The sequence below is a fragment of the Thalassophryne amazonica genome, chromosome 4 (assembly GCF_902500255.1).
Source record: "Thalassophryne amazonica chromosome 4, fThaAma1.1, whole genome shotgun sequence".
NCBI classification, from domain to species: domain Eukaryota; kingdom Metazoa; phylum Chordata; class Actinopteri; order Batrachoidiformes; family Batrachoididae; genus Thalassophryne; species Thalassophryne amazonica.
This window is the reverse complement of record NC_047106.1, coordinates 132,797,415-133,053,843: the sequence shown is the minus strand read 5'-3', so window position 1 is coordinate 133,053,843 and position 256,429 is coordinate 132,797,415. Positions and strand designations below refer to the sequence as shown.

Sequence of the window (256,429 nt, the reverse complement as noted above, 5' to 3'; positions counted from 1 at the left end):
AATAGTACTGTGAATGCGGTGAACCACGGGTTGACTTGCTGTTCTTGCCCCCTCAGTGTCCCTCCATTGGATTTTGGCACAACTTTTACAGTGGATGCGCTTCCTGTGACAGCTCCAGTTCTACATGGAGAAACATTCTTACAGCTCTTGGTGTTCCAAAGTAATGTCCCAGGCAACTGCTAATCTGGGCCGACTCTGCTTCAGACTTTTAGAGGATCCGGTGGGGCAGCATGGTGCAACAGCACAGCTCCATTTTATAATCCAAATATGTCAGACACAGCAATAAAACAAGTATGCTGAAGCTAAAACTACACCAGCAGAATTGAACAGCTGCCTCAAAGCATCAAATCATAGAGAAACCATGGATCCAAGTGCACAAGAAGTAGTTACATAACAGTCATAAATACTACTATCCAAACTCACCCTCACCCCCAAAAACATGTCATTATTCAACAAACATAGTTTTAAAAAATACAAGTTTTACTAATTTAAGTCCAAACCCATCACACAAGGAGGATGACCACATGTGGGAAAACCAATACGGTGGATGAAACCCCGAAACCCTGTCATACTTAAGGCACTGAAATGGTTATGGACAATGTAGTTGGTCACCCCCACCTAAGGCCTGACTGAAAAATGCCTCATCTTGCCAACAGTAATGTTGTAAATCAGCCCAACGTTTCTCTGAAAACTAAGTAAATTTGTTTACATGGCCAACAAATGTTTCTGTTCATCTGACCCTGCACTCAATGTAAGACCAGCAATTACAAATTGTCTTACAGTGCATAATCTAAGCAGTAAAAAGCAGTTTTGGTTCCAAGGTTCTGAAAATGAGCAGGACTGGTGGAGACAAGCTCTGCCTCTGAGAAATCCAACACCTGGTCTGTCTAAGGCGTAGTCTCTAATCATTCATTTCAGTAAAGTTTATTTACAGTGTGGTCTGGAAAATACGTGGGTCTATTAGAAAAACCGACACTTTTTTATTTTTTATAAAAATATTGGATTTGAATCACGTGCGATTACATCAGACAACCTTGAACCCTCGTGCGCATGCGTGAGTTTTTCACGCCTGTCGGTTACGTCATTCGCCTGTGGGCAGGCTTTGATGAGGAGGTGGTCCACCCCTCCCGTCGGAATTCCTTTGTCTGACTTCTTCCTGAGAGACTGGGCGCTTTGCTTGTCAAAATTTTTTCAGAACCGTGAGGCACATCGAAGTGGACACCATTCGAGAAATTCAGCTGGTTTTCTGTGAAAATTTTAACGGCTGATGAGAGATTATGGAGTGTTACTGTCGCCTTAGGACTCTCCCACGGAGCGGGACTCGCGCTGCGCTCGGAGGCGCCGCTGTCAGCCTGTTTCGAGCTGAAAACCTCCAAATTTAAGCCTCTGTTGACCAGAGGACGTCGTGAGAGAACAGAGAACTTTCAGAAGAGGTCGGGATCAGCAGTTTATCCGGACATTCCACTGTTAAAGATTTGTAATGAAAGACGTGCGGACGGATTGGTGTGTCGGCAGGCAGCCGGGCGCGGTGCGCCGCCACAGGAAAAACACCTCCATGTTGATAACCATTTGTAAAAACCAGGCAGGCCTTTGAGGCTTTCAGTTGAGTGAGTATCTGAGAAACTGTTTTAACAGCTGGACATGTTCCGACTTGTCCTTAAGGCTTCCAACGGAGGTGAAAAAAATTTTCACCGAAAACCAGCTGACTTTCTCGAATGGTGTCCACTTCGATGTGCCTCACAGTTCTGAAAAAAATTTTATCAAGCAAAGCGCCCAGTCTACTCAGGAAGAAGTCAGACAAAGGAATTCTGACGAGGGGGTGGACCACTCCTCACTCAAAGCCTGCCCACAGGCGAATGACATAACCGACAGGTGTGAAAAAACTCACGCATGCGCACAAGGGTTCAAGGTTGGCTGATGTAATCGCACGTAACTCAAATCCAAATTTTTGTAAAAAAAAAAAAAAAGGTCGGTTTCTTTTCTAATAGACCTCATATTCACAGCCTTCACTTTTTCACATTTTGTTATGGTGACAGCTTTATTCCAAAATGGATTAAATTACTTTTTTCCCTTAAAATTCTAGTCAAAACACCCCATAATGCTAACATGTAATTAACAAACTAAACCCTATAATCATTCTAAAGTCAGTTTTAGCAGAAACGAGGTGTGATAATCGGGGTGAATTGCTGCTGACGCTCCAAAAGACGCATGCGCAGTGAAAGAAGGGGGACTGATTTTGTAGGGGGAACCGTTTGGTCTGCGTCCGGACCTCTAACCATAACAACTTGCTTATTTCGGGTCTGCTCCTTTCTCTGCCCCTGACCAAGGCAGCGTCTATGTCTGGAGTTGGTCCCCGGGCGCTGGACTGTGTCTGCCCACTGATCCTAGTGGTTACATTGTGTCTAACTATAATTAGGATGGTTTAAAATGCAGAGGACAAGTTTTGTTGTATATATATATATATATTATATATATATATATATATATAATATATATATATATTATATATATATATATATATATATATATATATATATATATATATATATATATATATATGCAATGGCAATAAAGGCTCTATTCTAAATACTGATACTTTATTTCAGGTTTACACATTAATTTTCATGAACTACAAATGCAGTAATTAAAATACATCATCAGTATTTACAAATTAATTAAAAATGTAAAATAAATAAATACAAAGCATAGTGCAGTCAAAACTGATCAGTGTCACATTATGTGAAACCTCTCATGTTTTAATGTTATAACAAGATCTTTATGTTTTGATATTCAAGCCACATGATAACATGATGTTTTCTATTTTTTTGTTGTTCATGACTGGTGTGCGCTGGTCTGACAGTACGGCACTTTTGGAGTAACAGCATCCATTGTGTAAATTGAATTGATTCATTAATTTTTTGGGGTGGATAAACAAGTTAAATAAACAATATCTCATCTAATACTGCTGTTATTATAGTGCATGAGTAGGTTAACAGGACTACTACTAGTTGTACGTAGTAGCAGCAGTCTAATACTGCTACTTATAGACACCAGGTGGAGATATTTAACAGTTTAGAAAACAGGCCCAAAAACAGTACATTTGGGAAGCAGTTTTAATATTCAGTTTAACCCTGTAATGCCGTATGTATCATTTTGACAAACATTTCTTGCATGAGGCATTAGAGGGTTAACTTTAGACAAAGCAATGTGAGTGAAGACAAAATACAGCTTTTAAATGAACGTTGTATTTTTTTAATGCAAAACAGTTATCAAAGTCCTACATCATTGTGACAAAAGCAATGTTTCCCTAAATTTCATGGGTGACTATGCCTCCTCTAGAAGTAAACAGATTTTAGTCTTTAAAATTTTAGTCATTCTTATTTTTAGAACTGGTTTAGTTCAACCTCATTCAAGGGTTCCCGCCTATTTAAGGTCCAGACAAAGTGTCTCAATGGTGTTGGTCAGTACTTTGAAGGCTCCCAAACTTTTGGTCTTCGCAGCATCTCCACACCACTGCAGATTTGATGTTATCTTTGTAGACCTCTGTGTTTGGTTGACAAAAGATGTAATGGGATCTCTGGCTCTCAAACAGTTCTATTTGTGGCTCAGCATTTTCCCAAAAGGTTTGAAGGTCATTAAGGTGCATTTTAGCAGAATTCAGAAGAGTCTTTGTGTGCTTCTTGGTGAGATGTTAGTTTTTCCTTGCCAGTCTTTTCACAGAATCTGTTTGTAACTGTGGATATAGTGGCATTCACTCAGCTCTTTGTGATGTCTTGGATGAGACGTGGCCCAGCTAAGGGAGAAATTTTGGAAGGTCAGTCAATTTTGGGAAGTTCGCTATCATGCTACATTCTCCATTGGGTGATAATGGTCACCCCCATGCTTGTTTGGAGTTAACCCTTACACTTCCAGGCATCAGCTGATCAATCACCTTCTTCTTCACCTCTTCAAAAACTTCTTGTTGACCTTAAAACAGTGTTAGAGGTTAGGACCCTATGTCTGTGCTGCTGAAAAAGTTCCAGTTAACTGATTTAGCTGAACAGAGCTGATAGTAATCAGCCCTGGGTGTGTCTAATCCAGGTGAACCAGTTCTAGTAGTTCTGTGATTTCATAGGGCCAAATACTGTCAGGTATGGGCCGAGGCCTGGCTCAAACAGGGTAGGACACAAATGCAATTCACAGTGCAGGCGCAGGAGTTAGAAAAAAGGCTTTATCTGACAAACAAGCAAAGGTTCAGTACACAGGTGGCCAATCAGCCAAGCAGAGATAACAGACAGGAGTAGGCAGAGACGGGGTCCAAAAAATCTAGCAGAGTTTACAACATGGCAAGACAGGGTTCAGAGGCAGAGATGAAAACAAGGTCAAAACAAGGCAAGGTCGAAACAGGCAGACTAGAGCTAAACTGTGGTTAAGCTGGGATGCGAGTAAAATTCAAGAAACTGGTAGTGAGGACACAAACATACAGGGCTTAAATAGATGAGGTGGTAATCAGGAAATGAGACAGGTGCGGGAGAACAATCTGGAAGGGGGTGTGGCAAACAGAAGGGACAAGACACACCCACACCAAACCCTGAACACGAGACAAGAGCATGCAGTAAAGCAAAAGCAAAGTGAACAGGACCCAACTCAAACATGAACCTAAAACCACAGTGATCTACAACCCCAATTCCAGTGAAGCTGGGACATTGTGTGAAATGTAAATGAAAACAGAATACAATGATTTACAAATCCTCTTCAACCTGTATTCAAATGAATACACCACAAAGACAAGATATTTAATGTTCAAACTGATAGACTTTTGTGTTTTTGTGCAAATTTGCACATTTGAAATGGATGCCTGCAACACATTCAAAAAAGCTGGGACAGTGGCAACAAAAGACTGGGAAAGTTGATGAATGCTCAAAGAACACCTGTTTGGAACGTTCCACAGGTGAAGAGGTTAACTGGAAACAGGTGAGTGTCATGATTGGGTTATAAAGCAAGTATCCCCTAAAGGCTCAGCTGTTCACAAGCAAGATCAATCAATCAACTTTTTTCTTGTATAGCGCCAAATCACAACAAACAGTTGCCCCAAGGCGCTCAAGTGGGGTGAGGATCACCACTTTGTGAACAACTGTGTGAGAAAATAGTCCAACAATTTAAGAACAATGTTTCTCAACATTCATTTGCAAGGGACTTAGGGATTCATTCATCTGCAGTCCATAATATAATCAGAAGATTCAGAGAATCTGGAGAACTTTCTACACGTAAGCAGCAAGGCCGAAAACCAACATTGAATGCCCGTGACCTTCGATCCCTCAGGCAGCACTGCATTATAAACCAACACACTGTGTAAAGGATCTTAAAAAGTGGGCTCAGGAACAATTCAGAAAACCATTGCAGTTAACCACAGTTAGTCGCTACATCAACAAGTGCAAATTTAAAACTCTACCATGCAAAGCAAAGCCATACCTCATGCAACATCCAAAAATGCCGCCACCATTCTCTGGGCCCGAGCTCATTTGAAATGGACAGATGCAAAGTGGAAACGTGTGCTGTGGTCTGATGAGTCCCACATTTCAATTGGTTTTGGAAACCATGGACATCGTGTCCTCCGGACGAACAAGAGGAAAAAGACCATCCAGATTGTTCCCAGTGCAAAGTTCAAAAGCCAGCATCTGTGCTGGTATGATGGGTGTGTTCGTGCCCATGACATACTGGCAACTTACACATCTGTGCATGGTATAGAGTGTGTTAGTGCCCATGGCATAGGCAACTTACACATCTGTGATGTCATGAGCGTGGTTAGTGCCCATGGCATAGGCAACTTACACATCTGTGATGTCACCATTAATGCTGAAAGGTACATCCCGGTTTTGGAGCAACACATGCTGCCATCCAAGCAATGTCTTTTTCAGGACGTCCCTGCTTATTTCAGCAAGACATGCCAAGCTACATTCTGCACATGTTACAACAGCGTGGCTTCGTAGTAAAAGAGTGCAGTACTAGACTGGCATGTCTGCAGTCCAGAACTGTTGCCCATTGAAAATGTTTGGCGCATTATGAAGCGCAAAATATGACAACGGAGACCCCGGTCTGTTGAACAACTGAAATCGTACATCAAGTAAGAATGGGGAAAGAATTCCATCTATAAAGCTTCAACAATTAGTGTCCTCAGTTCCCAAACGCTTATTGAGTGTTGTTAGAAGGAAAGGTGATGTAAACAGTGGTAAACATACCACTGTCCCACCTTTTTTGAAACATGTTGCAGGCATCCATTTCAAAATGAACAATATTTGCACAAAACAATAAAGTTTATCAGTTTGAACATTAAATATCTTGTCTTTGTGGTGTATTCAATTGAATATAGGTTGAAGAGGATTGCAAATCATTGTATTCTGTTTTTATTTACATTTTACATGTCGCAACTTCATTGGAATTGGGATTGTAAACAAAATGCCAAAACCACAGAAGAAACAAAACTTAGTTCTAATACGAAATAAATAAAATAAAGAAGACCCAACATAAAAGAACAAAGAATTAACCAGAAAACAAATTTAAGTACTGAAAGAGATCAACAATAAAAATAAAAGCCAAGTTTAAACTCGAATGGAACTCACACGTGGCAACGGTAAAATAAGATGATTTAAACATATGACAAAAGACAAACAGGTGATACAGCTAATGACAATATAATGGAAAAAAACAAGGCTGGACAAAAAGTGGGAATGGAAATAGACACATGGCTCAAGTATGATAAACAGAAAATAAGTGATAAACAGAAAACCAACCAGTGACTTCTCTATAAGAAACAGAAAATCAAAGACAGAGGATCGAAGAGGAAGGGCATAGATACAGATTATGAGACCAAACCACTAACAAGAGCCCAGAACGGGCAGAATCATGACAAATACCAGGTGGTATTGAATTTTTTTTCTTCTATAAATATGATCATAATCAAAAACTGCATCTTGTTCTTCCTTAAGTTGCTTGTTTTTCACATTAAATGTTGAAATATGTAAAAAAGAAAAAAAAATCTAATTTGAATGATACTCAGAAGAAATCAGAAGATGGGGTACTTTTCCACAGATGTACTATAAAGCCTTTTGGCGTGTTATACCATGTCACCAGCAGGGGGCAGCACCCCTGTGGTCATTATTATTAATGTTGGAACAGGTTGTAGGAAGTAATTTTGCTGTGTACAGAAAGCAGAAGATAACTTCTTGATGGACCGTGGAAGCTGTGAGAGCAGTGGGATGGTGTTTTTGTATGGCCGTTTGCCTTCAAAATGTATGTGATTTTTATTTATTTATTTATTTTGTACAGTCTCAAAAACACTAATAAGGAGGATATAGTATTTTCTCATCCATCTTGTCTTTTTGGTGCAGTGTGTCCTTATGTGCTGGTGTTTCCCTCATTTGATGCCGGTCCCTCCCTCACCTTACAACAACAAACATTCACGTCTTCTCCGTGCAGCTCTTGTGTTTTTGATCAAACCATCTCTCTTGTTCGGGACCCCCCACCGTGACCCTGTTCCCTTCCTCCCTGTCTCTGTGCCTCTATGTGGGAGCAGTGAGAGCACCATTGCTCAGGCTCCTTCTGAAAGAGAGTGTACACAATGGGCTCTTTCTCATCTGCTCTCTGTCTCCATCAGAAAGCCTGGGAACACAACACTGTCCACAGGGCCACTCTTAAAGGGCCAGCAGGATCCAGGTCTGTGCAACCTGAGTCCCAACACCACCCATCATCAAAAGAGCAGGAAATCAGTTGTTCATGAATGGTGTGTAACCAGTGGAGGACTTTTCCCAGGCAGCATCACTTCTGTCCAAACGCGGTCACCACCAGAACATCGCCTGATGGGAAACAGCAGCTTTTATTTACATTACGACATCTGCAAGCCGCTGCTCAACGAGCCTGTGTGGGTTCAGACATGCTGATCACAGTAAATCTGATTCTGACATAATCCTGCTTTTGTGACATACAAGGTATTTGAAAACCGAATAGTCTGAAAAAAGACCTTGCAAAAACATTCTTTCCACCTACAGCTGTTACGTAGGACAGTTGGATTTCCCAAAACCTTACGGCATTCATTGTGATTTTTAATAGTGTGAGATAGCACATGTGGGGTGTAAACTAATGCATTAAATAGATAATAACATGATTTTGGAGCAGGCTCCTAGGGCTGCTACTGAAAAGCCAGGCTGCTAACAGGGAGGGCCTATAACAAACCATAAGGCCCAGAATAAAATCTTCTTATTCTTAGACCAATATGAGCCTTCCCGGAACATATGGACATCTGGGTAATTTTTGCCAATATGAAAAATTTTATTTTACAGAACAAAAACAAAACACACACACTTTGCCCATTGGATTTTGGTGCCATTATTCAGTTTGTCCAGCAGATGGAACGCCCAATGTTTGCAATGTTGTCAAGCATGGGTGGGACCCCACATCGACATTTTCTACAGGAGACAGGGCCAAACGAGCCCCAGCGGCCATTCATTTTCAATCAGAGTCTGTTTTTTACAGAAAACAGATCAAGTGTTGGCAGCTAGGCAGAGCCAAAATACAAAAAAGTCTATTTTATGGGAAATGTTGAGCAATGTGACATGACAACTGCACGGACACAGTGAAGGCAGAGTGACAGCAGCATGATGTATTTGAAATGATGGCAAGTTTTTTAAAGAAAGTTAATGTTTAAACTGTAAAAAAAAAATCAAGCCTCAATTACATTATTGATACAGTATAAGGGTATGATAAGGTAATGTTAGGAATCACTGCCATTTTTTTTCTGGGTTTATCATCAAAATATATCTGTATCATAGAATCTTTACTCCCTAATATCAGTATGTATCACCCCCCCCACCCACCCCAAAAAAAAAAAAAAAATTGCTCAGGCTCTGTTATTATCTCATGTACATCAACAAAAAGAATCATCCATTTAACTCCTTGGTCTCATTAGCAACAAGAGACCGAGGCAAGCGACCATTGCATTCAGAGTGGACGTTTCCACCAATGAGAGACATGTTGTTGCTATGCTGCCAGCTAGCCGGGGCCACAATCAGTGATTGTGACATGACCATTCCCAATCTAAGTGATGGCAGTGAAACTGTATCCTGAGCCAGATGAGACTGCCAGCACTCAAATGGAGTTATGAGACAGACAGCAAATTAACAAACCACAGCGTTACCAAGATTCAGAATCATATCCTCAGATCCAGGTTCCTAATCCAGATCCAGGAGAGGGCCGTGAAACCATTATGTATGTTTTCCGACCATGGAATTTGAAAGAGGCGGCTGATGCAGTTTCAGGTGTAGCTGACGTTCATGAGGACCCAGAGGAGTGGATTCAGGACATAACAGGGATAATACATTTGTACTGATTGAATGGCCAGGAGGCTGGTGAAGTGATGCAATGTTCATTAGGCAAAAATTGGGCCAGGGTTAGGGGAAATTACACCGGTAGAAGGGACAACGGTAGAGTTTTTCCCTATCCTGACGATGGCGAATGGGAAGAGCGTTATAAAGGGCAATTAAAAGATGTTTTTACGCGGGTCAGTGACATTTTTCAACGATGTGCAAATTATGTGCACCTCGCGGGTGTCAAACAAAAGACCGATGAAACACCGGACGACTTTTTAGTCCGTTTCCAAAAGGAGTTCCGTGTCCACTGCGGGATTCCATTTGAGGAAAAAGCAGACAGTCCGTATCAACAGCAATTAAAACAGGCTTTAATGAATGGATTTCAACCAGGTTTAAGTGCCTGGATAAGGAAACACATGGTTGAACTTGATACGGCATCTGTTGCCTCAGTTATGCAATGGGTCAGACACGCTTCTAAAGTGATTGAATCAAAGAAAAATGTCAAAAATAAATCTGGCGCTAACGTGTTCTGGACCAATGATGTTCCATCTACAAGCAGAGAAGCATTTTTCCAGCGAGGGAACTGTCCCCAAGGTCACTACTGTGGCCGAGGGCGTGGCCGGGGAGGTTTCCATGGTGGAAAAATGAATCACGCTGGACTGAATCCAGATGCGTGCTGGATTTGCGGCAAAGTAGGGCATTATGCCAGAGACTGTCCTCATAATGATGGAGGACAACAAGGTTACGGAGGACACCGTGGCCCCAAACCCTCTGCACCACCATGTCACGATGATTACAAATCAAAGTGACTAGATGCTGCGAGCATAATTTCTCTGACAGACAGCATGACATACGTTGGTTGGTTAAAAAAACAACAAAAAAAATCCAAGATGGCGGAATACAGTATAAAAAGATGTACTACTGTATAAATCTAATATGTTTAACTTTTTTCTCTGATAATTGTAAATGTTATTGAGAAATAAACACTTTTAAACCTTAAAAAAAAAAACATTTTTGTAACTAGATAATACCTCTGAGGTGATTTGCAAGACATCTTAGCAGTGAGGAGCATCACCATGATGCTCATTTTACTGAAAAAAAAAATAAATGAAAATTTTGTTCCATTAAATATTTGCGAGCAGAGCGGGTGCTCAGCTCCTGCTGCTCTCAAATGGAGTACAGCCACATTGTCTCCTATACTAGATCAGTGTGACAATACCACGGGATAAAAACAAGGTGGATCTGGATGTTAAATTGGCACAAATTTTACACTGGATGCCAAAAAGTGGGTGGCGTGGGGTGTGAACACCTTCTGTACTGAAACCAAGCGTGCTAACTGCTTGGCCACCACCCCTGCCCGAGAACACCAAACTAATAATGACATTATAGGCCCATGTTTGGTGAGCCATTATAGAGTACAAGCATACGTGCAAAGCAGTGCGAACCTCCAGGGAACACCCTAATACATGATAATAATGTTCCATAGACCGATCATCATCTCTTCAAGTGTGGTGGACTGCAGGTGCAAATCACCGCATTAAGAAATCAAAGGAAAAAACAAAACAAAACATAAATGAAGATTTCTTGAAGCTCTCGAGTTTCCTTTTGTGTTCATGACAGCTGCTTGTAGCAGCATGTCCGGGGTATTATTTCATGTGTGAACAAAATAATCAAAGGCTTTTGAGTTCATTTGGTAGAATGACTGATAGACAGCCAAGGAAAAAGGGATAATATTCATTTGTGATAATAATACATAATTTTTATTTTGATAATAATGAAGTAAAAGTCAAGACCACATGCCAATGTCAAAATCTGGGCCCAGTACCTATAAAGAGGGGATATTCAGAGTGGCTATTCCAAGGAACTGGCTCAAGATCCTGTTGTATTTAATATGAAACACTAATAAAAAGATATTTCCAACCTTTCAATTAGTCACATGACCTTTGATCTCAGGTTATCTTGAAAGGTAACAATCAAGGTCATAATTGTCTAATTCAAATACTTTGGAGCCAACTTTAGTATTAGAACATGGTGACAGGTAGATTTGTGGTATTGCCTCCAGGCAAGAAGGTTCCTTGTTCTAAGTCACCATGTGCAAATGGTGTGTCAAGAAAAACACCCAGCATGATGCTTATGCCAAATTAGCATCTGGATCCAAGCAGGTTCCACCATGATGAGCTCAAACAACAAGGGGAGAAGCTAAACAAACATGATGGAATGTGGTGGAAAGGTTATGTACTCACTCATCTTCAACCACTTACTCTAATTAAGGCTCACAGGGGCTGGAGCCTATCACAGCAGTCACAGGGCGCGAGGCAGGGTACACCCTGGACAGGACACCAGTCTGTCACAGGGCCACATATAAACAAACAAACACATTCGCACCCACACGCACACCTACGGACAATTTAAGTTTCCAATCCACCTAACCTGGATGTCTTTTGGATGTGGCAGGAAGCCGGAGCACCTGGAGAGAACCCACGCAAACAAGGGGAGAACACGCAAACTCTACACAGAAAGGCCACAGGTGGGAATCGACACCATGGCCTTCTTGCTGTGAGGCAACAGTGCTAACCACTAATCCACCGTGCTACCCAGGTTATGTGTTAGTCAACAAAAAAATGGTTCCATAATTGTGCAAATTTCAAGGCCACAATAAATATTATATTATGATAACACAGAATAACAAAGAATGAATTTGCATAAATTGGTTTCAAACATGTAAAGTGTGGGTGTATTGTTTTGCACTTAAATACCTCCCTACTATTACCATCCACTGGCATTTTGTTTCTTCTTTGTGCCTTAAAGTTTTGCAAAGTACACGCAGTATCAATGCTATAATTGATTTTAACTGAAAATGTTATATGGCTGGGGGGGGCCTGGCTGCCGGTTTGTTTGTCTGTTTGTTTTCCTCCCAGGTGGCGTGCATTTGGGACTGAGTGGCTGTGTTGCTGAGGCTGTCAGGACCTCACCCTGATCACCTGCGACTCGTCAGGACTCACAGCTGAGGTGCATCTGGATGGATTGGAGCATGTTGGCATTTAAGACTGGAGTGCACAGTGTGTATTTGCCAGAGACTCGACCTTGTGACCAGACGGGTGAGATCGTCGTCTCGGGAGCCATCTCATCAGCAGCGGATGCTGAGAAACGTCCAGGTTTGATGCACAGTCTGTGAAAGAGGAGGGGGTGAGGTCTCACGCTCGTCAGCACACTTCCTGAGGTACGTTAGATTTTGTGACTAACAGTTATACAGTCAGTAAATGTGGTGTCCCTCACACCTTATTGTATTGAGCTGTTTGTTAGTCATGTATCAGCTTCCACTGCGGTGGAGTTTTGTGAACTGGATGTTCCATGCCTGCAGGTTGGAAGCTGATCAGCAATCAAGCCAGGAAGTGTTTGCTGTTTGTACACCTTTAAGTGTTCTGTGTGTAGAGTGTGGACTCACATAATGGTTCCTTCTTTCACAGACTCGGTTGTTGCGGCCACCTGGGGGGTGTCGGCGGGGTCCTTGGGTCCGAAACAGCTTCTGGCTCCGGACCGTTAGCGCTGCTGGGAGCGCACCACGCCAGACCGCACCTTTTTGTATTATCACTGTTATGTATTAAATTCAGTTAGCCTTTGTACCGTGCTCTGCTTATTTCATACTGGGTCCTTCAAACGCTGGTCGGTTCTCCGAGCTGCGTCCGACACATAACAGAAAAGCTATGTTAAGGTCACAGCAGCCATGCACATATTATTTGGTGTTGCGTTGGTAAATCAGCAAATACATTACAAATATGCTGTTGTGAGTCACCAGATCTACAGATTGTGTTATGTCTATAATGTATGTACAACATTGATTCATTTGGATTTAACTGCTGGTTTATAACTTATGGGATGATGCTGCAAACGAGTCTTTGTATTTTTCCCATCAAGACTTGACCCCTGTCTTTTAATTCAATCAATCAATCAATTTATTGATATAGCGCCAAATCACAACAAACAGTTGCCCCAAGGCGCTTTATATTGTAAGGCAAGGCCATACAATAATTACGGAAAAACCCCAACGGTCAAAACGACCCCTGTGAGCAAGCACTTGGCGACAGTGGGAAGAAAAACTCCCTTTTAACAGGAAGACCTCCACAGAACCAGGCTCAGGGAGGGGCATCTTCTGCTGGGACTGGTTGGGGCTGAGGGGAGAGAACCAGGAAAAAACATGCTGTGGAGGGGAGCAGAGATCAATCACTAATGATTAAATGCAGAGTGGTGCATACAGAGCAAAAAGAAAAGAAACACTCAGTGCATCATGGGAACCCCCCAGCAGTCTACGTCTATAGCAGCATAACTAAGGGATGGTTCAGGGTCACCTGATCCAGCCCTAACTATAAGCTTTAGCAAAAAGGAAAGTTTTAAGCCTAATCTTAAAAGTAGAGAGGGGTCTGTCTCCCTGATCTGAATTGGGAGCTGGTTCCACAGGAGAGGAGCCTGAAAGCTGAAGGCTCTGCCTCCCATTCTACTCTTACAAACCCTAGGAACTACAAGTAAGCCTGCAGTCTGAGAGCGAAGCGCTCTATTGGGGTGATATGGTACTACGAGGTCCCTAAGATAAGATGGGACCTGATTATTCAAAACCTTATAAGTAAGAAGAAGAACTTTAAATTCTATTCTAGAATTAACAGGAAGCCAATGAAGAGAGGCCAATATGGGTGAGATATGCTCTCTCCTTCTAGTCCCCGTTAGTACTCTAGCTGCAGCATTTTGAATTAACTGAAGGCTTGTAATTTTGTGGATTGTAATTGGTTACAATCCACAAAATAAAGTCAGCTTGTGTCTTAACTGATGAACCTATTCTGAGTTTATTTAAAATGACACACACATCACACAGTGTGAATTTATTGGTCCAATTTAAGACATCATGGAGCAGTGCAGAGACAAAGCCAATAAAAGGAACCATTTCAATTCAGTTTATTGATATAGCACCAAATGACAACATAATCACCCTAAAGAGCTTCACAAGGGTAAAATCAAACCTCACAAACCGCCGTTAGCAAGCACGTAGGCAACAGTAGGCAACAGGCATTTTTGAAGAAGACACCTTCAGGTGGTGACCAACTGCTTTGGCCATACAAACCAAATAACAAAAATTAATGAAACACAAATACAACAAGGAATCATCAAACATGCAAAACAGAAAAAAATGTCACCATGATAAAGTTCAGTGGGCATCATGACCCACAGTTCATCACAAGTAGCAAATAACAACGTCCAGCGACTTTGGCCCAGATGTCACGTGCTTGTGTCCTGGTGATCACTGTGGCTTAGTGGTTAGCACTGTTCCCTCACAGCAAGAAGGTCATGGGATTGATTCCCACCTGTGGTCTTTCTGTGTGGAGTTTGCAAGCTCTCCCCCTGTTTGCTTGGGTTTCCTCCAGGTGCTCCGGCTTCCTTCCACATTTCCTTCCACGTGCAGGTTAGGTAAATTGGAAACGTTATAATTGCCCAGGTCTCCCTTGCAAAAGAGATCTTGATCTCTGTCTGATACCTCCAACTTCTTCATCAGTGCCTTAGGTGTGATCTTGAGGTTCTTGTAGACTTAGAACAAACGCTGATGAATTTCTGTGTTGCTTTGGACCTCCTTCCCCAATGACATATGGATCCACACTTCTTATAGTTTTGCATAACCGATTGCACAATTGATCGTCACTGTTTTCATGATGGCTTCTGAGGATCTGACTTGTGGAGGTCCAAAATTGTGCTACGAAAGCCTTGGCTGAATTGTTTAAAGACTTTAATGTGGAAACAAAATCCCACTCTAATTTGTATGAGAAAGTGGAACATTTGCAGTAGGATATTTTTTAAGGCAAGGTTTATGTAAAGTTGTGTCTACAACTGTGTGACATGTCAGATGATTGACCAGTGAATGTTTGTGTAGATGTGACAGGATGGGACAGAACGAAGGTTACGAAGCTGCTGTATGATTTACATCCCACAACAAGCACACTAGACTCCAGGTGCTGCACAATTCCCTGCCCCTTTTTCTGACTTCATAAGTGCCCTTTTTGCAAGACAGTTTTTAAGTTTCTTTCTCATAATTTTATATCTTAATTTAGAATGTATCCCATAGTGTCATTTCCCAATAAAAGCATGTAATGCCCAACAATGATTTTTATAATTCTGATTGCATAGGCGTACGTGCCCTGGCCCCGCTTTCCTTGTTTCCAGCACAATTCATTCATTTTCTGTTGCTGATGCAATTTCATAGGCCTCCTTCATTTGTGACTGCCATTTTGCCACATATTCCCCATAGCTGACTTGCTGCTCCTGTGATGGTAAGTTGAACAGGATGTCTACCGGGAGTCGTGGTGTGCGGCCAAACAGCAGGTAGTATGGAGAAAACCCAGTAGCTTCGCTCCGTGTGCAGTTGTAGGCATGCACTACTTTTGCCAGCGAGCTTTTCCAGTCTGCCTTTTCAGTGTCAGTTAGTGTTCTCAGCATGGACAGGAGTGTTCTATTGAAACGCTCCACTTGGCCATTGCCTTGTGGATGGTATGGAGTTGTGTGGGATCCACGCATACCACAGACCTTTTGCAGCCGGGAAAACATCTGGTTCTCGAACTCTCTCCCCATGTCGTGATGGATTCTTACAGGAAAGCCAAAGGTGAGTGCAAAGTGATTGAAGACTTTTTCCACCACAGTTTTTGCTGACTTGTTTTTTTGTTGCATATGCTTGTGCAAAACGTGTAAAGTGGTCCATTACCACTAAGATGTACTCATACCCATGTTTGCAGGTCTCAAGATGTAAAAAGTCTATGGACACAAGCTCAAAGGGATAAGTAGTGGTAATGGAGGTCAGTGGTGCTCTGATGATCTTGCTTGGTCGTCTCCGCTTTAGACACTCACAGGCATGCATCACAAAATGCTCCACATCACTTTGCATTCTGGGCCAATAGAACCTGTCTCTTATCAGCCCCAGAGTTCTTTCTGCCCCAAGATGTCCCATTTCTTTATGTAGCTCCCTGAAAACAGTGTCCTGGTGTTCTTTGGGGAGCACAAGCTGGTCTCGGCCATTGGCTCTCCTGTAGAGGACTCCCTCATCATTTACATGCAGTCTATTCCACTGTCTCAGCAGGATTTTGACATCAGGGGGTTCTGCTTTCAGAGCACGACCTTTTGGCAGATAGTCATTGGCTTTGAAGTGCAGGAAACGACCAATCACACAATCGTTCTCTTGATCTGTTCTGATTTCCTCTTGGGAGAGCAACTTTCCAGCAGACAGTGGTGTGGAGTCTTGCACTAGGCTGATGGCACTCTGGTTGACTATAGTGGTGTCCCAGAAGACATTCTGTTTCTGTAACACTGTACTCTCCACAGCAGCCCTGATTACATCCTGCTTTACCTCTGCTGTACACTGGGCCATGTACTGGTTGATGTTAAGGGGTAACCTGGACAGGCCATCAGCATCTGCATTCTTCTTACCAGGTCGATACCTGATTGTGAAGTTGAAGTCAGCCAATTCGCCCACCCAACGATGGCCTGTTGCATTCAGTTTTGCTGTTGTCAGTACATATGTTAGGGGGTTGTTGTCTGTGTAAACAACAAAATGGGGCATAGTAAAGGTAATCTCTGAAGCGTTCACAGATTGACCATTTTAAGGCCAAGAATTCCAACTTCCCGGAATGCATGTGATAATTTTTCTCAGGGAGTGTTAATGTCTGTGAACCATATGCAATCACCTTCATCTTGCCTTCTTTTTGCTGGTATAACACAGCTCCCAGGCCCTCTTGTGAGGCATCACAGTGGAGTATGAATGGCTCAGCAAAATCAGGATAACCTAGAATGGGGGGTTCTGTTAGACAGCCAATCAGCTTGTTGAGAGCATCCTGGTGGTTCTGAGTCCAACTGATGGGTGTAGTGGGTGGTGGCCTGCCCCTGTGCTTCGTACTAACTCTTTTTGCCTTTGTTTTTGACACAAGTGATGGAGTTCTGTCTCGAGGCAGGGCCAGCAGCTGATAAAGCGGTTTTGCCACTTTAGAGAAGTCTGGAATGTAGGCCCTGTAGTAGGAGAGGAAGCCAAGGACTCTGCTCAACTCCCCTACTGTGGCTGGTGGTTTGTCTTTAAGAGCTTGAACTGGAGCAGTCTCAGCCGGATCCATGGTATACCCCTCTGCTGATACCACACGGCCAAGAAAACGTACTTTCTGCTGAAAGACATCACATTTCTGTGGACTGAGTTTGACACCATGTTTTTGGTATCTCTGCAGGACAGCACGGACGTGGTCCACATGGCTGCTGAATGAGGGTGAGTGGACTAGGTTTTGTCTAGGTATGGTTGGCAGATGACATCACAAAGACCCTTCAGGCAGTCCTCCATACTCCTTTGGAACTCTGCTGGGGCTGAGCTGAGGCCAAAGGGTATGCAGTTCCACTGATACAAGCCCCAAGGTGTTATGAAGGCTGATAGGGGCCGGCTCTCTGGGTCCAGAAACCCTTGGTGATATGCTTTACCCTGGTCGAGAACTGAAAACCAGGAGCTGCCTTGCAGGGAGTTGAGCATGTCCTGGATCCTGGGAATCGGATGCCTGTCTGGCACCGACTTCCTGTAATCACAGCACAACCTTAATTCACCTGACTTCTTCCGGACACAGACGATTGGGGAGGAGTAGGGTGACCTTGACTCTGAAATCCACCCACGGTTCAGGAGGTCTTGGAGGTACTCTTTTACCTCTTGGTGCAGGGGTTTTGGCACGGATATGTAGGTTTTTTGGACAGGTGTAGTGTCATGCAGTGTGATGTGCATGCTCAAGCTGGGAATGCATCCCACGTCCTTGTCGTCATAAGCAAAAGCATGACACTCCTCTCTTAACAGCTGCCTCACAACCTGCTGCTGGTCCTCACTGAGATGGTTTAATTTCACAGGAGGATCCCAATGAGATGGCTTATGGCTGTGTTGTGGGTCGCTAGTTACCTCATTTCGCTGGACAGGATGCTGCGTGGTGTGTTGTTCAGTTGTCTCTGTCTATGGAACATCAGGAACAAACAACAGGCTCTCTCCTGCAAACTGTGCTCCAACGTGCACGAACAAACGTGGTGGTTATCTGTTCAGCAGCCAGGTGTATTCCCCTCTTGCCTGTCTGAACTGTCCCCACACTGTGGTTTGGGTCTGGTGTCTGTAGTATTTTTAACATTGATTTGGCTTTTTTTCACCGACACTGAGAAGATTCCGCTCATTTTCTGAATATTATGTGTTTTAGGCTGCCGCTTGCCCCATTTGCCCACTATTTCTTCAATCACGTTGAATCCAATGATGGGTTGTTCTGCAACATTGGGGTCACTGGATACTAACATGGGAACAAAGACTGTCTTTCCAGGGCATGCATCACAGTCCAGGTAAAACTCTATTTCAACCCATCCATCATATGGGATTTCACTCCCATTAGCAGCTAAGGCTACCAGTGGTTCTGCCCCCAAATGCTCAGAAAGGGGCCTGACAGTGCTGTGTGGGAGGTGTTTTTGCGCCAATCATTGTTGATGAGGCTCGCCTGAGCTCCAGTGTCCCATGGAGCCTCAGCTGGTATGTTGTCCAAATGGCACTGGACCAGGCATCGTCTTCCAATGAGACTAATGAGCTTGGTTTGGCGTTGTGAGGGCTCATAACCACTTGGTGGGTCGCTGCTGCTCGGCTGTGGGATGCCAGGGAGGTGTCTCTGTGGTCACTTGAGGGTCCAAGTGAAGATGGGGTGTTTTGCAGGGACACAGACTTTATTTGGGGCCCAGAGAATGAGTGGGCTACTGTCGGTCTGCTGTTGTCTGGTTGAGAGATGGCAGAGTGTGGGGCTGTGTTGTCACTTGGTGGTTCCTGTACAGGAGAGGGGGCGTTTTGGAGGGGCACATAGGATGCTTGGGACCTGGAGAGTGGGTGGACTACTGTGGGTCCCGGCTCAGCAGCCCCCTCTCGTTTCCCTGAGAGAACCTGTTCTGCCTGCAACCACGGGAAAGGTGGCCTGCCTGCCCACAGCGATAACAGTGTCTACATGTGTCACCAACTTCAGCCTCTCTGCATACTTGACATCCTTTAACCCATCTTGCAGCTGACAGTGTCCGGGTGGTTGTACCGGGCCTGGACTTTGTTGCCTCTAATGCCTCATTGAACATTTTCTTCACCTCAAGAACATCAGCCTTGAGACCCTCAATCAACTTAACAGTCTCTGAGTCTAGCTCTATACTCTGTCCTTGTTTTTTCTTTGTGGTGGCTTCCACACCCCCTGTCAACTGTGTTTCATCATTTGCATCTCTTCCACTATTCTGAGGTGACTGAATATTGTTGGGTGGCTGCCCTGTGTGCATCTCATTTACCCTGGGTGGTTTGACTGTAATGTTTCTCCTAAGCTTGTTTTGCCGCTCTAGCTCAAGACTAGCAGCCTCATTTATCTTTTCTATCAGGACTTCATCTGTAACTTTGAGGTTGCTAAGGTGAGGTTTCAACTGAAACTTCACTGCCTCACTCAGCAAACCAGTCTCTAGTGAGCGCATGAACTTGCGGTGGATTAAGTCTGAGCTGAACTGTTCCCCTTCTGCATCACCACCAGACTTCCAGAGCAGTTTTTCTCTGAGCTCTATTGCCCTGAACAGAAAGTCTTGCGCTGATTCTTTGGGATCTTGATATATGTTCATGAGTCTGTGCAACAAGTCAGATGATGAGTCCACTTTATAATGTCCTCTAAGTATGGTTCTTAGTATGGGAAGTGTGAGGTCTGCTTGACTTCCAGCAGGTCTCGGAGATGAAGGCCAGGGCTTACTGCTTTAATCACAGCCTCGATGATTTCAGTCTCTGAGTAGCCTTTCTTAAGCCCAGACTCAATTTGGTTGGTCAGACTTGTGAAAGATAATTTGTCCTTTTGCCCAGCCTCCCCTATCTGACCCCAGATCCGGAAGTCTTTTCTCAAAGTCACTTCTGGTGCTGTGGGAGGGGGAGGATGACTGATTTCTCCCTCTCTTACAGATGTTGTGCTGCTGAGCTGGGACCCCAATGCTTCAATCTTGTCCTCTAAAACACATCATGCCTCTGTCTGAACCTGCTGAAGCTGTATATACTCTTGTTGCAGTCTTTGTATTTCACTAGGCTCAGTTTGAGTTTTTGGATCATCAGTAACATTCTCTTGTAATGACTGTATAAATGACTGGAGATCACGAATGAACTGCTGGAACACATGAGATTCCTCACTCGTTTCGATTTCATCCAAAGTGGTATCAGCTAGCCGAATCAGGGCCCGACGGGACTGTCCTCTGAATCCCTCCCTTGCTGGCTCACTGCACTTGAGATGCTGGCACACCTTAATGAGCTGTGGTTTCTCAAGTGTCCACAACACTGCACTGATCTCATCCTGGAGCTGCTCCATCTTTGTGTTGTGTTGGTGCTGGTTCCTCTAGGTTCGTCTCTAATAGAGGGGCCGTGTCTTCCTTGTCCTTACGGCTGCCTCCTGGCTGGCTCACCAAGTTGTTACACTCGTACAATGACGACGACGTCCCACCTGGTGTGCCAGTGACTTTATTGTATGGTTCACAATGTAAAACTGTAAAACAGAAAATAGAAGCAGCCTTCAGTGAGTATCGGCTTTCTGTGCTGCTATCTTGACCGTCTTCTGCTTAATGACTGCGCTTGCTTCCTGCTACAACAGGATTACAGTGCCACAAATAATACCAGTAACCTAATAATACAGTAACTAATAATACAGTAACTAATAATGTAATTATTTACCGTTAAGCAAATATGCAACCATTACTGTTCTACCGTTAACACAGAATGTACCTACTAAACTGCTCATATTAATCATTCAACATCTTACTTACTGAACACAATATTTAGATGCAGCAGATTTTAAACCTTTTGTAGCACCTGCTTCCTGTTGCCATAAACCTCTGAGCTTATGATTTATTCACATGACAACAAAAAGTACAAGATAAGGCTACTAACATTGTAGCATGACGCCATTAACACTTACACATGGCTCTCAGCCGACCGCTACGGCAGGCACCACACACACTGTGTTAGCAGCTGAGGCTAGCAGTAGTTAGCTGCCTTATTCCTGGACGTTGACTACATTCTAAACATATAAATATAGCACCACAACTTACAAATAAACTTAACAGAACTGTAGGGGATGCTTGTGCACTTTGCTCACCTGTAAAACAGAAAATAGAAGCAGCCTTCAGTGACTATCGGCTTTCTGTGCTGCTATCTTGACCGTCTTCTGCTTAATGACTGCGCTTGCTTCCTGCTACAACAGGATTACAGCGCCAGTCAGCTTCATTACAAAGCCAATACTGCCACCCTCTGACGCAAATGGGTATTGCCCTACGATTACTTCAGGTAAAACAGGTGAGTCTACAAGTGACACAAAGCATTTTAAACTATATTAATGCGAAAAATAAGGGTGGGGGGACCAAGTTAATTGCAAGCACTAATAAAGAAATCATTCTGGACATAATTTAAACAATTTGAACTAATAACACGTGCATGCTATTTGTCTTCACTGCATGCAGGTGCTTCTAATTTTAGACACAAGCAAGGTGGGGATCAAACACAATACACATTTCATTCAAGGTGTCAGCAACATGAGACTGAACTCAATTATGGTAACGGCAACATGAATGAATGAATTTACATAACGTAACTCAACTAAAGTGACTAAACCAATTGAACTACAAATCACAATAATCAATGACACCAACAACACTTAATTGAAAATTGCTCATTTCTCCAAAAAATATTAGTCCTATCACTTCTGTTTTTGAAGTGTTCATCTTTGACCCAAAATACATGCACATACCAAACGGCAAAATGTCAGCTGTGCTCTGTTTGTTCCTGGTAAAAGTTGCGTACATGCTATTTGTCTTCACTGCATGCAGTGCTTCTAATTTTAGACACAAGCAAGGTAGAGATCAAACACAATACACATTTCATTCAAGGTGTCCAGCAACATGAGACTGAACTCAATTATGGTAACGGCAACATGAATGATGAATTTACATAACATAACTAAAGTGACTAACCAATTGAACTACAAAATCACAATAAATCAATGACACTAACAACACTGTTAATCTAAAATTGCTAATTTCTCCAAAAATATTAGTCCTATCAACTTTCTGTTTTTACAGTATTCATCTTTGACCCAAAATACATAAGCATACCAAACGGCAAATGTCAGCTCTCTCCGGTTTTTGCGTACTCTAAGCCATACACACACATACACGCACACAGAGGCCACTTGGCTATTAGAATATACATTTTAAGACCAGCATATGAAGAAAACACACACATACTGACAGTGAGTAACACCAGCCCTGTATCAGTGGTTTTAATCAACCCAAATGAAGTCACAACAACCCCCTGAGGGCAATGACAAAATATGACCTCATTCCTGTAACAAACACACAGCCACAGTAATAATATTAAAAAAAAAAAAGAAAGAAAGAAAAGAAAGCGACATGCACTGTGGCACAGAGGTGTGGCCTGTGGTTTAGCGCAAGACGACATTCATGGAGTAATCAAATGGTCCTACCATATTTCCTTAGGAAGCCTCGATGAATGCCCGGTGGGTTCATTCCTGCAATCATCACAGTGGTGTGGGCAGAAACGAGGGAGAACTGCTGAAAACTAGGCTGAAAGAGAGGGAGAGAAAAAATAATCCCCACACTATTTCGGCCTCCCTCAAAGCCGTGCTGTTATGAGTGTACTGGAGGCGTGCCCGCTCATACACACACAAACATCATATGAGCATAAGAGGCCCAAATAATAACAACACCAAGGCATAAATCCCACCACAACCATCTTAGAGGTTTGATCTTGACTCTCACCAGATGTCATGTGGACATTTTCTCCCATAGCGCTCATCTGTGTAGGAGCACGCACAGATTTAATCCTCAACCTGCAGTCCTTCACACAACACAACAACATATGGTCAGTTCCAAACCGCTCATCATTGCATTGTGGTTTGTCTGAGCGACGCTGTGGCACTGGTTGGCCTCAGAACCAGGGCTTGGATCACCTCCCCGCTCAGGCAGATTAAAACGCAGGGATTAGTCTCCTTGCACAGCTGGAAGGTTGTTGTTGCAGTGCAGCAGATAGGCCCAAACAAAAATTTTTAATCTGCCCAGGTTGCAGGCAGCATCTTCAGAGATATTATCTCTTTTTTTTTTTTTGTCATATATCCAAGATGGATTAAATAATACTCTTTCTATTTACCTGAACTCAAGGCTCAATGTCACGGCAATATTATGTAACAGCATTCATGCTGGAGGGACGCCATCACCCTGCACATCCAGGTCATAGGTCATATAGTCAGACGGTGTGAGAGAGTGAGAGAGAGAGAAAGCAGTACTTTTAATGTAAGAAGATGAACAGGATATTTTAAGAAAGATGAAAGACAAATATGTCTACAATTTAAAAAAAAACTTTGCAATCTGGCACACAATATAAATTAAAAAGTTAACAAAACTCAAAATTCCAAGGCAGCTTACTGGAATAGATTTTTGAGTTTTGTGCCCACCTGAAATTACTAAGTTTTGGAATGTTTTTACTAAATACTAATTTTGTTTTCAAATAAACTACTTTTATTCTTTTGACAAATTTGTAAAGTAGATTTATACTCAATAAGAATTCAGCATTTCCCAAACTGTTGGCCTGGAGAAGGCTAAGAGGACATGCACGTGTCAGCTGGCAGTGTCAGATACACTCACAGAAACATTTAACCCTAACTTTTAAGATTTATGTAATTTTATTACATGACAAATTCCCATTTACTTTTTTAGATAAGTTTAATACAAACCTACCAAAAAAACCTTACATGATGCATATTCATTACTGTAATAAATCCTATTCATTTGAAATGCATAATCCTCAGCTTTATGTATTTAGTATTAATAAATATAATTACTCTAAATAATAATAATTATGTTACTTATGCCATTTATCTTGTATAGGTAACATAATTGTTACCTATACAAGACACCAATTGCCTGGTTCTGCTGGAGGTTTCTTCCTGTTAAAAGGGAGTTTTCCTTCCCACTGTCGCCAAGTGCTTGCTATAGTGGGTTGTTTTGACCGTTGCGGTTTTTCTGTAATTATTGTATGGCTTTTGCCTTACAATATAAAGCACCTTGGGGCGACTGTTTCTTGTGATTTGGTGCTATATAAATAAAATTGATTTGATTTGATAATTATTATGCAATTCAAACAATATACTTTATGTATTTTAAATAAATACTATCATTATTATTGATTTAGAGTAATTATATTTTATTAATACTAAATACATAAAGCTGAGGATTATGCATTTCAAATAAATAGGATTTATTACAGTAATGAATATGCATCATGTAAGGTTTTTTGGTAGGTTTCTATTAAAATTATCTAAAAAAAAAGTAAATGACAATTTGTCATGTAATAAAATTACATAAATCTTAAAAGTTAGGGTTAAATGTTTCTGTGAGTGTAGATGGTAACTTTACAGAGGTTGGGATAGATTGATGTCTGCCTGGATGGTTTGCTATCCAGGACCAAGGCGATACAATAGTACTGTGAAATGCGGTGAACCACGGGTTGGACTTGCTGTTCTTGCCCCCTCAGTGTCCCTCCATTGGATTTTGGCACAACTTTTACAGTGGATGCGCTTCCTGTGACAGCTCCAGTTCTACATGGAGAAACATTCTTACAGCTCTTGGTGTTCCAAAGTAATGTCCCAGGCAACTGCTAATCTGGGCCGACTCTGCTTCAGACTTTTAGAGGATCCGGTGGGGCAGCATGGTGCAACAGCACAGCTCCATTTATAATCCAATATGTCAGACACAGCAATAAACAAGTATGCTGAAGCTAAAACTACACCAGCAGAATTGAACAGCTGCCTCAAAGCATCAAATCATAGAGAAACCATGGATCCAAGTGCACAAGAAGTAGTTACATAACAGTCATAAATACTACTATCCAAACTCACCCTCACCCCCAAAAACATGTCATTTATTCAACAAACATAGTTTTAAAAAATACAAGTTTTACTAATTTAAGTCCAAACCCATCACACAAGGAGGATGACCACATGTGGGAAAACCAATACGGTGGATGAAACCCCGAAACCCTGTCATACTTAAGGCACTGAAATGGTTATGGACAATGTAGTTGGTCACCCCCACCTAAGGCCTGACTGAAAAATGCTCATCTTGCCAACAGTAATGTTGTAATCAGCCCAACGTTTCTCTGAAAACTAAGTACAATTTGTTTACATGGCCAACAAATGTTTCTGTTCATCTGACCCTGCACTCAATGTAAGACCAGCAATTACAAATTGTCTTTACAGTGCATAATCTAAGCAGTAAAAGCAGTTTTGGTTCCAAGGTTCTGAAAATGAGCAGGACTGGTGGAGACAAGCTCTGCCTCTGAGAAATCCAACACCTGGTCTTGTCTTAAGGCGTAGTCTCTAAGTCATTCATTTCAGTAAAGTTTATTTACAGTGTGTCTGGAAAATACGTGGTCTATTAGAAAAAACCGACCTTTTTATTTTTTTATAAAATATTTGGATTTGAATCACGTGCGATTACATCAGACAACCCTTGAACCCTCGTGCGCATGCGTGAGTTTTTCACGCCTGTCGGTTACGTCATTCGCCTGTGGGCAGGCTTTGAGTGAGGAGTGGTCCACCCCTCCCGTCGGAATTCCTTTGTCTGACTTCTTCCTGAGAGACTGGCGCTTTGCTTGATCAAAATTTTTTCAGAACCTGTGAGGCACATCGAAGTGGACACCATTCGAGAAATTCAGCTGGTTTTCTGTGAAAATTTTAACGGCTGATGAGAGATTATGGAGTGTTACTGTCGCCTTAAGGACTTCCCACGGAGCGGGACGTCGCGCTGCGCTCGGAGGCGCCGTCGTCAGCCTGTTTCGAGCTGAAAACCTCCAAATTTAAGCCTCTGTTGACCCAGGACGTCGTGAGAGAACAGAGAACTTTCAGAAGAGGTCGGGATCAGCAGTTTATCCGGACATTCCACTGTTAAAGATTTTGTAATGAAAGACGTGCGGACGGATTGGTGTGTCGGCAGGCAGCCGGCGCGGTGCGCCGCCACAGGAAAAACACCTCCATGTTGATAACCATTTGTAAAAACCAGGCAGCCTTTGATGGCTTTCAGTTGAGTGAGTATCTGAGAAACTGTTTAACAGCTGGACATGTTCCGACTTGTCCTTAAGGCTTCCAACGGAGGTGAAAAAAATTTTCACCGAAAACCAGCTGAATTTCTCGAATGGTGTCCACTTCGATGTGCCTCACAGGTTCTGAAAAAAATTTTATCAAGCAAAGCGCCAGTCTCTCAGGAAGAAGTCAGACAAAGGAATTCTGACGAGGGGGGTGGACCACTCCTCACTCAAAGCCTGCCCACAGGCGAATGACATAACCGACAGGTGTGAAAAAACTCACGCATGCGCACAAGGGTTCAAGGTTGGCTGATGTAATCGCACGTAACTCAAATCCAAATATTTTTGTAAAAAAAAAAAAAAGGTCGGTTTCTTTTCTAATAGACCTCATATTCACAGCACTTCACTTTTTCCACATTTTGTTATGTGACAGCTTTATTCCAAAATGGATTAAATTACTTTTTTCCCCTTAAAATTCTAGTCAAAACACCCCATAATGATAACATGTAATTAACAAACTAAAACCCCTTAAATCATTCTAAAGTCAGTTTTAAGCAGAAACGAGGTGATAATCGGTGAATTGCTGCTGACGCTCCAAAATGACGCATGCGCAGTGAAAGAAGGGGGACTGATTTTGTAGGGGGAAACCGTTTGGTCTGCGGTCCGGACCTCTAACCATAACAACTTGCTATTTCGGGTCTGCTCCTTTCTCTGCCCCTGACCAAGGCAGCGTCTATGTCTGGAGTTGGTCCCCGGCGCTGGACTGTGTCTGCCCACTGATCCTAGTGGTTACATTGTGTCTAACTATAATTAGGATTGGTTTAAATTGCAGAGGACAAGTTTTGTTGTATATTATATTATATATATATATATATATATATATATATATATATATATATATATATATATATATATATATATATATATATATATATATATATATATATATATTATATATATATGCAATGGCAATAAAGGCTCTATTCTAAATACTGATACTTTATTTCAGGTTTACACATTAATTTTCATGAACTACAAATGCAGTAATTAAAATACATCATCAGTATTACAAATTAATTAAAAATGTAAAATAAATAAATACAAAGCATAGTGCAGTCAAAACTGATCAGTGTCACATTATGTGAAACCTCTCATGTTTTAATGTTATAACAAGATCTTTATGTTTTGATATTCAAGCCACATGATAACATGATGTTTCTATTTTTTGTTGTTCATAGACTGGTGTGCGCTGGTCTGACAGTACGGCACTTTTGGAGTAACAGCATCCATTGTGTAAATTGAATTGATTCATTAATTTTTTGGGGTGGATAAACAAGTTAAATAAACAATATCTCATCTAATACTGCTGTTATTATAGTGCATGAGTAGGTTAACAGGACTACTACTAGTTGTACGTAGTAGCAGCAGTCTAATACTGCTACTTATAGACACCAGGTGGAGATATTTAACAGTTTAGAAAACAGGCCCAAAACAGTACATTTGGGAAGCAGTTTTAATATTCAGTTTAACCCTGTAATGCCGTATGTATCATTTTGACAAACATTTCTTGCATGAGGCATTAGAGGGTTAACTTTAGACAAAGCAATGTGAGTGAAGACAAAATACAGCTTTTAAATGAACGTTGTATTTTTTTAATGCAAAACAGTTATCAAAGTCCTACATCATTGTGACAAAAGCAATGTTTCCCTAAATTTCATGGGTGACTATGCCTCCTCTAGAAGTAAACAGATTTTAGTCTTTAAAATTTTAGTCATTCTTATTTTAGAACTGGTTTAGTTCAACCTCATTCAAGGGTTCCCGCCTATTTAAGGTCCAGACAAAGTGTCTCAATGGTGTTGGTCAGTACTTTGAAGGCTCCCAAACTTTTTGGTCTTCGCAGCATCTCCACACCACTGCAGATTTGATGTTATCTTTGTAGACCTCTGTGTTTGGTTGACAAAAGATGTAATGGGATCTCTGGCTCTCAAACAGTTCTATTTGTGGCTCAGCATTTTCCCAAAAGGTTTGAAGGTCATTAAGGTGCATTTTAGCAGAATTCAGAAGAGTCTTTGTGTGCTTCTTGGTGAGATGTTAGTTTTTCCTTGCCAGTCTTTTCACAGAATCTGTTTGTAACTGTGGATATAGTGGCATTCACTCAGCTCTTTTGTGATGTCTTGGATGAGACGTGGCCCAGCTAAGGGAGAAATTTTGGAAGGTCAGTCAATTTTGGGAAGTTCGCTATCATGCTACATTCTCCATTGGGTGATAATGGTCACCCCCATGCTTGTTTGGAGTTAACCCTTACACTTCCAGGCATCAGCTGATCAATCACCTTCTTCTTCACCTCTTCAAAAACTTCTTGTTGACCTTAAAACAGTGTTAGAGGTTAGGACCCTATGTCTGTGCTGCTGAAAAAGTTCCAGTTAACTGATTTAGCTGAACAGAGCTGATAGTAATCAGCCCTGGGTGTGTCTAATCCAGGTGAACCAGTTCTAGTAGTTCTGTGATTTCATAGGGCCAAATACTGTCAGGTATGGGCCGAGGCCTGGCTCAAACAGGGTAGGACACAAATGCAATTCACAGTGCAGGCGCAGGAGTTAGAAAAAAGGCTTTATCTGACAAACAAGCAAAGGTTCAGTACACAGGTGGCCAATCAGCCAAGCAGAGATAACAGACAGGAGTAGGCAGAGACGGGGTCCAAAAAATCTAGCAGAGTTTACAAACATGGCAAGACAGGGTTCAGAGGCAGAGATGAAAACAAGGTCAAAAACAAGGCAAGGTCGAAACAGGCAGACTAGAGCTAAAACTGTGGTTAAGCTGGGATGCGAGTAAAATTCAAGAAACTGGTAGTGAGGACACAAACATACAGGGCTTAAATAGATGAGGTGGTAATCAGGAAATGAGACAGGTGCGGGGAGAACAATCTGGAAGGGGGTGTGGCAAACAGAAGGGACAAGACACACCCACACCAAACCCTGAACACGAGACAAGAGCATGCAGTAAAGCAAAAGCAAAGTGAACAGGACCCAACTCAAACATGAACCTAAAACCACAGTGATCTACAACCCCAATTCCAGTGAAGCTGGGACATTGTGTGAAATGTAAATGAAAACAGAATACAATGATTTACAAATCCTCTTCAACCTGTATTCAAATGAATACACCACAAAGACAAGATATTTAATGTTCAAACTGATAGACTTTTGTGTTTTTGTGCAAATTTGCACATTTTGAAATGGATGCCTGCAACACATTTCAAAAAAGCTGGGACAGTGGCAACAAAAGACTGGGAAAGTTGATGAATGCTCAAAGAACACCTGTTTGGAACGTTCCACAGGTGAAGAGGTTAACTGGAAACAGGTGAGTGTCATGATTGGGTATAAAGCAAGTATCCCCTAAAGGCTCAGCTGTTCACAAGCAAAGATCAATCAATCAACTTTTTTCTTGTATAGCGCCAAATCACAACAAACAGTTGCCCCAAGGCGCTCAAGTGGGGTGAGGATCACCACTTTGTGAACAACTGTGTGAGAAAATAGTCCAACAATTTAAGAACAATGTTTCTCAACATTCATTTGCAAGGGACTTAGGGATTCCATCATCTGCAGTCCATAATATAATCAGAAGATTCAGAGAATCTGGAGAACTTTCTACACGTAAGCAGCAAGGCCGAAAACCAACATTGAATGCCCGTGACCTTCGATCCCTCAGGCAGCACTGCATTATAAACCAACATCACTGTGTAAAGGATCTTAAAACGTGGGCTCAGGAACAATTCAGAAAACCATTGGCAGTTAACACAGTTAGTCGCTACATCAACAAGTGCAAATTAAAACTCTACCATGCAAAGCAAAAGCCATACATCAGCAACATCCAAAAATGCCGCCACCTTCTCTGGGCCCGAGCTCATTTGAAATGGACAGATGCAAAGTGGAAAAGTGTGCTGTGGTCTGATGAGTCCACATTTCAAATTGGTTTTGGAAACCATGGACATCGTGTCCTCCGGACAAAAGAGGAAAAAGACCATCCAGATTGTTCCCAGTGCAAAGTTCAAAAGCCAGCATCTGTGATGGTATGATGGTGTGTTAGTGCCCATGACATAGGCAACTTACACATCTGTGATGGTATGAGCGTGTGTTAGTGCCCATGGCATAGGCAACTTACACATCTGTGATGGTATGAGCGTGTGTTAGTGCCCATGGCATAGGCAACTTACACATCTGTGATGTCACCATTAATGCTGAAAGGTACATCCAGGTTTTGGAGCAACACATGCTGCCATCCAAGCAATGTCTTTTTCAGGGACGTCCCTGCTTATTTCAGCAAGACAATGCCAAGCTACATTCTGCACATGTTACAACAGCGTGGCTTCGTAGTAAAAGAGTGCAGGTACTAGACTGGCATGTCTGCAGTCCAGACCTGTTGCCCATTGAAAATGTTTGGCGCATTATGAAGCGCAAAATATGACAACGGAGACCCCGGTCTGTTGAACAACTGAAATCGTACATCAAGTAAGAATGGGAAAGAATTCCATCTATAAAGCTTCAACAATTAGTGTCCTCAGTTCCCAAACGCTTATTGAGTGTTGTTAGAAGGAAAGGTGATGTAACACAGTGGTAAACATACCACTGTCCCACCTTTTTTGAAACATGTTGCAGGCATCCATTTCAAAATGAACAAATATTTGCACAAAAACAATAAAGTTTATCAGTTTGAACATTAAATATCTTGTCTTTGTGGTGTATTCAATTGAATATAGGTTGAAGAGGATTTGCAAATCATTGTATTCTGTTTTTATTTACATTTTACATGTCGCAACTTCATTGGAATTGGGATTGTAAACAAAATGCCAAAACCACAGAAGAACAAAACTTAAGTTCTAATACGAAATAAATAAAATAAAGAAGACCCAACATAAAAGAACAAAGAATTAACCAGAAAACAAATTTAAGTACTGAAAAGAGATCAACAATAAAAATAAAAGCCAAGTTTAAACTCGAATGGAACTCACACGTGGCAACGGTAAAATAAAGATGATTAAACATATGACAAAAGACAAACAGGTGATACAGCTAATGACAATATAATGGAAAAAACAAAGGCTGGACAAAAAGTGGAATGGAAATAGACACATGGCTCAAGTATGATAAACAGAAAATAAGTGATAAACAGAAAACCAACCAGTGACTTCTCTATAAGAAACAGAAAATCAAAGACAGAGGATCGAAGAGGAAGGGCATAGATACAGATATGAGACCAAACCATAACAAGAGCCCAGAACGGGCAGAATCATGACAAATACCAGGTGGTATTGAATTTTTTTTCTTCTATAAATATGATCATAATCAAAAACTGCATCTTGTTCTTCCTTAAGTTGCTTGTTTTTCACATTAAATGTTGAAATATGTAAAAAAGAAAAAAAAATCTAATTTGAATGATACTCAGAAGAAATCAGAAGATGGGGTACTTTTCCACAGATGTACTATAAAGCCTTTTGGCGTGTTATACCATGTCACCAGCAGGGGGCAGCACCCCTGTGGTCATTATTATTAATGTTGGAACAGGTTGTAGGAAGTAATTTTGCTGTGTACAGAAAGCAGAAGATAACTTCTTGATGGACGTGGAAGCTGTGAGAGCAGTGGGATGGTGTTTTTGTATGGCCGTTTGCCTTCAAAATGTATGTGATTTTTATTTATTTATTTATTTTGTACAGTCTCAAAAACACTAATAAGGAGGATATAGTATTTTCTCATCCATCTTGTCTTTTTGGTGCAGTGTGTCCTTATGTGCTGGTGTTTCCCTCATTTGATGCCGGTCCCTCCCTCACCTTACAACAACAAAACATTCACGTCTTCTCCGTGCAGCTCTTGTGTTTTTGATCAAACCATCTCTCTTGTTCGGGACCCCCACCGTGACCCTGTTCCCTTCCTCCCTGTCTCTGTGCCTCTATGTGGGAGCAGTGAGAGCACCATTGCTCAGGCTCCTTCTGAAAAGAGAGTGTACACAATGGGCTCTTTCTCATCTGCTCTCTGTCTCCATCAGAAAGCCTGGGAACACAACACTGTCCACAGGGCCACTCTTAAAGGGCCAGCAGGATCCAGGTCTGTGCAACCTGAGTCCCAACACCACCCATCATCAAAAGAGCAGGAAATCAGTTGTTCATGAATGGTGTGTAACCAGTGGAGGACTTTTCCCAGGCAGCATCACTTCTGTCCAAACGCGGTCACCACCAGAACATCGCCTGATGGGAACACAGCAGCTTTTATTTACATTACGACATCTGCAAGCCGCTGCTCAACGAGCCTGTGTGGGTTCAGACATGCTGATCACAGTAAATCTGATTCTGACATAATCCTGCTTTTGTGACATAACAAGGTATTTGAAAACCGAATAGTCTGAAAAAAGACCTTGCAAAAACATCTTTCCACCTACAGCTGTTACGTAGACAGTTGGATTTCCCAAAACCTTACGGCATTCATTGTGATTTTTAATAGTGTGAGATAGCACATGTGGGGTGTAAACTAATGCATTCTAAATAGATAATAACATGATTTTGGAGCAGGCTCCTAGGGCTGCTACTGAAAAGCCAGGCTGCTAACAGGGAGGGCCTATAACAAACCATAAGGCCCAGAATAAAATCTTCTTATTCTTAGACCAATATGAGCCTTCCCGGAACATATGGACATCTGGGTAATTTTTGCCAATATGAAAAATTTTATTTTACAGAACAAAAACAAACACACACACTTTGCCCATTGGATTTTGGTGCCATTATTCAGTTTGTCCAGCAGATGGACCTCCAAATGTTTGCAATGTTGTCAAGCATGGGTGGGACCCCCATCACATTTTCTACAGGAGACAGGGCAAAGCGCCCAGCGGCCATTCATTTTCAATCAGAGTCTGTTTTTTTACAGCAATAACAGACAAGTGTTGGCAGCTAGGCAGAGCCAAAATACACAAAAAGTCTATTTTATGGAAATGTTGAGCAATGTGACATGACAACTGCCAGGACAAGTGAAGGCAGAGTGACAGCAGCATGATGTATGTTGAATGATTGGCAAGTTTTTTAAAGAAAGTTAATGTTTAAACTGTAAAAAAAAAAATCAAGCCTCAATTACATTATTTGATACAGTATAAGGGTATGATAAGGTAATGTTAGGAATCACTGCCATTTTTTCTGGGTTTATCATCAAATATATCTGTATCATAGAATCTTTACTCCCTAATATCAGTATTGTATCACCCCCCCCACCCCACCCCAAAAAAAAAAAAAAAAAAATTGCTCAGGCTCTAGTTATTATCATCATTTACATCAAACAAAAGAATCATCCATTTACTCCTTGGTCTCATTAGCAACAAGAGACAGAGGCAAAGCGACCAGTTGCCATTCAGAGTGGACGTTTCCCACCAATGAGAGACATGTTGTTGCTATGCTGCCAGCTAGCCGGGGCCACAATCAGTGATTGTGACATGACCATTCCCAATCTAAGTGATGGCAGTGAAACTGTATCCTGAGCCAGATGAGACTGCCAGCACTCAAATGGAGTTATGAGACAGACAGCAAATTAACAAACCACAGCGTTACCAAGATTCAGAATCATATCCTCAGATCCAGGTTCCTAATCCAGATCCAGGAGAGGGCCATGAAACCATTATGTATGTTTTCCGACCATGGAATTTGAAAGAGGCGGCTGATGCAGTTTCAGGTGTAGCTGACGTTCATGAGGACCCAGAGGAGTGGATTCAGGACATAACAGGGATAATACATTTGTACTGATTGAATGGCCAGGAGGCTGGTGAAGTGATGCAATGTTCATTAGGCAAAAATTGGGCCAGGGTTAGGGGAAATTACACCGGTAGAAGGGACAACGGTAGAGTTTTTCCCTATCCTGACGATGGCGAATGGGAAGAGCGTTATAAAGGGCAATTAAAAGATGTTTTTACGCGGGTCAGTGACATTTTTCAACGATGTGCAAATTATGTGCACCTCGCGGGTGTCAAACAAAAGACCGATGAAACACCGGACGACTTTTTAGTCCGTTTCCAAAAGGAGTTCCGTGTCCACTGCGGGATTCCATTTGAGGAAAAAGCAGACAGTCCGTATCAACAGCAATTAAAACAGGCTTTAATGAATGGATTTCAACCAGGTTTAAGTGCCTGGATAAGGAAACACATGGTTGAACTTGATACGGCATCTGTTGCCTCAGTTATGCAATGGGTCAGACACGCTTCTAAAGTGATTGAATCAAAGAAAAATGTCAAAATAAATCTGGCGCTAACGTGTTCTGGACCAATGATGTTCCATCTACAAGCAGAGAAGCATTTTTCCAGCGAGGGAACTGTCCCCAAGGTCACTACTGTGGCCGAGGGCGTGGCCGGGGAGGTTTCCATGGTGGAAAAATGAATCACGCTGGACTGAATCCAGATGCGTGCTGGATTTGCGGCAAAGTAGGGCATTATGCCAGAGACTGTCCTCATAATGATGGAGGACAACAAGGTTACGGAGGACACCGTGGCCCCAAACCCTCTGCACCACCATGTCACGATGATTACAAATCAAAGTGACTAGATGCTGCGAGCATAATTTCTCTGACAGACAGCATGACATACGTTGGTTGGTTAAAAAAACAACAAAAAAAAATCCAAGATGGCGGAATACAGTATAAAAAGATGTACTACTGTATAAATCTAATATGTTTAACTTTTTTCTCTGATAATTGTAAATGTTATTGAGAAATAAACACTTTTAAACCTTAAAAAAAAAAAACATTTTTGTAACTAGATAATACCTCTGAGGTGATTTGCAAGACATCTTAGCAGTGAGGAGCATCACCATGATGCTCATTTTACTGAAAAAAAAAATAAATGAAAATTTTGTTCCATTAAATATTTGCGAGCAGAGCGGGTGCTCAGCTCCTGCTGCTCTCAAATGGAGTACAGCCACATTGTCTCCTATACTAGATCAGTGTGACAATACCACGGGATAAAAAACAAGGTGGATCTGGATGTTAAATTGGCACAAATTTTACACTGGATGCCAAAAAGTGGGTGGCGTGGGGTGTGAACACCTTCTGTACTGAAACCAAGCGTGCTAACTGCTTGGCCACCACCCCTGCCCAGAGAACACCAAACTAATAATGACATTATAGGCCCATGTTTGGTGAGCCATTATAGAGTACAAGCATACGTGCAAAGCAGTGCGAACCTCCAGGGAACACCCTAATACATGATAATAATGTTCCATAGACCGATCATCATCTCTTCAAGTGTGGTGGACTGCAGGTGCAAATCACCGCATTAAGAAATCAAAGGAAAAAACAAAACAAAACATAAATGAAGATTTCTTGAAGCTCTCGAGTTTCCTTTTGTGTTCATGACAGCTGCTTGTAGCAGCATGTCCGGGGTATTATTTCATGTGTGAACAAAATAATTCAAAGGCTTTTGAGTTCATTTGGTAGAATGACTGATAGACAGCCAAGGAAAAAGGGATAATATTCATTTGTGATAATAATACATAATTTTATTTTGATAATAATGAAGTAAAAGTCAAGACCACATGCCAATGTCAAAATCTGGGCCCAGTACCTATAAAGAGGGGATATTCAGAGTGGCTATTCCAAGGAACTGGCTCAAGATCCTGTTGTATTTAATATGAAACACTAATAAAAAGATATTTCCAACCTTTCAATTAGTCACATGACCTTTGATCTCAGGTTATCTTGAAAGGTAACAATCAAGGTCATAATTGTCTAATTCAAATACTTTGGAGCCAACTTTAGTATTAGAACATGGTGACAGGTAGATTTGTGGTATTGCCTCCAGGCAAGAAGGTTCCTTGTTCTAAGTCACCATGTGCAAATGGTGTGTCAAGAAAAACACCCAGCATGATGCTTATGCCAAATTAGCATCTGGATCCAAGCAGGTTCCACCATGATGAGCTCAAACAACAAGGGGAGAAGCTAAACAAACATGATGGAATGTGGTGGAAAGGTTATGTACTCACTCATCTTCAACCACTTACTCTAATTAAGGCTCACAGGGGGCTGGAGCCTATCACAGCAGTCACAGGGCGCGAGGCAGGGTACACCCTGGACAGGACACCAGTCTGTCACAGGGCCACATATAAACAAACAAACACATTCGCACCCACACGCACACCTACGGACAATTTAAAGTTTCCAATCCACCTAACCTGGATGTCTTTTGGATGTGGCAGGAAGCCGGAGCACCTGGAGAGAACCCACGCAAACAAGGGGAGAACACGCAAACTCTACACAGAAAGGCCACAGGTGGGAATCGACACCATGGCCTTCTTGCTGTGAGGCAACAGTGCTAACCACTAATCCACCGTGCTACCCAGGTTATGTGTTAGTCAACAAAAAAATGGTTCCATAATTGTGCAAATTTCAAGGCCACAATAAATATTATATTATGATAACACAGAATAACAAAGAATGAATTTGCATAAATTGGTTTCAAACATGTAAAGTGTGGGTGTATTGTTTTGCACTTAAATACCTCCCTACTATTACCATCCACTGGCATTTTGTTTCTTCTTTGTGCCTTAAAGTTTTGCAAAGTACACGCAGTATCAATGCTATAATTGATTTAACTGAAAATGTTATATGGCTGGGGGGGGCCTGGCTGCCGGTTTGTTTGTCTGTTTGTTTTCCTCCCAGGTGGCGTGCATTTGGGACTGAGTGGCTGTGTTGCTGAGGCTGTCAGGACCTCACCCTGATCACCTGCGACTCGTCAGGACTCACAGCTGAGGTGCATCTGGATGGATTGGAGCATGTTGGCATTTAAGACTGGAGTGCACAGTGTGTATTTGCCAGAGACTCGACCTTGTGACCAGACGGGTGAGATCGTCGTCTCGGGAGCCATCTCATCAGCAGCGGATGCTGAGAAACGTCCAGGTTTGATGCACAGTCTGTGAAAGAGGAGGGGGTGAGGTCTCACGCTCGTCAGCACACTTCCTGAGGTACGTTAGATTTTGTGACTAACAGTTATACAGTCAGTAAATGTGGTGTCCCTCACACCTTATTGTATTGAGCTGTTTGTTAGTCATGTATCAGCTTCCACTGCGGTGGAGTTTTGTGAACTGGATGTTCCATGCCTGCAGGTTGGAAGCTGATCAGCAATCAAGCCAGGAAGTGTTTGCTGTTTGTACACCTTTAAGTGTTCTGTGTGTAGAGTGTGGACTCACATAATGGTTCCTTCTTTCACAGACTCGGTTGTTGCGGCCACCTGGGGGGTGTCGGCGGGGTCCTTGGGTCCGAAACAGCTTCTGGCTCCGGACCGTTAGCGCTGCTGGGAGCGCACCACGCCAGACCGCACCTTTTTGTATTATCACTGTTATGTATTAAATTCAGTTAGCCTTTGTACCGTGCTCTGCTTATTTCATACTGGGTCCTTCAAACGCTGGTCGGTTCTCCGAGCTGCGTCCGACACATAACAGAAAAGCTATGTTAAGGTCACAGCAGCCATGCACATATTATTTGGTGTTGCGTTGGTAAATCAGCAAAATACATTACAAATATGCTGTTGTGAGTCACCAGATCTACAGATTGTGTTATTCTATAATGTATGTACAACATTGATTCATTTGGATTTAACTGCTGGTTTATAACTTAATGGGATGATGCTGCAAACGAGTCTTTGTATTTTTCCCATCAAGACTTGACCCCTGTCTTTTAATTCAATCAATCAATCAATTTTATTTATATAGCGCCAAATCACAACAAACAGTTGCCCCAAGGCGCTTTATATTGTAAGGCAAGGCCATACAATAATTACGGAAAAACCCCAACGGTCAAAACGACCCCCTGTGAGCAAGCACTTGGCGACAGTGGGAAGAAAAAACTCCCTTTTAACAGGAAGAAACCTCCAGCAGAACCAGGCTCAGGGAGGGGCAGTCTTCTGCTGGGACTGGTTGGGGCTGAGGGGAGAGAACCAGGAAAAAGACATGCTGTGGAGGGGAGCAGAGATCAATCACTAATGATTAAATGCAGAGTGGTGCATACAGAGCAAAAAGAGAAAGAAACACTCAGTGCATCATGGGAACCCCCCAGCAGTCTACGTCTATAGCAGCATAACTAAGGGATGGTTCAGGGTCACCTGATCCAGCCCTAACTATAAGCTTTAGCAAAAAGGAAAGTTTTAAGCCTAATCTTAAAAGTAGAGAGGGTGTCTGTCTCCCTGATCTGAATTGGGAGCTGGTTCCACAGGAGAGGAGCCTGAAAGCTGAAGGCTCTGCCTCCCATTCTACTCTTACAAACCCTAGGAACTACAAGTAAGCCTGCAGTCTGAGAGCGAAGCGCTCTATTGGGGTGATATGGTACTACGAGGTCCCTAAGATAAGATGGGACCTGATTATTCAAAACCTTATAAGTAAGAAGAAGAACTTTAAATTCTATTCTAGAATTAACAGGAAGCCAATGAAGAGAGGCCAATATGGGTGAGATATGCTCTCTCCTTCTAGTCCCCGTTAGTACTCTAGCTGCAGCATTTTGAATTAACTGAAGGCTTGTAATTTTGTGGATTGTAATTGGTTACAATCCACAAAATAAAGTCAGCTTGTGTCTTAACTGATGAACCTATTCTGAGTTTATTTAAAATGACACACATCAGACACACAGTGTGAATTTATTGGTCCAATTTAAGACATCATGGAGCAGTGCAGAGACAAAGCCAATAAAAGGAACCATTTCAATTCAGTTTATTGATATAGCACCAAATGACAACATAAGTCACCCTAAAGAGCTTCACAAGGGTAAAATCAAACCTCACAAACCGCCGTTAGCAAGCACGTAGGCAACAGTAGGCAACAGGCATTTTTGAAGAAGACACCTTCAGGTGGTGACCAACTGCTTTGGCCATACAAACCAAATAACAAAAATTAATGAAACAAAATACAACAAGGAATCATCAAACATGCAAAACAGAAAAAAATGTCACCATGATAAAGTTCAGTGGGCATCATGACCCACAGTTCATCACAAGTAGCAAATAACAACGTCCAGCGACTTTGGCCCAGATGTCACGTGCTTGTGTCCTGGTGATCACTGTGGCTTAGTGGTTAGCACTGTTCCCTCACAGCAAGAAGGTCATGGGATTGATTCCCACCTGTGGTCTTTCTGTGTGGAGTTTGCAAGCTCTCCCCCTGTTTGCTTGGGTTTCCTCCAGGTGCTCCGGCTTCCTTCCACATTTCCTTCCACGTGCAGGTTAGGTAAATTGGAAACGTTATAATTGCCCAGGTCTCCCTTGCAAAAGAGATCTTGATCTCTGTCTGATACCTCCAACTTCTTCATCAGTGCCTTAGGTGTGATCTTGAGGTTCTTGTAGACTTAGAACAAACGCTGATGAATTTCTGTGTTGCTTTGGACCTCCTTCCCCAATGACATATGGATCCACACTTCTTATAGTTTTGCATAACCGATTGCACAATTGATCGTCACTGTTTTCATGATGGCTTCTGAGGAGGAATCTGACTTGTGGAGGTCCAAAATTGTGCTACGAAAGCCTTGGCTGAATTGTTTAAAGACTTTAATGTGGAAACAAAATCCACACTCTAATTTGTATGAGAAAGTGGAACATTTGCAGTAGGATATTTTTTAAGGCAAGGTTTATGTAAAGTTGTGTCTACAACTGTGTGACATGTCAGATGATTGACCAGTGAATGTTTGTGTAGATGTGACAGGATGGGACAGAAGCGAAGGTTACGAAGCTGCTGTATGATTTACATCCCACAACAAGCACACATAGACTCCAGGTGCTGCACAATTCCCTGCCCCTTTTTCTGACTTCATAAGTGCCCTTTTTGCAAGACAGTTTTTAAGTTTCTTTCTCATAATTTTATATCTTAATTTAGAATGTATCCCATAGTGTCATTTCCCAATTAAAAGCATGTAATGCCCAACAATGATATTTTTATAATTCTGATTGCATAGGCGTACGTGCCCTGGCCCCGCTTTCCTTGTTCTCACAGCAGCAATTCATTCATTTTCTCTACCTGCTTACTCCAGTTTAGGGTCACGGGGAGCTGGAGCATATTGCAGCAGTCATAGGGCGCGAGGCAGGGTACACTCGGAACACCAGTCTATCACAGGGCACATACACGCACACCAAGTTTCCAATTCACCTAACGTGCATGTCTTTGGATGTGGGAGCAAGCCAAAGTACCTGGAAGAAACCCACACAAACACGGGGAGAACATGCAAACTCTACATTGAAGATTAAAGTCAGTCGGAGGAGCGGGTCGACAGCGAGAGAGTGCCGTTCATCCTGCAGGAGAGGGAAGTGGCCTGTTCCTGTAGGCGGCGTCCCGTTGCGGCTCAGGACTGCTTCATTTCAATCTGTAACGGTGGCCGTTTCTCGATAAGAAGCAGCATTTATCGCCGGAGAGGTCTGTTTTGTTTTCGAATGCAGTGTGCTGGAGCTACTGCTGGAAACTGACCTGCCAGTAGTGAACACATGAGATTCTAAACAATGGCACCGAGATGGCACCGTCACTCGGGAGGAGCTCGGAGTCGAGCCGCTGCTCCTCCACGTCGAAAGGAGTCAGATGAGGTGGCTCGGGCATCTTTTCCGGATGTCCCCTGGATGCCTCCCTGCAGATGTGTTCCGGGCACGTCCCATTGGGAGGAGGCCCCGGGGAAGACCCAGGACATGCTGGAGGGACTACATCTCTCGGCTGGCTTGGGAATGCCTTGGGGTTCCCCCGGAGGAGCTGGGGGAGGTGTGTGTGGATCGGGAGGTCTGGGCGGCTTTGCTTGAGCTGCTGTCCCTGCGACCCAACTCCGGATAAAGCGGAAGAAAATGGATGGATGGATGGATGGATGGATGGATGGATGGATGGATGGATGGATGGATGGATGGATGGATGGATGGATGGATGGATGGATGGCACCGAGAAGATTAGGGCTTGAAGATGAACTGGAGGAAATTAAGAAGTCTCTGAACTTCATCACAGGTGAGCTCTCAAAAGTGGTGAAAAATCAAGAACAATTCCAAAATCTTGTGAATGAGGTGAGAGATCTGAAGAACATTGTAATGGAAAAAGACAAAAAAATTGAATACTTGGAGAAGAGAGTTGATGATCTTGAACAGTATTCAAGAATGAATGATTTGATAATTCAAGGACTGGACAGGAGACATCGAACATGTGCCCGAACTGTAACAGCTGACAGGGATGGGGAGGATGCTTCTTCCAAAGAATTGGAAACTTTAGAGGAACAAGTTGTGAAGTTTTTTGAAAGTAAGAATATGAGCATCCAGAGCAGTTTCATTGAGGCTTGCCATATACTCCCTAAGAAAGATGTGACAGCCAAACCATCGGTAATTATTAGATTCTGGAACAGAAAACAGAAAATTGAGCTGCTCAGATAAGCCAAAAAACTTAAAGGGTCAGGAATGTTCCTGAATGAGCACCTAACACAGAGAAATGCTGAAATTGCCAGACAAGCTCGAATGTTGAAAAAACAAAACAAAATCCATGCGACCTGGACCAGAAATTGTAAAATAATGCCGAAACAAAGTGAAGAGTCCAGAGTGATGGTCATTAGAGAACTAAAAGATTTATACAAATACAGATGAATCAGAAGGTGACCTCATAGTAGAACTTCAAAAGAAAAATCAGGTTAGCAAAATAAAATCATGCTAATGCCAAACAATATTTCACAATAAATGCTAAAAATAGCTCATATCAATATATGTAGCTTAAGAAACAAACTAATTGAAATTGAAAATTTAAGTGCTGAGCACAATTTTCAAATACTGGCAGTGTCGGAAACTCAGATTCAACTTTGGAAGATAGTTCAGTTACAGTCAATGGGTACAATATATTCCGTCGAGACAGAGATGCACATGGAGGTGGTGTTGCAATTTATGTTCAAAGTCACTTGCCAGTAAAAGTGAGATATGATCTAATGCTGAATTCTATTGAATCCATTTGGATACAGGTACATTTAAAACATCTCAAGCCAATTCTCATAGGATGTTGTTACAGACCTCCAAATTCATGTAAAGATTATTTAGATAAAATTGATCAGATGCTTGATCATGTCACTAGCACAGATTCTGAGGTGTTTTTGCTCGGAGACCTGAACATTGACTGGACTATGAATTGTCCATTGAAATCTAGACTGATGACACTGGCAACGGCATATGGTAGTAAGTAAGTAAGTAAGTAAGTAAATTTTATTTATATAGCACCTTTGACAGACAAGAGCCACAAGGTGCTTCACAACATAAAAGCAGAGTACACCACACAAAACATCAGACAATGGCCGAGACATAAAAACATAAAACATAACATAGGATCACAGAGCAGCCTAAAAGCTAAGCAAATGCTTGAGTAAAAAAGAAAGTCTTAAGTTGGCTTTTAAAAGTATCGACAGAGTCCAGTGAGCGCAGAGAGAGCGGGAGACCATTCCAAAGCCTGGGAGCAACAGCCTGGAAGGATCGCTCTCCTCTGGTTGCAAAATGGGTGCGAGGAACCATCAACAGATTTTGGTCCACAGACCTCAAAGCCCTGGCAGGGGCATAAGGCTGGATGAGGTCACAGATATAGGGAGGCGTCTGGCCATGTAGAGCTCTAAAAGTTAAAACCAAAATTTTTAAATTGATCCTGAAGGACACTGGCAGCCAATGAAGTTCCTTTAAAATTGGGGAAATATGAGTCCTTCTGTTAGCTTGTGTCAGAATTCTTGCTGCAGAGTTCTGTACCAACTGCAGTCGATGCAACTCCTTCTTGTTTAGACATGAAAACAAACTGTTACAATAGTCTAAACGTGTTGACACAAAAGCATGAATAATAAGCTCTAAATCATTTCGAGACACCATTTTCCTGAGCTTAGAGATATTTCTTAATTGAAAGAAGCAATTCCTCGTCAGCTGTCTACAGTGCTGTACCAACGACATGTCTTTGTCAAAAATGACACCCAGGTTTCGAAGACATGATTTAGCAGACTGGCCCAGGTCTCCCAAGTACTGCTGAATACCTGGAATATGGGCATCAGGGGCAATAACCAATGTCTCTGTTTTGTCTGCGTTAAGCTGAAGAAAGTTATTCGTTAGCCATTGTTTAATTTCCGCCAAACAATGGAGGAGGGAATCAAGCCTCTTAATCTCAGATGGCTTAAAGGAGCAGTAAAGCTGGATGTCATCCGCAAATAACTGGTAAGAGACATCAGTAAATCTTTGAATGATCCTACCTAAAGGGATCAAGTACAATAAAAACAAAATGGGGCCCAATACCGAACCCTGAGGGACTCCACATAACAGGTCCGCAGACTCTGACCTTATCTGGTTAGCAAAAATGCTAAAGCTGCGCCCAGACAGATATGAAAAAACCACCGAAGAACTGACCCCGACAGTCCGACATGATCCCTCTCTATTCAGCAGGACCTGGTGGTCAACAGTATCAAAGGCAGAGGACAAATCCAAAAGAACCAACACGGTGGATTTCACAGCATCAGCAGACATCATAATGTCGCTAGACACTTTCAAAAGAGCCGTTTCCGTAGAGTGTTGTCTACGAAAACCAGACTGAAACCTGTCATGAATGTTATTCTGATCCAGGAAGAGTGTCAGTTGGTCTGAAACCACCCTCTCGAGGATCTTAGACAAGAATGGGAGCTTAGAAATAGGTCTAAAACTACTTAGCTCCATTTGATTTAAACCTGTTTTTTTTTTCAGTAGAGGCAACACTATGGCATGCTTAAAAGCACTGGGAAACACACCGGTGGACAAAGAAAGATTTACCATTCTAGTAATGCACGAACCAATTACCTCAAATACTTTAATAAAGAGCCTGTAGGGAAGGATGTCCAATGAGCAAGAGGAAGGTTTCATCTTGCTCACCAATGCCGAAATATCAGCAAGTGTCACAGCCCTAAATGAAGACCAAATGCTGGGAGCAGGCTCAATAACAATAGAAGTACCACACAGGGAGGGTAGAATTTTATCCTTAATCAACTTGATTTGTCAGTGAAACTCATGGTTTGACACAAATGATATCTGAACCCACTAGAGTGAGTCTCAAAATTGATGGAAATGAGGTAGCAACATGTATTGACCATATATTTACAAATACGTAGACCAAATCTCTGTTTGAATGCCTCTTCTACATCTGTAGGATTTACTGATCATAACTTAATAGGTATTGTCAGGAGAATAAAAGTTCCCAAAGCTGGTCCTAAAATTATAAGGAAAAGATCTTTTAAATATTTTAATCTTGACAAATATGTGGATGAAATCATACATGTAAATTGGTTTGAAGTAATGACTGAAAAAGATCCAGAGAAAGCTTTTCAAATATTTGACAATTTATTAATAAAAATTGTCAACAAATATGCACCTATTAAGAAATGTATTGTATCCAACTCAAACAGTCCATGGCTGGATGTCAACTTGAAAGCACAAATGAAGGAAAGAGATAAAGCCAAGCAGACTGCAATAACATCTGGAAGTGAGCTTGACTGGACAGTATATCGTAAACTTAGAAATTTTGTGGTTAAAGAAAACAAGAAAAAGAAAAGATTATACTATCATGAGAAATTCAAAACTTTTACAGACAGTAAACAGTTCTGGAAAAGTCTAAACTCCCTCCTGTATGGTAATACATCAACTCCACTGGTCTTGGAAACAAATGATGGATTTTTAACTAAATCTGACAAAATTGCAAATTATTTAAACAATTATTTTATAGAAAAGATAGACACATTCAGAAATAATTTACAATCAAAAAATGAAAATCAGTCATTTGAGATCATAAAAGAAAATATGAAATCAAAAAAGTGTAATTTTTGCTTTAAGGTTTTAAGTATAAAGAAAGTTGAACAATATTTCAAGACACTAAAAGATAAACCTCCAGGAGTAGATGAACTAGATGGGTGCCTCCTAAAACCTGTAGCCTCAATAATTGCACCAGCCATAACTTACATAACTAATCAATGTTGGCTTGGAAAATATCAAAAATTATAGCATTGCCAAAAAATAAAAAAGTGTCATTTTCTGCAACAAATAGTAGACCTATTAGTTTAATCCCTGTATTGAGTAAATTAATGGAAAAAATTATGTATGATCAGATTAACTCTTATTTTAGAGAGAACAATTTAATGACAAACTATCAGCATGCTTATAGAGAAAAACATTCAACAGCGACTGCACTGACCCAAATAACAGATGACTGGTTATGGAAAATGGACAAAGGCAATATTACTGGGACAGTATTACTAGACTTCGCTGCTGCTTGTGATCTCATTGATCATAAAATTCTTCGAAAAAAAACTTGAATGTTATGGCTTCTCCAAATCTGCTGTGCAATTTATTAGTAATTACTTATGTGACAGACAACAATTAGTGTATTATAATGGATGTTTTTCAAATGCTCAAACTGTGAAACATGGTGTGCCACAAGGCAGCTGTCTTGGTCCACTTTTATATTCAATTTTCACAAATGACTTACCATTAGTACTTGATACAGCAAGCATTTCAATGTTTGCAGATGACACAACAGTCTATCTGGCTGGGAAATCAATTGAGGAAGTTAAAACAAAACTTGAGCAGGAAATTAATCAATCAATCAATCAATTTTTTTTTTATATAGCGCCAAATCACAACAAACAGTTGCCCCAAGGCGCTTTATATTGTAAGGCAAGGCCATACAATAATTATGTAAAACCCCAGCGGTCAAAACGACCCCCTGTGAGCAAGCACTTGGCTACAGTGGGAAGGAAAAACTCCCTTTTAACAGGAAGAAACCTCCAGCAGAACCAGGCTCAGGGAGGGGCAGTCTTCTGCTGGGACTGGTTGGGGCTGAGGGAGAGAACCAGGAAAAAGACATGCTGTGGAGGGGAGCAGAGATCGATCACTAATGATTAAATGCAGAGTGGTGCATACAGAGCAAAAAGAGAAAGAAACAGTGCATCATGGGAACCCCCCAGCAGTCTACATCTATAGCAGCATAACTAAAGGATGGTTCAGGGTCACCTGATCCAGCCCTAACTATAAGCTTTAGCAAAAAGGAAAGTTTTAAGCCTAATCTTAAAAGTAGAGAGGGTGTCTGTCTCCCTGATCTGAATTGGGAGCTGGTTCTACAGGAGAGGAGCCTGAAAGCTGAAGGCTCTGCCTCCCATTCTACTCTTACAAACCCTAGGAACTACAAGTAAGCCTGCAGTCTGAGAGCGAAGCGCTCTATTGGGGTGATATGGTACTACGAGGTCCCTAAGATAAGATGGGACCTGATTATTCAAAACCTTATAAGTAAGAAGAAGAATTTTAAATTCTATTCTAGAATTAACAGGAAGCCAATGAAGAGAGGCCAATATGGGTGAGATATGCTCTCTCCTTCTAGTCCCCGCCAGTACTCTAGCTGCAGCATTTTGAATTAACTGAAGGCTTTTTAGGGAACTTTTAGGACAACCTGATAATAATGAATTACAATAGTCCAGCCTAGAGGAAATAAATGCATGAATTAGTTTTTCAGCATCACTCTGAGACAAGACCTTTCTAATTTTAGAGATATTGCGTAAATGCAAAAAAGCAGTCCTACATATTTGTTTAATATGCGCTTTGAATGACATATCCTGATCAAAAATGACACCAAGATTTCTCACAGTATTACCAGAGGTCAGGGTAATGCCATCCAGAGTAAGGATCTGGTTAGACACCATGTTTCTAAGATTTGTGGGGCCAAGTACAATAACTTTAGTTTTATCTGAGTTTAAAAGCAGGAAATTAGAGGTTATCCATGTCTTTATGTCTGTAAGACAATCCTGCAGTTTAGCTAATTGGTGTGTGTCCTCTGGCTTCATGGATAGATAAAGCTGGGTATCATCTGCGTAACAATGAAAATTTAAGCAATACTGTCTAATAATACTGCCTAAGGGAAGCATGTATAAAGTGAATAAAATTGGTCCTAGCACAAAACCTTGTGGAACTCCATAATTAACTTTAGTCTGTGAAGAAGATTCCCCATTTACATGAACAAATTGTAATCTATTAGACAAATATGATTCAAACCACCGCAGCGCAGTGCCTTTAATACCTATGGCATGCTCTAATCTCTGTAATAAAATTTTATGGTCAACAGTATCAAAAGCAGCACTGAGGTCTAACAGAACAAGCACAGAGATGAGTCCACTGTCCGAGGCCATAAGAAGATCATTTGTAACCTTCACTAATGCTGTTTCTGTACTATGATGAATTCTAAAACCTGACTGAAACTCTTCAAATAAACCATTCCTCTGCAGATGATCAGTTAGCTGTTTTACAACTACCCTTTCAAGAATTTTTGAGAGCAAAGGAAGGTTGGAGATTGGCCTATAATTAGCTAAGATAGCTGGGTCAAGTGATGGCTTTTTAAGTAATGGTTTAAAAAGATTAAAAATTGGACTGAAGACAACAAACTCATTCTGAATGTAGGAAAAACAACAAGCATTGTCATTGGAACTAAATATTTATTAAGAGCCAAACCTCAACTTAACCTTGTAATAAAAAACACAGTTGTTAAACAAGTGGAAGAAGTCAAGCTCCTTGGAGTCTGCAATGACAGCTAACTGTCCTGGGACAAACAAATAAATAATGTAGTCTCTAAAATGGGACGGAGTTTGGCAGTGATAAGAAGATGTTCAAGATATTTATGTTGGGAAAGTGTCGTAACACGGACCCGCAACAGGGGGCGCAAATGAACGGACAATGGATAAGACAAAGAGTAACAATTTAATGTTGTGAATCGCACAACTTAATACAGACACAGATAATGCCAATTGTACACAAGGTAACGTGCGGGCAGGCTCGAAGATAGGAGACCTCTGGCGATCGGAGAGCCGGGACCCACACAGCTTCCACCACCAACGGCCTGAAGAACACCGGAGCCGCCAAGTCCTGAGTCCCCCAGGTGGTCACCGTCTTCGGTTGCAGACCCTGGTACTGCTGGCAGAAGATGACAAAACAGTTATGGTGAGTGTGTATCCACACACCCAGTAATCCAGTAATCCTTTTCCTGCAGGACTTCAAGGAGGGAAAACCTCCACCTCCGAAATAACATGTGCTCACAAGAGCCACCGAAAAAACACTCCCCGCGGGCCAGCCTCCTTTGTCTGATATTTAATTTTAATTTGGCCCTGCTCGTGTCCATAGCTTCGTCAGCAGGGGGAGCTGTTGCCACACGGAGCCCTCTGGCAGTGGAACGTGGGGAAGAGAACACCCTTTCGGACCCGGAGGAGAGAGTGACGGCTTGTGCCCGACCACGCCCCCCGGCCTGCTCCCGACAGTGTTCATTCAACCGGTTGTCTAAACGTATAACCAAACTGACAAGCCCATCGAAGTCTTGCGGTTCGTCCTTTGCCAGTAAATGCTCCTTCAGAACTGGAGACAGTCCGTTTATGAAGGCGGCGCGGAGCGCAACATTATTCCAGCCGGACCTCGCAGCCGCGATGCGGAAGTCGACTGCATAATCAGCTGCGCTTCGGCGCCCCTGTCTCATTGACAGCAGCACGCTCGAGGTGGTCTCGCCTCTGTTGGGATGATCAAACACCTGTTTGAATTCCCGTACAAACCCAGCGTATGACGTCAGGAGCCACGAATTCTGTTCCCAAAGCGCCGTAGCCCAAGCGCGTGCCTCACCTCGAAGCAAATTAATCACATAAGCCACCTGGCTGGCATCTGATGCGTACATAACTGGACGCTGTGAAAAAACGAGCGAACACTGCATTAAGAAGTCTGCGCACGTTTCGACACAGCCTCCGTACAGTTCTGGAGGGCTTATGTAAGCTTCAGGGGACGGTGTGGGGGTTTGTTGAACGGCCAGTGGAACGTCTATCTGTGGCCCAGAGCCAGCAGGAGGAGTCACTGCAGCAGCGCTCGAGTCGCGCGCTTCCTCCAGCAGTACAGCAGTACCTCCTCTTCAGCGGCCCACACAACAATTTAACTAAATCAGTGATCCCATATGTCATTCAAAGTTTAGTGTTGTCTCATTTGGATTATTGTTATTATTGTCTTTGGAAGTGAGAGGAAGCCGGAGCACCCAGAAGAAACTCATGTGAAAACAGGGAGAGTATGCAAACTCAAACAGAAAGGACCAGGTGGGAAGTGATCCCACAACCTTCTTGCTGTGAATTCAACGGTGCTAATCACTAAGCAACTGACAGCAGCAATTTGATTTTGGATGTCTTTGGAAGTCAGAGGAAGCTGGAGCACCCAGAGGAAACTCGTGAAAACAGGGAGAGCATGCAAACTCAAACAGAAAGGACCAGATGGGAAGTGATCCCACAACCTTCTTGCTGTGAATTCAATGGTGCTAATCACTAAGCAACTGACAGCAGCAATTTGATTTTGGATGTCTTTGGAAGTCAGAGGAAGCTGGGGCACCTGGAGGAAACTCATGTGAAAACAGGGAGAGCATGCAAACTCACACAGAAAGGACCAAGTGGGAAGTGATCCCACAACCTTCTTGCTGTGAATTCAACAGTGCTAATCACGAAGCAACTAACAGCAGCAATTTGATTTTGGATGTCTTTGGAAGTCAGAGGAAGCCGGAGCACCTGGAGGAAACTCATGTGAAAACAGGGAGAGCATGCAAACTCAAACAGAAAGGACCAGGTGGGAAGTGATCCCACCACCTTCTTGCTGTGATGCAACAGTGCTAATCACTAAGCAACTGACAGCAGCAAATTGATTTTGGATGTCTTTGGAAGTGAGAGGAAGCCAGAGCACCCAGAGGAAACTCATGTGAAAACAGGGAGAGCATGCAAACTCAAACAGAAAGGCCCAGGTGGGAAGTGATCCCACAACCTTCTTGCTGTGAATTCAACGGTGCTAATCATTAAGCAACTAACAGCAGCAATTTGATTTTGGATGTCTTTGGAAGTCAGAGGAAGCCGGACCACCCAGAGGAAACTCACATGAAAACAGGGAGAGCATACAAACTCAGACAAAAAGGACCAGGTGGGAAGTGATCCCACAACCTTCTTGCTGGAGTGCAGTGGTGCCAATCACTAAGCAACTGACAGCAGCAATTTGATTTAGAATGTCTTTGGAAGTCAGAGGAAGCTGGAGCACCCAGAGGAAACTCGTGAAAACAGGGAGAGCATGCAAACTCAAACAGAAAGGACCAGGTGTGAAGTGATCCCACAACTTTCTTGCTGTGAATTCAACGGTGCTAATCACTAAGCAACTAATAGCAGCAATTTGATTTTGGATGTCTTTGGAAGTGAGAGGAAGCCGGAGCACCCAGAGGAAACTCATGTGAAAACAGGGAGAGTATGCAAACTCACACAGAAAGGACCAGGTGGGAAGTGATCCCACCACCTTCTTGCTGTGATGCAACGGTGCTAATCACTAAGCAACTGACAGCAGTAATTTGATTTTGGATGTCTTTGGAAGTCAGAGGAAGCCGGCGCACCCAGAGGAAACTCATGTGAAAACAGGGAGAGTATGCAAACTCGCACAGAAAGGACCAGGTGGGACGTGATCCCACCACCTTCTTTTTGTGATGCAACGGTGCTAATCACTAAGCAACTGACAGCAGCAATTTGATTTTGGATGTCTTTGGAAGTGAGAGGAAGCCGGAGCACCCAGAGGAAACTCATGTGAAAACAGGGAGAGCATGCAAACTCACACAGAAAGGCCCAGGTGGGAAGTGATCCCACAACCTTCTTGCTGTGAATTCAACAGTGCTAATCACTAAGCAACTAACAGCAGCAATTTGATTTTGGATGTCTTTGGAAGTCAGAGGAAGCCGTAGCACCCAGAGGAAACTCATGTGAAAACAGGGAGAGCATGCAAACTCAAACAGAAAGGACCAGATGGGAAGTGATCCCACAACCTTTTTGCTGTGAATTCAACGGTGCTAATCCCTAAGCAACTAACAGCAGCAATTTGATTTTGGATGTCTTTGGAAGTCAGAGGAAGCCGGACCACCCAGAGGAAACTCACATGAAAACAGGGAGAGCATGAAAACTCACACAGAAAGGACCAGGTGGGAAGTGATCCCACCACCTTCTTGCTGTGATGCAACAGTGCTAATCACTAAGCAACTGACAGCAGCAATTTGATTTTGGATGTCTTTGGAAGTGAGAGGAAGCCGGAGCACCCAGAGGAAACTCATGTGAAAACAGGGAGAGCATGCAAACTCACACAGAAAGGCCCAGGTGGGAAGTGATCCCACAACCTTCTTGCTGTGAATTCAATGGTGCTAATCACTAAGCAACTGACAGCAGCAATTTGATTTTGGATGTCTTTGGAAGTGAGAGGAAGCTGGGGCACCTGGAAGAAATTCATGTGAAAACAGGGAGAGCATGCAAACTCACACAGAAAGGACCAGGTGGGAAGTGATCCCACAACCTTCTTGCTGGAGTGCAGTGGTGCCAATCACTAAGCAACTGACAGCAGCAATTTGATTTAGGATGTCTTTGGAAGTCAGAGGAAGCCGGAGCACCCAGAGGAAACTCATGTGAAAACAGGGAGAGCATGCAAACTCAAACAGAAAGGACCAGGTGTGAAGTGATCCCACAACCTTCTTGCTGTGAATTCAACGGTGCTAATCACTAAGCAACTAATAGCAGCAATTTGATTTTGGATGTCTTTGGAAGTCAGAGGAAGCCGGAGCACCCAGAGGAAACTCGTGAAAACAGGGAGAGCATGCAAACTCAAACAGAAAGGACCAGGTGTGAAGTGATCCCACAACCTTCTTGCTGTGAATTCAGAGGTGCTAATCACTAAGCAACTAATAGCAGCAATTTGATTCTGGATGTCTTTGGAAGTCAGAGGAAGCCGGAGCACCCAGAGGAAACTCATGTGAAAACAAGGAGAGCATGCAAACTCACGCAGAAAGGACCAGGTGGGAAGTGATCCCACCACCTTCTTGCTGTGATGCAACGGTGCTAATCACTAAGCAACTGACAGCAGCAATTTGATTTTGGATGTCTTTGGAAGTGAGAGGAAGCCGGAGCACCCAGAAGAAACTCATGTTAAAACAGGGAGAGCATGCAAACTCACACAGAAAGGCCCAGGTGGGAAGTGATCCCACAACCTTCTTGCTGTGAATTCAATGGTGCTAATCACTAAGCAACTGACAGCAGGAATTTGATTTTGGATGTCTTTGGAAGTGAGAGGAAGCTGGGGCACCTGGAAGAAACTCATGTGAAAACAGGGAGAGCATGCAAACTCACACAGAAAGGACCAGGTGGGAAGTGATCCCACAACCTTCTTGCTGTGAATTCAACAGTGCTAATCACAAAGCAACTAACAGCAGCAATTTGATTTTGGATGTCTTTGGCAGTCAGAGGAAGCCGGACCACCCAGAGGAAACTCATGTGAAAACAGGGAGAGCATGCAAACTCAAACAGAAAGGACCAGGTGGGAAGTGATCCCACAACCTTCTTCCTGTGAGGCAGCAGTGTTAACCACTAATCCACTTATTTATGCATTAATTTATTTTTACATTCACTATATTGTAGCAACTTTTTTCTGACATGATTACGAGGTCCCATCTTATCTTAGGGACCTCGTTGTTGGGGAAAGTGAGGAACACGGACCCACAACAGGGGGCGCAAATGAACGGACAATGAAGAAGTCAAATAACAAGGTTTTACTGTTGTGAATTCGCACAACAAACACAACAGATCACAATTGTAAAAATAAACCAATTCCACTGGTGTCGTGTGGGCAGGCTCGACGATAGGAGATGTCCGTCCGAGTCGAACCGGAACCACCCGATTTCCTCTGCCACCGAACCCCGGGAATACTGGAGCCGCCAAGTCCCGAACTCCCAGGTGGCCACTGCCTCCGCTAGTCGGATCCGGTACTGCTGGCGAGGAACAGAAACAGTCAGATGTGGGTGCGGCTGCACCCAGCAACACGTAGGGTGGAAACACCACCTCCACCTCTAGTCACAAACAATACTGCAGTGTAGGGTACTTATCTAATATGAATCTTAGTTCAGTCTTCAGCTGTCTTAAGCACAAGCAAAAAGGTTATTCCTCAGAAATGAGATGACTGGCTGAGTGCGTTACCTTCCTGGTAGAACGATATCTCGGCAATGAGATGGACATGCCGTCCAGCTGATATACCCCTCAGCTGATGGATGTCAGCTGTTGCAGGTGATGGGTGACGGCTGTCACCTGGGCTGCTCCTGTGAGGCGGCAGCGCCCTCTGGTGCCTGGAGCCCGCACTCCAGGCGGGGCGCCCTCTGGTGGTGGTGGGCCAGCAGTACCTCCTCTTCAGCGGCCCACACAACACTCGTAGTACCATATCACCCCAATAGAGCACTTCGCTCTCAGACTGCAGGCTTACTTGTAGTTCCTAGGGTTTGTAAGAGTAGAATGGGAGGCAGAGCCTTCAGCTTTCAGGCTCCTCTCCTGTGGAACCAGCTCCCAATTCAGATCAGGGAGACAGACACCCTCTCTACTTTTAAGATTAGGCTTAAAAACTTTCCTTTTTGCTAAAGCTTATAGTTAGGGCTGGATCAGGTGACCCTGAACCATCCCTTAGTTATGCTGCTATAGATGTAGACTGCTGGGGGGTTCCCATGATGCACTGTTTCTTTCTCTTTTTGCTCTGTATGCACCACTCTGCATTTAATCATTAGTGATTGATCTCTGCTCTCTTCCACAGCATGTCTTTTTCCTGGTTCTCTCCCTCAGCCCCAACCAGTCCCAGCAGAAGACTGCCCCTCCCTGAGCCTGGTTCTGCTGGAGGTTTCTTCCTGTTAAAAGGGAGTTTTTCCTTCCCACTGTAGCCAAGTGCTTGCTCACAGGGGGTCGTTTTGACCGTTGGGGTTTTACATAATTATTGTATGGCCTTACCTTACAATATAAAGCACCTTGGGGCAACTGTTTGTTGTGATTTGGCGCTATATAAAAAAAAAATGATTGATTGATTGATTGACATGTGCACGTGTGTGTGCAATGTGTGTGCTGGTGTCCCTGCGCTCTGGCTGCCTGTCTACTTACAGGCTGTCCACGGCTTGTCATAAACTCATAATACAATCTCGGTTATGGCCAGGTGATAAAGACAGAAAGTTCTGATTTATTGTTATAATGTCTTTAGTTCGTTTCTCTCAAACATGCTGTGATTTAAAAACATGAAGAGCCGCGCGCGCACTGACTGATTTCTAGTTTGGCCACTTTTTGAAGCGTCATTAAAAAGCCAGTTACGCGGAGAGGATCAGCAGGATTTCTCATCCTCTGAGAGGAGGGAGAGTCAACAGGAGGAGCTGGAGGAGGAGTGTGGAGGAATTTGAGTCCAGTCTGAAGGGGGAAGAAAAACGAAGGAGAATGTGTGTGTGTACTTGTGCGTGTGGGGGGAACCGGTGGGCAGGAGGAGACACACTGCGCTAAAAATAAACTCCGTCCGCCACCGCTCAAACTTTGAAGTCTGTGAAGGAAAAGTGGCTTCATCAGCGCGGATTTTCCTTTTTATCTTTTTACTTTTCCCCCTCCGGTGACTTTGTAAAGGAGAAGTGAACCGGATGCTCCTCTTTTCTTTGCGCTCCTCAGGACAAACTGGTCAGAGCGCGCGGCGCGTTCGGGTGCGCTGAGGAGCTCCGGAGACTTTTTATTTTTCTTTCTTTCTTCTTCTTCTTCCAACGTGTTATGAAGTATTTTTTCTTCTCCGTCCGAACCATGATGGGCTCGGGACCGGCAGCTCTGCTTCTTTGTGTGATCGTGTGCGCGAGGACTCGGAGCGCGGTGACAGGCAGCAGTCTGACAGGTGAGTGCGCGCAGCTCCGACCCGTTTAACCAGCTCGTTAGTGGTCTGATGAGAAAAACCACCGCAGCCAACGTTCGGTCTGTGAACGCAACACACACACACACACACACACACACACACACACGCACACACACACACACAAACGTTTAAAAGTGCTGCTCTGCAGCAGGAGTGTAACTTTCATTGTTTGTGCTGCTGATGCTTCTTATGTGGATGGAAAATAAATCACAGCTGTCAGACGTCCAGGATTCCCTTAAAATTCGGACATGTACTCCAAGACTGCATTCCTAATGAAGAGGATGAGTGAAAAGAACATTTATCCCATTTGGGAGTTTGTGCTCCTGCAGCCGTGGAGTCATGGAGTCCCAACAGGGGCCGCCACCTGTCAGCTGCTGGTGTTTGGACCCCTGTGTTTGACTGGAGGTGCACAGCGGCCCCAGCACTGACAGACACTTTGACACTCTACTGTCATTAATCCAAAAGTTTAGGTTCGCTTGCAGTGGCTGAGTCCCAAAGGGATGTGAGGAGGTGGGCGGCGGGGCCCAATGCCTTGGCTTGTGAGTCAGAGTCTGACTCAGGCAGTGATGGATGGGACAGGGGGCAAGAGCAGGGGAGAAAGAGTTGGAAGGGGAGGTGACAAAATGTGTAGTGATGAATCCAAAGAATGGAATGAAAAGGAGGCCAAATGAAGTAAAAAAAAAAATGGGGGGGGGGGGGGGGGGGCAGAGGCAGGGCAGTGAATGGATTATAGAGTGTTAAAAAGCCAAAAAAAAAAGATAAAGGGGTGAGGCAGAGGGGACCATAAATGGGTGGCCTGTGATGGGTATTTTTGGTATGTGCATGTCCACTGACATTTAACTTCTCAGCATTTTCGACAAGAGACAGAAGAGGAGGAGGAGGAGGAGGAGGAGGAGGGAGAATAAGTGGGGCCTCAGGGGAATTTGGGGAACAAAAGGGAGGAGATGGAGTAGTTAAGTGTGAATGAATCACTGAAGACAGCCCGACACACGTTTCCTCCTGTCTTATAAAATGATTACAACTCTGTTATTAGACCAAATCTGCACTATGAATCGGAGAACATGGGGCTGGTTTTATTTAATATCTTTGTTGGGGAAAAACACAAATGTGGGCCATGCAGGTTTCTAAAAGAAAGCAGCCCAGGCAGGAATGACTTTTAATGCCAAAGAGCACAAAGTTCAGCCAGGCGGCGATAAGCCCAGACGCACTGAACCTCCTGTTTGATTGCACTCTGCCACAACAAGCTTTTCAAACCCTCACCAGTGTTTGTGAGGGTGACATGCAAAGTCATTAAAAATCTGCATGGGACAAATGTTCAGAGAAGTAACAATGCAGTAACTGAAGTGCAGCCATTCAAATGGTCAATGTAGAAAGTTTATAAAAAGGCACTGTTGGTTTTTGACAGGGACTCGTGTTTCGTGGTGTTATGTTTGACGGCCCAAAAGTCACCTGAGAAAAACTGTCAGCTGTGCCTCAGCACTGACCGCATTCATCACATTGGTGTCCATCTTTGATATAAAGGTTAATTTCTGTGGAGTATTAGCTGATTTTTATATCAACTGCGTGGTACTGTACGTGTCATGTGTGCACGGTTTGTGGTTAATGCAAGAGTCTGTATGCAATATGCCCCTCTGAGTGAATGAGGCCTTAGTGATTGTGCAAATAGTAGATTTTTTCAGCTGCTCTCTTGTTTTCACCAGGGGTCGCCACAGCAGATCTGCATGTTGACTTGGCACAAAGTCTATGCCAAATGCCCTTCTTGACACAATTCCATATTGTATGGAGACTAGGCAGGGGTGGAGTTTGAACCGAGAACCTTCTGCAGTGAAACCAAGTGCCCTTAACCACTTGGCCACCACCTCTGTCACCTTTGTGATTGCACACCTCTGTCAAAAACCAACAGACTATAATCACTAATATCTCATTATCACTGTTTCATCTGACTGTGCTGAAATCATCAACCTGCTCTGAGTTCAGCGACACCTCCATTGCTCTGTCTTTTCCTGTACATTTGTATTGTCGAGTGTGTTGGTAGCATGGCCCAAGCAGAGGGTCACCCCTTTGAGTTTGGTCTGCTTGAGGTTTCTTCCTCAAATCATCAGAGGGAGCTTTTCCTCACCACTGTCACCTGTGTGCTTGGTCTAGGGGTTGGTAAGGTTTGACCTTACTTGTACTAGGGGAGCCATGACCACTACCTTTGCCAGAAAATATGATCTGGATCAAATTCAAAATAAATTCTAGTGCATTATCCATCTGCAGCCCTGCGATAGACTGGCGTCCTATCCAGGGTGTACCCTGCCTCATGCTCTATGAGTGCTGGGGTAGGCTCTAGAGCCCCCGTGACCCTTAATTGGAGTAAGCAGGTATTGAAAATGGATGGATGGATACCCCTCCACAAGGTAACATGGTGGTTTAGAGGTTCGCATTGTTGCTTCACAGTGAGGAGGCCCCCCAGGTTCACTTCTGACCTGGTCCTTTCCATGTGGAGTTTGCATTTTCTCCCCATGCGCTTCCGCGTGTTCCCTCCTGGTGCTCAGACTTGCTCCCAGTCCCAAAGACATGCAGTTTAGGTGAGCTGGAAACTTTAAATTGACGACATGTAAATATGTTTGTTTGTCTATATTTGTTGGCCCTGCAATGGACTGGTGGCTGGTCTAGGGTGTAGTCTGTCTCTCGCCCAGTGACCACTGGGATAGACTCCAGCATCCCCCTTGACCCTTAATTTTAATATAATATAATATAATTATTAAATGTTGCGACATGCAAACATTTTCTTGGATCTCAGTTCCAGAATATATTCAGGATCACAAATACTCATTTCCAAGAACATTATCCATCTGCTCAGCAAATTTCATTGAAATCCTTTATTTTTTGAGCTATCCAACTAACAGACAAGCAAATAAACAAACGGACAAATGCTGGTGAAAACATTCCCTCCTTGGTTGAGGTTATAATCCTGCCAACAAACAAATTACTCCTCCAAAGTCAAATCTTTTTCTGTCTGAGCTCAGTCACAACCATTTGGCTATGTTTAATTATACATGATTCAGTAGTTTTTGGACAATTGATCTCCATCACAGGTTGATGAATTATGTATATTTGGGTTGCAGTGGAGTCCTGTGGGTCACAGTGAAGGGGTCAAAGGTTAAAGGTTGGCCATGAAAGTGTTGAGGATGGTGAGCTGACAAGCTTGAGAAAGTTCTTGTACACATCTTTCAGAGGAATGAGGTTTGGTTGTATCCATTTGTATCACATTTGATGTCTAGCTGATCATTTGTTTGCTTTTGGGAAAAGAATCCTGTATGAATGTGTGTCTCTGGACTATGTTTGTGTTGTAATGGAAGCAGAGGCTGTGAACATGTTTTTCTGTACTATTCTTACAGTGCATACGGAAAGTATTCACACTGTTGCGCTTATTCCACATTTTGTTGTTACAGCCTCATTCCAAAAAGAATGAAATACATTTTTTCCTTAAAATTCTACAGACAATACCCCATAATGACAATGTGAATAAAAGTTTTGATTTTTTTTTTTGCAAATTGATTTAAAAAACAAAACAAAACAAAACAAAAACTAAGAAATCACTTGTACATAAGTATTGCCAGCCTTTGCTATGAAGCTCAAAATTGAGCTCAGGTGCATCCTTTTACTACTGATCATCTTTGAGATGTCACTACAGCTTAACTAGAGACCACCTGGGGTAAATTCAGATTGGACATGATTTGGAAAAGCACACACATGTCTACATATAAGGTCCCACAGTTGACAGTGTATGTCAGAGGACAAACCAAGCATGAAGTCAAAGGAATTGTCTGTAGACCTCTGAGACAGGATTGTCTCAAGGCACAAATCTAGGCAAGGGTACAGAAACATCACTGCTGTTTTGACAGTCCCAATGAGCAGAGTGGCCTCCATCATCCATAAATGGAAGACGTTCATATCCACCAGGACTCTTTTTGAGCTGGCCACCCGTCAAAACTGAGCAATCGAGCAAAATTTTCTGGTCTCATGAGACAAAGTTTGAACTCTTTGGTGTGAATGCCAGGCAACATCTTTGAAGGAAATCAGGCACCATCCCTACAGTGAAGCATGGTGGTGGCAGCATCATGCTGAGGGGATGTTTTATAGTGGCAGGAACTGGGAGACTAGTCAGGATTGAGTAAAAGATTAATGCAGCAATGTACAGACATATCCTGGATGAAAACCTGCTCAAGAGTGCTCTTGACCTCAGACTGGGGCACCAGTTCATTTTTCAGCAGGACAATGACCCAAAGCACACAGCCAAGATATCAAAGGAGTGGTTTCAGGACAACTCTGTGAATGTCCTTGAGTGGCCCAGCCAGAGCCCAGACCTGAATCTGATTGAACATCTCTGGAGAGATCTGAAAATGTCTGTGCACTGACGCTCCCCATCCACCCTGATGGAGCTTGAGAGGTGCTGCAAAGAGGAATGGACAAAACTGCCCAAAGACAGGTGCACCAAGCTTGTGACATCATATTCAAAAAGTCTTGAGGATGTAATTGCTGCAAAAGGTGCATCAACAAAGTATTGAGCAAAGGCTGTGAATACTTATGTAAACACGATTTTTTTTTTTAGGTTTCTTTAGTTTTTTATTTTTTGCAAAAATAAAAAAAAATCATGTTGTCATTATGGGGTGTTGTGAGTAAAATTTTAAGGGAAACATTGATTTGCTTTCTTTTGGAATAAAGCTGTAACATAAAATGTGGAAAACATGATGCACTGTACTTTATGAATACTTTACATTGCTGATGGAGGTCGTAAGAATAAGAGTGACAAAAATTTGCTCTCATCTTATTTATAGAGATCTTGTCAGGCTCTTACTTTAGATGTTAAACAGATGTATCTACATGTTGGCAGTGAGCTGCAGGCCTGTCACTGCTTTTGGAGAGAAATCATGAACATGTTTGGTGTTTTTGTTGAGCTGTGTGCTCTCTGACACTGTCGGTGCAGCTGAAGCAGCCGTCCTACAACAGCGAGCCTTTGTCCCACTTATCAGCTCTGACCTTCTCAGCACTGCTGCTTTATCAGTGAAGATAAGTGATTCAAACAAATCTGTGCAGCGGGATGAACTCAGAGGTTACCTGGTCCGATTATATCTTAGCTACGACAACATCAGACCTCTGCTGAAGACGTCAGGTTTCCAGCTGTGTTTGTTTATTTAGTTATCTCCAGGATTATTCAAAAACATATCCCAGGTGAATTTCTTCACACTTTGTGGAAATGTTTCAAACATAGAACCACTGGAAGTTTGCGGTTGTTCCAGCAGATTTAGGAAGTCCTTTATCTCCCAGCGGGGCTGTAGTAGGACTGGCTCTCCAGTCAGTTGACGTATTTCCTTGAAATTGCACAAACTGAATTCGTGAATTTAAAATTAAATGGAAACACATATTTGAAACAACAAAAACTCAACTATCGCAAAAAATGTTTTAATGTTTATATGAGGCACTTTTTCAGGCGATTTCTGCATTAACTGGAGTAAGTGGGTATGAAAAATGGATGGATGGAATAAAAACACTTTATTATTGCAGGTCATGTGATGTACACAAAGTATCACATGACATTCTAAAACAGGGGTGCCCAACCTTTTTTGAACCAAGATCTTGGTTCAAAAACAGTTGGTGGCGTCACTCTGTTATAACAGCACTTTATCCTGTCAATGAGGCCAGATTTTTTTTTTTTTTTTATGCGATTGACTGGAATCTACAACACAGTACATGTAGATAAGAGACAGAGAGCTTGATAGACTTTACAAGAGATGGCGTTATGAAAATATTGGATAAAAAAACAACAAAACGGCAATATTTTGCAGTACTTACCATTGTGTCTCCATGACTCCTAGGTTAACAGTTCTCACAAGATCCTTGCTAGAATGACAGTTGTTATGAGAACACAGAACCCAGGAGACCCTTTCCATCAATAGAAATGCTGTCATTCTGCTATTCTGCTTTGTAGCAGGGGTGTCGTCGTGGTACACAGAAGTCACAGTTCGATTCACACTGCAGTCTAGAAATCACGGTTCAGTACGAGTTTGGTTTTTGAAAATTCTTCAAATCTTTATACAGTATCTGTAATCTATGAGCAGCAGAGAGCTGCTGTCAGTCACTTTAGCACTGTGAGACAAAGTGTAAATGTAACTTTTCTTTTTTCATTAAACATTTATGAATTGGATTACATCACTTGTCATTCATGTTGGGATATATTTACTGTGTAGTGCATTAATTGTTTTGTTTTTTGTTTATTTATATGTTGCGCGCCGTGCCAGACTGCCTTCAGTATTTTATCCGTTATAAGTTTATTTTATTTTTGTGCAAATGATGGTCTGTAAAAAATGTACACAATTTCATATATAAAACATCACCTTTTATCATAAGTTGATGGCGTTGTCTAAAGTCATATGTGGTTTGAACTCATCCGAGGGCAGTGATTCAACACAAATGCAGATCAGTACACTTTTTAAATAGAATGTAAATGAACCAATTTCATTTATGCTTCCAGAGTTTGTGGGTGGAATAATGTGGTCGTTTGCTTCAAATGGCTGGTTAGCTGTTCCCGCTGTTCTCCTCAGATGCAGCAGACTGAGAGGGCTCCCCCCACCGTCTTGCACAGAGCATGAAACTAGAGTGATACAGTCTGTGGACATAAACAGCACAGCTCGCTGAAATGTTGGTGGCTTATGGAAACAAATACGCATGTGTGTATAATCACACTGTATAGAGTTTCATTGTGTATTCTGTGTACAGTTTTGTGCACCAAACAATGGCATGTGTACTCTGCAGTTCAATACAAATACATGCATTGTGACACCCCTGGGGTCCAGGTATTAAAGTCAACCCAATCATAATTGTTTTGTTTATGCTGCTCAAACTGCAACAGGAGAGACAATGTGAACACAAGGAGAGCAGTGGAGTCACACCATCTCATTTCTCTTCATACTTAAATCCCTTACTCCACCTCTGACCTGACTCATGGAGGACAGTCTGAAACAGGGGCTCTTCAGGTACCTTCAGAAAAGTTTGGGTTCCATAGTTTCCAGCCACCCAGTCAACGATTTTCAATTCATTTTAAATCACTAGCAATAGTGTAATCTTCCCTCCTCTGCTGACATAAAAACATCTGTGGCGTTTATGGAACCTTACAGTAAGCACCCAAAAAGTCCTCGGAATGTGTTGCAGATTGGACACCACTTTGCAAGTGATGAGCATCTGCAGAAAGTTTTGGCTGCAGAAACATTTACATGGCTAACTGGCACTGATATTTTCCAATCTAAAAATGTATTAAATTATTGCACAACCTAAAGATCTGATCAGATCCATCCTGATTCTGAATAATCATTCTGATTCAAATTTGACTTTTAGGTTCAATGTCAGTGTCAGTCCTGTGAAAACATTTGCCCATATTGTGTGAATGTCTATTGAAAGCATTTTGCAGAATTTAGTCATTAACAGGATGAACTCATTCATGACATTTGTAAACATGGAATCAGAGACAGTTTGACACTTTTGTACAGTGTGACTTATGTGACTAAATAATAACTGGAGCAGTTGTTGATTGTTTCTGTTCTTTGGCCATTCCAAAAATTGTGTCACAAGTTCAGTGTGAATCCAGCATTGTGTTGCATCCACTGTAACAGTGTAACATTTTATTAAAGGAATGACCTTGGTCTGGATCTGCAGAGTTACTGTCATAAATTTGTTTATGTAATGATGCACAATCCAAACCCTAAAACCTGATAAGTTAGTCCAAATAAAATATTTCTAATCTCACTGATTAAATCAAAACCATTACAATATTTAGTTTATTTCACTAAAATAAATTTGAGAGATTAATGTTGAAAAACGTAATAAATTAATGCTAAAAAATCTTAATGATTTTTATATATTGTATTCATTAGAAATAGTCAATCATCATAGAGCCGATATCTCAGTGGGGCTGAACATGGCCTACCAATGTGTGGATCTGGGTTCCATTCCCAGTCATGCTACATGTCTGTTTCCTTGGAAAAGACATTTAATCTGCATTGTCAGTCCACTCAGCTGTAATTGAGTACTGGCCTTGACCGGGCAAGTAACCAGTGTCAGACTGGAGCCCCATACACTCTGTAAACCTAAACAAGTTAAAAAAAAAAAGTAACTTTTTACCTTGAAGTTTTTAAGTTGATTTATGTAAAATTCATAGTTTTCTTAAATATTTTACATCTTACACTCATACACTCATCTTCAACCGCTTAGTCCAATCAAGGGTCGTGGGGGGCTGAAGCCTATCCCAGCAGTCATAGAGTGCGAGGCAGGGTACACCCAGGACTGGACGCCAGTCTGTCGCAGGGCCACAAACAGACAAACAAAGACAGTCACACCCACTTGCACACCTATGGATAATTTAAAGATTCCAATCCACCTAACCCGCATGTCTTTGGATGTGGGAGGAAACCGGAGCACCCTATTTATATCTTATATTTATACCTATTTTATACCTTATCATATCTTAAATATTTGAAATACTGTATGTGTAGCCAGTACATTCTGAGTGCCAGTCCCAAGCCTGGACAAATGAGTAAGGTTGTGTCAGGAAGGGTATCCAGTGCAAAAAAAAAAAAAAAAAAAAAGGCAAGGGAAGAAAAAGAAATGAAAATTCTATACCGGATTGGTCAAGACCTGAGTTAACAATGACTACCACCATTCCCATTGCTCAGTAGGGTATCGGCAGAAATTATGCTACTGCTAAGCGAAGAGGATGATGAGAAGAACATGTCCAGTGACAGTGACAGAGGAGGATGGTTAGAATTGTGGAAGTGAGAATCAGGACTTTGAATATTAGCAGTATGACTGGCAAAGGGAGAAAGTTGGCTGATATGATGGAGAAGAAAAAGACAGACATACTGTGCAAGAAACCAAGTGGAAGAGAAGTAAAACCAGAAGCATTGGAGGTGGTGTGAAGTTATTGTATCAAGGTATGGATGGGAGGAGAAATGGTGTTGGGGTTATTTTAAAGGAAGAGTATGTTGAGAGTGTGTTGGAGGTTAAGTGAGTGTCTGACAGGGTCATGAGTGTGAAGTTGGAAATTAAAAGAGTAATGATGAATATCATCAGTGCATATGCCCCACAGGTAGATTGCAAAATGAAGGAGAAAGAAGATTTCTGGAGCGAGTTAAATGTGGTGATGGAGAGTGTGCCCAAGCATGAAAGAGTGGTGATAGGAGCGGACTTCAATGGGCATGTTGGTGAAGGGAACAGAGTTGATGAGGAAGTAATGGGTAGATATGGTATCAAGGACAAGAATGTGGAAGGGCAGATGTTAGCTGATTTTGAAAAAAGGATGGAAATGACTGTGGTGAACACCTGCTTTAAGAAAAGAGAGGAGCACAGGGCAACATATAAGAGTGGAGGAAGGTGCACCCAGGTGGACTACATCCTTTCTAGGGGATGCGACCTAAGCTAGTTAGCACAAGACTTAATTTCAATGCTGTCGGAATGTCTTTTCACCCATTTTCAAACCAGTGAAAATGTGGCTACTTTATCAGCGTGTCACAAAATGCAAATTTCTTTCATTAAATGGGTGATTTGTTCAGTTGAATCTTTAAACAGGGGTGACATCAGCTCCGATTTTACACCGACTCCTGTTTCGTGCGCAATTCAGCCACATTCGTACTATGTGTGAAGGGGCCCTTACCGGCTGTCTGGATTTAAACTGAAGAAAGTGGATGCTCATACGTACACCCTGAGATCTGTCAGTGATGACTGTGGGTATTCTGACAATAAATCAAATCAAATCAAATCAATTTTATTTACATAGCACCAAATCACAACAACAGTTGCCCCAAGGCGCTTTATATTGCAAGGCAAAAGCCATACAATAATCACAGAAAAACCCCAATGGTCAAAACGACCCCCTATGAGCAAGCACTTGGCGACAGTGGGAAGGAAAAACTCCCTTTTAACAGGAAGAAACCTCCAGCAGAACCAGGCTCAGGGAGGGGCAGTCTTCTGCTGGGACTGGTTGGGGTTGAGGGGAGAGAATCAGGAAAAAGACATGCTGTGGAAGAGAGCAGAGATCAATCACTAATGATTAAATGCAGAGTGGTGCATACAGAGCAAAAAGAGAAAGAAACACTCAGTGCATCATGGGAAACCCCCCAGCAGTCTAAGTCTATAGCAGCATAACTAAGGGATGGTTCAGGCTCACCTGATCCAGCCCTAACTATAAGCTTTAGCAAAAAGGAAAGTTTTAAGCCTAATCTTAAAAGTAGAGAGGGTGTCTGTCTCCCGGATTTGAATTGAGAGCTGGTTCCACAGGAGAGGAGCCTGAAAGCTGAAGGCTCTACCTCCCATTCTACTCTTACAAACCCTAGGAACTACAAGTAAGCCTGCAGTCTGAGAGCGAAGCGCTCTATTGGGGTGATATGGTACTATGAGGTCCCTAAGATAAGATGGGACCTGATTATTCAAAACCTTATAAGTAAGAAGAAGAATTTTAAATTCTATTCTAGAATTAACAGGAAGCCGATGAAGAGAGGCCAATATGGGTGAGATATGCTCTCTCCTTCTAGTCCCTGTCAGTACTCTAGCTGCAGCATTTTGAATTAACTGAAGGCTTTTCAGGGAACTTTTAGGACAACCTGATAATAATGAATTACAATAGTCCAGCCTAGAGGAAATAAATGCATGAATTAGTTTTTCAGCATCACTCTGAGACAAGACCTTTCTAATTTTAGAGATATTGCGCAAATGCAAAAAAGCAGTCCTACATATTTGTTTAATATGCGCATTGAATGACATATCCTGATCAAAAATGACTCCAAGATTTCTCACAGTATTACTAGAGGTCAGGGTAATGCCATCCAGAGTAAGGATCTGGTTAGACACCATGTTTCTAAGGTTTGTGGGGCCAAGTACAATAACTTCAGTTTTATCTGAGTTTAAAAGCAGGAAATTAGAGGTCATCCATGCCTTTATGTCTGTAAGGCAATCCTGCAGTTTAGCTAATTGGTGTGTGTCCTCTGGCTTCATGGATAGATAAAGCTAGGGATCATCTGCGTAACAATGAAAATTTAAGCAATGCTGTCTAATAATACTGCCTAAGGGAAACATGTATAAAGTGAATAAAATTGGTCAAAGCACAGAACCTTGTGGAACTCCATAATTAACCTTAGTCTGTGAAGAAGATTCCCCATTTACATGAACAAATTGTAATCTATTAGATAAATATGATTCAAACCACTGCAGTGCAGTGCCTTTAATACCTATGGCATGCTCTAATCTCTGTAATAGAATTTTATGGTCAACAGTATCAAAAGCAGCACTGAGGTCTAACAGAACAAGCACAGAGATGAGTCCACTGTCTGAGGCCATAAGAAGATCATTTGTAACCTTCACTAATGCTGTTTCTGTACTATGATGAATTCTAAACCCTGTCTGAAACTCTTCTAATAGACCATTCCTCTGCAGATGATCAGTTAGCTGTTTTACAACTACCCTTTCAAGAATTTTTGAGAGAAAAGGAAGGTTGGATATTGGCCTATAATTAGCTAAGATAGCTGGGACAAGTGATGGCTTTTTAAGTAATGGTTTAATTACTGCCACCTTAAAAGCCTGTGGTACATAGCCAACTAATAAAGATAGATTGATCATATTTAAGATTGAAGCATTAATTAATGGTAGGGCTTCCTTGAGCAGCCTGGTAGGAATGGGGTCTAATAGACATGTTGATGGTTTGGATGAAGTAACTAATGAAAATAACTCAGACAGAACAATCGGAGAGAAAGAGTCTAACCAAATACAGGCATCACTGAAAGCAGCCAAAGATAACGATATGTCTTTGGGATGGTTATGAGTAATTTTTTCTCTAATAGTTAAAATTTTATTAGCAAAGAAAGTCATGAAGTCATTACTAGTTAAAGTTAAAGGAATACTCAGCTCAATAGAGCTCTGACTCTTTGTCAGCCTGGCTACAGTGCTGAAAAGAAACCTGGGGTTGTTCTTATTTTCTTCAATTAGTGATGAGTAGTAAGATGTCCTAGCTTTACGGAGGGCTTTTTATAGAGCAACAGACTCTTTTTCCAGGCTAAGTGAAGATCTTCTAAATTAGTGAGACACCATTTCCTCTCCAACTTACGGGTTATCTGCATTAAGCTGCGAGTTTGTGAGTTATACCACGGAGTCAGGCACTTCTGATTTAAGGCTCTCTTTTTCAGAGGAGGTACAGCATCCAAAGTTGTCTTCAATGAGGATGTAAAACTATTGACGAGATACTCTATCTCACTCACAGAGTTTAGGTAGCTACTCTGCACTGTGTTGGTATATGGCATTAGAGAACATAAGAAGGAATCATATCCTTAAACCTAGTTACAGCACTTTCTGAAAGACTTCTAGTGTAATGAAACTTATTCCCCACTGCTGGGTAGTCCATCAGAGTAAATGTAAATGTTATTAAGAAATGATCAGACAGAATGGAGTTTTCAGGGAATACTGTTAAGTCTTCAATTTCCATACCATAAATCAGAACAAGATCTAAGATATGATTAAAGTGGTGGGTGGACTCATTTACATTTTGAGCAAAGCCAATTGAGTCTAATAATAGATTAAATGCAGTGTTGAGGCTGTCATTCTCAGCATCTTGTGGATGTTAAAATCGCCCACTATAATTATCTTATCTGAGCTAAGCACTAAGTCAGACAAAAGGTCTGAAAATTCACAGAAAAACTCACAGTAACGACCAGGTGGACGATAGATAATAACAAATAAAAATGGTTTTTGGGACTTCCAATTTGGATGGACAAGACTAAGAGTCAAGCTTTCAAATGAATTAAAGCTCTGTCTGGGTTTTGGATTAATTAATAAGCTAGAATGGAAGATTGCTGCTAATCCTCCACCTCGGCCTGTGCTACGAGCGTTCTGGCAGTTAGTGTGACTCGGGGGTGTTGACTCATTTAAACTAACATATTCATCCTGCTGTAACCAGGTTTCTGTAAGGCAGAATAAATCAATATGTTGATCAATTATTATATCATTTACTAACAGGGACTTAGAAGAGAGAGACCTAATGTTTAATAGACCACATTTAACTGTTTTAGTCTGTGGTGCAGTTGAAGGTGCTATATTATTTTTTCTTTTTGAATTTTTATGCTTAAATAGATTTTTACTGGTTATTGGTGGTCTGGCAGCAGGCACCGTCTCTACGGGGATGGGGTAATGAGGGGACGGCAGGGGGAGAGAAGCTGCAGAGAGGTGTGTAAGACTACAACTCTACTTCCTGGTCCCAACCCTGGATAGTCACCATTTGGAGGATTTAAGAAAACTGGCCAGATTTCTAGAAATGAGAGCTGCTCCATCCAAAGTGGGATGGATGCCGTCTCTCCTAACAAGACCAGGTTTTCCCCAGAAGCGTTGCCAATTATCTATGAAGCCCACCTCATTTTTTGGACATCACTCAGACAGCCAGCAATTCAAGGAGAACATGCGGCTAAACATGTTACTCTCGGTCCGATTGGGGAGGGGCCCAGAGAAAACTACAGAGTCCGACATTGTTTTTGCAAAGTTACACACCGATTCAATGTTAATTTTAGTGACCTCCGATTGGTGTAACCGGGTGTCATTACTGCCAACGTGAATTACAATCTTACCAAATTTACACTTAGCCTTAGCCAGCAGTTTCAAATTTCCTTCAATGTCGCCTGCTCTGGCCCCCGGAAGACAACTGACTATGGTTGCTGGTGTCACTAACTTCACATTTCTCAAAACAGAGTCGCCAATAACCAGAGTTTGATCCTCGGCGGGTGTGTCGCTGAGTGGGGAAAAACGGTTAGAAATGTGAACTGGTTGGCGGTGTACACGGGGCTTCTGTTTAGGGCTACGCTTCCTCCTCACAGTCACCCAGTCGGCCTGCTTTCCCGGCTGCTCGGGATCTGCTGGAAGGGAACTAACGGCGGCTAAGCTACCGTGGTCCGCACCAACTACAGGGGCCTGGCTAGCTGTAGAATTTTCCATGGTGCGGAGCCGAGTCTCCAATTCGCCCAGCCTGGCCTCCAAAGCTACGAATAAGCTACACTTATTACAAGTACCATTACTGCTAAAGGAGGCCGAGGAATAACTAAACATTTCACACCCAGAGCAGAAAAGTGCGGGAGACACAGGAGAAGCCGCCATGCTAAATCGGCTAAGAGCTAGTAGCTGCGCTAAGCTAGCGGATTCCTAAAAACACACAAAGTGCTGCTTTTGATACTGTTGACCATAAAATTTTATTACAGAGATTAGAGCATGCCATAGGTATTAAAGGCACTGCGCTGCGGTGGTTTGAATCATATTTGTCTAATAGATTACAATTTGTTCATGTAAATGGGGAATCTTCTTCACAGACTAAAGTTAATTATGGAGTTCCACAAGGTTCTGTGCTAGGACCAATTTTATTCACTTTATACATGCTTCCCTTAGGCAGTATTATTAGACGGTATTGTTTAAATTTTCATTGTTACGCAGATGATACCCAGCTTTATCTATCCATGAAGCCAGAGGACACACACCAATTAGCTAAACTGCAGGATTGTCTTACAGACATAAAGACATGGATGACCTCTAATTTCCTGCTTTTAAACTCAGATAAAACTGAAGTTATTGTACTTGGCCCCACAAATCTTAGAAACATGGTGTCTAACCAGATCCTTACTCTGGATGGCATTACCCTGACCTCTAGTAATACTGTGAGAAATCTTGGAGTCATTTTTGATCAGGATATGTCATTCAAAGCGCATATTAAACAAATATGTAGGACTGCTTTTTTGCATTTACGCAATATCTCTAAAATTAGAAAGGTCTTGTCTCAGAGTGATGCTGAAAAACTAATTCATGCATTTATTTCCTCTAGGCTGGACTATTGTAATTCATTATTATCAGGTTGTCCTAAAAGTTCCCTAAAAAGCCTTCAGTTAATTCAAAATGCTGCAGCTAGAGTACTAATGGGGACTAGAAGGAGAGAGCATATCTCACCCATATTGGCCTCTCTTCATTGGCTTCCAGCCATCGCCCATCTTTGTACTCCTCATAGAAGCTGTGTGATGACGTGCGCAATGTGACTGTCTAATCGGATTGGTTCACCGTCACATGGTTTTCCAAAATCCAATCGGAGGGCAGATTTACCTCACGTGAAAAGCCAAAGATCGTTTTCAGGAGTGATATGTTACTAGTTGGACCGTTTGAATAGCCCCCTGGGTGCTCCAATGAGTACATACTATTCATCTCCATGCGCCCTGCGCCATTACGCACAGCAGTCAGTGAAGCAGATGGAGAGCCTCTGATGACAATCTCACGTGCTCAAACAAAGAGTGTGTAACTATCAGGATTGCTCCACTAGTTTGCATGTGAATGTTACTGGATAATTCTGTTGCTTTCTTGGCGTAAAGCACTGTTTACCATATCAATGGACAACAAAATGCATAGACCATGTTGTATATATTGTTCAAAATGTGCATTTGTGTTTATTGTTTGAACCTTTTTGTTGTACAGTCTTTCACACAAGACCTCAAATTACCTTTATAAAGTGTCAAAACAGTTGTTTACTATAGTTGTTGTGTGTTTTGAATAAATGTTTGTGGAAAATTATTTTTTGCTTTATTTTTTCCTTGCCTATTTTTGATTGTAAACCTTTATTACACTTATAAAACACTACTATGGCATATATATTCTGAAAGCACAGGTTGTCCTGAAAAAAGAGAAATAAAACTTGATTGTGGGATGCAGGGAGACCTGTTAACAGCAATAATAAAACATTTATGCCAGGCGAGTGAACTGTCCAAAAAATGCCTTCGGACCCCAGAGGGTTAAACCAAAGCACATAAAGGATAAAGTACAGTTGTATGAAACATGAAAAAGAATTCTGCAAAATAACTTAATTTACAAAAAAAAAAGCACTTTAATTACAGGTCAAAAGATTCAAAATCTTGAGTGTGTGAATAAAAAAACATCAAATTGTATCACAAAATTAAACAATGAAAGAGGTTAATACATAATACCACTCTATTAAAGTAATATGGAATAGGCTCATGGCAAAGACAGATGCAATTACACACATTCTGTGTAAACATGATTGTTGACAGTAATAGTAAATCAAGAAGAAAAGCTGTCATTTTGCTTCATTATAACTGCAGCTGTGCATTATGACCACAGTGACATGTCAAGTAAGCAATTGTTCTTTAGAAAGAGGACCTTAAACTTCAACACTTAAGCTGGAGCTGTCTGGGTTCACATATTTGGTTAAACCACAAACATTTACGTAAACCAAAGCCAAGTTTTGTGATGTCTGTTAAAAATCACTCAGTTCTTAATTTCAACTGCTTAGTTCAAAGACACAATCATGAAAAAAACATCTTCATACTCAAACTTTAAACATCCGCAGCAAACGTTTCACTGACATTCATGGCATAGTGTCAAAATCAGTACGAACTTACAAAGTTGGCACTTTGAAGTGGGCAGTTGTCAAACTATGTACAAACTGAACATTGTGTACTGCTGACAATGTAGGTCTGCTTAAAAGTGTGCACTGCTACCGAAGTCTCATTTCAATTTAGATGTTTGATCTTTGAGGGACTGGACCTTGTTGGAAAGCTTTGAAGCATTCAGTTCCAAAAAAACAGTTTAGGAATACCTCAAAGATATACCTCTGCTGCCTGGGAAAAATGAGATTCCATGCATAGGTCAGGCCAAGAGGGAACAAGTCCTGGCAATACCTCCAAATCCTGTGATGACTTCCAGGCCCAGAATAACAGTCCCAAGGCCCACTGAGCTGCTACTTGTAGAACCATTGGTCCTTATGGTCCCTGTAATTGGGACTATGACCTGCTAATGTTAATTTTAAGTCTCTTCCAAGTTGAACTTGTGATCATTGTCAAACTATTAATAAGGAATATTGTACGTGCCTGACAAACTAAGCAAAACAAGTTCAGGTTAACACAATTTTTGTAATGCTGCAAAACACAGAGAGAAAATGCAAACACACAGAAAGGACCCAGTTTGGTGGTGGGGGGGGAACCCCACAATTTTCTTGCTGTGAGGCAAGAAAATGCTAACCGCTATTCCACCGTGCCGCCCTGTGTGGGGTTGGCAGTGGCGGAAGCCACTCATGATGACTCTGGAGACATTTTTGAGTTCTGTGGCTGTGGTTTTGGAACAGAGAAGTTTTTTTTGAAAATTAAAAATGTGAAATTTAAGCTCACGTTTGCCAAAAAGCACATGGGAGGCGAGATTTGATCTATTTTCATGTATAAAAATCCTTCTATTTATACCCATATTCACAACCCCAAATCAGAAAAAAATGGAACAGTATGGGGGGGTTCATTCTGAATATAGAGATTAAGGCATCACTCTTACAGCGAGTTAATGAAGGATACATTATTGTCATTATAACAATATGTTAGTGAATGAAGGAATGAATTTATTCGGCACAGACTCAACAATAACAAAAAACTCATATATATATATATATATATATATATATATATATATATATATATATATATATATATATATATATATATATATATATATATATATATATATATTAGGGATGTAAATTGTACAACAACTCACGATTCAATTCGATTCCAATTCTTGGGGTGATGATTTGATGCAGAATCGATTTTTGATTCAAAGAGCTCTGAGAAATAGTTATATTATATTATGGGTGAGATATGCTCTCTCCTTCTAGTCCCTGTCAGTACTCTAGCTGCAGCATTTTGAATTAACTGAAGGCTTTTCAGGGAACTTTTAGGACAACCTGATAATAATGAATTACAATAGTCCAGCCTAGAGGAAATAAATGCATGAATTAGTTTTTCAGCATCACTCTGAGACAAGACCTTTCTAATTTTAGAGATATTGCGCAAATGCAAAAAAGCAGTCCTACATATTTGTTTAATATGCGCATTGAATGACATATCCTGATCAAAAATGACTCCAAGAGACACCATTTCCTCTCCAACTTACGGGTTATCTGCATTAAGCTGCGAGTTTGTGAGTTATACCACGGAGTCAGGCACTTCTGATTTAAGGCTCTCTTTTTCAGAGGAGGTACAGCATCCAAAGTTGTCTTCAATGAGGATGTAAAACTATTGACGAGATACTCTATCTCACTCACAGAGTTTAGGTAGCTACTCTGCACTGTGTTGGTATATGGCATTAGAGAACATAAGAAGGAATCATATCCTTAAACCTAGTTACAGCACTTTCTGAAAGACTTCTAGTGTAATGAAACTTATTCCCCACTGCTGGGTAGTCCATCAGAGTAAATGTAAATGTTATTAAGAAATGATCAGACAGAATGGAGTTTTCAGGGAATACTGTTAAGTCTTCAATTTCCATACCATAAATCAGAACAAGATCTAAGATATGATTAAAGTGGTGGGTGGACTCATTTACATTTTGAGCAAAGCCAATTGAGTCTAATAATAGATTAAATGCAGTGTTGAGGCTGTCATTCTCAGCATCTTGTGGATGTTAAAATCGCCCACTATAATTATCTTATCTGAGCTAAGCACTAAGTCAGACAAAAGGTCTGAAAATTCACAGAAAAACTCACAGTAACGACCAGGTGGACGATAGATAATAACAAATAAAAATGGTTTTTGGGACTTCCAATTTGGATGGACAAGACTAAGAGTCAAGCTTTCAAATGAATTAAAGCTCTGTCTGGGTTTTGGATTAATTAATAAGCTAGAATGGAAGATTGCTGCTAATCCTCCACCTCGGCCTGTGCTACGAGCGTTCTGGCAGTTAGTGTGACTCGGGGGTGTTGACTCATTTAAACTAACATATTCATCCTGCTGTAACCAGGTTTCTGTAAGGCAGAATAAATCAATATGTTGATCAATTATTATATCATTTACTAACAGGGACTTAGAAGAGAGAGACCTAATGTTTAATAGACCACATTTAACTGTTTTAGTCTGTGGTGCAGTTGAAGGTGCTATATTATTTTTTCTTTTTGAATTTTTATGCTTAAATAGATTTTTACTGGTTATTGGTGGTCTGGCAGCAGGCACCGTCTCTACGGGGATGGGGTAATGAGGGGACGGCAGGGGGAGAGAAGCTGCAGAGAGGTGTGTAAGACTACAACTCTACTTCCTGGTCCCAACCCTGGATAGTCACCATTTGGAGGATTTAAGAAAACTGGCCAGATTTCTAGAAATGAGAGCTGCTCCATCCAAAGTGGGATGGATGCCGTCTCTCCTAACAAGACCAGGTTTTCCCCAGAAGCGTTGCCAATTATCTATGAAGCCCACCTCATTTTTTGGACATCACTCAGACAGCCAGCAATTCAAGGAGAACATGCGGCTAAACATGTTACTCTCGGTCCGATTGGGGAGGGGCCCAGAGAAAACTACAGAGTCCGACATTGTTTTTGCAAAGTTACACACCGATTCAATGTTAATTTTAGTGACCTCCGATTGGTGTAACCGGGTGTCATTACTGCCAACGTGAATTACAATCTTACCAAATTTACACTTAGCCTTAGCCAGCAGTTTCAAATTTCCTTCAATGTCGCCTGCTCTGGCCCCCGGAAGACAACTGACTATGGTTGCTGGTGTCACTAACTTCACATTTCTCAAAACAGAGTCGCCAATAACCAGAGTTTGATCCTCGGCGGGTGTGTCGCTGAGTGGGGAAAAACGGTTAGAAATGTGAACTGGTTGGCGGTGTACACGGGGCTTCTGTTTAGGGCTACGCTTCCTCCTCACAGTCACCCAGTCGGCCTGCTTTCCCGGCTGCTCGGGATCTGCTGGAAGGGAACTAACGGCGGCTAAGCTACCGTGGTCCGCACCAACTACAGGGGCCTGGCTAGCTGTAGAATTTTCCATGGTGCGGAGCCGAGTCTCCAATTCGCCCAGCCTGGCCTCCAAAGCTACGAATAAGCTACACTTATTACAAGTACCATTACTGCTAAAGGAGGCCGAGGAATAACTAAACATTTCACACCCAGAGCAGAAAAGTGCGGGAGACACAGGAGAAGCCGCCATGCTAAATCGGCTAAGAGCTAGTAGCTGCGCTAAGCTAGCGGATTCCTAAAAACACACAAAGTGCTGCTTTTGATACTGTTGACCATAAAATTTTATTACAGAGATTAGAGCATGCCATAGGTATTAAAGGCACTGCGCTGCGGTGGTTTGAATCATATTTGTCTAATAGATTACAATTTGTTCATGTAAATGGGGAATCTTCTTCACAGACTAAAGTTAATTATGGAGTTCCACAAGGTTCTGTGCTAGGACCAATTTTATTCACTTTATACATGCTTCCCTTAGGCAGTATTATTAGACGGTATTGTTTAAATTTTCATTGTTACGCAGATGATACCCAGCTTTATCTATCCATGAAGCCAGAGGACACACACCAATTAGCTAAACTGCAGGATTGTCTTACAGACATAAAGACATGGATGACCTCTAATTTCCTGCTTTTAAACTCAGATAAAACTGAAGTTATTGTACTTGGCCCCACAAATCTTAGAAACATGGTGTCTAACCAGATCCTTACTCTGGATGGCATTACCCTGACCTCTAGTAATACTGTGAGAAATCTTGGAGTCATTTTTGATCAGGATATGTCATTCAAAGCGCATATTAAACAAATATGTAGGACTGCTTTTTTGCATTTACGCAATATCTCTAAAATTAGAAAGGTCTTGTCTCAGAGTGATGCTGAAAAACTAATTCATGCATTTATTTCCTCTAGGCTGGACTATTGTAATTCATTATTATCAGGTTGTCCTAAAAGTTCCCTAAAAAGCCTTCAGTTAATTCAAAATGCTGCAGCTAGAGTACTAATGGGGACTAGAAGGAGAGAGCATATCTCACCCATATTGGCCTCTCTTCATTGGCTTCCAGCCATCGCCCATCTTTGTACTCCTCATAGAAGCTGTGTGATGACGTGCGCAATGTGACTGTCTAATCGGATTGGTTCACCGTCACATGGTTTTCCAAAATCCAATCGGAGGGCAGATTTACCTCACGTGAAAAGCCAAAGATCGTTTTCAGGAGTGATATGTTACTAGTTGGACCGTTTGAATAGCCCCCTGGGTGCTCCAATGAGTACATACTATTCATCTCCATGCGCCCTGCGCCATTACGCACAGCAGTCAGTGAAGCAGATGGAGAGCCTCTGATGACAATCTCACGTGCTCAAACAAAGAGTGTGTAACTATCAGGATTGCTCCACTAGTTTGCATGTGAATGTTACTGGATAATTCTGTTGCTTTCTTGGCGTAAAGCACTGTTTACCATATCAATGGACAACAAAATGCATAGACCATGTTGTATATATTGTTCAAAATGTGCATTTGTGTTTATTGTTTGAACCTTTTTGTTGTACAGTCTTTCACACAAGACCTCAAATTACCTTTATAAAGTGTCAAAACAGTTGTTTACTATAGTTGTTGTGTGTTTTGAATAAATGTTTGTGGAAAATTATTTTTTGCTTTATTTTTTCCTTGCCTATTTTTGATTGTAAACCTTTATTACACTTATAAAACACTACTATGGCATATATATTCTGAAAGCACAGGTTGTCCTGAAAAAAGAGAAATAAAACTTGATTGTGGGATGCAGGGAGACCTGTTAACAGCAATAATAAAACATTTATGCCAGGCGAGTGAACTGTCCAAAAAATGCCTTCGGACCCCAGAGGGTTAAACCAAAGCACATAAAGGATAAAGTACAGTTGTATGAAACATGAAAAAGAATTCTGCAAAATAACTTAATTTACAAAAAAAAAAGCACTTTAATTACAGGTCAAAAGATTCAAAATCTTGAGTGTGTGAATAAAAAAACATCAAATTGTATCACAAAATTAAACAATGAAAGAGGTTAATACATAATACCACTCTATTAAAGTAATATGGAATAGGCTCATGGCAAAGACAGATGCAATTACACACATTCTGTGTAAACATGATTGTTGACAGTAATAGTAAATCAAGAAGAAAAGCTGTCATTTTGCTTCATTATAACTGCAGCTGTGCATTATGACCACAGTGACATGTCAAGTAAGCAATTGTTCTTTAGAAAGAGGACCTTAAACTTCAACACTTAAGCTGGAGCTGTCTGGGTTCACATATTTGGTTAAACCACAAACATTTACGTAAACCAAAGCCAAGTTTTGTGATGTCTGTTAAAAATCACTCAGTTCTTAATTTCAACTGCTTAGTTCAAAGACACAATCATGAAAAAAACATCTTCATACTCAAACTTTAAACATCCGCAGCAAACGTTTCACTGACATTCATGGCATAGTGTCAAAATCAGTACGAACTTACAAAGTTGGCACTTTGAAGTGGGCAGTTGTCAAACTATGTACAAACTGAACATTGTGTACTGCTGACAATGTAGGTCTGCTTAAAAGTGTGCACTGCTACCGAAGTCTCATTTCAATTTAGATGTTTGATCTTTGAGGGACTGGACCTTGTTGGAAAGCTTTGAAGCATTCAGTTCCAAAAAAACAGTTTAGGAATACCTCAAAGATATACCTCTGCTGCCTGGGAAAAATGAGATTCCATGCATAGGTCAGGCCAAGAGGGAACAAGTCCTGGCAATACCTCCAAATCCTGTGATGACTTCCAGGCCCAGAATAACAGTCCCAAGGCCCACTGAGCTGCTACTTGTAGAACCATTGGTCCTTATGGTCCCTGTAATTGGGACTATGACCTGCTAATGTTAATTTTAAGTCTCTTCCAAGTTGAACTTGTGATCATTGTCAAACTATTAATAAGGAATATTGTACGTGCCTGACAAACTAAGCAAAACAAGTTCAGGTTAACACAATTTTTGTAATGCTGCAAAACACAGAGAGAAAATGCAAACACACAGAAAGGACCCAGTTTGGTGGTGGGGGGGGGAACCCCACAATTTTCTTGCTGTGAGGCAAGAAAATGCTAACCGCTATTCCACCGTGCCGCCCTGTGTGGGGTTGGCAGTGGCGGAAGCCACTCATGATGACTCTGGAGACATTTTTGAGTTCTGTGGCTGTGGTTTTGGAACAGAGAAGTTTTTTTTGAAAATTAAAAATGTGAAATTTAAGCTCACGTTTGCCAAAAAGCACATGGGAGACGAGATTTGATCTATTTTCATGTATAAAAATCCTTCTATTTATACCCATATTCACAACCCCAAATCAGAAAAAAATGGAACAGTATGGGGGGGTTCATTCTGAATATAGAGATTAAGGCATCACTCTTACAGCGAGTTAATGAAGGATACATTATTGTCATTATAACAATATGTTAGTGAATGAAGGAATGAATTTATTCGGCACAGACTCAACAATAACAAAAAACTCATATATATATATATATATATATATATATATATATATATATATATATATATATATATATATATATATATATATATATATATTAGGGATGTAAATTGTACAACAACTCACGATTCAATTCGATTCCAATTCTTGGGGTGATGATTTGATGCAGAATCGATTTTTGATTCAAAGAGCTCTGAGAAATAGTTATATTACTTAAAAAATGATTATGTTTAAGAAAATGCAGCTTTACAAGGTTAATCAAGTGATTCTAGATGTAAATTTACTTATCTGCTTTGCTCGTTCAGAGTTGGCTGGCAGTTTAGCGAAGCGCTGGTCAGTAGTCAGCAGATACCGCTGCTCCCGTCTTTTAGCTCCGGGTGATGGCGTAGCATGTTGGCTTGCGGATTTGAAGTGTTTCCGAAGTACTTGACTTTCATTTTGCAGATTCTGCACACTGCATAAGTCATGTCAAGCTCCTTCTTACAAACAAATAATAAAATCCAAAATGCGCCCAAACATTTGCCTTCAGCAACGACGGTGCTGGCTGAATTAGCTCTTCGTCCGCCATGCTAAGCTACAGCCACTGAACTCTGCAGCTCACGAGTGTTTGAAGAAACACGCCGGACCCCCCCCCTCGCGGGGACGCTGTAGTTTAGAAGCCGTTGCCTGACAAACAGTACACGCAGTGAGTAAGCAAGATTATGTTTAAAAAATACTTTTAAAAATTGATTCTTGGACATTTTGGATCGATTCAGAATCGTAATAAATAAGAATCGCGATTCGGACGTGAATCGATTTTTTCCTACATATATATATATATATATATATATATATATATATATATATATATATATATATATATATATATATATATAAAATTTGATATTATCAGGACATATATTCCAAATGTTTACACCTTTAACAGGAATGCAATGTACTGTAGTGTCAATTGTGTCAGGTAGGCAGCTCTAAAACATTAAGTGACTATGCCTCAAGGAGACTAGTGAGGGAAGCCACCAAGACATCAAAAACAGCTGTATGTCTATTCAGTATTTTTATAAAATCAGTTGAAACACCTCAGACTAAAACTGAGTGTTGTACTCTCCCTGATCACAGATTTAGAATTTGAGCGGAGTCCCTCCACAGTCGTCTCTTCGCTGGGTAAGCCCGTGGACATGCACTGCACCCTGAAGGGTAAAGGTGGTGAGGAGGAGGACCCCCCTGATGTGCTGTGGCTGAAGGACAGTGTGCCACTTCTCCATGCAGACACCAACCAGATGCAAGTCCCCATTGGCAGCAACAGCTGGAGGATCGTGAGCACGCTCAGGTTGGCCTGACCATTGGTCCGTTTTTGCTTGTTAGCGAGTTGAGCTGGATGATGAGGGTGATCAGATTTGTGGGCGTGGTCAGGCAGCCACACCTACAATCATCAATCATCTGCTGTGATTGTATTCACATCCTGTTCCTCCTCCAGTCACATCACCTGGATTAACTGCTGCATTACATCAACTTTTGCATCTAACAGTTCAGCACTTTGGAATTAAGCCTGGAATCTTTAAAATAATGTGTAAAAATCCCAGTGCAGCTTCATGCATTTAATCCCTGTGTGATTGGATAGACATAAGAATCATCATTAATGTCTATGCACCATTCTGATTTTTTTTTTTTTTTTTTATTGCTTGATGTTTATAAAACTTCTCAAACCACAAACTTGTGTCCACTGAACAGGATTGACAGTGTCCAGGTTCCTGACATGGGCTCGTATCGCTGCGCTGTTCTGTCACAAAGTAACCAGACTGTATCTGAGGAGGGAAGCATTCAGCTGGAGGGTGAGTTCTCCAGCCCAGGACTAACCAGTGGCGGCGCCAGGAAATTTTTGTTGGGGGGGGCTGAGGGGGAGCTGGGGTAAAAGTTGGAAGGGCTCCACAAAATGTCATTGAAATGAACAATATATAGTAAATTGCTTTATAAATACCAAGGTATATGTTTTAGTCACCCGTGCTCCTCTAAAATGTGGTATCAATGCACACACACAGATCACTTAGAATGATTACAAGTTCAGTAAACTTGCACATAGGTATAAATAAAGATAAGTGAAGTTTGAGTGGCCATAATAAATATTTAGGAAACCTAATTTTTTGGAGTATGGAGTTAAATTTGTCTCATTAATAAATGGCGTCTCACTAATTTAGAAGATCTTCACTTAGCCTGGAAAAAGAGTCTGTTGCTCTATAAAAAAAGCCCTCCGTAAAGCTAGGACATCTTTCTACTCATCACTAATTGAAGAAAATAAGAACAACCCCAGGTTTCTTTTCAGCACTGTAGCCAGGCTGACAAAGAGTCAGAGCTCTATTGAGCTGAATATTCCATTAACTTTAACTAGTAATGACTTCATGACTTTCTTTGCTAACAAAATTTTAACTATTAGAGAAAAAATTACTCATAACCATCCCAAAGACGTATCGTTATCTTTGGCTGCTTTCAGTGATGCCGATATTTGGTTCGACTCTTTCTCTCCGATTGTTCTGTCTGAGTTATTTTCATTAGTTACTTCATCCAAACCATCAACATGTTTATTAGACCCCATTCCTACCAGGCTGCTCAAGGAAGCCCTACCATTATTTAATGCTTCGATCTTAAATATGATCAATCTATCTTTGTTAGTTGGCTATGTACCACAGGCTTTTAAGGTGGCAGTAATTAAACCATTACTTAAAAAGCCATCACTTGACCCAGCTATCTTAGCTAATTATAGGCCAATCTCCAACCTTCCTTTTCTCTCAAAAATTCTTGAAAGGGTAGTTGTAAAACAGCTAACTGATCATCTGCAGAGGAATGGTCTATTTGAAGAGTTTCAGTCAGGTTTTAGAATTCATCATAGTACAGGTGACCCTGAACCATCCCTTAGTTATGCTGCTGTAGACGTAGACTGCTGGGGGGTTCCCATGATGCACTGTTTCTTTCTCTTTTTGCTCTGTATGCACCACTCTGCATTTAATCATTAGTGATCGATCTCTGCTCCCCTCCACAGCATGTCTTTTTCCTGGTTCTCTCCCTCAGCCCCAACCAGTCCCAGCAGAAGACTGCCCCTCCCTGAGCCTGGTTCTGCTGGAGGTTTCTTCCTGTTAAAAGGGAGTTTTTCCTTCCCACTGTAGCCAAGTGCTTGCTCACAGGGGGTCGTTTTGACCGTTGGGGTTTTACATGATTATTGTATGGCCTTGCCTTACAATATAAAGCGCCTTGGGGCAACTGTTTGTTGTGATTTGGCACTATATAAAAAATTTGATTAATTGATTGATTGATTGAAATGCACAGAGGGTGATTTACAAATATCCTTTGATTTGTACACGTGTGTGGGTTTTTACAAATAAATGTTTATTTGCAAAACTGAAAATTCTGTTTGTGAAGGGTGATTCAGCATTGGTGGATCACCGAACACACACATTCATCACTTTGCTCAGTTACGCAATATTGAGACATTCTGAGCGCAAAACTGAAGTTGAGATCCACAAATATGTCAGTTGTTATTCACATTATTAGCAGAATTATTGGGGGGGCGGGGGGGCTTGGCTCATTATTGGGTGGGCGTAAGCCCCCCCTTGGCGCCGCCACTGGGACTAACACAGTAAACTACAGTATTCCTGCCTGCTTTATTTGGGTGCAGGAAAGATCCTGATTCAGGTCTATGTCTTTCAGGCCTCCCTCACTTCTCTGTGGAGCCCGTGCACATGTCTGTGGTGGCTAATGTCTCGCTGAGCCTGCACTGTGTGGCCCATGGGCCTCCCGAACCAGTCACAGTGATCTGGCTGCAGGACGGCGTTCCTCTCAACACCCTGACGGACCCAGTGGCCATGTCACCCTCCATGCTGAACCTCACAGGTATCACATTTCACTCTGGATTCACTCGGCACCACATGTGGACGTCTTCATTAAGGTCGATTTAACACACGGCCTCAATCAGCTGCTTTCCTCCAACACCTCCTGGTAATCTGGCTTTAATAAATCAGTCAAGAGCAATGTGTGGTCCCTTACACTGCTAGAGGAAAGATGATGGCAAAAACATTTGTTTTACAGGGGTCAAGTACTGAAAAAATCTATTTGGTCATTTTTAAAGAGACTAAATGTCCTCAGAGTGGTCCACAATTCACTACTGGTGAACTTAGAAAATGAATAATAAAAAAAAATAAATAAATAAAATATAATGTAATGCTAAAATACCTTTGGAGCATTGTCTTTTTACAATTTGCAGTGGTTTAATTAATTATTAAGATCCTATTGTCTTGCGTACAATTTGTACATGTTCAATAAAGCACCTCTATCAATCAGTCAATCAAAAACAATATTTATGTTTTAAGAGCAGGAAGTTGTGCAAAACAAGGAATATTTGTAGAAAGTTAACTTTGAGTTAGCGGAAGTTAGCATGCATGCTAAGGTCTGCAAAATGTCTTGTAAATGACTCCAGAGGTGTTATTAGGTTTCAAAAACAGCGTTTTCAATTTTAGAAGTGTTTATTTCTCGTTAGCTTTTACATAATACAAGCTTCATGTAGACGGAGGCACAAACCGAAAAATTTTCTTTTTTAATATTTCTAACATAACAGCTGAAAGGTTTTAGCCATTCTCATGCTCCACCAAAGCATTTACTCCAAAAAAGAGTCTGAAGGACCTAAATGACATGGTGAGATGCCAACGAGCTTTACTCGTCATGTCCGCGACATATACATATTACGAACGAAGCGTCGCGCAGAGGTGCGAAGCTCGCTCTATGGTAGATGAAGGTACAAACTGGAAATGGCACAAAAAATCTGTCCAGTGGGGAAAAAGCCACAAACCAGAAATGACATGGTGAGATGCTGATGAGCATCGCTCATTCATGTCCGCGACATATACGTATTATATCAGAAACATGTATATAAACACACAAAATGAAGCTGATGTCATGGTGCAGCTCTACTCTGATTGGCCTGTTACAGCCGAGGGTATTTTAACATTGCCTTATATTTGATATTTCATTCATAACTTGGAAAAAATAACAGATATACATGCATAGTCAAGGAATGTGTCTATTTTTCAGATTTCAAATCAAAATCTTTGATCATTTTTGTGTGTGTTTGGGGGGAAAGGGGTGAAGTTAGAATCTAGAGTGCCTGCATACTGAAAGTTGCAACATTCAATGTTCCAGTTTGTTTGCTTGTTAGATTGACCGGTGTTGCAGACCGAACAGTCCCCCCTAAAAATCGGTCCACCCTGCCTTCACTGCGCATGTATCATTTCAGAGCTCAGCAGCATTATTTTTGAGCGTCAGTTCACTGATTATCGCCTCATTTCTGCTTCAAACTGCACTCCAGTCATCATCTATCTCAGCGACAGATATCTGAAGCTTTTGTACAACAATCATTTCCACATAAATTCAGCATTATTTCATAATAAAAGATGGTGGACCGATCAGAGCGCCACAGTAGCAACCCCAGTGTGGTGGGATGGAACAATGCAGGTGAAGTGTCTTGTTCATGGCCACAAACAGGTCACATAACATGACTGGGTGCTGAACCAAGGACTATGCATTGGTAACCCAACTGCTGTGTGGTACACCAGCCTGATCTAAATAAGATTCCAGGGTACAAACTGGAGTAGCTCAGAATACACCCAAGGTACAAAATAGGCTTTCCTACTTAAACCCCAGATGTAGTCTGGGAAGTGGGTTCTAAACTCTGGGGTACACTTCCTTTCTATTGAAAGACACAGGCAGATAAATAGATGTTTAAAAATGGTTTGTTTTACAGTAGCATGCATCACCCCTGTGTCTATGGCATATTTGTAGTCAGAAACGTTTTTGATATGTTGCCACCCTTATTATGTTTGGAATACATGCAGTATTTCAATTTAATTTCTTTAGATTTATCCGCGCGCAGCACAGTGGCTTAGTGGTTATAGCACTGTTGCCTCACAGCAACAAGGTCATGGGATTGATTCTTACCTGTGACCTTTCTGTGTGGAGTTTGCATGTTCTCCCCATATTTGTGTGGGTTCCCTCCGGGTGCGCTGATTTCCTCCCAAAGACATACAGGTTAGGTGAGCAGGAAACTTAATTTTCCGTAGGTGTGTGTGTGAATGTGTTTGTTTGTTTATATTTGGCCCTGGCATCCTATCCAGGGTGTACCCCGCCTCACGCCCTTAATTGGAGTAAGCGGTTGAAGATGATTGAGTGAGATTTATCCGCTTGAAAAACTTCACAAAACTTTCTTTTCCAACCCTGCTGTCATTGAATTTATTTACAGTCATAAATGACTACAAAGTGCTGTCTTGATTTGGAGACCAGTTTAGGATGTGTCGTGTGGTTTTGGGCAAAGAAAATGCAGGAGGAGAGAAAATGACACGGCACGCAGAGGGGATAATGAGACAAAAGAGAAAAGGAGGAAGCTGCCTGAATACAAACCACAGCTGTCTGCCAGAGAGCTGGATGTGTAGAGTCCAGAAGTAGGAGGACAGGCAGAGCCGGCTGAGTCACACAGGAGGAGGACAAGGCAGCAGTGGTTTGTCCACTTGACTCATCAAAGGAGGCGGACAAGTGTGGACCTGGACTAGTGTGACGATAACTTAGACTCACGTCTCTGGAATGGACAGCTGTGCCAAATCACGGCCAACATAGACAATCTTTCAGTAAGGCCATAAAGGGAAAACGTAAGAAGTCCATGCCAACAAAATGAATCAAGGCTAAGATCGTTCCCTCTCTCCCTCATCTCCCCATATTTGAGGTGAACTGTGTTTTTCATAAACAATGACTGTGAAGTCTCCAAACCACATATCAGCAGACACAGCTCTATACTGAAGGCACCTGCACATCATGCCTGTTTGGGGTTTTTTTTGCCCTCAGAGTCCTAATGATGTTGTCCTGCATCTTAGTCAACATTTCATCATATTTCTATTAGTAGGTCAGAAAGCTGATATTGTTCGGAACATTTTGATATGCAACACGTGGGCATTATACTAAAAGGAACTACCTTAAAAGGGGATTTTCTAAGGTATGGTAAATTCAAGAAAATATTCTATAAAAATCCATAAATATAATCTCCTTGGATGATATGAATGATAAGACACTTCACCACCGTGGTTTCCTTGTTTGTATGCTCAGGATCCATGTTCTGATGTATTGACCTAAATCTGACGATATTGCTTCAAACTGAGTTAAATATTATTCAATATGGAAGCATTTAAAGACGCAAATGTTCAAAAAGTAACCAACGTTGAATTTGATTGAACTCTGAGGGCGATGTACTGACACAGAGTGGCAGTGTGTGTGTGTGTGTGTGTGTGTGTGTGTGTGTGTGTGTGTGTGTGTGTGTGTGTGTGTGTGTGTGTGTGTGTGTGTGTGTGTGTGTGTGTGTGTGTGTGTGTGTGTGTGTGTGTGTATACAGCTGTGCGGCACGCAGCAACAGTGTATGCTGCTTTGTTCAGCACATTGGTGGGGCTGGCTGATGAAAATAAAAGTTTTCAAAGCGTCTCACGGTGTAAGTGTCACTGCTAGTTTCCATCTGGCACAGTTGTCATTTTCACACCCAACAATTCCATGATTTAAAAAGTAAATATAGTTGTGCGTATTTATGTGTCCATAGACATGTTGGTCTTAAAATGAACTGTGGTCAGTTTTTCTGCTGTTTATACTGTGCAATATTCAAATATGTCTTACTTCATGACATTAGTAAATGTTTGTATTTTTTTTTAAGAAATAAAAGCAAACAGAAGTGGTAAAAATACAAACCTCACTGGTTCATTGCTTCACCTCAGGTACCTTTGGTGGTGGCTCCTGTAAGTGGCCTGCTTGCACACATTGACTGTGTGCACAGACCTGTTTCCTAATGAGCAAACATTTGGCTTTATGCCTCCATCTAAATAGCAGTGTGTCAGGTTCCAGCACATGATTAATTAAGAGAATAAATAAAACCCCTTTATCTCCTGCACCCATCATTGTGCCATGTGAATAACAAAGTGGAGTTGAACTAAGAAGAAGAAGTAAGTCCCATATTGGCCAAGGTGCCCATCAGGCCTTGAGGCTTGGCTCATCTCCTAAACCCATAATGTGAAGCAGATAAGAGTCTGAAACTCCCCCTGGGCGGGGTGTCAGTCCATCCCATGTTACATCTCCAGCCAAGGCTGGTACCTATTTACAGCTGGGTTGACTGAGACACTGCAGATGAAGTGTCTTGCCCAAAAAGACGTAGCTTTCAACCGTACCCCAGTTAATATATTGCTAGTCCAACTTCTGTCCCACAGAACAACCAGGAGTAAAGTTGTGTTGGACATGCACCAAATTCATACAACAGTCTTCCTCCTTCAGCTTTCACCATCTGAGCCTTGGATCAGCTCTCACTCTCTTCCTCTTCTTCATCTGAAAAGTCAATCCTCAAACCACCATCTGATACTGTCCAGCTACAATGTCTCCAATGTCTTTTAGGTTGCATCTGCTACGAAGAGTGTACTCCACCAGTCGTTCATCCTTGGGTACACTCTCCACCACCTCATCTAACTCACTCCAGAAAGCTTCTTTCTCCTTTACAGTGCTAATATGCTATAATAGCTCAAATAACTGCCTTGATGTTTGTTTTTGTTGTAGACACAATGGTTGTGGAAAAACATTTTATGTTTGTTTTTTTTCTTCTTCTTCTTCTTTTTTAGGACCAAAATAAATTTCACAAATTAAAAACTTTGCCAGTGTCCAGTATATGGATGTAATTGTTGAAGGTTTGTGGGGGCGGAGAGATAGAGATTTTAATTGTTCAGGGTTGTCATGTATTGTTTCCCAGATGGCCTTGTGTCGCTAGCATATTATTAGCTAAACACAAATGTGTTGAGGGCAGAGATTCCAAACGTCTCTCCATATATCTGAACTTTTATAACAAAATAAATGTTTGCTTTTTTGTATTGTTTACATATGTTAAATTGGTAAATAAAGTATAGTCACTGCTAGCGCTTTCTTCTGCTAACTGTAAGCTAATGTCAAATCCGCTGTGCAGGTTGTTGGCAGCAGGTCAGACTACTGGTGAGGTTTTTTTTTATATATAAAGATATAAAATGATAACTTTATAAGGAGTGTACTTCAAGAGGCAGACTCGTTCAAATGCCAGAAGTTTTATCTTTTGACGTGCGATGCTGCCAGAGCTGAACATCATCATTATCTTGATTTTTTTTTTTTTTTTTTTTTTTTTTTTGGAATAACATGTTCTAATACTTTCTGATGTCAGTGTACATCAGCCAAAAAGCATTCTCCTCATTCTCAGCTGACTTAACTAATCATCAGTAGGCTACTGAGGTGTTTTGAGCTCAGCAGCTCTTCTAAATGACCGATTATGACATTTCAGATGGTCAGGCCATGTCGTTTTGTGGTTTCCTGACGGAGAAGGAAGCAGACAGAGGAGAGTGTGGCGCAATATCGATATGGCCTGACGAGGAGTTCACTGGCGGTGTTCATTCCTCCTCCTCCCTCCCTCTTTTTACTATCACCCTCTTAACCCCTCACCTCACCCAGGGATCGTACCCTCTGCTCACAGCACAATGGCAGCATGGTGCGGTCGGCGCGGACCAACACAGTGCCAGGCTGTGTGTCGGCCTCACTTTGTGGCTGGGTGGTGAATGTTGCGATGTTAGATAACAGAGATGGGACTTGAATGCCACATGATTCAGTGTGTTTGTGTGAGCCCGCAGTGACTCACTGAGGACTCATTTTCTGCTGAATGTCACTGTGACTCAGTGGGTTTTGTCCCCTCACATGAGCCCCTGAAAGCAGGACCTCAGCCTTTGACACGTGGTCATTAAGAAGCCCCGCGTCTCGGTTCTCACTACTGTACTGCAAAAAATACAAAACAAAAACCCTTCCTCAACCTTTTTTACAGAACCAGATGAAGTGACTTGATTCATTTTATTCTTTGTTAAATGCTGGAGGGGAAAGGACACAGTAGGAATGTGCCACATGTCAAAAACCATGACAGATTATGGTAGTTAGAAATTTTTCTCTGTAAACAAGCAAAAAAACAAAACAAAAAAAAAAACAAGAATTTTATCCGCTTTTAAATAATGAAAAACATGTTTGTACGGTCATTTACCAGACCAGTTCGTGGGACTAGGTTTATGGGTTCGTGACAGGGGTATGAAAATGGACCGCTTTTCATAACGGGGGCATGAATTCATTTTGTGACGTGGGCACGAAATGTGGGGGGAAGGGGGGGTTGTGGTTAACATTTGGGGAGGGTAGACACTAACACACTAACAGTGCAGCAGCTAAGAGAATATTTAGTGCAAAATCGTGCAAATTGTGATACAAGCACCAAAGTTGGCACAAATACTCCTTAAATATTACTCTTTTGAAAAAACGAATGGCCACTTGATTTTTCAATAGGCGGCCAGGTAGGGTTCAATTGAAGAATTACACAGGGGTCAAAATTAAAAATGCTCAAATAATTTTGAAAACTATACCACATTATTTGTCTGATCGTAAAGATTCCAAAAAGGTATAGTTTGGACTATCTGTGACCGAATGATCAGGAGTTATGGGGTAAAAACTGCAAAAATGGTGACAATGGTCAGTGTCAGTTTGTACAGGAGTCAAAAGTTAAAGTTGCTCCAATTTAGGTAAAAAATGATGCAAATTATTAGTTGAGTTATCAGGGTTTTAAAAAGGAATAGTTTGGACCATGTATCATGCTTTGTTATCATGTTACAGGGTAAGTTATGTCACATGTCATAGAATCCAATGGACGTTGACCTTGTTTTACCTTTACTTTGGAGACCAAACATTCAACACATCAAAACTATTCCATTTATTAATCCTATTAGCTCAAACAATAATTTGCATCACTTTTTACCAAAATTGAAGGAACTTTAACTTTTGACTGAAAACTGAAACTAACCTTTATCACCATTTTTGCTGTTTTTACCCCATAACCCCTGATCATTCGGGCATAGATAGTCCAAACTATACCTTTTTGGAATCTTTATGATCAGACAAATAATGTGGTATAGTTTTCAAAATGATTTGAGCATTTTTAATTTTGACCCCTGTGTAATTCTTCAATTGACCCCTACCTGGCCGCCTATTGAAACTCAAGTGGCCAGTCTGTTTTTTCAAAAGAGTAACATCTAAGAAGTATTTGTACCAACTCTGGTGCTTGTATCACCATTTGCACAATTGTTTCAGTTATCTGCTGCACTATTCACCTGGGGTAGCCTGTTAATGTGTGCGCCGTGCACATGCTCTTTGAAGCTCATTGCAACAGCGATAAATATTTTTATGTATGGCCACATGATGACAGCAAGGAGACACACGCGTCACAGTGGACAGTTGTTAGTTCATGTCCGTCCAAACACAGTACGTGTTCTCCAGCTATGACGTCCAGACCCACAGATCTCCACAGCCGCTCCTGTTAGTGGCCACACACCCTTTTTGGCTGACACCTGCTGTGACAGGGTTCGATGGGTTTGCACAGCGCACACTCTGTCTTTCAGCAACTGGTGTGCACAAATAGTTGTAGCAATAAGTGTACGAGGCATTAGAGGCAGCTGCGATTTTACACGTAATACAATTGCTGCTTCATGCCAATTCGACCAAATTTGTCTGAAGGGGCCCTTACAGTGGCGGCACCAAGGGGGGGCTTGGGGGGGCTTAAGCTCCCCGATAATGAGCCATGCCCCCCTCAGCCCCCCTAATAATTCTGCCAATAAAGTGAATAGCGACTGACATATTTGTGGATCTCAACTGCAGTTTTGCACTCAGAATGTGTCAGTATTGCGTAACTGAGCAAAGTGATGAATGTGTGTGTTCAGTGATCCACCATTGCTGAATCACCCTTCACCAATAGAATTTTCAGTTTTGCAAATAAACATTTATTTGAAAAAAAACCACACACAAGTTACAAATCAGAAATTTGTGTTTGTGGATCACAAAGCACGTGTACAAATCAAAGGATATTTGTAAATCACCCTCTGTGCATTTGCAAGTATTAATGAGACAAATTTACTCCATACTACAAAAATTTAGTTTTCCTAAATATTTATTATGGGTACTCTTAAAACTTCACTTATCTTTATAATTTTATTACTGGTAAATTTTAGAATTGATTTAGATGAGATATACTTATTATCTCACAGGAATATATCACAATTATCTGGGAACTACTTTTTGCGCAGGAATTCATTAAGCATGTCGGCCGCAGCTGTGCACTAACCAGGCCCGGCGCCAGAAAAAAATATTAAGGGGGCGATGAGTTTATCACAGGGGGCGGGGTCGCCCCCCCCCCCCCCCCCCAAAAAAAGTGCACACCGGAGGGTACGTGCCTCTGAGCGTGCATAATGAATTGGGTGCGTGCCTAGAAAGCTCGTGTATTTAGGCTACACCGTTGTAAGAGACTGACTAAGAGTAAAGAGTGATGACAGTATTTTTTTTTAATTATTATTTGAACGTATAGACCCTCGGTCAAGTGATCTCCTGCATACCACAAAACCAAACCAACAACTGATCTGAGAAACGACACGAGACAGTAGATTAACCCCACAAACAGCCCTCCATCACAAGCACAAACACAGCGCAATTGGGCATGACAGTCACACAACGGGTCAAATATAAACCTTTCATGTAGAGACACAGTGGTCCCTCGTTTATCGCGGGAGTTACATTCTAAAAATAGCCAGCAATAGGCAAAATCCACGAAGTAGACCGTTATTTTTTACAATTATTATAGACATTTTAAGGCTGTAAAACCCCTCACTACACACTTTATACACTTTTCTCAAACAGCCATTAACATTTTCTCACTTTTCTCTCGTGTGTAAACACTCTCAAAGTTCAAACCTTAGTAGAAAAATAAGACCAACCTGTTTTCAGGCCCAAACATTTGTTTGAGAAATAAAAATAATTATAATGGCTTTTAGAACTAACAAATTTAATTTTAACGATCAACCTACAAGGTTGGGCACATAAGAAATTATTAATAGTGACTGACCAGTATTTCACAGTTCCTCTGATTGTGTCTCTTTGTCCTGGCGCCGCTCCGCTGAAGTCCTCGCTGCAGGTGTCTTTTTCCGAGTGAAGAACACAGTTATGGGTAGTTGTTGGTGCTCTTTTTTCTTCTGGGCGAGAAGATTCTTATAAACAGACACACAGAACACAATGCGCGTACTCTCCCTTCGCAGTGCCGCAACAGGTGTCCTGTCATCTCAAAAGTACACCGGCCTGCTTGATGAGGACGCAGAGCACAAAAAAAAAAAAAAAAAAAAAAACATGCAAAATTGGACTAAAAAAAATCTGTGAAACTGCGAGGCGCTATATTTTCCAGTATTTCTTTTTCTTTCTTTTTTATTTTTATTTTTGATAACTCTCACATCCGAGGGGGCGAGGTTGATGACATGAGGGGGCGTCACCCCCAAACGCCCCCTCATGGTGCCGGGTCCGGTACTAACAAAGAATATACAGAAACTGTATATTGTTGTTCGGCAAAATCCTCGGTGTTAAATTGGCAATAAATCTTTGATATAGACGATTTGTGTAAGGTTGATTACATGGATTGTCTTGAGCACCATTTCAATGAATTCAATTTGTATACCTATGTGCAAGTTTACTGAACTTGCAATCATTCTAAGTGATGTGCGTGTGTGCACTGATACCACATTTTAGAGGAGAACGGGTGACTAAAACATATACTTTGGTATTTATAAAGCAATTTACTATATATTGTTCATTTTGACAACATTTTGTGGAGCCCCTCCAACTTTTACCCCAGTCACCCCACAGCCCCCCCAACAAAAATTTCCTGGCGCCGCCACTGGGCCCTTAATATGTGGTTTGGAGGTTCCATATAGCTTGAAATGAGCTTTTTTTTTTTTTTTGTCAGTTTCTTCCATTTTCAAAGCCTCGACCACTGGTGCCTGAAATGATGTTGAATGTTCTGTTCTTTTTGTATTTGTGTGCATTTGGCTTTTTAATATTCCAAATCTAATCACGTTACCATTCTTTAATACTGTGATTCTTGATTTTAGCTGGTGTGTAGCAGATAATTAGCAGCCCCACTGTGCTTCTTTGACATTTTTTCACATTATAGAGCGGAACAGACTAGCTGTGATGTGACCGGACTCACGATTCTCACTTCAGCCTGAAATTTCACACTGTTCCTCACATCAGGGTGATGCTTCCTGTTTTTAAATGACCCTGTGTTAAAGAGGTCTTCACAGCCATTCGTCTTTAAATTTTTGTGTCCAGGCTTGAACAGGACTAGCACGTTTTCCTGTGAGGCCCATAACCGCAAGGGCGTGGCCACCTCTGGTTCTGGTACCATCACCGGTAGGTGTTCTTACTCTTCATCAGGCAGTTTGAACTTTTTCCTGTTTCGAACCTTCGTCTTTCCTACTGCAGTCCTCCCATCGCAGCCGCAGCACCTGAGAGCGGTGGAGGTCACACAGACAAGTCTCCGTGTGTCATGGCGGTCTGGCTTTGGAGGCGACTACACCATCATCCGCTGCTCCGTTCAGGTGAGACGACGCAAATGAAACCCTGGAGAGAAAAAACCTCAGGAGTGAGAACATTAACACTGCAGGGTTTGACCTGCAAGTCAGACAAGACGGACGAGGCACGGGTGTCAGAACCCGGGCCTGTGGACGCTGATTTGACAGAAAGCAGAGTTTGGTGTTCTGTTCTTCTCTGGGCTCGTCCTCGTCCTCGTCCCCTCCCTGTCTTATGCTTGGACCAGTGGATCAGGTTTCACTCTGGGAAAGTGGCCTCTTCTAATCTGATGTAGCACCACTCCCTCTCTCTCTGTCTCTCTGCCACCATCCTGCTCTCCTCTGTGAGAGGAGGAGCAGTTTCAGCAGGAGAAGGGAGCAGCACACAGCACCACCCCTGAATGTCTGGTTCTAATAATGCTGCCCCTCATACCTCTCAGTGCACACACACACACACACACACTCACGCTGAAAGCCATCACCTCCTCACCCTCACACGGGAACGAGGAGAGGAGCCGATGGCAGCAGAAAAGAGCAAAACTGTTCATTGTTTGGAAATGAGAAAGGAGGAAAAGAAAGGAAGGGAAAAAGAAGGGGCAAAGGAAAGGGAGGAAGGAAGGCAAAATAAGAGAAAGAAGGGAAGGAAGGAAGGAAGAAAGAAAGCAAGAAAACAGGGTGGGAAGGACGTCAGGTGGAAAGGAAGGAAAGAACGAAGGAAAATAAGGAGAGGCAGCAATAAAGCAAAGAAATGGAAAAAGGATGGGAAGGAAGGAAGGAAGGAAGTAAGGAAGGAAGGAAGGAAGGAAGGATGAAGAAGAGAAAAGAACTGCGAGTAAGGAATATAGGAAGGAAATAAAGAGAGGGAGGGAGGGAGGGGGAAAGGAAAGGAAAGGAAAGGAAAGGAAAGGAAAGGAAAGGAAAGGAAAGGAAAGGAAAGGAAAGGAAAGGAAAGGAAAGGAAAGGAAAGGAAAGGAAAGCAAAGGAAAGGAAAGGAAAGGAAGAATGGAAAAACAGAACAGTAAGAAAGACAAAATAAAAAAGAATCACAGGAAGGGGAAAGAAAGAAAGCTCGGAAGAAGAAAGGAGGGCAGGAAAGAAGGCAAAAAGTAAGGATCAGAAAAAGTAAGGGAAAATAAATGAAAGAAAGGGGAAAGAAAGACAGGGCTATGAAGGAAAGCAAGCAGGAAAGAAGGTAGGAAGGAAGGATGAACGGTTGTGAAAAAGGACTTCAGGAAAGAAGCAAAGGAAGAAGGAGAGAAGAAAGAAAGAAAAAAAATGACAGGAGAAATGCGGACAGGAAGGAACAAAAGAAAGAAAGGCAGTGGTAGCAGGTAGGGGTGTGAGTTATTCTGGGGGAATGTCTCCTGAAATGACTCAGTTCCGTGAAGCAAAGCTTGTTTACAGACTGGACAGTGATTCATCGCATTGCTCACACACACACACACACACACACACACACACACACACACACACACACACACACACACACACACACACACACACACACACACTCCCTTCATTCATACATTTCTGGAGCTCATGCCACCTCACAGACGCAGTGAGGACCAGAAGCTGTTCTCGGTGCTGTGTGAACCGCACAGTCCAGTCTCACAGGGTTTTTTTCCGCGTTTTTTTTAAACTCACTATTACGAACCCTACTCCTACCCCAACCCTAACCTTAACTATGACCTAACCCTACACCTATCACCAAACCCGCTGCACTTTTAATTATGTGCACCCGTCACAGAATGAATTAGAATAAATTCATGCTCCCATGATGAAAATTTTGCACTTTTCGTGACAATATGACGAGCCAGTAGATTAATGTATATTTCGTGCTGCTGTCGTGAGACTGGGTTGGAACCGTACCACCTGCTTCTCTCATCCGTGTGGCAGCGTTTTACTTTGTAGCTCCAGTGTTAAGTTGTTGTTGGTTTTTTTTTTTTTTTTTTTTTTTGTGGTTTTGGCTTGAAGCCCACCCTGTGAAGTGCAGCCTGCATGATCTGCTTGCTAATGAGCAAGGCACCAGGGAACAATAGTGCACACTTTGATGTGGTTTGATTACACCGAGGCATGATTCCTGCTGTGTGTTCCTCTTTAAACGTGTTTACCGCTGCAGCTTTGCATATGCAGCACTTCTCTGCATGCCTGATGACTTCTGCTTTCGGTCCACAGCCAAAACACAGCCAAAGCTCCTCCGTACAAATATAACCCTCACTTGTGGATTTCACAACTAGTAATCAACATGAAAACCAGTTTAAAAGGTGAAGATCATGTTTATGCTTTTCGTGGTCTTCACGAGCGTAGTGAGGTGAAAGTTACATTCTTGGTAATTAAATAACACACGCATCCACCCATCATTCATACATTTGACATGCTGAAATCGTTTATTGATGCTGACATTTGCTCAACCTCTCTGCTGTGCTACTGGAAAATATTAAAATGTCATATTGATATCATTAAACACACACTGCTCCAACATGCTAAGGCCAATTTACACCAAACCTGCTGTGAGCATGTAGGCTGACCCCAGAACTAGCTTTTAGGGGTTTCTTTTGACAAAGGTCAAGGTCATTGGGGTCAAGGGTCAAAATTTTTAGTTTATCTGTCTGTTTGTTCTCCTGCATCACATACAGAGATGGGTTCCTAAATTGCCCACAAAGGTCAAATTGGCCAAAGGAGGGGTCAAGATCATATCTGTTTTGTTGATTTCTACTAAACTGGTATTTCAATCATGGTTTGGCCTACAAACTACAATTAAAAAATCATTTTAGCAAATATTAAGGTCAAGGAATCTGATTTCCAATCTGATTTGGACCAAAAGTGTCACATTCTTAGGTGGAGACTGTAATTGCCCTGGCAAGGTCTGCCAGAGATCAGTCATCAATCAATAAAGCTCTTTGGGATCAAACAACAAAATTTGGATTTTCACTGAATGGGGGTTAAGTTCACTTTGTTCCCCTACTCCTTCCAAGTCCTTTGGCTAATTTCTTGACATGCAGAACCCCAAAATCATCTAAAATTAGGGCCAATGTTCAAAACCCTCTGAGGTCACCTTTAAATCTTTCATTCATTCATTCATTTTCTATATTGGCTTACTGCAGTAATGGGTCACAGTGGGCTGGAGCCTATCCCAACAGTCACAGGGTATGAGGCGGGTACATTTTGGACAGGATACTGGTCTATCGCAGGGTATCTTTAAATAATTCATTTTGGCAAAGGTCAATGTCAAGGGATTTAAATTTCATTCTAATTTAGAAACAAATTTAGTACACAAGTGGATTTGATCAGTGGACTTGTAAGATCAGCCAGAGATCAATCATTTGGGTTTAGGTCAAAGTCAACCAAAATCATTGTAGTCAAAGCTCAAACTTGTGATTTTCAGTCCAAGCTGCACCAAAGCTGGCAGGTGACTAATGGAACTGACCAAACAAAGTCCAGTTTGCCAAAGAGCCGCCAATGGGGTCAAAGTCATGTCTGCCAGATTGTTTGTTGGTCTAATCCCCTCAGGCCCTTTCTATTTCTATCAAACTTGGTATATGAATGAAGGTTGGCCCCAAAATTGCTGTTAAATCAATTCAAATCAATTTTACTTATATAGTGCCAAATCACAACAAACAGTTGCCCCAAGGCGCTTTATTGTAAGGCAAGGCCATACAATAATTACAGAAAAACCCCAACGGTCAAAACGACCCCCTGTGAGCAAGCACTTGGCGACAGTGGGAAGGAAAAACTCCCTTTAACAGGAAAGAAGAAACCTCCAGCAGAACAGGCTCAGGGAGGAGCAGTCCTCTGCTGGGACTGGTTGGGGCTGAGGGAGAGAACCAGGAAAAAGACATGCTGTGGAGGGGAGCAGAGATCAACTTCTAATGATTAAATGCAGAGTGGTGCATACAGAGCAAAAAGAGAAAGAAAGACTCAGTACATCATGGGAACCCCCCAGCAGTCTAAGTCTATAGCAGCATAACTAAGGGATGGTTCAGGGTCACCTGATCCAGCCCTAACTATAAGCTTTAGCAAAAAGGAAAGTTTTAAGCCTAATCTTAAAAGTAGAGAGGGTGTCTGTCTCCCTGATCCGAATTGGGAGCTGGTTCCACAGGAGAGGAGCCTGAAAGCTGAAGGCTCTGCCTCCCATTCGACTCTTACAAACCCTAGGAACTACAAGTAAGCCTGCAGTCTGAGAGCGAAGCGCTCTGTTGGGATGATATGGTACTACGAGGTCCCTAAGATAAGATGGGACCTGATTATTCAAAACCTTATAAGTAAGAAGAAGAATTTTAAATTCTATTCTAGAATTATCAGGAAGCCAATGAAGAGAGGCCAATATGGGTGAAATATGCTCTCTCCTTCCTAGTCCCCTGTCAGTACTCTAGCTGCAGCATTTTGAATTAACTGAAGGCTTTTCAGGGAACTTTTAGGACAACCTGATAATAATGAATTACAATAGTCCAGCCTAGAGGAATAAATGCTATGAAATTAGTTTTTCAGCATCACTCTGAGACAAGACCTTTCTAATTTTAGAGATATTGCGCAAATGCAAAAAAAAGCAGTCCTACATATTTGTTTAATATGTGCATTGAATGACATATCCTGATCAAAAATGACTCCAAGATTTCTCACAGTATTACTAGAGGTCAGGTAATGCCATCCAGAGTAAGGATCTGGTTAGACACCAGGTTTCTAAGATTTGTGGGGCCAGTACAATAAATTTCAGTTTTATCTGAGTTTAAAAGCAGGAAATTAGAGGTCATCCATGTCTTTAGTCTGTAAGACAATCCTGCAGTTTAGCTAATTGGTGTGTGTCCTCTGGCCTTCATGGATAGATTAAAGCTGGATATAATCTGCGTAACAATGAAAATTTAAGCAATGCTGTCTAATAATACTGCCTAAGGGAAACATGTGTAAAGTGAATAAAATTGGTCCTAGCACAGAACTTGTGGAAACTCCATAATTAACCTTAGTCTGTGAAGAAGGATTCCCCATTTACATGAAACAAATGTAATCTATTAGATAATATGATTCAAACCACCACAGGCCGTGCCTTAATACCTATGGCATGCTGTACTCTGTAATAAAATTTTATGGTCCACAGTATCAAAAGCAGCACTGAGGTCTAACAGAAACAAGCACGAAATGACTCCACTGTCTGAGGCCATAAGGAGATCATTTGTAACTTCACTAATGCTGTTTCGTACTATGATGAATTCTAAAATCTGACTGAAACTCTTCAAATAGACCATTCCTCTGCAGTGATCAGTTAGCTGTTTTACAACTACTCTTTCAAGGAATTTTTGAGAGAAAAGGAAGGTTGGAGATTGGCCTATAATTAGCTAAGACTAGCTGGGTCAAGTGATGGCTTTTTAAGTAATGGTTAATTACTGCCACCTTAAAAGCCTGTGGTACATGAGCCCACTAATAAAGATAGATTGATCATATTTAAGATCAAAGCATTAATTAATGGTAGGGCTTCCTTGAGCAGCCTGGTAGGAATGGGGTCTAATAGACATGTTGATGGTTTGGAGGAAGTAACTAATGAAAATAACTCAGACAGAACAATCGCAGAGAAAGAGTCTAACCAAATACCGGCATCACTGAAAGCAGCCAAAGATAATGATATGTCTTTGGGATGGTTATGAGTAATTTTTTCTCTAATAGTTAAAATTTTATTAGCAAAGAAAATCATGAAGTCATTACTAGTTAAAGTTAAAGGAATACTCGGCTCAATAGAGCTCTGACTCTTTGTCAGCCTGGCTACAGTGCTGAAAAGAAACCTGGGGTTGTTCTTATTTTCTTCAATTAGTGATGAGTAGTAAGATGTCCTAGCTTTATGGAGGGCTTTTTTTATAGAGCAACAGACTCTTTTTCCAGGCTAAGTGAAGATCTTCTAAATTAGTGAGACGCCATTTCCTCTCCAACTTACGGGTTATCTGCTTTAAGCTGCGACTTTGTGAGTTATACCACAGAGTCAGGCACTTCTGATTTAAGGCTCTCTTTTTCAGAGGTGCTACAGCATCCAAAGTTGTCTTCAATGAGGATGTAAAACTATTGACGAGATACTCTATCTCACTTACAGAGTTTAGGTAGCTACTCTGCACTGTGTTGGTATATGGCATTAGAGAACATAAAGAAGGAATCATATCCTTAAACCTAGTTACAGCGCTTTCTGAAAGACTTCTAGTGTAATGAAACTTATTCCCACTGCTGGGTAGTCCATCAGAGTAAATGTAAATGTATTAAGAAATGATCAGACAATCAATAAATCAATCAATTTTTTTATATAGCGCCAAATCACAACAAACAGTTGCCCCAAGGCGCTTTATATTGTAAGGCAAGGCCATACAATAATTATGTAAAACCCCAACGGTCAAAACGACCCCCTGTGAGCAGCCACTTGGCTACAGTGGGAAGGAAAAACCCCCTTTTAACAGGAAGAAACCTCCAGCAGAACCAGGCTCAGGGAGGGGCAGTCTTCTGCTGGGACTGGTTGGGGCTGAGGGAGAGAACCAGGAAAAAGACATGCTGTGGAGGGGAGCAGAGATCGATCACTAATGATTAAATGCAGAGTGGTGCATACAGAGCAAAAAGAGAAAGAAACAGTGCATCATGGGAACCCCCAGCAGTCTACGTCTATAGCAGCATAACTAAGGGATGGTTCAGGGTCACCTGATCCAGCCCTAACTATAAGCTTTAGCAAAACAGAAAGTTTTAAGCCTAATCTTAAAAGTAGAGAGGGTGTCTGTCTCCCTGATCTGAATTGGGAGCTGGTTCCACAGGAGAGGAGCCTGAAAGCTGAAGGCTCTGCCTCCCATTCTACTCTTACAAACCCTAGGAACTACAAGTAAGCCTGCAGTCTGAGAGCGAAGCACTCTATTGGGGTGATATGGTACTACGAGGTCCCTAAGATAAGATGGGACCTGATTATTCAAAACCTTATAAGTAAGAAGAAGAATTTAAATTCTATTCTAGAATTAACAGGAAGCCAATGAAGAGAGGCCAATATGGGTGAGATATGCTCTCTCCTTCTAGTCCCCGTCAGTACTCTAGCTGCAGCATTTTGAATTAACTGAAGGCTTTTTAGGGAACTTTTAGGACAACCTGATAATAATGAATTACAATAGTCCAGCCTAGAGGAAATAAATGCATGAATTAGTTTTTCAGCATCACTCTGAGACAAGACCTTTCTGATTTTAGAGATATTGCGTAAATGCAAAAAAGCAGTCCTACATATTTGTTTAATATGCGCTTTGAATGACATATCCTGATCAAAAATGACTCCAAGATTTCTCGCAGTATTACTAGAGGTCAGGGTAATGCCATCCACAGTAAGGCTCTGGTTAGACACCATGTTTCTAAGATTTGTGGGGCCAAGTACAATAACTTCAGTTTTATCTGAGTTTAAAAGCAGGAAATTAGAGGTCATCCATGTCTTTATGTCTGTAAGACAATCCTGCAGTTTAGCTAATTGGTGTGTGTCCTGTGGCTTCATGGATAGATAAAGCTGGGTATCATCTGCGTAACAATGAAAATTTAAGCAATACCGTCTAATAATACTGCCTAAGGGAAGCATGTATAAAGTGAATAAAATTGGTCCTAGCACAGAACCTTGTGGAACTCCATAATTAACTTTAGTCTGTGAAGAAGATTCCCCATTTACATGAACAAATTGTAATCTATTAGACAAATATGATTCAAACCACCGCAGCGCAGTGCCTTTAATACCTATGGCATGCTCTAATCTCTGTAATAAAATTTTATGGTCAACAGTATCAAAAGCAGCACTGAGGTCTAACAGAACAAGCACAGAGATGAGTCCACTGTCCGAGGCCATAAGAAGATCATTTGTAACCTTCACTAATGCTGTTTCTGTACTATGATGAATTCTAAAACCTGACTGAAACTCTTCAAATAGACCATTCCTCTGCCGATGATCAGTTAGCTGTTTTACAACTACCCTTCAAGAATTTTTTGAGAGAAAAGGAAGGTTGGAGATTGGCCTATAATTAGCTAAGATAGCTAAGTGATGGCTTTTTAAGTAATGGTTTAATTACTGCCACCTTAAAAGCCTGTGGTACATAGCCAACTAACAAAGATAGATTGATCATATTTAAGATCGAAGCATTAAATAATGGTAGGGCTTCCTTGAGCAGCCTGGTAGGAATGGGGTCTAATAAACATGTTGATGGTTTGGATGAAGTAACTAATGAAAATAACTCAGACAGAACAATCGGAGAGAAAGAGTCTAACCAAATACAGGCATCACTGAAAGCAGCCAAAGATAACGATACGTCTTTGGGATGGTTTATGAGTAAATTTTTTCTCTAATAGTTAAAATTTTGTTAGCAAAGAAAGTCATGAAGTCATTACTAGTTAAAGTTAATGGAATACTCAGCTCAATAGAGCTCTGACTCTTTGTCAGCCTGGCTACAGTGCTGAAAAGAAACCTGGGGTTGTTCTTATTTTCTTCAATTAGTGATGAGTAGAAAGATGTCCTAGCTTTACGGAGGACTTTTTTTATAGAGCAACAGCCTCTTTTTCCAGGCTAAGTGAAGATCTTCTAAATTAGTGAGACGCCATTTCCTCTCCAACTTACAGGTTATCTGCTTTAAGCTACGAGTTTGTGAGTTATACCACGGAGTCAGGCACTTCTGATTTAAAGCTCTCTTTTTTAGAGGAGCTACAGCATCCAAAGTTGTCTTCAATGAGGATGTAAAACTATTGACGAGATACTCTATCTCACTTACAGAGTTTAGGTAGCTACTCTGCACTGTGTTGGTATATGGCATTAGAGAACATAAAGAAGGAATCATATCCTTAAACCTAGTTACAGTGCTTTCTGAAAGACTTCTAGTGTAATGAAACTTATTCCCCACTGCCGGGTAGTCCATCAGAGTAAATGTAAATGTTATTAAGAAATGATCAAACAGAAGGGAGTTTTCAGGGAATACTGTTAAGTCTTCAATTTCCATACCATAAGTCAGAACAAGATCTAAGATATGATTAAAGTGGTGGGTGGACTCATTTACCTTTTGAGCAAAGCCATAGAGTCTAATAATAGATTAAATGCAGTGTTGAGGCTGTCATTCTCAGCATCTGTGTGGATGTTAAAATCGCCCACTATAATATCTTATCTGAGCTAGCACTAAGTCAGACAAAAGGTCTGAAATTCACAGAGAAACTCACAGTAACGACCAGGTGGACGATAGATAATAACAAAATAAACTGGTTTTGGGACTTCCAATTTGGATGGACAAGACTAAGAGTCAAGCTTTCAAATGAATTAAAGCTCTGTCTGGGTTTTTGATTAATTAATAAGCTGGAATGGAAGATTGCTGCTAATCCTCCGCCCCGGCCCGTGCTACGAGCATTCTGACAGTTAGTGTGACTCGGGGGGTGTTGACTCATTTAAACTAACATATTCATCCTGCTGTAACCAGGTTTCTGTAAGGCAGAATAAATCAATATGTTGATCAATTATTATATCATTTACCAACAGGGACTTAGAAGAGAGAGACCTAATGTTTAATAGACCACATTTAACTGTTTTAGTCTGTGGTGCAGTAGAAGGTGCTATATTATTTTTTCTTTTGAATTTTATGCTTAAATAGATTTTTGCTGGTTATTGGTAGTCTGGGAGCAGGCACCGTCTCTCCGGGGATGGGGTAATGAGGGGATGGCAGGGGGAGAGAAGCTGCAGAGAGGTGTGTAAGACTACAACTCTGCTTCCTGGTCCCAACCCTGGATAGTCACGGTTTGGAGGATTTAAGAAAATTGGCCAGATTTCTAGAAATGAGAGCTGCTCCATCCAAAGTGGGATGGATGCCGTCTCTCCTAACAAGACCAGGTTTTCCCCCAGAAGCTTTGCCAATTATCTATGAAGCCCATCTCATTTTTTGGACACCACTCAGACAGCCAGCAATTCAAGGAGAACATGCGGCTAAACATGTCACTCCCGGTCTGATTGGGGAGGGGCCCAGAGAAAACTACAGAGTCCGACATTGTTTTTGCAAAGTTACACACCGATTCAATGTTAATTTTAGTGACCTCCGATTGGCGTAACCGGGTGTCATTACTGCCGACGTGAATTACAATCTTACCACATTTACGCTTAGCCTTAGCCAGCAGTTTCAAATTTCCTTTGATGTCGCCTGCTCTGGCCCCCGGAAGACAATTGACTATGGTTGCTGGTGTTGCTAACTTCACATTTCGCAAAATAGAGTCGTCAATAACCAGAGTTTGATCCTCTGCGGGTGTGTCGCCGAGTGGGGAAAAAAGGTTAGAAATGTGAATGGGTTGGCGGTGTACATGGGGCTTCTGTTTAGAACTACGCTTCCTCCACACAGTCACCCAGTCGGCCTGCTTTCCCGGCTGCTCGGGATCTGCTGGAAGGGAACTAACGGCGGCTAAGCTACCTTGGTCCGCACCGACTACAGGGGCCTGGCTAGCTGTAGAATTTTCCACGGTGCGGAGCCGAGTCTCCAATTCGCCCAGCCTGGCCTCCAAAGCTACAAATAAGCTACACTTATTACAAGTACCATTACTGCTAAAGGAGGCCGAGGAATAACTAAACATTTCACACCCAGAGCAGAAAAGTGCGGGAGAGACAGGAGAAGCTGCCATGCTAAATCGGCTAAGAGCTAGTAGCTGCGTTAAGCTAGCGGATTCCTAAAAACAAGCAAAGTGAATAATGTGTAAATAATTTAGAGGTGATTCAGCAGAAGGAGTGCTTTAGTTAAGGCACGTGGAGATTACACTGGGAAACAAATCGTAATCTAGATAACTAGATCAATCTAACTGCGCAGATTAAACAGCTAACAGATACAGAAAAACACCGCTGTGCTCCGGAACAGGAAGTGATACAATACCGCAGTGAGAGCCAACATAAGCAAGTGGATTCTCCTAATCTTTGATCACAATGAACATGGGATCATCAAGGACTAAGATTTTGAATTTCACTATAATTTGCACTAAATTTGTCACACATATGTAGGTGACTTCCAGAATTGCCCAAGTACGGACAAATTTGCACATGTCGATCACAGGGGTCACGTTAACGTCTTTTCTTTGTGGGTTTACTACTTTTGGCTGATTTCTACCAAACTTGGTATATACATGAAGGTCAGCCTCAGAGTTACCCTAAAAGGGTTCCTTTAACAAAAGTCAAGGGAATTGATTTCCTACCCAAGTTGGACCAAAGACACTACACACTACATGTAATTGTATTCAGGTAAAGGCCTGTCATTGTAGTTAAATGTCAAAAGTTACATTTTTACTCTGTTTTGGAACAAACATCATATACAGCTCAGACGAGTGAATGCAGTAGTTATCCAACTTCATGGTGGAGTAGACCAAAGAGGGATTTTCTTAAAAAGATGTGACAGTTTGTGAGAAGGCGCATGGTAGATGAGTATGAAAGACTTTCACTGCTCCAGGGATGGTTGATGTTTGTTGTCTATACATTCCAGGCCAAGCATTCAGCAGAGCCCTTCAGCACGGGACCTGAACAGATGATTCATAATCAGAATGTGAACATCCCTCCAGCCACCCACCTGATCAGCAACCTGGAGCCACACAGCAGCTATGCTGTCAGAGTGGCCTGTCACACCAGCCAGGGCCTCTCTGAGTGGACACCCTGGGTGGAGCTACGCACCAAAGAAGGAGGTATGAGGGCATGTCGTGCAGACTACAGTAACCTGCAAGTTCACTCATGTTTGTTTCATGACAAGAGCTGAAATATGTTTTTGTTCTGGTGTGGTGACTGTGTTTTAAATCTTATCATTCACACAGTGCATCTCGAAAGTATTCACGTCGTTTCACTTTTTCTCCTTTTTGCTATGTTACAGCCTTATGCCAAAATGGAGTAAATTCATTTTTTCCCCTCAAAATTCTACTCACAACACTCCATAATGATGACATGAAAAAAGGAAACTTTTACAACTTTATGAAAAATAAAAAACTAAGAAATCACGCGTACATAAGTATTCACAGCCTTTGCTCAAAACTTTGTTGATGCACCTTTTGCAGCAATTACAGCCTCAAGTCTTCTTGAATATGATGCCACAAGCTTGGCACACACATCTTTGGGCAGTTTTGCCCATTCCTCTTTGCAGCACCTCTCAAGCTCCATCAGGTTGGATGGGGAGCGTCGGTGCACAGCCATTATCGGATCTCTACAGAGATGTTCAATCAGATTCAAGTCTGGGCTCTGGCTGGGCCACTCAAGGACATTCACAGAGTTGTCCTGAAGCCACTCCTTTGATATCTTGACTGTGTGCTTTGGGTCATTGTGATGCTGAAAGATGAATCGTCACCCCAGTCTGAGGTTGAGAGCACTCTGGAGCAGGTTTTCATCCAGGATGTCTCTGTACATTGTTGCATTCATCTTTCCTCTCAATCCTGTCTAGTCTCCTAGTTCCTGCCACTGAAAAACATCCCCACAGCATGATGCTGCCACCACCATGCTTCACTGTAGGGATCGTGCCTGGATTCCTCCATCACGCCTGGCAATCACACCAAAGAGTTCAATCTTTGTCTCATCAGACCAGAGAATTTTGTTTCTCATGGTTTGAGACTCCTTCAGGTGCCTTCAAAGTCCAGGTGTGCTGCCATGTGCCTTTTACTAAGGAGTGGCTTCCATCTGGCCCCTCTACTATACAGGCCTGATTGGTGGATTGCTGCAGAGATGGTTGTCCTTCTAGAAGGTTCTCCTCTCTCCTCAGAGGAATGCTGGAGCTCTGGCAGAGTGACCATTGGGTTCTTGGTCACCTCCCTGACTGAGGTCCTTCTCCCCAGATCCCTCAGTTTAGATGGGTGGCCAGCTCTAGGAAAAGTCCTAGTGGAACTGAACTTCTTCCATTTACAAATGATGGAGGCCACTGTGCTCATTGGGACCTTCAAAGCAGTAGAAATGCTTCTGTCCCCTTCCACAGATTTGTACCTTGAGGCAATCATATCTCCGAGGCAGGGCACCATCAGGGATTTTCGGCCCCATGAAAAGAAATATTACTCGGCGGAGCAGTCGGAAGGAACCCACGTAAACATACAATCTTCACACAGAAAGTTCACAGGTGGGAATTGATCCTATGACCTTCTTGCTGGGAGGCAACAGTGCTAACTACTAAGCCACCGTGCTGCCCAATCGCTGTCTGTGAAAAGTTATTACCTCTTCCAACGAAACAGCCTTGGATGCTACTTGCTTCCCAATTTGTATCTGGAGCCGACAGTGGACACTAGGCATAACGACTGAAAGAACAAGTCGAAATGAGATTCCTCTGTCGGGTATCTGGATTTAGGGTGTTTGTTTAAAAGCCCATTTCTGTCAATTTGAAGTGTGGCTTTGGCCTCTCAGAACTTTTTGTTAGACACGGGCCGTAATTCATAATTTGACATCCTGGATAACAACAGATTCAAAGAATTAAAGGTACACGTCACTGTGCTTATCAGAATTTATCACCAATTTTCAAATCTAAACAGTTGAGACGCTGCATTGGCAGTGTGGAGACAGAGTGGGCGGAGACACAGGAGAGCGTTTGGCTGAAAGGCTTCACTTAGGTCTCCTGCACTCTGTGCAAACTGTAATGTTAGGCTGCTGTGTGTCTGACTTTAAACTGAGGTGGGATTTTCCATGCCAGCTCATGCCGTTTCTATCCCTGGATGAACGCGAGTGGAAAGTGTGTACACTAAGCAGACAGATATGCCACAAGAGGGATGGCGGGGTTTTCCATAAATGTAGATAATCCGAAAACACTTGAATGCAGCATTTCTCACGCAGAGACAAAAAAAAAATGAGAAGTTGAGCTGGAAATGCCTCTGCAATAGAGAAGGAGAAAAAGTGGTTTTGAGACATCCTGTTGATTATCAGGATTCTAAACTTTCTGTTCTTCTTTTAGCAAATTTATAGCAATCTTTGTTCCGTTTTACCGGAGGCTTATGAAAAAATCCTGAATTAACACAGTGGACAGATTTGTTTCATTTTTGCTGTTTGTTTTCATTTCTTGAAGAAAAGATTCCATTCAGCCAGGGGTCATGGATGTTTTAAGTGGCTTTACAGGTCAAAAAGTGAGAAAGTGAAGGTAGATGGTTTGTCATATTTTCCACATCATTGTCCCTGAACGTCACAGAGCTGCTGTCTGTGGCTCCGTAAACTCCCTGTTTGCTGTGGAAGTCTGGCTCAAACGTTCCCAATTCATTCTCTCCTTCCATCAAGCTCTTGACTTTATTGCACTTTTCTCCTAGAAGCTCCTTTGTTCTCTGTTCCCTCTGTCTCCCAAATCTTCCAAACACAACCGAGGTAATTATTTACAACACCTCTGAAAAAGGACTTTTTCTCATTTCCACCCCCACCCCTCCGTTTTTTAAATGACTCCGGATGACCTGTGATTTTACGTTCCGCTGGGTTACAAATGAGCACTCGGTGCTGTGGGAAAAATGAAGGGTGGGAATAGGAAAGTAATGGAAGAGCAGGGAGACAGGGGGGAAGGGGGGGAGCACTTTGAGAAAACACAGGTTTTTGCTATTTTCCCAAAGCCCACTGTTTTCCCCTCAGCATGAGAGTGCAGCGTCTGTGAAACAGACGACCCGTGTCACCCTCCTCATCCTAAAGCTGCTCCAACATTATGTTTATATACATCCTCCTAAAATAAGAACAGAAAATACGACACTGGTCAACAAACATATAAATAAAAATTTCTTGCATGGACTTTGAGAACTGATTTAGGGTCATTTTGGGGTGCTGAATCCAAATCGGAGCTCAGATTTCCTATATCACACCATGTTTTGTTGCAATTTGCACATCCCTTATTGATATATATTGATTCATATTCCCTGTTCTGCGGAATGATCTCCCTGAATCAATAAAACAGTCAGATTCTGTTGAGACTTTCAAGTCCAGACTTAAGACACGCTTATTTTCCCCTTCGTATGGCTAGCATACTGGCATAGTATGTTACTATGCTTTCTACCCTTTTAAATTAATTTTATTAGTAAACTGAGTGGGCCGCGGCCTCAACTTTATCGAAATTCTTTTAGTGAAGCTTAGGGTTAGTGTCCGGCAATCACCTTAGTATTTCTTCTGTTTTTCTCGTTGCTTAATGCTGACAAATTGTGCTGTATTTGTTGTTTTTCTGATGCCTGATTCTGTTTTTCTCTCTGTTTGAGGTGCGGCTCCATCCAGTGATGGGTGTGGTGTTTGCTTCTGCAAACCTCCCGTCCTGTGCACCAGCAACATTTCCTGTATATTTGTTTTGTAAATTGTTTTGTAAAAGATCGCCCCTTGAGTCTGGTCTGCTTGAGGTTCTTCCTCAAATCATCATAGGGAGTTTTTTCTTTCCACTGTTGCCTGTGTGCTTGCTCTGGGGGTTGGTAAGGTTAGACCTTACTCATGTGACGCACTTCAAGGCAGCTTTGTTGTGATTTGGTGCCATATAAATGAAAATAAATTGAAACTGAAATTGAAAATTGATGGATTACACAAAAGTTGTTCATTCACTCACGAGTTTGACTCCACTAATCATGAACAAAAGCAGCTTCAAAAGCATATTTTTTAAACCAGGTTCACGAAATGTGAACAAAGAGTCTTAATAAAGGATTATTAATCAATCGTGAGGTCTGTACAGGAAAATATCAGCACCTGGTCCATGCAAAAAAGATCTGATATTCCCATACAGACCAATTTTGTTTTTTTTTATTCATCTTGTTGGTCTTCATTTGGCATGTCCACTACAAGCTTGTTTACTGTTATTTCCTCCAATTCAAATTCATCAGTGTAATAAAATTCGCTCAGAGAACGGTCCTCTTCGTCGCTCATAATTTCTTTGTTTGCTTTTTGTTTTGTTTTATTTCGTGCTATGAAAATTGTAAACAAAGTGGCAAATCTGATAAGCAATCCGGACCAATCGTAACAGTTTTGATATATCAGACCAGAAATCAGCCAATCAGAGCACGTGTACTGTTGTAGCAATATAATAATATTGTTTATGGCGCCAAAGAGGTGTGCGAGACAGCAGCTTTTGCTTCAATGTTTGATACAAGAAATATGTTTTCATATGTCATAAACATGATGTGATTTGCAAAAGCTAACACCAGATTCAGATTCAGCGCCCCCAAATGACCCAAAATCCGTTCAAAAACTCCATGCAAGAAAAGTCATGTTGACCACTTTTATCGATTTACATCCCAGATGAACTGTTCACTGATGATGCTTCAGGAAAATGTAACTTTATTGTTTTAGCTCTTTACTTTTATCTCATCTCAGGTTGTGTTTTTGACTTGCAGCAGGATAACTTCAATAAACACATTTTGTTCCACCTGCCGTGGTAACCGTGTAGGGCTCATACAGCTAAAATATAAATGAGCAAGGTGTTTGTGCAACCATTAGCAAGCAAAAACTCAAACAATTAATTCAATCAACAAATTAAAAGAGAACATAAAGAGGATACAGTGAGTAACTTTGATGTACCAAATCAATCCATAAAGTAAGTTTGTAATATCTATGTAATGTTTGCCCATTGTTAGATGGGATTAGCGAACAAGCTAAATTAGCCAGATGAAATCTACAACAGAACTGGAAAGTAAGACTGGAATTAAAGAATGGATAGAATGTTTGGCTGGGGATGGTGTCACGTTTTTCATCTGTACTGCAAATTAGTCATAACAAACTCAAAACACATTTCAAGACCTTTGCAACAACTTTGTTTTCAAAAACGGAGTGGCTATACGCCCAAACCGTTGGTTCAGTAAATACGCGAGCATATACGCCCAACCACAGCTGACCAATGAGCGTGCTTCTTCCGGTTTCAACGCGGGAGGGAAAAAAGGCGGATATTTTTGCGCCAGCTGCGGGAGGGTTCGCACCCCGTGGAGGGGCTGTGATCTAAAGTGGTTCTGTTTGGCTCATCACACCCAGCGAACTGTGTCAAACTAACACCATCTTACAGCCAACAAGCATCATTTTGTTCAAAAACTGTTTCATCATCGTTAACAGGCTTCCGTTCAAATGCTTATGAAGTTTGTTTGTCTTGATCCATTGCGATGTTTTCGCAGTAATTAAAGACGACGCCGTTAAATGTGTCAAACATACGCCACAATAGAGCCTTAAAACGTGGTGTAAAAAACGTAGTTTAGATGCACAAAACGTGTCAAATACACGCTCACGGTTGGGCGAATAAGGTAAGACATTATATTTATCTGCCCAACGGTTGGGAGTGTAATGTTCAATGTATGACTTATCTGCCCAACGGTTGGGCGAATAGCCTTTGCCTTATAAAATTGCTCAAATCAAAAGGAAGCCTATTTGTGAGTGCACAGGCTCTGTGTGCACAAGTGTAGTTGGATGGGGTTTTGTTGTTTGTTTGTTTAGTAAGTTAAAAATGAACTACCATATCGATGAGGTCTGTAAAAACTAGAAGGATCATGTGTCACATGACTTCCCAGTAATGAAATTTGCACTGTGATGAGTGCTGCTGTAGTTTTTACATCCATTTATAGGTTTGATTTTGCTGGTAAAGGTCGTGACTCATGATTCTGCACAGGCATTATATCCCTGTTTCTCGACAAAAACACCTCAGAATTACGCGACACTCGACTCATCGCAGTAGATGGAGGTGAGTCACAAAAAAGTCATATTTAATCTAAATAATGCTGCAGCCTGCAAAAACTAAACAGCCACAGTCATAAAATGATGAAAGAAAAACAGTCTGTTCAATTCCAGAAAAAGGATGTTCCTGAATATTGCGACACTTTTTGATCATGTTGACAGTTTGTACATAGTCTGATGAGGAAAACGTGTTTCCTGTGTAATTCGTTTTCATTCATGGAGTTCAGGCTTCACCTCCAAGAGTTATAGTTCATGGGCCAAGCAGGTTTTCGTACACAAAAATGTATGATAGCCACCCCAGGGTGGTAGCTGTAGCTAGGTAGAGATCAATGAAGAATTACACAGAGGTCAAATTTTAAAAGTGCTCCAATCATGTTGAAAACTATATCACATTATTTGTCTGATCATAACAATTCCTAAAAGGTATAGTTTGGACTATCTGTGATAGAATGTTCTGGAGTTATGGGGTAAAACAGCAAAAATGGTGACAAAGGTCAATTTCAGTTTGTACAGGGGTCAAAAGTTAAAGTTGGTCCAATTTCAGCAAAAAAATGATGATTAGGTCAAAATTCATGACTGGCTCATAAGCTATTATGAGTCAGCCTTTGGCGAAAGGATGAACGCTTTCCATCCACACCTTTGACCCCCACAGAGATAAAACAGATCCACGGAAACTCTCTATGATGCACTTATTCTTCTATAGCACCTGATGTAAGCAGAGGCCTGCTACGCGTGCACTCCCTAACCTCTGCTGGCGTCAGATAAATTTGTGCTGCCGTCATGTGGAACATGGCTGATCATAACTGCATCTTTTTTTCTTTGGCATTCTTGCTTCTGCTTTTCAGAAAATGTTTCAGTTCTACCCCTGTGTGCAGCGGATGTACGTGTTGGGAACATGTAAGGGGCAGAATTGTTGTTTCGGTCCTATGTGTCCATCTGTGTGTAACCATAATACTCAAAGACTTTTGTCTGATTTGGACTGAACTTCAGCCAAGGACAAAGTGATTTGATTAAAAAAAAAAATTAAATGCCATCATAGGCCAAGGTCAAAATTTGGGTTTAATGGTAATGTATGGGGGTATTTAAAGTATTTAAAGTTCCTGTGTTAAAGAACGTGGTTACTATTAAACACCAATATGAAGTAACATATCCCCTTTCTATTGGTCATATGACCTTTGATGTTGTGTGGGCCGCTGAAGAGGAGGTACTGCTGGCCCACCACCACCAGAGGGCGCCCTGCCTGGAGTGCGGGCTCCAGGCACCAGAGGGCGCTGCCGCATCATGGGAGTAGCCTGGGTGACAGCTGTCACCCATCACCAGACACAGCTTGTTCTACTCAGCACCGAGGTATATCAGGAGGACGGCGTCTCCACCTCAGTGCCGAGATATCGCCTAAGACCAAGGTAGTATTCTCTGCAGTTATACATTGCATCATCAGCTAAGACTGTTAAAACCTTTTCAGGACTGGTGACTACTGAAAACCTCATTCTTTGGATAAGTACTCACCTTCCTGCTATACTTGCCAAGAGGTGGAGGCGGCTTCTCCCCTCTCTGTTACGGGGTGCGTTCATCCACTCCTGTGTGTTGTTGCTCTCTCCTGCCAGCAGTACCGGATCCGACGAGCGGAGGCAGTGGCCACCTGGGAATTCGGGACTTGGCGGTTCCAGTATTTCCAGGTTCGGTGGCAGAGGAGATCTGGTGGTTCCGGTTCGACTGAGACAGACGTCTCCTACCTTCGAGCCTGCCCACACGACACCAGCGGATTCGACCCCAAATTGTGTTTGTTGTATTACTCGTGCTTGTTTCAGTAGTAAATCTTGTTATTTACTCTCTCCATTGTCCGTCATTGTGCCCCCTGTTGTGGGTCCGTGTTCCTACACTTTCACAACATTTGACTGTGGTTGACACTGACAAGGTCAATCTGAACTTAAAACATTTGGCACCACTATGGATTAAACCTGGTACAGTAGGTACGTTACTGTGGTATGTCATGATTGGTTGCCATGGCAGGAGTTGTTTGAAATGGTCAAAAATTGCTGCTGTCTTGATGTCATGTTGTGTGTGATGTACTGGTGCTTCTGTGAAGGCTCTCAGTTGTCCAGGTGGTTTCCATAGTCGCGAAGCTTGAATCTTCAACTGGACTGGGTTGCTTGACGCGAGGATGTTTCGCTTCAGAATTTTAGCTTCCTCAGCTAAAATTCTTGCTCTGGTAGTCTGACTTCTGTCTTGACCCTTGTAGATCTTCTCTACAAGGGTCAGCGAACTGTCCTCAGCATCAAGCAACCCAGTCCAGTTGAGATTGAAGCTCTCTGCTATGATGTACTGGTGCATTTCGAAACTGCATCTGCTGAATCAAGAGTAGTTCTTGGCAAAAAGAACGAGGGGGAAAGTGTCCCAGATCAAGCAACAAAATGTCACAAACATAACACAAAGCTCACCAGACACCACCCAGAAACCACCAAAACACAGTCAGGCTCAAGAGCAGATATTCATTAAGTTCCTCTGTAGCAGCATCTGCCATTCATGATCTTTGTCCATATTTCATAATAATGAAAATTAATTTCTACTCATATATTTAAAAGATCCCTTTGCATGTTTTCCCCAACTCTGCACAACCTGGAGGTGTGTTGTGATGAATTCTTGTCCATGTATCTACACATAATCTACACATAACATGTCACATTGACAGTGTAATAGATTTGGGATTGTAGTGACGTGGTGATAGTACGAGGCGGTTCTTGCAGATGTTTTTTTAGGTCTAGATGAGGTCATGGCAGTGTTTAGCAACAGTGCTGAACTGTAGTAACGCTGTTGGGTTGGTGTCATGGCAACATGGGAGGTGGACATTTTTTGGAGCCAAAATCGGCACGGACCATCATGACCTACAGATGTGGTGGTTTGACTGATCGATCTTGGTAATTCGACAGTGTAAAATCCAGCTTTAGTCCAGGATTAAAGTGGCTCAGCTTAGACAGAGTTGATCAAATGTCAAGGCCACACAGAACAGTAACTATAGGTATCGCTGAATCACAAGGAAGAATTTCATGACTGGTGGCAAACGTAAGGCACAGTGTTTGCAGTCTCTATGTGAATCTTCCTGTTATAGTTTGGTTTCTTTTAAAAATCCCAAATGTTGGAATCTGCATAAGTGAGGGAGGATCTCCCAAAACATTTATGTCAACAATTTACCGTCACCTTCAGTGTTATTAACAAGTAGTAATATAGGACAAAAAAAAAGGATAAAATCATCTAAATAGCAGAGTTAGAAACAAAGAGAAGCAGCAAGGACACGGGAGAGAGGGAACGATGAGGTTTAAGTGCTGGAGCACACCAACTTGTAGTGGTTGTGTTGCTGCTGGCAGCTACAACACATGGGGAAGCACTCCATCACGCCAAACGGGTCCCAATAACATCATCCATACACCCGGCCCCCGTTTCTTGTAGTGTGACATGACTGAGTGATTTGTAAGCGACCAGAGAGACTGGAGAAAGACAAAGGCAGGCCTGCAACAAAGGAAAGTTTGCAGTGGCTGCGTCCTCGTGAAAGGATCAGGAATTCCATCTGGATACGGTGCACATTCCTCACAGCATTACTCAGTGATGTTTTTCTGCTGCAGAAGACTTTTTTTTCTTGTGCTCCAAAAACAAAAGGCTGGAAAGAGACAATAAAGTAGACATGGGAACAAAAGCGATACTAAAAAAGAACAGAACAGTAATAAATGTTCAAACCGGAGACCTTCTCTGCTCAACATATCTGTCACACCAGGATTTCATTTTTGTTTTTAGTTTTTTTTTTTGTTTTTTTTGCTCCCAGTGACTCCAAATTTCCCAAATTGTTTGACACTTCCCTTTCCAGATGTTGTAGTTATCCACACCCCAGAAAACTCATGGCTGTGGAAACAACACACAGCTGGTTCGCACCCTCGGCACACTGGCCCCTGGCCCACAGTGCTGCTGATCCTTGTTTATACCCACAATCCTTGACATTCCACACCCTGTGTAGCTGTGTTGAATGTTGTCTGCTGTGTAACCCGTGTCATGTATGTCTTTCAGTACCAGATTACCCTCCAGTTAATGTGAGCGTGGTTCTGAACGGGACAGAATTATGGCTGACTTGGAGGAGCCTCCTGGGAAGCTGAATGGACATCTACAGGGTTACCTGCTGCAGTACGCACCCCCCAACGGACCAGGTTAGTATGGACACCCATCATACTCATCCCACTTGTTCTACAAACTAGATAATTCTGGATGTTATCATCAAATCAAATCAAATCAAATCAATTTTATTTATATAGCACCAAATCACACAAACAGTTGCCCCAAGGCGCTTTATATTGTAAGGCAAAAGCCATACAATAATTACAGAAAAACCCCAATGGTCAAAACGACCCCCTGTGAGCAAGCACTTAGCGACAGTGGGAAGGAAAACTCCCTTTTAACAGGAAGAAACCTCCAGCAGAACCAGGCTCAGGGAGGGGCAGTCTTCTGCTGGGACTGGTTGGGGCTGAGGGAGAGAATCAGGAAAAAGACATGCTGTGGAAGAGAGCAGAGTCAATCACTAATGATTAAATGGAGAGTGGTGCATACAGAGCAAAAAGAGGTGAATAAAAAGAAACAATGGGTGCATCATGGGAAACCCCCCAGCAGTCTAAGTCTATAGCATAAAACCCTATGGTATTGTGGTTCCTGGTAACTGATTCACTTCATATGTTGGAGGATATTGGTGTTCCACCTCTCTTTTTCACTTGGAGGTGATGGTCTAGTGGTTAAGGTGTTGGGCTTGAGACCAGAAGATCCTCAATTTAAATCCCACAGTTCCTGGTGTTCTCAACCAGTCTCTCAGCTAAGTTGTTTTGTTGTCCATACAGCTGCTCCCGTTTTGTTCGGGGTCGCCACAGCGGATACAGCCAGATCTTCATTGGCATTTGGCACAAGTTTTACACTGGATGCCCTTCCTGACACAACTCCAGTGTAATCTGGAGAAACACACACAGCCACTGGTGTTCCAAAGAGGTCTCCCATCCAAGTACTAACCAGGCCCTGCACTGCTTAGCTTCTGAGATCTGACGGGATCAGACTGACAAAGAGCAGATCGACTGCACAAATGGTCTCTCAGCCAAGTACTACTATGTAATCGGTAGCTGCTCTGTTTGCTTTCTGAGATCTGCCAGGATTATATATACACAACAGAGCAACCTGGCTGCAAACATACACAACATTATTCTTACACTTGCAACAGTGCTCTTGTATATGAGAGTACTGTTTTCAATGCTGTGTGTCCATCTGTTTGTGAACATGCTAACTCAGAGTATTGATCCAGTTTGGACCAAACTTGATGGAATGACTGAAGCTCAGCCAGGACAAATTGATTTGGTATTGAGAAAAATTGGTCAAAAGACAAGATCAAAGGCCAAGGTCAAACATGAGACCTCATGCTTATATATAGGGGGCATTTAGAGTAGCTATAAGTTAACTCAGCCACATGTGGTGTGCAGCCAGTACATTCTGAGTGCCGACCCCAAACCCAGATAAATGAGGAGGGTTGCGTCAGGAAGGGCATCCGGCATAAAACAAGCCAATCCAACTATGCAGACTAAGAATCGAATTTCCATACCGGATCGGTCGTGGCCTGGTTAACAAGTCCTCCACTGGTGCTGTTGCCCAACAGGGTGCCAGTGGAAATTGGGCTACTGCTGGGTGAAGATGATGAAGAAGAGGAGGGGAACTTTTCCACAAATAGTGGGAAAAGAAGAAAACTAGAAGGGTGGAAATGAGAGTGGGGACTTTGAATGTTGGTAGTATGACTGGTAAAGGAGAGAGCTGGCTGATATGATGGAGAGGAAAAAGGTAGACATATTATATGTGCAAGAGACCAAGTGGAAGGGAAGTAAGAGCAGGAGACTTAGTGGTGGAATGAAGAGGTCCAGGAAAGCATAAAGAGAAAGAGGTTGCCAAAAAAAGTTTTGGGATAGTCAGAGAGATGAAGAAAGTAGACAGGAGTACAAGGAGATGCGGCATAAGGCAAAAAGAAGTGGCAAAAACGAAGGAAAAGGCATATTGCGAGCTGTACAAGAAGTTGAATAGTAAGGAAGGAGAAAAGGACTTGTTCCGATTGGCCAGACAAAGGGACAGAGCTGGAAAGGATGTGCAGCAGGCTAGGGTGGTAAAAGATGCACATGGTAATGTGCTGACAAGTGAGGAGTGTGTGATGAGAAGGTAGAGGGAATATTTTGAAGAGCTGATGAATAAAGAAAATGAGTGAGAGAAAAGGCTGGATGATGTGGTGAGAGTAAATCAGGAAGTACAAGAGATTAGTAAGGAAGAAGTGAGGGCTGCTGTGAAGAGGATGAAGAGTGGAAAGGCAGTTGGTCCAGATGACATTCCAGTGGAGGCATGGAAATGTCTAGGAGAGATGGCAGTAGAGTTTCTAACTAGATTGTTTAATAAAATCTTGGAAAGTGAGAGGATGCCTGAGGAGTGGAGACGAAGTGTGCTGGTTCCTATTTTCAAGAACAAGAGTGATGTGCAGAGCTGCAGCAACTACAGACATAAAGCTGATCAGCCACAGCATGACATTATGGGAAAGAGTAGTAGAAGCTAGGCTTAGAAAACAGGTGAAGATCTGTGAGCAGCAACATGGTTTCATGCCAAGAAAGAGCACTACAGATGCAATGTTTGCTCTGAGAATACTGCTGAAGTACAGAGAAGACCAGAAAAAGTTACATTGTGTGTTTGTGGACTTAGAAAAAGCTTATGATAGGGTGCCAAGAGAAGAGCTGTGGTATGTATGAGGAAGTCTGGAGTGGCAGAGAAGTATGTTAGCGTAGTGCAGGACATGTACAAGAATAGTGTGACAGCGGTGAGATGCGCAGTCGGAATGACAGACCCATTCATGGTGGAGGTGGGATTACACCAAGGATCAGCTCTGAGTCCTTTCTTGTTTGCAGTGGTGATGGACAGGTTGACGGATGAGATCAGACAGGAGTCTCCATGGACTATGGTGTTTGCAGATGACATTGTGATCTGTAGTGAGAGTAGAGAGCAAGTTGAGTCTAGTCTGGAGAAGTGGAGATATGCTTTGGATAGAAGGGGAATATAAGTCAGTAGAAGCAAGACTGATTACTTGTCTGTGAATGAGTGGAATAGTGCAGTTACAAGGAGTAGAAGTGGTGAAAGTAGAGATTTAATATTTGGTCAACTGTTCAAAGCAATGGAGATGTGGTAAAGAGGTGAAGAAGAGATGCAGGCAGGGTGGAGTGGGTGGAGAAAGGTGGCAGGAGTGATTTGTGACCAAGAATATCAGCAAGAGTGAAGGGGAAACGTGAATTACAATCTTACCACATTTACGCTTAGCCTTAGCCAGCAGTTTCAAATTTCCTTTGATGTCGCCTGCTCTGGCCCCGGAAGACAATTGACTATGGTTGCTGGTGTTGCTAACTTCACATTTCGCAAAATAGAGTCGTCAATAACCAGAGTTTGATCCTCTGCGGGTGTGTCGCCGAGTGGGGAAAAAAGGTTAGAAATGTGAATGGGTTGGCGTGTACATGGGGCTTCTGTTTAGAACTACGCTTCCTCCACACAGTCACCCAGTCGGCCTGCTTTCCCGGCTGCTCGGATCTGCTGGAAGGGAACTAACGGCGGCTAAGCTACCTTGGTCCGCACCGACTACAGGGGCCTGGCTAGCTGTAGAATTTTCCACGGTGCGGAGCCGAGTCTCCAATTCGCCCAGCCTGGCCTCCAAAGCTACAAATAAGCTACACTTATTACAAGTACCATTACTGCTAAAGGAGGCCGAGGAATAACTAAACATTTCACACCCAGAGCAGAAAAGTGCGGGAGAGACAGGAGAAGCTGCCATGCTAAATCGGCTAAGAGCTAGTAGCTGCGTTAAGCTAGCGGATTCCTAAAAACAAGCAAAGTGAATAATGTGTAAATAATTTAGAGGTGATTCAGCAGAAGGAGTGCTTTAGTTAAGGCACGTGGAGATTACACTGGGAAACAAATCGTAATCTAGATAACTAGATCAATCTAACTGCGCAGATTAAACAGCTAACAGATACAGAAAAACACCGCTGTGCTCCGGAACAGGAAGTGATACAATACCGCAGTGAGAGCCAACATAAGCAAGTGGATTCTCCTAATCTTTGATCACAATGAACATGGGATCATCAAGGACTAAGATTTGAATTTCACTATAATTTGCACTTAATTTGTCACACATATGTAGGTGACTTCCAGAATTGCCCAAGTACGGACAAATTTGCACATGTCGATCACAGGGGTCACGTTAACGTCTTTTCTTTGTGGGTTTACTACTTTTGGCTGATTTCTACCAAACTTGGTATATACATGAAGGTCAGCCTCAGAGTTACCCTAAAAGGGTTCCTTTAACAAAAGTCAAGGGAATTGATTTCCTACCCAAGTTGGACCAAAGACACTACACACTACATGTAATTGTATTCAGGTAAAGGCCTGTCATTGTAGTTAAATGTCAAAAGTTACATTTTTACTCTGTTTTGGAACAAACATCATATACAGCTCAGACGAGTGAATGCAGTAGTTATCCAACTTCATGGTGGAGTAGACCAAAGAGGGATTTTCTTAAAAAGAAGATGTGACAGTTTGTGAGAAGGCGCATGGTAGATGAGTATGAAAGACTTTCACTGCTCCAGGGATGGTTGATGTTTGTTGTCTATACATTCCAGGCCAAGCATTCAGCAGAGCCCTTCAGCACGGGACCTGAACAGATTTCATAATCAGAATGTGAACATCCCTCCAGCCACCCACCTGATCAGCAACCTGGAGCCACACAGCTATGCTGTCAGAGTGGCCTGTCACACCAGCCAGGGCCTCTCTGAGTGGACACCCTGGGTGGAGCTACGCACCAAAGAAGGAGGTATGAGGGCATGTCGTGCAGACTACAGTAACCTGCAAGTTCACTCATGTTTGTTTCATGACAAGAGCTGAAATATGTTTTTGTTCTGGTGTGGTGACTGTGTTTTAAATCTTATCATTCACACAGTGCATCTCGAAAGTATTCACGTCGTTTCACTTTTTCTCCTTTTTGCTATGTTACAGCCTTATGCCAAAATGGAGTAAATTCATTTTTTCCCCTCAAAATTCTACTCACAACACTCCATAATGATGACATGAAAAAAGGAAACTTTTACAACTTTATGAAAAATAAAAAACTAAGAAATCACGCGTACATAAGTATTCACAGCCTTTGCTCAAAACTTTGTTGATGCACCTTTGCAGCAATTACAGCCTCAAGTCTTCTTGAATATGATGCCACAAGCTTGGCACACACATCTTTGGGCAGTTTTGCCCATTCCTCTTTGCAGCACCTCTCAAGCTCCATCAGGTTGGATGGGGAGCGTCGGTGCACAGCCATTATCGGATCTCTACAGAGATGTTCAATCAGATTCAAGTCTGGGCTCTGGCTGGGCCACTCAAGGACATTCACAGAGTTGTCCTGAAGCCACTCCTTTGATATCTTGACTGTGTGCTTTGGGTCATTGTGATGCTGAAAGATGAATCGTCACCCCAGTCTGAGGTTGAGAGCACTCTGGAGCAGGTTTTCATCCAGGATGTCTCTGTACATTGTTGCATTCATCTTTCCTCTCAATCCTGTCTAGTCTCCTAGTTCCTGCCACTGAAAACATCCCCACAGCATGATGCTGCCACCACCATGCTTCACTGTAGGGATCGTGCCTGGATTCCTCCATCACGCCTGGCAATCACACCAAAGAGTTCAATCTTTGTCTCATCAGACCAGAGAATTTTGTTTCTCATGGTTTGAGACTCCTTCAGGTGCCTTCAAAGTCCAGGTGTGCTGCCATGTGCCTTTTACTAAGGAGTGGCTTCCATCTGGCCCCTCTACTATACAGGCCTGATTGGTGGATTGCTGCAGAGATGGTTGTCCTTCTAGAAGGTTCTCCTCTCTCCTCAGAGGAATGCTGGAGCTCTGGCAGAGTGACCATTGGGTTCTTGGTCACCTCCCTGACTGAGGTCCTTCTCCCCAGATCCCTCAGTTTAGATGGGTGGCCAGCTCTAGGAAAAGTCCTAGTGGAACTGAACTTCTTCCATTTACAAATGATGGAGGCCACTGTGCTCATTGGGACCTTCAAAGCAGTAGAAATGCTTCTGTCCCCTTCCACAGATTTGTACCTTGAGGCAATCATATCTCCGAGGCAGGGCACCATCAGGGATTTTCGGCCCCATGAAAAGAAATATTACTCGGCGGAGCAGTCGGAAGGAACCCACGTAAACATCATCTTCACACAGAAAGTTCACAGGTGGGAATTGATCCTATGACCTTCTTGCTGGGAGGCAACAGTGCTAACTACTAAGCCACCGTGCTGCCCAATCGCTGTCTGTGAAAAGTTATTACCTCTTCCAACGAAACAGCCTTGGATGCTACTTGCTTCCCAATTTGTATCTGGAGCCGACAGTGGACACTAGGCATAACGACTGAAAGAACAAGTCGAAATGAGATTCCTCTGTCGGGTATCTGGATTTAGGGTGTTTGTTTAAAAGCCCATTTCTGTCAATTTGAAGTGTGGCTTTGGCCTCTCAGAACTTTTTGTTAGACACGGGCCGTAATTCATAATTTGACATCCTGGATAACAACAGATTCAAAGAATTAAAGGTACACGTCACTGTGCTTATCAGAATTTATCACCAATTTTCAAATCTAAACAGTTGAGACGCTGCATTGGCAGTGTGGAGACAGAGTGGGCGGAGACACAGGAGAGCGTTTGGCTGAAAGGCTTCACTTAGGTCTCCTGCACTCTGTGCAAACTGTAATGTTAGGCTGCTGTGTGTCTGACTTTAAACTGAGGTGGGATTTTCCATGCCAGCTCATGCCGTTTCTATCCCTGGATGAACGCGAGTGGAAAGTGTGTACACTAAGCAGACAGATATGCCACAAGAGGGATGGCGGGGTTTTCCATAAATGTAGATAATCCGAAAACACTTGAATGCAGCATTTCTCACGCAGAGACAAAAAAAAAATGAGAAGTTGAGCTGGAAATGCCTCTGCAATAGAGAAGGAGAAAAAGTGGTTTTGAGACATCCTGTTGATTATCAGGATTCTAAACTTTCTGTTCTTCTTTTAGCAAATTTATAGCAATCTTTGTTCCGTTTTACCGGAGGCTTATGAAAAAATCCTGAATTAACACAGTGGACAGATTTGTTTCATTTTTGCTGTTTGTTTTCATTTCTTGAAGAAAAGATTCCATTCAGCCAGGGGTCATGGATGTTTTAAGTGGCTTTACAGGTCAAAAAGTGAGGAAAGTGAAGGTAGATGGTTTGTCATATTTTCCACATCATTGTCCCTGAACGTCACAGAGCGCTGTCTGTGGCTCCGTAAACTCCTGTTTGCTGTGGAAGTCTGGCTCAAACGTTCCCAATTCATTCTCTCCTTCCATCAAGCTCTTGACTTTATTGCACTTTTCTCCTAGAAGCTCCTTTGTTCTCTGTTCCCCTGTCTCCCAAATCTTCCAAACACAACCGAGGTAATTATTTACAACACACCTCTGAAAAAGGACTTTTCTCATTTCCACCCCCACCCCTCCGTTTTTAAATGACTCCGGATGACCTGTGATTTACGTTCCGCTGGGTTACAAATGAGCACTCGGTGCTGTGGGGAAAAATGAAGGGTGGGAATAGGAAAGTATGGAAGAGCAGGGAGACAGGGGGGAAGGGGGGGAGCACTTTGAGAAAACACAGGGTTTTTGCTATTTTCCCCAAAGCCCACTGTTTTCCCCTCAGCATGAGAGTGCAAGCGTCTGTGAAACAGACGACCCCGTGTCACCCTCCTCATCCTAAGCTGCTCCAAACATTATTTTTATAGTACATCCTCCTAAAATAAGAACAGAAAATACGACACTGGTCAACAACATATAAATAAAATTTCTTGCATGGACTTTGAGAACTGATTTAGTGTCATTTTGGAGGTGCTGAAAATCCAAATCGAGCTCAGATTTCCTATGTCACACCATGTTTTGTTGCAATTTGCACATCCCTTATTGATATAGATGTGATTCAATTCCCTGTTCTGCGGAATGATCTCCCTGAATCAATAAAACAGTCAAGATCTGTTGAGACTTTCAAGTCCAGACTTAAGACACGCTTATTTTCCCCTTCGTATGGCTAGCAGACTGCATAGTATGTTACTATGCTTTCTAACCTTTTAAATTAATTTTATTAGTAAACTGAGTGGGTCCGCGCCGTCAATCTTTATCGAAATTCTTTTAGTGAAGCTTAGGGTTAGTGTCCGGCAACACCTTAGTATTTCTTCTGTTTTCTCGGTGCTTAATGCTGACAACTTGTGCTGTATTTGTTGTTTTTCTGATGCCTGATTCTGTTTTTCTCTCTGTTGAGGTGCGGCTCCATCCAGTGATGGTGTGGTGTTTGCTTCTGCAAACCTCCCGTCCTGGTGCACCAGCAACATTTCCTGTATATTTGTTTTGTAAATTGTTTTGTAAAAAGATCGCCCCTTTGAGTCTGGGTCTGCTTGAGGTTTCTTCCTCAAATCATCATAGGGATTTTTTTCTTTCCACTGTTGCCTGTGTGGCTTGCTCTGGGGGGTTGGTAAGGTTAGACCTTACTCATGTGACGCACTTCAAGGCAGCTTTGGTTGTGATTTGGTGCCATATAAATGAAAATAAATTGAAACTGAAATTGAAAATTGATGGATTACACAAAAGTTGTTCATTCACATCACGAGTTGACTCCACTAATCATGAACAAAAGCAGCTTCAAAGCATATTTTTTAAACCAGGTTCACGAAATGTGAACAAAGAGTCTTAATAAAGGATTATTAATCAATCGTGAGGTCTGTACAGGAAAATATCAGCACCTGGTCCATGCAAAAAAGATCTGATATTCCCATACAGACCAATTTTGTTTTTTTTATTCATCTTGTTGGTCTTCATTTGGCATGTCCACTACAAGCTTGTTTACTGTTATTTCCTCTCAATTCAATTCATCAGTGTAGTAAAATTCGCTCAGAGAACGGTCCCTCTTCGTCGCTCATAATTTCTTTGTTTGCTTTTGTTTTGTTTTATTTCGTGCTATGAAAATTGTAAACAAAGTGGCAAATCTGATAAGCAATCCGGACCAATCGTAACAGTTTTGATATATCAGACCAGAAATCAGCCATCAGAGCACGTGTACTGTTGTAGCAATATAATAATATTGTTTATGGCGCCAAAGAGGTGTGCGAGACAGCAGCTTTTGCTTCAATGTTTGATACAAGAAATATGTTTTCATATGTCATAAACATGATGTGATTGCAAAGCTAACACCAGATTCAGATTCAGCGCCCCCAAATGACCCAAATCCGTTCAAAAACTCCATGCAAGAAAAGTCATGTGACCACTTTTATCGATTTACATCCCAGATGAACTGTTCACATGATGATGCTCAGGAAAATGTAACTTATTGTTTTAGCTCTTTACTTTTATCTCATCTCAGGTTGTGTTTTTGACTTGCAGCAGGATAACTTCAATAAACACATTTTGTTCCACCTGCCGTGGTAACCGTGTAGGGCTCATACAGCTAAAATATAATGAGCAAGGTGTTTGTGCAACCATTAGCAAGCAAAAACTCAAACAATTAATTCAATCAACAATTAAAAGAGAACATAAAGAGGATACAGTGAGTAACTTTGATGTACCAAATCAATCCATAAAGTAAGTTTGTAATATCTATGTAATGTTTGCCCATTGTTAGATGGGATTAGCGAACAAGCTAAATTAGCCAGATGAAATCTACAACAGAACTGGAAAGTAAGACTGGAATTAAAGAATGGATAGAATGTTTGGCTGGGGATGGTGTCACGTTTTTCATCTGTACTGCAAATTAGTCATAACAAACTCAAAACACATTTCAAGACCTTTGCAACAACTTTGTTTTCAAAAACGGAGTGGCTATACGCCCAACCGTTGGTTCAGTAAATACGCGAGCATATACGCCCAACCACAGCTGACCAATGAGCGTGCTTCTTCCGGTTTCAACGCGGGAGGGAAAAAAGGCGGATATTTTTGCGCCAGCTGCGGGAGGGTTCGCACCCCGTGGAGGGGCTGTGATCTAAAGTGGTTCTGTTTGGCTCATCACACCCAGCGAACTGTGTCAAACTAACACCATCTTACAGCCAACAAGCATCATTTTGTTCAAAAACTGTTTCATCATCGTTAACAGGCTTCCGTTCAAAATGCTTATGAAGTTTGTTTGTCTTGATCCATTGCGATGTTTTCGCAGTAATTAAAGACGACGCCGTTAAATGTGTCAAACATACGCCACAATAGAGCCTTAAAACGTGGTGTAAAAAACGTAGTTTAGATGCACAAAACGTGTCAAATACACGCTCACGGTTGGGCGAATAAGGTAAGACATTATATTTATCTGCCCAACGGTTGGGAGTGTAATGTTCAATGTATGACTTATCTGCCCAACGGTTGGGCGAATAGCCTTTGCCTTATAAAATTGCTCAAATCAAAAGGAAGCCTATTTGTGAGTGCACAGGCTCTGTGTGCACAAGTGTAGTTGGATGGGGTTTTGTTGTTTGTTTGTTTAGTAAGTTAAAAATGAACTACCATATCGATGAGGTCTGTAAAAACTAGAAGGATCATGTGTCACATGACTTCCCAGTAATGAAATTTGCACTGTGATGAGTGCTGCTGTAGTTTTTACATCCATTTATAGGTTTGATTTTGCTGGTAAAGGTCGTGACTCATGATTCTGCACAGGCATTATATCCCTGTTTCTCGACAAAAACACCTCAGAATTACGCGACACTCGACTCATCGCAGTAGATGGAGGTGAGTCACAAAAAAGTCATATTTAATCTAAATAATGCTGCAGCCTGCAAAAACTAAACAGCCACAGTCATAAAATGATGAAAGAAAAACAGTCTGTTCAATTCCAGAAAAAGGATGTTCCTGAATATTGCGACACTTTTTGATCATGTTGACAGTTTGTACATAGTCTGATGAGGGAAAACGTGTTTCCTGTGTAATTCGTTTCATTCATGGAGTTCAGGCTTCACCTCCAAGAGTTATAGTTCATGGGCCAAGCAGGTTTTCGTACACAAAAATGTATGATAGCCACCCCAGGGTGGTAGCTGTAGCTAGGTAGAGATCAATGAAGAATTACACAGAGGTCAAATTTTAAAAGTGCTCCAATCATGTTGAAAACTATATCACATTATTTGTCTGATCATAACAATTCCTAAAAGGTATAGTTTGGACTATCTGTGATAGAATGTTCTGGAGTTATGGGGTAAAAACAGCAAAAATGGTGACAAAGGTCAATTTCAGTTTGTACAGGGGTCAAAAGTTAAAGTTGGTCCAATTTCAGCAAAAAATGATGATTAGGTCAAAATTCATGACTGGCTCATAAGCTATTATGAGTCAGCCTTTGGCGAAAGGATGAACGCTTTCCATCCACACCTTTGACCCCCACAGAGATAAAACAGATCCACGGAAACTCTCTATGATGCACTTATTCTTCTATAGCACCTGATGTAAGCAGAGGCCTGCTACGCGTGCACTCCCTAACCTCTGCTGGCGTCAGATAAATTTGTGCTGCCGTCATGTGGAACATGGCTGATCATAACTGCATCTTTTTTCTTTGGAATTCTTGCTTCTGCTTTTCAGAAAATGTTTCAGTTCTACCCCTGTGTGCAGCGGATGTACGTGTTTGGGAACATGTAAGGGGCAGAATTGTTGTTTTCGGTCCTATGTGTCCATCTGTGTGTAACCATAATATCTCAAAGACTTTTTGTCTGATTTGGACTGAACTTCAGCCAAGGACAAAGTGATTTGATTAAAAAAAAAAAATTAAATGCCATCATAGGCCAAGGTCAAAATTTGGGTTTAATGGTAATGTATGGGGGTATTTAAAGTATTTAAAGTTCCTGTGTTAAAGAACGTGGTTACTATTAAACACCAATATGAAGTAACATATCCCCTTTCTATTGGTCATATGACCTTTGATGTTGTGTGGGCCGCTGAAGAGGAGGTACTGCTGGCCCACCACCACCAGAGGGCGCCCTGCCTGGAGTGCGGGCTCCAGGCACCAGAGGGCGCTGCCGCATCATGGGAGTAGCCTGGGTGACAGCTGTCACCCATCACCAGACACAGCTGTTCTACTCAGCACCGAGGTATATCAGGAGGACGGCGTCTCCACCTCAGTGCCGAGATATCGCCTAAGACCAAGGTAGTATTCTCTGCAGTTATACATTGCATCATCAGCTAAGACTGTTAAAACCTTTTTCAGGACTGGTGACTACTGAAAACCTCATTCTTTGGATAAGTACTCACCTTCCTGCTATACTTTGCCAAGAGGTGGAGGCGGCTTCTCCCCTCTCTGTTACTGGGTGCGTTCATCCACTCCTGTGTGTTGTTGCTCTCTCCTGCCAGCAGTACCGGATCCGACGAGCGGAGGCAGTGGCCACCTGGGAATTCGGGACTTGGCGGTTCCAGTATTTCCAGGGTTCGGTGGCAGAGGAGATCTGGGTGGTTCCGGTTCGACTGAGACAGACGTCTCCTACCTTCGAGCCTGCCCACACGACACCAGCGGATTCGACCCCAAATTGTGTTTGTTGTATTACTCGTGCTTGTTTCAGTAGTAAATCTTGTTATTTACTCTCTCCATTGTCCGTTCATTGTGCCCCCTGTTGTGGGTCCGTGTTCCTACACTTTCACAACATTTGACTGTGGTTGACACTGACAAGGTCAATCTGAACTTAAAACATTTGGCACCACTATGGATTAAACCTGGTACAGTAGGTACGTTACTGTGGTATGTCATGATTGGTTGCCATGGTCCAGGAGTTGTTTGAAATGGTCAAAAATTGCCTGCTGTCTTGATGTCATGTTGTGTGTTGATGTACTGGTGCTTCTGTGAAGGCTCTCAGTTGTCCAGGTGGTTTCCATAGTCGCGAAGCTTGAATCTTCAACTGGACTGGGTTGCTTGACGCGAGGATGTTTCGCTTCAGAATTTTAGCTTCCTCAGCTAAAATTCTTGCTCTGGTAGTCTGACTTCTGTCTTGACCCTTGTAGATCTTCTCTACAAGGGTCAAGCGAACTGTCCTCGCATCAAGCAACCCAGTCCAGTTGAAGATTGAAGCTTCTCTGCTATGATGTACTGGTGCATTTCGAAACTGCATCTTGCTGAATCAAGAGTATTCTTGGCAAAAGACGAGGGGGGAAAGTGTCCACAGATCAGCAACAAAATGTCACAAACATAACACAAAGCTCACCAGACACCACCCAGAAACCACCAAAACACAGTCAGGCTCAAGAGCAGATATTCGTTAAGTTCCTCTGTAGCAGCATCTGCCATTCATGATCTTTGTCCATATTTCATAATAATGAAAATTAATTTCTACTCATATATTTAAAAGATCCCTTTGCATGTTTTCCCCAACTCTGCACAACCTGGAGGTGTGTTGTGATGAATTCTTGTCCATGTATCTACACATAATCTACACATAACATGTCACATTGACAGTGTAATAGATTTGGGATTGTAGTGACGTGGTGATAGTACGAGGCGGTTCTTGCAGATGTTTTTTTAGGTCTAGATGAGGTCATGGCAGTGTTTAGCAACAGTGCTGAACTGTAGTAACGCTGTTGGGTTGGTGTCATGGCAACATGGGAGGTGGGACATTTTTTGGAGCCAAATCGGCACGGACCATCATGACCTACAGATGTGGTGGTTTGACTGATCGATCTTGGTAATTCCTGACAGTGTAAATCCAGCTTTAGTCCAGGATAAAGTGGCTCAGCTTTAGACAGAGTTGATCAAATGTCAAGGACACACAGAAACAGTAACTATGGTATCGCTGAATCACAAGGAATGAATTTCCATGACTTGGTGGCAAACGTAAGGCACAGGTGTTGCAGTCTCTATGTGAATCTTCCTGTTATAGTTTGGTTTTCTTTTAAAAATCCCAAATGTTGGAATCTGCATAAGTGAGGGAGGATCTCCCAAAACATTTATGTCAACAATTACCGTCACCTTCAGTGTTATTAACAAGTAGTAATATTAGGACAAAAAAAAGGATAAAATCATGCTAAATAGCAGAGTTAGAAACAAAGAGGAAGCAGCAAGGACACGGGAGAGAGGGAACGATGAGGTTTAAGTGCTGGAGCACACCAACTTGTAGGTTGTTGTTGCTGCTGGCAGCTACAACACATGTGGAAGCAATCATCCGCCAAACGGGTCCCAATAACATCATCCATACACGCCGGCCCCGTTTCTTGTAGTGTGCATGACTGAGTGATTTGTAAGCTGCCAGAGAGACTGAAGAAAGACAAAGGCAGGCCTGCAACAAAGGAAAGTTTGCAGTGGCGGCGTCCTCGTGAAAGGATCAGGAATTCCATTCTGATACGGTGCACATTCCTCACAGCATTACTCAGTGATGTTTTTCTGCTGCCAGAAGACTTTTTTTTTCTTTGTGCTCCAAAAACAAAAAGGCTGGAAAGAGACAATAAAGTAGACATGGGAACAAAAGCGATACTAAAAAAGAACAGAACAGTAATAAATGTTCAACCGGAGACCTTCTCTGCTCAAACATATCTGTCACACCAGGATTTCATTTTTGTTTTTTGTTTTTTTGTTTTTTTGCTCCCAGTGACTCCAAATTTCCCAAATTGTTTGACATCTTCCCTTTCCAGATGTTGTAGTTATCCACACCCCAGAAACTCATGGCTGTGGAAACAACACACAGCTGGTTCAGCACCCTCGGCACACTGGCCCCTGGCCCACAGTGCTGCTGGATCCTTGTTTATACCCACAATCCTTTGACATTCCACACCCTGTGTAGCTGTGTGGAATGTTTTCTGCTGTGTAACCCGTGTCATTGTATGTCTTTCAGTACCAGATTACCCTCCAGTTAATGTGAGCGTGGTTCTGAACGGGACAGAATTATGGCTGACTTGGGAGGAGCCTCCTGGGAAGCTGAATGGACATCTACAGGGTTACCTGCTGCAGTACAGCACCCCCAGCACGGACCAGGTTAGTATGGGACACCCATCATACTCATCCCACTTGTTCTACAAACTAGATTAATTCTGGATGTTATCATCAAATCAAATCAAATCAAATCAATTTTATTTATATAGCACCAAATCACAACAAACAGTTGCCCCAAGGCGCTTTATATTGTAAGGCAAAAGCCATACAATAATTACAGAAAAACCCCAATGGTCAAAACGACCCCCTGTGAGCAAGCACTTAGCGACAGTGGGAAGGAAAACTCCCTTTTAACAGGAAGAAACCTCCAGCAGAACCAGGCTCAGGGAGGGGCAGTCTTCTGCTGGGACTGGTTGGGGCTGAGGGAGAGAATCAGGAAAAAGACATGCTGTGGAAGAGAGCAGAGATCAATCACTAATGATTAAATGGAGAGTGGTGCATACAGAGCAAAAAGAGGTGAATAAAAAGAAACAATGGGTGCATCATGGGAAACCCCCCAGCAGTCTAAGTCTATAGCATAAAACCCTATGGTATTGTGGTTCCTGGTAACTGATTCACTTCATATGTTGGAGGATATTGGTGTTCCACCTCTCTTTTTCACTTGGAGGTGATGGTCTAGTGGTTAAGGTGTTGGGCTTGAGACCAGAAGATCCTCAATTTAAATCCCACAGTTCCTGGTGTTCTCAACCAGTCTCTCAGCTAAGTTGTTGTTGTTGTCCATACAGCTGCTCCCGTTTTGTTCGGGGTCGCCACAGCGGATACAGCCAGATCTTCATTGGCATTTGGCACAAGTTTTACACTGGATGCCCTTCCTGACACAACTCCAGTGTAATCTGGAGAAACACACACAGCCACTGGTGTTCCAAAGAGGTCTCCCATCCAAGTACTAACCAGGCCCTGCACTGCTTAGCTTCTGAGATCTGACGGGATCAGACTGACAAAGAGCAGATCGACTGCACAAATGGTCTCTCAGCCAAGTACTACTATGTAATCGGTAGCTGCTCTGTTTGCTTTCTGAGATCTGCCAGGATTATATATACACAACAGAGCAACCTGGCTGCACAACATACACCAACATTATTCATTACACTTGCAAACAGTGCTCTTGTATATGAGAGTACTGTTTTCAATGCTGTGTGTCCATCTGTTTGTGAACATGCTAACTCAGAGTATTGATCCAGTTTGGACCAAACTTGATGGAATGACTGAAGCTCAGCCAGGACAAATTGATTTGGTATTGAGAAAAATTGGTCAAAAGACAAGATCAAAGGCCAAGGTCAAACATGAGACCTCATGCTTATATATAGGGGGCATTTAGAGTAGCTATAAGTTAACTCAGCCACATGTGGTGTGCAGCCAGTACATTCTGAGTGCCGACCCCAAACCCAGATAAATGAGGAGGGTTGCGTCAGGAAGGGCATCCGGCATAAAACAAGCCAATCCAACTATGCAGACTAAGAATCGAATTTCCATACCGGATCGGTCGTGGCCTGGGTTAACAAGTCCTCCACTGGTGCTGTTGCCCAACAGGGTGCCAGTGGAAATTGGGCTACTGCTGGGTGAAGATGATGAAGAAGAGGAGGGGAACTTTTCCACAAATAGTGGGAAAAGAAGAAAACTAGAAGGGTGGAAATGAGAGTGGGGACTTTGAATGTTGGTAGTATGACTGGTAAAGGGAGAGAGCTGGCTGATATGATGGAGAGGAAAAAGGTAGACATATTATATGTGCAAGAGACCAAGTGGAAGGGAAGTAAGAGCAGGAGACTTAGTGGTGGAATGAAGAGGTCCAGGAAAGCATAAAGAGAAAGAGGTTGCCAAAAAAAGTTTTGGGATAGTCAGAGAGATGAAGAAAGTAGACAGGAGTACAAGGAGATGCGGCATAAGGCAAAAAGAGAAGTGGCAAAAACGAAGGAAAAGGCATATTGCGAGCTGTACAAGAAGTTGAATAGTAAGGAAGGAGAAAAGGACTTGTTCCGATTGGCCAGACAAAGGGACAGAGCTGGAAAGGATGTGCAGCAGGCTAGGGTGGTAAAAGATGCACATGGTAATGTGCTGACAAGTGAGGAGTGTGTGATGAGAAGGTAGAGGGAATATTTTGAAGAGCTGATGAATAAAGAAAATGAGTGAGAGAAAAGGCTGGATGATGTGGTGAGAGTAAATCAGGAAGTACAAGAGATTAGTAAGGAAGAAGTGAGGGCTGCTGTGAAGAGGATGAAGAGTGGAAAGGCAGTTGGTCCAGATGACATTCCAGTGGAGGCATGGAAATGTCTAGGAGAGATGGCAGTAGAGTTTCTAACTAGATTGTTTAATAAAATCTTGGAAAGTGAGAGGATGCCTGAGGAGTGGAGACGAAGTGTGCTGGTTCCTATTTTCAAGAACAAGAGTGATGTGCAGAGCTGCAGCAACTACAGAGACATAAAGCTGATCAGCCACAGCATGACATTATGGGAAAGAGTAGTAGAAGCTAGGCTTAGAAAACAGGTGAAGATCTGTGAGCAGCAACATGGTTTCATGCCAAGAAAGAGCACTACAGATGCAATGTTTGCTCTGAGAATACTGCTGAAGTACAGAGAAGACCAGAAAAAGTTACATTGTGTGTTTGTGGACTTAGAAAAAGCTTATGATAGGGTGCCAAGAGAAGAGCTGTGGTATTGTATGAGGAAGTCTGGAGTGGCAGAGAAGTATGTTAGCGTAGTGCAGGACATGTACAAGAATAGTGTGACAGCGGTGAGATGCGCAGTCGGAATGACAGACCCATTCATGGTGGAGGTGGGATTACACCAAGGATCAGCTCTGAGTCCTTTCTTGTTTGCAGTGGTGATGGACAGGTTGACGGATGAGATCAGACAGGAGTCTCCATGGACTATGGTGTTTGCAGATGACATTGTGATCTGTAGTGAGAGTAGAGAGCAAGTTGAGTCTAGTCTGGAGAAGTGGAGATATGCTTTGGATAGAAGGGGAATATAAGTCAGTAGAAGCAAGACTGATTACTTGTCTGTGAATGAGTGGAATAGTGCAGTTACAAGGAGTAGAAGTGGTGAAAGTAGATGAGTTTAAATATTTGGGGTCAACTGTTCAAAGCAATGGAGAGTGTGGTAAAGAGGTGAAGAAGAGAGTGCAGGCAGGGTGGAGTGGGTGGAGAAAGGTGGCAGGAGTGATTTGTGACCAAAGAATATCAGCAAGAGTGAAGGGGAAAGTTTACAAGACAGTAGTGAGACCAGCTATGTTGTATGGTTTAGAGGCGGTGGCACTAATAAAAAGACAGGAGGCGGAGCTGGAGGTGGCAGAGCTGAAGATGTTTAGATTCTCTTTGGGTGTGACAAGAATGGACAAGATTAGGAATGAACATATCAGAGGGACAGCTCAGGTGGGACGGTTTGGAGACAAAGTCAGAGAGGTGAGATTGAGATGGTTTGGACATGTGCAGAGGAGGGACCCAGGGTATATAGGGAGAAGGATGCTGAGGATGAAGCCACCAGGCAGGAGAAGAGGGAGGCCAAAGAGGAGGTTTATGGATGTGCTGAGGGAGGAGATGCAGGTGGTTGGTGTAACAGAGGAAGATACAGAGGACAGGGTGAGATGGAAATGATTGATCTGCTGTGGCGACCCCTAACGGGAACAGCCGAAAGACAAAGAAGAAGATTTAGAGTAGCTATAAGTTAAATATACACTATGTCCTTTGGCATTGGGTGACCTTAAAATATCAAATGTCAAACATGTAAGGCACGGCTGTTGCACTTTCTGAGTTCACCTTCTTGCTATTATTATGATGTTAAGAACAACAATCTGTAAAAAAGCAAAAACTGAGCGTATTTTGTCTTCTTGTTGGTTACACCATCAAAAAACAACCGAGAAACAAATTCATCGCCATCAAATCTGATTTAACGCATTTATGCCCAGATATTTTTTTTATAAGTGCAAAAAGTTTGCATTAGTGCCTTTGAGATTTTTTATTGTGAGTAGAAAATGACAGTGATAAACTTCGGCAACAATTGTTGCCAGTGGGGCAAAATGGGTTAAAGCACTGCAAGCACATTATTTCTGTTTCTCTTTTTAAAACACCTGTTCTGCGGGGAAAAAATTGCCTTAAAAACATGTTTATTACTTTAACACTGGCAAAATGATCCACTAGAAGTTTATTTTCCAGTTTACTGAAAAGAAACCTCTTTGTAAAATGTAACTTACTCAAAATGTTATGTTCCAGCACAAATCCTGATAAGAACATAGAACATGCAGTACCAGTCAAAGGTTTGGACACACTGTCCCATTCATTTGAATGGGACAGTGTGTCCTCAAGTGTGTCCTCGGTTTTCACAGAATACAATTCAAAATACTCCTTGTCGATAATCTTTAAAAGTTGCAGGTGCAAAATACATTATCACCATGCTTGTTTATTACTGTGAAACATCAAGGTCTTGGAATATGTTTATCCTGAAAAGAAAAATGAACTGAGCTTGTGTTTAACTTCACAAATATCTAATCGTGATAATCCACTTTTTGTTGTTGTTGACAGGTTCAAGTGGATACTGGATTGGACACAGAACTGTCAGTCAATCTGTCTGTCCCTCTGTCCAACGTGTCATTTCGAGTGTGTGCATACACAGGGGCTGGACAGGGGCCCTGGACCCCCATACAGACTCTGACCCTTGTCACTCCCGGTGAGTAACCACAACACGCAACTAAATGACAAATATACTGCCAAAAAAAGTTGTAGCGAATATTGTTAGTATAGGGTGTATAATCTTATGAAACTCATGTTCAGCAAAACTAATGTACTGTAGACCATCAAGGAATAATGACATTTGGAGCTAAAAATACTTCACATAAAATGGGCAATTGTAGGCCTAAATCTTGCTTAAAGATTTAGGCCATTCTTTTTTCTTTTTTCTTTTTTTGTAAAACTGACACAAAATTTACTTTCTGTTGATCTAGTTATTATAAAGTACCTTTGTTGCTGTGGTATATCACAACAATTTAATTCATTTTGATTGCTGGTAAAGTACTTATTTTGGGCAAATATAATATAGTGAGATTTTACAAACAGCATGACGGATGTGGAAGATTCAAAATTTACACTGGATTTGATGGAAACAGGGAACGTAGGTCATTCTTTTTTCTTTTTTTCTATTTTGTAAAACTGACACAAAATTTACTTTCTGTTGAAATGTAGTTATTATAAAGTACCTTTGTTGCTGTGGTATATCACAACAATTTAATTCATTTTGATTGCTGGTAAAGTACTTATTTTGGGAAATATAGTGAGATTTTACAAACAGCATGACGGATGTGGAAGATTCAAATTTTACACTGGATTTGATGGAAACAGGGGACGTAGGTCATTCTTTTTTCTTTTTTTTGTAAAACTGACACAAAATTTACTTTCTGTTGAAATCTATTTATTATAAAGTACCTTTGTTGCTGTGGTATATCACAACAATTTAATTCATTTTGATTGCTGGTAAAGTACTTATTTTGGGCAAATATAATATAGTGAGATTTTACAAACAGCATGACGGATGTGGAAGATTCAAAATTTACACTGGATTTGATGGAAACAGGGAACGTAGGTCATTCTTTTTTCTTTTTTTCTATTTTGTAAAACTGACACAAAATTTACTTTCTGTTGAAATGTAGTTATTATAAAGTACCTTTGTTGCTGTGGTATATCACAACAATTTAATTCATTTTGATTGCTGGTAAAGTACTTATTTTGGGAAATATAGTGAGATTTTACAAACAGCATGACGGATGTGGAAGATTCAAATTTTACACTGGATTTGATGGAAACAGGGGACGTAGGTCATTCTTTTTTCTTTTTTTTTGTAAAACTGACACAAAATTTACTTTCTGTTGAAATCTATTTATTATAAAGTACCTTTGTTGCTGTGGTATATCACAACAATTTAATTCATTTTGATTGCTGGTAAAGTACTTATTTTGGGAAATATAGTGAGATTTTACAAACAGCATGAGGGATGTGGAAGATTCAAATTTTACACTGGATTTGATGGAAACAGGGGACGTAGGTCATTCTTTTTTCTTTTTTTTTGTAAAACTGACACAAAATTTACTTTCTGTTGAAATCTATTTATTATAAAGTACCTTTGTTGCTGTGGTATATCACAACAATTTAATTCATTTTGATTGCTGGTAAGTACTTATTTTGGGAAATATAGTGAGATTTTACAAACAGCATGACAGATGTGGAAGATTCAAAATTTACACTGGATTTGATGGAAACAGGGAACTTAGGTCATTCTTTTTTTTTCTTTTTTCTTTTTTTTTGTAAAATTGACACAAAATTTACTTTCTGTTGAAATCTATTTATTATAAAGTACCTTTGTTGCTGTGGTATATGACAACAATTTAATTCATTTTGATTGCTGGTAAAGTACTTATTTTGGGAAATATAGTGAGATTTTACAAACAGCATGACGGATGTGGAAGATTCAAAATTTACACTGGATTTGATGGAAACAGGGAACGTAGGTCATTCTTTTTTCTTTTTTTCTATTTTGTAAAACTGACACAAAATTTACTTTCTGTTGAAATCTATTTATTATAAAGTACCTTTGTTGCTGTGGTATATCACAACAATTTAATTCATTTTGATTGCTGGTAAAGTACTTATTTTGGGAAATATAGTGAGATTTTACAAACAGCATGACGGATGTGGAAGATTCAAATTTTACACTGGATTTGATGGAAACAGGGGACGTAGGTCATTCTTTTTTCTTTTTTTTGTAAAACTGACACAAAATTTACTTTCTGTTGAAATCTATTTATTATAAAGTACCTTTGTTGCTGTGGTATATCACAACAATTTAATTCATTTTGATTGCTGGTAAAGTACTTATTTTGGGAAATATAGTGAGATTTTACAAACAGCATGAGGGATGTGGAAGATTCAAATTTTACACTGGATTTGATGGAAACAGGGGACGTAGGTCATTCTTTTTTCTTTTTTTTTTTTGTAAAACTGACACAAAATTTACTTTCTGTTGAAATCTATTTATTATAAAGTACCTTTGTTGCTGTGGTATATCACAACAATTTAATTCATTTTGATTGCTGGTAAAGTACTTATTTTGGGAAATATAGTGAGATTTTACAAACAGCATGACAGATGTGGAAGATTCAAAATTTACACTGGATTTGATGGAAACAGGGAACTTAGGTCATTCTTTTTTTTTCTTTTTTCTTTTTTTTTGTAAAACTGACACAAAATTTACTTTCTGTTGAAATCTATTTATTATAAAGTACCTTTGTTGCTGTGGTATATGACAACAATTTAATTCATTTTGATTGCTGGTAAAGTACTTATTTTGGGAAATATAGTGAGATTTTACAAACAGCATGACGGATGTGGAAGATTCAAAATTTACACTGGACTTGCTTGCCTCTACTGGTGGTTGGCTCTCACTGCGGTATTGTATCACTTCCTGTTCCGGAGCACAGCGGTGTTTTTCTGTATCTGTTAGCTGTTTAATCTGCGCAGTTAGATTGATCTAGTTATCTAGATTACGATTTGTTTCCCAGTGTAATCTTTACGTGCCTTAACTAAAGCACTCATTCTGCTGAATCACCTCTAAATTATTTACACATTATTCACTTTGCGTGTTTTTAGGAATCCGCTAGCTTAGCGTAGCTACTAGCTCTTAGCCGATTTAGCATGGCGGCTTCTCCTGTCTCTCCCGCACTTTTCTGCTCTGGGTGTGAAATGTTTAGTTATTCCTCGGCCTCCTTTAGCAGTAATGGTACTTGTAATAAGTGTAGCTTATTCGTAGCTTTGGAGGCCAGGCTGGGCGAATTGGAGACTCGGCTCCGCACCGTGGAAAATTCTACAGCTAGCCAGGCCCCTGTAGTCGGTGCGGACCAAGGTAGCTTAGCCGCCGTTAGTTCCCCTCTGGCAGATCCCGAGCAGCCGGGAAAGCAGGCTGACTGGGTGACTGTGAGGAGGAAGCGTAGCCCTAAACAGAAGCCCCGTGTACACCGCCAACCCGTTCACATTTCTAACCGTTTTTCCCCACTCGACGACACACCCGCCGAGTATCAAACTCTGGTTATTGGCGACTCTGTTTTGAGAAATGTGAAGTTAGCGACACCAGCAACCATAGTCAATTGTCTTCCGGGGGCCAGAGCAGGCGACATTGAAGGAAATTTGAAACTGCTGGTTAAGGCTAAGCGTAAATTTGGTAAGATTGTAATTCACGTCGGCAGTAATGACACCCGGTTACGCCAATCGGAGGTCACTAAAATTAACATTAAATCGGTGTGTAACTTTGCAAAAACAATGTCGGACTCTGTAGTTTTCTCTGGGCCCCTCCCCAATCAGACCGGGAGTGACATGTTTAGCCGCATGTTCTCCTTGAATTGCTGGCTGTCTGAGTGGTGTCCAAAAAATGAGGTGGGCTTCATAGATAATTGGCAAAGCTTCTGGGGAAAACCTGGTCTTGTTAGGAGAGACGGCATCCATCCCACTTTGGATGGAGCAGCTCTCATTTCTAGAAATCTGGCTAATTTTCTTAAATCCTCCAAACCGTGACTATCCAGGGTTGGGACCAGGAAGCAGAGTTGTAGTCTTACACACCTCTCTGCAGCTTCTCTCCCCCTGCCATCCCCTCATTACCCCATCCCCGTAGAGACGGTGCCTGCTCCCAGACTACCAATAACCAGCAAAAATCTATTTAAGCATAAAAATTCAAAAAGAAAAAATAATATAGCACCTTCTACTGCACCACAGACTAAAACAGTTAAATGTGGTCTATTAAACATTAGGTCTCTCTCTTCTAAGTCCCTGTTGGTAAATGATATAATAATTGATCAACATATTGATTTATTCTGCCTTACAGAAACCTGGTTACAGCAGGATGAATATGTTAGTTTAAATGAGTCAACACCCCCGAGTCACACTAACTGTCAGAATGCTTGTAGCACGGGCCGGGGCGGTGGATTAGCAGCAATCTTCCATTCCAGCTTATTAATTAATCAAAAACCCAGACAGAGCTTTAATTCATTTGAAAGCTTGTCTCTTAGTCTTGTCCATCCAAATTGGAAGTCCCAAAAACCAGTTGTATTTGTTATTATCTATCGTCCACCTGGTCGTTACTGTGAGTTTCTCTGTGAATTTTCAGACCTTTTGTCTGACTTAGTGCTTAGCTCAGATAAGATAATTATAGTGGGCGATTTTAACATCCACACAGATGCTGAGAATGACAGCCTCAACACTGCATTTAATCTATTATTAGACTCTATTGGCTTTGCTCAAAAAGTAAATGAGTCCACCCACCACTTTAATCATATCTTAGATCTTGTTCTGACTTATGGTATGGAAATAGAAGACTTAACAGTATTCCCTGAAAACTCCCATCTGTCTGATCATTTCTTAATAACATTTACATTTACTCTGATGGACTACCCAGCAGTGGGGAATACGTTTCATTACACTAGAAGTCTTTCAGAAAGCGCTGTAACTAGGTTTAAGGATATGATTCCTTCTTTATGTTCTCTAATGCCATATAACAACACAGTGCAGAGTAGCTACCTAAACTCTGTAAGGGAGATAGAGTATCTCGTCAATAGTTTTACATCCTCATTGAAGACAACTTTGGATGCTGTAGCTCCTCTGAAAAAGAGAGCTTTAAATCAGAAGTGTCTGACTCCATGGTATAACTCTCAAACTCGTAGCTTAAAGCAGATAACCCGTAAGTTGGAGAGGAAATGGCGTCTCACTAATTTAGAAGATCTTCACTTAGCCTGGAAAAAGAGTCTGTTGCTCTATAAAAAAGCCCTCCGTAAAGCTAGGACATCTTTCTACTCATCACTAATTGAAGAAAATAAGAACAACCCCAGGTTTCTTTTCAGCACTGTAGCCAGGCTGACAAAGAGTCAGAGCTCTATTGAGCTGAGTATTCCATTATCTTTAACTAGTAATGAGTTCATGACTTTCTTTGCTAACAAAATTTTAACTATTAGAGAAAAAATTACTCATAACCATCCCAAAGACGTATCGTTATCTTTGGCTGCTTTCAGTGATGCCGGTATTTGGTTAGACTCTTTCTCTCAGATTGTTCTGTCTGAGTTATTTTCATTAGTTACTTCATCCAAACCATCAACATGTTTATTAGACCCCATTCCTACCAGGCTGCTCAAGGAAGCCCTACCATTATTTAATGCTTCGATCTTAAATATGATCAATCTATCTTTGTTAGTTGGCTATGTACCACAGGCTTTTAAGGTGGCAGTAATTAAACCATTACTTAAAAAGCCATCACTTGACCCAGCTATCTTAGCTAATTATAGGCCAATCTCCAACCTTCCTTTTCTCTCAAAAATTCTTGAAAGGGTAGTTGTAAAACAGCTAACTGATCATCTGCAGAGGAATGGTCTATTTGAAGAGTTTCAGTCAGGTTTTAGAATTCATCATAGTACAGAAACAGCATTAGTGAAGGTTACAAATGATCTTCTTATGGCCTCGGACAGTGGACTCATCTCTGTGCTTGTTCTGTTAGACCTCAGTGCTGCTTTTGATACTGTTGACCATAAAATTTTATTACAGAGATTAGAGCATGCCATAGGTATTAAAGGCACTGCGCTGCGGTGGTTTGAATCATATTTGTCTAATAGATTACAATTTGTTCATGTAAATGGGGAATCTTCTTCACAGACTAAAGTTAATTATGGAGTTCCACAAGGTTCTGTGCTAGGACCAATTTTATTCACTTTATATATGCTTCCCTTAGGCAGTATTATTAGACGGTATTGCTTAAATTTTCATTGTTACGCAGATGATACCCAGCTTTATCTATCCATGAAGCCAGAGGACACACACCAATTAGCTAAACTGCAGGATTGTCTTACAGACATAAAGACATGGATGACCTCTAATTTCCTGCTTTTAAACTCAGATAAAACTGAAGTTATTGTTCTTGGCCCCACAAATCTTAGAAACATGGTGTCTAACCAGATCCTTACTCTGGATGGCATTACCCTGACCTCTAGTAATACTGTGAGAAATCTTGGAGTCATTTTTGATCAGGATATGTCATTCAAAGTGCATATTAAACAAATATGTAGGACTGCTTTTTTGCATTTACGCAATATCTCTAAAATCAGAAAGGTCTTGTCTCAGAGTGATGCTGAAAAACTAATTCATGCATTTATTTCCTCTAGGCTGGACTATTGTAATTCATTATTATCAGGTTGTCCTAAAAGTTCCCTAAAAAGCCTTCAGTTAATTCAAAATGCTGCAGCTAGAGTGCTGACGGGGACTAGAAGGAGAGAGCATATCTCACCCATATTGGCCTCTCTTCATTGGCTTCCTGTTAATTCTAGAATAGAATTTAAAATTCTTCTTCTTACTTATAAGGTTTTGAATAATCAGGTCCCATCTTATCTTAGGGACCTCGTAGTACCATATCACCCCAATAGAGCGCTTCGCTCTCAGACTGCAGGCTTACTTGTAGTTCCTAGGGTTTGTAAGAGTAGAATGGGAGGCAGAGCCTTCAGCTTTCAGGCTCCTCTCCTGTGGAACCAGCTCCCAATTCAGATCAGGGAGACAGACACCCTCTCTACTTTTAAGATTAGGCTTAAAACTTTCCTTTTTGCTAAAGCTTATAGTTAGGGCTGGATCAGGTGACCCTGAACCATCCCTTAGTTATGCTGCTATAGACGTAGACTGCTGGGGGGTTCCCATGATGCACTGTTTCTTTCTCTTTTTGCTCTGTATGCACCACTCTGCATTTAATCATTAGTGATCGATCTCTGCTCCCCTCCACAGCATGTCTTTTTCCTGGTTCTCTCCCTCAGCCCCAACCAGTCCCAGCAGAAGACTGCCCCTCCCTGAGCCTGGTTCTGCTGGAGGTTTCTTCCTGTTAAAAGGGAGTTTTTCCTTCCCACTGTAGCCAAGTGCTTGCTCACAGGGGGTCGTTTTGACCGTTGGGGTTTTACATAATTATTGTATGGCCTTGCCTTACAATATAAAGCGCCTTGGGGCAACTGTTTGTTGTGATTTGGCGCTATATAAAAAAAAAATTGATTGATTGATTGATTGATTGATTTGATGGAAACAGGGAACGTAGGTCATTCTTTTTTCTTTTTTTCTATTTTGTAAAACTGACACAAAATTTACTTTCTGTTGAAATCTATTTATTATAAAGTACCTTTGTTGCTGTGGTATATCACAACAATTTAATTCATTTTGATTGCTGGTAAAGTACTTATTTGGGAAATATAGTGAGATTTTACAAACAGCATGACAGATGTGGAAGATTCAAAATTTACACTGGATTTGATGGAAACAGGGAACTTAGGTCATTCTTTTTTTTTCTTTTTTCTTTTTTTTGTAAAACTGACACAAAATTTACTTTCTGTTGAAATCTATTTATTATAAAGTACCTTTGTTGCTGTGGTATATCACAACAATTTAATTCATTTTGATTGCTGGTAAAGTACTTATTTTGGGAAATATAGTGAGATTTTACAAACAGCATGACAGATGTGGAAGATTCAAAATTTACACTGGATTTGATGGAAACAGGGAACTTAGGTCATTCTTTTTTTTTCTTTTTTCTTTTTTTTGTAAAACTGACACAAAATTTACTTTCTGTTGAAATCTATTTATTATAAAGTACCTTTGTTGCTGTGGTATATCACAACAATTTAATTCATTTTGATTGCTGGTAAAGTACTTATTTTGGGAAATATAGTGAGATTTTACAAACAGCATGACGGATGTGGAAGATTCAAAATTTACACTGGATTTGATGGAAACAGGGAACTTGAAACTTCAGACTTAACAACTATGTAAAATACCTTTAATAAAGCTATAATAAAAGTCTCACCCCTTGACTCATTCGCTCATTTTGGTATATCAAAATTGATTCATATTTGAATATATCAGTATTCATTCATTCATGTCCTATATTCACTGAGTAAGTGGATATAGAAAATGAATAAATACTTAACTGTGAAAGGTAGACAAAATGTCTTTAAAAAATGTCCAGGCAGGAAATAGGCTGTCAATTTTCACTAATGCATTGGTCATAACTTCAACAGTTAGGACAGTAATATACGGCAATGTTTCATGTGCCACATTTTCCCACCCAAATAAACGCATTTTATGGTTCACAGAGGAAATTATGTTGTTCTATCTTCGTTTATTTTTTATTTTTTCTTTCTTTCATCAAACTCTAACACTAGCTTAGACCCCTCTTGTTTCCTCTTTTACAGAAATGGAGAAATCCAGAGGTGAGCAACATTATTTCTGCACTTACAAACTTCTAAAGCTCCTCTTTGGTGACCCTCACAGTGACATGCAGTGACACCATCACACTGGAAGTGACTTCATGCTGTTTTTCTCCACATGACTTCTCTTTCTTAGTTTCTGTCAACAGTTTCCTCATTCAGTGTGATACTTCCCTTCCTGTGAGAATGGAAGACTAAAAGGAGAAGATCTTGGTGATGCATCTCAGTGATGTCATCAATATTTATGACAGTGGATCTTTATGTGCTAAGTCTAAAAGAGCCCAGCAGACTAGTCACACACTGAAAAAAGAAGATATTTGAACCAATTGAATTGTGTCAATTGCTAAAGGTGCACTGACACATGCATGACTTTGATTCACGCACTTGCACGACCTGTGTTGTGCAGGAGAGTAAACTCACCTTTAACGGGTGCAGACTGATTGTGAGAGAGGTGCCAGTGCGTGCAATTGCGCAAAGAGAATTTTCAAATGTTCAAAAAATCCTTTACGTATAAATGTCATGGTACGTTGCGCGATCTAATTGCTAACACGATGTGCAGCTCATCAAGTGGAGTAAAGAAGAAGTGAACAGAGCGAGTGGTTGTGTCAGCGGATTGTCAAAAGCACAAGTTTTTTTTAAAGAAGCAAAAATAAAACTATTTTTTCTTAGTGTTTATTGGTGGATCGCAAATCAAATTTTGAGGTTCATACCGCCACCTACAGTATCAGATAGTGTAGAATCATGGCATTGATTACACTCAGTCAACACAATACAGAACGTGAAACAGTGTAATTAAAAAATGAAATAATCAATATGTGCAAAAAAATATCTTAACACCGTACAAATTTGATAGATTTAGCATAGTCATACAACACTTTGAAAAGACTGACTTCATACAAATATTGACTGGTTGAACTTTGAGCTGTGTAACATTTTCTAATGAGTAAATGTCTGCTGGTTGGTTGGTTAACATAGAAGTTGGAAAATACTGAGCACACTTAAAATTTAACCATTGGAATTACTGAGCAAAGAAAAAAAATCTAAGCAAGCAGTGGTTTAAGGCTATAAAAAAAACAAGAGCACTCTGTGTTATTTATAACCTAAAACCAATGCATTGATGCGCTCATTCCAATGGTTTTTTAAAATGAAAAACAGAAAACTGTTCTTCACTCTAGGCAAAAGTGGGCACCTCAGCTAGTAACACATATATAATATAATGTATAGCAAATGATGACACAGTGTGAAATATATATTATACTGTATAACTGAGTTTCTTATTGTGCCACCGTCTTAATGTTCTCACAAGCTTTTTTCTTTCTTGGTACAGTCTAGTTCAACTCAAATATTTCTTCTTCTGTATGAAATCCATTTTTTTCTGCATTCTCTCTTTTTGGTTGAGGTAGCAGAAACACAGCTGATCATGTGGGCAACAAAAACAGCTGCTTCTGCTTCTATAAGCCTACCTGATGACTGAAAGCATCATGTTTTGGATTTCACTTGCAAATCCAGACTCAGTGATCAACACAAATACAAATTTTCACACAGCGGAGGCTTCCACTGTATTATAGTGTCACAGTTTTGTGTATGTAATTACACTGTAATAAGGAGCTGATAGTTTTCAGAGATTAGTCGACACATCACCTTTGACAGGTCCTGATTTTCACCTTAAACGACTATATTCCTAAACCCTCTCTTCTGTCTGTCCACACCCTCCCCTCAGGTCTGTCCTCACCCCCGGCCTTTTCCTGGCACTGGTGGTATGTGGTGATGGCCATCGCCGGCGCTGTGGCCATAGCTGTGCTCATGGCTGTTTACGTGGCCAAGCTGCGGCACAAGGAGACACGTTTTGGGTGCGTTGGCTAGTCATGTTGCTGGTGGGTGGAAGGGTGGGACTCGATTAACAAGCCAAACCAAAAAGCTTGGTTATTTGTTTTTTTTCCTTCTTGGCCTATTTGCTTCACTTTGCATAGATTCTGAAATATTTGTTGCAGGAAACATCTCATTTGAAAGAGCGAGAGTTAGTGTGAGAATTGAAAAGCAGTGATACGCTTTCAGCAATGTTTATTCATCTGCTGTAGTGACGGATGTTTTTTGTGTGTTGGGTTTGTGCTGTCAGAGAGGCGTTTGAACCCATGATGGAAAGCGGGGAGCTGGTGGTGAGGTATCGCGCTCGCCGCACCTACAGCCGCAGGACAACTGAAGCTACATGTAAGTTCCTCCATTCGCTCCTGAAAGATGACACTGTGGTTTAATCGTCCCTGAATTGGCAGCAGTAAAAACTGTTTTTCATGTCCAGACCTGCATCTTTCCCCGGGTAAGAAAAAGTAGCGTAATAGAATAACTTCTCATGCCATAGGCCTGGATGGGAGCGTGAGACACGGTGACAGCTCCAACGTGTCAAAACAAGAATCACATGGTTGATCAAAGACTGCGACACCAACACTGACATGTTAATTCAGTCTTCAGCTGAAACAGCAGCTTTCAATCAGCTGATATATTCTACAGAAACTCTTTGCCCCTTATACTCTGTAACCCAGTGTTTTATCTTTTTATAGTCTTTTTGTAGTAAATCATTCATGACGTTCTGCTCTGGAGTGCAGTCAGGTGTGGACAGCTGAGTGAAATCTGGTTGACAGCCCTTTTGAGATTTTTAAATCCCAGTGTGACGCTGAACAAGAAGCCGGTCTAAAGGACCAGTAGCTCTGACAGATTTCGTGCCGTACAGTCGGACGGACATCAAACACTGACTGACATCTGAATCCTCACATTCCCACACTCTCTGAATTGACACAAGAAGGTTGTGACTTCAGTTTATATCCCCAAGCTTTAGGGTTTGTGAAGATTTGGTGTTGAGTAATTGTGTAGTGAAGGTCTCGGGTACATGCGTGCACATTTCTGCGGCTCCTGCACTGTGCCAGCAGTAGGTAATAAGTGACACCGTCCTGCATAGTCCTGTCTTTGCAGGAGAATGAAGGTCAAAGTCTTTTTGGTCCTGTTGCTACATGTCTTAGTATGTGGTTGTGAGACTTGGGTTCTAACCAGTGACCTAAGGTGATGACTGCATGTCTTTGGTACAAGGTCTCTTTGGAGGATCTTTGGGATTTTTTTATCTTTATTTATTTTTATTTTTTTTAATCAAATGAGTGGTTACTAAGAGAGGATGAGGTGTGTCATTAGTATTGTGAGGAAGCATCAGGTTTGACATTTTGGCCATGTGGCCCATTTCTCTGTGTGTGATCCAGCATGCAGGTGCCTGAGTGTTGAGGACTGCACTAGCTGGCGAAGACCAATTGGCCATATTTCACCTGGTGGCGGCAGATCGATGGTTATTTTGGAGATGTGGGAATAGACCAGTTGTCTGCCTAGGTGGTTACAATCCCCGACTCAGGATTACGTCAAAACAACTTAACGGATTCTCACCAAATTTGCACCACAGATAGAAATTGGGGCATGAAAGACTTCACTGAATTTTTGAGGTGATCCAGATCCAGATCTGGATTCTGGCTCAGGATTTCACTATATATAGGCTTTGAAGGAAGTTTTTCTTCACTTTCTATAAAGTAATCACAAATTTGATTAATATTTCTTTGTGTTCTTCATGATGAGGCTGTCCCACTTCCAAGGCTCCTTGGAAGGCAGCTGATGAATGCAGCCTTCCTTACCCCAGGTCTATCCTTGTTGCCCAAACAATCCTGAGGGTCATTGTACATTTTGTTTTTCGAGACAGAATGGTTTAGAAAAAATTATAATAATAAAACTAATAACAACAAGACAATTTCAGGCAGTAATGTTTGTAAGTAAATCAATCAATCAATCAATCAATGTTTATTTATAGAGCCCTTTACGACACTCAAGGTGACCAAAGTGCTTTACAGTAAAATAAAAAAACAATATAGAATAAAAATTAAAAACACATTAAAACAAGACAAGAAAACACAATAGAAGATAAAGTGTCAGTGTGCTACTCAGTGTTAAAAGCTAGCCTGAATAAATAAATTTTGAGCCTCGCCTTACAAAGACCAACATCAGTTATAGAACGCATATCAGAGGGCAGTTTATTCCAGAGTCTGGGCCCAGCAACAGAAGAAGGCCCGATCCCCCCAGTGCTTAGACTTGGTTCTGGGGACTTCCAGTAGCAACTGATTGGTGGACCTCAAGGCTCGGTCTGAGTTGCGAACATTCAGAAGTTCAGACAGATAAGAAGGGGCAAGGCCATTTAGGGCTTTAAAAACAAACAGTAAAACTTTCATATCAACTCTAAAAGAAACAGGAAGCCAATGCAAAGAATAATGGACTGGTATGATGTGTTGACGTCACTGTGTATTTGTTTAAAAAAAAAAAGCGGGCCGCTGCATTTTGCACCAGTTGAACATGATCACGAAAGTGCTGGGAAACTCCAAATAAAGTGCATTACAATAGTCGATTTAAAAAAGGCTTCACTTTGGTTAAAAAACGCAGTTGATAAAAACTTGCTCTAACCCCACTGTCAATCTGTTTATCAAATCTTAAAGTGCCATCAAATATTACTCAAAAGTTTCTCACAGCAGATTTAAAGTGAGACGACAACAAGCCAAAATCAGAAGTTACTGAGTCACCAAACAAAATAAAATCAGTATTATCTTCATTTAAATGGAGAAAATTCTGTGCAGTGCATTAGACGTTTGATGGCATTCCCTCTGTTTGAAGACATGGGCAAATAAATTTGCAGATCATCTGCGTAGCAATGAAATGCTACATTATGTCCAAAAATGGACCCAAGTGGCAGCATATATAGCTAGAACAAAATGGGGCCGAAGATGGAGCCCTGTGGCACTCCAAATGACATTGAGGCAATAGAGGAGGACAGGTCACACAAATCATGGCTGAGAAACTTCTGTTCATTAAATAGGATTCAAACTACCTAAGTGCAGTGTCACAAATGCCAACATGATGTTTTAAGTGGGACAAAATAATAAAATGATCAACAGTATCAAATGCAGCTGTTAAATCAAGAAGCACTAAAACAACAGGGCACTTAGCATCCACAGACAGAGCGAAAAGTAAAGTAAAAATAACTATTGAAAATGACTACTAAACTATGGGCTGTGCACACTAGTCTAGCTTGTTGTGTGCAGCTGTTAAAGTTGCTTGTTGACGGTAGGTTCGGCCAAGACAAAGAGGATGTAGTACGAAGAGGTGACACTCAATAGAACGCCCCATAGCAACAGATTCCACCATGGCTTTGTTCTGACTCTTTTAAACCCGTCAGACCCACAAAGTCTGTGGTCAGACCACATAACGTGGCAGAAGAAAGAAGATCACCAAGATCACTGCAACTGTTGCAGAAGTGAAATTAAAGCTGACATTGCAATATCACGCTGTGTTTTGTATTTGTGTTGTTTCATGCTGGTCATTAATTTGGGTCATGGTTATGGTCATGTTAACATTAACATTTTTCCATGCATCAATAAATGACACAGGGGGGCTACTCAACTTATGTGGTACAAGGTCTTATCAGAGGATTCTTGACAATGATTGAAATGGCTTTGTTTCAAACAAACAGTTCCTTGGAGAACCTCAGATGAGGTGTATCACTTGCAATGTGAGAGAACAACAGTTACAACATTTTGGCCATGTGGCACATTTCTCCGGGAAAGATCCAGCACGCAGGTGCCTCAGTGTTTCCATGTTGAGGACCCCAGCAATAGGAGATGAACAAGGACGTGCCCATGTTCCACTTGGCTGCAGCAGATATGTAGATGTTTTCATTTAAGAAATGGGAATGAACCAGTTATCTTCTGAAGTAGATAACTTGAAGTAGAAACTAGTTGAGGTTTAATTTTTTGACGCCATTTGTTTTTACCCAGTTATTTGGTAACCTTCCAAACATTTCTTTTGGTGTCTCTTTTCCAGTGAACAGCCTGGGCATCAGCGATGAGCTGAAGCAGAAGCTCCAAGATGTGATGGTGGACAGACATAAACTCACTTTGGGGAAGACACTGGGAGAAGGTACTTTGTATTCTTTATGATCATGTAGCGTGTCATAGAGTGAAAAGGGGCACCTTTGAACAGAAACATGAAAAATGTGTTTGTATCAATGTTGGAGCACAGTACCAACAGTCAGTACTGAGCTGTACAAATATAGACCTGTGGAGCACCGATAGTCCACTTATCTCCAGCCATTCCTCTCAGAACTGGTACTTCACAACCCTGGTAACAATGACTGGACCATGCTCCTTTGAGGTCAGGAGGAAAATAAATGATCTTCTCCACAGTGGACCTCGTGTTAAGGTAGCCAGTCAAAGCATGATAAGATATGAATGTGTGCTTTATCACAATCACAGAAAAATGCAAGTACTATGTAGAGGAATGTAGAGGACCTGTGTTTAGTGTTGGCCAAATGAAGCCTCATGAAGCATTTGGCATTTTTTCCGAGTCGAGTAGATGTCAGGGTCTGTTTGAAAACGGGAAAGAAAGAAACTAAAGTGCAGTGTATTTTACCGTATTTTCTGCACCACAAGGCACACCGGATTATAAGGCGCGCCCTCAATTAGCGGGTACTTAACCCTTACAAAAGGCGCACCGGATTATAGGGCGCGGCCTCAATTAGCGGGTACTTAACCCTTACAAAAGGTGCACGCTAAAACATATAGTCTACAAAAAAAAAAAAAAAGTCACGGAAGCAAAACGGTGAGTTTATTTGAACTTTTTAACAACTTTGAAGTACCGGTATTTAACAATATGGTACTCACATTGTTTTTTATTATGGTTCTGTCACAAATCCATCGAAGTCCTCATCTTCTGTGTCTGAATTGAACAGCTGGGCATCAAACACGCCAGGTTCCCGCTAATCATCGCCATCGTTTTTGCCTTCAGCCGAATGGTGACTGTAGAGACGCTTCTCCCGGCTGTTCTTTGTTCAATGACCCATTGCTCGAGTTGGTCTTCTAGCTGTGGCCACCTCGCTTTGTTTCCGCGGAAACTCCGTTTGGTCTTTTTAACTTGGCGCAGTTCATTTTCTTGTTTCCTCTCGCAGCTGCTCTGTTCCCATGAACAACCGCGTAACTGATAGCCTGCAGTTTGAATTGTGCCTCGTAAGCATGTCTCTTCGCTGGCGCCATTTTCCGGGGTCCTTAGACAAACAAATGTTGTTTTGTAGGATTCCTGTAGTATACGGTAACTACCGGAGGAGTGGCGGAGGTAAGTGTATGTACCACGGACTCACGGACTCTTCTCTGATTGGTTTATCGCTGGCAGCGTACGTACTCTACGCTACCAGCGTACATACTTTACGTATTATGTAATGTTCTCCGATTGCTTTATCGCTGCCAGGGTACGTACTCTACATATTACGTCCCTGTGTCAGCGGGAAATGGTCCGATATGCCGACAGTCAAAGACAACGTCGGTCGTTTTTACAGATTTTGGAATTCAGTGCGCACATAAGGCGCACCGGATTATAGGGCGCACGGCTGATTTTTGTGAAAATTTAAGGCTTTTAGGTGCGCCTTATGGTGCGTAAAATCAAATCAAATCAAATCAGTTTTATTTATATAGTGCCAAATCACAACAAACAGTTGCCCCAAGGCGCTTTATATTAGCCATACAATAATTACGGAAATCCCCAGCGGTCACAACGACCCCCTGTGAGCAAGCACTTGGCAACAGTGGGAAGGAAAAACTCCCTTTTAACAGGAAGTTAAAAGGACAGTAAACTCTGTTTGGATTGATACTGCCATCTACTGGGCTCTGAAGAAAACATCAAATGCTTCATGAGGCCTCACATGGCAGTCACCACCTGTTGTATGTGAGATGAGACTGCAAAGCAGCAATTCCAGCAAGTTCAACGCTTCTGTTTTGCGAATGGTGTTGTATTTCCCCTGTTACATCATAACACACAGATGTGTCTGCTGATTAAACCCCGAACGGGAGCAGCCACAAGAAGAAGAATAAACTTTGTGTCTTGAATGAACCGGTCCTCTCCCATGGCTTCCAGAGTTTAGAGATCAAAAAAACAATAAACGAAATATTAGGCATACAAACCAACTTCATCTGTGTGCATAAAATAAATTCTTAAATAATTTTGGCAGCGCATTATGTCAAGTCGTTGGGAAAGTCTGACATGCGCCATCCTGCCTGATCAAACAAAATTGATTATGTGCTCAGTAATTGTATTTCTATATATCTATGAATGAATGAAACTTTTCTGGATGAAGAGTAAAACATCTTCAAGGAGCTAAACAAACCCAGTTGATCTGTTCAGCCTAACTGGATACCATGAACTGAGTGTCTCCACAGACATATTCCATCTATCACAGTTGGTGTAATTTTGTATATGTTACACTGGTAAGGTACTGCTTCACTTGGTAAGGTACTGCTTTACATTGATAAAACACAAGCACATTATACTGTATCATTGTGTAGTGAGCTGCTGGCATTAAACTCTATGCAAACCTGATTAAAGCAAGTATCACTAGGGAGAGGTGTTATTTAAAAAAAAATTGGAAATCTATAAATGTTTGCATGAAATATGGAAATATACATGGAGTAAACCATAGCAGAATAAATTTGGGGTCATTTCGTTCCAAAAACCCATATGGACGGAGCCAGTGAAGATATCGGGTTCAAAAATCGCCAAAATATCAACAAAAATGTCATATCTTGAGAACCCCTGCACCTAGAGACTTGAAATTTGGCTCCAAATGTTGCTTGACCCCAAGTTTATATTCAACTTCTACAGTAAAAATAAGCCTATCTGGTGTTTTTTAAAGTAGACCTGCATTGAAATAAATGTGGTCAGATTTCAGAAAGAAATAGCTGATATGTATTTATAAGACCCTTGTGAATGCAGTAAAGTAAATCTGTAAGACCAATTTGTAATTCAGCGGAGAAATCTTCGTTTAAAAATGACAAATTTGCAGCTAAAATTTAGCCCTCTGTGAAAACAGTTTGTACAGCCGTATCATTTCCATGACAACAGGGACAAGACGACGCACTCCCGCCTTCAGTCCGATCCCGCATTGAAACTGATTTTATCTGTTAGTAATGTTACTTATACACGTCCTGGTTTCAACATCCAAAAGCAAGCTGCAATGAATGTGAGATACAGATCTGTGTGCTCAGATCAGCAACAATATCAACAGCGGGCGCCGTTCTTCCTCTCCCGCTCTCTGCCTCCGCTGCACTTATTAAGTCTGTGGGCTCGTTAATGAGCTCGTTAATGAGCTTGTTAACCGCCGACGCGGGCCACTCACACCGCCTGTGTCTGCTTTGCAGCCGGTGTTGTGCCAGATTCAGCGCACAACACCGGCATCACCTCTCTGTCTACTGAATGGAGCTGCAGCACACTTGGCACAAGTCCTGAGATTACGCTCGCTGTTTTAATGCAAAGCGGCCGGTACACCTGTTGCTATAAGGACAGACTTCTTGCGGCAAAATCCACCGCATGTCTCAGCAATCAGAGCCCCAGAGCTCTATGGACGCTGAGAGAGGTTTATATATTTTTAATGACTGGGATTCTTTGCGGGTCTCGCCTCCATATCCCGTGATGGTACCGGAGGCGAAAGACAGTAGATTTTCATTGTGACACCACTCAATCAAATGGGCGTATGAAAAAGTCCCCCAAAATAATTTTCAAACACAAATAAAAGAAATGTGTACTCACCAAACGTGCCGCAAGACAATATGAAGTTTTAAAAAAAGTAGATCCTTCTGTATAAGACAAGAAAAAGGTGCAGATGCAAACTGACGTAAATCCACAAATTACAATTGGTGCAATGCATGCTGGGAGAGGGTCTTGTCCGTGACGTCTCGGCAGCGTCCATGATGAGAGGGACAGTTTGCGGAGGGCTAAATGTTAGCTGTAAATTTGTCATTTTCAAATGAAGATTTCTCCGTTGAATGACAGATCTGGGCTTGCAGATTTACTTTACTACATTCAGAAGGATCTCATGTGTAAATGTAAGTCATTTTTTGTTCAAAAAAAATTTTTGTTCAAAATTTTGAAATAACACCCCTCGTATCACTGGTAGTTTCCAACAAAGAGTTGTTATTTTCACACCTGGTGCTCATATCATTTAAGTTGCAAATGTACTGGCCCTCATCTTTCTCCTTTGTGCCCATGGGTGTGTGTAGTCTTAAACTGAGGTGTGGTCAGGCGCAGTGTTGGCACATAGGTGTCATGAGGATGCAGAAAACAATGACACTATAGAACAATAAAAAACTCATTCTGCAGTTGAGCGCAGAGTTTTTCTGCTATTTATAGGGTGCAATAGTCAGATACTCCTTACATAATCACCTTCAAAACACGTGGATACTCTGCTTGTACAGACAAGAGTGCGCATTAGCGTTTCAATCTATGATGAACATGAATTAAAAACACAAATTAATTACAAAATAAATGGGAAAATAAAAAATGTGCCCTTCTTCCAAAATATAACTGTGCTATGTACTTTAGACCTACTGGGAGTTTTGGCGGCTGCTCCTGTAAATTATTTGCTTCCTTGCTTCGATGTTTTTGCAAAGATCGGTTTCTTTGCCAGGGAACCTCTTACTTTTGAGTCTGCCATCTAACTACCGTGCCAGGTTTGAGTGTACCCAGGTCTGGAAAGCATGGTCAGGAGGACTGGTTTAATTCATGTTGCAACCTAAAGATACCCATGATTAAATGACTGAACACAAGCCCTTTACACCCGACCCCTAATTTTGCGGTTAGATTGTGCGCAATGTAAATATCAAAGTGGAGTTGGAGATGCTGCAAATGCGCTTGTGCTATGTGCTTTAGAGCGTGCACTGTAGAATTTCAAGGCCCATATAGTATGTGATCCAAAGTTGTAACTCAGCAATAAGCTGTATTGCTCATAAAGTCTGAGCAGGACATGTGTTAGTGTAGTGTGTGCATGCTGTAGTGTGCTGTGGTAGCTGGCTGAAGGCAGCTGTTGTGCACAGACATAACAAGCTCATGAGGAAAGCTGGTTCTGTCCTGAGGGTTGAGCTAGAGTCTGTGATGGAGGTGTCAGAGAGGAGGATGCTGAGGAAACTGCTCAGCATCTGGGACATCTACATGCCACCCTGACATCCTGTCAGAACACCTTCAGCCATTGACTGAGACCACCGAGGTGCACCACAGGACACCACAGGAGGTCTTTCCTACCTGTGGCAATCAGACTGTATAACTCCTCCCCCGTCTACAGGACGAATACATAATCAAGCAGAGTTAATCAGTTACTCAGAGCTATGTGTAATATTGTTGAACATTTTGTGCAAATGTCTTAAAAAACACTGTTCACTGTTTACTGTTACTGTTACGGTACTCTGGCACAATCATTTCCTTCGAGATAGATAAAGTTGATCTTCTTCTTAAAGTGTCTTTCTGCTTCTGTCTTCAGGGGAGTTTGGCTCTGTGATGGAGGGCCTGCTCACTCAGGAGGAGGCTGTCCTCAAAGTTGCTGTCAAGACAATGAAGAGTGAGTACAAAAGTACAACACAGCAGCAAGAGGACAAAACACTGGCACCCAGTATGTGCCGATATCAAAGAACCAAAAGTGTTAAAATGGAAAAGCAGTGAGGGACTTTAAGGATGTTTCACCAGTTTCCAGCAGAGGGACAGAAGCTGCAGGTTGAGCTGCGTGTGTTCCCTGCTCGCCCGTGTTGTCACACTGTTTTGTCTTTGTCTCCTCTTCAGTTGCCATCTGCACCCGCACAGAGATGGAAGACTTTCTCCGAGAGGCGGCCTGCATGAAGGAGTTTGACCACCCGAATGTCATGAGGCTTCTAGGTGAGACAACTGGTGGATCTAAAATTCATATTCAGTCAAATGTGTGTTCTCTCTCACAGTTGTGTGTTTGGACAGGTGTGTGTCTGCAGACGGTGGAGAGTGAAGGTTACCCGTCCCCCGTGGTCATCCTGCCCTATATGAAGCACGGAGACCTGCACAGCTACCTGCTGTACTCCAGGCTGGGCGACTGTCCTGTGGTTAGTCTCATCGCAGCAACAACAACATTTTAAAGCTTTCAAAGTTCTGACAGCATAGTGACATCTAAAGGTCAGCAAAGTGAGGCTGAGTCTCCGCCCACGTGTGTTTGGCAGCACGTCCACTCTGATGTCATAAAAACACAAAGGTTTTGGTGGAGTTAATACCGCATAAAGTGGTTATTTGGAGTGAGTTATACGCTATAAGTCCACTGAGAGGTGGGTGGAGACACACACGCCTAATCAAAACAAGAAGGTTAAAACACTGAATGTTAAAAAAAGAAAAAGAGGCTAGAGGGGCCTTAAACCTGAAACCTTCCACTAGAGCACGCTGTATCGATGAGCTGTATCGATGAGCTGTACCGATGAGCTGTACCGCCCTCTGCTGGATGTCTGTGGTGAATGTGTGAATTAAAGCTGTCTGTGCTGTCCTGCAGTACCTCCCATCACAAATGTTGGTGAAGTTTATGACCGACATTGCCCGGGGGATGGAATACCTCAGCAGCAAGAACTTTATCCACAGAGACCTCGCAGCTCGCAACTGCATGTAAGCAAAAACTCCACTTCTGGTTTTCACCTTCTTCACTTCCTTTTTTTTTTCATGCTGGGATGATAAATGGTAAATGGACTTTTCCATCTGCATCAGACGCTCAAAGCGCTTTACAATAATGCCTCACATTCACCCCAATGTCAGGGTGCTGCCATACAAGGTGCTCACTACACACCAGGAGCAACTAGGGGATTAAGGACCTTGACCAAGGGCTCTTAGTGATTTTCCTGTCAGGCTGGGATTTCAACTGAGGATCTTTTGGTCTCAAGCCCAACGCTTTAACCACTAGACCTTTAATCACCTCCCCTGATAGAGTACTTTAATGTGTAATGTTCCTGTGTTTCAGGCTGAATGAGAACATGAACGTGTGCGTGGCTGACTTCGGTCTCTCCAAGAAGATCTATAACGGAGACTACTACAGGCAGGGCCGCATCTCCAAGATGCCGGTCAAATGGATCGCCATCGAAAGCTTGGCCGACCGCGTCTACACGACAAAGAGTGACGTGGTTAGTTGACTTCCTGTGTGTCACTGTGTAAAGTTATGACTTTACTTGGAAAGATTTAAAAACCCCAAAATTATGAGGGGTGACTGAGAAGTTTTGAGCCCGATTCAGAAAAAGTAGGGCACTGTTCTCCAGCTCTTGCATTCTGAGAAGCCGCATTTCTCAACATTGCACCCAGTAAGTCAAAACTTGACATATATTTGAGAAATGTTAGTTTCTTAGAATGGCATTGAGGTGGCTTAGTGGTTAGCACTGTTGCCTCACAGCGAGAAGGTTGTGGGTTCAATTCCCGTGGCAGAGTTGTAGTCTTACACACCTCTCTGCAGCTTCTCTCCCCCTGCCATCCCCTCATTACCCCATCCCCGTAGAGACGGTGTCTGCTCCCAGACCACCAATAACCAGCAAAAATCTATTTAAGCATAAAAATTCAAAAAGAAAAAATAATATAGCACCTTCAACTGCACCACAGACTAAAGCAGTTAAATGTGGTCTATTAAACATTAGGTCTCTCTCTTCTAAGTCCCTGTTGGTAAATGATATAATAATTGATCAACATATTGATTTATTCTGCCTTACAGAAACCTGGTTACAGCAGGATGAATATGTTAGTTTAAATGAGTCAACACCCCCGAGTCACACTAACTGTCAGAATGTTCGTAGCACGGGCCGGGGCGGAGGATTAGCAGCAATCTTCCATTCCATCTTATTAATTAATCAAAAACCCAGACAGAGCTTTAATTCATTTGAAAGCTTGACTCTTAGTCTTGTCCATCCAAATTGGAAGTCCCAAAAAACCAGTTTTATTTGTTATTATCTATCGTCCACCTGGTTGTTACTGTGAGTTTCTCTGTGAATTTTCAGACCTTTTGTCTGACTTAGTGCTTAGCTCAGATAAGATAATTATAGTGGGCAATTTTAACATCCACACAGATGCTGAGAATGACAGCCTCAACACTGCATTTAATCTATTATTAGACTCTATTGGCTTTGCTCAAAAAGTAAATGAGTCCACCCACCACTTTAATCATATCTTAGATCTTGTTCCTACTTATGGTATGGAAATAGAAGACTTAACAGTATTCCCTGAGAACTCCCTTCTGTCTGATCATTTCTTAATAACATTTACATTTACTCTGATGGACTACCCAGCAGTGGGGAATAAGTTTCATTACACTAGAAGTCTTTCAGAAAGCGCTGTAACTAGGTTTAAGGATATGATTCCTTCTTTATGTTCTCTAATGCCATATACCAACACAGTGCAGAGTAGCTACCTAAACTCTGTAAGTGAGATAGAGTATCTCGTCAATCGTTTTACATGCTCATTGAAGACAACTTTGGATGCTGTAGCTCCTCTGAAAAAGAGAGCTTTAAATCAGAAGTGCCTGACTCCGTGGTATAACTCACAAACTCGTAGCTTAAAGCAAATAACCCGTAAGCTGGAGAGGAAATGGCGTCTCACTAATTTAGAAGATCTTCACTTAGCCTGGAAAAATAGTCTGTTGCTCTATAAGAAAAGCCCTCCGTAAAGCTAGGACATCTTTCTACTCATCACTAATTGAAGAAAATAAGAACAACCCGAGGTTTCTTTTCAGCACTGTAGCCAGGCTGACAAAGTGTCAGAGCTCTATTGAGCTGAGTATTCCATTAACTTTAACTAGTAATGACTTCATGACTTTCTTTGCTAACAAAATTTGAACTATTAGAGAAAAAATTACTCATAACCATCCCAAAGACGTATCGTTATCTTTGGCTGCTTTCAGTGATGCCGGTATTTGGTTAGACTCTTTCTCTCCGATTGTTCTGTCTGAGTTATTTTCATTAGTTACTTCATCCAAACCATCAACATGTTTATTAGACCCCATTCCTACCAGGCTGCTCAAGGAAGCCCTACCATTATTTAATGCTTCGATCTTAAATATGATCAATCTATCTTTGTTTGCTATGTACCATAGGCTTTTAAGGTGGCAGTAATTAAACCATTACTTAAAAAGCCATCACTTGACCCAGCTATCTTAGCTAATTATAGGCCAATCTCCAACCTTCCTTTTCTCTCAAAAATTCTTGAAAGGGTAGTTGTAAAACAGCTAACTGATCATCTGCAGAGGAATGGTCTATTTGAAGAGTTTCAGTCAGGTTTTAGAATTCATCATAGTACAGAAACAGCATTAGTGAAGGTTACAAATGATCTTCTTATGGCCTCGGACAGTGGACTCATCTCTGTGCTTGTTCTGTTAGACCTCAGTGCTGCTTTTGATACTGTTGACCATAAAATTTTATTACAGAGATTAGAGCATGCCATAGGTATTAAAGGCACTGCGCTGCGGTGGTTTGAATCATATTTGTCTAATAGATTACAATTTGTTCATGTAAATAGGGAATCTTCTTCACAGACTAAAGTTAATTATGGAGTTCCACAAGGTTCTGTGCTAGGACCAATTTTATTCACTTTATACATGCTTCCCTTAGGCAGTATTATTAGACTGTATTGCTTAAATTTTCATTGTTACGCAGATGATACCCAGCTTTATCTATCCATGAAGCCAGAGGACACACACCAATTAGCTAAACTGCAGGATTGTCTTACAGACATAAAGACATGGATGACCTCTAATTTCCTGCTTTTAAACTCAGATAAAACTGAAGTTATTGTACTTGGCCCCACAAATATTAGAAACATGGTGTCTAACCAGATCCTTACTCTGGATGGCATTACCCTGACCTCTAGTAATACTGTGAGAAATCTTGGAGTCATTTTTGATCAGGATATGTCATTCAAAGCGCATATTAAACAAATATGTAGGACTGCTTTTTTGCATTTACGCAATATCTCTAAAATCAGAAAGGTCTTGTCTCAGAGTGATGCTGAAAAACTAATTCATGCATTTATTTCCTCTAGGCTGGACTATTGTAATTCATTATTATCAGGTTGTCCTAAAAGTTCCCTAAAAAGCCTTCAGTTAATTCAAAATGCTGCAGCTAGAGTACTAACGGGGACTAGAAGGAGAGAGCATATCTCACCCATATTGGCCTCTCTTCATTGGCTTCCTGTTAATTCTAGAATAGAATTTAAAATTCTTCTTCTTACTTATAAGGTTTTGAATAATCAGGTCCCATCTTATCTTAGGGACCTCGTAGTATCATATCACCCCAATAGAGCGCTTCGCTCTCAGACTGCAGGCTTACTTGTAGTTCCTAGGGTTTGTAAGAGTAGAATGGGAGGCAGAGCCTTCAGCTTTCAGGCTCCTCTCCTGTGGAACCAGCTCCCAATTCAGATCAGGGAGACAGACACCCTCTCTACTTTTAAGATTAGGCTTAAAACTTTCCTTTTTGCTAAAGCTTATAGTTAGGGCTGGATCAGGTGACCCTGAACCATCCCTTAGTTATGCTGCTATAGACGTAGACTGCTGGGGGGTTCCCATGATGCACTGTTTCTTTCTCTTTTTGCTCTGTATGCACCACTCTGCATTTAATCATTAGTGATCGATCTCTGCTCCCCTCCACAGCATGTCTTTTTCCTGGTTCTCTCCCTCAGCCCCAACCAGTCCCAGCAGAAGACTGCCCCTCCCTGAGCCTGGTTCTGCTGGAGGTTTCTTCCTGTTAAAAGGGAGTTTCCTTCCCACTGTAGCCAAGTGCTTGCTCACAGGGGGTCGTTTTGACCGTTGGGGTTTTACATAATTATTGTATGGCCTTGCCTTACAATATAAAGCGCCTTGGGGCAACTGTTTGTTGTGGTTTGGCGCTATATAAAAAACTGATTGATTGATTGATTGATGTTTGCATGGGTTTCCTCCGGGTGCTCGCACATCCAAAGACATGCGGGTTAGGTGGATTGGAGTCTTTAAATTGTCCGTAGGTGTGTGTGTTGGTGTGTCTGTGTTTGTTTGTCTGTGGCCCTGTGACAGACTGGCGTCCTGTCCTGGGTGTACCCCGCCTCGTGCTCCATGGCTGCTGGGATGGGCTCCAGCCACCTGCGACTCTTAATTGGACTAAGCGGTAGAAGATGAATGAATGAATGAGTTTCTTAGAATGGAAAAAAAAATGGAGAACCACACCCTGTTTTTTCTGAGTCGGGCTCAAAACTTCTCAGTCACCCCTCATAACAGAAATGGACATTTAATACTTTTATTCCTCATCAAATGACAATGTTGTACGTGCACCATTTGGCCATGTTTCACTAGCACATGGAGCTACACTCTCAGTGTTGTTTAATGACTATTTTACACTTTTCAGGAAGTTAATGTAGCATATTATACAGCAAGAGCAACACTTACCCCCTGTCCTATGTTGCTGAGCCCAACCTCAAAGGTCATTGCAAAGTGTAGTCTTCTGTGTCACATTTGTCGCCATTCATGAAATCCTTGTGGCATTATTATGTACAGTAGGTTTCCAAAACACACTCAATGTGGAACTGACGTTGACTGTGAACAGTGGACTGTTCAGAGAACCCCCCTCCCTTCCAGGATTCAGTCATGGCCGTTGTTTAGCGCCAAAAAGGGCTGCTACCGGAGTGTTCTGATAAACTGGACTTTCAAATCTCAGCTGTCGTCCTGTGTTCTTGTTTGTCTGTGTGTTTACTGTTCTCTGTGCTGATAAGAGTTTTTTCCTCATTGTTGTGGCTTCTCGAAGGTAGCGACCTTGAGGGTTTTTTTCTCTTCCTTACCTTGTGTGTGCTTTTTTATATGTGTTTATGTACCAGGCCGGCTTATGTCTGTTACGTGTCTGTTGTTTGTCTTTGGGTCGGTCATGGTTTGCTCAACCCTGCTGTGACCTAAAGCAGGGATGTACATCTAGAGCTGGTCCCCGGGCGCCTTATGGCGACTTCTGCTCCTAACTGGCAATTAGGATGGGTTAAATGCAGTAGACACAATTCATTGTGCAGGGAACATATTCCTTTGTGCATATGACAATAAAATTCTTTTGAATCCATGAATCCTTTGAACTTGTTCAAGGTCTTAGAGAGGTGACCTTGGATACCAAGTTTCACTTTGAACTTGGCCTGTAACCTTTAAACCAGTTTTCTTCCAAATGCAATCCTTTCATCCTTGGCTGATCTGCAAACATTCCATTAAGTTTCATCCAAAACAGATCAAAACTATTTGAGTTATCTTTTCAAACATGGACAGACACATGAGACCAAACACAAAAACCCCACAACCCCAAAACACTAAGATGACACTGATTCTGCAAGTTAGTTTTTAGTTTAGTTTTTGTGTAGAATAGTATAGTGGAGCCAAAGTATGATGTCAAAACCTAAGCAAGCTTTTAATTCGAATTCATGTCATGTTTGAGTAATGTGTGTAAAGATACTTATGTGTCAAAACCTTTCTGCTCCCCCCCCCCCCCCCCCCCCCTTCTTCAGTGGTCATTTGGGGTCACCATGTGGGAGATCGCCACGCGGGGCCAGACACCATATCCTGGTGTAGAAAACAGTGAAATATATGATTATTTGCGTCAGGGAAATCGTCTCAAACAGCCTCCAGACTGTCTGGACAGCATGTGAGTGTTTCAACACACACGTAAGGTCACTGGTTTTAACCTAAACCTTTTAAAACTTCCTCAAAAATCAGAAATATGAACAATACCATGACTGGATCCACTTTCAAGAAAAGAATATCTGAGAGTTTGAGAATAAAGCAGCAATATTTTGGGGTGAAACACTGTGTAAAAAGTAAAAATGTTCTGTTGTAAATTCAAATTATACATTATACAATCTGAAGATTAAAGCTATGATATAATGAAAATAGTTCCGGTACACAAGGATGAACAAACAGTTCTCAAGAAAGAACCAAACATCTCACAATGTTTTTTCTGTTTTTGTGTTCAAGACACATAATGTAAAAAAAAAACACACTTTTACCTGCATTTTGTGCCTTCAACACAATACTGTATGTGTATGTAATGAAAATCTGTATGTAATAAAAACTGCTAAATACATATTTACATATAAACAGAAGTAAGTAAATTATATGACTTCAAAATTATACTTTAAGGCAATATTGTTTAGGTAATAAAAGAATAGTACATCGTTTCATTTTATTGATGTACAGTTTGTAAGAGAATCAAGTTTTACACACACACACACACGCATACGGTGCATCCAGAAAGTATTCACAGTGCTTCACGTTTTCCACATTGTGGGCCCCTTCACACATAGTGTGAAGTTTGGATGAAGTGCACACTTGGTGCACTTGACACAGGTATTGTGTACAAACTGTGTAATGTTGTCCCTGCCTCTAATGCCTTATACACCTGTTGCTACAACTGTTTGCGCACACAAGCACCTGAAAGACAAAGTGTGTACTGTGGGAACCCATCGCACCCTCTCACAGCAGGTGTCGGCCAAATTCCAGGTGACACACACAAACATCTAACACTGCTCGCATGGCTCTTAGAAAATGTGTGGCCAGTCGCGCTCTTGGTATGACAACAGATTGCAAACAATCACTGTCATACTCGCAGAGAAATTTGTCTAAGTCCCACACGAGTGTGGCTTTGGTGTGTGCACTAAGATGACAGCTGGTGTGTCCTCCAAATGAAGCGGCTGTGGAAATCTGTGGATCTGGACAGTCCTGCTTGACACCATGTACTGTGTTTGGATGGACATGGACAAACAACTGCTCACTGTGAAAGTTAGAAAATTATTTGTAGCTAGAAAACACTTAGCAAATCAGTTGTAAGCAAAAATAGCTAAGAATAAGTTACACAATATACAAACAGTATATGGAACATATATGAAGATTACCAGGCATGAATAAACGTGTCATATCAAAACTTAACCTAAACCAGTCTGCCGGAGTAGTGAAACCACCAAGCACATGAAAATTCAGTAAGGTATGTCTTCTAGAATATATTCCATTTCTAAGATAGAACTCTACTAGTGTGTACTAAGGTACTAATACGAGGGCAATATCACCCAAGTCATCCAGAGGCATACATTTTTAACTTATGGTTCAACTTGGTCAAACTAATTTCAGACATGTTATTTAAATTAAGGCCATGTCTGAAGTTTTATAAAGTGAAAATATCAGATATATGTTTTACTTTTAAAGTAATGCACTAATTTTTAAGGTTTTAGTGTGGATATGCTGTGTCCAGGTGCATTATGGGTGATAGGGTAATTTCAGTACGTTCACGACATGAGAAATGCATTTGAAACACTGATCAGGCTCTACGGACAACAGCATTAAACTCTAGTGCCTAAAACTCTCTTAAATATATTCTCTGGGTTTATAGGCGTTGTTATTGTGTCTGTGTTTATTAAATTCCACGCATCTTAAATGTAGCAGACACGGATTATCTGGAATTTTGTTTTGGCAAGATGTCAAGGTCTCTACTGCCATCTATTGGTCAGTAGTGTTCATGGCAGTATTGGCCCTGAAGCTGGGCTGATATTTTAAATCACTGTACTCGGTTCCAGTTCAAACTGTACTACAGAACCGCACGGTGTAAAAGTTCAGAGCGCATGATTTATGTTCTCACACACATTGTATGTTCAAAAATCACACGTCGGACTCATGTTTCCAGAAGCAAAACGTAAACAGAAGCTTTTTTTCAAACTTAATTTACAAAAACTCTCAATGAGAGACATCAAAGTTTAAAAAAAAATTACAAGACAGGTCTGTGGTGTTTACACAGGCACAGTGCGAGAGGTTGGATGCTTGTAGCACTTCAGCAGCGGGTGGTCGTGAGATGTTAAACGCAGCTCGTTACTCCATGTATACTAAACGATGCAGGACGCACAATTAACTTGAAACTCAGTACGATCCAAAAAATTCTCAGACGGTTATCTAATTACAACTTGGCTTTTTTTTTTTTTTTTTGAAAATGCCTGTTTTTACAAATAAAAAAATGGAATATTTTACAAAAGCACATTTATCTGTAAACACCAACACACAACACACATCACATTAACGTGTTGGTTCACATAATGAATGACTCAACCAATCAGTGTTTAGCGGAGGCACATTTTACCCAGAATCCTTTGCGATCTGTCTGTGTTTGTTACAGAACTTCAGAATTAGTGCATTATTCAACATTAAAAAATATGTTATATTTTAACTTTGTACAAATGACAGAATTGACATTAATGGAGTTATTCTATCAGTATTCATTTTATTTATACACCAAACCATAACTCAGCATTGCTTTATTTTCCAAGACCTCTGCCTGATGGGAGCTGAGCTTCATGGCTCCTCTCAGCTTGCTTCTGTGTTGGAAGCCATGTAGTAAACAAGATTTTCTAGCAGGGGAGCAAGATGTTCAAAGACAGAAGTGTGGGCTCATTGTTTGGGTCTGTTGTTGCTTTTGATGCTACCAGAAGCAATCATGGTGTTAAAACTCAAACTCAGCTTGTTAGTAGCTGCAAATGTACCAGCGACAATACTGGAATTTATTGGTAATCTGTAACTTCCGATACATTTTTGGGTGGTTTATCGTTTTATCTTTATCAAAGAGTCACTTATCTTTCACTTAACTTTTCACTTATCTCATTTTCTGTTATCAAAGTTAATTTTGTGGTTATCTGTGCCCACCACTGGGTGTATCTAAATATCTGAAAAAGGAAGAGTAGAATAGAAGAGTAGAAGGGAGTAAAGTAGAGCCACTTAGGTGCCTGGTCTTGAGAACCAGGGATGGTAGGTTGAAAAGCTTTTTTATCCCATGGGAACTCTCTCTACCCACCCAAGTGGCTCAAGAAAATGGACATGTCATAATAATATATCATAAGACATATAATAAGAAAACAGAATTCATGTATATAAGTGATATTTACATAATAAGGGTAATAAACAACATATACAAGAAATACGGTTATTATATAATATTATAGGAGTAAGCTTCTAAAACCTAAATATTAATACTAAAATATTAATACAGGAGAAGATTGTAGTATACGTATACTTAGTTTGTAGACTAGTAGTAAAATTAAATTATAGCTAGTAGGCTAAGCTTTAAATATGATTATATTATTATAGAACAGAAGCTATGATGTAATATGTTAGGTATCTATCTAAAGTAAAACCTGTTAGCTTATTATAGGAAGACAAATACATAATCTATATGCTATAAGAATCCATAAGCTGAAAAATAATTAAAAATCTACACCATGTAAAAAAAATTATGTAAATAACAAAAATAAGCTAACTATAGTTAGAGGAGCTAACGTTAGCCATTGCTGGCTTTATCTGCTGGTACTAAAAAAAACGTATTGAAAGTTATTTAGGTATTCTAGGCAAACCTTGTCTGACAGTACATGTTTTTTTGTATGGATTTTTCCTTTTTTCCTAAGTTTATCTATCTTAATTTGAACTGTTTCTAATACTCTTCCTTCCCATTCATCCAATGTTCTTGTATGTACTTTTTCTTTTTTAGCCCAACGTTTTTTGTAATCCATAATGGCTTTTTTAACCATTATGAGGTTAGTGTCCCAGTTAATATTATTTTGTTCTCTAAATGAAGGTCCTTTAGTATGCAATTTTCTAAACTTTCTGTTCTCAATTATTCCAAGATTACCAGTTATTACATGTCCTGTATTCTCGTATTTGAAATTAGACGAGTGGCAGTCGCAGCTAAGGTTTGTAGTTCCTAATTCAAAGTCTAAATTTTTTATGCTTTGTTTGAAATTAAAACATCTGCCAGGTATAGTTTTAGTATAAGAATAGCTAATAACGGGTGGGGGGGGGGTCGTGATATTGGCCATGCATCTCAGCAGGTCATTGACACAGATTATAGGAAAACTTGTGTTTTTCAGGAAGGTATGTCTTCAAACCTAAACCAAACATTGATTTATTTATTTTTCTCAGATATGCTCTGATGTTCTCCTGCTGGTTGCTGAGCCCTAAAGACCGTCCATCGTTTGAGTCTCTTTGCTGTGAGCTTGAAAAAGCTCTTGAAGATCTTCCAGATCCTCAGGATCCAGATGAAATACTGTATGTCAACATGGACGAGTCCTCGATGGAACCTGGAGCCGTCGGAGGCCGTGAGCCAATTGGGGGGCCCTCCCCTCTGTGCCTGAAAGGCCTGGACTCTGTGACCACAGTGGAGGTCCACCATCCCAACCGCTATGTCCTCTGTCCCCAACATGAGTCCAACCGAGTCCTCTCTGACTCCCTGGAAAGCCTGGACATGCTGGTGTCATCATCCACAGCCACACTGCCTCTTCCTGCTTCCTGCCAGTCCACACCCAACACCACCCGAGTCCCCACTCCGACTGTAGAGCTGCTGGAGGACAGAGAAGATTCCAGAAAGCTGCCCTGGCAATGATCGGTGACAATTTGTGCCTTTGGATCATTCCAGCCAGATCATCAATGTGACTGTTACATACTTAACATGCCTGTTCAAATTCATTTTGCACAAACACACTCACACACACAGCTAAAGGCATTCTGAGGAGAGGAGCCATCAGGTTTACAAAGTCCCCCTCTCCTAAAAGGAGCACATTTCAAATGTGCGACGCTGTAACAGCTTCAGACAGTGAGGGATGATTTTAGAGCACATACGGTCCCCTTCCCCCTGTGCCCTGCAAACTGCAGCACAATCATAGATCCATATGGCATGTTAATGTCACAATAACACCTCTGTCGACCTTCTCGGCATATGCAGCGCTGATGTGACTAAGCTAAAAATGAAATCCAGCTCAAACACTGCCATACTGAACTTACAAGTGAACCAACTCAGGAGCTTGAAGCGCTAACACAAAGGCATCACCGCAACTGGGGTTTCAGTTTTTATGAAAAATTGGAACCTAGCACAGCTACAGCAGAAATAACATAAATAACGAGTTCATGGACGCAGGTTTACAAAAGGTAGCACCAAGATTTTTAAGCTAAAATTAATAATAGCTGGTAAATTCTTAGGTATATTGTTGACTTTGGGTGAAAACGTTTAAATCATCTGTATTGTTCAAGTGATTGCCATGTTGTTGTCTTTTGTGAGTTTGACAAGACAAAAAACTGGTGGAATGTTTTAGGACTGGTTTGAAAAAGTTGTCACATCATAGTGGATTAATTTGTGATTTAAAACCATTTTATAATCAGTCCCTTCTGATCTCACCAGTATCATTCTTAAGGTTAGCCGATAAAAACAAAAATTATAAATTTGTTACTCAAGGTGCCACTGCACAAAACCATAAATGAACTTCCCCAAATAAAGACCAAGTTGTAATTACAATTTAGAAACACTTGGTAGTGCCACAAGTGTTTAAACTGTACAATTATATAAGAGCAGATGCATTTTTCAAATTAACTCATTATATTTTGGGGGTGGCCATCTGCTCTGGTCACAGTGACAAGATAAATCAAAAAGCTCAAGACTGATAGAGCATGCCAATGATAGAAATATTGCAGCTCAACAACCATTTATAGTCCAGTGTTCACAATGATGGGAGTTGAAAATTCTAATTCTAATTAATTTTATTGTGTGAAGTAAAATATGCAAAATGTATATAGTGACACATAGTTACAGGGGTGGTGGCCAAGTGGTTAATGCGCTTGGTTTCAGTTCAGAAGGTTCCGGGTTCAAATCCCACCCCTGCCACATTTCTCCATGTAATGTGGAGTTGCGTCAGGAAGGGCATCCGGCGTAAAACTTGTGCCAATTCAACATGCAGATCCACCTTGGATTTGCTGTGGCGACCCCAAGTGCAAACAAGGGAGCAGCCGAAGGGACTTACTTATATAGTGACACATCATAACAAATTCAAATACATAAATTTAAAATAAAAACATTAAAACCATTGACAACTGTTAAGACCTGGTGGTGTCACTGGTATAATAGATCATAACAAATTGAAATGGATACATTAAAAATAAATACATTAAAACCATTGACAATTGTTTAGACCTGTTGTTGTTGCTGGTATAATACATCATAACAAATTAAATGGATACATTAAAATAAATACATTTTAAAACAATAGACAATTGTTTAGACCTGTTGGTGTTGCTGGTATAATACATCATAACAAATTAGAATAAATACATTAAAAATAGATACAGTAAAAACACTGACAATTGTTAAGACCTGGTGGTGTCGCTGGTATAATACAAATCATAATTTTTCTTGAAGGCATTCATGTTCAGTGAGAGCACCACTTCACTTGGCAATGAATTCCATAATACAATTGCTCTGTTACTAAAGAACTTTTTTCTAAGGTTCAGTCTGGACTGTTCAACCTCAAGCCTCCGCTCATGCCCTTGAAAAGACAAGTTGTCAATTACCGTCCCAGTGAACTAGGCTGTACTGGTATTTTTACAACTGTATTGATGTTCAGATCAGTCAATGAGGTAATAGATCTCCCACAACTCACTCCATCCCCTCCCCAAGGTGCCCGATCACCTAGAAATACATGTTCCTTAGCCAATATTGATGGATGTTTCAACTGCTCAAGGATAAGATAACCACAAGTTCATCCCCCACTAATTCAAAATGCTAAATTCTTTCAATACCAACACTCATCACAACAGCAAACTTTGATGCAGCGAGTCCAGTTCACTCACTCCGCAGTGATTCACATCTGAATCGTGTTCATCGTCCAACATCCAGTGTTCTAAAATGAAACTGAAAACCACTGAGACTGAAGCATCAAATGAGCCCCATTGTTCCTAAAATGTGAAATCCTGAGTGAAATCCAGAAGAAAACATAAGATCATGAGATTTTATGATGAAAGAACTGAATGAAGCAGTTGTTCCACTCCTAGAACATTCTCACCCGCCAGAAGAACTCTTAACGTTTGTTGAACTAAATTGAATTTTAACTGAAGAATCATGAGACAACCAAAACTGAAAGGAAATGAAATACCAGTGTAAGCTTTTGAGAGTTGCATTATGGAAAGATTGTTGCACCAAACTCAACTGAAGCTCTCCAAAAAGCTCTTTGGTCTGCGGTGATGGAACCTTTTTCCAGTCTTTGTAGCACATCAGGACCCTGAGTCACGGCTCAGCACAGATGCACTGGTCCGTTGAATAAATGATGACAGACTGAGGGAAGGTACGCAAGGCAAACTCTGGGTTTGACTCAAGCACAGTGTTATCAGATATATTTTTGAATGCTGATTTGAAAAATGTTTTTTTATGACTTTGCACTAATGTTTTGTTTCAATATATGTTTGTTTATAATTTGTATACCTTTTTACGTATTTTCAGTTTGTGTTTCCCGTACTTTCTGTATGTTCTCAGTCATCTGTAGATGCTGTTGTGCCTATCTTTGTATCTGTTCAAAAGAAACATCTAGAAATCTAAAATGACAACAGACAAGAGTGAAAATCCAGGGACTCTAGAGTCCATGTGCTTTCTTTCTAATGACGAGCAAAGACTGCCACTGGGAAACTTCACGGACGTCCTCGTCTGGTATCAGTGTGTCTCTTATTCTGGGATATTTTTGTCATTGTAAAAAAAAATTATCAGCAGAAAGTAACAACTGAATCATGAAAGGAGCAGCCAATACTTCAACATGCACTTATTTTATATATATGTACATTTGCTTTATTTCTGAATGTTGCCATTGAATGAGGCAGACTTTCCCATATTTCATCAGTTGTTTTGAGAGATTTTTTTTAATTGTTATTTTTAATGAGGTACTGTGTTTTTCACTTTTATACATACACAAAGAGTACTTTTGTATGAACCAATGGTGTGTTCCACTTGTAGCATTCCTAAAAAATGACTTACTGCATTACTTTTCAGAAATTCAGGGACTGAAAGCACTGCATTGTTTTTGAATCATGGAAAAGGTACTTTCACTGAGGCATGTCTCATGATTTGCATGAATATTTCACCAATTTAGCCTTTAAAAAACTCAACGAGCACAACAAAATAAACAAGAGCAATCCAAGATTTCTGGCGTCCGCCAAGGGTTGACGAGGACTCTAAATAACAGTTATGTGATTCACATTGTGATCCGGACTTTACCTGGATCCAGATTCAACAACACACACACAGAAATATTTAACCCTAAATTTAAGATTTATGTAATTTTATTACATGACAACTTCCCAGTTACTTTTTTTTTGTGATAATTGTAATACAAACCTACCAAATAAACCTTACATGATGCATATTCATTACTGTAATAAATCCTATTTATTTGAAATGCATAATCCTCAGCTTTATGTATTTAGTATTAATAAAATATAATTACTGTAAATCAACAATAATGACAGTATTTATTTAAAATACATAAAGTATATTATTTGAATTGCATAATAATTATGTTACCTATACAATATAAATGGTAACCTTAGGTAACCTTATTATTATGCAATTCATACAATACACTTTATGTATTTTAAATAAATACTGTCATTATTATTGATTTACAGTAATTATATTTTATTAATATTAAATACATAAAGCTGAGGATTATGCATTTCAAATGAATAGGATTTATTACAGTAATGAATATGCATCATGTAAGGTTTATTTGGCAGGTTTGTGTTAAAATTATCTAAAAAAGTTCATGGGAATTTGTCATGTAATAAAATGACAGAAATCTTAAAAGTTATCAATCAATCAATTTTATTTATATAGCGCCAAATCACAACAAACAGTTGCCCCAAGGCGCTTTATATTGTAAGGCAAGGCCATACAATAATTACGTAAAAACCCCAACGGTCAAAACGACCCCCTGTGAGCAAGCACAGGGGGTCGTTAGGGTTAAAGGATTAAAAGCTAGGGTTAAATATTTCTGTGAGTGCAATGCAATAGTTGCACACTGATCCAGGATGGTCCCACTGATCAAGATGTTGCAATCTGATATTTAATTCACAAGTTGAAACAAAATAGTTTCTTTCCTGATCTTGGTTTTACATCATGGTGTCGTATCCGTGAAGTTGTTTTGACGTAATCCTTAAAAGTCTACAAAGTGAAATCCTGATCCAGAATCCGGATCCAGGTCACCTCCAACACCAATGTGTGGTGAAAATGTGGTGAAAATCTATTCAGTAGTTTTGACGTAATCCTCAAAATCCCACAAACTGAAGCGTACAAATTGAATCACCTACAAAATTCAGTGGAGTCTTCCAAGTCTTCCTAGGTGGACGTATTAAATAAATAAATAAACAAATCGTGAAGAAATCTTAAAGGGGAACTTTGGCATTTTCCAGTTTGGGCTTTTCTCTTGGGACACAAACGATGGTAATCAGTCTACCATTGCGTTACAAGGCCAGTATAGTCACAGACTAATCAGGCATAAAATGAAAGCTCACGGAACAAGATACAAAAAAAAAAAAACTTCACATTAAATCACTTTATGACACTGAATTGTTTAAAATATTAGGAGGGGATTCCTACTGAGAAAAAGTGTGTATGTTTACGTTAGTAAAAAAAAACATCTTAAAATGACACCTTATACACGCAACGACTTCTCCTTAGCCTTCTTTCCATTTGGCACCACTAACTCAATATAAATTATTCGTATGGACTTAGTGCAGAGCAGCAGGAAAAAAAAGCTAAGGTAAGCTGATGCCTGCATAGTCTCCTTTTAAAAAGTTTATTTAAATTTTCTGAGATAACATGGACATTTTTTGCATCTTAGGGACCTTCATCATGCTGACAGACACGTATAGTAACATTTTTGCTTGTCCGACGGTGACAAGAAGTGGTTTGCTGTCATGTTTTTAGCTTGCTCCATAGCTTTGTATAAGGTTTGTACAAACTTAACTAGACAAGCCTGGTGATGTTCACTTTTACTGGACCCATTAGCATTTTTATCCTGAGTGAAAAGTTGAAACAAAAAGCTTCTAGAAAAGAGAGCTCAGGTTGAAAAATTCCAGAGTTCCCTATTAAGTCATTACTGTAATTCGTGTCAAATTTTTACCAAATTACGCGACCAGCTTTCAAAAATCTGAAAACAAAAGCCAAACTGTTGAGTCTGTTGGGTTACAATTTTAGCACTGTATCCATTTAGTCAACTGACTTCAATATTGTCTCAAATAAGCAGAATTTTATGCCAATAGCGATTTGATTATTTTGACCACTTGCCATGGTAGCCACAGCAAAATGTTTGATTGTATTGTCCTCTAACATTGGTGCAGTTTTCAGGGGCTGGTGGTGCTGTCCAGTGTGGTGAACATAACTGGTTTTCCAGAATTGGTCACATTGTTATTACTGTCTGCAATAATCTGAAAATGTTTTGTAGAAAATGCAGTGTAACATCAACATGCCAAAAACCTTTTGTTTGTTTGTTTGTTTGTTTGTTTGTTTTATTTTGTTTTGTTTTTTGCTCCCACTTGCACATATGATCCTAGATACAGTACGACTGGAATCTGATGTGAACGTTGCAATAACAGATGGATAATGAGAACTGCCCCAATGAATCCATTAGGTCTGTTAAAAATAAACTCTTCATTCTGTTAAAAATAAACTCTTCAGCTGCTAATGTTGAACACAGCAAAAGAGACTCCTGTGGCATTTGGTCATACTACAATCAGAATTTGGAAGGCAATTTTTAGAAATTCTTGCAGAATACCACAGACGGCCCGACTTGAGTCTGTGTTAAATTCCGATCAGTCCACTGTTTTATGCCACCGAGTGTGAATGGTGCTTTTTGGTTTTCAAAATTGTATATGGACAAAAAAACAACAACAACAACAAAAACAATGTGGTATTTTCAGTCACTTGCAGTATAAACAGAATCTTTGTGGTCACTTACATCTTGTAGGAATTTCACTTCCCAAACTGTCTTCAGAAAGTCAGTATTTTCCACTGTACGATGTGACAACAAACTGTACTATAATTACATTTCTGTCATTGCTGGCATGATTTGTAGTAAGTTTTTTATACAGCACCTACAGTATTTTGTGTATGAAATAAATGTTTTCATTAATTTCTGGGTTGTTTGGGGTCTTTGGTGTGATGACTTATCCCAGTATATTTAATTTACACATGACTTAAGTGCTGGCAACCAATTTTCTAGGCTGGGGAAAAAGCCGAGGCATAGTGCGTGTAATATGCAGTTAGTCAACACATAGGCATAGGAGGTGGGGGGGCAAACCCCCCAGGGCTCGGCAAAATGCACAAATTCGGGCAGATCGCTGGGAAATTCGGGCATGGGCCATGTAGACTCTGAATACAGAATAGAATGACCTAACATGTTATCAGACTTATTTTCGCAATTAACGTAAACAATCAAACCGCTATTTGGTCACCAATATAAATATAAATATGGATATATAAACATATGGTAATTTAAAGAGTCATGGGGGTTTCTGAAATTCAGGCAAATTTGGTGTCGTCCTCCCAAATAGACCCCACCTCCTACACCTATGAGTCAACAGGTCAACCGTGTTCAGTACACATCCCCCTCCCACCCCCACAGTTCAGAATGTTTGTGAACACCGGATCAAATGCACAGTGTGGTTTTGTGACACGATCAGGAGACACCTGATTACAAGAAAAAAATCTCGTAATTACAAGAAAAGGTCTCATAATTACATGTTCAAGTTCTCGTAATTATGAGATCAGGTGTCTAATCTTTTTTAAGCTTCCCTACAATGCACTTCTGTGCTTCCCATCCCTCAGGAAAGACAATCGTGAGAATTCCTAAGTCATAATCGAAAATTGTACAATTTGTAACTGCTGACTGTGATCGCACACAAAGTGTGGATTTTCCTAGAAGGTGTTCCTGGATCAATGAACTCCTTCCAGTGAGGGGCACTGGGCACACAAACTGACATGCGCCCAGCCGGGGGTTAGCCCCTCTTTGTCCCTGCTGACAGGTGTCACATTGATATCGTAATCGAGAGCTCGGAATTGGGAGATCTTTTCTCGTAATTACAAGATATGGGCCCGTATGCACGTTATTCTAAGAAAAATCTAAGAATTTCTCAAATTCTTAGACATTTCTTAGAATTTTCCCTTGGTAAGATGAAAGTTGTCTGCAAAGCACCTTAGACCTTAAGAGAGCTCCTTTTAAGAAGCCTAAGTGTCTTAAGAAGAAAAGCTGCTGGAAAAGACAGAGAGGAAGCAAAGATACAACCCCTGGCAAAAATTATGGAATCACCGGCCTCGGAGGATGTTCATTCTGTTGTTTAATTTTGTAGAGAAAAAGCAGATCACAGACATGACACAAAACTAAAGTAATTTCAAATGGCAACTTTCTGGCTTTAAGAAACACTATAAGAAATCAAGAAAAAAGATTGTGGTAGTCAGTAACGGTTACTTTTTTAGACCAAGCATAGGAAAAAAATATGGACTCACTCAATTCTGAGGAATAAATTATGGAATCACCCTGTAAATTTCCATCCCCAAAACTAACACCTGCATCAAATCAGATCTTCTCGTTGACATTGACCCTATGTCATGAAATTGACCCTATGTGTCTTTTTGCAAGGAATGTTTTCACAGTTTTTGCTCTATGGCAAGATGCATTATCATCTTGAAAAATGATTTCATCATCCCCAAACATCAGAAAAGTGTCCAAAATATCAACGTAAACTTGTGCATTTATCGATGATGTAATGACAGCCATCTCCCCAGTGCCTTTACCTGACATGCAGCCCCATATCATCAGTGACTGTGGAAATTTACATGTTCTCTTCAGGCAGTCATCTTTATAAATCTCATTGGAACGGCACCAAACAAAAGTTCCAGCATCATCACCTTGCCCAATGCAGATTCGAGATTCATCACTGAATATGACTTTCATCCAGTCATCCACAGTCCACGATTGCTTTTCCTTAGCCCATTGTAACCTTGTTTTTTTCTGTTTAGGTGTTAATGATGGCTTTCGTTTAGCTTTTCTGTATGTAAATCCCATTTCCTTTAGGCGGTTTCTTACAGTTCGGTCACAGACGTTGACTCCAGTTTCCTCCCATTCGTTCCTCATTTGTTTTGTTGTGCATTTTCGATTTTTGAGACATATTGCTTTAAGTTTTCTGTCTTGACGCTTTGATGTCTTCCTTGGTCTACCAGTATGTTTGCCTTTAACAACCTTCCCATGTTGTTTGTATTTGGTACAGAGTTTAGACACAGCTGACTGTGAACAACCAACATCTTTTGCAACACTGCATGATGATTTACCCTCTTTTAAGAGTTTGATAATCCTCTCCTTTGTTTCAATTGACATCTCTCGTGTTGGAGCCATGATTCATGTCAGTCCATTTAGTGCAAGAGCTCTCCAAGGTGTGATCACTCCTTTTTAGATGCAGACTAACAAGCAGATGTGATTTGATGCAGGTGTTAGTTTGGGGGATGAAAATTTACAGGGTGATTCCATAATTTATTCCTCAGAATTGAGTGAGTCCATATTTGTTTCCTCTGCTTGGTCTAAAAAAGTAACTGTTACTGACTGCCACAATCTTTTTTTCTTGATTTCTTATAGTGTTTTTTTAAAGCCAGAAAGTTGCCATTTGAAATGACTTTAGTTTTGTGTCATGTCTGTGATCTGCTTTTTTTCTACAAAATTAAACAACTGAATGAACATCCTCCGAGGCCGGTGATTCCATAATTTTTGCCAGGGGTTGTATTCTCCATATGTAGGATGACAGTGAGTCAGTAACACCTTGATCTATGTAATTATTTTTACGTTAATTTAAATCAAATCAAATCAAATCAATTTTATGTATATAGTGCCAAATCACAACAAACAGTTGCCCCAAGGCGCTTTATATTGTAAGGCAAGGCCATACAATAATTACGGAAAAACCCCAACGGTCAAAACGACCCCCTGTGAGCAAGCACTTGGCAACAGTGGGAAGGAAAAACTCCCTTTTAACAGGAAGAAACCTCCATCAGAACCAGGCTCAGGGAGAGGCAGTCTTCTGCTGGGACTGGTTGGGGCTGAGGGAGAGAACCAGGAAAAAGACATGCTGTGGAGGGGAGCAGAGATCAATCACTAATGATTAAATGCAGAGTGGTGCATACAGAGCAAAAAGAGAAACACTCAGTGCATCATGGGAGCCCCCCAGCAGTCTAAGTCTATAGCAGCATAACTAAGGGATGGTTCAGGGTCACCTGATCCAGCCCTAACTATAAGCTTTAGCAAAAAGGAAAGTTTTAAGCCTAATCTTAAAAGTAGAGAGGGTGTCTGTCTCCCTGATCCGAATTGGGAGCTGGTTCCAGAGGAGAGGAGCCTGAAAGCTGAAGGCTCTGCCTCCCATTCTACTCTTACAAACCCTAGGAACTACAAGTAAGCCTGCAGTCTGAGAGCGAAGCACTCTATTGGGGTGATATGGTACTATGAGGTCCCTAAGATAAGATGGGACCTGGACAACCTGATAATAATGAATTACAATAGTCCAGCCTAGAGGAAATAAATGCATGAATTAGTTTTTCAGCATCACTCTGAGACAAGACCTTTCTAATTTTAGAAATATTGCGCAAATGCAAAAAAGCAGTCCTACATATTTGTTTAATATGCGCATTGAAGGACATATCCTGATCAAAAATGACTCCAAGATTTCTCACAGTATTACTAGAGGTCAGGGTAATGCCATCCAGAGTAAGGATCTGGTTAGACACCATGTTTCTAAGATTTGTGGGGCCAAGTACAATAACTTCAGTTTTATCTGAGTTTAAAAGCAGGAAATTACAGGTCATCCATGTCTTTATGTCTGTAAGACAATCCTGCAGTTTAGCTAATTGGTGTGTGTCCTCTGGCTTCATGGATAGATAAAGCTGGGTATCATCTGCATAACAATGAAAATTTAAGCAATGCCGTCTAATAATACTGCCTAAGGGAAGCATGTATAAAGTGAATAAAATTGGTCCAAGCACAGAACCTTGTGGAACTCCATAATTAACCTTAGTCTGTGAAGAAGATTCCCCATTTACATGAACAAATTTTAATTTATTAGATAAATTTGATTCAAACCACCGCAGCGCAGTGCCTTTAATACCTATGGCATGCTCTAATCTCTGTAATAAAATTTATGGTCAGCAGTATCAAAAGCAGCACTGAGGTCTAACAGAACAAGCACAGAGATGAGTCCACTGTCTGAGGCCATCAGAAGATCATTTGTAACCTTCACTAATGCTGTTTCTGTACTATGATGAATTCTAAAACCTGACTGAAACTCTTCAAATAGACCATTCCTCTGCATTTACTGCCCTAATGTATTTAGAAATTGTTCAGGTTCTTGTTATAATACTTACACGTTAATATTATCATTATGTTTCTTATTATTATCAGTATTATTGATATTTTATTTTATTATTACTTCTATTTCGTCATTTGATCTTTAAATGGACCACAACAGAAATAAGTGTTTTCACTTTCTTGTCATGCAAGTATTTTTAACATATTTACAGTTATATTATGTACTTACATTGAACGCTTTAATAAAGTCACACAACCACACATACTTTTAATATGTAGATAATCTGCATGTGAATGAGATATGTTCAAACGTCTTCAAGCTGTGTAACAATTAATTTTATGGTGAGCTGTGTGAAATAATGAAAGACAGGCAAGAGCTTTAGTCTTTTTGGCACTCTGCCACTAGGAGGCGCTCTTATTTTTCAGATAAAACAACACAGGGACGGCATCAAACACGATACACTTTTCACTTATGGTGACAACATGGTGACACTTAACTCCTTAAACCAATTGAACTACAAAAACACAATAAATCAAGAACACTAACAACAATTTTAAACTAACATGAACCACACTAACAACATTTGAAACCCCCAAACCCAGAACTCCCATAATGCATTTCAGCACAAGAATTTACAGGTTTAGAGACCGACCCGGCAATTGCTCCAAGTTAATTATGCTGGGTATCATCATCATGACATTGAATTATTTTCATGATTATGCATTTCTTAATGCAGTTACAAGATTGGTCGATTTTACTGTTCATTCATATGTAGGAGCACAGAGTGCATTTATTATTTTATTTCCCCTTCCCTTTCTGTGACAACCAATCACAGCTCTTACAAGACCACATCATACCTAGAAATGGGGTCAACCCCGCCTCCTCACTAAGATAGGAGTTTCTGTCAGCTCCTTGCCCAGAGTTGCTCTCAGACACCTCTTGGATCTCTCTTAGGCTAAGATTCCTTGCCAGGATATTTTAGGCTAAGTTAGGAGCTCTTTGAGATGCACCAAGCATACGGGCACTTGGGTCTAATTTTTTTTTTTTTTTTCCAGTGAATGCAATACGCTTCCATAATACTACGGAAGCCTATTGCATTCACTGGATAATACAGTAATGTTCAGAATAATAGTAGTGCTATGTGACTCAAAAGATTAATCCAGGTTTTGAGCATATTTCTTATTGTTACATGGGAAACAAGGTACCAGTAGATTCAGTAGATTCTCACAAATTCAACAAGACCAAGCATTCATGATATGCACACTCTTAAGGCTATGAAATTGGGCTATTAGTAAAAAAAAAAAAAAAAAAAAAAAGTAGAAAAGGGGGTGTTCACAATAATAGTAGTGTTGATGCTACAAACTCAAAACTATTATGTTCAAACTGCTTTTTTAGCAATCCTGTGAATCACTAAACTAGTATTTAGTTGTATAACCACAGTTTTTCATGAATTCTTCCCTTTTGAGAGGCATTAATTTTGTTGGTTTGGAACCAAGATTTTGCTCGTTTACTAGTGTGCTTGGGGTCATTGTCTTGTTGAAACACCCATTTCAAGGGCATGTCCTCTTCAGCATAAGGCAACATGACCTCTTCAAGTATTTTGACATATCCAAACTGATCCATGATACCTGGTATGCGATATATAGGCCCAACACCATAGTAGGAGAAACATGCCCATATCATGATGCTTGCACCACCATGCTTCACTGTCTTCACTGTGAACTGTGGCTTGAATTCATACTTTAGGGGTTGTCTCACAAACTGTCTGCGGCCCTTGGACCCAAAAAGAACAATTTTACTCTCATCAGTCCACAAAATATTCCTCCATTTCTCTTTAGGCCAGTTGATGTGTTCTTTGGCAAATTGTAACCTCTTCTGCACGTCTTTTATTTAATAGAGGGACTTTGCAGGGGATTCTAGCAAATAAATTAGCTTCACACAGGCGTCTTCTGTCACAGCACTTACAGGTAACTCCAGACTGTCTTTGATCATCCTGGAGCTGATCAATGGGTGAGCCTTTGCTATTCTGGTTATTCTTCTATCCATTTTGATGGTTGTTTCCCATTTTCTTCCGCGCGTTTTTTTTTTTTGTCCATTTTAAAGCATTGGAGATCATTGTAGATGAACAGCCTATAATTTTTTGCACCTGCGTATAAGTTTTCCCTCTCCAATCAACTTTTTAATCAAACTACGCTGTTCTTCTGAACAATATCTTGAACGTCTCATTGATTCCCACCTCTGGGTGCTCCGGTTTCCTCCCACATTGCAAGACATGCAGGTTAGGTGAATTGGAAGGTCTACCTTGTAAAACAGATTTCAGTCTCAATGGGACTAACCTGGTTAACTCACTCATCTTCAACCGCTTATCCAGGATTGGGTCGCTGGGGTGACAGCTACAGCAGGAGACCCCAGACTTCCCTTTCCCAGGACACACTGACCACCTCTGACTGGCGGATCCTGAGACATTCCTAGGCCAGTGTGAATGACATCTGTGTGAAATGTTGTGCAAAAGAGTGTGTCAACGTCCACAAAAACACCAATTTTGAGTTGCAAAAAAATTCTGTTTTTTCATTTCATTTCAATCAACATGTCAAATGGCTCTGAGGGGGCAATTTCAAAGATGATGTCACCGAAGTCAACACAAGTTCACATAACTGAGCATTTATCAGACGCAGATTAAATGAAGCTAATTTCCTCATGTTTCTGACTTAATTTCTCAGAGCACATGGCACCAAAATAAAACGCAATATGCCAATATTTTCCAAATTCTATATTTAGAATAGTCAGCTCATTTGACATTTCACTTACCAGAGATATGCACTTTAAGATAAAATCTCTCTAAATAAAATTTGAACAGTGAAAAATAACATGGACCCATATTTAATATAAGAGACATTCCAGAATTAGAGGACATTTCCTGTCCCCCACCTGATATTTAAAATACTTTAGTCCATAATAACAAAATATATCACATAACCTGCCAATTAAACTGCCATAAAGCAAAATATATTAATTTGCTGGAAAGGAACGGTGTCTTTACATAATTAAATATACTGAATAGGTGTAAAATACCCCTAAAAATGAGGTTTTTCTCTTGTTCCCGCCTCCTGGTGACAAGCTTTTACATCATTTTTAAAATCTAAAATTAGTCTTGAATTAATTGTCTTCTGTTGTATTTTCATTACATGAATCTATTGTACCTGTAAAAAAAAAAACAAAAAAAATGAATAAAATATATTTTGAATACTATTTATTGTGCTTTGAAGTTGTGTCCTTGAATGTGCACGCAACCCTGTTACCCATACCATTTTTGCCTGGCTGATGAAGGGTTAAAACATTATGTCACAGGAAATTACATTATCCAAACATTTTCAAAATCCATGGGTAGACCAAAGGTGAGTGCCCTCTTGCATCTTTGATATATTTTCAAACTTTTCTGGGTGAACTGATCTCAAGCTAAACCACTCAACCCTGTTACTCATAGTTTAAGAATAATGTTGAATAATTTCAATTTTTATTTTCTGTATTTGTAAAACTACATCGGTCCTTGACCTTGGTAAAATAGCTAAATTAAGCAGCTAGCTTTTGTTCATTAGGTAGCTGCTGTATTAGCACTGATTTGCAACCCTGTTACTAAAATTATATAACATGGTTATAGTTAACAGGGTGTTTATGGTTAAAGATGCTTAGTTAAATGATAAAAATGAATTTATTTGTGTACTTTTTTGTATTTACATATATCTTTTATGTTATTAAAATATTTACATATTTTATATATTAAAAATAAATAGCCAGAATTTACACGTTTCTTCAGTTAGAACAGCATCGTTACTGCATAGTGTGCTACAATACATGTTGAGATCAAATAACATCTGAAAATAAATTAATTTTGGTTAGATTGTTGTGATTATTTGTAATTATTATTATTATTTGCAATAGATAGGCCTAATATGAGTATTTCTAATAATATATATATATAATGCGGTGGAAAAAGTACTGCTGATGGCTGAGCTTGACAAATCATATTAGTAGTTTATGACCCATCCATCCATCCATCCATTTTCTTCCACTTTATCCGGAGTCGAGTCGTGGGGGCAGCAGCTCAAGCAAAGCCACCCAGACCTCCCGATCCACACACACCTCCCCCAGCTCCTCCGGGGGAACCCCAAGACGTTCCCAAGCCAGCCGAGAGATGTAGTCCCTCCAGCATGTGCTGGGTCTTCCCCGGGGCGTCCTCCCAATGAGACGCGCCGGGAACACCTCTCCAACGAGGCGTCCATGGGGCATCTGGAAAAGATGCCTGAGCCACCTCAACTGACTCCTTTCGATGTGGAGGAGCAGCGGCTCGACTCCGAGCTCCTCCCGAGTGACCGAGCTCCTCACCCCATCTCTAAGGGAGCGCCCAGCCGCCCTGCGGAGGAAACTCATTTCGGCCGCTTGTACTCGCGAGCTCGTTCCTTCGGTCATGAGCCAAATCTCATGACCATAGGTGAGGATCGGAATGTAGATCGATCGGTAAATCGAGAGCTTTGCCCCCCTACTCAGCTCTCTCTTCACCACGACGGTCCAATACAGTGACCGCATCACTGCAGCACCGATCCGTCTATCGATCTCACGCTCCATCCGTCTCTCACTCGTGAACAAGACCCCGAGATACTTAAACTCCTCCACTTGAGGCAAGGACACTCCAACGACCTGAAGAGGGCAAAGCACCTTTTTCCGGTCGAGAACCATGGCCTCGGATTTGGAGGTGCTGATTTTCATCCCGGACGCTTCACACTCGGCTGCAAACCGCCCCAGTGCATGCTGAAGGTCCTGATTCCACGAAGCCAACAGAACCACATCGTCTGCAAACAGCAGAGACGAGATTCTGTGGTTCCCAAACCAGACCCCCTCTACACCCTGGCTTTGCCTAGAAATTCTGTCCATAAAAATAATGAACAGAACCGGTGACAAAGGGCAGCCCTGGCGGAGGCCAACGTGCACTGGAAACAGGTTTGACTTACTACCGGCAATGCGAAACAAGCTCCTGCTGCGGTCGTACAGGGACCGGATAGCCCTTAGCAAAGGACCCCGGACACCTTACTCCCGGAGCACCCCCCACAGGGTGCCCCGAGGGACACGGTCGAACGCCTTCTCCAGATCCACAAAACACATGTGGACTGGTTGGGCGAACTCCCATGAACCCTGAAGCACCCGATGGAGCGTGTAGAGCTGGTCCAGTGTGCCGCGACCAGGACAAAAATCACACTGCTCCTCCTGAATCCAAGGTTCGACCATCGGTCGAATTCTCCTCTCCAGTACTCTGGAATAGACCTTACCGGGGAGGCTGAGGAGTGTGATCCCCCTATAGTTGGAACACACCCTCCGGTCCCCCTTCTTAAACAGAGGCTCCACCACCCCGGTCTGCCAAGCCAGAGGCACTGTCCCTGTTCGCCACGTGATGTTGCAGAGGCGTGTCAGCCAAGACAGTCCCACAACATCCAGAAACTTAAGGTACTCAGGACGGATTTCATCCACCCCAGGAGCCTTGCCACCGAGGAGTTTTCTAACCACCTCGGTGACTTCGGCCTGGGTAATGGATGATCCCGCCTCTGAGTCCCCAGTCTCTACTTCCTCTTCGGAAGACGTGACGATGGGATTGAGGAGATTCTCAAAGTATTCCTTCCACCGCCCGACAACATCCCCAGGCAGGGTCAACAGCTCCCCACCCGCAGCATAAACAGTGCTGGTGGAGAGCTGCTTCCGCCTCCTGAGGCGCCAGACAGTTTGCCAGAATCTCTTCGAGGCCGACCGATAGTCCTCCTCCATGGCCTAGTTTATGACCCATATTTCTTAAATATACAACATAAGATGCTAAAACTGAAGATTTATTTTTAATAAGTGTATATGCCAAAATGTCCTCTAATTATGGAATGTCCCATAAAAGTGCAGCAGAGAAACTGCTTCATGTCTTGTAGTAGCAGGTGGAGCTTGAGATGATTGTTACTGAGGTTAAAAGCTGCTGTTTAGTTCACACAGGTGTCTTTTGTAGGTTTTGACACCAATGAGGCAACATGTCTGTTTTGGCAAAATTACTAATTGTGCACTTATTAATTCAAAGAAATAAAGAATGCATGCTGCAGTTCCTCTGTTCTACCACTAGATGCTGTGCAGCATGGTCAGAGCTGTGTTTATTTACGCACACTACTAAATATGCCATATTTTCCAGAGTATAAGTCGCGCTTTTGTGTGTTTTTTTGTTTGTTTGTTTTTTGTGCTATTTTGAGAGGTCCTGCCACATATACTCTGGTGTGACTTATATATACTGGCTTATATACCGACAAATCACACATTTGACATTAATAACAATAATTATGACTATATATATATATATATATATATATATCAAAGAACTAAATCAAAGAACTAAACAAAATAAACTCCAATAATAACAGAATATATGCCAATAAAAGAAAGTACACAACTCCAACGTACTAAAATCCCAAATGAAAGGTCTGATAATACAGTTAAAAAAGGTGCAACTTATACTCAGAAAATACAGTAAGTACAAATTGGCAAATTTCACACTTTGCACAAAAACTGTTCATGCACATGATTTCCACACAAATCTGTGTGTACAAATGGTTTATAAATCAATCAATCAATCAATTTTATTTACATAGCGCCAAATCACAACAAACAGTCGCCCCAAGGCGCTCCACACTGCAAGGCAAGGCCACACAACAACTACGTAAAAACCCCAACGGTCAAAACAAGGCCCTGAAATTTAGTCAGCGACCAAAGATGTCCAAACAAAAAAGGAAAGGTTCTCCACGCTTCTGCCAATCATAACAGTCTGGTGCAACCAGGTCAAGATGTGACTTTACAGCGAAACATCAGTCCCTGCTTTGTTTTGCACCTTTAATAAATTTTTTTGCACAGACATCTGTGTTGCACCGGTGTTCCTTTGTTATTTCAATTGGATGTCTTTGGTATTCTGTCCCACAGGAGGGATGACTTTCTGTCAAAGGATGACGTACTGGTCCAGGATGAGTCTGTGAGACTCATATGACGTGTATTAATTGCACTGTGAGGTAACACCAGCTACTTCACTCCAACCATGTGGTGCATGTCACACTGCAAGTGCCTCAAAGCTGACAACCCTGGCAACTGGATCAATCAATCAATCAACTTTTTTCTTGTATAGCGCCAAATCACAACAAACAGTTGCCCCAAGGCGCTCCACATTGCAAGGCAAGGCCATACAATAATTATGAAACACAGTCTACGTCTAAAGCAACATAACCAAGGGATGGTCCAGGGTCACCCGATCCAGCCCTAACTATAAGCCTTAGTGAAAAGGAAAGTTTTAAGCCTAATCTTAAAAGTAGAGAGGGTATCTGTCTCCCTGATCTGAATTGGGAGCTGGTTCCACAGGAGAGGAGCCTGAAAGCTGAAGGCTCTGCCTCCCATTCTACTCTTACAAACCCTAGGAACTACAAGTAAGCCCGCAGTCTGAGAGCGAAGCGCTCTAATGGGGTAATATGGTACTACGAGGTCCCTAAGATAAGATGGGACCTGATTATTCAAAACCTTATAAGTAAGAAGAAGAATTTTAAATTCTATTCTAGCATTAACAGGAAGCCAATGAAGGGAGGCCAACACGGGTGAGATATGCTCTCTCCTGCTAGTCCCCGTCAGTACTCTAGCTGCAGCATTCTGAACCAACTGAAGGCTTTTTAGGGAACTTTTAGGACAACCTGATAATAATGAATTACAATAGTCCAGCCTAGAGGAAATAAATGCATGAATTAGTTTTTCAGCATCACTCTGAGACAAGACCTTTCTGATTTTAGAGATATTGCGTAAATGCAAAAAGGCAGTCCTACATATTTGTTTAATATGCGCTTTGAATGACATATCCTGATCAAAAATAACTCCAAGATTTCTCACAGTATTACTAGAGATCAGGGAAATGCCATCCAGAGTAACGATCTGGTTAGACACCATGCTTCTAAGATTTGTGGGGCCAAGTACAATAACTTCAGTTTTATCTGAGTTTAAAAGCAGGAAATTAGAGGTCATCCATGTCTTTATGTCTGTAAGACAATCCTGCAGTTTAGCTAATTGATGCGTATCCTCTGGCTTCATGGATAGATAAAGCTGGGTATCATCTGCGTAACAATGAAAATTTAAGCAATACCGTCTAATAATACTGCCCAAGGGAAGCATGTATAAAGTGAATAAAATTGGTCCTAGCACAGAACCTTGTGGAACTCCATAATTAACTTTAGTCTGTGAAGAAGATTCCCCATTTACATGAACAAACTGTAATCTATTAGACAAATATGATTCAAACCACCGCAGCGCAATGCCTTTAATACCTATGACATGCTCTAATCTCTGTAATAAAATTTTATGGTCAACAGTATCAAAAGCAGCACTGAGGTCCAACAGAACAAGCACAGAGATAAGTCCACTGTCCGAAGCCATAAGAAGATCATTTGTAACCTTCACTAATGCTGTTTCTGTACTATGATGAATTCTAAAACCTGACTGAAACTCTTCAAATAGACCATTCCTCTGCAGGTGATCAGTTAGCTGTTTTACAACTACCCTCTCAAGAATCTTTGAGAGAAAAGGAAGGTTGGAGATTGGCCTATAATTAGCTAAGATAGCTGGGTCAAGTGATGGCTTTTTAAGTAATGGTTTAATTACTGCCACCTTAAAGGCCTGTGGTACATAACCAACTAACAAAGATAGATTGATCATATTTAAGATTGAAGCATTAAATAATGGTAGGACTTCCTTGAGCAGCCTGGCAGGAATGGGGTCTAATAAGCATGTTGATGGTTTGGATGAAGTAACTAATGAAAATAACTCAGACAGAACAATCGGAGAGAAAGAGTCTAACCAAATACCGGCATCACTGAAAGCAGCCAAAGATAACGATACATCTTTGGGATGGTTATGAGTAATTTTTTCTCTAATAGTCAAAATTTTGTTAGCAAAGAAAGTCATGAAGTCATTACTAGTTAAAGTTAATGGAATACTCAGCTCAATAGAGCTCTGACTCTTTGTCAGCCTGGCTACAGTGCTGAAAAGAAACCTGGGGTTGTTCTTATTTTCTTCAATTAGTGATGAGTAGAAAGATGTCCTAGCTTCACGAAGGGCTTTCTTATAGAGCAACAAACTCTTTTTCCAGGCTAAGTGAAGATCTTCTAAATTAGTGAGACGCCATTTCCTCTCCAACTTACGGGTTATCAGCTTTAAGCTACGAGTTTGTGAGTTATACCACGGAGTCAGACACTTCTGATTTAAAGCTCTCTTTTTCAGAGGAGCTACAGCATCCAAAGTTGTCTTCAATGAGGATGTAAAACTATTGACAAGATACTCTAACTCCCTTACAGAGTCTAGGCAGCTACTCTGCTCTGTGTTGGTATATGACATTAGAGAACATAAAGAAGGAATCATATCCTTAAACCTAGTTACAGCGCTTTCTGAAAGACTTCTAGTGTAATGAAACTTATTCCCCACTGCAGGGTAGTCCATCAGGGTAAATGTAAATGTTATTAAAAAATGATCAGACAAAAGGGAGTTTTCAGGGAATACTGTTAAGTCTTCTATTTCCATACCATAAGTCAGAACAAGATCTAAAATATGATTAAAGTGATGGGTGGACTCATTTACTTTTTGAGCAAAGCCGAGTCTAATAATAGATTAAATGCAGTGTTGAGGCTGTCATTCTCAGCATCTGTGTGGATGTTAAAATCGCCCACTATAATTATCTTATCTGAGCTAAGCACTAAGTCAGACAAAAGGTCTGAAAATTCACAGAGAAACTCACAGTAACGACCAGGTGGACGATAGATAATAACAAATAAAACTGGTTTTTGGGACTTCCAATTTGGATGGACAAGACTAAGAGACAAACTTTCAAATGAATTAAAGCTCTGTCTAGGTTTTTGATTAATTAATAAGCTGGAATGGAAGATTGCTGCTAATCCTCCGCCCCGGCCCGTGCTACGAGCATTCTGACAGTTAGTGTGACTCGGGGGTGTTGACTCATTTAAACTAACATATTCATCCTGCTGTAACCAAGTTTCTGTTAGGCAGAATAAATCAATACGTTGATCAATTATTATATCATTTACCAACAGGGACTTAGAAGAAAGAGACCTAATGTTTAATAGACCACATTTAACTGTTTTAGTCTGTGGTGCAATTGAAGGTGCTATATTATTTTTTCTTTTTGAATTTTTATGCTTAAATAGATTTTTGCTAGTTATTGGTGGTCTGGGAGCAGGCACCGTCTCTACGGGGATAGGGTAATAGGGGGATGGCAGGGGGAGAGAAGCTGCAGAGAGGTGTATAAGACCACAGCTCTGCCTCCTGGTCCCAACGCTAGACAGTCACAGTTTGGAGGATCCCAAAAAATTGGCCAGATTTCTAGAAATGAGAGCTGCTCCCTCTAAAGTGGGATGGATGCCGTCTCTCCTAACAAGACCAGGTTTTCCCCAGAAGCTTTGCCAATTATCAATGAAGCCCACCTCATTTTTGGACACCACTCAGACAGCCAGCAATTCAAGGAGAACATGCGGCTAAACATGTCACTCCCGGTCTGATTGGGGAGGGGCCCAGAGAAAACAACAGAGTCCGACATTGTTTTTGCAAAGTTACACACCGATTCAATGTTAATTTTAGTGACCTCCGATTGGCGTAACCGAGTGTCATTACTGCCGACGTGAATTACAATCTTACCAAATTTACGCTTAGCCTTAGCCAGCAATTTCAAATGTCCTTCGATGTCGCCTGCTCTGGCCCCCGGAAGACAATTGACAATGGTTGCTGGTGTCGCTAACTTCACATTTCTCAAAACAGAGTCGCCAATAACCAGAGTTTGATCCTCGGCGAGTGTATCGTCGAGTGGGGAAAAACGGTTAGAGATGTGAACGGGTTGACGGTGTACACGGGGCTTCTGTTTAGGGCTACGCTTCCTCCTCACAGTCACCCAGTCAGCCTGCCTTCCCGACTGCACGGGGTCTGCCAGGGGGGAACTAACGGCGGCTAAGCTACCTTGGTCCGCACCGACTACAGGGGCCTGGCTAGCTGTAGAATTTTCCACGGTGCGGAGCCGAGCCTCCAATTCGCCCAGCCTGGCCTCCAAAGCTACGAATAAGCTGCACTTATTACAAGTACCGTTACTGCTAAAAGAGGCCGAGGAATAACTAAACATTTCACACCCAGAGCAGAAAAGTACGGGAGAGACAGGAGAAGCCGCCATGCTAAAACGCCTAAGAGCTAGTAGCTACGCTAAGCTAGCGGATTCCCAAACAGGGAATCCGACACTAGACAGGCTGTGGAGCAGCACAGGTAACGCACGACAACAGTGCTAAAATAAAATAAAAATCCACTAGACAGGCTGTGGAGCAGCACAGGTAACGCACAACAACAGTGCTAAAAAATAAAATAAAATAAAAATAAAAATCCACAGGACAGGCTGTGGAGCAGCACAGGCAACGCACGACAACAGTGCTAAAACAAAATAAAAATCCACTAGACAGGCTGTGGAGCAGCACAGGTAACGCACGACAACAGTGCTAAAAAATAAAATAAAAATAAAAATCCACTGGACAGGCTGTGGTGCAGCACAGGCAACGCACGACAACAGTGCTAAAACAAAATAAAAATCCACTGGACAGGCTGTGGAGCAGCACAGGTAACGCACGACAACAGTGCTAAATCAAAATCCACTGGACAGGCTGTGGAACAGCACCTGGATGAGGTCACCTGGGTGCAACATATAGATGCTGAGCTTCAGAAGATATGGATGGATCATATCTTCGGGTGCATCAACACAAGAAGTTCAATTACACAACATGTGTACGACATGAAATACCCACTTCACACATTCTAAGAAATGAAATGACACATGTACTTCAACTAGTAATGTCAACTGGTCCCACAAAACGTTCTTGTTTAATTTGGAAACAGACCATGCAATTAATTTTGATCAATTATTACATGCATGCTACATGTGTAGGTAGTTAGAAAAACACTGAAATGGCCAGTATGGCCATTTAAAGCAACACACTTATTCATGTATTTATTCACTGTTATTAAGATGTTAATTTGTTTTGTTTGACAGGATACAGATGATATGCTGATGACGACGTCATTTATCTTCACAGGAAAATTATGATTTGATCATATTCCATCATAGAGGTCTGAAATGTCACAGAGGAGCAGAAACATGAACACATGAATGGTGTTTGTGGTCTCAGAAGTGGATGTAGGAGATTTGCACATCGCCATCAATCTCCAGCATGTCGATCTGGGTAAAGGGCAGCCGGTGGAAGAAGTCGAACAAATGCTGTCCATTGACGAACACCTTAAACCTCTGGTTCCCACAGCGAATGGACATCTGACAAATCAATCACCAGACAGTCAGGGCACGGCCAAATCACCACAGCACATGATGAAGACTGAAAAACAGACTTACATCAAAGTACTGGCCCTCCATGAAGGGGTTGTTCATCAGCTCTCTCTCCTCCTGACCCCAGCTGCCATCGATCATGCTGTTTCTCACGACAATCCCCTGCCTCAGTCTGGGGTTGATATGGAGTGCCTTGTTCCACGATTCGCTCACCAGGAAGTTAACAGAAAATCTGCAAGACAGACACAAAACGATTGTAAGCGTTATTTCTTCCCCCAGTTCTTTCTGTAACACTGCCCTTTATAAAGTACAAACTCAAACTATTCCACACTTTTAAATTTAATCAAAGTCACAGCAAAAATAATCAGGCCTGGGCCCTGCAAGAATTTCTCTTACAGACAAGATCCGCTCTTACAGAACCCAGAAAAATGGATACAAGCAGTTTTATGTTGTGTGGGCCGCCAGAAGAGGAGGTACTGCTGGCCACCAGAGGGCGCCCTGCCTGAAGTGTGGGCTTCAGGCACGAAAGGGCGTTGCCGCCTCAGGAACAAGCCGTGGTGACAGCTGTCACCCATCATCCCTGACAGCTGTCACTAATCATCCAATCCACATCTGGAATAAAAGCAGGAAGACACCTCCACCACACTGCTGAGATATCATCTTCTACCAGAGGTAATATCCTCAGCCTTTTTGTGATATTTTGTAAATCAGTTTATTGTGAGTGTTTGCAGGAGTACCAGTCCTTTTTGTGGAGGCTGTGCAAAACGGCACTCTTTTTCCTCTGAGGGATCGCTGCAAGTATTGAGTGAGAGGTGGAGGTGGAATTCCCACCAGGATTGTTACTGGGTGTTCACACACCCACCCTTGACTGTCTTTGCTTTCTGCCAGCAGTACCAGATCCGACACGCCGTGAAGGTGGGCACCTGGGGACTCCGGGACTTGGCGGTTCCAGTATTCCTCGGGTTCGGTGGCAGTGGGAATCGTGTGGTTCCGGTTCGTTTCCAGACGGGCTTCTCCTATCATCGAGCCTGCCCACACGACACCTTATTGATTGACTTTTGCACATTCTGTAATCTGCTGTGTTTAGTTGTGTCATTCACAACAGTAAAGTGTTATAATTTGACTCCTTCCATTGTCCGTTCATTTGCGCCCCCTGTTGTGGGTCCGTGTCACTACACTTTCCCAACAGGATATCTCGGCCAGCGTCATGGACTCCGAGGGGCATCACCAGGCTGTTGAACAACCAATGGGAGAGCAGGGAGCGCAGGCTTCTGCAGGAGGCATGATTGGTGAGCTACAGCATATTCTCACCGCCTTTACAGCTCGGATGGATCAAATAGCCGAGCAAAACATCCTCCTGAACCGCAGGGTGGAGGCTCTCTCCGCGCAAGTGGCGGCGAGCGCTCAGGGCGCTGCTGCAGCTCCTCCTCCTGCCGACCCTGTGCTGGATATAAATGTTCCAGTGGTGGTTCAACAACCCCTCCCACCATCCCCTGAAGCATACATAAGCCCTCCTGAGCCGTACGGAGGTTGTGTGGAGACGTGCGCGGACTTTCTTATGCAGTGTTCGCTCGTCTTCGCACAACGTCCCGTCATGTACGCGTCAGACGCAAGCAAAATAGCTTATGTGATCACTCTGCTTCGGGGAGAGGCACACGCTTGGGCTACAGCGCTTTGGGAGCAAAATTCACGGCTCCTTCACACGTACACTGGGTTTGTGAGGGAGTTCAGAACTGTGTTTGATCACCCTAACAGGGGAGAGACCGCTTCAACTGTGCTGCTGTCGAAGAGACAGGGACGCCGAAGCGCAGCTGCTTATGCAGTCGACTTCCGCATCGCGGCTGCGAGGTCCGGCTGGAATAACGCTGCGCTCCGCGCCGCCTTTGTAAATGGACTGTCGTCAGTCCTAAAGGAGCACCTAGTGGCCAAGGATGAACCGCGGGAACTAGATGGGCTTATTGATCTCGTTATACGGTTAGACAATCGGTTGGAGGAATGCCGTCGGGAACGAGACGAAGGACGTGGCCGGGCGCGCGCCGTCCCTCTTCCTTCCGGGTCCGAGAAAGGTCCGCCCTTCCCACGCTCCCTGGCCTCTACGTCCCGTGGGGCGACAGCTCCCCCTGCTGACGAAGCTATGGACACGAGCAGGGCTACATTTAGACCACCTAATAGACAGAGGAGGTTTCCACGTGGGGCGTGTTTTGTTTGTGGCTCAATGGAGCATCAATTGAGCAATTGCCCCGAACGGTTAAACACCAACGCCCGCCCCTAGAAACTGGGCTTAGGGTGGGCCAAGAAATTCACGTGGGACACACACACATTGCCACAGGCTCTCAGTTACAATCCTTAGCGGGGATTTAACCCTTCAGGCCCCAGCACTGGTAGACACAGGGTCAGAAGGGAATCTGCTAGACAGCAGATGGGCCAGGGAGGTAGGGCTCCCTCTGGTGGCGCTACCTACACCATTGCAGGTGCGAGCACTAGATGGCACCCTACTCCCTTTAATCACACACAGGACACCACCAGTAACTCTGGTAGTGTCAGGGAATCATAGGGAGGAGAGTGAGTTTTTTGTGACTCCTTCTACCTCCCGTGTGATTCTGGGGTTCCCCTGGATATTGAAACACAATCCCCGGATTGATTGGCCGTCCGGGGTGGTGGTACAGTGGAGCGAGACCTGCCATCGGATGTGTTTGGGATCCTCGGTTCCTCCCGGTTCCCAGGCTAAGGAGCAGGTCAAAGTTCCCCCCAATCTGTCGGCAGTGCCAGTTGAGTACCACGATCTTGCTGACGTTTTTAGCAAGGATCGGGCACTCACTCTCCCCCCGCATCGTCCGTACGATTGTGCCATCGATTTGTTGCCAGGTGTGGAGTTCCCGTCCAGCAGGCTGTACAACCTTTCCCGACCTGAGCGCGAATCAATGGAGACCTACATCCGGGACTCCTTAGCTGCCGGGCTGATCCGTAACTCCACCTCTCCGATGGGAGCAGGTTTCTTTTTTGTGGGCAAAAAAGATGGCGGTCTTCGTCCATGCATTGATTACCGGGGGCTGAACGAGATCACGGTTCGCAACCGATACCCGTTGCCTTTGTTAGATTCGGTGTTCACCCCCCTGCATGGAGCCAAAATCTTCACAAAGTTGGATCTTAGGAACGCCTACCACCTAGTTCGGATCCGGAAGGGAGACGAATGGAAAACGGCATTCAACACCCCGTTAGGTCATTTTGAGTACCTGGTCATGCCGTTCGGCCTCACTAACGCCCCCGCGACGTTCCAAGCTTTGGTTAATGACGTCTTGCGGGACTTCCTGCACCGATTCGTCTTCGTATACCTGGATGATATACTCATCTTTCCTCCGGACCCTGAGACCCATGTACGGCATGTACGTCAGGTCCTGCAGCAGTTGTTGGAGAACCGGCTGTTTGTGAAGGGCGAGAAGTGCGAGTTTCACCGCACTTCTTTGTCCTTCCTGGGGTTTATCATCTCCTCCAACTCCGTCGCCCCGGATCCGGCCAAGGTCGCAGCGGTGAGAGACTGGCCCCAACCTACGAGCCGTAGGAAGCTACAACAGTTCCTCGGCTTCGCAAATTTTTACAGGAGGTTCATTAAGGGGTATAGTCAGGTAGTTAGCCCCCCTGACGGCCCTGACCTCACCAAAAGTTCCCTTCACCTGGTCGGATCGGTGCGAAGCCGCATTTAGGGAGTTGAAACGCCAGTTCTCGACTGCACCGGTCTTGGTGCAGCCTGATCCTAGTCGCCAGTTTGTGGTTGAAGTGGACGCCTCTGACTCAGGGATAGGAGCCGTGCTATCCCAGAGCGGAGAAACGATAAGGTTCTTCACCCATGTGCCTATTTTTCCCGCAGGTTGACCCCAGCAGAGCGGAATTATGACGTGGGCAATCGAGAGCTCCTTGCGGTGAAAGAGGCTCTTGAGGAGTGGAGACACCTGCTGGAGGGAGCGTCAGTGCCTTTCACGGTTTTCACGGACCACCGGAACCTGGAGTATATCAGGACCGCCAAGCGACTGAACCCCAGGCAAGCCCGCTGGTCACTGTTTTTCGGCCATTTTGACTTCCGGATCACCTACCGTCCCGGGACCAAGAACCAAAGATCGGATGCCCTGTCCCGGGTGCATGAACAGGAAGTCAAGACCGAGCTGTCGGATCCACCGGAACCCATTCTACCGGAGTCCACTATCGTGGCTACCCTAACCTGGGACGTGGAGAAGACCGTCCGGGAGGCCCTGGCACGGAGCCCGGATCAGGACCGAAAGACAGATTGTACGTCCCACCAGAGGCCAGAGCTGCCGTTCTGGACTTCTGTCACGGGTCCAAGCTCTCCTGCCACCCAGGGGTGCGTAGGACCGTGGCAGTGGTCCGGCAGCGCTTCTGGTGGGCGTCCCTGGAGACTGATGTCCGGGCTTACATCCAGGCCTGCAACACCTGCGCCAGGGGCAAGGCGGACCACCAGAAGGCACAGGGACTCCTACAGCCACTTCCTGTGCCTCACCGCCCCTGGTCCCACATCGGTCTGGATTTTGTCACGGGTCTCCCGCCGTCCCGGGGACACACCACCATCCTCACGATAGTGGACCGATTCTCCAAGGCGGCCCACTTCGTGGCCCTCCCGAAGCTCCCGTCGGCCCAGGAGACGGCGGATCTCCTGGTCCACCATGTCGTCCGGCTGCATGGGATACCAACAGACATCGTTTCGGATTGCGGTCCCCAGTTCTCCTCGCAGGTGTGGAGAAGTTTCTGACGGGAACTGGGGGCCACCGTAAGCCTCTCGTCTGGGTATCACCCACAGACTAACGGACAGGTCGAACGGGCCAAACAGGAGTTGGAGCAGGCCCTTAGGTGCACGACCTCCGCACACCCGACGGCTTGGAGTGAACATCTGGCCTGGATCGAGTACGCTCATAACAGCCAAGTGTCCTCTGCCACCGGCCTCTCCCCGTTCGAGGTGTGTCTGGGGTACCAACCCCCTTTGTTTCCTTTGGTGGAGGGAGAGGTCGGTGTGCCCTCGGTCCAGGCCCACCTGCGGAGATGCCGTCGGGTGTGGCGCACCGCCCGTTCGGCCTTGTTGAGGGCCCGGATGAGGGCTAAAGCCCATGCAGACCGTCGACGGTCCCCGGCCCCCGCATACCAGCCCGGGCAGGAGGTATGGCTTTCCACCAGGGACATTCCACTACAGGTCGAGTCTCCCAAACTGAAAGACCGCTTCTTTGGACCCTTTCCCATCCTCAAGGTTCTCAGTCCTACCGCAGTGAGGCTCCAACTCCCGGCCTCACTACGGATCCATCCGGTTTTCCATGTCTCCAGAATCAAGCCGCATCACACCTCACCCCTCTGTGCACCCGGTCCGGCGCCGCCTCCTGCCCGTATTATCGACGGGGAGCCGGCTTGGACAGTTCGCCGGCTCTTGGACAACCGTCGAATGGGCCGGGGCTTTCAGTATTTGGTGGACTGGGAGGGGTATGGACCCGAAGAACGCTCCTGGGTGAAGAGGAGCTTCATCCTGGACCCGGCCCTCCTGGCCGATTTTTACCGACGCCACACGGACAAGCCTGGTCGGGCGCCAGGAGGCGCCCGTTGAGGGGGGGGTCCTGTTGTGTGGGCCGCCAGAAGAGGAGCTACTGCTGGCCCACCACTAGAGGGCGCCCTGCCTGAAGTGCGTGCTTCAGGCACGAGAGGGCGCTGCCGCCTCAGGAACAAGCCGTGGTGACAGCTGTCACCCATCATCCGTGACAGCTGTCACTAATCATCCAATCCACATCTGGAATAAAAGCAGGAAGACACCTCCACCACACTGCCGAGATATCATCTTCTACCAGAGGTAATATCCTCAACCTTTTTGTGATATTTTGTAAATCAGTTTATTGTGAGTGTTTGCAGGAGTACCGGTCCTTTTTGTGGAGGCTGTGCAAAACGGCACTCTTTTTCCTCTGAGGGATCGCTGCAAGTATTGAGTGAGAGGTGGAGGTGGAATTCCCACCAGGATTGTTACTGGGTGTTCACACACCCACCCTTGACTGTCTTTGCTTTCTGCCAGCAGTACCAGATCCGACACGCCGTGAAGGTGGCCACCTGGGGACTCCGGGACTTGGCGGCTCCAGTATTCCTCGGGTTCGGTGGCAGTGGGAATCGTGTGGTTCCGGTTCGTTTCCAGACGGGCGTCTCCTATCGTTGAGCCTGCCCACACGACACCTTATTGACTGACTTTTGCACATTCTGTAATCTGCTGTGTTTAGTTGTGTCATTCACAACAGTAAAGTGTTATAATTTGACTCCTTCCATTGTCCGTTCATTTACGCCCCCTGTTGTGGGTCCGTGTCACTACACTTTCCCAACAGTTTTATACAGGATTACAGTGGCTTGCAAAAGTATTCAGCCCTTTGGTATTTCACGCAATTTAATTTGTTTATGGCATTTCAAATACAAAAAGTAAATCAGGTTTCTCAATATAAAAAAATTCTCAAATTATCTTCCTTAGACTCAAACTGAAAGTAAATCTCTACAAATTGATATAAATTAATTCAAAATATAAAAGCCAATATGATGGGTTGCATAAGTAATCAACCCCTTTGGTGTAATATCTGTAAATAATCAGTTTAATTACCAGTTTTCTTCGGACAAGTCGGGATGGATACATGAACATTTCCCAGTCACTGAATATGTCTTGAACTTTATTTACATCAGTTATGAAGAAATACAAACAGTATGGCACTCTGTGGTAAATCTGTGTGGAGTAGACACTTCTGGAAAACTGAGTGACTGTGCAAGAAGGAGAAGAGTGAGGAAAGCCACCAAGACACCCAGAAAACCCAGAAGAGGTTTTAGGCTTCTGTGGCTGTGATTGGAGAAATTGGGCACATTGCATGTTTTACATTTTGTATCCATGGTTATACGCTTCATGATTAAGTGGTACAGAGGAGGAGTTTCTTTCACCAAACCATTAAATCTAGGCTTGCATCTCAGATGTACCTTCTGACAAATTGTAGCTGAACTTTCAGGTCTTCTTTTAAAGAAAATCCTCCTCTGTACCACTTCATCATGAAGCTGTATAACTGGGGTACAAAATGCAAAACATGCACTGTGCACAATTTCTCCAATCACAGCCACAGAAGCCTGTAACTTTTTCTAGGTTGTTTGGGTGTCTTGGTGGCTTTCCTCACTCTTCTCCTTCTTGCACAGTCACTCAGTTTTTCAGAAGTGTCTACTCCACACAGGTTTACCACAGAGTGCCAAACTGTTTGTATTTCTTCATAACTGATGTAAATAAAGTTCAAGACATATTCAGTGACTTGGAAATGTTCATGTATCCATCCCGACTTGTCCGAAGAAAACTGGTAATTAAACTGATTATTTACAGGTATTATACCAAAGGGGCTGATTACTTATTCAACTCATCATCTTGGCTTTTATATCAAGTTGTAGAGATTTACTTTCAATTTGAGTCTAAGGAAGATAATTTTAGAAATGTTTATGTTGAGAAGCCTGATTTACGTTTTGTATTTGAAATGCCATAACAAATTAAAATGCGTGAAATACCAAGGGGCTGAATACTTTTGCAAGCCACTGTACATATGCGTGACAGAGGCGGACCTTATTTCGTAAAATCCTTCTCTTATTGGCCCCCGTGGGTATTCAAGGGAGGTCCATCCCCCGGCCCAAGGCCCGCGCAACAATGGGAGACATATGATTTATAATTGTCACCTAACTCTCTTTATCCTAAGTGGTACAAACTGGTTAAATTCAATTCTACATGCACATACCAAGAGAAAACAAAGGAAAGTGAGAATAAGAATAAAACTAAAAGTATAACCCTAAATAAAGTAACTACCTTAATACCAAAATAAAACCATAATTAAACACAGAAATATATCTAACAGCATCATCTGTGAATGCTGCCAGTCCCATGGATGTGTAAACTCAGTGGTGGACATAGTTCCGCTAATCCACTAATTAATGAAGCTAACTTTTTTGTTAGCAGATCATCTTTTCAGCTAATTTTGAAAACCATCAGCAGATTAATTAGCTTCCACTAAATTTAGTTCCACTAACTTTCAGTCTGTTCACATTTCTTTGCTGGCATAGCAAGTAAGACCGAATGGTCAAAAACATTTGGAGACTCTAAAGCCAGACATTAATTCCTGTGTGGGGTGTTCTGCAACAATCAGGCTGCCGTAAGGAACTCAGCCCTCCACCCTCTTTTACAGACGGCACCACCGAGAGGAGAGAATTTACTTTCTACATGCAGCAGCTCAGACAGTGGCACAAGAGGTAAATCACAATGTCGTTTTCACTCATGGTCACAACATAACTCTTCACCAAACTAACTACATTCCTTGAACTATAAAAACACAACAAATCTATAACACTAACAACACTTCTAAACTAACATGTACTACAATAATAACAATAATAATAAAAACAAACCACAAACTCCCATAATGCATTGCTCCAATGTATTATGATTAACAGTGTGTCTGCTTTAAAGACAGCATGTACATGCAAATCTTTACTTTTTTAAGTGAAAAGAGACTTATTTATGGAGTTAAATTTGTCTCATTAATACCTGCAAAAGCACAGAGGGTGATCTACAAATAGTCCTTGATTTGCACACGTGTTTTTGTGATCCACAAACACAAATTTCCGATTTGTAACTTGTGTGTTGGTTTTTACACACAGATGGGTATTTCATAATACAGTATGTCATTTTTTCCATTGTGATCTGTAACTCACCATGTTGGCCGCTTTTCACATTCCCATCCAGTAGATGGCAGTGTTGTATGCATTGTGACATTGGGGGGTGATAAGACGAGTCTGATTTCCCATAATGCCTTTTGGTGCTTGTGTTGGTTTAGCACTCAAACCTTCTTTATTCTTTCTTCTTCATTACTTTAAAAGTGCAATATTTTCACTTTGTAAAAATGACAGTGTTGCTGTTAATGTGTTGATAAACTGTCCAGAATGAGTCTGTTTATAAATGAAACCATGCGTGAAAGTGCTTTGCTTTTGATCTACACTGCCATCGTTAAAGAGGAGTGAGATGCTTTTGCAGCAGCCAACAGTGTGTTTAAAGATACAAGTGCTGCATTGAATTTGCTAGGAAGCCTCTGCAGTGCTAAAAGTTGAAACTATGCCAAGTAAATGCTAAAGGTTAGCTATACCTTCCGCTACATTTTGCAGAGTGTGTTGGCTTCATGTTAAAAAAGTTAATTTTTCAGTTAGCGCATTAGTGGCAACCAAATTTAACTTTTCAGTTAGCTGTGCCCACAACTCAGCCACATGGGGTGTGCAGCCAGTACATTCTGAGTGCCGGTCCCAAGCCCGGATAAATGAGGAGGGTTGCATCAGGAAGGGCATCCGGTGTAAAACAAGCCAACCCAACTATGCAGACTAAGAATCGAATTCCAACACCAAATCGGTAGCGGCCCGGGTTAACAACGTCCGCCACCGGTGCTGTTGCCCAACAGGGTGCCAGTGGAAATTGGGCTACTGCTGAGCGAAGACGACGAAGAAGAGGAGGAAAACATTGCCAAAAACAGCGGGAGAAGAAGAAAACTAGAAGGGTGGAAATGAGAGTGGGGACTTTGAATGTTGGTAGTATGACTGGTAAAGGGAGAGAGCTGGCTGATATGATGGAGAGGAGAAAGGTAGACATATTGTGTGTGCAAGAGACCAAGGGGAAGGGAAGTAAGAGCAGGAGTATCGGCGGTGGGTACAAGTTGTTGTACCATGGTGAGGACAGGAAGAGAAATGGTGTTGGGGTCATTTTAAAGAAAGAGTATGTTAAAAGTGTGTTGGAGGTTAAGCAAGTGTCTGACAGGGTGATGAGTGTGAAGTTGGAAATTAAAGGGGTGATGATGAATATCATCAGTGCATATGCCCCACAGGTAGGTTGTGAGATGAAGGAGAAAGAAGATTTCTGGAGTGTGTTAGATGAGGTGGTGGAGAGTGTGCCCAAGCATGAAAGAGTGGTGATAGGAGTTGACTTCAATGGGCATGTTGGTGAAGGGAACAGAGGTGATGAGGAAGTAATGGGTAGATATGGTATCAAGGATAGGAATGGGGAAGGACAGATGGTAGTTGACTTTGCAAAAAGGATGGAAATGGCTGTGGTGAATACCTACTTTAAGAAAAGGGAGGAGCACAGGGTTACATATAAGAGTGGAGGAAGGTGCACACAGGTGGACTACATTCTTTATAGGAGATGCAAGCTAAAAGAAATCAGAGACTGTAAGGTGGTGGCAGGAGAGACTGTCGTTAGATAGCATAGGATAGTTATTTGTATGATGACTTTAGAGGTAAAGAAGAAGAAGAGAGTGAGAGTGCAACAAAGGATCAGATGGTGGAAGCTTAAGGAGGAAGACTGTTGTGTGAAATGTAGTGAGCAGGTTAGAGAAGCACTGGTTGGAGGAGAAGCAATTTTGGACAACTGGAAAAGTACTGCAGATGTGGTGAGGGAGACAGCTAGGACAGTACTGGGTATGACATCTGGACTGTGGAAGTAAGACAAGGAGACTTGGTGGTGGAATGAAGAGGTCCAGGAAAGCATAAAGAGGTTGGCAAAAACATTTTGGGATAGTCAGAGAGATGAAGAAAGTAGACAGGAGTACAAGGAGATACAGCGTAAGGCAAAAAGAGAAGTGGCAAAAGCAAAGGAAAAGGCATATTGCGAGAAGTACAAGAAGTTGAATAGTAAGGAAGGAGGAAAGGACTTGTACTGATTGGCCAGACAAAGGGACAGAGCTGGAAAAGATGTGCAGCAGGTTAGGGTGGTAAAAGATGCACATGGTAATGTGCTGACAAGTGAGGAGTGTGTGCTGAGAAGGTGGAGGGAATATTTTGAAGAGTTGATGAATAAAGAAAATGAGCGAGAGAAAAGGCTGGATGATGTGGTGAGAGTAAATCAGGAAGTACAAGAGATTAGCAAGGAAAAAGTGAGGGCTGCTATGAAGAGGATGAAGAGTGGAAAGGCAGTTGGTCCAGATGACATTCCAGTGGAGGCATGGAAATGTCTAGGAGAGATGGCAGTAGAGTTTCTAACCAGATTGTTTAATAAAATCTTGGAAAGTGAGAGGATGCCTGAGGAGTGGAGACGAAGTGTGCTGGTTCATATTTTCAAGAACAGAGCTGCAGTAACTACAGAGCCATAAAGCTGATCAGCCACAGCATGACATTATGGGAAAGAGTAGTAGAAGCTAGGCTTAGAAAACAGGTGAAGATCTGTGAGCAGCAATATGGTTTCATGCCAAGAAAGAGCACTACAGATGCAATGTTTGCTCTGAGCATACTGTTGGAGAAGTACAGAGAAGGACAGAAAGAGTTACATTGTGTGTTTGTGGACTTAGAAAAAGCTTATGATGGGTGCCAAGAGAAGAGTTGTGGTATTGTATGAGGAAGTCTGGAGTGGCAGAGAAATATGTTAGGGTAGTGCAGGACATGTACAAGAATAGTGTGACAGCAGCGAGATGCGCAGTAGGAATGACAGACTCAATCAAGGTGGAGGTGGGATTACACCAAGGATCAGCTCTGAGTCCTTTCTTGTTTGCAGTGGTGATGGACAGGTTGACGGATGAGATCAGACAGGAGGCCCCATGGAGTATGATGTTTGCAGATGACATTGTGATCTGTAGTGAGAGTAGAGAGCAAGTTGAGTCTAGTCTGGAGAGGTGGAGATATGCTTTGGAGAGAAGGGGAATGAAAGTCAGTAGAAGCAAGACTGAGTACATGTGTGTGAATGGGAGGGAGCCCAGTGGAATAGTGCAGTTACAAGGAGTAGAAGTGGTGAAAGGAGATGAGTTTAAATATTTGGGGTCAACTGTTCAAAGTAATGGAGAGTGTAGTAAAGAGGTGAAGAAGAGAGTGCAGGCAGGGTGGAGTGGGTGGAGAAAGGTGGCAGGAGTGATTTGTGACCGAAGAATATCAGCAAGAGTGAAGGGGAAAGTTTACAAAACAGTAGTGAGACCAGCTATGTTGTACGGTTTAGAGACGGTGGCACTAATAAAAAGGCAGGAGGTGGAGCTGGAGGTGGCAGAGCTGAAGATGTTGAGATTCTCTTTGGGAGTGACAAGAATGGGCAAGATTAGGAATGAACATATCAGAGGGACAGCTCAGGTGGGACGGTTTGGAGAAAAAGTCAGAGAGGCGCGATTGAGATGGTTTGGACATGTGCAGAGGAGGGACCCAGGGTATATAGGGAGAAGGATGCTGAGGATGGAGCCCAAAGAGGAGGTTTATGGATGTGCTGAGGGACGACATGCAGGTGGTTGGTGTGACAGAGTGAGATGGAAATGATTGATCTGCTGTGGCGACCCCTAACGGGAACAGCTGAAAGACAAAGAAAAAGACGTTTGCTGTGCCCACCACTGTGTACACTCAAACACACCTTTCTGCTCCATAGGACACCATGCCTCTGATGATGATGGTCCTCTTTACAAACATCCCTCCTGGGATCATGTTGGAGTAGGGAATCGGCTTGAAACACAGCAAAGACAAGATAAGTCAACTTTAAAACAAAATACTGTGAAGACAAGGTTCAGACTGCCTGACCACATGGAGGATGATGTTCAACAGAGTCTAATTATGGCAACAGCATCGCTTATCGCACGATTTTTGGGTTGAAGGAGGCGCCACTGTAAAGACCACGGTGTTATTGAAGTGTCAACTTTAGCATATCATTAATTAGACCAGTTTTACACTTCTAGTCCTTGGAACCTAAAGTACTGCACATTTTCCACTTCAATCAGACAACTCATGTTAAGAATCTTTATTGCAGCAATAACACATAATGCAGATTAGAATTTGCAGTGTTGGAGAGTGATTATAAGATATCCAAATTAAAAAGTGCAGACAGCAACTTTAAGACAGTGGTAGCAGCAATTCACAGCCGGAGGGGACAAGATGAGAAATGCATCCATTTTCTTTACCCACTTAGTCCAATCAAGGATTTCAGAGGGCTGGAGCCTATCCTAGCAGACACAGGGTGTGAGGCAGGGTACACCCTGGACAGGACACTAGTCTGTCACAGGGCCACACATAGAAAACCAAACACATTCAGACCCGCACACACCTCTACGGTCGATTTTAGTGTCACCAATTCACCTAACCTACATGTCTTTGGATGTGGGAGGAAGCCGGGGCACCCAGAGGGAACCCATGCAAACACGGGGAGAACATGTAAACTTTCAAAAAAGAAAGGACCAGGTGAGAAATGATCCCACAACCATTTGACTGTGACGCAACAGTGCTAACCACTAAAACACAGTGTTGCCCAAGAACTGGGAAATCACATCTTAAATAGTCTGCCCTATGTCCAGGAAGTGAGTGGGCATTACGTGGAGATTGATGAGTGAATGCACGGCAAGGCAGCTCGAGTTATCTGCCAGAACTCACTCAAGGGGTGGGCCAGAGTTGCTCAAACCAGCCAGTCAACTGCTGACTGAACAATCGAACACACCTGATATAGGCAACCCAGTCTCACGGCATGTCATGATTCAGCAGCACAAAATATACATTAATCTATTGGTTTGTGATATTGTCATGAAAAGTGCAAAATGTTCATATTGAGAACAGAAATTGACTCTAATACATTCCATTACAGCTGCATGAAATTAAGGAGGTTATGGAGGTTAGGGTTAGGGTAGGGGTAGTAATAGTAAGTTAAACAAAACCCTGTTATGAAAATTTCAATCATTTCATGACAGGAGCACGAATAAAACTTGTGAGACTGAGCTGGATATAGCTGATTATGTGCAGTACTTTGGATCCATCGACCAGGACTGGGAACCAGTGAATTGTACTTAGCTTCAAGTTGTCCGGCTTAGTTTTTGTCCGGATAAGATGGAATTCCAAGAGCATTAAAGCCACTGAACACGGAGTCCTTCATGGATTAACTAAAAGCAAAACCCTGGGTTCAATGTAAAATGAAGTGGTGAATAGATAAATGAATGAATCCAGCTCCTCCAGTGTGTTAACACAATATCTCAAAAACAATAAATGCTATCTTCTTGCAACTTGCCAAACAAATAACTCATTTAATGTCTGATGAGACTGGATGCACCAGATCAATTGAAATACCACTTTGTTTAGCATATGTACAAATGTGCAAATTAAAGAGGTGGTTCGATAGGAACACATTGTCATTAAACTTAGGTAAAACTAAACTCATGTTGTTTGGCAACTGTAATAAGGAGACTTAAGTGCAAGTACAAATAGATGGTGTGGATATAGAAAGAGTTCATGAAACTAAGTTTCTTGGTGTAACAATAGATGACAAAAACTGTAAACCTCACTTAAAACATAAAAAAAATAAACTGTCAAGACGTATCTCAGTACACATGCTGGACTACAAATCACTCCACATTCTCGATTGTTCACTGGTTTTACCATATTTAAATTACTGTGCAGACGCTTGGAGCAATACTTATAAATGTGCACTATACTTACTATCGACGCTACAAGAAAGAGCCGTGAGGGTAATTCATAATGCCAGTTAAGAACATACCACTTCACTATTCTTAATATCAAAAACATTAAAATTCAATGACCTGCCTCATGTACAAAGCGTGCTTACGCACAAAAACCTGGCGTATGTCCATCTCCACGCGAACGTTCAGATGTATCAAAAGTGAAATGACCGTGGAAATGTGCGGTGCGTCACACAAAAATCCTGACTGGCGTACGTACGCACGTTTCAACAGCTATTGTTCCACTGTGGACATGTAAAGGTGATGCTGGGAACCATTAATAGTGTGAAAAGAAGAAGTCATCAGAGTGATGTGCACATCAGAGACACACTGATGAACAATTAACACACCCAGATGCTTGCAATTATATGGATGGATATAAAAGCACGTGTAAAGTGATGCGTAAAATGGCATGAACAGTGGCTGTGTTAGCTTTGTTAAAGCACATTGCAAATGGTGCAATCTGACGTGAGTGTGTACTCAGGGAACGCGAGAATTTACTTCCAAATGATGATAACTGGCTCATAAAACGATTTTGATTACCAAGGCCACTGTGACTGGAGTTATGCACAGAACTGCAATCGGCCCACAGTGCAATACGGCGAGAAGGCAGGGGTTGTGTGTGCCCACACAGGTGCTGACCACACCGGGCATCCTGGCATCATGGGCATTCCAGCGTGAGCTGGCTGATCAGTCAGGCGTGTGCCAGTCAGGCTTGAGCCGAGCCATGCCAACTATGTGGAACGCAACCATCCGAATGACATCCAGGTACGCCACATTCCAACATTACAGCGCATTTTGCGGCGAGAGCTGATTTCCCAAATGTAATCAGGGCTATTGACTATACACATTTTGCTATGAAGGTGCCATCACATGGTGAGCTTGTTTTTTGTTTTAGCAAAGAAAAGAAAAACACCAAAATGTCCAGCCAAACCCCCCAACACACAACAGTACCCCCCCATCAACGGGAAGCCTCCCGGCGACCGAACAGACCAGGCCCGAGAACAGCACCTCCCTCCGGGGTCCTCGTCAGGAAGCAGACGGCGTAACGCTCCCAAGGTCCACCGCAGACAGCAGGACAGGGCACCGCGGCTGGAAGGCTGGCTGGCATCAACAAAAAACCCCAAAAGTCCCATATACAACCCAACATACAAGAAAAAAAACACAAAACCCACCCAAACCCTCCCCAGGGGACCGTCCCATCCAACCCCGGGAAGAAAAGAAAAACACCCAAATCCAAAAACCCAACATAGCCCCAACAACACAATACCAACATAAATTCACAAAGAAAAATAACAAACAACCCCCCCAGAACAACTTGCAGAGCCCAACACCCCCCAGAAGACCTTTACCACCAGTTCCAGGAGTAACAGCCAAAGCCGGAATCCCACAGAGGTCCCCAGGTATTCATGGAGCAACAGCGCCCCCCAGAGGACCGTACCATCAACCCCATGAGGCACCCTCCCCACAACCCAGGAACCCCAGACCCGGCCACACTTGGCTAGTCGGCCCCACAAGCCAATTCCCCCCCAGAGGACCGTCCCATCAACCCTGGAGGTGGAACCTGGAAGGAAACATAAAAAACACAAAATCCAACCCCCGGTGGACTTCATTAAACCACCCCGGGGGCAAATAAAACAACCGGCAAACCCTGCAGGGAAATAAAAAACAAAACAAAACGACCCAATCCTCAAACAGAAATTACCTAAGTCCAAAAAATGAAAACCTATGATTACCTGAGTCCAGCCGAGCTCCGAACTGCCAGTCGTTCACTCCACCAGAACCGCCTCAAAATCCCCAAACAATTTATAACCCCTTACATGAAAACAAAAACAGCCCAAATAACTAAACAACCAAAGGTCTGCCCTTTTTTTTATTATTATTATTATTTATTTTTTCTTTTTTTTGTGTCCATTATTATGCCTGTCTAAGAACACCTGGAGATACGTCATTGTTCTCTTTCTTGACGCTTATGTGACCGGGACAATATGGCGGCTTCAGCTCGTCCGAGCTGCATGGGCTCATCCACAAGAGGAGCCAGAGGTCCCGTCGGAGGAGTCTCAGTGGGGCGAAGAAGAGGCAGCCCTGATCTGTGTCGGGGAAAGCCCCGAGACAAAAAGACCCGCTCTGATGTCCGCCCTCTCTCGCGTCCACGCTCCTTTATCCGATCATCTAGACGAATAGCCAAAGATATCAGCTCATCTAAATCTTTTGGTTCATAATAGTAAACATAATAGTTTTGAGTTTGTAGCATCAACAGCAGATGCTACTATTATTGTGAACACCCCCTTTTCTACTTTTTTTTTTTACTAATAGCCCGATTTCATAGCTTTAAGAGTGTGCGTATCATGAATGCTTGGTCTTGTTGGATTTGTGAGAATCTACTGAATCTACTGGTACCTTGTTTCCCATGTAACAATAAGAAATATACTCAAAACCTGGATTAATCTTTTTAGTCACATAGCACTACTATTATTCTGAACACTACTGTATGTTAAACTGACTTTATTGACAAGTCTCACCCCTTTGAAAAGTGACCAAATTGCATATATTTGTACTGATTTCAGCAATGTTTTCATCAGCCAAAAATGGCCATGAGATGGCACTGGGGTAAAGTCCGCGGCACCCATACAGTATTTATAACTACCATCAGCAACACAAACCTGCTGAACCATTAGTTACTACTTTAGCTAAGTATTACTTACAGGGTTGTATATTGGCTGTCCACCCATAACCTGCAATAACATTAAAAGCAGACATTCATTTCAGATTAACAATAAAGAAAAACATGCATATATCTAATTTTATTTTTGGATATTTAATGTGGTCATGTAGTTTTATCACCGGCAGATGTGATCCTGGGTATCCTTCCTGTGTCAACAAAATCCAGAGAAATGGGTTGTTTAGTGCAATAGTTATCCACAGAGGTGGGACAAAGTCACTGTCAAATCATTCTCAAGTCATCAGTCTGCAGGTCTCAAGTCACAAGTCAGCTTGCAAACAATTAGTGGTCATTATGACTTGAGACTTGACTTGGAACTTGACTTGAGACTTGCAGATTCATGACTTGAGAGTGACTTGCTGGTGACTTCATCCCACCTCTGGTTATCCAGTATGGTGAACTGATTATATACTGATACAAAAGTTAGCTCTTGAAGAAGAAATTATGCAAGTAAGATGTACCGATAATAAAACTGTCTTCATACCTGCATACCACCTCCCATTCCTCCTGGATAGCCACCCTGTGTTAAAACAAATACAAAAAGGATTTTTTTCCCCCCTCAGTTGTGTTCATGCTGGTTTTTTTAGGCTGACAGTTTAGTAAGGTAGGCCTCAGGCAATGTTAGCAGGGTTTGTGCATTGGTGGGTGTTTGCTAGCTGGGTTGATAGGTTAGCAACAAAATAGATCATAAACTGTTTATTGTTAGCAGGTTTTGTTGGTAATAGCTAACCTTGTGTATTTGTTTAATCTTATGACACACTTTCATTGTGCAGTATTGTGTTTATTTAGCTCATTATAGTCACATCACAGATTTGTTTGGCTTAGTTGCTTTAATTTCTAGCTAGCTTTTAGCAACCGTGGCAAATCAGCTTTGGCTGTTGCATAGAGAGACTAAGATGAGGAGGATCAGCATTATTATACATCTGACTGAAATCCTTTGTTCTGATTGGCTGATTCGCGTGTTATAATTGCAATACTTTTCACAATAAATCATCCAAAATTAACAATAGCCACATTATTGACTGATTCTGCACTGTTGCTTCTTGCTTGCCTCTACTGGTGGTTGGCTCTCACTGCGGTATTGTATCACTTCCTGTTCCGGAGCACAGCGGTGTTTTGCTGTTTTGCTGTATCTGTTAGCTGTTTAATCTGTGCAGTTAGATTGATCTAGTTAACTAGATAACGATTTGTTTCACAGTGTAATCTTCACGTGCCTTAACTAAAGCACTCCCTCTGCCGAATCACCTCTAAATTATTTACACGTTATTCACTTTGCGTGTTTTTAGGAATCCGCTAGCTTAGCGCAGCTACTAGCTCTTAGCCGGTTTAGCATGGCGGCTTCTCCTGTCTCTCCCGCACTTTTCTGCTCTGGGTGTGAAATGTTTAGTTATTCCTCGGCCTCCTTTAGTAGTAATGGTACTTGTAATAAGTGTAGCTTATTCGTAGCTTTGGAGGCCAGGCTGGGCGAATTGGAGACTCGGCTCCGCACCGTGGAAAATTCTACAGCTAGCCAGGCCCCTGTAGTCGGTGCGGACAAAGGTAGCTTAGCCGCCGTTAGTTTCCCTCTGGCAGATCCCGAGCAGCCTGGAAAGCAGGCCGACTGGGTGACTGTGAGGAGGAAGCGTAGCCCTAAACAGAAGCCCCGTGTACACCACCAACCCGTTCACATTTCTAACCGTTTTTCCCCACTCGGCGACACACCCGCCGAGGATCAAACTCTGGTTATTGGCGACTCTGTTTTGAGAAATGTGAAGTTAGCGACACCAGCAACCATAGTCAGTTGTCTTCCGGGGGCCAGAGCAGGCGACATTGAAGGAAATTTGCAACTGCTGGCTAAGGCTAAGCGTAAATTTGGTAAGATTGTAATTCACGTCGGCAGTAATGACACCCGGTTACGCCAATCGGAGGTCACTAAAATTAACATTGAATCTGTGTGTAATTTTGCAAAAACAATGTCGGACTCTGTAGTTTTCTCTGGGCCCCTCCCCAATCGGACCAGGAGTGACATGTTTAGCCGCATGTTCTCCTTGAATTGCTGGCTATCTAAATGGTGTCCAAAAAATGAGGTGGGCTTCATAGATAATTGGCAAAGCTTCTGGGGAAAACCTGGTCTTGTTAGGAGAGACGGCATCCATCCCACTTTGGATGGAGCAGCTCTCATTTCTAGAAATCTGGCCAATTTTCTTAAATCCTCCAAACCGTGACTATCCAGGGTTGGGACCAGGAAGCAGAGTTGTAGTCTTACACACCTCTCTGCAGCTTCTCTCCCCCTGCCATCCCCTCATTACCCCATCCCCGTAGAGACGGTGCCTGCTCCCAGACCACCAATAACCAGCAAAAATCTATTTAAGCATAAAAATTCAAAAAGAAAAAATAATATAGCACCTTCAACTGCACCACAGACTAAAACAGTTAAATGTGGTCTATTAAACATTAGGTCTCTCTCTTCTAAGTCCCTGTTAGTAAATGATATAATAATTGATCAACATATTGATTTATTCTGCCTTACAGAAACCTGGTTACAGCAGGATGAATATGTTAGTTTAAATGAGTCAACACCCCCGAGTCGCACTAACTGCCAGAACGCTCGTAGCACGGGCCGAGGCGGAGGATTAGCAGCAATCTTCCATTCCAGCTTATTAATTAATCAAAAACCCATACAGAGCTTTAATTCATTTGAAAGCTTGACTCTTAGTCTTGTCCATCCAAATTGGAAGTCCCAAAAAACAGTTTTATTTGTTGTTATCTATCATCCTCCTGGTCGTTACTGTGAGTTTCTCTGTGAATTTTCAGAACTTTTGTCTGACTTAGTGCTTAGCTCAGATAAGATAATTATAGTGGGCGATTTTAACATCCACACAGATGCTGAGAATGACAGCCTCAACACTGCATTTAATCTATTATTAGACTCAACTGGCTTTGCTCAAAATGTAAATGAGTCCACCCACCACTTTAATCATATCTTAGATCTTGTTCTGACTTATGGTATGGAAATTGAAGACTTAACAGTATTCCCTGAAAACTCCATTCTGTCTGATCATTTCTTAATAACATTTACATTTACTCTGATGGACTACCCAGCAGTGGGGAATAAGTTTCATTACACTAGAAGTCTTTCAGAAAGCGCTGTAACTAGGTTTAAGGATATGTTTCCTTCTTTATGTTCCCTAATGCCATATACCAACACAGTGCAGAGTAGCTACCTAAACTCTGTAAGTGAGATAGAGTATCTCGTCAATAGTTTTACATCCTCATTGAAGACAACTTTGGATGCTGTAGCTCCTCTGAAAAAGAGAGCTTTAAATCAGAAGTGCCTGACTCCGTGGTATAACTCACAAACTCGCAGCTTAAAGCAGATAACTCGTAAGTTGGAGAGGAAATGGCGTCTCACTAATTTAGAAGATCTTCACTTAGCCTGGAAAAAGAGTCTGTTGCTCTATAAAAAAGCCCTCCGTAAAGCTAGGGCATCTTACTACTCATCACTAATTGAAGAAAATAAGAACAACCCCAGGTTTCTTTTCAGCACTGTAGCCAGGCTGACAAAGAGTCAGAGCTCTATTGAGCCGAGTATTCCTTTAACTTTAACTAGTAATGACTTCATGACTTTCTTTGCTAATAAAATTTTAACTATTAGAGAAAAAATTACTCATAACCATCCCAAAGACGTATAGTTATCTTTGGCTGCTTTCAGTGATGCCGGTATTTGGTTAGACTCTTTCTCTCAGATTGTTCTGTCTGAGTTATTTTCATTAGTTACTTCATCCAAACCATCAACATGTCTATTGGACCCCATTCCTACCAGGCTGCTCAAGGAAGCCCTACCATTATTTAATGCTTCGATCTTAAATATGATCAATCTATCTTTATTAGTTGGCTATGTACCACAGGCTTTTAAGCTGGCAGTAATTAAACCATTACTTAAAAAGCCATCACTTGACCCAGCTATCTTAGCTAATTATAGGCCAATCTCCAACCTTCCTTTTCTCTCAAAAATTCTTGAGAGGGTAGTTGTAAAACAGCTAACTGATCATCTGCAGAGGAATGGTCTATTTGAAGAGTTTCAGTCAGGTTTTAGAATTCATCATAGTACAGAAACAGCATTAGTGAAGGTTACAAATGATCTTCTTATGGCCTCAGACAGTGGACTCATCTCTGTGCTTGTTCTGTTAGACCTCAGTGCTGCTTTTGATACTGTTGACCGTAAAATTTTATTACAGAGATTAGAGCATGCCATAGGTATTAAAGGCACTGCGCTGCGGTGGTTTGAATCATATTTATCTAATAGATTACAATTTGTTCATGTAAATGGGGAATCTTCTTCACAGACTAAGGTTAATTATGGAGTTCCACAAGGTTCTGTGCTAGGACCAATTTTATTCACTTTATACATGCTTCCCTTAGGCAGTATTATTAGACGGCATTGCTTAAATTTTCATTGTTACGCAGATGATACCCAGCTTTATCTATCCATGAAGCCAGAGGACACACACCAATTAGCTAAACTGCAGGATTGTCTTACAGACATAAGGACATGGATGACCTCTAATTTCCTGCTTTTAAACTCAGATAAAACTGAAGTTATTGTACTTGGCCCCACAAATCTTAGAAACATGGTGTCTAACCAGATCCTTACTCTGGATGGCATTACCCTGACCTCTAGTAATACTGTGAGAAATCTTGGAGTCATTTTTGATCAGGATATGTCATTCAAAGCGCATATTAAACAAATATGTAAGACTGCTTTTTTGCATTTACGCAATATCTCTAAAATTAGAAAGGTCTTGTCTCAGAGTGATGCTGAAAAACTAATTCATGCATTTATTTCCTCTAGGCTGGACTATTGTAATTCATTATTATCAGGTTGTCCTAAAAGTTCCATGAAAAGCCTTCAGTTAATTCAAAATGCTGCAGCTAGAGTACTGACGGGGACTAAAAGGAGAGAGCATATCTCACCCATATTGGCCTCTCTTCATTGGCTTCCTGTTAATTCTAGAATAGAATTTAAAATTCTTCTTCTTACTTATAAGGTTTTGAATAATCAGGTCCCTTCTTATCTTAGGGACCTCATAGTACGATATCACCCCAATAGAGCGCTTCGCTCTCAGACTGCAGGCTTACTTGTAGTTCCTAGGGTTTGTAAGAGTAGAATGGGAGGCAGAGCCTTCAGCTTTCAGGCTCCTCTCCTGTGGAACCAGTTCCCAATTCGGATCAGGGAGACAGACACCCTCTCTACTTTTAAGATTAGGCTTAAAACTTTCCTTTTTGCTAAAGCTTATAGTTAGGGCTGGATCAGGTGACCCTGAACCATCCCTTAGTTATGCTGCTATAGACTTAGACTGCTGGGGGGTTCCCACAATGCACTGAGTGTTTCTTTCTGTTTTTGCTCTGTATGCACCACTCTGCATTTAATCATTAGTGATTGATCTCTGCTCCCCTCCACAGCATGTCTTTTTCCTGGTTCTCTCCCTCAGCCCCAACCAGTCCCAGCAGAAGACTGCCCCTCCCTGAGCCTGGTTCTGCTGGAGGTTTCTTCCTGTTAAAAGGGAGTTTTTCCTTCCCACTGTCGCCAAGTGCTTGCTCACAGGGGGTTGTTTTGACCTTTGGGGTTTTTCCGTAATTATTGTATGGCCTTGCCTTACAATATAAAGCGCCTTGGGGCAACTGTTTGTTGTGATTTGGTGCTATATAAATAAAATTGAATTGAATTGTTTCGGGCAACATTATGAGTGATTATTATCACTTTACCGGGGTGTTGCTCGGCCGGTATCGTAGATTTACGTCAACGCTATCTGGCTATACCCGCCCCCTGTGCGTAAACAAATGACGTCATCCCAAGAACTGTCCACGGGGGGGGGGGGGGGGGGGGGGGGGGGAACTGTCCGCAGAGGAAAAGATGAAAAGGCGAGAAGTGTGTTTTGGTCCCAATATGGATATTCCGGATGATTTTGTCATGGATAGTACGACAATGAACAGCAGCTAAAGCAGCCAGCTTGATGAGGGCGCACTACCGAATTTGGAGAACAGTGCGCACCAGCCGACTCGACAAAAGTTAAGTGAGCCAACTTTTTATGTACACGTTACGCGTTGTGTATCTCAGTAAAAAAGTGATAATAATGCAAATAACATGCTGTTGTCGTGTGGTATGCATTTTTCTCAGTCCCTCCATCCATGCCGTCACCCACAATGACAGCTATTCACCCTTGTCTAACTCGGGCGAATAGCTGTCATTGTGGGCGACTGGGCATGGACGTCGGGCCTCTGAAAATGCATACCGCTCTCCAAAAGCATGTTATTGTATTATTGCGGACCGATTTTGTCATAACGGGGCAACAGTGTTTTGCACAAGGGGTGATGCGTCACAGACGACATCATGGCAGAGAGCAGAAGGTTTGCGTCCGTGGATACTGATGGGATAAACGCTCTTCTATCCAAGAAAGTCAGTGAGAGTACCGCGAACAGTATCAAGAAAAGTTCCGCACTGTTCAAGGAGTTTTTAACGAAGGACGACGGGACAGATTTGCATAGTGTTTCACCCCACGAGTTCGAGAAGCTTCCCTCTGCCACACTCGACCATGAACTGGGACAGTTCTTGCAATAATTCTATTGAATTTATATGTAATTCTACTGGAATTGTATAGATTTGAGAATTTTTTTATGTATGAATGAAATTTAAATTAATTATTTGTTTCTAGTAAATTTAAATTATTTGTTTCTAGTAAAAATAACCAAAAACAAAAAGAATAAAAAATGACTTAGCAAATTTTTCACACAATCGTAAAGATAAACTTAACTACACAGATGTATAATAAAACAAATGGTGACTGGTTTGGAGGGCAGCATAATGGAATGTCACCCCGAGGGATCATTGTTGCCCAAGGACGAAGGCCGTATGGCACATTCCTCTGGGTGTGGTCAGCACAAGAGTTCCTCAGTGGCTGGAGACGTCCAAGGGGACACCCATGTTTCACCTGGCTACAGGTGGTAATTTCAAAAGTCTGGGGGACAGACTGGACCCAGGCTGGATACAGTGATGCATGCCATCAAAGCATGTTCCCGGAAATATCTTGTTGCATCGACTTTCTTCAAATATATAATAGTTTTAGGAGTGACTTAAGGTTCACGAATAGAAGCAATCTGAACCGTAATTAAGGCAGGTGTAAGTGCGTGTAGCACTAGAACTCACCATCAAGCCTTTTTGGTATCATGGGTCCATCTCAACTAAATACCAGTTATTGAAAAGGCACCTACCTGATGACGCTGAAGACTTGCTTCCAATAAAACTTCAATTTAATGAGTTATTCCAAATGAGCATATAATAAAGTTCATGTTGTAATTGTTTTAATCCACTGAAAAAAAGAGAATGTTTGAACCAACTTAAAAAAAGTGTTACAATTTGTAAAAACCTGAATGAATTAAGTTGTTTGAACTTAAGTTTGTAAGTTAGAATTCAGGTTTTTACAAATTGTAACACTTTAAGTTGGTTCAAACATTCTCTTTTTTCAGTGTAGTTGTGAAGGCTGAACAACTCAGCTGGTCAGTGGCGTTTGAAGCCGAGTCCAGGCAGGTTTACGGTTGGTTTATTACTGATCAGATAGTCATTATGAAATTTTGGGTGGGGTTTGGACATTTAAGGTAGGGATGTAGTTTCATCTGTAACTCAGTTCAGCAGTTTCATGACAACACAGCTCGATATCCACTGCAGAACTCTGTGACAGCATATTTGAGTGTTTTCCTCTCAAAAATCTGATATAATCGACTGCACATACCATCTGGTGTGCTGTGCATGTAATTTATGTTATGATATTTATCATTTAGATTTCTGTATCCATAAAGTAAATTCTGAGATGTACTTGTAACAGAAAGCAATATCATCAACTGAATCTGACACTGATTTAGATTATTAAAAAAAAAAAAAAACTCGCCCCCATTCCACATCCCATGTCACCTGGATATCCACCTGGGTATCCTTCCTGGATAAATAGTTGCATTCCATTGTATTTTCTGTCATAATAAAAGTAATTTTCAAATAGAAAATCAAAATAAGGATAACATACCCCCATGCCACCTCCTGGATATCCACCCTGTTTAAATTGATTGATCACATTACAGTAAATACTGTACAGTAATAAATTTCATTTATTTTTTTTACAATTTTATAAATCATCACAGACCTGAAAGAAACAAAACTTTCAAAATACTTACTCCCATGCCGCCTCCCATCCCACCCTGAAACAAAGAAACTGTTAGAGTAAATCCAGTTCATTTTTTGTAAATTCCAGTAAATCCAAACTGGATATTACATGAATCACATGAAAAGGTCTCATGATTTTTCAAATCACAGTAATAACTAGAGCACTGTGCTCATAGAGCACAAACCTCCACCAACACTAGATTCCAATTCTACAAATTATTAACTTGGAAAAAATTTTCACAAAGTCCTGTTAGAAGTGGCTTTTCATAAGATAAAATATAATATCAAACTTAATGTGTTCACTGAGAGTGCCAGTTTGAACCTCATTGTCACAAATAAGAGTGACTGAGGCACTTTTGATTGAGATATAATGTAAAAAGTATATCAAATGGGCTTTTCAATATTAAATTCAAATGTCCACAAAATCCACAGTCCGGATCAGATTCAGATCAAGCTTTGTCAATTGATAAAGGATACCATCCTACACAACACTCTCAAATATGAAAGAAATTTGATCGTTTTTTGACAGTTATGAAATGTTGAAAATTCATTCAACGTTAAAAATTGGATTTTTCAAATTTTACAAGATTTTTCCTGACTTTGGCCTTGAAAATTGAATCAGTTCTTGCCTATAAGGATATGAGTCATCAGTAAAAATTTCATAATGATATATGAAAATTGTGGGCTCCAGGCTCTTCACAAACAAACAGACAAACAAAGAAACAGGGTAGAAAACATAACCTGCTCCAACTTCGTTGGCGGAGGTAATTATTCACATTGGAGGACAGTGAAACGGGTACATGCATCACTCTTACTGCATTAATATCATTTACTTTTACTGCACGTGAGGACCTGGTCACACGGCACACGGCATTAGCTGAACGAAGGAAAAAAGTTACAAAGTCACAAATTGTCAAGAAAAGGTGGATGAATGATCCTAAACTTCTCCCATCACTGAAAACCCTGCAAATCAAGAGGGCAAAAAAGAACTAAACAAACCTGTTGTCTTGACAACAGGTTTGTCTTCACAACATGTGCGCACACACACGTTCCATCCATAAACAGCTGGAATGTGTGTAAATAGTTAAAGTAGTTGATAAAACGTTCTTGCCGCGATTGTTTCTGTATGAAAACGTTGCTTTCCATCCCACACATGGATGAGTCATCAGCAATACAAGGATGTTATGTTCAGCTCATCTGAGCTTTAGCTATTGATACGTGCAGATATCATCAATGTTCATGCAGGACGTCGGACTTGGGAGGTTGTACGAAGTTGGACAACAGTCAAATGGAACGCTGACGGTACAGGAACTACGCAAATGATGAGGAGCCAGAAAGCAAATCGAAATACGGACGAATTGAGGTTGTTGTCGGGATTCGTTCACATTTTTCAACAGTTTGAAAATTCTGACAAAGCGCCAGCTGCAGGAACGAAGCTGGACAACGGTTAAACGATGTCTCAGAAAGTCAGCATAAGTCCAGATTTCTTGTTTTGTTTTGGCTTCAGTCTCGTCCATTAGTGTCGTGTGACCGGAGGGTGAGTTGGCTGAAAACCTAGCAGGTTGACTATGCAAACGTAATACAAAACCAGTGAAAGCTTACATGTTTTAATTTGTCTTTTGATACAAATTTTAACTGTAATTGTAATTTGAGACCATGGTGGTCTGCTGAAAATGAGTGGACTGTCCCCTATGGGTCAGGGGAAAGTTACTACCCCAAGTGAAGGAGTTCAAATATCTTAGGGTCTTGTTCATCAGTGGGGGAAAGGTGGAGTGTGAGATCAACATACACTCTGGGGCTGCATCTGATGTCCTACAGACGCAAGAGCTGAGCTAGAAAGCAAGACTTTCGAATTACCAGTCAATTTATGTTCCTATCCTCACCTATGGTCATCAGCTGTAGGTAATGATCAAAAGAACAAGGCCATGTTTACCAGGGGTGGAAATGAGATTCTTCCATCGATATCTGAGCTTACACTCCAAGACAGGATGAGAAGCTCAAATATCCAGGAGGGACTCGTTGCTTCTCCCCATTGAAAGGAGCCAACTGAACTGATTGGGACATCTCGTCAAGATGCCCCCTGGTCATCTCCCTAGGGAGGTCTTCCAGGCAAATTCAACTGGGAGGGGGCCTGGGGAAGACCCAGAACATGCTGGAGGGATTATATTTCCCACCTGGCTCAAGATCCCACAGCAAGAAGAGAACTTGGCTGAGAATAGGTAACGTGTGAGCTGACCTAATTGGTGGACTGCCAACGCCACCTGGACCCGGATTCAGAAAATGAATGAGTGAATTATGCTAATTGTTGGTTTTTCCTTTTTTCAAGTACAGCTGTATTTGGTGATTAGTTTAAGATGTTGAAAGTTGGTGTTACTAAGTTTCCAGCACACATCCAGAGGCTTGAAGAAAATAGCTGTAGCTCAGCTGACAGAGGGTGTTGTCCACTCAGAGGTGATCAGTTTGATTAATCAAATGTCACTGAGTGTAAAAGTGTGCTTCAGCGAGACACTGATCCCCCAACCTCCTCAATCATGGGGCATGCTGCTCCATTCCAAAACAGTGGAATCAAGACTTCATCAGAACATCAATATGTGAGGGCTGTTTGAGAACTTTTGAGCCTGACCCAGAAAAAGTAGGGCGTGGTTCTCCATCTTTTATATTCTGGTTTCTCAGAATGTAAAAGACTTCAGCTTTTCTGATAATTAGTTTGGAGACACATGGGGTATATGTTAAGATCCTGAGTGTCAATGGTGATGGTTCTTGAGTCCATGAATGGTTAATAACTTTTTTTTTCTTTACACTGAGCCTTTAGCTGTGTTTAAATGTTGTAATTGGTATATATCTGCTTGACAGCATCAGTGCTCAGCAGGGTTTCATGATGTTTGTTGGATTTCTGTTCCAGAGCTAAAAGCATGAAACAGCAGACATCGGCGAGTGCAGGTCTCACCCCAATGACGTTAATTGTCTGTATGTTAACATCTCCGGCGATGTGCAGAGCGCACACTCTCTCCACAGGGATTCGGTGTGCATACGTGTAGAAGTCTTCTCCATTGACTTTGAACTGCAACAAAACAATGTCAGACATGTTTTATCTCGTCTGCTTTCAGAAAATGGAGGCCATAGGTGTGCGTTGTTGACCTTCTGACCTGGTACCCCTCTGCAGTGACGACGATGACCATTTCAAAGGCCTGTCCTTTGGAGAAAGGCATGTCATGAGTTTTCTCCTCTGACTCCCATGAGCCATCCTGGCAGGTGTTGAAGACCACCTTATCCCAGCCGTCAAATCGAGGGTTAAAGTGGATGGCGATGTCACTGTCCTCAGACTGGCCACATCGCAGGTTAATAAAGAACCTGCAACATGTAACCATAGTGCAACATGATGCCACATCACATATACTAGACACACCCTCCATTCTGTTACTTCAGTGTTCTCTGAACAGCTGATTTGACACTCAAATAACGCTGTTTTGGGAGTCGCCATCTTGGCAGTGCCTGACTCCGTCAAAGTCCAGGCCAACCCATAAATAAGTAAAGAGATGGAGCGTGGGCACGACCACTGTGACATGAATGAAGCTTGAATCTCAGACTGCCTCAAGGGGCTTCACACAAGTAAGGTCTAATGTTACCAACCCCTAGAGCAAGCACACAGGCAACAACAATAAAACAAACTAAGGCTAACAGGGTTACCTTGGTTTGGGTGTTTTATTACATATTTTTTTCTGGACTGGGTGATGGTTTTCATCACCAGAGGTTTGGGTTGAAGTATTAAAAATTATGACTGGCTTGTGGCCAGCCAAAATACCTACCTGCTGTCATTGCTAACAAGCAAATTAAATAGCACAATAGTATCAGAAATACTGGAGCACAGACTTCTTAAATGGTTCATTAGTACAATATCTGTAGAGCAGGTATATAAGGGGACCACTGTTGCCTCACAGTGAGAAAATCATGGGATCGATTCCCACGTGTGTCCTTTCTGTGTGGAGTTTGCATGTTCTCCTTGTTTTTGTGTGCGGGTGCTCTGGCTTCCTATCACATCCAAAGACATGCAGGTTTGATGAATTAGAAACTTTAAATTGTCTGTGCGTGTGGGTGTTAATGTGTTTGTTTGTTTATATTTGGCCCTGCAACAGTCTGGCATCTTGTCCAAGCTGTACCCCACATCATGCCCTATGACTGCTGGGATAGGCTCCAGCCCCCCCGTGACCCTTAACTGAAATAAGCACTTGAAGATGAGTGAGTTTCTGTGTAGGCTCTCAGTTGTCCAGGTGGTTTCCATAGTAGAGAAGCTTGAATCTTCGACTGGACTGGGTTGCTTGACGCGATGACATTTCGCTTCAAATCGCAGAAGCTTCCTCAGCTAAAATTCTTGCTCTGGTAGTCTGACTTCTGTCTTGACTCTTGTAGAGAAGAATAAACAGAAGCCACCAAAGCTGGAGTTTTAAACCTAACCAGACCCCTCCTACCGAGGGGAGTCACATTAGTCACTAGCCTTAGCAGTCTGTCTCTCGGTAGGAGGGGTCTGGTTAGGTTTAAAACTCCAGCTTTGTGGCTTCTGTTTGTTCTTCTCTACAAGAGTCAAGACAGAAGTCAGACTACCAGAGCAAGAATTTTAGCTGAGGAAATTTCTGCGATTTGAAGCGAAACGTCCTCGCGTCAAGCAACCCAGTCCAGTCGAAGATTCAAGCTTCTCTACTATGAGTGAGTGAGGTATATAAGGAACTGGGGCCTCTTGTACAAAACATGCGTACGCACAAAAACCTGCTGTACGTCCATCTCCACACCAGTGTTCAGATGTATCGAAAGTGAAATGACCATGGAAATGTGCAGTGCATCAGACAAAAATCGTGGCTGGCTTGCGCACGTTTCTACAGCTGTTGTTCCACTGCAGACATGTAGAGGTGACGCTGGGAACCGTTAATAGTGTGAAAACAAGAGGTCATCAGTGATGTGCACATCAGCTACACAGTGATGAGCAATTAACACACCCACGTGTTCACAATTATATGGATGTATATAAAACCATGCACAAAGTGATGCGTAAAATGGCACTAACACTGGCTGCCTTAGCGTCAGAGGACCTTACAAATGGTGCAATTGGACATGAGCGTGTATTCAGGGAAGGCGAGGAGTTACTTGCAAATGACAATAATTGGCTCACAAGCTGATGTCGATTATCGAGGCCACTGATGCTGGAGTTGCACACAGAACTGCGACCGGCCCAGAGCGCAATACAACAAGGAGCCAGGGGTTGTCTGTGCCCACACAGGCACTGACCACGCTGCGCTTCCTAGAAATACGGACATTCCGATGTGAGCTGGCCGATCAGTCAGGAGTGTGCCAGTCAACCTTGAGTCGAGCCACCAGCTGTGTGGAACGCAATCATCCGAATGTTATCCAGGTACATCACATTCCAACATTAAAGCGCAATTTACATGAAATTACATATTTAAATGTGGCGTGGCCAGGGAGGAGTTTGGTTCCACACTCAGTTCCACATCCAGTGGGATGTACAAATGGAACATGCGTGGATCCATGCCTACGCACACTTTGATACGTTCGAATATTTTTGTGCTTACGCCAGTTTCTGGGTTTTGGCGTATACCATTTTTTAGTAGGAATTGCATGCAAGTCTTTGTACATGAGGCCCCTGGCCTGTCGATATGTAGACCTGAGTTCCTGTCTGTGTCCCTGGACAAAACACTTAATTGACATTGTCTCAGTCCACCCAGCTGTAATTGGGCACTGTTCTCAGCTGGGGAAGTAACCTGCATCAGACTGGTGTCCTGTCCAGGGTGAATCGCAGACTCGCATTCCTTTGATGCAGTGGAATCCGGAGATAAGCACCAGCGTTGTCAACTGAGCGCAGGGCCGGCCCAAGCCTTTATGGGGCCTTAAGCAGAATTTCATTTGGGGGCCCCCCTACCATCACCTCAGCACCAGATGCCTCATTATTCCATAGGACACACTGTTGCGTAACATACCCACAATCATTAGCATTATTTGTAATTATCTTACATCATACCGGTGTCATTCTTGTTTTTAACCTTAAAGGGGTAGCAAACTCATAAATATGTTTTAATTAACTTCTACATACAGAGTGATGTATAAGTATGGCTCATTAATTTAACTATTTGAAAGTAACATCAGCAGGCAGGAGACTGCATTTATAGTAAACACGTTAAATAGTTTAATTTCTTTCAGATGTGCAAAATGTTCAATATCCAAATACAAAATAGAATCAAATGACATTCACATTATCTTACAGAAAAATAAAGTTGTAATCAAAATTAAATACTTAAATAATAAATACAATACTTAAATAATCTCCAAAATGAACATAGAAATCCACAACAAAATAGCAATATGTGTGCATAGCAATGCACAAACATTGCACTGGGGGCTATAGCTTTAACTTTGGCCTGCAAACCATTGAGAGCTGAGCTACTTTTCCCACCTTTTGCACCAAATTAATCTGAGGAGTTGATCTGCCCTGCTGTTTAACTCTAAGTTTTTCTTCGTAAGGAAGACTATCAAATGGCTTCGCCAAAATCCGGTCCACAACATCCAAATTGTCTGCCATTATGTGCAGCTTGTTACCTAGCTAGCTCGCTAGCTGGGCCTGACGCGAGGCTGGTGTGAAGTGTGTCCGCCTGTGAGCGCTTTGTGACGGTGGAGGAGCTCAGCAGCACCCGCTGCTCGGTAGGGACAGAAACTGCGATAGAAGTCAGAAAGAGTGATAGAAGTCAGTCTCCAAACACAAGCAGCTACAAAAAAAAACACCTGAAACAGAAGCTCGATTTGTCGCTAGTCGTTTTTAACAAAGAACATGCAGCTAAGAGGATTAAGAAAGTCTCCGGTTCAACTCAGAACAGAATGAAAATTTAAAAATGCTCCCACGGATGTTTACACCAAAAGATCACTGATTCGCTCATTTCACTGTCAATCAAAAAGGGATTCAGCCTCAGACAGATCATCCAATCATCATGCAGAAGCTGAGCGTCCGGGCCAGACGAGGCCAGCCCACTGCCCCATAGACCCCCAGACACGCTGAGCGTCCGATGGGCGGGACAAAGCCCAGCATTTATCCAATGACTCGTCTCGTTTCACTGCATGCTTTGTGTCGCTATTGAAGTCTGTGGACGCTGTTTAAAGCACTGTGAAGCTGCGGGTTTGAGTGAGAGGAAAGCCGCGTCGTTACCAGTGATAAGAAGCTGATTCTGAACAAAAGTTGAGCGCGTTGTAGCGCATATTTAGTCACTGACATGTACACACAACAGTATATATTTGATCACTTATTTTCTGACATTTTTAAAGTCACAGCAAAATCGCCTTTGACTTTAAGACACCTAAAGCACTTTACACTAAACGAACGGAGCATTTCGCAAATAAGAACAAAAATTGTAATATTGGACATGCAAACCTACCTTTGTCTTGTTGTTTTTTTTTTCGTCTTCCAACTTCTTTTTTCTTTTCTCCGCTCCAGAGGGATCATTTCTTTTCATGACTTTCACTCACTTCGTTCCTCACGATTAGTCATCGACCACCTGACCCAAGCGGTGCATCTAAATTTGCCCAACGGTGGCAGCAGCCAACAGGAGGCATCAATTAACCCTAGTATGGTATTTTGTCAAAATGAATTAATTTTTTTCGGATGTAATACAATTTCATTTAAATTATTCAATATTATTTTAATTTCATGTATATATTTACTTTTTTATCACAACGTCTGGGTGCTCTCGGGGCCCCCTGGTGGCGTGGAGGTCCTAAGCGACCGCGTAGTTGGCGTATGCCTTGGGCCGGCTCTGACTGAGCGGTCCCCTCTCATAATTGGTCCCCTCTGCCTTCACTGTGTATTTGTCATTTCGGAGCGTCAGCTGCGATCCACCGATTATCACCTCATTTCTGCTTAAAACTGCACTCCAGTCATCATCTATCTCAGCGACAGATATCTGAAGCTTTTGTACAACAATCATTTCCACATAAATTCAACATTATTTTGTAATAGAAGACCGCGGACCCGATCAGAGTGCAGCAGCATGGCAGACGTCTAACGTGCAGATGTGCCTTACATCATTTTGGTGCCGTCAGTAGCGAAATGAGGCAATTATCACCTTGTTTCTGCTTAAAATGGCCTCATTTCTGCTTTAAAACTGGACTTTAGAATGATTTAAGAGGTTTTACACTGTCATCTAATGTTTAATAATCACATTATTCCCTTTGATCACTTTGGGTGAAGAAAGTCAGTTAGACCGATTTTTAGGGGGGACCATTGGGTCTGCTACACCGGTTCTGGATTTTGGATCAAGATTTCACTTCATGTACGCTTTGAAGGATTACGTCAAAACTACTTCACAGATTCTCACTAGATTTGCACCACAGATAGATATTGGCAAGGGTGCACATAAGTGGCACTCGTGCTCGTGTGTGCTCAACATCATTGATGCACAGCAGAGGGAAACACTTTTCCTACAATCTGTCACTGCTTTCCTCTTATGAAGCATTTTCCTTGTGTTTTCTCCTGCACGTAATTTATTTTTAGCACACACAAGCACCATGAGTACCACTTAAGTGCATGCCTGGATATTAGGGCATGAAAGACTCCACTGAATTTTGGAGGTGATTCGGATCCAGATTGGCGGGTGTCAGAAATCTCCGATTGCTCTTGTTTTTTGTTTGTTTTTGTATCAGACTGTGAACATGTGTATTTCAGATCTGAATCAGGATGATTTTACCGCGAAGGTCTACTGGTGACTAAGCGGCTACACTTGTGCCTCTATGTTGACCCCAACCTGGAAGTGACTGGTTACTTGAGGCTGCATGCAGAACACAGTCTCATAGAAGCCCATTTTAAAACATCCAACTTGAGAGCAGAAATAAACATGTTTACAGACTGGTACGAAAACCAGTTTTGGTCTCTATAGATAGTTTCCACCTCCGTGACAACGTAGAGGGGGTGAATTTTTTTCTAACTTTTTAAGATTAAGTTTAAGTTTATGATCCTTAAAGTTCTCCATAATTGTGGGCGTGCTGCGTTGTTGCTTTGACTGACAGGGGCTGAGCCCAGTGGCTCCTCCTCTCTCAGCCTCTGAGCATAACAGAGCCGCTGTTATGCTGTTGTTGTGTTTGGAGTCATTTATTCCAAACATCTGGAACAATACGGCTTGTTGTGTGGCAAAGCATTCTAATGGATCATCTTAGACGTCTCTGTTGAAATATTCAGGCTAAGTGAATCTCTTGTCTTCTTTAATATTGTATGCCAACTGTTTCAGTCGGTAGATCCATTTAATGTACGATTACTGTGGAAATACACGGCTTATAACATTTGCTGTCCACACCAAAGTAAACCAGCAGGAGAACCACGCAGTCCCCAAAATTATGAATTAATAAACACCCAAACTGAGGTTAACCTGTTAACTGGTGCTTCTGACCCGAAGAAAGGGGCGTGTTCACTCTTGGAGCCTCCCACACTCCACCCCTTTATGCATTAATGAGTTTATCACATATCAGTGTGGGTGAGGCTCTCATCATGGCGATGCTCAGACAAGGAGGTCCAGATGTCTCTTGAAAACCAGTGCTGATGTCATGCAGGCTCTGTCCAGTACAATCTGTGCTGGTGACTTGCTTTTGGAAACAGCCTCCAGTGGCCATTCAAGGAACTACAGGTTTTGCCACTTGTACGTTTTGCTTCATTTAATAGGACCAGAGGTTTGGGTTTGCACATAACTGATGACTTAAAGCTGGAAAATGGAAGACATACAAATAGAAACTGCAAGAAGAATGTCAGGGTCTTCAAACGTGTCCCAGTCAGGTGCGTGTAGTGTTGACTTTGTGTACTAACGGCCTGTGACAGACCGAGCACACAACCGTATCTAACGAGAAGGAACACGCAGTCAGAGCTGCTCTGATATCAAACCAAAAGCAAAGAAACCACCCTGTGCAAAATTACACAAAGTGCACCCCGACTGCAAATATTGTCAAACGCTGGCAAACATCGCGTAACACAACAGAAACACACATAAAGGTAAGCTCAAGCATCAGTCAGAAAACTGCTTTATTTACCAAACGGCAGAATGGTTCATTTTACAAAGCACAAAGTTCACGTGACAGCTCACCTGGTCATCTCTTCAGGAAGGGAACCCTGGATATAAATGGACATTCCGGGCCTCAGACATCCATAGATGGCCCCAGATAAGGAATCATCTGTAAAGTGCACGCAGATTGACTCAACCATCCTACTGCAAATATATTTCATATCAAATGTAACTATGGAATTCTGTCCAGTCTCCAGATGTTTATTTTATGTGTTCTGGATGTGTCCAGGTTAGAAATAAGGAAAAAAGTATTTTTTACATAACTTTTATTTCCTTAGAGTCACCTGTCTTACAGTAGTACTACATTACAATGGCATACCTACACAACTACAACTTCAGGCATATTGTAAATTTTCAAAGAGAAAATGTAAAATTTCAGCTACACTTTGCCACAAGACACATAAGAGCCTAGATCAGTCACTCTGAGCTGTTTTCTCTTGCTAAAATTGTCTGTGAACTCCGTGATGCTGTGACTAATGATGTAACAAAAGTTGCACGTCCCAATTTCTCCAATCATATTCAGAGAACTCTATAATCCCTTCACATTTGTCATAGGTGTCTTGGTGGCTTTCCTTACCTCTCATTGTTAAATGACTTAGCTAAGCTACCAAGAAACCCGTGTCAATTCTGAAGGAGTTCCATGCTTCTGTGGGTCTCGGTGGGGAAACTGGGTATGGTGAAATTTTTGTCTGTTGCATGACCGATCATAGGTGGAACAGGGAGGGAATTTAACAGAACAATCTTGCCTGACATCTCCCACATGGTTTTGATCAAAATGTACATAGCTGCGATTTTACTTCTTCATTAAAAATCATGCCTAGGGTGCCACATTGGCACCCATTGGACAAGACGCCCATAGCTCAGGCCCGTAGTGGACTGTGACAATGCTGAGGAAGTAGCTTGTCTGAGCACACAAGAAAGAAACAGTGACAAAGAAAGAAAAGAAAAGTGACAAGAAATCAAACCCAGATCTACTTATTGCAACAGACAAAAGTCACACCCTGCCCAGTTTCTCCTTTCACAACCACAGAAGCCTAAAAACCCTTTAACATGGTCATAGGTGTCTTGGTGGCTTCCCTCACATCTGAATGAATGACTTCTTGCACGCACACAGTTTTTGAGAACAGTCTATACTCCAGACAGATTTACCATACACTACCATTCTGTTTGTCTTTCTTCGTGATTGATGTAAATGAACTCTAAGACATATTCAGTGACTTGGAAATGTACATGTATCCATCCTGTAACATTAAAAACTAGAAGCACTCAGAGAGTGCAAACCTCCGCCAAGGCCATGGGGTCACTGACGCCATAACATCTACACGCTGTGAAATCACTGAACCTAAAAAAGTCTAACAATGATGTTTGCTCAGTAGTAAAAAAGTTTCATCTGCTGTGACTGGATAGCATGTATCCTTAGCGCTTGGCATCACAGTTTATTGCAACGTGCACCTTTCCCAGAAGCTACTGTCATCTGAGCACTGATATTGATATTGCATGTGCTTATAGACAAAAACAAATAAGAGACAAAATTCAATTTATTATTCAACTAAACTGCAAATATATGAATTTTTTAACATTTATGAAACACTTCTCTAAACAAGGCCATAGGGTCACTGACCCTAAAGAGATTCCCTCCTTGGCACAGTGATCTATTTCTTTTTGTCTCTTTCTCTAAAATTGTATATAATAATCATTAGATTATTAATATATAAACAAAAATAAATTTAAGCAAATATTACTATTTGAAACAAATGCACCCGAACGTGATGACAGCTGCAACTGCTTAATGCTAACTTTTAACATTGAAAATGCCATAGACATGCTAACGCGTTAGCATCGGGATCCGGATCGTGATCCGGATAACCACTAAAATTTAATCACTTGTTCCTCTTGTCATTTCCAAACAGTCCACAAAATTTCATCAAAATCCGTTCAAAAGGTTTTGAGTTATCCTGCTGACAAACAGACAGACAAACAAACAAACGCGACCGAAAACATAACCTCCTTGGCGGAGGTAACAAACAAAAGTGGCTGTAAAATTGATGATTTACTGTCAAGTCATCAAAGTCTGCCCACTTGGCACCATGGTGGGCAAGCAGTTAAATGTGCTTGCTACCAGAGCAGAAGCCTCCTACTCTATGTAATGTAGCGTTGTGTTAGAAAGGGTATCTGGTGTAAAACATGTGCCAAATCAACACCAGGTGACCCGCAAGGGAGAAACTGAAATATTGTACTTAAATCAAAGTCTGCCCATAGAACTGTCACACATTTTTCTGTGGATCCTTGACTACCGCGGGAATGCCTTTATATCAAATGAAAGGTTACGTAGGGAGACTCAGATGAGGACTACTTGCATTGTGAGTGTACGTCAGCTACCACATTTCAGTCCTGCGGTGCGTTTTTCTGGGCATGAACCAGCACTCACCTTGCTGATACTTTTAAAAGGTATACAGGGTGTTTCAGAAAAATTGGTATCATTTCATAACTAATAACTTGACCAACTTTCCTTCAAAGTATTTCAAATTTTAACAGCATGTGTGGAAGCAACTCAAAATCCTATGTTTAATGTTTTTTCTTTTCAGGTATAGAAATGCTATTTACTGGAAAAGGCATTTTGTGTGCTGGAGTATGCTCAAACAGTGGAACAAGAATTTGCTAAAAATGCACCAACTACACTGGAGATTTGGACATGGCACAAAAGGTTCAAAGAGGAAGGTCTTCTATCAGGGCAAAAGGATCTGGACGACCACCGGTATCAAAAGCGATGGTCGAGCGGGTTCAGGAAACATTTTTTGCAAAGCCCCAAGACATCCATAAGAAGAACAAGTCTGAACATCCAGATTCCTCCAACAGTTTGGCGCGTCGACCGACTCGACGTGTGCCGTGTCATAGGCAGTGCGCATATTAACAACTTGTGAAATTGTTCATGAAACCCACATACCTTTGAATATCTCATTCAAATTTTGAAGAATAAATCTTATTGTGCTCAACATTAACCCTGTTTAGTTTTATTTGCCTAGACTATGTAGTTTTTCAGATTTTTACATGTAAAATCCTATCAAATCTTTTGAAATATCCTGTATATTCTTTTAACTTGGTGATTAAATCGTAAAACAATTCATCATCAGAACACTGCATTTATTCACAGAGCCACAGATACTGAAACAACCGTATCATTAAAAGTTAAATATGTATATATATATATATAGAGAGAGAGAGAGAGAGAGAGAGAGAGAGAGAGAGAGAGAGAGACAGAGAGAGACAGAGAGAGAGAGAATAAAATCAGTGCAGATACTTACAGGGTTGTAGACTGGCTGATAGCCGGGGGGAGCGACAAACGGCATGACGACAGTAACAGAGACAGACACACAGACAGAAAATAGGATAATTGTAGGGAAGTGATCACTGCTGCCAATGTGGTTTTATACAGGCAGTAGAGGGAGGGCCAGAGCCCAGACACCAAAACCAGGACTACACCATGTTTGCTTTGGAGACTGCAGAACAATAAGCACAGGAGTGGTCTTAAGATCACGGGCTTACATTGCATATGTCGACCACTGCAGTATTTTTTTTAAAAACAGTCAACAAGTACATGACAATTTGAAATTTTCCAGCTGAAAATTTCAAATTGTCATCCTTATTTGCTGCACAGTGTTTGTGCAGCAGATATGAGAATATTTGGAAAGGAATCCTACAAATGGTGATATAAGTATGAAATTCGGCATAAATACACCTTAGACATTAGTCTTTTGAAAAAACAAACAAAAAAACAAAACAAAACAAAAAACGATTGGCCAGCTGAATTTTCAATCAGCGGTCAGGTAGGGGTCAACTGAAGAATTACACAGGGGTCAAAATTAAAAGATGCCTCAATCATATTGAAAACTATACAACATGATTTGTCTGATCATAAAGATTCCAAAAAGGTATAGTTTGGACTATCTGTAACTGAATTCTATGAAGCTATGCGATAAAAACAACAAGAATGGTGACAAAGTTTCAGTTTGTACAGAGGTCAAAAGTTAAAGTTGCTCCAATTTTGATAAAAAGCGATGCAAATTATTAGTTGAGTTAACATGGTTTTAAAAAGGAATAGTTTGGACCATGTGTCATTCTAAGTTGTCACATTACAGGGTAACATATGTCACATGTCATAGTTGTAGAGTCCAGTGGATGTTGACCTTGTTTGATCTTTACTTTGGAGACCAAGCTTTCAGTGCTGTGAAAACTATTCTATTTATTAATCCTAGTAGCTCAACTAATAATTTGCATCATTATTTACCAAAATTGGAGCCACTTTACCTTTTGACCCCTGTACAAACTGAAATTATTGCTGTTTTTACCCCATAACTCCATAACATTCAGTCACAGATAATCCAAACTATACCTTTATGGATTTTTTATGATCAGACAGATAATGTGGTGTAGTTTTCAATTTGATTGGAGCATTTTTAAATTTTACCCCCTGTGTAATTCTTCAATTGATCTCTATCTGGCTGCCTATTGAAAATTCAAGTGGCCAGTCAGTTTTTTCAAAATAGTAATGTCTAATTTGTGTCACATTTGGTGCTTGTATCACCATTTGAATGATTTTTTTTTTTTCAGTTATCTGCTGCACTGTGTTGCTTCTGCTTGTTGGTTGTAGAGAATATAAATTATACATTTTACAAATCAGAAACCATGCAGGAGCACATTGTATTGAGACAAATTAATGTATGTTTGGAATGAGTGAGTGCTAGAGGGTGTGTGTGTGTATGAATCATGAGTATGAAAGGCAAACACAATCAGCTATTACTATCTAAACCTGAAATCACTGTGCAGGATTTAGCACATGGAATTGTGCAGGGTGGAGAATGGGTTGCTGTGTTTTGCAAAGTAAACACGAACCTATATCCGTGTACTTACATGCATATCTTAAAGAGAACAAAGCTTGACATTTGGGTGTTTGCTGATAATGTGTCCGCAGTTTCAATATTTGATGATGATTAAAAAGTCTCATGAAGCAGCAGCACAGGTGCCTGAGCGTCGGTGCATTTAATTAAGAAATTGCGACATCTTTCTCGATATGTCAGTTCGGTGTGCTGCAGAAATAAAAAGTCAATTTCATATTCAGACATTGCAGCTGTGACACAATGCAAGTGTGACACATATAATCTAGTGTCACTTTTGGAAGTGACTGTTAGACACACATACAAAGAAACGACACATTTCCAGCTTTCCTTAAAATAATCTGTTTATTCTGTATTGAAACACAGGCTTCAGTCAGAGGACAGTCAAGTGGAAAGTAATGATCATCAGTCAGTTCCATACCGTTAAGACACTCCCTTCTGTATATGACATGGATAATAATGTTAAATATGAAGGTTTGTTGTTGTTGGGTTTTTCCCCTTTTTTTGGAGATGCTGTCCTGCTTTGAGAGACAAACTGAGATAGAGCTTTCTGAGATCAACACCTCACACGTGACTTTCTTGATTGTGAAACATAATGCGCAAATTTCCTAACACCTATCATAAAACTCTAGCTAGCAAAAGACAAAAAAGGTTTTCTTTTTTTGTTGTTGTTGTTCCTCTGACTGCAAACTGGGCCTTTATTTCATAATGAGGCAAATTTCCCACCATCCCTATGGATTCCAAAAACAATACAGTCGCACTGATTGCTTTAATTCTTCATGGCTTCTAAAGAAAAATAAATATGTATCTATGATTTATGTAAAATATGCCTTTTCATCAAAAGGCCTGTAAGCAGCCTCATTGTTTCTCAGATATACAAGCGACACTTTGGCCAAAATGTAAAGTACACAGTGAATACATTCATGATTTATCTCAATGCACTGATGTAAATTCATTAAAGTATTTGTGCATAAACTGTCATAAACCAGAATTTTGGCCAAAAGTAGAGACAGGCTTAAACGGTCATCCTCAGAAAACTAGAAGTGCATATGAACAATAAATAAATGGTAAACTTTGTCATCTTCTTATATGTACGTACATCACTGCTACCAATGCAGACAGCGGATCACATACGATCAGGGACACACAGTAAGACTTCATAGTGCAAGCTGGGTTCGTTAATACCAGGGTTTTCTCGTACTGCGACTGAGGTACCTCTGCCCTGCACATTTTCCGGTGCTCCATGCACTAGCCACGCCTTATTAACATGACTACATGTGGTCAGCAAATTAAAATATGAGAGTCTCTTACATTTCATCAGCTGAGACACATGAGCTACTGAATTTAATCATGTCTGCATAAAGGAAGAGAAGATGGAAATATGCCATGCAGTGGTTCCTGTGAGCAGTACCGAGGACCAATGATCCATGGAGCCGATTCACACCAGTATATGTACCATGTACGCAGATGATACTCTGCTTATTTTGACAAGTCAGCCCTATAAAAATGGTTTAGTTTGTAGATGATAGTAAATCTTGAGAAAGGAATAAAAGTAGTTTCAGGGTCATAAAACTTTCACTGCTGCCACAGCGATCTTACAGATAAAACTGTTTCCTGCTTACAAAAAGCTCTGTCCAGAAACGAGATGGAAACAGTCTCTCACACACACACACACACACACACACACACACACACCACACACACACACACACACACACACCACACACACACACACACACCACACACACACACACACACACACACACACAGTTTTGTTAACACGAGTTGAAACAGTGGCACAAATACAGTATGTGCCACTGTTTCAACTCGTGTTAACAAAACAAATTCACATGAATTGCAAAACTGTTGAGTCTGATCATCAAAGCATTGACATTGCTATAGGCACTACAGTGTGTACAGTCATAGCAACTGAAAGAGCGTGTTGACAAGATATGCAAGGCAATCTATGTATATTTTACACAAAAAAGGCCATGTAGTGTGTTTATCGCAGGATTCAAATGCCCAAGGCTTCTTGTGTCTTTTATTCCTCTGATAATATTCTCCTGTTTTCATCAAATCAAGCCACTCATTCTGCTGCAGGTGACACGATGCTGCTTTTAAAGTCTGCATAGCTTTAACTGAGTGGAAGGCTGTGCAGACTAATGACAAAAGTAAGATGGAAATGTGTTCGATCTGTAATGTCACCCTTCCAGTTTTCTAAATTTCCCTCTCTTCCTAACTCTTTCATCCCCTTTCTGCTTCAGTACACTCCATGCAGTTATCCAAGCTGATCCTCATATTGCTTCCTGAAGCAGTCTCCAGCAGGGAAGAAGTCCCAGCATCGCTCCTGGTACATCTTCCACACATAAGACTCCTGAAAGACAGGATAGAAGGAAAAATCTCACACAGTGGCTACATTTAGGGGTTACTTTACAACCCATTTACACATAGGCATCAAAAATGGTTAATAAATTTAAAAACCTTTATAATGCACATTTAATAATGCAAATGCATTTTGGGCATTTTCAGAGATACGTAGTCTAATAAATATTTTACTGACCTGTCCTGTATGTTCTGTTTCATCTTTATTGATGAGATACATCAGGAAAAACCTAAAAAGAAAAAGCAAAATAAACTAAGTACCATGAGCAAAAATCTATTCAACAAAATTCAATCATGTACAATGTCATGAAATGTATTTTTAAAATGACACTTTTTCTCATTTATTTTATGAGCCGATAGATCCAATTAATCTGAGAGAAGTCACAGAAATGAACAAATATTAGAAGTAGTGTAACTCACATGTAGTTGGCTAAGTTATGCTCTTCTAAGGTGTGGGTCTCAAAACCATGCGGCGTTGTGTCAAAGTAGTCACTGCCTATTCCACAGATGAAGCATTTTGTCTAGAGGGCAAGAGGTCATTATGAATGAAACACTTCTGTGCAGTTTTTCACTGAAACTTTAAGGTAGATTTAGCGGAGATTGAAGTTAAAACATACAGAGTCCTTATCTTACCTCCATGTCCTCTCTGACCTGCTCCTGCTGGTCTCTTAGCTCTCCAAAGGCATCAATGATCAGACCTGAAAGACCCAAAGACACGGCACGTATTAAAATAGTCAAGGAAGGACAGAGCCCACATCTGGAAATTGACCATAGATTAAGACAAAAGAAAACAAAAACCTCTTCAAATAAGATTTAGAAACCCTCAGTATGATGTGGGGAACATGATTCCAGGAACATCACATCGCAGCCAAACTGTCTTTCTAATAGCAGTCGACAAAATTCAATGGATGGCAAGAAACACAGTATGAAAAACAATGCTGCTCATGCATCCAGTAAGGTACCTCCATGACGGCCTCGATCAAAGATCCACAGAGTAAGTGAGACATAAACCTGACACTGTCAAACTGTGTTAGCAACAGATTTTCTAAATGTTCAGATTGAAGTATTTTATGTTGTCCTTCAGCTGCTCCCAGTTTGGATGCAGTACAGATCTGCACTGGGATTTAGCACAGGATTTACACCAAATGCCCTTCTCGTGAAGCAGATAAGAGAATATTTACAGAGGAATCTTTCAAATGGTGAAACAAGCACCAAATTTGGCAAATTTGACATTACTCTTTTGTAAAAGCACGTTAGCCACCTAAATTTTCAATAGGCAGCCAGGTAGGGGTCAACTGAAGAATCACACAGGGGTCAAAATCTAACAATGCTCCAATCATATCGAAAACTATACCACATTATTTGGCTGGTCATAAAAGTATAGTTTGGACAATCTATGACTGCATGTTATGGAGTTAAGAGGTAAAAACAGCAAGAATGGTGAAAAGTCTAATTTCAGTTTGTACAGGGGTCAAAAGTTAAAGTTGCTCCAATTTTGGTTAAAAAAGTGGTGCAAATTATTGGTTGTGCTAATAGGACTATTAAATGGAATAGTTTTGACTGTGTTGAATGCTTGGTCTCCAAAGTAAAGGTCAAACAAGGTCAACGTCCATTGGATTCTATGACATGTGACATATGTTCAGAATCAGAATCAGAATCGCCTTTATTGTCATTGTAATTTGCATTGCAACGAGATTTGAGTGCAACTCCAAGTTCAGAGTATATGTACAACTAAATAAACATAAGATAAAGTAAAATAAAATAAAATGTGGACCAAGTAAAATGTAAAATGAGAGTAAAAAGTAAAATGATAACATAACTAAGCATGACACATAGTCCAAACTATTTCGTTTTTAAAACACTATTAACTCAACCAATAATTTGCATCACTTTTTACCAAAATTATAGCAAAATTTACCAAAATTATAGCAACTACAAACTGAAACTGTCATTTGTCACCTTGCTGTTTTTAGCCCATAACTCCATAACATTCAGTCATAGATAGTCCAAACTATACCTTTTTGGAATCTTTGTGATCAGACAAATAATATGGTATAATTTTCAATATGACTGGAGCATTTTTAAATTTTTGACCCCTGCCTAGCTGCCTATTAAAAATTTAGGTGGCTAATGTCTAAGGAGTATGTGTGCCAATTTTGGTGCTTTTTTCCAGAAATGAACAGTTGTTACAGTTATCTGCGCTACTATTCCTGACGCAACTCCAGTTGTACATGGAGCAACAACCTACTAAGCAAGAATAACTCAAGACCTAGTCTGCTGCACTTCTGAGACTGCCAGGATCAGGTGTACACAGAGCGGCATGGCTGCAAGGTTTCAGTATTTTATGAAAGACAAGATTTGTGTGAATAAGCCCTGATCCATATCCGAGGCCTGTTTTCATCAAAGATGTATCGTTATCTTTGGCTGCTTTCAGTGATGCCGGTATTTGGTTAGACTCTTTCTCTCAGATTGTTCTGTCTGAGTTATTTTCATTAGTTACTTCATCCAAACCATCAACATGTCTATTAGACCCTATTCCTACCAGGCTGCTCAAGGAAGCCCTACTATTATTTAATGCTTCGATCTTAAATATGATCAATCTATCTTTATTAGTTGGCTATGTACCACAGGCTTTTAAGGTGGCCGTAATTAAACCATTACTTAAAAAGCCATCACTTCACCCAGCTATCTTAGCTAATTATAGGCCAATCTCCAACCTTCCTTTTCTCTCAAAAATTCTTGAAAGGGTAGTTGTAAAACAGCTAACTGATCATCTGCAGAGGAATGGTCTATTTGAAGAGTTTCAGTCAGGTTTTAGAATTCATCATAGTACAGAAACAGCATTAGTGAAGGTTACAAATGATCTTCTTATGGCCTCAGACAGTGGACTCATCTCTGTGCTTGTTCTGTTAGACCTCAGTGCTGCTTTTGATACTGTTGACCATAAAATTTTATTACAGAGATTAGAGCATGCCATAGGTATTAAAGGCACTGCGCTGCAGTGGTTTGAATCATATTTATCTAATAGATTACAATTTGTTCATGTAAATGGGGAATCTTCTTCACAGACTAAGGTTAATTATGGAGTTCCACAAGGTTCTGTGCTAGGACCAATTTTATTCACTTTATACATGCTTCCCTTAGGCAGTATTATTAGACGGCATTGCTTAAATTTTCATTGTTACGCAGATGATACCCAGCTTTATCTATCCATGAAGCCAGAGGACACACACCAATTAGCTAAACTGCAGGATTGTCTTACAGACATAAAGACATGGATGACCTCTAATTTCCTGCTTTTAAACTCAGATAAAACTGAAGTTATTGTACTTGGCCCCACAAATCTTAGAAACATGGTGTCTAACCAGATCCTAACTCTGGATGGCATTACCCTGACCTCTAGTAATACTGTGAGAAATCTTGGAGTCATTTTTGATCAGGATATGTCATTCAAAGCGCATATTAAACAAATATGTAGGACTGCTTTTTTGCATTTACGCAATATCTCTAAAATTAGAAAGGTCTTGTCTCAGAGTGATGCTGAAAAACTAATTCATGCATTTATTTCCTCTAGGCTGGACTATTGTAATTCATTATTATCAGGTTGTCCTAAAAGTTCCCTGAAAAGCCTTCAGTTAATTCAAAATGCTGCAGCTAGAGTACTAACGGGGACTAGAAGGAGAGAGCATATCTCACCCATATTGGCCTCTCTTCATTGGCTTCCTGTTAATTCTAGAATAGAATTTAAAATTCTTCTTCTTACTTATAAGGTTTTGAATAATCAGGTCCCATCTTATCTTCGCTCTCAGACTGCAGGCTTACTTGTAGTTCCTAGGGTTTGTAAGAGTAGAATGGGAGGCAGAGCCTTCAGCTTTCAGGCTCCTCTCCTGTGGAACCAGCTCCCAATTCAGATCAGGGAGACAGACACCCTCTCTACTTTTAAGATTAGGCTTAAAACTTTCCTTTTTGCTAAAGCTTATAGTTAGGGCTGGATCAGGTGACCCTGAACCATCCCTTAGTTATGCTGCTATAGACTTAGACTGCTGGGGGGTTCCCATGATGCACTGAGTGTTTCTTTCTCTTTTTGCTCTGTATGCACCACTCTGCATTTAATCATTAGTGACTGATCTCTGCTCCCCTCCACAGCATGTCTTTTTCCTGGTTCTCTCCCTCAGCCCCAACCAGTCCCAGCAGAAGACTGCCCCTCCCTGAGCCTGGTTCTGCTGGAGGTTTCTTCCTGTTAAAAGGGAGTTTTTCCTTCCCACTGTCGCCAAGTGCTTGCTCACAGGGGGTCGTTTTGACCGTTGGGGTTTTTACGTAATTATTGTATGGCCTTGCCTTACAATATAAAGCGCCTTGGGGCAACTGTTTGTTGTGATTTGGCGCTATATAAATAAAATTGATTGATTGATTGATCTAATCCAGAAGGTTTAACATTTGGTTTAATGCATTTCTGCTTTTTCATATATCTGCAGGCTGCAGAGTGATTAGTGTTAGAGGGCCTGCTTTAGGCACCCTGCTTGGGTGATTGTATGTGGACAACAGAGTTTGGTAGGAATAAAGTGGTGTGACTCAGGGACAGGGGAGAGGGCCAGAGTACTGGGTGTGACTGTCAGTGGGCTGTGACAAATAGCACACTGACCCTGAATTCTCCAACATATTTTAGAACTTCTCATTCAGTGTCTCAGACACAAGGAAGCAGAGGACTAGTGAGGACTTCCAGCCAGAGGACACCTTACCTCCAAAGTTCACAAAAAGATAGGCTACCATATTTTCCAGTGTATATAAGTCACAGGACCTCCCAAACCAGTAAAAAACATATGATTTATAGTTGGGAAAATACAGTAATTAAAAAAAAAAAAGTATTTTTGAGAGGACTGTGTACCCTGGATGATAGCCAGCAGGATGACAATGACGAAGAAGAAGAAGGTAATGTCAAAGACCACTCTGTACAGCTCGTATTCATCTCCAGCTGGGTCTTCAATTTCATCTCCTATACCGCCACCAGCTCGCACGCCCACATACATGTGGAACAGGTAACACTGTCAGAGGGGAAAAGGACAGAAATCAGCTCATAAAAAAACATATTTATCATTATCAGTAAAATATATCAGGGGTGCATATTAACTTCTGGATGTACTGTATCAGCCTATAGGGCAGGTAACCAATAAACTCTACCTACACACAAAAAAAAAAAAAAAAAAAAAACACCTGCCCACAGTTTACCATATTAATCAACTACACCGAAGTTAATGTGCAAGATTTTGTCCACAAACTGTTGAATATGTAGAACAATAAACATTTATCTTGTCCCACTTAGTACAGTTGTGCTCAAACATTTACACACCCTGGCAGAATTTATGATTTTTTTTTGGCCATTTTTCAGAGAATATGAATGGTTGTGTGAAGCCAATTAATGTCAAACAACTGTGTTTACTGTTTTTCAATCATAATGACAACAGAAACTAACCAAATAACCCTGATCAAAAGTTTACATACCCTGGCAATTTTGGCCTGATAACATGCACACAAGTTGACACAAACAGGTTTCAATGGCTACAAAAGGTAACCATCCTCACCTGTGATCTGTTTTCTTATAGTCAGTGTGTGTGTGTGTGTGTGTGTGTGTGTGTGTGTGTGTGTGTGTGTGTGTGTGTGTATATACAAAAGGTCAGTGAGTTTCTGGGCTCCTAACAGACCCTTGCATCTTTCATCCAGTGCTGCACTGACGTGTCTGGTTTCTGAGTCATGGGGAAAGCACAATACTGGTCAAAGAAAAGGTAATTGAACTGTATAAAATAAGAAAGGGATACAAAAACATATCCAAGGGACTGAGAATGCCAATCAGCAGTGTTCAAACTCTAATTAAGAAGTGGAAAATGAGGAATTCTGTCGGAACCAAACCACGGTCAAGAAGACCAACAAAAATTTCCGCAACAACTACCAGGAAAATTGTTCAGGATCCGAAGAAAAACCCACAAATAAGTTCAGCTGAAATACAGGACTGTGAAGAAAGTGGTGTGGCTGTTTCAAGATGCACAATAAGGAGGCACTTGAAAAAAAATGGACAGCATGGTCGAGCAGCCAGAAGAAAGCCACTACTATGCAAATGCCACAAAGTATCTCACTTGCAATATGCCAAACAGCACAGAGGACAAAACCATTTGGATTGATGAGACCAAAATTGAACTTTTTGGCCACAATCAGAAATGTTACATTTGAAGAGGACTCAACAAGGCCTATGATGAAAGGTACACCATTGTTACTGTGAAGCATGGAGGCAGATTGCTGATGTTTTGGGGATGTGTGAGCTACAAAGGCACAGGAAACCTGGTCAACGTTGATGGCAGGAAGAACACAGCATCTTAACAGAAAATACTGGAGGAAAATTTACACTCATCAGCCCAGAATCTGCACATGGAACATACTTGGACATTCCAACATGACGATTCAAAACACAAGGCCAAGTCGACCTGTTACTGGGTACAGCAGTATAATATGAAGATTGTGGAGTGGCCATCTCAGTCTTCTGACCTCAATATTATTAAGCCACTCTGAGGAGAGCTCAAACATGCAGTTCATGCAAGGCAACCCAGGAATTTACAAGAACTTGAGGCTTTTTGCCAAGAACAATGGGCAGCTTTACCATCAGAGTAAATAAAAAGCCTCATCCACAACTACTACAAAAGACTCCAAACTGTGATTAATGTTAAAGGGGGCAATACATGGTATTAAGAACTGGGGTATGTAAACTTTTGATCAGGGTCGTTTGGGTAGTTTCTGTTGTCATTATGATTTGAAAAGAGAAAACACAGTTGTTTGACAATAAATGGTTTCACATAAATATGCATGCAGCTTAAAGCAGATAACCCATAAGTTGGAGAGGAAATGGCGTCTCACTAATTTAGAAGATCTTCACTTAGCCTGGAAAAAGAGTCTGTTGCTCTATAAAAAAGCCCTCCATAAAGTTAGGACATGTTACTACTCATCACTAATTGAAGAAAATAAGAACAACCCCAGGTTTCTTTTCAGAACTGTAGCCAGGATGACAAAGAGTCAGAGCTCTATTGAGCCGAGTATTCCTTTAACTTTAACTAGTAATGACTTCATGACTTTCTTTGCTAATAAAATTGTAACTATTAGAGAAAAAAATTACTCATAACCATCCCAAAGACATATCGTTATCTTTGGCTGCTTTCAGTGATGCCGGTATTTGGTTAGACTCTTTCTCTCCGATTGTTCTGTCTGAGTTATTTTCATTAGTTACTTCCTCCAAACCATCAACATGTCTATTAGACCCCATTCCTACCAGGCTGCTCAAGGAAGCCCTACCATTAATTAGTGCTTCGATCTTAAATATGATCAATCTATCTTTATTAGTTGGCTATGTACCACAGGCTTTTAAGGTGGCAGTAATTAAACCATTACTTAAAAAGCCATCACTTCACCCAGCTATCTTAGCTAATTATAGGCCAATCTCCAACCTTCCTTTTCGCTCAAAAATTCTTGAAAGGGTAGTTGTAAAACAGCTAACTGATCATCTGCAGAGGAATGGTCTATTTGAAGAGTTTCACTCAGGTTTTAGAATTCATCATAGTACAGAAACAGCATTATTGAATGATGATCTTCTTGTGGCCTCAGACAGTGGACTCATCTCTGTGCTTGTTCTGTTAGACCTCAGTGCTGCTTTTGATACTGTTGACCATAAAATTTTATTACAGAGATTAGAGCATGCCATAGGTATTAAAGGCACTGCGCTGCGGTGGTTTGAATCATATTTATCTAATAGATTATAATTTGTTCATGTAAATGGGGAATCTTCTTCACAGACTAAGGTTAATTATGGAGTTCCACAAGGTTCTGTGCTAGGACCAATTTTATTCACTTTATACATGCTTCCCTTAGGCAGTATTATTAGACGGCATTGCTTAAATTTTCATTGTTACGCAGATGATACCCAGCTTTATCTATCCATGAAGCCAGAGGACACACACCAATTATCTAAACTGCAGGATTGTCTTACAGACATAAAGACATGAATGACCTCTAATTTCATGCTTTTAAACTCAGATAAAACTGAAGTTATTGTACTTGGCCCCACAAATCTTAGAAACATGGTGTCTAACCAGATCCTTACTCTGGATGGCATTACCCTGACTTCTAGTAATACTGTGAGAAATCTTGGAGTCATTTTTGATCAGGATATGTCATTCAATGCGCATATTAAACAAATATGTAGGACTGCTTTTTTGCATTTGCGCAATATCTCTAAAATTAGAAAGGTCTTGTCTCAGAGTGATGCTGAAAAACTAATTCATGCATTTATTTCCTCTAGGCTGGACTACTGTAATTCATTATTATCAGGTTGTCCTAAAAGTTCCATGAAAAGCCTTCAGTTAATTCAAAATGCTGCAGCTAGAGTACTGACAGGGACTAGAAGGAGAGAGCATATCTCACCCATATTGGCCTCTCTTCATTGGCTTCCTGTTAATTCTAGAATAGAATTTAAAATTCTTCTTCTTACTTATAAGATTTTGAATAATCAGGTCCCATCTTATCTTAGGGACCTCATAGTACCATATCACCCCAATAGAGCACTTCACTCTCAGACTGCAGGCTTACTTGTAGTTCCTAGGGTTTCTAAGAGTAGAATGGGAGGCAGAGCCTTCAGCTTTCAGGCTCCTCTCCTGTGGAACCAGCTCCCAATTCAGATCAGGGAGACAGACACCCTCTCTACTTTTAAGATTAGGCTTAAAACTTTCCTTTTTGCGAAAGCTTATAGTTAGGGCTGGATCAGGTGACCCTGAACCATCCCTTAGTTATGCTGCTATAGACTTAGACTGCTGGGGGGTTCCCATGATGCACTGAGTGTTTCTTTCTCTTTTTGCTCTATATGCACCACTCTGCATTTAATCATTAGTGATTGATCTCTGCTCCCCTCCACAGCATGTCTTTTTCCTGGTTCTCTCCCTCAGCCCCAACCAGTCCCAGTAGAAGACTGCCTCTCCCTGAGCCTGGTTCTGCTGGAGGTTTCTTCCTGTTAAAAGGGAGTTTTTCCTTCCCACTGACGCCAAATGCTTGCTCACAGGGGGTCGTTTTGACCGTCGGGGTTTTTCCGTAATTATTGTATGGCTTTTGCCTTACAATATAAAGTGCCTTGGGGCAACTGTTTGTTGTGATTTGGCGCTATATAAATAAAATTGATTTGATTTGATTTGATAAATACTAACAATGAGTGAAAAAAAATGTTTTTGTGTTATCATTCATATTCTCTGAGAAATGGCTAAAAAAAAATCTAAAATTCTGCCAGAGTATGTAAACTTTTGAGCACAACTGTACATGTTCCAGGGAATATTCCATCTAACCTGTTTATGAGGTAGTAAATGGCAAAGCCATTCATTATGTCATTGCCCATAGTCTATTTATCTGTGTAATCAATGATTTGTTGTCTTGTTTGTTATATTCTTGGCAACTACCTTTGAACGTCTCTGATCAAATTTGCTGCCTTGCACTTAAATACTGTGCTTCATTTGATCTAGCCTGGGGTGCTGCATCTAGCCTTTACCAAACCTGTTCTGGAAACCTACCTTTGCATTTGTTAACTAAAAGTTATGTCAGCAATGAGATTGTTTGGACTATTGTTTCAGTGTGTTTGTTTAAGGTATTTCCATCTTGATACAGCTCTAACAGAAAGCACTGTCAAGTCAACTGTGTTTTGAAGAACCTGTCCATGAATCCTCTGGGGTCGATTGACGCATGGGAGCATCCAACTCTGTTTTTGGTCATGTTTCTATTAATGGATCAACAACAGAATGTCACAGAAACTCAATTTGACCACTTCACAAAGTTACAGCGTGTCACCTATCATTTCAATGCCTGTTGTAGATGATCTTCATCTCACAGCCAGTCCTAGAGCACTGAAGAAAGTTACATGGGTCTCTCTCTCTCTCATTTTTTGTGAGGGACTTTATACTTTTCAAAAATGATAGACATTTATGAAAAATTCTGGAAAGAGTGACAATGAAAGACATCTAGCTTGAACTGATATACAGTAAAACTTGATTCAGGTTCAGGTTCATGTATGTAACGGATTAATTACAGTCAGGAAGCACCAAATGACCTACGAGGAATCCCCAGCACCAATTAGGCTCATGTATTTCCTCAACTAAATGCCTGACCTTGAATAGGGACCTGCCTCATTTAATGGGTGGGTCAAAACTTCGTCTGAAAAAAAAAAACAAAAAACGCTGCCTTAAATAAGCATCGGGCATTAAAATCCTAAAGCCTAATTTATGCTTCTACAACTCCATAACTCTGTGGTCATACAATGACATCTACGTGCAACAGACCCTTTTAAAGTACTCCATCACATTGGTGAGTATCTTTATGCAATTTGCCACAGGAACAGTGGCTTTTTCTAGTTCAATTTATACCTCAACGAGCTCCACTTTATACAATCATCAACTTCCAAACTAACGGTATGGTACGTGCAGTGGTGGGCACAGTTAACCAAAAAGTTAGCTTCGATAAACATTAATCAGATAACTGAAAAGTTATCTTTTATGACCTAAACCGATAAACTGCTAAAAAAAAAATTATCTTTATGACAGATAACCGATAACTATTAGTATTGATTTGGACACAGCCACATCAGATTACACTGTCGGCTTCTGATAAATCAGTTTCACTTTAAGCGCCACAGGGGATGCTGGGTAAATTCAAGGATCATAAACACAAAGAACACACGAATAATGAATAAATAAAAAATAAAACCCCAAACACTGTCATCATCTTTCAAAAGCAGTAAAACACAGTATTAGAAGTCCCAGCTTATCTCGGTATTGGATACACTGTCATTTACGAGCTAAAAGCTGCCGCTTTTTTCACACGCTTTGAACCCTGCGGCTTAAACATCCGAAATACATCCATTAATGCATGGATTGGCAGAGTAAAATACACGTAGTAAATATAAATTCTTACCTGTTAGTTTCAGTGATTCATCTGAATAAATAATCCACATAAAGCATCCTTTTTTTAAATCCAAAACAGTGTCAAACATGAAGAAAAATCCCTCCCTCTGTACACACAGCTGTACATACACCATAAAGGCTCCTCTTCCCCACCAAGTCTTGGTGATCAAATTACAACCACAAAGAAATAAAATAAAATAATGTTATAATTAGTCTGTTTTGTTTTTGTGTCGAGTGAACAAGCCACTGTAACGTCCAAAGTGAACCTGAACTACACTACCCACAATGCTCCCTGCCTCGACCGGCCAATCACGTTTTGCACTTAATGATGATGTCATCAGCAAACAACAGGCAGCCAGACTGCTCCGTGGCTACAAACACATAACAAACGGACTAAAATGTTTGATTTTAGGGTTTACAAACATTTTTGACCTTTAAACTTTACCAGCAATAAAATGTTATCGGACTGGAAGTTATCGGAACTAAATATATCGGAAGATAATTGGTCCGATGATGGTTTTAAAACTTATCTGAAAAGCTAATCCGATAACAAAAACATTAGCTTTGATAATTATCTGCTATCAGATTAGCTGAACTGTGCCCACCACTGGGTACATGCAATTTCCCTCCATGAATTGCGCGTCATTTGAGCGTCTTTTTCTGACTCCGTATTGTAAAGTTAGTCACATTTGTGGACTTTTCTGTCAAATGTATCTGATCCATGATTGAAATGTAATCAGCGGGCACACAACCAAAACTATTAAAATATGATGGGAGAAGGAGTGAAAATGTAAAAGTGACCAATCACAGCCCTTGTGGTCTCCGTTGTTAAAGCGGGTGCACGTCAGACTTCGGGGAGAGATCACAGCCTGGTAGAGGGCTTTGATCTAAAGTGGTTGTCTTTGGTTCACCACACCCAGGGATATGTGTGAAATCTAACACCGTATTATACGGTGTTAGATACAATACATAATTATTGTATGGCCTTGCCTTACAATATAAAGCGCCTTGGGGCAACTGTTTGTTGTGATTTGGCGCTATATAAAAAAATTGATTGATTGATTGATTGATACTGCAGGCAGCAAGCATCATTTTGTTAATAAAAGCCAATTTTGAATTATGCCCTGCCTCCTTTAGACTACATAAACATCTGGGCTTTTAATCATGGAAATACGGTATCCACTTTCCTCAAATCGGAGAGCGTCAGTGCTGAACTGCATTTCGTACCTCTGTTGCAACTGGTAAATGGACTGCATTTATATAGCACTTTTCCATCTGCATCAGATGCTCAAAGCGCTTTACAAATAATGCCTCACATTCACACCAATGTGAGGCTGCTGCCATGCAAGGTGCTCACTACACACTGGGAGCAACTAGGGGATTAAGGACCTTGCCAAAGGGCCCTTACTGATTTTCCAGTCAGGCTGGGATTTGAACCGAGGATCTTCTGGTCTCAAGCCTTAACCACTAAACCATCACCTCCCTTAAACTCAGACCTCACACTGGACACCAAACCAGGTAGAGGAAAGTCTGAAGGGTGAATGGCACGCCCAGACTGCGCTGCCCAGTACAGGTGAGGGCTTTTTGATGGAAATACATTGTGATGGTGTGGGACATTTTGTCTAATGTGAGTGAAAATCTGTTATACAAAATCTGGTATATACAGTGTTTATTAATTGGAAAATGACAGGGGTGGTGGCCAAGTGGTTAGTGCGCTGGGTTTCAGTGTGGAAGGTTCCCGATTCAAACCCCGTATGTCCTCTCATATTTCTCCATGTAATGTGGAGTTTGTGCCGGGAAGAGCATCCGGTGAAAAGCCATTCCAGCCAGTTCAACATGAAAATCCACATCAGATCTGCTGTGGTGACCCTGAGTGGAAAAACAAGGGTGCAGCCAAAGGAATTTGAACTATTACATGGAAAACTAGGAGTGAGAATGAGTGCGAGTATCCGGTTTATATGATGATGGTTTAGGCGTGTTTTACTGTACAATTTTCTACATATATTACACTACTTTTGTGAGCCAAAGAGTTTGTTGGGCCCAGTTCTAGCAATAAAACAGTTGTTCTACATAAATAAGGTGTATTTTCAATAAAGATTTAAAGAATGTATTTAATTGTTTCAGTTTTGGGGGCAGCACGGTGGCGTAGTGGTTAGCACTGTTGCCTCACAGCGAGAAGGTCATGGGTTCAATTCCCGCCTGTGGCTTTTCTGTGTGGAGTTTGCATGTTCTCCCCATGTGGGTTTCCTCCGGGTGCTCCGGTTTCCTCCCACATCCAAAGACATGCGAGTTAGGTGGTTTGGAATCTTTAAATTGTCCGTGGTTGGGGTGTGGGTGTGACTGTGTTTGTTTGTCTGTTTGTGGCCCTGTGACAGGCTGGCGTTCTGTCCTGGGTGTACCCCGCCTCGCGCTCCATGACTGCTGGGATAGGCTCCAGCCCCAGAGACCCTCAATTAGACTAAGCGGTTGAAGATGTGTTTGTGTGTGTGTGTGTGTGTGTGTGTGTGTGTGTGTGTGTGTGTGTGTGTGTGTGTGTGTGTGTATGTGTGTTTCAGATTTAGTGCCAAAATAAGACCTTAAAAGGGGGACTAGTCAAAGTATGGCTAAAATCTAGAAAATACTCCTAGACCCCAAAAAGTTAAACAAGATCATTGCACAACACTCACAGTCATCATGTCATCACACTTCATGTCTGGTTCATCCTCATCCTCACTCTTGTTGTAGAATTTGCGGAAGAAGTTGAAGGCCACTACAGTGTAGAGGTACACCACCACAGCCAGCAATCCCACCGTCATCACCAGCTGTGAGGAACACATTCAAACAAGATCTATTGACAGTCCTAATACAAAATCTGGTGTATAACACACCGTGCGCTGCACAGTGGGATGACTCATACCTGTTTGCCATTGTGAGTGACAGAGGATAGAATGGTGCGCAGGGTTTTCACACCCATGGCGATGTCCAGAAGGTGAGCAGCAAAGAAGAAGTTGTTGTAGTGCCCAAGCAGTGACATAAGTGTATACCAAACCAGGTAGAGGAAGGTCTGAAAGGTGAAAGGGAGGTTTTGGTAAGATGACATTGAAAACAACCACCATTGTTATTGTTTAAATTATAATGGAAAACAACTTTTTAGCTTACATTGTCAGTGAATACAACACCAAACTTCCAGATCTGGTACTTGATGTCAATAGATGTAAACCTGTAAAGAGAAGGTCAACTATGTTACTCATGAACAGGGTCTTCTACACACTGAAAAGTATCTTAACACTGAAACTAAAAGCCTCTTAAAAATAGAACCTTTTCAGGAAAAAAGTATATTACCTGTCTGTCACTTTGAAGGTATACAGCCTTTCAAATTTTTAAGATTTAAGTCATGAAAATAATTTTCTTTGGCACCACTATAATTTTATTTATAAATAGTTCCCCTGAAGGGAAAAAATTCAAATGAACAGATCTACTTACAGTAGCAACTAAGGGTGTTCGATATATGCGGTAGATGGTATAAATTCTATGAATTTGGCCTACGGTAGGGATTTGGACTCCATCAACCAATTGCGATAATGCTTGTTGATGCAAACATTGAGACCACAGAGCAGCACTTCAAGCTCTATACCAGTTTTTTTTTTTTAATTGTGTTAATAGCTCTACTGTAATGAAAAATTATGACTAATAATTTCCGCAATGTTTATGTGAATTTTATGATCATATTTGACATGCGTATTTGCAGAAATCTGCAGCAAAAAGTACAATTTCCTCATTCAGCTCAGTCTCGGGGCAGTAGAAACACAGATTAAACAAAACATGCCTTCCTGTTTTTCATTGGTGGAAACACACAACCTAAGTCAATCAGATCACCAACCAACATGGGGTGGTCTCTGTGGACTTTCTGGACAAAACGCCACAGAAGTACTAACACTGATTCCAGCTGGACAGAAGCAGGAATGGCAAGGTGTGAGGTCATTCCAATGTCAAAAATGACATGTCAGACACAAGTCAGAGAGGTCTTGTTTTAGACAGGAATTGCTTTTCTGAGTGGCAGAAATATCATTTGTGTGGCATCTTACTGCATGTGCATAGCTGTACAAAAAAAAAAAAAAAAAACGCCTGAAGGATTTCCGGCATTTTAATGTAAGTAGTTGTATATAGCTTTGGGTTTTTTTTTTTTGTTTGTTTGTTTGGGTTTTTTTTTGCTATATTTGTTAGTGTTTTTGAAATTTTCATTTCATATTTGCATTCTAAATTATATAAAATGGTGTGTGTGATCGTTTGCACTATTTTGCAACATAGAGTACTGAGTTTTAATTTTGAGTTTTCAGATCTGCACAATAAATGTTCTCAAAATTACATTATATCTGTTATTGTTTTATGTTGTTGTTTTTTTAATTCAATTTAGCTTTGCTAAGGGACTATATAACCCATTCAGAAATGCTTCCATTATAATTTTTACACTTAAGTTTATGTCACAATATATACCATTACTGTGAGGCAGAGCTGGAGGTGGCAGAGCTGAAGATGTTGAGATTCTCTTTGGGAGTGACAAGAATGGACAAGATTAGGAATGAACATATCAGAGGGACAGCTCAGGTGGGACGGTTTGGAGACAAAGTCAGAGAGGCGAGATTGAGATGGTTTGGACATGTGCAGAGGAGGGACCCAGGGTATATAGGGAGAAGGATGCTGAGGATGGAGCCACCAGGCAGGAGGAGAAGAGGGAGACCAAAGAGGAGGTTCATGGATGTGCTGAGAGAGGACATGCAGGTGGTTGGTGTGACAGAGGAAGATACAGAGGACAGGGTGAGATGGAAACAATTGATCTGCTGTGGCGACCCCTAATGGGAACAGCCAAAACACAAAGAAGAAGTCTGTGAAGGGATTCAATTTATACCACAATATGAATTTTCATCATATCACCCAGTCCTATTAGCAGGACATATAGTCTATGATAGCAACATCATAGATCATAGGGGGCTTCTCCTGACTTGTGCAAGGGATGCTGGGAAGCACACAGTGACAGCCAATCAGTATACAAAAAGGCACGGCAACATCATCTGGTTGTTTTCTTAACCAAAAAGTCCAAGATGGCAGAAGACACTCTGAAACGGTTTATTTCTATGTAAAGTTAATGTTTCTCATATATTATGTAAAACCAAGTGACAAGCAATTGTAAATGTAAAAACACTGTTTTTGAAACCCTGTGACAGTCTGGCGTCCTGTCCTGGGTGTACCCCGCCTCACGCTCTATGACTGCTGGGATAGAGCTGGGACTGCTCCAGCTCCCCGCGACCCTTAATTGGACTAAGCGGTTGAAGATGAGTGAGTGCGTTTTTGAAACCATATATATTAATGACATATGTTTAGTTTCTAGGATTATGAGTTGTATTTTATTTGCTGATGACACGACTGTGTTTTTTAGTGGGGATCATTTGGGACAGGTCCTGGACACGATGGAAAGGGAACTACAGAAGTTTGAGGAATGGTTTGATTCTAACAAATTGTCACTTCACTTTGGTAAATCAAAGTGTATCATATGTGGTAATAAGCCCAGGAATTTAGGTAGAAATTTACGAGTACATGATGTTGAAATCGAACTTGTAAATAAAACAAGATTTATTGGGGTCTTTACTGATGATAATCTAAGTTGGAAAAATACATATAAATTATGTTAAATCTAAAATGTCAAAGATCATTGCCATTGTGTATAAAGCACAAGACATCCTCCCCCAACACTCATTAGTTACTTTATATCATTCATTACTTGTTCCATACATGACCTACTGTATTGAAGTTTGGAGAACCACCTACAAAACTAATACAAATCCTACTGTATAATTTTACTTCAAAACAAAGCTATAAGAATTATTAGTAAGAAACCATAGCATAAGCCAACAAATCCATTGTTTGTCCGTTTACATATTTTGAAATTCTGGAATTTGATTGATTATATCATAATACAAATTATGTTCAAAGTACAAAACAAACTTCTACCACATTGTTATTTCAGAAATCAAAGATTTGAACTACTGTGAAAAGTCATTGTTTCTGTTAAAGGTGTTAATATTTGGACTAATTGCCCAGATAACACTTTGGATGGCTTTAAAAGGCTTTACAAAAACTACTTGATTGCTTGCTATAGTATGTTAAATTAGGTTTATTGATTTTGTATTGTTCTCTGGTGCTCTGCTGCTTGCATGTTTGTGTTTTTGAAATTTTAGTTCAGGGATCAATTTATACTTTGTATTATTTATCAGTGGTATATGTTTAATTTTATATAGGGTGGGCCAATAAAACGCTACCACTTTTTTAATTCGTAGGCAATTACAACAACCCACAGACTATTGAGGCCCTGAAGACCAATATCCATCAGGAAATTTGGAGAATCCCTCTTGAGCAGCTGTAATCCAAAGAAGAGGAACATGGATTGAACATGTCATCAATTACTGAACTGTGCGGGAAAACAAGAGACAAAGTGGGAAACCTTTGGTATCAAATGTTAATTTGATGCTTCTGTTACAAGTCTGTAAATAAAATTTTCGAATAAACTCTCATTTGAAAAACTTGTGTACGATCAAAACGTGGTAACATTTTATTGGCCCACCCTGTACATATGTATAATTTTATTTTTGGTTAAAGGGGTAGGCCTTTGGATTATTTTCTTTCTTTCTTTGTAAGTTTTTTGTTGTTTTGGATCTGTGTGTGCCGAATAAATTCATTCATTCATTCATATAACAACTCTGCAGTGATTTACAAAACATCATATTATGAGCAGCAGAACCGATCACAGTCTCACTACATCTAAATTCTGGGTCTGTTAGTGAAGCACAGGGCTAGCTGCCAGAGACCACTTTAGTAATCTGTCTGCTTCTCTGTTGATTTACTGCTGGTGAATTAATGCCTTAGGTGTCGACTGATTCCGCTCTTTTTCTCTCTATATGAGGCACTGATGAGACCTTTAACGGATACTATCCCAGCAATCACATGGCATGAGGCGGGGTACACACTGGACAGGATGCCAGACTGTCACAAGGGCACATATAGACAGAGAAACACATTCACACCTGCACACACACCTATGGACAAGTTAAAGATTATAATTCATTTAACCTGCATGTCACTGGGTGTGGGAAGAAACTGGAGCACCCGGAGGGAACCCACACAAACATGGGGAGAACATGCAAACGCCACACAGAAAGGCCCCAGGTGGGAAGCAAACCCACAACCTTCTTGCTGTGAGGTAACAGTGTTAACCACTAAGCCACCATGCCGCTGCTATAAAGCTTGTAAAATCATGTTAAAACTGAGGGTTATCTTCCAATTTACACACGTTATAAAATGTCAGTAAAGGTTGGAGCTGCCACTTGAGAAAGCATCAAAATAAATCAGTTCAGACTTGATAAAAAAAATAATTGTTGATGCTCACAAAGCAGGAGGAGTTATCACTGTGTTTTCAAGTGTCAAGAACTGATGTGAGAAGTAAAAGAAATTTTGTCCTAATCTCTATGTACAGTTATAATCAGACAGTTATTTTTGATAATTGAGCCCAGTTATTGTCACTTTTATTAAAGTAATTTTTGATTGGGTGTCCATGAGGCCTGGTGTGTTTGACGTGTTTGTCAGGGACGAGTGTGTGAGGGTGGAGATGTCATTATAATTCATTCATTCATTCATTATCAATTAAAAAAAAAATCAGTTAACATACAGACTACACCACTGCTGGACACCCACTATTTATCAGCTTCCAAAGCAACATAATGCAGCGATAAGCGGTCCATGCAATCTTAAATATCCATTTTATTAACAGTAGAAGTAGAATAACACAAAAAATATGCAGGAAAACAACATGAAACCTGTTGTTAGAAATACTTTTTCCTCACTACTATATTTGAAATGTCAGATTTTCTATTACTGCTTTATGTCTGTTCTGCAGTTTTATAATGGATAGAACAAAACTGGAAGCGAATCAGAGTTTCAGTTATCAGTGACTCCTGAAATATTGAAAAAGTAATATAATAATAATAATACAAAAATCCAAGTAAAAATGTTGTAATCTTCAACACTATTAACCTTTAAATTTTTGTAAAGACTTTGCCCTGAGGAGATTTAGGGATAATTAGAGAAGTCGCAAAATGTGGTAAACAGATACCCCGGCCCTAGCCGAAGGGACGACTAATAAAGAAACTAAAGTCGACATCCTGTCACAGTGGGCTGTGAAGCGTTCATAGTGCATACCAGCTGAACATAGAGGTGTCGGGTTCGGGCTTCTTTTCATGTGTCATGGTGCTGACATCGAGAGAAGCCAAATCCATACCGAGCAACTCTGCAATTCTCTCTCTGCCGTAGATGTCGCCATATTTGTCCAGCACCTAGATGTCATACACAGATTCCATTTCAAAATGAAATAACCCTGTAGAAACATCTTAGAATGTCAACCACAGTTTTTCAAAGAACATACCTTTCGTTTCACGAACTTGTCCCAGTAATTGTTGGGGAAAGTTCTAAAAGGAAAAAGAAAAAGATTCTCAGAGACAGGAAATATGAATTTCTAATACAGTATGGTCAGTTGTATTCAGACAGAACCCAGTTGCTTTGTTCAGACAGACATTTTACCATATTCAGAAGAAAGAGGTACAAGTCCCGTGCAGGCTGTTAAAGATTTTGTATATATGTTATCACTGTTAAACATTTGTACATTTGTCTTCTTTCTCATGAGAACGGTGTTGTGCTGTTTTGCACTTCACCCTGAGAATGTACGTGTTATTCAACCTTGTTTTAGCTTTGTCTTCTTTCTCATGAGAACGGTGTTGTGCTGTTTTGCACCTGTCTTAACGCAATCCTGAGAATTCAATTTCGTTTTAGCACTCTGGGGTCAATCTGAGCTGGGAATGAAGGGCTGGATGTACTTATTATTATAATGTAACTTTGTTTTCGCAGCCTCTAACGACTGGGAGTAAGAGAACGTTTTGACTGTTGTGATGTGGTGCTTAGTGTGAAGGAGTGTGAAGGACAGGACACTTCAGGCAGATGCAGAACAGCTGATACCTGCAACAGACGAACGAGATGTGCTGACCTGTGTAAAAGAAAGTGTTCTTCCTTACAGCTGCACTTATTGACGTATGCGTTTATGTTATGGGAAGAAACTTGTCTTGCGTCATCACCCCCACCCTTAGGACAAGTTTTTTGTTTATGTGATGAGGGCGTCTCTTAATAAAAAGAGCGGAAAAGCAGGCCAGACTTTAGTGTAGCCTTGGTGTACAGCCTGACTGCACTCCGCGCGTAAAATTTGACTTTCTGTCTCACTGGTGTTTCTTGACTCTGTTTGTCTTGTTAAAGGTTGTAAAAATGTTTGGAGGAGAAAATACCCAACATTGACTGGGGGCTCAGTCCGGGATCTCAACAACACCGGAGGTGTCCGGCGGAGGTCGTCAAGTCCAGACGTAAATCCTTGGCCAAGGTCCGATCGATCGATTGATCGTGTCTGCAATTGTCGACCACCGTTGGCATCGTCTGGTTGACGAGATTTTCCCGAAGAAGACAGACAGGAAGTCGAGTCAGTGAGTAAAATTTCTTTATAAACAGTACTGAGTGAGTGGTGATCAGATCACATAAAACAGTTAAATTCCGCAAGCGATGATGCAGAATCGTCTGTTAATGCAAAGCAGTTAAACTCTGTAAGGAGGGTGCGGACTCCTCTGTTTATATACGCGTACCGGTAGGGGATAAAAGTGATCACATAAAACAGTTAAACTCCGTAAGCGATGATACAGAATCGTCTGTTAATGAAACACAGTTAAACTCTGTAAGGAGGGCGGACTCCTCTACGGTTGCGAGGGACGCACGTAGTTAAATTCCGGAAGGAGGATACGGACTCCTCTGTTTTAATACGTAAAGGAAATCCCGGGTAGAAATACGTGCACTGTAAAAAAGCAGTTAAATTTGGCAGGGACGGCGGAGTCCCCTAATGCAGGACATTAGTTAAATTTCACGGGAGGGCGAGCTCCCCTGGCATAAGAATACGCGTACGATTATTAAAAGTGTTTCTATGTGTAAATAGTGTTTTGTGTAAGTGTAAATAACTGTGTGAAAGTGTAATACTTTGGACAACGTTAGTGACAACCGTGCGTGTGGAAGCAGAGGCAAGTGATTCCGCTTCCTACGGGGAGGTGAAAGGAATCAACCACACGACGGCAAATTAATTGTCACGTCCAAAGAAAGTGTGAAAACTTCAGATTTAGAACACCCTAGGTGTGCCCCCGTCTGAAGTCCAAATTATAACAAGGGATAAAAAATATAATAAAAATGGGGGGTAAGACGTCTAAAAATAAGGAAAATTTATCAACTGACGACTGGAAATTTATGGAGGCAAAAAATCCAAAAGCAACAAAGAAATTGGAGACCTGGATAAATAAACATGACTTTGACGGACGACTGAACCTGATCAGCATACAAAAGCTGAAGAAGGAGTTAGAACGGGAACATAAAGGTGATGAGAAAAGATGCAGAAAGTAGGGGCAGATTTAGTGGCATTTTGGGAGGAAGAAGAACAGACAGAAAGGAGCAGAGAAGCGACGATTAGAGAAAGCAAGGAAAAAGAAAGCTGTAGGTAAGGCAGAAGAAGATGTGATAATTCAGCACAGAGAGCCAGAACAGCCTCAACAATCACCGCCGGCTGGATCGTCGGTGACAAAGAGACCTTTATCTCCTCTACCAGAGGATGACGATGTACCGCCACCACAGTATGATTTAGCAGTAAAACCTAAGGTAAAAAGTGAAAAACCAGAAAAACCACAAACACGCAGTCAAGCGAAAGTGCCTACAGCCCCTCCCATGGTGGAACATAGTGATCAGGGAGGTGCCTATCCTATGATAGAAGTACCAAATCCTCGTGCAGGAACAGCAGGACAGCTATCAACCATGCTCGTTTATCGGACATGGAATGCTGATGATATCAAAGCAGCAGTCGACATGATACCATCGCCACATGTCGATATCGAGGGCTTCATGCAGGATATAGAAAACATTAGAACATCTTACCACCTTAATGGACCTGAAGTCCAACAGGTGTGGATGAAAGCATGTGGCCCTAAATGGAGTCAGGTACGCGGAGACTGGAATCCTGCAGATCAACAAGGCGTACCACTGACACATGATGATCTAGTCTTAGAAACAAGAGTGGAAGCTATGATTACACATGCAAAAGGAGTGTTAGGACCAAAGATAAATTATACTGAAATTACCAGGACAACTCAGAAAGAAGGAGAGCCATGGACAGAGTTTAGATGCAGATTTGAGAATGTATTTAGGGTCCATAGTGGCATATTGCCAGGAACACCTGTGTATGAACAACAATTGAAAAACGCTCTGATCCAACATTCCAATAAGGATATAAAAGCTTGGATACAGAAACATTGGATTGGATTGCCTACAGGCACATTGGAAGAAACACATACACACTGCTGTCATGCAGAAGAAGTCTTAAAACAGAAAAAGACAAGAAACAGCGACAAAGGAGTGTATGTAGCACATGGAGATGATGAAATATATTACCAGCAGGGTAACTTAAGACAGCAGAAGCAGTGCAAACGCCCCAAAAAGCCATGGCAAAATAGACAAGGTGGACAGCCACAACATCAAGGACCCTGGCAACCACAACAGCAGCACAGACAGGGAGGGCCACCACGTGGTCCCCTGATTTGTTGGAACTGTGGAAGAGAGGGACATATGTATAGAAATTGTCCGAATCCACCTACTGAGGGAGCAGCAGGGAGAATTCCACAACGGAATAATCCGCAGCCACAGTATCCACAATGACTATGACAACACTGACAATGCAACACATTGTCAGTGTTGAGCATGCCACAATGTCCAGTTAACCTCCTAGGACGAGACGGATTGACTGCATTGGGCTTGTCCATAATTGTGGAACAAGGGAAATTAGTTGTTGAACGCACAGGAGGCGTTAACATGGTAAGAGAAGAAAGCGATGACCCCACATTCCACTATTACTATACATTTGACATTTCAGAAGAAGATGCTGCAGGATGGGGTAAAGATGTTGTCTTGCAAGCGACAGCCCTACTAAAAAATCCTGAACAACAGATGTCACCACCTGACCTGCATGTCACAATGTGGCATAAAGATCCTCCAGGTCCGGATGGTGACTATGAAACTAAATTGAAAAATATTTCACCTGTGAAGCTGACAATGACCGATTTGATTCATGATGGCAACTCAACAGCTGTCATAATAGTAACAGGTGCCACTGAAGATGTTTTAAAATTGAGATTCACAGGTATGCCATTACATGTGTCACTTTGTAAACCATATTTGACAGAATGGCAAGAATTGGGACTGACAGTCATAACAGCTTTGTCAGCCTCTGATTGGAGTAGAGTTGGACCACGAACGGAGTTCAGTCCATCAACCAAGTTGTATAAAGTGCCAGTTAATGTCTCATTGGTGCTGACAGCTGGAACACACATTGATGTGTCCACTTCACAATCCTGAGTGTTTCAGTTGAGTCCTGAAGAAGATGCTCTTCTCTCTTCAGTACCGTCAGGATTGTGGACAACAGGTCCTTCAGACGTAGGACTGATTAAAAATGCACAACCTGTAGTTATAAGGCCAAAAACAGAATACAGACCATGTGTAAGACAGTATCCATTGAAACCTGATGCAATTGACGGAATCAGGCCAGTAATAGAGAATTTATTAACAGCAGGAGTAATAGTGCCATGTCCAGATTCACCATGTAACACACCCATATTTCCTGTAAAAAAGGCTCCGCCCTCAGTGGGGTGGAGAATGATTCAAGATCTGCAGGCAGTAAATGCTGCTGTGATTAAAAGAGCACCATGTGTCCCAGATCCACACACCTTGTTAAATTCGCTGAGACCAAATTCTAATAGTTTCTCAGTAATTGACATAAGTAATGCATTTTTCTCTGTGCCAGTACATCCAGATAGTCAATTCTGGTTTGCTTTTACCTTTAAAGGACAACGATATACATTCACCAGATTACCGCAGGGTTACGCAGAGAGCCCAACTATTTATTCTCAAGTCATGTCAGCATGTTTAGCCAATTTCGTTCCACCGGCAGATAGCCAACTATTAGTGTATGTTGATGACATTTTGATTGCCTCTGACACACGAGAAAACTGCATAACTGACACAGTAGCATTATTATGTTTCTTATTTGACAATGGCCACAGAGTGAGTAGAAACAAAGTTCAGTTGTGTAGGGATAAAGTAAAATATTTAGGACATGAATTATCAGCCACAGGGCGCATGATCCTGTCTGACAGGAAGGAAGCAATTTTACATGCTCCAAAACCACAAACTAAAAAGCAGATGATGTCATTTCTTGGACTGACTAATTACTGCAGGGCATGGATTCCCTGTTATGCAGAATTGA

At 41.6% G+C, this 256,429-nt stretch overlaps 3 protein-coding genes and 1 long non-coding RNA gene across 5 annotated transcripts in view; 2 read left to right on the top strand and 2 right to left on the bottom strand.

The window, feature by feature from the left end:
* Positions 1-54,805: 54,805 nt before the first annotated feature.
* LOC117508767 (tyrosine-protein kinase receptor UFO) lies at positions 54,806-166,215 on the top strand. The gene is made up of 20 exons (XM_034168597.1): positions 54,806-55,209; positions 79,657-79,867; positions 80,269-80,369; positions 82,237-82,419; positions 92,782-92,862; positions 92,935-93,050; positions 104,483-104,678; positions 129,503-129,642; positions 134,114-134,258; positions 142,831-142,848; positions 144,566-144,695; positions 144,962-145,053; positions 148,738-148,833; positions 154,211-154,288; positions 154,507-154,599; positions 154,675-154,796; positions 155,231-155,340; positions 155,690-155,849; positions 161,206-161,342; positions 165,647-166,215. Exons 1-20 carry the CDS (start codon positions 55,092-55,094, stop codon positions 166,104-166,106), a joined length of 2,787 nt encoding a protein of 928 aa, XP_034024488.1. The 5' UTR covers positions 54,806-55,091; the 3' UTR covers positions 166,107-166,215.
* A 22,768-nt stretch (positions 166,216-188,983) lies between these two features.
* On the bottom strand, positions 188,984-228,183 carry LOC117508765 (galectin-4-like). 2 transcript variants are annotated; one of them, XM_034168594.1, is made up of 13 exons: positions 228,080-228,183; positions 224,799-224,886; positions 217,830-218,034; positions 217,631-217,744; positions 214,695-214,718; positions 214,547-214,573; positions 214,415-214,462; positions 206,977-207,012; positions 206,615-206,641; positions 206,476-206,505; positions 201,691-201,779; positions 189,363-189,528; positions 188,984-189,284 (listed from the first exon to the last, which is right to left on the bottom strand). In XM_034168594.1, the coding sequence occupies exons 2-13, from the start codon at positions 224,840-224,842 to the stop codon at positions 189,141-189,143; spliced, it is 954 nt and encodes a 317-aa protein (XP_034024485.1). In that variant the 5' UTR covers positions 224,843-224,886; positions 228,080-228,183; the 3' UTR covers positions 188,984-189,140. The 2 variants fall into 2 exon arrangements, with proteins under 2 accessions (XP_034024485.1, XP_034024487.1); XM_034168596.1 differs by lacking the exon at positions 214,415-214,462.
* LOC117508766 lies at positions 199,246-216,687 on the top strand. Its single transcript, XR_004560193.1, has 3 exons — positions 199,246-199,256; positions 199,382-199,384; positions 216,509-216,687. It is a non-coding gene; the product is annotated as an uncharacterized LOC117508766 (long non-coding RNA).
* Positions 228,184-231,730: 3,547 nt separating the features above from the next.
* Positions 231,731-256,429, bottom strand: part of ryr1b (ryanodine receptor 1b (skeletal)) — a 468,306-nt gene continuing 443,607 nt past the window's right edge. Inside the window, 10 exon segments of the mRNA XM_034168593.1 lie at positions 231,731-232,043; positions 232,230-232,281; positions 232,472-232,572; positions 232,685-232,749; positions 236,937-237,093; positions 245,688-245,822; positions 245,918-246,064; positions 246,160-246,220; positions 251,248-251,381; positions 251,471-251,513. Of these exon segments, the coding sequence (XP_034024484.1) occupies positions 231,948-232,043; positions 232,230-232,281; positions 232,472-232,572; positions 232,685-232,749; positions 236,937-237,093; positions 245,688-245,822; positions 245,918-246,064; positions 246,160-246,220; positions 251,248-251,381; positions 251,471-251,513 (991 nt within the window). The 3' untranslated portion in view covers positions 231,731-231,947.

Bases quoted from the DNA above. Each gene is read 5' to 3' on its own strand.
- LOC117508767 (XM_034168597.1), top strand. From the start codon at position 55,092: ATGAAGTATTTTTTCTTCTCCGTCCGAACCATGATGGGCTCGGGACCG. The intron at 154,797-155,230 runs GTTAGTCTCATC...GCTGTCCTGCAG, and splicing joins GGCTGGGCGACTGTCCTGTG to TACCTCCCATCACAAATGTT. The intron at 155,341-155,689 runs GTAAGCAAAAAC...CCTGTGTTTCAG, and splicing joins CTCGCAGCTCGCAACTGCAT to GCTGAATGAGAACATGAACG.
- LOC117508765 (XM_034168594.1), bottom strand. From the start codon at position 224,842: ATGTCCATTTATATCCAGGGTTCCCTTCCTGAAGAGATGACCAG. The intron at 207,013-214,414 runs GCGAGTTTTTTT...GTTTTAACACAG, and splicing joins ACATGGGATGTGGAATGGGG to GGTGGCTATCCAGGAGGAAT. The intron at 201,780-206,475 runs GTAAGTAATACT...CTGTGTTTCAAG, and splicing joins GACAGCCAATATACAACCCT to CCGATTCCCTACTCCAACAT.